Genomic DNA, 288,358 nt, shown 5'->3' with positions numbered 1-288,358 from the left:
TTTCTATTCTTTGAACAGCCTCTTAGTATTGTATCTGGATCCCTCTCAAAGGAGCTCTTCCTTTTCTTGGGAAGCCAGTCTGATTTCAAGTTGTTCCCAACCTGGAACATTTTCAGAAGTTCTTCTTGCTTGAGCCAATAAAGCATGCTCTCCAGCTTCCCTGGAGCCCCTGACGCTGCCTGGAAAACTCTCTGCATTTTCTCGGAAGGCTTTCTCACTGGTCCTCCGCAAGAGGATTTCCAATCTAATCCTCTCCTTTACAGAGAGGGAAGACAACCGTGGGATGAAGTAGTGGTTAAGAACATGAGCTCCAGAGGCAAGGTACCTGGTGTGAATCTGGGCTCCTTGTGACCTCGGGCAGATAGGTTAACCTATCCCCACACTTCCTTTCCTAAGACTTAATGTGATCATAAAAATAGGACAGCCTCTCATAGGGCTTTTCAGAGGATAAAATGAGTTAATGCCGATGAGATACTTAGAATAATGTAGAACATAGCAAGCGATAATAATTGTTGGTGTTATTTAGAGACCATAGAATCTATCCATTGGAAAACCACTCAACTCCTGACGCCAAACCAACCAACTAACTTGCATTTGCTTAGATCTTTTCCTCCGCCCTCCTATTATCAAAGGAAAGGTTCTTTTAGGCTGTCTAAGGTTAACTCCTCCCCCTGTCCTACAGATGCATCCCATGACCCCTGCTTTCTCAGGGACCTTGTGCGTTGTTCCCCTCCCCCTCGTTCCCTCCTACATCTTAAATCCCACCCCTCTCTCCACTATAATTTCTCTCATCAGCATTAAACATACACAAGACTTTCTCATTCAGAAAATAACAAGGGGCCTGCCCCATGGCCTAGTGGTTAAGTTCTGCACACTCTGCCTCAGCAGCCTGGGTTCGGATCCCAGGCACGGACCTACACCACTTGTCAGCAGCCATGATCTGGTGGCATCCCATATACAAAATAGAGGAAGATTGCACAGATGTTAGCTCAGGGCAAATCTTCCTCAGCAAAAAATAAAACTAAATAACAATAATCTTCCTTAATTCCTACTCCTACTGTCATTTTAATCATTACCTGATCTCTCACCATCTCGGCAAAGACGAAATGCTTGAAAAAGTCTAGTTGTCTCTACCCTCTGGTACTCCCTCGGCTCAGATCATGCCCCACCGCCTGCAGTCTGGCTCATCGTCTCTCCCTCCACTAAAGCTGCTTTCATGCACGTCCCTGCCTTCTCATTAAGTCCAGTGGACACTTTTCAGTCCACATCACGGGACCTCTTGGCAGCATTGGACACTGTTGAGCACTCTCTCCTGGCAGCAGCCTCTTCCCTCAGTTTCTTACACTCCACACCTCCTCAACTCTCCTTCATTCTCTCTAGCTGTTTTCTCAGTTAAAACTGCTGGTGCATTTCCTCTGTCTTTAACTGGTATTCATGGGGCCTCTTCTTCATCTCTCTTCTTTTTCAATCAGTATTGTCTTCATAGTTAGTGCTTTTGGAGTTCTGTTTAAGAAATATTCCTTTACCCTGAGGTCACAAAGATCTTATTCCATATTATCCTATAAAGGTTTATTGTTTTACCACTCACATTTAAATCTGAATCCAACTGGAACTTACTGGTTTCCGTATAGTGTGACAAAGTGATCAATTTTATTTTTCTCCGTATGCATAGGCAGTCAATGCAGCACCATTTGATGGAAGGTATCCTTTACCCACTGCTCTATTGTGCCACTTTTGTCATCAATAAAGCATACATAGCCTGTGCATGGCTGTTCCTGGGCTCTGCGTTCTGTGGCTTGCTCTACTTCATGAGACTTCCACCAATACCAAGCTTTGTAATAGGTCTTGATAACCCAAAGAGCAAGTCTCCCCATATTTTTGTTTCTTCATAAATTTTGCTGGAATTTTTTAATTGGGATGGACATTGCGTTGAATAGCTACATAAATTTGAGGAGGACTAATGTCTTTACAGTATCAACAATCCATGAACTTGGTATATCTCCTTATTTATTTAGGTTTCTGTAATTTATCTTAATAATGCTTCTTTATTTAAAAGAAGTTTTGCACATCTTCTTTGGATTTATTCCTAAGCATTTTACATTTTTTGATACAATTTAAATAGTCTTTTTTTTTTTAAGATTGTCCCTGAGCTAACATCTGCTGCCAATCTTTTTTTTCCTTCCTCTCCTCAAAGCCCCTCAGTACATAGGTGTATATTCCAGTTTTAGGTCCTTCTGGTTCTGCTACGTGGAACACCAGCTCAGCATGGCTTGATGAGTGGTGCCATGTCCACACCTAGGATCTGAACCAGCGAAACCCCGGGCCACCAAAGCGGAGTGTAAGAACTTAACCGCTTGGCCACGGGGCCGGCCCCTAAATATAGAGACTTTTAAATTATATTTTCTGTTTATTGCTGGAATATAGAAATGAAATTGATTTATTTCTTCTTTTTCAGTGCTTGTACATGCTGTTCCTTTATCTTCTCTTAATACACTGGCGTCAACCTCCGCTGTAATGTAGAGTAGAAATGATGACAAAGGGTATACTTGTCTGTTTCCCTAATATTATTTTTATAATATTACTTTCTCTAACATTATTTCTTTGGTTAATCCTAAAGAGTAATAGTAGAATTACAGAATAGTAGACCTGGAAGAAACCTGGAAAGTCCTCAGTTGAGATACGAAAACATGAATTGAATTCCTTAATCACACGACGAGAGTGAATAGGGATCAGAACCCAGATATTCAGACTACTAGTTTAGTGTTCTTTTCCCTATAGCAAACAGTCTTTCCAAAAACGGAACACAATTAAGGCCATTTCTTTTTATCTCCTAAAGTTAGGAAATACTTGAAGTTCAAAGCATTTCGAGTTGAATAACTAGTTGGCCATGCCTCCAGGAAAGCCACCACGGCCAGGCCAGAAACAGGGATGCCTCCTTGCCAAGCCCAACTCATTCCACTAAGAGCTCTAGGCCCATTTTACCTCCAGGGAGCTCCCAGAATGGGCTCTGGCTCTGTTCAGTTTGAGAGTCTCTAGAAATTTCACTGACCTTTCTCCTTGACCCTATGTCAACCTAGCCTGGCACCAAGAGAACAGTTGGTGGTGAACAAAGCTATTTATAGACACCTACTCTCCCTCAGTCTGGTTTCCCATGAGATCAAAGGAAATGATTTTGTCCAGTTTCCTCGTTTCCCTTTGGAGTTAAACCTCTGGCTAAGGATGACACAGTGAAATTCATCTGTCATCTTGCCACTGCCAGCACCTCAATTCCATTGTCTCCAAGTCTTCTCACTGGCCTCTGCCTGGTATACCCCAACACAGTCTCGCAATCCGATTTCACTCTTCTTTATAACGATTGCTGAGCCCTGCTGGGACCTAGTAAGTGTTAGATAGTGTAACTAATTGATTTCAAGAGGCCACCTCAAAAGGCAGTGTAGATATCATCCGTAGTGCCAGACCTTAAAGAGTTTACGATCTAGTTGAGGAGACAAGATCAACACACGTGAATTAATTAAAGAGCAGTAAATGATAATCCCCGTGTAATTTCCGTTAGCAAATAAACAGCTCCAACAGTTGAACAAGTTCAGGAGTATTCACGTCTGATGCCCACAGTCCTGACTTCTGTACTGAGACTGCTCCCACATTCTCACAAGTTTTCACCCCTCATCATCTCGGCTCTACTGACTGGTTCTTTCTTCCTCCCTCCCCCACCTACGTCATTGAGGAAGTGTTTGCTTTGGGTATTCTTGGTTGGAACTTGGAACGCATTTTACTCCAAGAAACAGTGGTTAAGAATGATGTAAATACTTCAGTCACACTACACGTTAAATGGGCCTTTGTGAACTATTTATAACTCTTTCTTTGGAAAAGCTGTTCTGAATATAAAATGGCCTGTTTTCAAATGAAGAGTTAGAACACAGACCGTTTTTTTAGCTCCAAAAGTAAGCATTCAGGAAGTGGGTCCCACCAGTACCACGATGTTCTTCACCAGCAACCTTGACTGGCTTCTTACTGCATATACGCAAAAGAATAAATATGAATGCGTCCAGCGATAAAGCACAGCGGGACACATGCTCTTCGTTTTCATGGAGACTAGCAATCTTCTGCTCTCCATGGTCTTTCCTGTACAAGGACAAGAGGATTAAAACGTTGCAGAAGAAGTCAGAATGGACTGCACATGCTTTGTGTACAAGCACAGCTCTCAAGTCTGAAAAGTGAACAATGTTATCTTGGTTTGCCCTCTTGGCCTAACCCAAGGAAGAGAGCTGTTGGAATACGTATCGTTCATCGTCCTGAGGCTGCTAAATAATATAAGTGGAGTCAGAACTAAGGACAAATTGCCAGCATGTTATTTGGCTACTCAAAGTGTGTTCCACGGATCAATAACATCAGCCTCACCTGGGGCGTTGCCAGAACTGCAGATTCTCAGGCCTGCAGAGAATGAGAATCTCTGGGGCAAGGTGCAAGGATCTGGGCTTGAACACGTTCTCCAGGCGATTTTTGTGCACATCAAAGAGAACTGGTGCTAGGCTTGTCTTCTCTTAGTTCTGAGAACCAGCATTGGCGGTAGTCTGCTGGGACTTATAGAGGTCCCATAGCCACCAGGGGTGCCTACCTCGCCGTGACGAGTCAGACAATCTGCCAACCAGAGGGCCTGACACGGAGCAGGCACGCGACTTGCCAAATGGATGAATGTGGCATGGCCCCCATGTACCTTCTGCTTCTCCTGCCGCTCTGTATACTTCTTACTTTCTGTAATGGGCTGAACTGTATCCCCCTCCAATTCTTATGTTGAAGTGCTAACCCCTAGTACCTCAGAAAGTAACCGTATTTGGAGATAACGTCTTAAAAGAGGTAATTAGGTGAAAATGAGATCATCAGGGCGGATCTTAATCTGATATGATTGGTGTCCTTATAAGCAAAGGAGATGAGGACATAGACCTGCACAGAAGAAAGACCATGTGAAGACACAAGGAGGAGACAACCATCCTCAACCAAGGAGGAGGCCCCCAAAGAAACCAACCCTGCTGACACCTCAGTCTTGGACTTGCAGCCTCCAGCACTGTGATAGAATAAACAGCTGTTGGTTAAGCCACTCAGTCTGTGCTACTTGGTCCCGGCAGCCCTAGCAAGCTAACACACTGCCCTGCCCCGCCCTTACACGCCCAGAGTGCTGTCTACAGAGCTCTGCCCTGCGTAATTGCCAGTTCCCATGGTAACCCATCACTGGCCTGGGGAGTGGCGATGGTGCATGAGATTTGCTGTTCGACCATTTGAGTGGAACACCTGTGCCCAGTCCTGACTCTGGTGAGAGAGTGCTCTCCTGTGCTCTGATGTCCAGCCAGGGAGTGTGGGCAGCGTCAGCCGAACTCCCTGGACCCCAGAGTTTCTGTTTACCACGAATTACATATGTGTCTGTGGCAAAATGCCCTGGCTCTGGGTTTGTGCCTTCATATGTAAAATGTTCCTGACCTTCATACTGACAACAGTCCTCTCTCTCTGACAGGGTTGTTGAAAAGGTCAGGTGAGGTAACAGACGTATGAGCATTAACATGCATTGTCAATGGAAGGTGGGGATGCGGACTACTGTTTTCCTTTTATTATTAGGAGTATTATTAGCAAACCTGCTCTCTTTTTACAGCTCCAGCAGAGCAACAGCTGGGATTCCCTGATAAAGCGTCGCTTCCTTCAGCTCGGTCACCTGGTAGAATTCAAGGGCCCTCAGATTCAACATGGCAGGCGTATATCTGGAAACTTGCCAAAGGGTCATATCAACATAGTTGTGTTTTTGTAATTTATTTGTCACCATGCATTTCCACCTCAACTTCAGGGTGGGTATGTGCGTGTGCTCCAACTCTGAGCAGACCAAGTCAACCATCTATCGTTTGGGTTCCATCTCGCCTGTCTCCTTCATTTAAACCATTACATTCCTTCCTACTCTCACTAAAGAATGCCTGTATCTTGGGTCACTATGGGTACAATTTGATTGAAGATAAAGGCCCTCTTATTTCTAAGTTTAAGTCATCAGAACAAAGAAATCATATCAAGGGCTATGTTCAGCCAGGAAATGCAGCAGATTGAGTGCTAACTGACACCAGACAAAACAAGGGGATGTTTGCAGAGCTCTCTGGTGGAGTTTAGACTCAAAGACTTCTATTTAATTCAAACCACATAACAAATGATGGTGATATCATTAAAATAAATATCTCACATGGACCATCCCTTTCCCTCCATATCATAGCACTGACATCATTTTTGCATATTATATCAATGGCATTTTCCAAGTTCTGCTGAAAGGTCACAATTCTGTCAGTAATGAGATTCAGCCCCCAGTCAAGCTGTTCCAAGACACCCCCGCCCGTTTCCAAAACAATGTGGAGGGTGGCTTCCCAGCAATGTGAATTCCAGAGCGCAGATGTCTCCTTGGGTGGGAGCCACCAGTTGAACTGGGGGAGTCCACTCCAGATGAATGTGGTCATTGGAGCTGTGGCCAGGCCACCTCAGAGGACACATGGTCGCATGTAGGGAGGAGAGGGCTTCCAGAGAGCAGGTGGAGGGAAGCCAAAAGCGTTCAGTGGCACCATCTCTCTGGGCCGCTCCTTAGAATCCTGGCTAGTACAGCCATGGTTGTCAAACAAGGAATCCTTGAAACAAGACCGGTAGGCATAATTTGTCTAAAAGTTAAGAACTCTTTAGAGTGAAGCAGAACTAGGGCAGAGACCTAACTCTGTTTCTCTCAAAGCTGTGTGTCTTTAAGCAAATTGTCTAGCTTCTCTGAGCCTCAGTTTCCCCCACTGTAAGATAGGGATGACAACGGTCTCTCCCTCACAGGGCTGTTGTGACGATTACTAGATAACACATGTTACTGTTAATGGGGATTTTAAGGTTGGGCTGAACTTGAATATCTGCTCTAGCAGGGACCTCCCACCCCTCCTGTCCCCTGCTGGGGCTGGAGGAAGGGGGCATAAGGTGCATTTGACAACGCTTGTTGAGTGTGGCAATTCTGAGAACAGAAGAGGAGAGAAGAGCACATTTGTGAGTGTGCACTGGAATCCTCAGAGGCGACATATCCAGTGAGGTCTTTATTTCTTTGTAAATGCAGATCCGTGCTTGGGTCCATTCTTGAGCTCATTTGCTAAGTCAATAAGATTTGTTTTCCAAAAGCCAAAAGCTTTTTCCCAAAAGCCAAAAAGTCTGCTCTGACTACACACTTTTTACATTTATATTAACAACCCTCCCTTCACTTCCCCCAGTGTCTGCCCCATTCCCACCTGAGTCAGATAGAAAGGGGTCTGTTATATCATTAACACTTTAGTGTGAATTAATACAACATATTATCCCTCTCAAGTGTGTTTTCATTTCAAAAGAGAATGCACAGGAGAGAGACGATCTTTTGATCATAGACTATCTGGATTTCAGCACGGCAACTGACAAAAATTTTCACAGTATCCATGTGGTAGAGATGGAGAAATATAGACCATAAAAAAACACAGTTCTGCTTATAACTGGTTCAACATCCCTGACCAAAGAACACTTATTAAGAAAAGAAAGTAGAAGAGGGTGGTGTCCTTGCAGAGGGTCACAGAGCTCTTGCCAAGGCCATATCTTGCCAACATTTTTATTGATAACTTCAAGGAAAACACGGATGGCGTGCTGAACAAGTTCACAGATGGTTGGACTTGTAGCTGATACAACTTGATAATCAAGACTATTCCTTGCTCTCATTTGACCTCATAGCACAGCTTCATAGGCCCACGAGTTCTCATTGATGGAGCTCCTGCTCGGCCTAAGCGATGTGCCAGGCAATTTGCACATATTATCTCTACCCCTGCAAAATATGGACTCTTGTCCCCATATTATAAGTAAGGAAATTGATGCTCATCCTGGTTAAGCAACATGACGGGATCCTACGGTTAAATGAAAAGACAGAACTGGAATTTGAATTCAGATCCAGATAACTCCAAAATCTGTGTTCTTTCATGACCTCACTCAGCCTAAGTTCTGCACTTCCCTTTAAAATACAAGTGTGCAAGCCTATAGTGGAGGGGAAAGGTGTCTGGCACATATACACACAGAAGTATTTGTGGGGAGAAAAAAGGAGCAAGGGTGAGGAAGGAAGAGAGGAAGGGACGATATCTGCTTTAATTTGTGCTAGTGATCATGAACAATGGAAAACAGCTGATGACATTTGCTCTGGCAAGTGGAGACGCACCAGTTCTCTTCAAATATTTAAAAGGCTATGATGTGGGGGCCAGCCAAGTGGCATGGTGGTTAAGTTCGGTGGCCCAGGATTCGCGGGATTGGATCCAAGGTGCAGACCTACACACTGTTCATCAAGCCATGCTGTGGTGGTGTCCCACATACAAAATGGAGGAAGATTGGCACAGACGTTAGCTCAGGGCCGATCTTCCTCACCAAAAATAAATAAATAAGGGGCTATTATGTGGAGGAAGTATTTAATGTATCGCAGTGGGGTGGATTTTAATTCAGTGTGAGCTGGAACTTTCTAAAATAACGAGCATTGTTTGTACAGGCCACAGGCTCCCTTCTGAGGTGGCATCTCGTCCCTGAAGCTCTCCAAGCTGCGTCAGGTTTCTGCTCATTGGAGGTGACAGAGCTGGGCCATCGAGCGGGAGCAGCGGCACAGGTGGCCTCTGCTTGATAAGGCTTGTAGTAATAGTTCAGATACTTTAGCTGGGGTGGGGACACATGTTGGAGCAGAGTGAGTTCTCTCTTTCCTTAAATATACCACACGGCTTTCTGCCTCTTCCACTGAATCTGCAAAAATTATGAGAAAGAGGTGGCCCCTCATTATACCAAATGCCAGCAAAACAGTGGCCTAATTTAGTTCTTTGTTTGAAGGAAAGGGCTAAAAATCCCTCAAGCTGGCTTCTGGGGAGAAGAAAAACCCTCGAAAGTACAGCAGGGTGCTTTGGGAAGTACAAAACAGGCTTTGTTCCGGGTGGCAAGCCTGTGCCAGAGGCGGAGTGAGCAAATGGAAGATGGAGACACACTCGTTGTGTGTCCCGACAGGCCGTGTTCGTTGCCCATGCCATCCCACGTGATTCACAGGTTCTTCCACAGACCTCCTCACTGGAGTGCTCCTGCGGATGAATTTGAGCTACATGGAGACTTTCCTTTTCTTGTAATTGTCAAGACAGTCAACCAGGAAGAGCTGAGACATCCTCCCAGTGACTGGAATACCAGCAATGAACTGCACCGAGACCACAGCCTGCTTGATTATTTCCTAATTTTCCCTTTATGCCGGTTCCAGCCCACAGGCCCTGCCAGACGCAGAAAGCTTCCTTCACGGCAGCACAAATAGTTTCCATTTCCCAGCTGAGAGCCAGCATCCCAGAGGGTCTTCTGATTGGAAACTGAATGAAACAAAGGTTGGCCCAGCGCTAGGCTGCAGCCAGGAAACAGAGGCTCACAAGCCAGGGAATCTCTGCAATGTTCCAGAAACCCCCTGGAGCATGGAGAGGGCACACTGGCCTCTCTGTGCAAGTAAGCATGCTTGCAGTATCCAGCCACCCAGCTACTTTTCCATCAAAGGTTTCTGCAAGTTTTTGGTGAAATGTTTTAAAAGTGCGTTCCGCGTTGCTTCTCCAGTAGCATGCCCTCGGTCTTACTCCCTTCTCACTCCTCTACACAGGGCTTCATAGATTCATCATCCAGTCATGTACTTTTCCATTTACTTCTTTAATTTATTCATTCAGCAAACACATATTGAGCATCACGTCATTCATTCATTTCTTCAACATTTCTTGAGCACCCATCACAAGCAAGAATGGGGTTGGGTCAAAGAGACTAATACAACACGGTTTCTGCCGAGTATCGTTGCCCTTACACCGTGCACCCGTGCTAAATGCTCTGCACTTTCTCAAAGAGCTTTCACTTCCATGCAAAATGTCCTCAATGGAGTATCTCCAACGCTGACTGCTCTCCAGAGCCACAGCCAGACTTCAGCACGCCTCTTAGATTCAGCCTCTTCGCGAATGTCCCACTGACACCTGAACTTCACATGGTCAGAACTAAACTCGTGTGCTCTTCCTCCCCCTAAGCCTGCTCTTCTTCATGACTTCCCATTTTTGTTACATGCAGCCATCTTCTCATTACCTTTGACGTTCTTTTCCCCTTTACCTTCAAAACGTCTCTCAAACATTTGTTTTTTTCCACCTCTACTGATGCCATTCACGACAGGACAAGAGCCCACTGGCTCTTCCCTGGACCACTGCTGTAGCCTTGAAACTGGTCTTCCCACACTCTGGTCCATCCTGAACTTTGCCACCAGAATAATCTCCCTAATTCATATACTCACAATGTCACTTTCCTACCATTACCTACAAGACAGTCCCCAGGCTTTCAGACGCTCTACAATACACCCTTACCCTCTACTTCTCCCCAGACTTAGCCTCCCAGCCCAGCTCCTCCACGAAACCTTCTGACCACCCCACTAGTGATAAGTTCTCTCTGCTTCCTTGCACTCTCATTGCACTGATCACATCTCTCGCGTTCGTACAACACTAATGCGTATTTCGTCTTCTCTTTCAGAGTCTGAGCTTCATGAGGTCAGCCCTGCATCAAATAAACCATTGAGAAGGATTGCCCATTCAAGTTAAATGTTAGTTTGCACAAAGAGGTAAATGCACAAAACTTTTTCATGAAAAGGAATGAGTAGAGAATGAAAGATCAAAGGTACAAAAAGAAAATGGAAGGAAGAAGAACCTTAGAGCACAGAAAAGGATTGAATCAAGGGACCGAGTTTTGTTAGTTTGAGATCAGAGATGAAACATCTCTTTTTTCGGACTTCTCAGGGGAAGAGGAATAGGAAATGGTCAGGCGGCCATGTGCCTGGTGGAAGGTGTCGTGCTTCTTCTGTGATGAGGGAGGGGTATGGCAGAGTGGAGGAATGCATGCGCCTCACTATGTGACACGGGCAGGTCGCCCTCCAAGCCTGTTTCCTCCTTTGTGGCCCGAGGAGAAGAGTAGCACCTGGCTTATGCCTTTGGTGTGAGTATTTGAACTAATGTAAGCAGAGGGCTTAACATGGCGCCTGACCCCAGTCACATTAACTGGTGTGGGTGTTTGCTGCATTGTGGCTGAAAGGGGTGGAGCTGAAGGTTCTGGAGTCTAGAAATGGCAGGAAGTGTGAAGGAGGCGTAAATGACGAGCTGTAGAAATAGATGTCAAAATTGAGAAGATCACAAATGGGGGAGGGTGGGATTAGGCAGCAAAATAAGTGATCAATTAAGACAATGCCTGCCTTTATCTAGGATGTTAAAGAAGGGACTGGCTATCAACTAACACTTCCCTCTTCTCTTGGTTAATAAGGTAGTTGGGTGGGCCTTCGCAAGCAACTGGCTGTCATAAGACGCTGTTGTAGACAGTGACACAAACAAAAGGGAAGAGTCGTTTCCCTCCCACATGCAATTCCCTTCGTTGCATCATCAGCAAACCTTACTTCTTAATTCTTTCCTTCTTATGACTCCTCTCTCTCCTCCTCTTTGGACTCTGGTACTGTCACAGGCTCTTCACGGTGTGAGAGGGACACATTTCAATGGCCAGAGCTCCCAGCCACCTTTGCTCTCTAACAGCTCACCTGGGGGTTCACACTTCCCCGGAGCAGGATGATCTGGGGACTGAAGACAGGAATCAAAGGCAACTGCCCACCCAGGGGGCAGACTCAACTAATTGCTCATCAGACACAGGAATCCTAGGACATCTATAGAGAGAATTACTTAGGTGGGCCCTGCAAGAAATTCCTCTGTCACTTCACATGGCCGTGGTCTCCTTGTTAGAAAGATTTTCAGTGTTTCTGGGATGCTGGGGACAATCAGGTGGTTTTCCAACCTATCTTAGTACAACTGTGATGGCAGATAAAAGTGACAAACCTGGGATTGTCCCGGGGGCCTGATTAGTGGCTCCAGCTGGCCTGACAAGTTGGCAGCGACCTGAGCAGCCAGCAGGTCCAGGTTGAACTGCTTTGCACTGGGAACATTCATTCTCTAGCTCTGACTTCCACGTCAGGCCCCAGAGCAGACAATTAACTCTAGGCGATCACTCGTCCTGGGTATTCTGGTTCATTGGCATCTCAGGGCAGACGGATGCCAGATTTAACTCGGAAAGACCCAGCGCAGCACCTCTTCAAAGGAAGCAGGTGGCTGAATTAGCACCGTAGGTTGTGAAACAGAAGGCACAGGCTCATTATTTTGGCTTCATGTTTCCGGGAAATGGGAGGAAGAGTAAATTTCCACGCACTTTAACCCAGAACTCCTGGGAGTTGTTGCAAACAGCTTATTCTTCCTCTCCGGGTTTCAATTTCTTTCAATATGCCTAATTCTTTTGTTGAAAGATAAAGGTGAAGTTCAGCAACAAGGAGCTGATATTATTTTCCTTTCGTATTCTCTTGTCTATTTTTAAAAACATATATATGTTAATCTGCTCAGGATGCCATAAGAAAATACCATAGACCAGGTGGCTTACACAACAGAAATTTGTTTTCTCACAGTTCTGGAGACGGGAAAGTCCGAGATCAGAGTGCCAGCATGGTTGGTTCCTGGTGACAGCTCTCTTCCTGGCTTGCAGATAGCTACCTTCTCTATGTGTCCTTACGTGTCAGAGAGGGAGGGAGAGGGACTCGCTGATGTTGCTTCTCTTTTTTTTTTTTGCTGAGGAAGATTCACCCTAAGCTAACATCCATTACCAATCCTCCTTTTTTTCGGCTTGAGGAAGACCAGTTCTGAGCTAACATCTGTTCCTATCTTCCTCCGTTTTGTATGTAGGACGCTGCCACAGCATAGCGAGTGAGTGGAGTAGGTCCACACCCTGGATCCAAATCCGTGAACCCCAGGCCACTGAAGCAGAGTGCATGGAACTTTAACCACTCAGCCATGGGGCCGGGCCCTAGTATCTCTTCTTAGAAGACATTCATCCTGTCAGATCAGGGCCCCACACTTATGACTTCAGTTAACCTTAATTTCTTCTGTAGAGGTCCCATCTGCAAATGCAGTCATCCTGGTTAAGGCATCCTGGTTAAGGCTTCGACACACAAATTTGGGGGAATACAACATTGAGCCCGTAACAATATATGAAGTCTTATCATGAGTTCAAAATGCCAACAAGCATTTAGATTGCTAAGGGTAAGCCCGTTACCTGGGCTCCTAATATGACTTCTCTTTCATCTCCGGCCCCTAGAGGAAGAAAAAAATGAGTATGTTCAGTCAAAGCAAACCCTAGTCTCACGAATTTTTTTTTCCTGAGTTTAATGTGATTCTTTATTCTTTTCACCATAAGTAGTTATTGTATTCAATACGTATGTACCTGAAAACAATATAAATACTAATTTGTTTTTTTTAATTGTTTGTTTCTGTCTTACCTCATTCCAAACAGAAGAATTTAAGGAGGTTTACAGAAATGCAGACAGGACAGTAGGATTTTAAAATAAAATGATGGAAAGGGAAAACAAGCGTGGGAAAAGAAGATGGAGCCAAAAGTAAGGTTGGAACATGAAATATTTGCCATAAGCTCCTGGGCAATTGCCCTTGACAGACCTCAAATTGGAGGATGAGCTCCCTAGTAGCCAAAGCAAAAAGAGAATCAGGAAGATAGGATTTTCTGTGTTGCTGATCAACAGCAAGTGCATATTCTTTGAAGATTGACTATGTGGGAGAAAGAGGAAAGGACTAGAGTTGACATGTTCTTAACAAAATTAAGAAACCTAATTAGAAGACAGACTAACCACAGGTGTACTGAGAGCATATCTATGGGTAAGACCAAGATTTTCCTAAGACTGTCCTTTTTGACACAGAGCAGGGGTTCTCCAGCTTTTACACACAAAGGAATCACCTGGGGATAGTTTGTTAAAATAAAGCACATTGTGGAGTCCATCCCCAGAGATTTTGTTTCAGGAAGTCAAAGGTGGGGCCTGGGAGTCTGAATACTTGCAAGTTTTTCAGGTGGTGCTAATTCTGGTCGTCCACAGTCCACACTTAGAGAAACACTACCAGAGAGAGCTTGTCTGTGATAACTTTGCCAAGAAAATTTTTCAAAGCAAAACAAATAAATTGCTTACTGTGCTTAGAAGTGTACGTGTGTGCATGTGTGTGTGTGTGTGTGTGTGTATGGGCAGATATATCTGTACACACACAAACACAAAGAGTCCACAGAAAGCTAATTTTAAGTAACGCTATTCCTGCTTAACCTTCCAACATAAGCTCATTGTAAAATGTGTTCCTGGGAAGCTAAGTAAGTTGATTTGCTGTCCATGGATTTTGGATAGAAGCCAATTAAAACTCCGCGGTCCTTTCCACATGAGCTGCCCTTGAGTTATTGATTTTTTTTAACCCAAACAGAGGACTTTACAGTCATCCCTGTTATTTTCCACCCGCGACTTCATTGGACTGGCTGGCCTGAGCACACGGAAGGGGCTTCACGTGCCTGATGCTCTAAACAGCGGAATTCACAGAGGACACACTTACTTTGAAGCCTGTGGAAAATTTATCAAAGCCAGCCAGTTTTCTTGAATTGACAATGAACAACATATTCTGTTTAAAGTTTCCTATTTTCTTCCTAAATTTAATTTCTTCCCCGGACGGTTAAGAACTTAAAAAAAAAAAAAAAAAAGACAATGTTTCTTGATGTCGCTCAGTACACGGGCAATAACTGCGCCCCATTCTTCTTCAGCTGTCTCCAGTGTTCAGTGAGGGAGGCTGACAGTGATGGCAACAGTGATGGCTGAAGCTGGGAATGAAGAAGGAATAAATTCATTTACAAATTTGTCTAGAATTTGAACTTAACATTGCAACAAGGTTGTACCCGATGGTTGAACGACCACACCAGCACCAAAACCAATCAACCAATAATTAATTAATATAGATCAGCTGTTTTCCAAGCGTTTTCTCCCTCCCCCACCCATGACCATCAGTGGCAACAGCGTCACCTGGAAACTTGTTAGAAATGCAGATTATAAAACCCAGCCCAGATCAACTGAATTAGAAACTGGCTGTGGGCCCAGCAATCTGAGTTTTAACAAGTTCTCCAGCTGATTCTGATGCAACAAAGTTTGAGAAGCTCTAGGAGAGAGTTTTAATCCCTGGGAGGTTGCACACATTCCTCACATTTTATAAAGGACCTTGATCAATACATGTATTTTTTTTTTGTTCAAAAAAATTTCGTTGAGCACTTACTATATACTAGCAAGGGTGCCAGGCACTCAGGATAAAGATAATAAAGATGAGCTGAGGCTTGACCACATTGCATTTTTCCTGGTCATCAACGTAATATATATTCAGGGTAAAATTTTTGAAATATAAAAAAAGGGTACATAAGCAGGAGGGAGAGAAGCTTTGTGTAATCCCACTGCCCGGGGGGAACCTCTGTTATTGCAGTGACATTTAAATAGCAGTACCAACAGTGACCCCGAGTTCTGGACCCGGGGCTGGGTTGGGAAGGTTCTAGAGCTTGGGCCTCCTCTGCAAGCATTGGCCCATGAGGGCCCTGGAGAGGCCAGGGTTGAAGCAGCCAATTGGTAGACGCTGCTCACTTTTCAGCCGGCTCATTTGGTGACCAACTGCCCCCCAGTTTGCCAAAACTGTTCTAGTTTTTTGTTTTGTTTTTTGAGGAAGATTAGCCCTGAGCTAACATCTGCCACCAATCCTCCTCTTTTGCTGAGGAAGACTGGCCCTGAGCTAACATTGGTGCCCATCTTCCTCTACTTTATATGTGGGATGCCTGCCACATCATGGCTTGCCAAGCGGTGCCATGTCTGCACCCAGGATCCGAACCGGCGAACCCCAGGCCACCAAAGTGGAACGTGCGCACTTAACCGCTGCACCACCCAGCCGGCCCAAGACTGTCCTCGTTTTAGCACTGAAAGTCCTGCGTCCCTGGGAGCCCCTCCTTCCCCAGCAAAGCGGGACAGTTGTTTCTCATTTAGGTAGGCGTCCTCCTTTTAGTTTCCTCCTGTTACGAAGAGAGAAGGCGCAAGGACTTAGGACAGCTGTGATGTAATGAAAGAACACAGAAGTCAGGAGTTCTGATTTCACACTGGGCTCTGCCACTTACCAACTGTGTGATCCTAGCAATTTACGGAACTTCCCAGAGCCTGTGATGATTAAATAAGCTCACCCAGCTTCCTGCATAGCTCAGAGGAAAAGCCAAAGTGTTTACAGCGGCCTCCAGGGCCCCACCCACACGTTCCCTTCCTCTGCTCCTCTCCAACCTCATCTCCTACTGTTCCTCCCGTTGCGCACCCCAGTCCAGCCACACTAGCCTTCTTGCTGTTCCCCAAACATGCTGGCTGCTTCCACCTCAGGGCCTTTGCACTGGCTCCTCTCTCTGCCTGGAGCACTTTGCACCAAGAAATCTACAGGCTGACTCCCACATTTCCTGTGTGTCACCTTACGTGTGATGCTTTCCCTTAAAACCAATATAAAAGAGTAACGACCTCCCCCCCCAACCCCCAGCCCACGTACATCCAGCAGTCCCTGTTCCCTTCCCTGCTTTATTTTCCTCCATGGTACTTATCACCAGCTGGCCTACACTGTATTTGTTGCTGGTGTATTTTCTGTTACCTCCCACTAGAACACAGGCTCCATCATGGCAGAAATATCTGTCATCTTGGTGGCTTCAACAGTGCCAAGCACTGAGCAATAAATATTTGATAAATGAATGAATGGTCAACGTAGCATAAGTGAAGGTGCTTTGAAAAGTGAGTGGCAGACTAGGGGATATTATTTGCAACATGTACAATAGGCCAAAAAATGGCGTATATACTATATTTTTTAAAATCCTAGATACCAATAGGAAAAAGATTAGGAACTCAATAGAAAAAATGGATGAAGGATATTAATAGGAAATTTATAGTAGAGGGAATATGGTGGTTGATGACCTTGGGCAAGTAACTTGACCTCTGTGTCTAGTTTTCCTAACCTGGTAGAATAGCTCCCTGCTTCCTAGGGTTGGGAGAATAAAATGAGTTAATACAAATTAACTACTTGAAACAGTGGCTGGCACATACATACTGCTATATACGTGCTAGCAAGTATCATTGTCAGTGGTAATCAGGGAAATATCACTGAAAATGAAATACCATTTTCACCCATCAGATTGGGAAAAAAATTTAAAGTCTGAAAATAGCAAATATTGAGGATGTGGAAAAAATATGTCTATTACACAATGCTGGTGTGGCAATTCAATGGAACGGTTCCTTCAGAGAGCCTGTAGGATGTAATAAAATTGAAAATATGCCTAGCCTGTAATCCATTCCACTTTTGAGTATAGAGCCTAGGGCAGCACTTCCTGGATGTTCTTAACTCTCAGAACTTGGAATGGTGGTGAAGCACGCAGATTCCCGGAACCCACCCTAGACCCACTGACTCAGAATCACCAGGGAAAAGGCTGGGGAATCTAGAAATTTCACTAGTACCACAGGGGATCCTTATTATCAGACAAATCTGGGAAACACTGAGCTAAAAGTGTTCTTGTCCTTTTCTTCAAGACTTGTAGAAGAAAGCTAAATGAGCATTCTTAGCAAAAACAAAATGGTGGAAACAACCTAATGGGTACCAATAGGTGCATTAATTAATAAAATGCGATATGTACATATAATGGAGTAGTCACAGTAGTTTAGAGTTATAGCTCTATATGTCAATATGAATGGGTCATAAAAAAATTGGGTAGAAAAACCAAGATGTGGAACCACACAGTTACCATCCACATAATGACGTTTTGGTCAATGATGGACTGCACATATGATGGTGGTCCCATAAGATTAGTACCATAGAGCCTAGATGTGTAGTAGCCTGTACCATCTGGTTTGTGTAAGTGCACTCTATGATGTTCGCACGACGATATCACCTAAGGATGCGTTTCTCAGAACGTGTCCCCATCGTTAAGCAACACATGACTATATGTGACTCTATTTGATACTATAACTACAGTATGGTACTATTTCTTTTTTTTTTTTTTAAGATTTTTTTATTTTTTCCATTTTCTCCCCAAAGCCCCCCGGTACATAGTTGCATATTCTTCGTTGTGGGTTCTTCTAGTTGTGGCATGTGGGACGCTGCCTCAGCGTGGTCTGATGAGCAGTGCCATGTCCGCGCCCAGGATTCGAACTAACGAAACAGTGGGCCGCCTGCAGCGGAGCGCGCGGACTTAACCACTCAGCCACGGGGCCAGCCCCCGGTATGGTACTATTTCAATAAGTTTTTTTAAAGAAGACAAATAGGTGGAAATGTGAATTGGCATTAGCACTTTGTAAAACAGTTTAGCAATGCCTACTAAAGTTTATTATAACCATATCATATGACCCAGCAGTTCCACTCCTAGTTACATACCCAACAGAAATGTATATGTGGACATCACAAAGTCTGCACAAGAATGTTCATAGCCTCACTATTCATAATGACCTGAAACTGGAAACAACTCAAACGCCCATCTATGCTAGAATGAATAAATAAATTTTAGTGTCTTAATGTGATCGAATTCTACAGGCAATGAACAGGAATGAAATAGAGCTATTGGCGAAAGCATGTGTGAATTCCACATAAATGTTGAGCAAAAGAAGCCAGACATAAAAGACCCCATTTATTTAGAATTCAAAAATAAGCAAAATTAGCATACGATGTTACAATATGAGAGTGGTAGCCAGTAGAACATGACACAAAGAGGGCTTTTGGGCGAATGGTAAAATTCTGGGTTTTTTCTAGCTAGTGGGTGCATAGATATGTTTACTGTGTAGAAATTTATTGAGCTGTAACTTTGATCTTTATACTTCATACACAGCTTTTGCTTCAGTAAAAAAACAAAATATGCATAAAAAATGTACCCTATTTTTTCTGCATATATATTTTATCTAAAATATGAAAATGTGCTTGAATTATATAACCCAAGCTCATCAAACTCATGGTATAATTGTGTAGCTGTGGTGGTGGTTTGACAAAGGTTGGTGGGACCAAGGATGTCCGTTAAAGTGAACTTTTGCTACATCTGTGGTGCTTTAATTATTCAAAAAATGAAAAACAAAGAGAAGGAAAAAAAGCTAGAAGCCAATATAACAAATATTAAGTTGATGATTCTGGAAGATGGGAATATGTGTGCCGTAATTGTTACACTGTTCTTTACTTTCAGAACTCAAAATTTTAAAAATATAAGAAAACAAAATATTCTAAAGAACAAAATTTTAAAATTAAGGCATGGCTAAATTTGAGGGGAAATATTCATGTGTTATAGATAAGCCACAAAGACATGAAGTAATTTTCCTAAGTCATTTTAATAAGAGTAACATTTCTTTAAAAGCTTCATTAACAAATGAATTTGGAGAATAAAATGAAGCAGAATGTTAGTTATCCCTGTCCCCCCATGCACCCACTGCTGCAATATGCCACAAAAAGTCCCTGGACATTCACAATGCCTTTTGTTCTATTGTTAGTAACGAAACTGAGAAAATCTTGTTTGCCTGCAGGGAAACAAAGGTTGGAGGTCGCCCACTCTGGCTGACAGAGCTGCCGAAATAGAGATGGATGAAAAGGATGTGGAACAGGATGAAGCATAACCCTCTCATCTGAAGAAGAAAAATCATGTTCTACAAACAAGGTGGAAATATTGTAGACCCTCCAAGACTCTTAGACCGACTTTTGGAAAAGACTGTGCTGACCTGGAGCAAACGGTCCTTAAGTGCCAGAGCCTACGCGGCTGTCTGCAGCCCAAGACGTGGCTGGGCCCAGAGGATGCTCCAGCCGACACAATTGACTTCCTGGTCTCTGCACTGAGATAAAGCCATCCTGGAGGAAGGATGCCAAAAATAGGAAATCTTAAAATACAAGGAAACAAACACTGTTTTTTCCTGACATTGATCCTCTTGACATGGGCCACCAGAAGATAAGTTATCCCCCTTAAGAGAACATCTCCCGGAAAAAGAAGAAAAAGTCCAACTACACCTGTGAGCCACCTGATTCTAGATGGGACGTGTCTGAGGCCCGGGGGCAGCTTTTGACCAAGGTCACAAGCTACGGAACAGCTGGCCTTCAAGCTTCCACACTTTTTCCTGTGTCTCCGAACACTTCCATGGCAGCTTTTAATGCCTGTAATTTACAACCAATAATTAAGCCTTTAATTGTTATTCTTTTCCCACGTGTTTGTTTAGAAGTGAAAACTATGCTGCTCGTCGTTTGCTTAGCTTCAGGGAGGGCGAGCCAAAAATGAACAGGCTGACTCAACCAGTGGAGGGCAAATTTATGATCAGGCCAGTAAAATGTTCTTTCTGAGACAAAGTCCCCCGCATAAGCCAGGAAACCACGTTAGGTTGGTTTGTTGGCTTGTGTTTTGTCCAGAATTCTCTTCTTTCCTTTTGGCCGGAAGTTGCTTTTTGCACGTCGTATTAGGAGCGGAGGAAACCAGTCATCCAAAGGCTCCCTCTTAATTCTCTAAGGATTTGGTTTCTTGCTCAGGCAGCCACTCTCATGTACGTTTCGGAAAATATGAAAATAGATGCATAAGTTGGCTTCCAGAAATGCTGTTCCTTGTAAAGTGCTCCCTACTCCTCCAGGCTCGGGCCGGCCCCTCAGTCTTGTCCTCCCCATGGACCTCATTTCCATGCCAACACCTGCACAACTCATTTCTCCAGGCCTCCGTCTCTTGTGTCCAGGCCACTGCCAAGGATGGGGAGAGAGGAGGAAGGAAGAGAGGAAGGGAAGGAAAAAAGAGGGAGAAAGAGGAGGAGGGAGGGGAGGAAGGGAGGAGGGGCTGGATGGGGTCAAGGAGCATGGAGTCCCCGGAGGTGAAGGAGAGGAAGACCAGTGGGCTGCGTGAGTGACTGTAAATAAGGAGCTAGTTTCTAATGTGGCTGGAAATGCTCTGAAGGGGAAAAATTTTAAAAACGAAACTGAAGTGGATTTTGAAGTGGTATTTTGGTAGGGGGAGAAATCTCATGACCTTAGAGAGATGCCTCACATTCAATCCTTACGTATACTTGGCAAGCAGAAAGTTAGAGACCTGGCAGAAGTCGCCAGTGGGAGGTTCGGGGCAGGAGAAGTGGCGGGAATGAATAGACTCTTGATTCCACAGCCTCAAGTTCAAACTCGGTACCACACGCCTTTGACTTTAGTTCCAACATCAGTCAAAATCTGAATCTCCCTGATGGTGGGAAGTGATGACGTGCTGAAAGATCAAAAGTTGGACTATTTAGTGTTTTATAGGAGAGAATAAACTGAAACGGCCCGTGCTCTGTGGGGAGACCCACAGAGGACCCAAAGCTCCATCTCTATTGCCTGTGGGACGTTTACAATGAGACGAGGGGCAGCAAAGCTTCGCTCTGACAGAATTCTTCAAAGGTACCTGTCACAGTCAATTCAAATCAGCCCTCCTGAATTCTACGAGTTGACTGTTGTAGTGATCACAGACACATATTATGTCATTGAGAACATGTGTGACTGGTTACCATGTAGCATTTAAAGTTATATTCTCTCTAGGAGTCTGCTTAGAGACGGGGGAAAGTGGATCTGGAGGCGCAAATGGAAGACATCAAACCCATGCCCAGATCTCACTCTTCCCACTCTTGCCAATGTCTTCCATTGACCAAGCTCAGTGTGTGGATCTCAGGGAGCAAAGGAGCCATGGGCTCAGTCAATAAGGGTCAGCTTCTGAGGCACAGAGCAAGGTGACAAGAGTGCAGACGCATCTGGAAGAGCAAAGAAAGACAATCTAATACACAGTCCAGCTCTTTGTCCTGGGGGATAGGGGACCCCCCCATTAGTGGCCCTAGAGGTTGAAGGGATTGCCGACCCTATGCCACAGAGCAGATAGAGGTCGCATTTGGGCTCATCTCATGGCCTGAATGGTCTACAGAAGGAAATCATTGCACCTCGTGGCGCCACCCCTAGCTTACACAAATGTTTGCAGGCACCAAGTGATGTCCCCGACTGTCACCAGAAGAAGGTAGACGGGCCCTCCTCACATGTCTGAGGGGTCCACAGCTCTAGCGAGTCCATCCCACCTTGCAGCAGCCCAAGGCTGGGAGTCCTGCGGATAATTGGGTCAGCCACTTACAGAGAAACACCCATCCAGTGCCTCTGAAAGTCCTGACTTAAAAAGAGACCAGAAAGGCAACCAGAAGCTTATCAAAGCATTGTCACAGGCTCCAAACCATCCACCCCAAGTCTCAGCCTCACATCTCAATCCAACAATCCCTCTCTCAGACCTTTGGCCTCACAGGCCTTTCTTGCTCTGGAGAGTTCATGACACATGAGGATGTGGTTTTTAGTCACCCTCAAGTCTTGGTCAGATAAGAGTTTTTGGCTCTGGCTGTCTGGACCGCTTCATAGCACGTGGGCTACTACAGGATACAAGCCTCAGTCTTGAAGGACCTCTGCCCACTGGGCCTTCCCTCCCAGCCAAGTTCTCCCTCCATCTCATAGTATGAAATGCTAGAAATCAGAGTTGCGAGGACCACACTAGTCCTCTCATCCAACCTTCTCCCTACCCAGGAGGAGCTGAGGCCACAGATTCGCACAGGGTCACACAGCCAATCAAGCTAGACCAGACCTACATGGTGGACCCCCACATCTAGCCCAGTGAGCTTTCCACTAGGATACATTCTCCTTTGAGAAGAGCTATAGCTGTGCCCTGATTTTCTTCCTTGGCTGCTTTGGAGGATGTCATAGGACTCACCACATTGCACTACCCTCTTCGCTCCCTCCCCCTGACATCTCCGGGCCCTCATCCTCTTCCTTCGCCCTGCCCTCTTTACCCTTCCGTCTCTCCCTTTTGGTCATCTCAGCCTCTCCTTCTACTTCAGTTTCTCCCAATTGCTTGCAAGAGATTTTTCTAGAGTGTGGTGCTAGGAAAAGGCAAAGAGGCAAGACTGGGGAGCGGGCAGAGGGAGGAAGTACCGGGAGCTCCCACTGAGCTGACTTTGTATTATTGCACTTTGAATTAATGACCTCATTTCCCAGGGAGTCTGTTTATGTGCATTTTCAGTCGCACTCTGTAACAAAGTTCTCCACATTCCAGCAACTAGAAAGCCCGTCTGGGTGCTCTCTCTTTAATTAAGGGTACCACTCTCGATCCACTTACCGCCTTGGAAAATTCTTCCAGAGTGACTGCATCTCTTCTTTGCTGAGCCAGTCTGGAAGAGTGGGGTGGGAAGGAAGATCTTGAGAAGGAAAAGACCAGGCTGAAAGCTGGGGCCCCCCCTTCCCTGCTTGGGGCCTGACCAGGTCCCACAGTGGATGCCACACACCACTGGGCACAGCAAACCTAAAAGACTGGCCTTTGACCTCTAATCTGCACACTGAGTGGTTTTGTCAATCCTTAAATTCCTTCTAGCTCTAACCTTCTCTGAATCAAAAGTAAATTAGTTAAAGGTGCTGTTTGCACATGCACACACACGCACTCACACCTCAGGGCCTTCTTTATCAAATTTGTATTTATCATTATATTTTTTACACATGCGTTTCGTTGTTCAACACACAGTGGCAATTCCGACAGTGCTCCCTTCAAGCCAGATGGGCAGAATCACTAGTGTTGATGAGTAGCAGGTTTATTCGTCCAGGGGAAGCCTTTCAGTGGGGATGCCCTTGTGGCCTCTACACCACATATGGGCCAAGATGGGCCCAGCACTCCTTTCTGGAGCCTAACTGCTACAGTAAGAATGTGCAATCCAGCCGAAAGGCTGCTCAGATCCTCGAGGCAAGAACTTTATCTTTCCTATTTTTCCTCATATAGCAGCATGTGCCTTATGGAGAACACGCCTTAAGGTTTTTCTAAAGCAGGATCAAAATTGCTACCTGAGAATCACAAGAAGATTCCGCTTTGAATGCAAAGGCTTGATTTTATGTCAGGGTAGAATGTCCTTTTTATGAGAAATCTACTTGATCTGGCCCTTTTCGCTCATTAATTCAATTATGCAAAATCAACTAAGTGCCAACACTAAGTTTCTAGGCTCGTGGTGGTGAACATATGGATGCTTGCAGCACAGTGAAATATAAATGTCATCGAGAGACCACACAAATATCGAATTGCTCTGAAGGAAACAGAGTCCGTGATGCATAACAATAGGGGAGGATCAATTTAGACAAGACGTTCATTGTTGGTGGAAAGTGAAGACCTAGAGAATGAACAATGGTCAGCCAAGCAGACAGGGAAGGGAGGATGTCCCAAGCAAAGGAAACAACATGCGTAAAGGGCTGGGGCGTGGGGGGCTATGGGGTAGACTTAGCTTGTTCAAGGAAACGAAAGGGGTTAGTGTAGCTGGAGGATAGTGTGTGAGGGAGAAAGTGAGGAAGGACAGGAGGCTGGAGAAGTGGACAGAGACTAGCTCACGGGGCGCTGTGGAAATAGGTTTGAATTGTATTCAAAATGCAGTGGGAAACCATTGCACAGGACAACACAGTTCAGTTTGTATCTGGCAAAGATAACTGGCTGCTGGGAAAAACAGGTCAGAGGGAAGCAGGGGTATATGATGCAGATGAGTGGAGAGGCAATTGCTGGGTCTGGGCAGGAGATGGTCACTCGACCAGTGGGATGGAGAGAGGTAAACGGATATGAAGCCACAACTTTGGCTCCTGAAGGAAAAGATACAGTAGGAGTTACTGAGGCCTTGGATGTAGGGGAAGAGGGAAGGAAGGAATACAGAATGAGATGCAAGTTTGGGGCATGAGAAATTGAGATCGTGATGTGCCATTCATGAAAATACAGAGGGCTGGGAGAGTGGCAGTTTGAAGAGAGTGTAGGGCTGAGTCAGGTTTCCATTTTGAGTGTATACGAGCTATTTCTGGACTGAGCCTATGCCTGTTAGCTGCCGCCCGTTCCTGTGGATACACACGCATGCTGTCTGAGTGCGCTTTGCAGAAGAGGTGCGGCATGGGCAGGAGGAATGCGGGAGAGCCAGCTCTCCACCCCAGCGGACTTGCTGCTGAGATGCCCCAGTGCGATTTGGTGTTTTACACAAGATGTTGAATCTGATATTTGTGAAGTGGACTCTGGGCCCCGACTACACCCTGCAGATGAGTTGGGGGTGGGGAGAATTACTATGGGAAAGAGATGTCTACACTCTCAGTCATCCTTGGAAGTCAGCGTGAAGGCAGAACATGAGGACTTGGTGATGCCCCTCTGGGATAATTGTGTCTTCTCCATCTGAACATTCCACCTGTCACCTGAGCCAGAGAACAACTCACAGCTCAGCTCGTAAAGCAGCTACTGGACAACAGACCTTTACAAATAGCTCTGGCTCAGGTATCGTTCTTATACTACAAACACATGCACATAGATACCTAATTCACTTGAAACCAACTCAGGTATTTCAGTGTAGTTAAAAAATATGATCTATCCTAAATGACTACTTCATTACAATCACTAAATTTCACTTCTGCCAAATTGGGGAAAAGATCCCTTTCCATTAGTAAAAAGCTAAAATACAGAGATTCCAATCCATTTTACAATCTACAACTCTAAGTAAATATTTCGTTGTGCTCTCTCCACATCTAAGGAAACACTTCAGCAGCCCTTAATGAATAAATAAACATTATCTACAAGGGAACAACAATAAAGACAGCGACTGACCTCTCATTGGCAAAAATGCAGGCCAGAAAATAATATTACAATATCCTGTTCCAAAACAAACAAACATACAAAATACCTCGTTATCTTAGGGGGCCGGCCCTGTAGCATCATGGTTAAGTTCGACACGCTCCAATTTGGCTGCTTGGGATCTGAACCCATGAACCAGGAATATAGGCATATAAACATATGCATATAAACACCTGAACATAGATATATAATTCATTTATAATTCCCAGGCACAGACCTACACCACTTGCTAGCCATGCTATGGCAGTGACCCACACATAAAGTGGAGGAAGATTGGCACAGGTGTTAGCTCAGAGCTAATCTTCCTCAGCAAAAAAAACAAAAAAACTTTGCTATTTTAAAATGATATGGCCAAAGAAAATATCCTTCAAAAATAAGCAAGAAAACTACACTAATCAAAACAGTGTGATACTGGCATAAAGACAGATGTATAGATCAATAGAATAAAATAGCCCAGAAATTAATCCCCACATATATAATCAAATGATTTTCAACAAGGATGTAAGACCATTTAAGGGAGAAAGAACAGTCTTTTCAATCCATGATGCTTGGGAAACAGTATATCCATATGTAAAAGAATGAAGTTTGACTCTTACCTTACACTAGATACAAAAATTAACTCATAATGGATCAAAGACCTAAATATAAGAGCTGAAGCTATAAACTCTTAGAAGAAAACAAGGAAAAGTTCCATGAATTGGATATGGCAATAATTTCTTAAATACTATACCAGAAGTAAGTCAACAATAGTAAAAAGAGATAAATTGAACTATAACAAAATTTAAACTTCTGTTCAGTGAAAGACAGAGTGAATAGAGTGAAAGGTAACCTAAAGAATGGGATAAAATGTTTGCAAAATCGTATTCTGATGAGGGGGTATATATACATGTATTTCCAGAATATATCAAGAACTCCTCCAACTCAATAGCAACAAAAAAAACAGAAGTAACCCAATTTAAAATGAGCGAAGGACTTGAATAGACATTTCTCCAAAGATGATATACACATGGCCAACCAACACATGAAAAGATGCTCAACATCTAATCATTAGGGAAGTACAAAAAAACCACAATGAAATATCACCTCCCACCCATTAGGATACCTACTAAGAAAAAAGAAAAAACTGAAACAAAATAACAAGTGTTGGCAAGGATGTGGAAAAATTGGAACCCTCGTACACTGATGGGAATATAAAATGGTGCAGCTGAAATGGAAAACAGTACGACAGTTCCTCAAACAATGAAAAATAGAATTACAGTATGATCTACTAAGCCCACTTCTTAGTATATACGCAAAAGAATTGAAAGCAGAGTCTCAAGGAGATATTTGTACACTGTGTTCCTAGCAGCATTATTTACAATAACGAACAGGTAGAAACAACCCAAGTATCCACTGGTGGATAAACAAAATGTGGTATATACATACAATGGAATATTATTCAGCCTTAAAAAGGACAGAAATTCTGATACATGCTACAACATGGATGAACGTGGAGGACACTATGCAAAGTGAAATGAGGCAGTCACAAAAAAACAAACACTATGATTCTGCTTATATGAGGGGCCTACGGTAGTCAAATTCATAGAGACAAAAAGTAGAATGACCGTTGCCAGGGGCTGGGGAGAGGGGGGAATCGGGAGTTGTCGTTTAATGGGTACAGAGTTTGAGCTTTGCAAGACGAAAACAGTTCTTGAGATTGGTTGCACAACAATGCGAATGTACTTAACACTACTAAACTGTGCATGTAAAATGGTTAGGACGGTAAATTTTATGTTATGCGTATTTTACCACCATATAATATGAAAAGAATTAAGCAGTAAGTCATTTTCAGGAAAAAAAGAAAGCTGAGAGATTTTGTTTCTAGCATAAGTCCACTATAAAAATAGTCAAGGAAGTTCTTCTGGCTAAAGGGAAATGCTGTTAGATTGCAACTTGAATCAATATGAAGAAATGAAGAGTGTAGGAAATGGTAAGTTTGTTATAACTATTTTTTTCTTAATTTCTTGAAAAGATAACTCAACTATCTAGGGCAAAAATAATAATATATTGCAGACTTTATAAAGAAGTAAATTGTAAGACAACAATAGAATAAAGGAAGGGGGTAGATGGAAGTTATACTGTTTTAAGGTTCTTATACATGAAGTAGTGTAATACCGATTCAGGATAAATTGTAATAAGTTAAGAAAACATGGTGAAATCTTCAAAGTAACAACTAAAAAAATAAAACAAAGAGGTACGGGTAATGTACCAATAGAGGAGAAAAAATGGAATACTACAGAATATACAATTACTCCAAAAGAAGGAAGGAAAATAAGAAAGAAAAAAACAAAGAAGGTGATGTGATATATAGAAAACAAATCGCAAAATGGTAGTCTTAAATATGATACATTTCATAGTGATAAAAAAAATTCATCAAGAACAGACAACAATCTAAATACGTATGTGCCTAATCACAGAGCTTCAGAAAAGAATTTAGAAGGGCCATAGGCTATATAATCAGTACACAAAACATAATTTTATTTTTATATTCTAGCAGCAATTGGAAAACACAATTTAAAAATCATATCATTTATTTGGGCATCAAAAAAATAAAATATTTCAGGGTAAATTTACCAAAAATATGAACAAGTTCTGCACACTTTAAACTACAATGCAACGCAGAGAGAAATTTTTAAAGACCTAATAAATGGAGAAATATATCATACTCATGGATTGAAAGTTTTAATATTGTTAAGATATCAATTCTCCCCAAACTGATTTATAGATGTAACATTATTCTTGTCAAAATTCTAGCGGGGTTTTTACAGAACTTGAGAAGCTTAATCTGAAATTTATACAGAAATGCAAAGGACCTACAATAGCCAAAATAATTTTGAAAAACAACAAGAAAGGTAGAAGAATTACAATACTGGATTTTCAAAACTTACTATAAAACCACAATAATCAAAACCATAGACCAGTTCTGACATAATGATAGACAAATAGATCAGTGAAATACAATAGAGAATCTAACAATACTACACACATAGATATTGTCAATTGATTTTTGACAATACTAAGAAGGGAATTCAATGAAGAAAGGACAGTCTTTCAACAAATGGTGGTGAAAAACCTGGCTATTCATAAGGGGTGAAAAAATGAATTCTGACTCATATTTTACACCACACATAAAAATTAATTTGAAATGGATTATAGACCAAAATATAAGAGCTAAAACTTTTTAAATTCTAGTAAAAAATAAGAAAAAAGTCGTGTTAAGCAAAGATTTCTTAAACAGGACACAAAATCACGAACCATAAAAGAAAAAAGAATGATAAATTATACTTAAACAAAATGTGAAACTTTTGCCCTTCTAAATGCATGGTTAAGGATATAAAAATGCAGGACACAGACTGGGGAAAACAAATTGCAAAACATATATCTGATGAAGGACTTGTATTCAGAATATGAAAACAACTCTTTGAATCAACTCGCCTGATTTTTTTAAGGGACAGAGAGTTGACTAACACTTCACCAAAGAAGACAGGCAAATGGAAAATAAGCACATGAAAAGATAAATATCATTAGTCATTGGAAGAAATAAAAATTTAAACCACAATGAGATACTACTATATGTCTGCTCGAGTGGCTAAAATTAAAAAGACTCACAAAACCAAGTGTCAACATGTATGTGGAAGAAATGGAACTCTGAAACATTGCTGCTGGGAATGTAAGATGATTCTGCAAAGAGTTCCAGGACCCAATTCCAACCTGTGTGTGTGTGTATCTGTTTGTGTGTGTGTGTTTGTGTAGGCTTACTCACACCAACAAGCAGTTCTTGGACTGCCAATTCTGACACTGTCTACCTGGAGATAGCATCCGATTCCACAGCTAAAGGGCTCAGTCCCAACAAGACTGTCCTCTACTTCGGACGCCTGTCACAAGCTCAGGTTGCTTCTTGATGAGGATTTTAGGCTGGTTACTTTTAAAACTACAGATGAGAAGCAGGCTCCGAGGACTGGAATTTTGCTTGCCCTTTTGAGAGACATTTGTGAAGGAAATGGGGGATGAGCTTGTAGGGACCTGAAATTGGCCACCCCAAGATATGACTCTTTAGCATCGGGATTGTTTTGGGCTGATTGCTTTTGATAAACTGGGACAGGGAAGGAGGCTCTGGGGAATGGAACTTGCCCTTGTTGGGACACATTTACATTTGTAAGGTAAATCTCTATCTGTAAAAGGTGCCTCCCTCTCTTTACCAGAAAGAAGAAGAGAGATGACCTTATCCCTAGAAACTCTTAATGGGGAAGGCAAGAACTTAAGTTGGTTGCTGTCTGGCAATCTCATGTAACTGATTTAGGGTGGTGGCTTCTGACCTTTACTTAATCCGATTCGATTCTTGTCTAAAAGTCATGGGATCACCCAACGACCAGACCCCACCTGCACTGATACCATTTTAACTTTTTTTCATGTTCCTTCCTTTGTCTTCGTAAAGAGATGACTCACATACCTATGCCTTAAATTTAGCCCTAACCCTCAACTCGGGGCAGCAGCAGGAGCTCTGACTGCCCGTGGGTCCTGTCCCCACGCACCAGCTCTGACTGCCCATGGGTCCTGTCCCCATGCTATTCTATTCTCTAAATAAAACAGCACTACTGCCAGATCTTGAGAGTCCAAGAAATCTTTCTTTCGACTCCTCGGCTCACCGACCCCGCATCACTTCTGACGGACAGGCTACCAACGACCCCCTCCAACTCAGGATGCCAGCACAAGTCCAGGTTGTTACCCATCCTTCTGAGCAACTGGCTATTGTCAACACAAAATAAACAATAGCCATTCTACAGATATGAGAGAGAGGTGAGTTTTACTTCAGCCAAACTGAGGGTTATAACTCAGGAAGGCTCTTCCAGAAAGGAAGAAAGTGTTCTGGAAAAACGTGGTTTTCAGTACCCTCTTATATGTTTTTAGGACAAAGAACACACATTAAACACGCCCAAGATACATATTCAAAGTTTGCAAAGAGATATTCAGTTGCAAATTAGCAGGTCAACATGACCCTGATGTCCAGGAAAGGGGCCTAATCCCGGCATTACCAACAGGGCGTTACCAATAGGGTGCAGGAGGGGAAGTATGCATCTTATCTTAAGAGAGTGCATTCTTTAATGGTTAAAGCAGATGTACAATGTACGTTTGATAGGCCATTAAGTCAAGCTTCTTTAGTTCAAGCTGTGTCAGTTTTGAACCCGAATAGTTAACCCACACACCTCAATATATGAAAATCTCTTGTCACTATAAATCAGAGGTTCCCACGACCCCCTCCTCAGATTCGATTAATTTGCTAGAATGGCTCACAGAACTCAGGAAAACCCATTTGCTCACTAGATCATTGATTTATTACAAAAGACACGAATCAATAGCTGGGTGAAGAGATACATAGGGCGAGGTCCCAAACAAGGGAGCTTCTGTCCTCATGGGGCTTGGGGCCTAGCACAGTGGCACATGGAAGTGTTCTGGTTCCCCAATGTGGAAGCTCTTGGAAAAGGCTGACAAGCTGTCCTTTAGATTTTTATGGAGGCTTCACCACCAAGTCATGATTACTAAGTCATTGGCCATTGGCAATTGATTCAACCTCATTTATCCCTCTCTTGAGGGACTGAGCTTTATTGAGGGCTCAGCTAAATTTGGGAACTATACATTTCTTGTTGTGCTCATTGGCATGGCATTCTCCCGGACACCGAGGCAGGAAACCTTGACATCATTGATTTATGATATTGCTTTATTCCTCCCTCTCACATCTTTTCACACCCCACGCTCTTTCCCTTTTAGTCTTCCACAATGCAGGCCCTATCAGAGAAAACCTAAGCTACACTAGCGTTGCCCTGTTACACCCCAATGGGAGTCACTTGCCCACTGCAAGACATGTCAATAGTCAGGAGGCAAAGTGGTAGAAGAGAAGAGAGAAAGGGTTTTATTACAGCTTGCTAGTGAGGGGGAGATGGCTGACTAATGTCCAAAAGAACCATTATACAGAGCAAAGACTACAGGCCAGTTATACAGGGGGTTGGTCTGGAGAGGGGGGTTTAGGCATCTGGTTCCTGGGTGAGGCAGATATCTAGTCTCTGGGTGGGACAGACATCTGGCCTTAGTTTCTGATAATCTTCTTTTTTTTCTGGATATGCATCAGAGACCAGGGCAACGCCCTATACCCTGATTTAGTTTAAAGATAATAAGAATCAATGGTCTCTTTTCTACAACATGTCTTCCCTTATGTCTACCTTGTGTTGATCTGGTATCTATCCCAGTGGGGTCTCTGCCTCCAGTCTCTCCCTTCCATACTTATTTTCCTAACACGAACACTTAGATATTTGTACATTTGTGTTAAAATCTTCAATGGTTCCTGGTGTTGGGTGCCAGTTAAACTGAAAAGCTTGGTTAACAGAACCCACCTCCCCTCTCAGACCACATTGGAAGCCAGAGCACACTGGCACCTTCGTGGACCAGACATTAGCTCAGCTCATCCCGCGGTCAGGCCTTCACCCAGCTAAATATAAACGAGTAAGAACTGACATTTATTGAGTCTTATGATGTGTGAGACATTGTTCTAAGCACCTGACCCATGTTGGCCCCTATAATTCTCATAACAACCTCTGGGATGGGTTCTACTTTTCTCATTTGATAGGAAAGGAAAATGAGATAAAGAGAAGCCAAGTAAATTGCCCCACTCAGAGTTAGTGAATGAGAGCCCAGGATTCAAAGCCAGGCATTTGGGCTCCAAAACCACACATTTCAACCCTACACTAAGAACAGGTACTTTCTTGGCTTCTAGTACCTCTGTCTTTGGGTCTGCCTGTCCAGGTCAAAAACCTTAATTGTGCAACCCACCCTCAGCATGGCCTGAGAGAATGTTCGTTTTCCTTCTGGTTCAGAGAGCTACACGCAATCTTGAAGCAGAACTCCCTTCCACCTCCCCTCAACTGTATTCATTGGGGTCCAACCCCCCGCAGCAGCCCCTGTCGTGATGTCTCTCAATGCTGTGCCCATGTGTCTGTCCCTCCTACACAGTAGTGAGAAATGGTACTAATTTTTAAATGCTGGAAATAAATCTTAGGAAGCTAAAAAAAAGAGAGAAAAAAGATCGGAAGGGAAAATCTCATCCTTGTGATGAGTAAGTGGTCCCCTAAAAGATGATTTCCATCTTTCACAGGGCTCTGTAGCCAATTTCAACACAAAACCATCTTTACCTATTTTATTAATATCTAACCCAGTTCTGTCGGATTGATTCTCACTTGCAAAAAAGACTTGTTCTTTTATTCCTTTTCTCAAGAAAATCGTGGTTTGAGAAAGAAATGTTTAAAGCATTGGTTTTATCTTCCCCCCGAAGCTGGCTTCCCCTTTCCAAACCAAAGGTACCCTTTTATTTCACCCAGCACATTTTTTCCAGGACTTTTTAAGCGAGTTAGAGGTTAGAACCACCTCTGCTATCTGAGACGCTCTTAAGATTCCATTCTAGATATCATCCTTATCAGTTGGAGTGTGTTTACCAAGTCGCATAGCTCTTATACAGAGTCCAAGAGAAATGCTAATATTCTGCAGCTTTTGAAAGCGAAGTATTTCAGGCACAGCTCTGCCCTTGAGGTACTTCTTTCTTCCCTCAAGACAGAGCGAAAGGGCTTGTCACGAAGAGCTCGAAACTTCCACCTTCCCACGCCTCAGTGTGAAAGCGCCATCATAAAAACATGGCACATTATCCTCAAAACAAATTTCTCTCTGACTTCAGTGACACCAAAATGCACGGCAAACAATGGTGCTGGCGTGGTTCCAGTGTTTCTGGACACTGCCTTCTAACATAGAGTGAGTTCACAGAGGCTGGGGTTTCATTTTTGAGGATAACGGATACTTTAAATACTGAACGCTTTTGTGTCTACACATACAAAGTAAAGCAATGAATTGGGACAGTTATCCCTGTAATTCTACTGCGCCCTTTCCTCCCACATACATATTTTGGCTTTAGTTATTTGAACGTTTCCAACAAAAAGTGTCTTTTTCCCCTAGGATAATTGCTTCATTTCTCTACTTTACTTTCTATATTAAATTCAAAGTATTCCCTAGTCTATAGATATAGGTGAGAGAGACTTTTGCCAATAAATTATTTTGGAAGCAACACATTTCTTTCTCCCAGTGGAGAGCATGATAGCACCTCAAATATGGTTCAAAACAGGCAAAAGATAGTTTGCCTGTGAGGTCGGAATCCTAGCCAGGCAAAGACATCCTGTCCTCCAGCCTCCAGCCTCCAGCCGCGAGGAGCAGGGAAGACAGGAGAGGCCCTGTCACCCGGGATTTGACAGAAGCTGTCATCCAGTAGTCAGGAACACAATTCACCTGTGGCCTGAGTGTTATCATCAGATGTGTCGACAGGTGCCCGGCGGGGGAGGGAGGCAAGGTCTTCCATGCCAGCTGGTGAAAGGCTGGAAGGCTCGCTCCCTTCTCATGCAGCAAGAGTGAAATCCTGCTGTCAGCATCATTGATGGGCAGGAGGCTTCTAAGACATGGGCAGAAAGTTCCTAGACACTCTGTGGCGTCCTTCACCAGGCTTCAGGGTGGAGCGAGGGATTAGCAGGATGGAATTTGAATTGAGCTCTTGTCTTCAGTGTCGGAGCACACACATTGTGTGATTAGCTGGTGACCGCAGGGCCTGGATGAATCACCCATCCCAATGTGCTTTCCTTAGTTCAAGGAAAAAGGGCTGTGGTTTGGCAGGTGAGCCAAGTGATCCTTTTGTTATTGTCGCTTATCCTTTTCACTAAGCTATGAAAGGAATGCGTCACTTTCTTTCAAGACTGTGTAGACATAGATAAGGACTTGGTCTCAGGAACCCTTAATGAACTACAGTTGAGTAAAAGAAACACTTGCTTAAAATACACATTAAGTTCATTCTCAGAATACTTATAATATGCCAGAGTCTCTGAAAATGGCTGATGTTTAGTGCTATGAAACACAGGACAGGGGAGCGTCGTTCTGAAAGACCTCGCACAGACAAAGGGGAAAACTGTATGTTTTTTATTGTATTGTGGCTACGAGTCCAAGGTTTCAGACTACAAGAGACTCACAAATGTTCTTGTTTCCCTTGGTACCGAGCAGGAGAGCTTGTTGGTTCCAAATAAACGCCAAGGGAGGGAGCGTGGGTGTATTCTGCTCGGAAGTCAATTCTTTCGTAAACCAGCTGATAATGAAAACAAGATGCCTCGTTTCTGGAAATGAGGAATCTACGGGCCATCTAACTGAGAGATGTCAAGAGGCTCCATTCATGAAAGCTGTGAGGAACCAGGTGACCGGTTGGAGCCGTCTGTGATGAATGGCCCGAATATGAGGTCTGTTACCAAGTCCTGGGAATTGTCAGCAACTCATGTGGCCACAAGGATGGAAGAAAATTATTTCATGATGCTAAGGGTTTTGTTTCCTCGTTATAAATCAATATTTGTTTATGTCAGTTTACCTTAAAAGGAACATTTAGTCACATAAGACATTTTATTGTAATTTAGTATAGCTTCCGTCCCAAAGCACCAGAAGGAGGTGGAGATGCAAGGCTCTGTGGGGAATGAGTCCTGGCTCAGAGGGTGGATGTTCAGTTCGGTGCTCAGGAACACCAGCCACTCGCTGAAGGCCTGCAGTCTTCCTTCCCTTCCTCCATCAACATGTTTAGGGATCCCGGAAAACTATCCCTCGCTTAAACTTAATCCGTATCTATCTACCTTCTTGTCCAGACTCTGCCATTTTCCTGCTAAAATCTGTGTCCACCCATTCAGTCCCTTCTTCCATTCCTGAAGTTTGCGCTGCACCTCCAGGTGGGACCTCCCCTTTCAAAGTCTCCGTCTCCCTTCCACTCCTCCTGCTTCTCCTCCACTCCCTCCTTCTTCCTCCTTTCTTTCTCCTGGCCACGCTCTCCCGCTACCCTCTGACCCAAATTCAAATTCAGCAGGTTGGTTGATGTTGTCTTCTTCTCAGCCCTTCTTTGATCTTTGATACCTTTTTTTTATTGTGGTCACATTGGCTTATAACATTATATAAATTTCAGGTGTACATCATTATATTTCAACTTCTGTATACACTACATCATGCTCACCACCAGAAGTCTACTTTCCATCCATCATCGTACAAATGTGCCCCGTTACCCTTGTGCCCTCCCCCCACCCACTCTTCCCCTCTGGTAGCCACCAATCTGTTCTCTGTGTCTATGTGTTTGTTTTTTGTTTGTTTGTTTTTTATCTTCCACATATGAGTGAAATAGTACAGAATTTGCTTTCTCTGTCTGACTTATTTCGCTTAGCATAGTACCCTCCAGGTCCATCCATGTTGTCAAAAATGGCAAGATTTCATCTTTTTATGGCTGAGTAATATTCTAATATATAATGATCTTGGACACTTCTGACCACTATATCCTTTTAAAAATAATTCCTTTGCCTTCCATGTCTCAGCCTTTCTCTCTGTCTGATGCTATGTCACCTCTGCATCTCCCTTCATCTTCATCCTCCCATACCTTACCTGTGGGTGCCTTCAGGTCTCTATCTTCGGCATGCTTCCCTCTGCCCATCTCCTTCCCAGGACCTTTCATTTACTCTCCCACTCCATCTAAACCCTCATTACAAGCATTAATCCCTTATGTGTCTATAGTCAATTCAACCAACTCAACTCGTGTTGAGCCCCATCTCATGTGTCCAACTGCCTACAAGATAGCTCTCATTGTCTGTCCTGATGGTACTGTAAGCTGAAAATGTCCAAACTTAGCATCTTCCCTCCTAAAACTACCTCCCTTCCCAGTGGCCCCATTTCTGATACCTCTCATCCCACTTCTTGTCTTTGATATTAAAACCCCTGACATTGGAGTCTTTCCTATTCCTTGATCTTCATATCCAAGCTGTCATATTTCTCACCTCACCAGGGATCTTCTGTACAGCCTTTCTTTGCCCCCTCTCCCAAGCTACAATTTTCATTTGGTTTCTTCCCTCTCTGACAGTTATTCCCACATCTCCTATACCAGTGTATCTTCTGCTGCTCCTTCCTGCACCGGGCCAGCCTTTGATCCTCCATGTTTATCCCTCTGCCCATCGTTGCAGCAAGCCCATGGTGGCAACTATAACCTTGCATGAGAACTCACAAGTCTCCCAGCAGGCTGCAGGATTGAGTGTTTGACCCTAACTATAGCACTTACAGAGTATTCACCGCCCATCCCTCAGAGCTGTAGATTCTTCCTTTGCAATGTCTTTGACATTTGCTTTTTCCTTCCCATTCCCACTCCCATCACCTCATCTCAGGCCTGTCCAGGTCACCTGGACGGTGGCAGCAGCTCCCCAATAAGTCTTCATCCAGGCACCCCTTTTCAATCCATCACCATCATCATCATCCTTGCTATGGTTCTCTGTGTCATGGTTTATGGAAGGCTTTCATATATATTCCTATCACATCATCTTCATAATAACTCTTGGCAGTATAGAGAGGAGAGGAGCATATGAATAAACTACAGATGGTGAAACTAAAGTTTAGGGTGGTTCAATGGTTGCCCAAGATTTCAGGGCTGGAGACTGGCAGAAGCAGGACCCACACCCCTCAAGTCCTAGAATCTGAGCCCTGTTTAGCTTTTCTAAGCTAAATAACAATCATAGCACTTAGCTGCTTAACTCTTCCAATGGCTCCTCGCTGTCTCCAAAAATGTCATTGGCTTGGCTCGCAAGGCAGAACCTCCATGTTCTGGTTCCAAATTACTCCTCCAGGTTTTTTTCCTGGAAAAATAAACTAGTTCCGTATGCACAATATCTGTACACCATGCTCCAGGAAAAGGAAAACTATAGGACTCTTAGCTCATCTCCCAGCTTCAGCCTATTTTGCAGTCTAGTCTCCTCTGGAAGTATGAGTGAGATCATGTCATTGCTCTGCTCAAAGTGGTCAGAGTAAGTACCAAGTCATTACCACGGTGTGCAGAGCCCCACAGGATGTGATCCCAACGCTCTCTCTAGCCTCGTCCCCTGTACTTCACCCCCTCAAACACTTGCCCCTTTGGCTCGTCTGTGCTCCTCACACACACCCAGTGTGTTCTCTCCACGCTTGTTATTCCCTCTGCCTTGGGGTTTCAGCCCCTGAAATCTGCATGGTGGCCTCTCTCTCTTCCATCAAGTTTTGGTTTGTCAGAATGGTTTTCCCAACTACCCTCTTTAACATAACACTTCCCTTGTCACTCTCTGCCCCTGTATTCTGCTTTGCGTTTCTTTTCAGTGCCTAACACCACCTGGTATGTTATAGTTTTCTTTGTTGAGTGTCTTTCTCCTGCCACCAGAAGGTAAGGCCAGTGACAGCAGGAACTGTGTGCGTTTATTTTATTCCTGGATCCTCAACACCTAGAGCCATGCCTGCCTGGTTCACAGTAGATGCTCAATAAACATTTGCCAAAAGAAACAGTGAAGGAAAACGAGGCTGCTTGTCATTCACTGTGTCCACATTCTTATTCACGCTGCTCTTTCTACCTGGAATGTGTGAGGTGTCACTTTGCACCAGACCCTGCGAAAGAACCCAGTGCCAGGCCACCTCAGTCATCAATGGTCAGTTCATGGACCAAATGTCATACCTCCTGAGCCTCCCTGATCACTTCGTCTGAAAGTGGGTCCAGTCTGAACACGGACTTACTCTCCTCTATACTCCGATAGCAATGTCTTCATGTCCCTTTTGTGATATTTATTGCATCCTATCTGTCGCGTGGATGTTTGCGCGTGTATTCTAGCTGCCTGATCAAACCAGACTCTCCTAGGGGCAAAGACCTCTCCTTGTATGTGTAACAGCTCTGAGCACGTACCTCAACACATAGTATTTGTGTAAGTAGGGTAGTATTTATAAATATATCAGGAGAGTATGACTACATATTCAATTAAATATACAAATAGAAAAATAAATATAAATGAAAGACAATAGGATGAGTATAAAAGCATAAGTAACACAGGGAAGAGAAAAATGGAAAGAAAAACCAAGAGAAGCATAGATTTATGATCCTTTCAAAGGATACACACCCTTCTTTGGGTTCAACTCTTTCCTTGAGAAAATGACCTGGGGAATATGATTGGTTAATTTAAGATGACCTCAATGTCAATTTGCTTATTCAAAGTAAAGGGCCGGGCTGTGGAAGCTGGGAAAGCTGAGATAAGGACAGATAGCTATCAGTCTTCCGTGTGAGGAGGCTGCTTTGCAAATGCCCACAGTTGTCAGCACTTTTCCCGGCTGGCCCTGCTGACTTTCTTCTGATGGACCCGTGCACCACCAGAAAGTTCACTGACCCTCGGCAAGAAGAGGTCGTAGGTTCATTTCCCAGCGTCACCAGGGATCACTCCAGACTGTGCACTGACCCAGCTCAGGGCCCAGTGGTCAGCAATGTCAGCCAGCAGGAGCAGAGCAGGGGAACGGTCACTGAATAATCCATAACTTTATTGCAGAGCACTGCAGGGTGCCTCTGGGGTGAAAAGGTCAGAAGCGGGAGGCAGGGGTGGAGGTGGAGGAGGTCTCTCAGCACTTAGGGGACAGCAATATCTTTTCCTGGTTTTCCCAGTGATGGGGCAATGGGACAAGTCCACAGAGAGCAGGCTGCAGCCTGGGTTTGAAGGCAGACCAGGATAGCCCAGGCCAGCCCGGCCCACTTGGCCCTTCACAGAGAGGTGTGGCAGTTATAACAGCTGTGCTGGCAGCTGGTCAGCAGCAGTTCTGGCTTTGTTTCCTGCTGGCCCAATGCCAGCACCCTCTGTGTTCACCTCAAGCTTGTTGGCACCCGTCTCCTGTCCGCCTCTACCCTCACTACCTCCTTCGAGAGGCAGTATGGCATAGGCACTAAGTATGGCATCTATAAAAATTCAAGTCCTCGTGGAAAGCCAGATACCCCCGCACCCCAGTGTTCCCATCTATAAAATGGGTCAGATAACGCTTATGTCCTCTAAGCCTCAAATGAAGTACTTATGAGGAATTGCCTCGTAGACTATAGTGCTTACGATTCTGATGTCAGCTTTCTTCAATCTCCCGGTTTATTCACTCCTTGCCATCCTCGTCTTTCCTAATCTGTCCTTTTACAAATCTATTCTAATGCGATCAAATTATATTTGTAAAAATGCAATTAAACCAAACAGAAAGGCGCCAAATTGCTCTATGCTTACGTGTATAAACCAAAGCCAAAATTTCATTTTTGTTCAATATTCCAGGATATTACAGATATTGTGCTTTAGAATATAAAAATATTGGTTAAAATTGATTGAAATGAGGTTGCACTAATTTTATGTCAAATCCCCTTTGGTGGGTGCAGGAAATGGAGCCTGGTCAGTGGGTCTGAGTGCCAACGGTGACTTTTACAAAAGCAGAGTCCCGGGTTGCCTTTGTGGTGTGAAATCCAAGCGCTGGCAGGAACCGTTCTGGACCAGTTTCATACCTCCTTCTCGAAAACGTCTCTCTCTCTAGCCAACACACGACACCTAAAATGTCACCATCACTTAGATAAGGCAAGAGTTTCAGGCCAAAAGGAGAAACTCACGGGCACGAATGAATGCCAGCTCCTTTCCAACTAAGAAAAACAGCTTTCTAGAGAAGGACACAGATGATGAACAAATGTTTGTGCATCTGACACGGAAGAAGAACCTGTTAAAAAATATTTGTGAAAGGAAAAAAAAAAAAAGAAAGGAAGCAATTAGACACTGCTTTTGTCCTCTAAGTTTATAAAGTTCTAAGGGGGTAGATAAATGCTGTTGCGCTAGCTCCAGAATTAGAGTTCTGTCTAGTGTGGGCATCCTTGGATGGGTACCCAGAAGGAGTACCTTACCTAACCAGCCAAGGAGACTACAGGGGGTCCTGGACGCCTGAGGGGAGGTGGGGGAGGTTTGGAATTAGTCCAAAGGAGGAAAAAGCACTCCCTAGTCAGGTGGACTGTGCTTAATGCTATCCTTGTCAATGGCTGAATTTGGTCTGGTCATACAAGATTAATGAGAAGGAGAAGATGCGATCTAGGATTCATTGCATCCCATTCTAATCAGAACAGCTACTATTTATGGATTACTCACTCTGTGCCAAGTGCTGCTCTAAGCACTTTCATTTAAGCCTTTACAACAACTTTATGAGGATGGACTGTCCCCATTTCACAGATGCAGAAACTGGAGCCTAGAGTCATTAAATTAACTGTCACAGGGCTGCCAGCCAGTAGGTGACAGAACCAGGATTTGAACCCAGGCACTCAGACTCCAGAGTCCACTCTCAGCCAGATGCCTGACTACCGTGCAAGGTACTTTACACAAGGCCAGTGGCAGTTTTCTCCTCTGGGACACTGACACCGCCAGAACTACATCCTTCTCATCTCTACCCTCACCTGCCAGCTCCCCGGGGCACAGCCTAGCTCCATCTCATTTCTCTTTTATTCTCCTAAAGGCCAAATATGTTTTTAAGAGTGCCCACAGCAAGGAGCTAGGTGGAGGCTGGAGTCTCCATCTTCCATCTACCCTGAAATGGGGGCCAGGCCTTAAAGCCACTGGTGGGAAGGGCCCACAGGACCCAGCAGTCCTGTGGCCAGAGCTGGGCCCCCCAACCCATCCAGGAAGGAAGGCGATGTGAGGACTTGAAGTACCATGGGTTTCCAACAGCTGTTTCTCTTCAGACACACACACATACACACGTGTACACGCACACGCGTGCATGCATACACACACACGTACATGCATACACACACACCAGGGAGCAGAGAGACTTGCATGCTTCTTGGTCTCCCCAGTGATCACATGGGTAAGTTACTGATTCTGCTTCCATGACTGAATTGCTCATCTCTGCGTCATTTTACGTTGCTCTCTTCCCTCTCCACTGGAAAGGTGGGCTCCCCTCCGGCATCCTACCCGGGTCCATTGACCCTGTGCAGAATGAGTCTTCTTCTCAGTTTCGAGAAGTTTCAGAGTTTGCAAAGAAGAGGTCAGGCTCCTGTGTTCCTAGAGGGCCTCCAGTGAACAGAGTCTGTGAATTTGAGAGCTGGGGGTACATTGTCCTAACCCAACAGCATTGTAATTACCGAAATCTCCAAAGTATGAGCTCCAGGAGAATGGGGCAATTCCTTGTCCATTTTTATTTCTCCAGATCCTAGAATGAGGCGTCGCATATGGGAAGGACAGAGGAATGGAATGTGAGCTCAAACACCACCCTGCCTTCACGGGGCTCACACTCACTCAGGGAGAACGAGACACGTGCATTTCTAACCAGACGTGGAGAAGCTTCGGATGAGGACAGGGGTCGGAGGAGGAGGAAATGACGTCTGGTTGGGCAGATTCAGAAAGACTCTTGCGCTGGAGATGTGCTTTGAAGGACAAGCAGGATTTCAGTGGGCAGAAGAATAGGCGTGAACAAGGCATGCTCCAGGAAAGCATGGGAACATTCAGGAAACAGGAGGTGGTTTCCTTTGGCTAGAGCACGAGGTGCATAGAAAAGAGCAGTAGGAGCCAGAGGGAGGGCAGGGTTTGGGCCAGGCTGGGAGGACATGGCGCCTCCAGCAGTGAGGAGCTGGTTGGGAAGCAGGGAGGCCAAGGTGAAGGGAGCTGGCTGGCTTCCGTGTTGCCCCACCTCCGTTTCCCATCTGGTTCCGAGAATCAGTTGTTCTGTGTTAAGTGGATGGAGGGACTTTCCAGGCCTCCTATCTGTCCTTGCAACTAGACTGAGTGGAGCCTGCAACAATGGCTTTCTATTTAGGACCAGAAATCAGGCCTTGGAACGGCATTCTCCAAGGAGGAGGAAGAGAGTGGATTGTTATCTATTTGTGGAAAGACTCTATGGCGAGTGTTACCAATCTGATTCTATCGAACTCCAGTAGGCTGCTTTCTTTTATTAATAACATAATCCTTTGGTCAAAAAGCATATACTCAACTCCCCAAATCTGAATTTTTCAACTGGACTCCCAAGTGGGGAATGCTGAGGTGTAGGAATAATTGGCAAGCCTGCAGAGGTTTCTAGAAATAAGGCAAATGAGTAAAAAGTCTTCTCCATGTAAAATATTAAAATGTTACAAATAAGGCAAAAGTCCCCTTTGACCAACCCCTGCTCCAGCCTGGCTCCTCCATCCGTCCTCTCTCATCCCTTCTACCGAGTTAGCCATTATTATCATTCTACTGTAGAGATTTCCAGAAACTTTTCCTATGTATTTGCATACTTAGAAAATTTATACTCATGCTTTGTTTATATACCTAAATGTGTTGCTTATGTGGTTTGGAAATTAGTTTTTGAAAAGCCTGAAAACAGAAAATGAACAGAACACTGAGTGCATGCTGCAGTGGACATATGAAGCTTTTCATACTCTATAAATAAAAGTATTTGCCCACTTAATCTCGGATTTTCCTTCCATGCACAGGAAGATGTGGAAGGACAAAGTTGGTTCTGTATTTCCCTTCTGGGATTTTTTACCCCTTTCTGGAAATCTCTGCTAGACTCCCAACCCCACACAATCGTTAGCACATCAAATAGGTATAAGCAGAGGGAGAAACCCAAGATGGCCAGGGCTGTCATCCATCTGCTCATAGAGAAGTGGTTCACCCTCTCTCAACCAACTACTGGAGGGCTGAAGGTGAGGGTCCCCCAACACCTGCACCCACGTTTTCAATAAGAAAAACCTGTCTCAGCTCACAGGCACGGGAGTTCGTCTCCACAGCTTGCTTAGGTCTCTAGTTTGATGGTGATATTGGGCAAGTTCTCTTGCTGTCTTTTAACTCAAAATTCTCTTCTCACACCAGGAGACACAGGGTTCAAAAGCCTTACAGATAGAGGCTCCCATCAAGAAAGACAAACAGACTGGTTAGATAACTCCTAGACTGGAAACGTTTAGGTGAATTATTAATAAATTTAAAATAAGGAAAACTCCTCCCTTGGATGATAAAGCGCATCTCTTGAGCACTCTCGAGTTCTTTTGTACTTCCTGTGACTCCTAAAAGTCTTAGTTCCATAGCATAAAACTTAGAAAGTCAGAATGCATTTTCATGTCACCTGTCGCCGAAGATCAGCTCTCGCTCTGGATGTGTTAACTGCTGATTCTTATTCTGCCTTCCAACAGTGACACAGCTCATTTAACCTGTGAGAATTTCATGAGAGGGCAGGCTAAGGGCACGTCATCCCCCGCTGCAACTTGTCTTCCTCTTTATTCCCACGTGGTCCATGTTGGTTATTGTCAGATATTACAAAAATTTCTCCTGCTTTCATTGTAAAGGCAAATGACAAATTGCTTTGGGGTCAGGTTTTATGAAGATGATAAAATCCTCTAATGGGTTTCAGGTGCTTCTCTACCATCAGTCACGAGGCCATCTGGAGGTCACTGCACGGATATTACCATAGCTCAGTGATATTGATGCAACAGGTGTGCCTGATGTTTTTCTTCTATCATCTCTTTTAAAGGATTTCCATTGAAATCTGGGGGTCTTAGATGCTGAGATTTGCTATACGAAGGGAAAATGATTTTACCTTCCACCCTTTCTCAGAGATTCTATTTCTGATGTGACTTTATAATCCTCTAGAGCAATTTTCCCAGCTGTCTCTCTTGTCCTTGAAGCGATGCATCTCTGCTTAGCACCAAGCACGGTTCCTCATCAGTACATGGACCATGTCTGATGACGGTGTTCCAATGGCTGGCCAAAGGCAGCATTGGCTCTGGATGTCAGAAGGTCCTTTGACTCCTACAGCTGCCCTCTTGCATGGGAGTGAGTGGTGAGACAGCGCTGCGGATTCTGGAATCTGAGGTCCAATCTGATGCAGCAGCATCAGGAAAATCCATTTTAAAAGAGAGAGGATTATGCTATTCTGAAATAACACTTTCTGTTATGCCAGTCTTGTAAATGACAATATTTCCACTATACTCCACTGTAACTTTTGCTTAATTTTAAAGCTTCACATTAAACCGTTCAAGATTTATGTTAAAATAGTTATCTCCAGCGTACTCTAAACTGGATGAGTGAAGGCAATGGGCTTGGTGTTTCCTTTATCACGCCTCAGAGTGACAAGCACACCCAGTGGGTGCCTCTGGAGCATCTCAGAAGGCATACATGGTAGAACTCTGTGTAAATAACAGCATTTGCCCACTTAAACCAATACTGTCATTCTCAGAAAGCCAAGGAGGGGCAGCGTGGCAGTGCCTCATAGAACATCATCTTCACCCTTGGTCTACACAGCTCCTTCCCGGGCAGAACACCACTCTTGTCCTCCGCCCCAGCCTCCCACCCATCCCACCTCATGTCTGGCTGAGTAGAAGAATGAGCCCCCTGTTCTCAGCAGCTTACCCCAAGTGGCTGCCTGACAGCCGCTCTCCAGCAGCTACAGCCAGCGATGACAAGGATTATGGCCTCTCCACGCACCCCCCAGAGGCTGGCAGGCCCCAGGCCACACCCCATCAGAAGCTGGGTCTAGACCAAGCCCAACCAAAGGGTCTCCGTATAACGTCACTTCTCCGTCTGGTGTGGTTTCCTCTTCTGAAGAAAAGGCCTTTCAGGGAGTTCAGCCTGCCTTGAAAGTGCAGCTTCCCTTCTACCAGGAGGTTATTACATGCCATTATGTTACACATCGCTTCACAGCACATCCATCACCAGCATTACGGAATCAGAGTCACATAGAACTGCACTCAAATCTGAGCCCCCCAGCACCTTCTCGCTGGGTGGCCCTGGGAATTCCCAACCTTTCTGGTCCTCCATTTCTTTATCAGTAAATTGGAGGTGAGGGCAACCACGATGTGACATTTCTTTCATAAGCTTCTCTGTTGTACTAAATGAAATAATCCAGGCAAACACTTAGCAATACGTAGCAATACAGAAATATCTGAATAAACAGTGGTTGTTATTAAATTTTCTTTTCCACCTCCCATGTTCTTTCATACACTCTATAGTACATAGTATATATTTTTGTCCTTTTTAAAAAGTATTAAACAGTGCTAGACAGTGGGGTGTTGGAGCACATGTCAGTCATCCAGATACTAAATAGACCTTGGTTTCATAGTGGATTAATTGTCTGTGTTCCATTTATGGAGAAAGCAGTAAACTAAAAGAAACTAACCCATCAGAGACACAGGCAATTTTTCAAAGTGACTTCTATGATGAGCCCTGAGCATCGGTTCAGTCTGCCCTCGGGACGATCTTCCTCAGCGTTACACAGTAAGAATGAATATTCAGACAGGCAACCATGAGCTACCACAATACCTGGATCAGTGAGAAAAAGACCCAATTATCTTAAGATGGCATTTTAAGGCACTGGTATGTCTAAAGGTTTTTTATACGGTGTATTGCAAAGGAACAGAAGTTCTGGTGACCCAAAATTTCAGTAAGCCATAATATCCCATTTCCCAAGGTTTTATTTAATCCAGACTTTACTAACCTGAGTGGGTAAAGAACATTTGTGGATTGGAAGATTTCTGGCTCATGTGGTTGAACTAGCGTACATCACATTTCTTTTTTCTGTCCTCCTCTGAGACTATGTCATTAGTCGTTATCAATGGCTTAGGCCCTGGAGTAGAACACAGAAAATGCATAATCCCCAGATAATATGCTCCATGCAAAGCATTTTTTCATGCTATAACGTTAACCCTGAACAGACTCTTCTGAGGCAAATATTAATACACAGAAATTACTAATTCCTTTCTATTACTGGAGAAATGAAGGATAGTAAGTAGTTGAAAGGAAGCTTGAAATTCACAATAAGAGCTACCCCTTTCTGACTAACATCCACGTTCAGGTCTGCGACATCCCCCATCACCTCTCCTTACCACCTTGCCTTTGAAGACTCGTGAAGAGCTGCCGTTCTGACTTCCCCTTAACCTGAACGTTACTGATTGAAGGGAGAATGACCATTTCAGAGAGGGTGTGCTCCATCTCCCGGGTGGAAACACAGTAGCCCATTCACTGCGCTGATCTCTGACTCATAATGCAGCTGCTTAGATTTATGACCAGTTGATGGATTTAAGGGCTGTTGGCTCTTTTGTTGAAATTCATATTAGTAAAGAAGGGGGCTCTATAAAAACTTACTGTTGCATGGAGGGAATGCATGAAACATCACAGTGCAAGCATTATGATGTCTTCACAACTAAAGTAGGGAAAACACGCTTTCTTTCACCAAGTTCTGCAGTCTTAAAAGCAGGTAGGCTTTGAAGGAATTTACCCATAAAATTTGCAGGACAAACTAAACTCCAGCAATTATATATAAATTCCTGTTTTTGTCTTACCCACCACCACTACCAAGAAGTTACTGCTACTGCCGAGACATACATTCTTGTTTTTTTTAAAGATCAGACACAGACACCCCGAGGTGGAATTCTGGGAGGTTCTTCTCTGGTCCAAGTTCTTAATTTATGCCTACACGCAGCAAATATCAGTCTCCAACTACTTAGGAGAAATCAAAACTTGCTTATGCAATACAGTAGCATAAAACTCTAAAAGAACATCCAAACTTGTAAGGCAGATGACCCAATCCTCTTTCTGCAGAAAATTTTCTCTGGCATTAGGAGCTAGCCAGGCTTTCAATGTACAATAGAGGCTGTGAGATGTCAGGCAAAGGGCATTCACATTTGTTGCATATCTGCTATGTTGTAGGCACAATGTCTATCTTATTTTAGTTATCAATGCAATGATGCTTCAAGGTATGAATTTACTCTATTGTATGCATGAAGAAACTAAGACCGATAGAGGTTAAGTAACAAAGTCGTCAGGGTCACCTTAAGAAATTGTGGTAGGCAGAATTCTGAAAATGGCTCCTAAAATTCCATGCCCTGATTCCGAGAACCTGTGAATATAATGAGATACCACTCGCCTGATTATGTTATATCCTGTGGCTCAGTTGACATTAAAATAAGGAGATTATCCACAGATTTGATTTAGTCACATAAATCCTTAAGGGCCAATTGCTTTCTCTGCCCATTACCGGAAGAAGAAGATGGAGAGATTCAAAGCAGGAAAACGCCTGATGTACCACTGCTGGCTCAAAGATGGAGGATGGAGCCGGCCACAAGCAAGGACTAAAGAGATGCCTCTAGAAGCTGAGGATGACCCTTGGCTGACAGCCAGCAAGGAAACCAGGACCTCAGTCCTACAACCACAAGAAACAGAATTCTGCCAACCATCTGAATGAGCTTGAAGTGGATTCTTTCCCAGAACCTCAGATGAGAGCACAGCTGGCCAACACCTTGCGTGTGAGGCCCTCAGTGGAGAACCCAGTTGAGTGATGCTGATTTCTGACCTAAGGAAATTGTGAGATAATAAATGAGTATTGTTTTAATCTGCTAAATGCATGGACATTTGTTATGCTGCAATAGAAAACCAATACAGCTACTAAGTGGAGGAGCTGAGATTCAAACTCAGATCCATTTGGCTTCAACCAAGTGGATAAGACAACTTCCAGTCTAATCACAAAACTGGCTTCAATTGGTTAACGTGGAATAAAGAACTAACTCATTTCCATAACAGTTTGGAAAAATCAGCTCTCAGCTTAGTATTGATCTTCTTCCCTGTGCCTGACTTCATCCTCAGGAGTATCCACATTTCTGCTGACGAACCTCTAGCCATCAATATCATTATTCATATTGTGTTATTACCTTCATTGTATCATGCTTCCCGATTTTTTAAAGTGCTTTCCCATTTATTATCTAATTTTCTCTTCACAACTACACTGCAAAGCAGACAGGGTAGGAATCATCCTCGTCATTTTCTGGATGAAAAAGCTGAGGAGCAGGGGAGTTAACTAGTTTCCCTAATCACCCCGTCAGTCAGCAGGAGAGCCGGGAACCAATTCTAGCTCTCCTCCCACTGCAATCAGTTTCCTAGAGATTAAGAAACCAAAATGTAGAGCAATCGGGTGACGAGCCCGAGGTCACAAATCTACTGGCCCCACAAATCCTGGTCCCCACAGCACTGACCTGGAATTCCTTCTGCCTCGGTCGTCTGACCCCAATTGCTCTGCCTCCTGCAGTCAATGACTCAGATCAAGCACCCACTGCCTCCATCCAAGCGACACCCTTCTGACTTGGGTCCCCTCCTCACTCAAGCCCCTCCAACCACACAGACCTTCTTCCCAGTGGCTACCCCCTCAGGCCTCAGGGCCTTTGTACCGGCTGCAAATGTTCTCTCTCCTGGCACCTTCCCTTTTGCCATGTTAACTCCTTACTCATTCTTCTGATTCTGGCTCAAAGGACGGTTTTAGCGACAACTCCCCTGAACCTCTAGGGTAGGTTAATTTCTCTGTGTACATCTTCATAACATCCTTTAACTTCCACGGTCGGCGATTTATACTGATTTCGGTGTTACGTCACTGAGGTCTGCTTCCTCCATCACACAGCGGTTCCATACAGACTGGAACAGGATCACTTTTACCCACCTGTGCCTCTTATGACTTTTAAGGTTGTTCTCACATCAACTGCAAAATGTTGTTTAAAATGTTTGGTGGGGCCGGCCCCGTGGCCGAGTGGTTAAGTTTGCGCTCTCCGCTGCAGGCAGCCCAGTGTTTCATTGGCTCGAATCCTGGGTGCAGACATGGCACCGCTCATTGAGCCATGCTGAGGCAGCGTTCCACATGCCACAACTAGAAGGACCCACAACTGAGAATATACAACTATGTACCGGGGGGCTTTGGGGAGAAAAAGCAAAAAAAAATAAAATCGTTAAAATGTTTGGTAATAAGAATAAACGGATCTAGAACTGGGTTTTCATATTACATATTTAATAAGTTAAAATATGAACTTTCAAACGTAGCTCCGTGTAGTTCAATCAATCCTGTAAGCCAAATAGAAAATTTTTGAAAAATTTAAATCCCATGAAATCAAAAAAAAAAGGAAAATTCGTTTTGAATGGGGTACGTTGATACTGGAAAATATGAAGACCTTAATTTTTTTATTTTTTTAAAGATTGGCACCCGTGCTAACAACTGTTGCCAACCTTTTTTTTTCTTTTTTCTGCTTTTTTTCTCCCCAAATCCCCCCAGTACATAGTTGTGGGTCCTTCTAGTTGTGGCATGTGGCATCAGGCCTCCGCGTGGCCTGATGAGTGGTGCCATGTCCGTGCCCAGGATTCGAACCAGCGAAACCCCAGGCCACTGAAGCAGAGCGCAAGAACTCAACCACTTGGCCACGGGGCCAGCCCGAAGACCTGAAATTTAAACAGAGTTTAATAGAGGAAGAAGCAGATTTAGCAGGCTCATAATACACATTCTTGGAAGAACAGTGTGACAATATTGCAGCAAAGCTGAATTAAACAGCAAGCGGAGAAAGATTAAGTTTCTATTTTATCTCTGGGAGCTTCTTGAAAAGTGAGAATTGAAGATGACATCAATCTAACCCCAAGATACTTCTTCAAGTTAGCGTGGTCAAACTTTCTGATTTGCGAAAATATTATGGTGAACTGAGTTTTTGCCTCATTTGTAATTTATAATAAAACATCTCAAACTCATTTTTTTCTCCAAATTCTTTTATTATTAAAGGTGGGAATTATTTTATTCATCACCTTTAGCAATCAGACTCTGTTAATACAGAAAGTATCTTGGATAAACTTTATCCTGGATAAAATTCATGCTTGCTCAATGAATACAACCTAAATATTTAGAATCACATTTTGCATCAGCTGAGGACTGGGGAGATGTGTTTCACCTGTGTTTATCACTTTCTTCAGAACAGAAATAAAACCGAACTTCCGCAACACAATCACATTTGTATATATATTTCTGCCTCTTTGTACAGACCCACTCTTCCAGATTTTTCTTTTCTTGTCTTTCTTTCTTTCTTTTTTTTGTGTGAGGAAGATTGGCCCTGAGCTAACTTCTGTGCCAATCTTCCTCTATTTTGTGTGAGATGCTGCCACAGCATGGCCTGATGAGCGGTGCGTAAGTCCACACCCTGGATCTGAACCCGAGAACCCCGGGCCACCTAAGTGGAGCACATGAACTTAACCACTCAGCCACGGGGCCAGCCCCTTTCTTTTTTCTTTTAATTTCTAATTTCCCTTCCCCCAATAAAACTCAAATTTATTTACATTATCAAAATTCTTATTCCATTAGCGTTTTCCTTCCAGCTTAATTTAGCAAAACTTTATTACATAACATCAACATATTATGTATGCATTCTGAGATGTTCCCCTTTTCTCTGGAGTTCTGTGATAGAGCAAATTAATCCAGAAGCCAAAGAAACATCCTGCCTTTTTCTAAATTTATCTTAAAAAAATCATTCTTTTGAAAATTCATTTCTTCATTTTTAAAATTTCCTTTGACTTATTCACCATAGCTGGACAATTGACTTTGTATAGTCAAAGCTCACCTACCAAACATCAAGACAGAAATACGGTAGAGGGTGGAAATCCCACACACTGCACGGACTCCACTGCCTGGGTAGATGGAGTTATTTGTAATGTGATTAACTCCGGGCACACTCAGTCTACTGGTTTCAAAGTAACTTTTTCTGTAATTACAGAAGGACTTTGTTTACCGAGAACCCAATTTCATGATCACTTTCCAGCAACCAAATACTTTCCTGAGAGTTGACTCCCACATTCCTAGCAAGATGTTTTGAGCTCCTATTTCTTCAGGAAATATATCCTTTCACCTAAGAACAGAAGGGGTCTTTTAAAACAATTCAGCAAGTAAAAAAAAAAAAAAAAGCTATTCATCAAAAGAAGACAACCTTGATGTGAGCTAATTAAATTAACAAACCTTTCCTGTAATCTTACAATTAAAAATATAATACATAGGGGCCCGCCTGGTGGCGCAGCGGTTAAGTTCACATGTTCCGCTTCTTGGAAGCCCAGGGTTTGCCGGTTTGGATCCCGGGTGCCGACGTGGCACAGCTTGTCAAAAAGCCATGCTGTGGTAGGCGTCCCACGTATAAGTGGAGGAAGACAGGCACGGATGTTAGCTCAGGGCCAGTCTTCCTCAGCAAAAAGGGGAGGATTGGCAGTTGTTAGCTCAGGGCTAATCTTCCTCAAAAAAAAAAAAATAATATATATATATATTTAATACATAGGGGCGGGCCCGGTGGAGCAGCAGTTAAGTTCACTCATTCTCCTTCAGCAGCCCAGGTTTCTCCAGTTTGGATCCCGGGTGTGGACGTATACACTGCTTGTCAAGCCATACAATGTCAGGAGTCCCACATATAAAGTAGAGGAAGAGGGGAACAGATGTTAGCTCACGGCTAATCTTCCTTAAAAGAAAAAATGTGTATATATATATATATATATATAATATATAAAGATGAAATAACCATATACCTCCTAGGAACACTACCATCTATTTCTTCTTTCCAGTCCTCTTATTAGGCTTTAGTTCAAGTCCTCAGCACGAAACTCCCAGAATGGGATACGTCCACCTTCCGGCTCCCACACACTCTGCACACTACTGCCACCAGCCCCATCTCAGTAGGACACTGTCTGCTTGGCTAACAACACATAGAGGGCCCTAAATGGTTAAAAGTAAAACTAAGCTGTGTGGCCAGGAAGGACTTTGAGAGGTAACCCAGAGAGTCCGCAAAGACTCAAAGACTTTTCTTTTTCTTTGCTGAGGAAGATTAGCCCTGAGCTAACATCTATGCCAATCCTCCTCTACTTTATATGTGGGTCGCTGCCACAGCATGGCTGACGAGTGGTGTAGGTCCTCCCCCGGGATCAGAACCTGCGTACTGGGCCTGCGAAGCAGAGCGTGTCAAACTGAACCACTACACCATGGACCAGCCCGTCAAAGACTTTTGAGTAATGGAGAGACTTGCCAATCGCCTGTAACCTGCGCATTCTCTCTCTCCATGCTAACCCCCGGCCACTGCTCTTCCCAAGCCATGAGGTGTATCGCCGCCATCCCAACCCCATCATTACTAAGGTCCTGTCCAGAATGGAAGCTGTTTCCTGGAAAGTCACTTGGAGCTGGGGCTGGTAGCTCTGTAGAGCTCTTACTGGAGAAGAGCCAAATTAAATGTCAGCATTGTCCAGACTTGCACAGGAGTTGAGCAGAAAAAATGTAGCTAGAGTTTAGGATTATAGTTGAGGAGGTCTCTCTACTTACACACTCAACTCCGAAAAATTCCAATCTCGATTGGGAATTGATATTTGAATTATATTCTGTCTTATCTCTGATGCAAAGAAATAATCAACCCATTGCGGGTTATCATGGAAGCTGGACCAATTAGATACCTACAATGATCACCAACTTATCCTAAATCAGGAAGATGAGAGAAGGAGAGCTTGGCAGGCCTGGGACAAAGATATTTCCCTTTAAAGAATGTGTTGGACGTGAATCTTCATAAAATCAATTAGCCTTGTTTCACAAATTTCTTAGTAAGAAAGGCTCAAACCCTTGACTAGGATATCTCATACTATTTACAGTTTATTGTTTACATATTTACTTACATTCATTGCTTTAAAAAACTGTATATGGTTCATCCTATAATGTGGATACTTAAGTTTTCAATTAATTTCTTGTTTGACGACTACGCATTATTATGTTTCAAAGAATCCCTCAGATGGTTAAAGAAAGATGCTTGAACGAGGGGGGACCCTGCTTGCAATTTGGTTCTCAGAGTACACAGACAAGGTAGGGAACACGTGCTCTTCAAGAACTAGGAGCCACTGAAGTTTGCTAAAGGGGTGCCTGGGGTGCATGTAAGTGATGTACACCAGCTCTCTGCTGTTCTTCAAGGCTCCCTGGGTTAGAATCAAGTTTGAATTCCTTAGGCCAACATTCAAGGCCTGTTAATCTAGCCCCTATCTGACTACCTTGCTTTCCATCATCGTTGTTGTTGTTATTATCATTATTCCACCCAAACTTTCAGTTAACCACATCTACCAACGAGTAGCCTCCCACATCATATCACACACTGTGAATTTCTGTTTTGTTGCTTTTCTGCGTTTCTTGAGGAGATGTGCTCTTCTTCCGAGAAGTTCTAGTTCCACTTCTTGTATTCAGTTTTCCTAAACATCCCAGGGGCGAGCTCCTCACTCAGAATGTCCAAACTGTGCACTGCCTGGATCCTCTTCCCCCAAATTGCAACAAGGACCAAAATGCTTTTCCAGGTATGCACTCAAAGGGTGATTTTATTTTAGTAGATTTTTTTCATTGTCTTTATTTATTTATTTTTGACAAGTAAAATGATGTACATTTATTTGTTCATTTGACAGGCATTCTTTGAGGGGGTCGGCCCCGTGGCCCAGTGGTTAAGTTTGGGCACTCTGCATCGGCAGCCCAGGGTTTCTCGGGTTCGAATCCTGGGCGCAGACATGGCACCGCTCATCAGGCCATGCTAGGCAGCGTCCCACATGCCACAACTGGAAGGACCCACAACTAAAAATGCACAACTATGTACCGAGGGGCTTTGGGGAGAAAAAGGAAAAATAAAATCTTTAAAAACAAACAAACAAAAAAACAGCTATTCTTTGAGAACATGCCATATATGAGTCATTCATGTTCAAGGACCATATAGTGGATTTAACTCGACAGAAGAAGCGCCTCTCCTCGTGGAGCTTACATTCTAGATGGAGGAACCTCACAGTGTGATTACCGACAATGATGGATTAAGACAGATGAGACATATTCAGTTTCATAATGGTCAGACTTGCATGTGCATGATTTTTCGTTTTATAAAAAACCTCCGCAAACAAAATCGATAAAATTGAAGCTGGCTACTCAAACAACAAAATGATTCCTTGATGGGTTCTTTAAAGTCGCAGCCTCTCTACGAAAGTATTTTGTAATAGACAGCTAACTACTTGGCAGGAGTAGAGGCGAGAAAGAAGCTTAAACAGAAGAGGCCATTCTCCACTTAGCTGTGTAACTTTCTGGAGTCTGATGCTCTTCGGCTTCTTTCAGTGAGTGAGACACTGCTGTAAATCTATGGCTGCTGCGTCTGAAGTGCAAAACCAGGAAATCACAGACGGACAGAATTTTTCAGAACTGAAAAGAAACTTAAGACTGTCTAGTGCAACCGTTCAAACAATTTCCCAAATAACTCTTGTCAAGAAAATAAAATAAAAATGCCAATTTCTTCACAGATGACTAATACGTGGAGCAGCTTTTATAACTGACTTCTGCTGTGAGAAGAGATAGACCCAGTGATGGGAGGAACGGTCTGCACAGCGGCTTCCAGCGTGCCCCTGGGCTACAGCCAGTCACCCGGGGGAGGCAGAGGATGGCTTTTTCTCAGCAGATCTGTTAGATCCCTTAGAAGAGCTGTAAGTGTGAGGGGAAGGGAGAAAGACGGTCCTCACCAGCCCAGGAAATGGAGGAGGTGCTCAGGCAGTACGGGTGTTTTCCGGTCAGGATTGCAAACGGATTTTTTAGAGGTGGGGATGTAACATTTGTATGGGAAAGGTCCTACACTCACTTCTTGGGCTTGGCGTAGGAATGGTGCAGGTAGAAAGACGCCATCTAGTAGAGCCAAAGTACCCTCGCGGGCCGATCGCTTGGAAGGGCAGTCCTGGATGCGATGGCTTGCCTACCTAAAGAGTAGCTACATTATTTCATTCATGCATAAATGCAAGAATGCATCCTTAATTCATCCAATATTTGATGAGCCCCATGTAGGTGTCAGAACCATGTGTTTTGGAACTTTTCCTTCCAGAGTTTTCGCTTGGAATAAGGTATTTTTTTATTCTTCAAGAAACACAGCTGGGCACCATTTAAAATGGAAATGGAAAAAAGGACTGGCATTCTGTTGAATATTTCAAGTCTCTAAATTTGCCAGCAGCTTCTAAGAGTCGTTATTGAGTCCTCAGTGATGGCCCTAGAGGATTATTTCTAGAATGATGTTGTGTCTGAAAGAGCACTGCCAATTCACAGTCTCAAAGAACTTTTTTTGGCATTAATGAATATGGATAATTATGGGGTGATCACTTTGCTCTCTATAATTATCCAGCTCCCTTTTTATCCCTCGCTACATCATGTGCTTTCAGATCTTCAATGTAAAATTCCTTTCCTCACGGGTAGTAGGGTGAAATCTGAAGATGTATAGAAGAAAGGACTAGATAATCAATGAACTCCATTTGAAGGTAGCAACATACAAGGGCTTCTATGGGCTAAAAATCTTTTCCCTCCAAATTTGGGTTAGCTCATGAGCTGACCGAGCTTCCCACATGCTCTTCTTCCAACCCTTACACTCCACGTGGCAAATAAGGTCCAAGCATCTTCCCTGGTTGAGTGGGAGGAAGGATGGGATCCAGGAATCCTGTGACCAGCAACACCATAGGTGGCGCCATTCACTGGTCCTTTGCTCTGCCCCTGCCCAACATCCCAGAGTCTCTGTGTTTCTGGTGGCCTTTGGTGAACCATCTTTGCATGGCAAAACCTTAATCTTACTATTTTTCATGTCTTCCTTTAAAAAAAAAAGAGAGAGAGAAGGGGGAGAAAATTCACATCTTGGTCTTCATCATGACACTTGTAAAACTGAAATTGACCCATCATGGCAGCAATAATTTTTCGCAATACCCAACTCCCTAGAGAGAACATGGATGGACATGCTGAGGCAGTTCGACAGGATCTACGTTTATCGATGCACAAATAAAAGGTACCTCAAATGCACAACTCCTTATTCCCTTGTCTCTCCAAATTTCTGCTCTGCTCTGCTCCTTACTCATTATAAAACCTCGGCTGCATTACCTAAACTCTCTAAGCCTGAGTTTCCTGATAAGCCTAAACACACCAAATGATCTCGTTCTAGCACTGTTAAAATGACCCCCAAGACAAAAAGATAAGAAGAGTCTCTGAAAAGTGGTTTGCTTGTCAGTGAAACCAAAACATTTTCTCTTTCTCTGTCCTGGACCCTCCTTAACACCTTCCAACCTGCAGTGAAGGATCGAGCAGGAACAGCTCATTGTAGGACATTTTTCCCCTTCCTATCTCATCCCCATTCCAGTGGTGCACTGGGAAATGTTTAAAAACCAACTAGGGAGAGGGAGAGGAGGAAGACCTTGATTTGTTGCATTTGCCTATTTCCGCGGTGTATTCCTGCCATGGCTGATTTCAAGCTACCAACTTGACATCACCTGGCTCACTAAATTCCTGAAATTTTAACAATCGGCTCTTGCAAACTAGTACAAATCAACTCCAACATGCCACTGCTTCTTACCATTCACAAAACTTTTTTTTTTTTTTTTTGCTGAGGAAGACTGGCCCTAAGCTAACATCCGTGCCCATCTTCCTCTACTTTATATGTGGGACACCTGCCACAGCATGGCTTGACAAGTGGTGCCATGTCCGCACCCGGGATCCAAACCAGCAAACCCCGGGCTGCTGAAGGGAAACGTGCAAACTCAACCATTGCGTCACTGGCCCGGTCCCCATAAGACATAGTTTTAACAGTCTCTATTCAGTCTACTGTGGGCTCTTTCAAACTTCAGATTCATCATCCCTAATTCAAGACTGTAGGGGTTTTTTGGTGGGGGATTTTTTAGAAAGGCAAAACAGTACATATACCATATATTTTGCAATAGTCCTGCTGGCGTCTGGGGCAGCACCCCAAAATCAAACCCCTTAATATTCCTGCAGTTATGTGAATAGAAATTCACAGTAAATGGGATTTAAAAAGAAAAAACGAAGACTCCCAAGAGTCTTCAACCATTGCAGGCGGGGTTTCACTGTGAAATGAGTTCCGGTCAGGGCGGACTTGGGTACAAACGATTTAAGGAAAAACTTCCCGTATGCAGGGTTGTTGGATTGTCGAATTGAGCAAAAATGGCTGTAAACTATAGTTGTGTCAAGTATCTTCTTATCTCGGCACATGTGTGCCTTTCATGAACCACTGTTCAGAAGTCACAGAAGGCGTATGACTACTGGTCATGAAGTCATAGAAGAAGGTGACCACAATGGAGAGAGGAAGATGGCAGAGGAATGTAGGATCTCACAGTTGTCTGACAAACGTCCATGGTTTAAGGATGGGTTAAGAGGATAGGTTTGGGGTCACAGACCTGATTCCAAATGCTTGCACTGCTCCTTCCTACTTATAAAACCTTGGCCACAGGACCTGAGCTGTCTAAACCTTAGTGTCCTTATTTGTAAAATGGAGAACATACACCTAGTTGTGAGGATCAGACAAGCTCATGCATGCAGAATACTTCATGTCAAGCTGGGACACGGTCGGTGTTCCAAAACCAGTAGCGATCCTTATCGTGCCTCCTAACTTGTAAGGATTTGTTGTACACCATCAAGATCGGCAAAGAGAAGAGAGACTGGAGAATGAACGAGAGAACATGCTTGAGGCCTCTGTCACCAGTTGATTGTTGACATTTTTAATTAATTTTTCATGGGCAAGAATAGACTTACTTTTTCCCCATTCATTTTATTATTTCAATTATAGCATTCATGGCCTTGAATTCTTAGAGGAGGAGAAAAGTATTTTCTACCAATCCTCTCCCATGCAGTTGACTGTGTCTTTAAGAAAAGAGGAAGAGGAGGAGGGTCAAGGAGGAGAGGGAGGAGGGAGGAGTGATCCCGTCTTTTATCGTTGTCTGGAAATTTATCCAAACGCAATTGGGAACGAAAGGGAAGGAGCAAAGTGGAGTCCAGAGGAAGAACTTGGCTTGAGGGAATGTGTGTTTGGCCAAAACAGTGTTTAAGAAAATTTCGGTCCATACCCCTTAAGTATGCACCACATGCTCACAGCTCTGAGCTACTGAAGCAGTGTTTTTAGCGCCCTGGCTTTCTGCTGTGGTTAATGTCCGGCCTGCCCCACGGTCTCCTTTCGGATTCTTGGTTCTTCCATCACTGGTGGAGCCAATTCCTTGCCTTAAAGTCTTTCTTCTATAAATACTTTAACTGATTTCTGTTTCCCTTTTTTGACCTTGACTGATATTAGTATTAGGAAGACCTCTCACCAAAAGATTTTTGCTGATACTGGATGTACCATTAGAAAGTCATTCCACTGGATTCTTCTCCTTAAAGGGGGAGAGTAGCATACCCTAACCTGGAATGCTACATAATAGCTTTTTCACAACTCCTATGCAGTCCTCTCATCCGCCCATCCATCCACCCACTCATCGAACATTTTATATCTATTCCGAGTTAGGAGGCGAGCTAAGAGCCAGGCACACATAGATACACTAGAGACACGGTGGGTCAGCCCAGGGGATTGCAAGATTACTCTAAGGATCTGAAGGGCAGAGTGCATTTACTAGGGAATCAAGAATGACAGTGTGTGTGTTAGATGTCTAGTGACGCTCTTGGCACTCATTATCAACAAAAGAGACTTCACATTCCTGTTTCTATTTCCCACCGCCCACTTCATGAATAAACTAAGGTGAAGTGATGTGGCTGGAAAGGAAATATAATAACCATTCCATAGATAAAGAAACAAAGTTCAGAAGTGTTATCTGCCTAGGGGTGAGCAGCCAGTAAGTGGCAGAGTCTGCAACTGGTGGTCAGATCATACTACTTCACTCTAAGTCATCTGTGCTAAGAAATGGGGGACTCGGTGGGGTCAGGGGGTGGAGGAGCAGAGAAAGCACTTGGCAAGGAATCAGGAAACCCTAGTTGTCCCCTCTTCCTCTCCAAGTTGTCCTTAATCCCATCCATCAGACACACATACTCATCAGTTAGCTTCTCTGAACCTTTGGTCTTTTGAGGCTAGTACCTATCTCACAGGATTGATGGAGCCTATAAATGGGGTACTGGCTTACAGACGTGCTGTCCAGGTGTGAGGTGCTTCTGCTCACTTCTACTGCAAGTAACAACATAGAGAAATGGGGTGACAGGCACAGGGGAGCGCCCATATGAGCTCCAGGTCCCGGCCTCAGTTTCCTGTGTGTGAAAGGAAAGTGGCATCTGTCCTGTTGACCTCACAAAGTTATTGCAAGACCCACTGAGACATTGCCTTGAAGATGGCAAATCTCTGTTTTAGTCCCATTGCAAACCTTCTGTGGTCAATGTATTCCGAGCGTAACCCAGGCTCCTAGCTTTAGCTAATACAAATCGGTTGTGGAGACAAAATAAACCGTAAAACAGAACATAAACTGCACGTTGTAGGGAGAGAACCACCACACTGTGTAGCCCTACCTTAGTTTGCCCAAAATAAGGTTTTTAGCCCCAAATCTTATTTTGTTTCAAATGTGTATTATAATTTCCATAACCATGTATGTGCATGATAGCAGATCAAATGGAGAAATCCACAAGAATAGCTAACTTTTATCCGGGCTTTATTGTGTGCTGGGCAGGCTCCTAAGCTTTCCTGCTCATTATCTTATCTAAATCACACACAGCAACTTCATGCCGGAGGCGCTATCATCATTATCCCCATTTTACAGATGAGGACACCGAAGCACAGAGAAGTTAAATAATTCCCTCAAGCCCACACAGCTAATAACTGGTCAAGCTGAAAGTCTGTAGACAAGTAATGTCAGACCGCACTCTGAAAAATTACAGAAACTAATGGAGTCACTCGGCAAACACGACGTGTCTGCCTTGGAAGGGAGATAAGTGTTAAGAAATCACTTCGCTTGCCTTTGACGTTCACCCGAAGCACCTTTGACTGAAGTCATAGTTTCACTACAGAGTCGGTGCCTTTAAAGAGCTATCTGGCAGTGACAAAGGTTAGTCTTCTTTGCCTCCTTTTTCGCTTTTACTTTCTCGAAGCAAAGGTTCTTCGGTACACGAACTGCGGTGACCAGGGTAGCGATGCCTGCAAACCAGCGAGCTTCCTCCTCCTTTTCCATATTATTACCTGCGAGCTTGTGTGTCACACTGCGACGTTGATTTAAAAGAATCACTTTGGGTCTGACTTGAAAGAAATCCTATGGAAAATGATCACGCCCAAGAGAAAGCTAAACCTGAGGATCCCGGAAAATGAAGAAAAGTGATGTGTCTGCGAAAACAGTAGCAGGGATTTTTAAAAAATTTTGTTCCCCAGGGGCTGTAATTTGACTGCTCTCTTTGGCAACGCGCCAGAGACAAGTCCAAGGGCCTAATCTCTCTTTCTCTCCCCCCTCCTCCCCCCTCCGCCCTGCCCTCCTCCCCCCACCCCTTCTCCGCCCCCTCCTCCCCACCTTTCTCGCCGCGGGGCAGAGGGGAGGCGGGCCGGGAGATCCGCTGCTCGCGCCGGCGGAGCCCGCAGCGCGGCGCAGGGAGGGGCGGCCCGGGCGCGGCCGAGCCGGGGAGCGGGGCCGAGCGGCGGGGCCGAGCCGAGGAAGAGGAAGTCGGAGCCGGCGGCGCTGCAGGGCGCTCGGCGGGCCCGGAGCCGGCGCAGCGCAGCCGCCGCTTCCTTGCAGCCCCGCGCGCGCCCCGCGCTGGGAGCCGCCCCTCTCCGGGTAAGCGCCCGCGCTGCGTGACACCGGGGTCCTTTTCCAGGGATGGGACCGCTCGCCGGGACCCCGGGGAACGGGAAGGGGGCCCCGGGAGCCGCCTCGGCGCGGCGCCCCAGATCCGCAGGTGGAGGCGGGCGGAGCCTGGTGCCCGGGCCCCTGTCCGGGGCGCGCTCCGCCCGGGGTGGGGGCACACGGGGTTGGGGGAGCGCCCCGCCGCCGGGGTCCGGGGCCGGCCGTGCCTGCCGCCGCCTGGAGGGGGCGACCCGCCGCCGCCGCCCGGCTCCGGGCTCCCGGCCCCCGAGTCCCAGTCCCGCTCCCGGCGCTCCCGCTTCTCCAGCCGCAACCTCGGCGGCTGCAACGTTGGCTCCTCCGAGAAGGGGTTTCTGCGTACCCCCGGGAGTGTTGCCACCCCCAACCCCCACGAGTCAAACCGGACAGTCCGAAAACGGGACCCGAGGCCAGCCACCCGAGTCAGCTCCCCAACCCCGGTTCCCGCGCTGGTCCCCAGGACCGGTGAGCCACGGCGGGGGTCGGAGGCCGGGGCGCTGCGGCGCGTCTGGCTTGGAGGATCCCTGCCTTTGTAGAAACGAGCCTGGGTGTCCCAGCTCTGCAAATATGCCCCCTTTGGGGGGGGCAGGGGTGGAAAGGGGGGCGAAAGCTGATGGCTCGTCCGTCACAGGGGCAAATGGTAACGCCTGATCCGCTGGGACTTTGCCGACCTCTCTGGCCTGGAAGGACAGCTGGGTTTTGCGGGTGATGCCGGCAGCCCGCCCCCTCTTTGTGTCCTGTGTTGAGAGTCAGGTTCTTAAACCAGAAGCTTAAGGAGGTTCTAATTGGGAAAAGTTGTTAAGCTGTTAAATTTCATTCTGTTCCTGGGGAACAATGAGGTGGATGACTTTTTTTAAATGCGCTGGCGGAGTCGTTTGTGGGGCCGGCGTTTCGTTGAGTCCTGGTCCTCCACGCTCCCTTTGTACCACCCTCAGGTGGCCGCGGCTACTGCACGTATTTTTGAAATCGGTGAGCGTGAGTCCGGCGGGAGGCTGTTCCCCGCCGGCGTCACAGAAGACACTGTCCATCTCGGAGGGAGAGTTGGTTTGGGGGTTTTCCGACGGAGTGGATACAGAACTACCTTGTGTTTCCTATTTTAACCAGCAGGAGACCAGAATGTTGACTCTAGGTCAGATTTGTCAACTCACTAAATTCCAGGCCTAGATAGGTCGTATAATGCCATCAAAATATCTATCGAGTGTTAAATCGGCGTCTTCTGGCGTCTCAGTTCTGTAGTTGGCATAGTTTTAAAGAATTTGTAGACTTTGAACTTTGATTCAACGGTATTTAAAACATTTCCAAGCGCATCTGTCAGGGAATAAGACGACTCCATTCTAACTTTGGCTTTGCCGGGTGGGACCTGAGCAAGCCACGCTACCTCTGGTGGCCTTGGCTTGATCGCCCATGAAGTGTTACACGAACCAGATGGATTCGAAAGCTTCATGCTCACTCCGCATCCCCTACCCCCGCCTCCCCCCGTGGTATTAATTTGTTCTAAAATATTTAAGACTTAGATTTAAAAAAAAAAGTGGTAGTTTTATGTTTGACCCTTTAAAATCTTTGAGCTTGTCTTCCCAGTTCCTCACTTTGCCTTTTTTTTTTTATTTGATGCCCCATGTCTAAGCCACCAGACCACCTGACGAAATGTTTTCCCAGAGTTCTCCTGCCTCCCTGGCTTCCTCCTCAAATGGGTCATCAAGAGAAGTCACTGAAGGACCTTCCTTCTCCGCTTCCCCCACCACCGGACACCCCCCCCCCCCCCCCAGGGTAGCAGCTCCCTGAAGCTCTCCGCTCAGGGCAGAGCACTGAGAGAAAGTTGTCTGGCAGTCAGATCCATGCCCTGATTCTGCTTTTCCTCGATCGAATTTTCCTGCTTATCTCCATCTGCCCCCTGGGCACTAGCTTCCTTCAGTGACTTTAAGGTGGATGATGTTGCCGGATAGAAGTGTAAATATTTCCATGGGAGATTCAGTCTGTACTTCCAAGAGCTTAAATGATCCCTTTTGAAGCAATCAATAGGAAGTGGCAACGTCATTTTTCAAAGCCAAGAATAACGGGTACTGTTTTGTTCTCTCCTTTGAGGGTATGATTTTTTAAGTGGTTTAATTAAGATTTAATGGTTCGTAGTCTGACCCATAAATATGGGAAAGACTTGAGTAACACTAAATCTTTTGAGCCCTCAGTAAACTAAAAGCAGTTTCTGCATCTATGCTCTGATCTTTGATGGCTGCGATCCACTTTTTTGCAAGTTTCTTCCCCCTCCCCTCTTTTGTGGCTGGTAGTTGGTCTTTGAAAACAATTGTCAGCTTTTAATCCTCCTGCAGGGATGACTAGATCCATGGAATATTAAAGCTAGAATGGATCTTGGATGATCTAGTCCAGCCGCAGCATCTTAAAGATTCAGGAAAGCGGCAGCAACGAATGTCCAGCGCTCTGGGGCTAGCCGACCTGTGCGTGAAGTCGGCCTCGCAGCTGCTTAGCACGGAGACCTTGACCCCTCTCAGGAAATGATTTAGACCTAGATTATTTTATAATCAGGAAAATGTAACAATCATAGTGATCACTCTCTCTGGATTATCTCACCTCCGCTCATTTCTCCTCTGTGATTTAGGAAACCATGGGCTTCCCGTCTGCAGTCATGCTGAGCATCAATGATTATTAATGAAATAATCCGTAGTAAGCGTTTGGCGCATCGTGTGCTTTAAAGGTGACTGTTGTTGGTAAACTGAGTCCCAGGAGTCTTTTTGCTGGAGGTTAAATAGCTCTTGATCGGCAGGGCCACGATTTCACCCAGGGTCACTTCTCTTTCTCACAAAATGCGTGGCCTAGAAATGATGGTGGAGACATATTTTTAATTAAATGTAATGATTCACTCTTTAAGAAAGAAAAAAATCCCATGTCTTTTTTGATTTAGGGAAAACATTGTTTCTAAAGTGAAATGTTCATGTGTTCAAGCAGGGATGGGAATGAAAACATTTTCTAGACAAAAACCCCAAGCAACGTAGTACTTGTGTGTAGCAGGCATCTCAAATATTAATGTTTCGTGACAGCCTGCATCAATCCTGCGTTCTGAAATGAAAAGCTGACCCCAAACCATTTGGGCTTTCAGAACCACAAGCGGCTGTGCCAAGTAGAGCTCACCGACAGAAGAGCCAGCCTTCAGGTAATTAAGAGGTAACTACATGTTCGGCTTGATATTGCTCATGCTGATGAAAAGCAACAGATGCCTTCGCAAAGATGATGGAAATATAGGCTAATCGTCATCCTAGCGAGGGGACCCAGGTATGTTGCAGAATCACTGGGCCGCGGGTTACCCAGATGCTGCAAGACAGCTTCAAGTGTGCCTGGAGAATTCCCATCCCAGCGATTGGAAGTTGACTATCTATCTAGAATTTCATGTTTGAGTATCTGTTCAATCTGTATACACAAGGTTACCCAAAAACGTTTTTCCGATGAGATACAAGCCAAGTAAAAATTTCCAAGCCCAAACGTCTTCTTTTGGGAAATGTTGCATTACTGTTGGATGGAAAGTTAAAGTATATGGGATTCATGATTTGGCAAATCCATAGCCCTCCTCTTTTCTCCCTCTCCCCATATAATCTGAGAGGAAAGGCAACTTGAAGAGTGTTAATGTTAGGCCAGGTTTTCAAAAGCTTCCAGCTACGCCCACTTGATGTACTAACCTGGTGGGAGGAGAGGCAGGGTTTTCACCAGTCTTTAATTAAGACGGTTGTTTGGGTAAACTTTAATAACCAGCGTGCTGGGGAGCCTACAGAAGCCACTTATCACCAGCACTAGGAAGATCAAACCATTACAGCATTTGGCCAAAAGCTAGCAAGCCCTTAAGTATAAGGACATCTTGTTAAAATATCAAAGACAGAGTTAAAATGAGTATGAGTCTATCAATCATTGGAACTTTAGAATTCTCGTAAAAGTAACTGCTCAATCAAGAAATCATCATATCATTAAATTAGGTCTAATTTTTGAAGTGGTAAATGGATCTAGTTCTCTGTCTGTCTAGTCACATTGAACACTGACGTTTAAATGGCCTGTGTCTGAATACAGGTGGAGGAGGAGGAAGAGGAAGAGGAGAAGTTCTGGATTGGGGCAGAAAACCTTTTTCTGTAAAGAGCCAGATACTAAGTATTTTAGGCTTTGTGGTCTGTGTGTGTCTCTGTTCTGTATTCCTTCGGGGTGGGGGCATTTTGTCGCTTTGTTTACAACCCTTTAAAGATGTAAAAACCAGTCTTGGCTCACAAGCCACACAAAACAGGGTGCAGGCTGGGTTCGTCCTGCAGCCATAGTTTACCAGCTCTGTTCTAAATGAAATATTTTATGTTTCTTATATCCTTCGGTATTTTCATGGAGACCCAAAATGACAAATCTTGTAGGCTCTGTCTAAGCTGACTTGATACAGCCTGACTTGTAATCAAATCTCGCTTGTCACTCCTTTGTCCTACGCTCTGCTTTGTTTTTTCTTTACGCTGGGGTTAGAAGTCTCTGCTAGACATAGCGATCGGTTGACTAGGAGTAGCAGGGCCAGATTTCAGCTTTCTTCCTGGGGTTAGATGCCAAACGGGGAGAGAAGCTTGGCTGGGATGGAATAAGGCCCACATTGAAACGGGTCATTGATGAAGATCATGGATCTTGTGAAATGAAGTTCACACCCTTCCAGCATGGCACCCAGAGCCCTTGTACCTACTTTTATTCTGGCACCTTCTCATATGTCCCCTACATCCGTATCATTCAGGATAACTGGCAGAGCCCTAGTTGGGCTGCACTTGTCCTCACAGATAGCTGGATCCTTCTATGCAAAGTTTAAATACCCATCTCTTTCTTGGAGCCTCTCATCGTCTTACTGGGCAGAGATGTGGGCCCCTCCACCTCCATATTAACACAGGACCTTGTACATGAAGCACTTAGAAAGACAGAAGAATATGGTGATTCAGTGGACAGATATTACCTTTCAAGGGTGGGTTTTATTCCTCTTTGTAGGTTTAGGGGTCTTGCCTTACATCTTTGGACCAGTCACAGAATCAAGCACAAAACTTTCCAGGGCTTGTGTGTGATACACACTATAGCATGATGCTTATATGTCTGGCTTTGAAGTTAGCTTGAACTGAAGTCTAGTCCTGACTTCTCCACTTAGCTGTTTCAAGTTCCCCTATCTTTAGAGTAGATCATAAGAATGACCTCTTAATTGCTGGCAGTAAATGAGATTTTCCTCGGTAAAGCATTTAGTTCAAGGTCTGATATGTAGTCCTTGCTCAATAAATGGTAACTTTTCTTTCTTCCAGAGCCATTTATTGAGAACCTGCTATGCCTAGAATAATGTGGTTCCAGGCATAGCGGTGAACACAAGAGAGACAGTCTCCATAGAGATGTAATCTAAGTGGGGAGAAGCAGAGTGATGGATGGGCCACCTCAGAGTGGTGCTTCAAGGAAGTCTCTCTGAGAAGGCAACATCTGAACTGTGACTTTAATGATATCGATGAGTTCCTGTTTCATCAAATCTGACACTTTCAAAATACACCATTTTAATGTACCACTAAGAAAAGAAATGCTGTCAATAAAATTGACACCATCTCCTCTAAGATGCATAGATAAGTTGTGAAAAGTGTGTATCTTAGCATCAACGAAATGTATTAAATTGGGGTCAATAAATATCCATCAAATGAATTCGTGTTACGCTATGGTGGCTTACAAGATTTGGCTCCAATGGTTCACATTGTAACTGAGTTTCTCTCTTCCATTTCTTACCTCTGAGAGGTTGACTTGGTCTTGGCAACGAGTAAAGTAATAATCTAATAAAGAAAAGTGTTGTAAGACATTTGTGATCTGATGTATTTTAGAAATAGTTTAAAACAACTTCAGTCACTTAAATGAACAAAGCGTATTAGTGAATCCTGTTTAAGTGACGCTGACCTACCCATAACTTGAGTAGGAGTGCAGCTGAGCCGCTCTTGCCTCTGGATAATTCGTTTTGGCAGCTGTCTGCAGAGATGTGTGAACCTTTAATGCACATAAATGCGTTCCTAAGGGCAATGAGGGCATTAGCTCGAGCTTACTTCAGTTTTCTAGATTTAATTTAACATAAATACTCCATCTCTTCTCTGTGTCCCAAGGGGCTGATCATCTCTCTGAGAAAGTAGGTTCTTTCTGACAATGAAATGGAGGGGGCTCCGTTTAAAACCCCTTGGCCTTCCTTCCCTCCTCTGGCGCGTCTCTGGTTTTCACACTCCAAGTGGTGTTCTCTTCCAGTATTTCCCCATCCTCCGCCCTGTTAAGAGAGAAAAATACTGCTTACGTCTTTGCTTTCTGCCCACCCTCTAAACTCTGAATCCTCGTCGAGATCTTTCTCTGCTCCCGGTTTGGAGCCCATTGTGTCTCCTTCTCCAGCTCCCTTCTGTCCAAGGTTCCTTTAACTCCTCTGTTTCCCGATGACTCAATGGGACCTTTGACAACACTTGGCTATTTCTAGGTGTAATAAAGTGTGCTTTCATGCTGTTTTGATTTGAATGTCACCCAAGACCCCAGCACTTTGCAGTGTGCTGGCCCTCCACACATGGCCAGCATGCCTTTCCTTGTACCCCCCTGGAATCGCTTCCTTTGGGGCACTTTTCAGCTCCTCCCATCCTCTCCCAACCTTGGGACTGAAGCCGAGCAAAGTTCCCTTCCTGCACCCTGCCTGACTGGGAGGGGTGGCTCAGCGCCTGGGTAAGGAGGGAGCGCAGTGCAGACCATTTTCCCTGCCTGAGCCACCTCCTTTCCTCCCTCCACCTTTCCATATGATTGAAACCCTCCCGCTTTAGGACGTCTTTAGAACAGGTACCAACTCTAGAGGAAGTAGGAGTCTTTGGAAACAAGTAGATGCAAAGGAAAAGCCATTTAGAGGCGTTCCAGGGCACGGTCCAGCCTCAGGATGATTTAAGGCTGTCTCCGACCTGTGACTAGCAGGCTGGTTGGGGTAGAGGTAACGGGAGGGAATGCTGAAGACGGGAGGCCACAGAGGGGCGGGTGGAGGGACTGATCCGCGGCCAGCACAGAGTTCAGCTTCCCGTGGCCGTGTGATTACAGACAGTCCTCAAACACTAACATCTGTGCTTCTCTGATGTGCTGGGAGACAGGGAAAACTGTAATCTGGGGCATAAATATACGATCCTGCATTTGTTCCCTTTAACCATGTAAACCTGTTATTAGTCTAAGCATCTCTGTTGTGCTAGAATATTATAGCTGCCTCCAAGAAGGAGATGGTAGCTGGTCTGAAACAGCCTATGGTTTAAACATTCGGATGTCTCACACTTTTGAAAATCTGAATCAACTAAATATGTGAAGTATGCAGCACGAGGGTCAAAATCAGGAATATTGGATACTGAGTGGGAGGCGGAGGAGCCTATGAGAGGAGACGTAGAGTTTAAACGTTAATTTTTTAAAAGAAAAACCTGCCCTTACATTATGCCTTTCCCAGCCTAGATCAGAGTTTTTCGAGAGTTACTTGCTAAGGAATAACGGGGGTGGGGCCGTAAGGGGAATGAGGTGGACAGGGAGCTGACGGGAAATGGGCACGCACAAGGCTGATTAGGGCTGGCTCTGTCTAGGAAAGTGCTTTGGGAAATCTTTGGAAGCATTTGAATATTGTTATGGAGGAAAATCTTGGTGGTCTTGGCTTTTTTCCACTTTTCTTCACTGTCTATATAAGATAAATGCTTATTTTACCCCTCTTCTTTAAGAGTTGTTTAAACACTAAGGAATACCACTTAATCACAATGTCTAATGATATCAGATCTTGAAACTAAAATAGCAAAGAAAGTAATGTGGAAATAATGTTTTTTGTAGCATGTGGAAGCCTTGTGGCCCACGGGTGTAGCCTATCTCAATGAAATATTACTTCTAGCAACTCAGAATCCAGGTGACTTCCAAAAAGTGTCATTATGAAGCACTCATATTTGTTTTTGTTTCTTTCTTTTTAGAAGAAAACTTACCCTGGTATGAAAGCAAATCCTATGAAGTTCTAAAAATTGAGTTGTGGTGAGCTCCATCGTAGCAGTGCCTTTCAAAATTCAGAATATCCGTGCGGAGCAAAAGAGATTTGTTTCACTTTATGATCTGCCATATTGAGATGTGATGCTGTCTACTCTAATCCCATAGTTTAAGAAATTTCCAAATAGAAAGTTGACAGGTATTTGTTTTTGACTTCTTAAATAAATGAAGAAGAGAGCACACTTCAGTACTAGCTAAAGACATGGTAGCTAGCAATAACTATTCTAAAAATCCCCTTGGTTTTGGATTACTAGTATGTGCAGAAAACATACTTTGCACATGTTTAGAAACTATATGCCATACATTTGAATGAGAATTCTCATTTGATGCTTCAATATGCATGAGATAGAACAATCAAATCTAATACTTCATTGCTGTCTTTGCCTACTTATTGTAGTACAAATTCAAACACTGACTCTGTGACATTAATTATGGGAAAAAGGGTGTGCACAGAAAAGTTTGTCTTTCTAAAGTCTGAATACTCTGAGTTGAAATGAAGGAATAGTCTGGAATTAGGCAGTCTGTATATGTTATTTGGAAGTTGTTTGCAAATGCCTTCTAAAATGGGGGTAAAAATCATATCATAAAGTTGTTATGAAGTTTAAATGCATAATGTATGTATAGCGCCTAGTACCTAGTCAGCCTTTGATAAAGAGTGGCTCTTGTATTATGTTTACTGGGTGTCACACTTAAGTTTTATGCCTTGCTTCCAGATGACTGGAACAGTAAAGCAACATGAAAATAACTAGGCAAAGCCATCCAGGTGGTTGAAGAAGGGCCCTCAGTTTCCTTTGGCAAAAGTCAAATGGTAAGAGAGGGAAGAGGAACACGTTTTTTTGTTTGTTTTACTGTAGTAGAGATGTAATATACATTACACTTGGGAATTCACGTTAGAATTAGTTTATCCAACGAACATAATATCCTAAATTCTGGGGGTACAGTGATGAACAAAACAGACCGAATCTGGAGTGAAGGAAAAACTCAGTGGAACCCGTGCTTTAAAGAAGGGAAACAGGGAAATGGGTCTGGGGTGGGGGCATTTTCCTGGGTGGTCAGAAAGGCGTTTGTGAGCTGGTTACATTGAGCTGAGGTTTAAATACAAAGAAGTAACTCTGAGATGATCTGAGGGAAGAATATTCTAAGCAGAGGGAAACAAATCGGTATGAAGGCCCTAGGAGAGAAATAAGCTTGGTGAGTTCTAGAAACAGAGGGGCAGCCTGTGTGTGTGAACAAAGGGAGCAGGGGTAAGTGGGAGGTGAAGCTGGAGAGATAGACAGGGCTTAGACTGCGTAGGTCTTTATAATATCAAAGGTCTTTATGGTGGCTTAGTAGTGCGATGTTAAGCCACGAAGGGTTTGAAGCAGGGGAGTGACGTAATCTGATTAATGCCCAGCTATCTCTCTGGCGGCTGTGACTAGCGGGAAGTTCTGGAAACAGGTAGAAAGGTTGGGAAGCTATTGCAGTGATACAGAGAGGATTCTAGCAGAGGAGATGGTGAGAAGTGGGTTGACTCAGAACTGGAATGTCAGCCAAGACAATGCAGCTTGAAGAGAAGGAGTTGATGGGGATTGGGAAACCATGTGACCACTACGATTTGCTTTGTCCTACCTGCTTGCCAGACTCCACCTCTTGCTGCCACTGCCCTCCTCCTTTGGCTCCCCTAAGTGAAGTCTCCAAGGCAGCAGGTGACCAACCGTGGTGCTCTCTAGGAAGCTGAGACAGATAAGCTCACCTCCCCACACACCCCCTCACTGCTAAGTACCTCTTCCTTCTAGTGCTTTAGCATCCTCGTTACCTCATTTCTAGCACTTACAATGTAGTATTTTTGATAACCATTTAGTTGTCTACCCTCCCTCACTTGATGATGAGCTCCTTAAAAGCAAATGTTTGAACAAAATAATTTTTTCTTCTACTGGTTGAAATGAGCTTTAAGAAATATAGGCCAAAATCTCAGTTTTCACAACTTAGTTGAAGAAAGGAAATTCTGTGTAGGTAGCTGAATATTTAAAGGAGAAGGAGGAAGAGGAGGAGGAGGAAGGATGGGAGGAAAAAGAAAGAGGGAGGAAACATGCTGGAGAGATCCAGAGGAGCTCTGAGCTCTGCGTTAGCACTTCATAAAAGTTTCTTTAGAAAAGTGAAGTTCAAACCGTCTTCTGCGAGGAGAGTCCAGTAGCTGTTGGTGTAAAAGTTGTGTGAGTCTGCAGTAAATGTGGTGCTCAAAAAATACGTGTGTTCATTACCTGCCTTTCACGAGTTTATAGTGCACTTGGAAACTCAATAGTGTTTATCCCAGAATAGCAACAACTACCAGGGAAACTGTAGTGGTAAGAAGTCTTTCTAATGTTCTGAGCTGGTTGACTGACGGCTATGCATTTCCAGACGGGACATCAGCCCTCCCCCAACCCTATAAACATGACTTCTTATGCACGGGGAGGGCACTCTAGATCTTCTGATAGGTTGTGAATCTCCTGAGGCATTGAGATTATGTCATATTCATCCTTGTATTCCCAGCAGAGAGCATGGTCACCACCAGCACACCGTTGACCTTTAATCAGTTGTTTGACTTGACTTTGGGTCCATTTCTTGATTTCCGCTGTAAAGATGTTCAGTGTCTAATGTTCACTGCTAGTGTGTGGGTTTTGGATGAAAATCTTAATTCTGGTTTACCAACTTGGTGCTTAGAAATGTAAAAACCAGTTTGAGAAGTCGGTATTTGTGATCCTCATATTCAGAATTTAGCCCCCGTACTGGAAACAAATGAATATAGCTAAGCCACATTGTTTAGTGTTAAGTGGTACAATAATTACTCTGTTATTTATAAATTTAGTTCATTAAGGCATGTCTTCGAAGGATCCCTTCATGTTAAAAGGGAATGGATTCTGGTAGCCTTGTTTTAGTTACTATGCCTGTTTGAAAATAATGAAATTTCTCTTAGAATATTCTGATTTAAGTTTTCTGGCTCAAATAGTATGGCCCAATAGTGTTTCAAAATAAATCAACAGAAAAACTGTGCAGTAGGCCTGTGTGAGCCTCCCACTCTTATTCACATGCCTTCTGGGATTTTATTGGCTTGTGCACAATTGATTCCAAGTCACCCACCCAGAACTGGGCTCATAATCTCTATTTCCAGACCTACCTCTAACTTCCTGGGTTGTTTTTTCCCCTCCTTTTTCAATTCACCATAATTCACGGCTCACGGCAAGCCATTTTTCTTCCCTTTCCTGCTTTGCCCAATCAGTTAGCAATAACTTCCTAAATAGTTCTCAATCTGGGTTCACTTATTTGTGCCCCTTTCCCATCCTTTTAGATGCTTATCTCTTGCCTAGACCATTAGAATAATTGCTGAGCCAGCTTTGATTGCTCTCTCCAGAACACAAGTCTGACCAGCGGATGCATTTTCGTAGAGCTCTCTCATCATGACTTAACTCAAAGGAAAGGCTGATGGTAGAACCTAAAGGAGAGATAAACGTCCCAGTTAGAGAGCCTTTAGGGTTTCTCTGGTCATGTTCCCCATCTCATACATCAGGTCCAACCCACAGGCAAACCCTGTGGCCTCTGCCTCCCAAAACATCCAGAATCCTACAACTTCTCCAGTCTTCCCTGCTCCTCCTTGGTCCGCTCCCCTTTCCCTGTCTTCTTGGATTAGTGCATTAGGTTCCTAACTGGTCTTTTTGCTCAGACCCATGTCACTACTTTCTTTCTTTACACTAGCCAAATTGATCCTGTTCATGTGTTGGCTAATCCAGACACCTCTAATGGTTTCCCATCTCACTCAAAGTCAAAAGCAAATCCATAGGACAGCCTTCGAGACCCTCCCCAGTCTGGCCCTGCTCTGATCTCTCTCCCCCTGATTTCATCTCTAGCTCCTCCTCACGTGCTCACTCTGCCTCAGCTCGCTGGCTGCCAAACCAGCGCCAGCCTCAGAGTGTTTTCAATACCTCTGCCTGGAACATTCTTCCCCGGACATCAAAGCATTACTGTCTCACTTCTTCCAGTTGCCTGCTCAAGTGTCCTCTTATCAAAGAAGTCTCCCAATCATGCCTTATAAAATAGGATCCCCAGCACCTTGCAAGCCATGTCTGTCTTGCCCTGCTTCATTTTTACATATAGCATTGATCAACACCTAACAGAGGATGTATTTGTTTCTTGTCTGTCCTACCACGTCATGAAAGCAAAGACCTTGTCTTGTTCACACTGTATTTCCAATGTTTTACAACAGTGCCCAGCACAGACAGAAACTTAGACATTTCTTGAATAATCGTATCACCTCGGCAATTGCCATGTCTTGCCTCTAAGTAAGGTAGGTTCTGGCTCTGATACTGCTAGACCCCATTCTAGAGTAGAGGTGGGCAGGCTGAGGTGTTGCGGGGAGTTGTGGGTGGGTGGTTGGGGGGTGGGAGTGGGGGTGGGGTGGTGGGTACATGGGAGTAGAAGGGGTGGGTAGTCTGCCCTGTGACTCCATTGTCCTCCATTCCTGCCCTCGTACTCCTGGGCTTCTGGAGAATTTTCCACAGGAGGTCCACCTGGGCCTCTTGCCTGCAGTGTCTACTCTCTAGCTCCATCCTACCCAGAAAACCTCGCTCTTGGCTGTTCTCCGCTATCTGTCCTCCACTTCACTCAGGTTGCTCCCGCATACTCGGCCTTGTTCTTCCGTGGTACCCACAGCAACAGGTGTGGCAGACACTGAGAAAATATCAAGCCACTGCTAGATATTTAGGTCTCCTCTTTCACCCTTCTTTATCCAAATGCTACTTACCTATCCAAATAGGCAGAGCGGTGTGGCAGTCAAACGTTCACACTCTGGAGCTGGGCTACCCGGGTTCAAACTGGGTTCCACCACTTAGGGTCTGCATGACCTTGGACAACTACTCAGCCTCTCGAAGCTTAGGGACAGCATCTTACAGATGACAGAAACAGTACCAGCCCCTGGGGTTATGATGAGGATCAAACCCAGTCATTCTTTAACATGCTTGCAAAACCTAGTTCTAATATGTAAAAAAAAGTTAGGTGAATGTTAGCCATTATTTTCATCGACATTTCTTTAAAACTGACCTCTTTCATAAAACTCAAATTGCTGTGTTCTTTCTCAGAAAACCAGGTGTCCTTTAATTACCATTTTATTCAGCTTTATCTGTATTAATGCCTTACCCTGATGCAGCTTATCAACTCATGCATGTCTTACATTAATTTATAGGTATGGAATAGATAAATCTTACATACACGTAGAAAAATTACCTTTGCCCACCCTGCTCTCGGCATTTCCCACCTTGCTTCCTGTTTATTTTTCTGCATAGCATGTATAGCTGTCTGCTTGACACAACATAAATTACTGTTTATCTTTTTAAGCTCCATGGAGGGAGGAATTCATCTTCTAATTAAGGAAATTTTCAAATAAATGCAAGTAGAGAAAATAGTGTAATGAACTCCTGTGTACCCACCCTCTAGCTTCAACAATTAGAAACATTTTGCCCATCTCGTTCCATCCGTTTCCCCACTTGGCACCCTCCCCTACTTTGTATATTAAAAGCAAATGCCAGATATCATGTTATTTAACCTATAAATACTTCCATATGCGTTTCCAACTAAGGACACACTTTTCCATATAACCACCACACTATTAATACACCCAATAAAAATAACAGTAGTTCCCTCATATCAGCTCTCACCCTGTCCAAGGTCAGAGTTCCCTGTGAGAACCCAGGATTTCTGCTTGTTTTGTTCAATGCCACATCCCAAGGACATGATTGTATTTAGATGAATGAGTGAGAGGTTGTATTCTACAATTTTATTTTTGGAAGACAACTCCACAAAAATATTATCAATGGTGATGGTGACCTTGGGCTAATGAAAGAAAGCCCACTTGATTCTTAGTGTAGCTGAGGCTTAGCTCCTGTCTATTGTTTACAAGTACTATGGAACTAATGCCAGTGTCTTTTAATGAGCAAATATGTTCAGAGTCTAACCTGGGATAGGCTGTCTTTAAATCTGCCTCTTTGTCTCAGAGGAGTCTGAATTCCACCTCTCCTCTCCCTTTAGTGTGTGTGTGTGTGTGTGTGTGTGTGTGCTGAGGAAGATTGGCCCTGAGCTAACATCTGTGCCTGTCTTCCTCTATTTTGTATGTGGGATGCAGCCACAGCATGGCTGACAAGTGGTGCAGGTCTGCTCCTAGGATCCAGACCCATGAACCCGGGCCACCAAAGAGGAGCACGCCAACTTAACCACTACGCCACAGGGTCGGCCTCTCTCCTCTCCTTCTTGACCAGGGAATGAAGATAGCATGATTCCTACTTTTAGAATTGAATGGACTGTCTTTTGAATATGAACTGTACCACTTACTAATTCTTCATCCATAAAGTGGGGGAAAATTATAACTCCTATATAGGATTGTTATGAACATGTAATAATAATGGGTAAACTGTTACACAGTTCTTGGCCTTTAGCAGCTATTTCATGGACAGTTGTGACCTTTCCCTTGTCACCAAGCCACTGTTGTTGGCAATCTCAAGGCAAGAGTTCCCAAGACAGAGGGGAAGGCCCCAAGGGTTGACTGGGGCAAGGGGCTACCAAGTGGAAGCTAGCCCTCAACCGTGTCTCCTCCCCAGGCCCTGCCCCTCCATCTCATCTCCCTCTCTCTCTCTCCCTCTCTCTCTCTCTCTCTCTCTTTCTCTCTCTCTCTTTCTCTCTCTCTCTTTCTCTTTCTATCCACGTTGGCTCTTTAGGGTTTCTCATTTCTGCTGTGGTCGACTGTGGAATGGGAAAGCAGCATTGTAGTGTTGCTTCTGGAAAGTGCACTGCCCTTTTAAGGGTTAATTTGAAGAGCTTTTACTTCTGATACTGAGTCTTGAAGAAATCCTTATCGCTCTGCCTTCTCTTTTGAGCAAACACTAGCGGAAAAGAGTTATGTGAGAATTGGATTTTGCATTGTCCTGTAAGTTTAAATGGTTGTATCACTTTGCAAAGTAGAGCTCTGTTCCTACAAACCCCCAAATGGATGCCTGGGTCACCCTTGAGATTCCTGTCCAAGTAAGATTATTGTCAGGCATGTTGGGCTCCCGAATAAATTTTGAGGTCACTACTAGTCTTGTCAGTAACACATCAGCAAATCATTTCTCATGATCACTTTAGAGACGAGGTTAGTTTTCCTCTCCATCATTCATCTAATTCATGGGAACAACTTCTTGATTTCACGATTTTGGGTAGTTGGTCTCTATTTCCAAGACCGCACCTGACTTCGACACCGGTTAACCTGGTATTTGCCGTGAATAAAACTTTGAATAACCTATAACCCCAGCAAAGCTCAGTCCCTCTCCACAGCACAGAAGGTTTCAAAGCGTGGGATCCGCCTCTGATAGATAGCTTTGTACCAAAACTCACGCCGCTGAGCCCTTTCTGCCTTACGTGTCTGTGCCCCTTGCCTCAAACCAACCCAAAGTACAACCCAGAGTGCACTGCTTGCCCTCGCTTGGGCTCCTTCACCCCCTGAGAGCTAGCATCGGCTTTATTTCCCTTTCTCCTCCATCAGCCCCTTCTTCTCTCTAAATCTCCCCAATGGAAATCTTGTGATATGCATTTACTTAAATTCTCAAAACAGGAAAAATAGACAGATGCCAATTCACATAGGCTAGAATTTCTTGTGAAAAGAATCACACTGAGGAGGGACTAGAGTGGGTGAAGTGTGCTGTAAGGAACAGAGTGGAAATTCTAAATAAGGAATGAAGAGACTGGAGGGAACAAGGCATCTGGGGAGCAGGTAGGAGAATGAAAGGCAGTGCAGAGGGTGATGGCGATGGTTATGAAGCTTCACCTCTGGTTCCTCTTTGCCTCCTGCCTTGCAGTTCCCTGTAGTAGCGAAGAAGAGCAGACCCTGGACTGGCTGATATGGTGGTGGCAGCAGTGGACATATGAGCAACATTGATTGAGTCCTTTCTAGTCCAGGCTTTGCATGTATTTACTAATTTCATGCTCACCAGCACTTTGATGTGTGCACTCATTCCCCTTTCATCAATGAGGAAGCTGAGGTATCAGAAAGGTTGGATAACTTGCGCAAAGACACCTGGCTCATCCATGGCAGCGGTGGAGTCAGTGCCCAAGAGAGTGGCTCCAGAGCTCATGCTCGTGGGACACTGGGTGTGTGGGTTCGAATTGGATTCAGCTGCAAGTGGGGAAGAGAAGGGGACACAGGACTCACAGGTCTGAGAAGGTCCAAGGCTGGTAGGTTGCTCTCTGCTCATGGGCACCCAAGTTCCTTCTATCTTGTTGCCCTGAGAGATGTTGTCTTAATTATGAGCAGCTGTATTCTAGTTAAAATTGAAGATTACATTATGATAGAAGAAAAGAGTGGCTAGTTGAGTGACAACTCACTTGGTAAGAGAAAAGGAAGGTGACCTTACAAGGTCAGTTGGCAGACCAGAGGCAAGGAGCCAGACTTGCTGTACTGTACTGTTTGCATGCCTTGCAAAGCTCTTGTTCCCAGTAGCTACTGGAGTACTTGAGTGACTATCGGGGTGTCTTTTCTAAAGGAAAAAACCATATCTGAAATATTTAACATCTAATGAGATGCCCCACTTAAGTACAAATAAATATTAGATACTAGTGTTTGATTAACAATTGGGCATTTCCAACAAACATTTCATTTTGCCAAGGGCTGTTTACTGACAGAGTCAGAAGCAGTCTCTTCTGGAGAGGAAACTTCTAAAGATGCTAATCATCATAGGATGTCAGTCATTCCTGGTGACATCAGGAAACACCTGAAAACCGATACGGTCTACTTGCCTTCTTCAGCTTAACGTCTTGTAAGAACTTGTCTTCCGTCAAAGACGTGTGTGATCAGACACTTCCTTGAAGGACTCCACATTTAAACTGATTAATCCAAAAGATAATTGAGTTTGCAGTATTCTCAAGCTATTGTGATAAAAAAAGATGGTAAATGTTGCAGTTCTAGAATTAAGACCTCAATTGAAGGAGGGGCGATTTAAATATTACCAAGAGGATTAGAAAGAAAATCAAGAATTTGAAAACAAGAGTTTTGCCAAGATTAAGAGTTTGAAGATGTGTAATTGAGTTAAATTGTGTACTTTATTTTCAAAAATTTAAATTCAGTGATTTTTCCTCTATTGCATGTTCCCAGAGAATTACAGGAAATCCTTTGTAACAGGGTATCCTGAGTTGGAGGGTTTGTACGTTAAAAAAAACACTCATTTGGTGGTATGCTTCTGGTGAAGATTATGGAATCCATTATGCTTCACTGAGTCTGAAGAATAACAATCACTTTAATCACACTGGTTTTCATGGTGGCCCAGGGAAGAATTAAGAGACTTCCTTTTGAAAAAGTTTTTGCTAAGACAGCACTTTCAGTCTCCAGTTGACTCAACGGAAATGTCTTCTATTGGAATTCCAAAATCACACTTCATGTCCTAGTGAAATTTAAAAGTATATTGATGAGCGGTAATTAACCAGGTAATTCCTAGTGTGGCAAAAGAAACTTGCACTTTAAAATGTTTTAACTGCTCAGATGGCTGGGGACTTTTAGGACAAGGCTGTTTGTTAATGTCGTGAAGCCTTTGCAAGTACAGAACTCTAAATCTCCTTGGCAATCTTTCCCGCAGAATTCAGTAGGGTTTGGGTCTAATTTAAAGGTGTTTATCTCTTTCCAAGCTGCCCAAGAAAGTTAAGCACAAGTGATGCTGATGGCGAGTTGTGAATAAAGCTGCCAACTCCTGTGAGTGAGCCTGCAGGGCAGAGCAGCAGAGGCTCACCAGGCCTTATAAATGCAAAGGATTTCCTTCCATTCTCTGTGGACATTTGACAGACAAACTTTTGCAGCTTATTGATGGGCATATCAGCAAGCATTGTGTTGTGGAGGGCCTGGGGTGTGGGAACAGGTCTTGAGGGGCGAGGGAATACAGCCAAACACGGGAGCGATGGAAAGCTAATACAGTGTGTGCTGGTAAATGTTTAACAACCTGCTGGGGTGGGAGTAGGGGGCTGTGTATGTGTGTGCATGTGTGTGCGTGTGTGTTCATGTATACACACACTTAGGAGACATATGTATATACAGATATGCATATGTTTATTATAAGTTGTACTGATATAAAGGATGTATAGCACACAATTTGCAAATAATAATAAAAAGGCAAATTTAGGCTTTTATAATGTTTACTGAACTTCTTATATTTGTAACCAACCTATTAATAAGTGAATGTAGTTTTTTGGGTTTTTTTTTGTAGGGAAAGATTCGTTCTGAGCTAATATCTGTTGCTACTCTTCCCCTTTGTTTTCTTTTCTCCCCCCAAAACCCCAGTGCATGGTTGTGTATCATAGTCGTAAGTTCTTCTAGTTTTTCTGTGTGAGCCACTGCCATAGCATGGCAACTGACAGACGGGTGGTGTGGTTCTGTGACCAGGAACTGAACCCAGTTGGCCAAAGTGGTGAGAGCACCAAACTTTAACCACTAGGCCATCAGGGCTGGCTCAAGTAAGTGTAGTTTTGACGTGAATATCATTAGGTATTTTCTTTCACATTAATAAGACAAAACAATGAAGACGTAATGTCAGAGCTTCATTCATTCTTCAATGACATGAGTAACTCTACTGAATTGAATGCTGGGTGAATATTTCCTCATTTTTTAAATATTGCTATTTATACAGTGTAACAGCTGCAGACATAACACCCTTTGATGTTTTAATCTGTATCATTGACATTTTCTCCAGCACTTTCTTAGACACTTTCTTAAACATCAAGCCCAGATTTATAGTGCTTGCCAACTTCCATGGTGTAAGTATTCTCACTGTGGCTGCTTCCAAGCTACCCATGGGACATTATTGAGTGCAGAGTTGGGAAGAAATGTACAATAGCATACCATTAATAAAGGATTTCTACTAAACAGATAAAATAGATGTCAACAACCTCAAGAACATAGGGAACAGTAAAGTACAGTAAAATAATCAAAAAGTGATGTTTTGGGCATTTGTACTTTTGTTTTTAATACTATATATTTCATTGTAAGTTTATATTATTTACATTTTAATGGTGGCTTTGTTTAACTGGCTCGCAGCATTCCTGAAATTCGATAGTTGACTCTTGTGAGTTGCTGAGGAAGAGTCCAATAGGAGAGCCTTGACTCTCAGAGTAGAGAGAAGCATGGAGGGAGAAGCACTCAGTGATCATCTGGAAGTTTTTGACCTGATAAAATATATTTTGAGAAGCACTGGTGATTTCCCTCCAAAGATGGAGCAGATGCATTTAGGCAACTAAATAAAGGTGGTCTCTGAGTTACTAAGGACAATTAAAATCCAGAGTGTGGTGTCCTCTGCCCAGCCATTGCTGGAGATCTCCCTCGGGTTACCCCCAGGCTTTTTACTTCCTTGGGAATGAGGGGAGTAGGGGGAGAATGGGGAATGTTAAGCTTGTGAAAAAGCTGATTGTTCAGAAATCAACGGGAAGAAACTGTGGAAAGTAAAAAGCAGTTTAGACTCGCTATGGGAACGGATCCTAGACTGATTCACTCAAGTGATGACTTTCCTCTAAACTCTACCTATTGTGAGATGTCTGTGGGTTAAAGGTCATCTCTGCTCTGTGCCCAGGGTCCCTCCACACAGTTTCATCACACCTGCTTGCGTTAGCCTTTGCCACCTCCACAAGTCCCTGCCCCTTGCCCCTGTGAATGAAGCCACATTCTTTCACATTCTCCCCTCTTCCATCCTCGTGGAGAGAGATTTAGCTTTCTCCATCCTTGCATCTGCTCATACCTGTCACCCAGCCCAGCAAACAACAGACCCTCACAATTCGTAGTGCCTTAGACGGCAATAGAAGATTGTAAAAATAGACGTCTATTTTTCTGATGCATTTTTATTTATTAATTCACTGTTAACAGCTTTTCATGGAGACCCCCCCCCCCCCCCCACGAAGGGAGCAGATGATGAGGCAGGAAGGAAGGCAGTTCTGGAGCAGGGAGCCCTTGAGGACCAAGGGCAGCTTTTATGGAGCAGGTGGAGGGGTAGAGAAAATAAAATGGGGGCCAGCCTGGTGGCGCAGTGGTTAAGTTCACACGTTCCACTTCATGGCCTGGGGTTCGCCAGTTCAGATCCCAGGTGCGGACCTACACACCACTTATTAAGCCGTGCTGTGGCGGCATCTCACATATAAAATAGAGGAAAATGGGCACGGATGTTAGCTCAGGGCCAGTCTTCCTCATCAAAAAGAGGAGGATTGGCAACAGATGTTAGCTCAGGGCTAATCCTCCTCAAAAAAAAAAAAAAAAGGAAGAAAGAAGAAAATGCATGCTTCTAGATACTTTTCTTTAGTGGACATGCAAGAAGAAATGTTCTTTTTTCCTCCCTCCCACTTTCTGCTGCCCAAAGCTCCCAGGGCTCAGAAGAGCACTACCCACCATAAAAACCAGCTCTGAGTCCAGCTGGAATGAGGAACTTTTAGAAGACAGCCCATTTGCTGTTTGCACTGCTTATAGTTTTTGGCATAAATTGATTTCTCTTCCCCAAAAGATGTGTCTTGAGTTAAAGAGGATGTTTTTCTAGTATTAACGCTAACAGTTATGCTGTTGCATCTCATTAACACTAACAGTTATGCTGTTGCATCCTCTCTATAAATGCCATGTTTTATTTGATCACTGGCAACAATCATCTTTGTGTTTTTATGGCATTTATTTTTGGCTTTTGTCTTTATTTGTGTTTACTTTTATTGTTTCTTTTATTGTGTATATTTTTCTAATTTTTATTGTGTTTTTAATCTGAAAGGGGATTTGAGTGTGTGTGAAGGGAAAGAAAAACACTGATTCAGCTTTGATCATTAGAAATAATTCTAAACCTGTACTCCTCAAAGTCCTTGCCCGGCCACCAGCAGGAAGCCCCAGACGCCCCCCCGGCAGCCTGGCTCTGTTCTCATTACCGGAAGAGGGCCTGACTCAGTGGCCCCTCAGCTCTGCCCACCCCTGGCCACACCCAGGCCAGACCCACAGGAGATTGCTGCAGCCACCTGGCCTGTCCTTTGTCCCCCCCAGACCCCTTCAGTATTTGTGCAAGCGGGGAAGGGCTCTGTGTAAACACTCACTCTTTCTGTGACCATCGGGCGCTCCACACGCACTTAATCCAAGTGGGGGTGAAGAGGGCCAGTTGTGTGTTTTATTTTGCTTGTCTTTGAAATCGCCAGATCTTTCTGACTGACTTAGCTGGGTTTTTTTAAGGTGTCTAGACTTCTGCTGGGATGAGGAGTACGTGTGTGTTCATTCAGTAAATATCTGCGTGCCTGTTCGGTGCCAGGCATCATTCCTGCATTGTGCAGCCACGTGGGCTATAAGGATGAGCAAAGCTGAGGGTCTGTCCTCAAGAAGTCCGCGTTCTCTGCAGGAGACAGATACAAACATATTATCAGGAATGAGCAGTGCATTGAAGGAAAGTAAGGCAGCGTGACAGGATAGAGAAGAATTTGGCTTGGGGAGTGAGGGTGCATTTTCTCCAATCTCACGTGTTGATGTTGAAAGTGGTAGCCAGAAGAAGTGGATAAAACTGCAGTTTATCCCGCCTCTGTAAAGAAGAGAAAACCTCTGGCTTCTCTTTCTTCAATCGAATCTCCAAGGTTCCTACTTTCATTTCTGCATCTCAGCTTTCTAATTTTAAAATGAATTTGGTAATAGTAACATACTCCTGGAGTTGTTGCAAAGAGTAATTGGGTTCGTCCTAGTAATGTGCTTATTAGCACAGTGCCTGGCAATAGTTCAGTCCTCGCGTGTTTGCTCTAATTGGGTATGGAGTGATATTTGGTGAGTGTCGAGTGCTGCTGCGAGGAGGCTCCGTTTCAGAATGTCATGGTGATGGAGCTGCTGCTTCGCTGGCAGGTGGTAAGTGAGCCCCAATCTCTCTGCACCTCAGTTTCCCTCTTTGTAAAGTGGGATCCCAGTAGTCCCCCTCACCCCACAGGGTTTTGTTGTGCAAATCAGTTTAAACAGCGTGAGAGCGCAGTTTGAAAACTGGGAAATATCACATGAATGTGATGGTGACACTGAGCCCTAACAGGGACCGAGGATGACCTGTTTAAAGGATCTAATTATGACTGCTATCAAAATATACATCTGTAATCATTTATGCTACACACTGTCCTCCTTACTTTATGATGACACTTTTTCTTTTCCTTTTTCTCCCCAAAACCCCCCAGTACATAGTTGTGGGTCCTTCTAGTTGTGGCATATGGGATGCCTCCTCAGCATGGCCTGATGAGCAGTGCCATGTCTGCGCCCAAGATTCGAACCAGCGAAACCCTGGGCTGCCAAAGCGGAGTGCAAGAACTTAACCACTCGGCCACGGGGCTGGCCCCATGTGATGACACTTTTCTATTTGGGTACCATCTTGTCATGTGAACGCCTTACAATTCGCCATGGGGCGGCAGGGGTTACGCCTTATCACGTTGTGCTCCTCGCTGCTCACATCCACTTGGGTTGCGTTAGTACTGTTGACCTTGAGCTGGAGATGAGAGAGGAACCTTTGAATCCAACTCCATCTGAGCCTCTTTCCCTTACTGGTCCCTAACATGACCCCCTCCCCTGAGAATTCTGTCAACCCCTGGTGTCTCCTTGGTTGTGTCAACCAGCTCTTCACATTGTACCGGGTGGAAGGAAGCAAAGCGCCAAATGGGAGTATCATACTGTGGGGTGTCAGAAGTATACTTTGTTAAATGAATGGGTCTTGATAAAAGCAAAAGTGTTGTATGAGCATTGGTTATATACAAGGCACTATTCTGGATGCTACGTGACCAATGGAAACTTCAGCCCAAAGGTAAAGAATAATAGTTTGTTATACTACCTACAGTAACAAAGAGGAAGACTTCCCAGTGACAATTTTTTTGGCAATTTGCAAAAATCTGAATAACTGGAGACACCAGGCTGTGTTCTGGCGCGTGGTGCAGCGTGGTGGGGCACCCATCCTGTGCCGTCTCCTCAGCTCACCCCAGTCGCCGTGGGGCAGTCTTTCGTGCCAAAGCTTCTCAGGCACACTGGGCTACCCTACAGGCAGGCCAACGAGATGTACGTTCCCCAGAAGGCGTTCCAGCCCCTGGCCACTGTAGGATCAGCAGGAACCTTTCTCTTCAGCCCCTCCAGATGGGTCTTGTTAAAGGGAGGTATTCCCAGGGGATGTGTTATTGGCTGTTCACTGTAAAATATGCTTCTTTTACTGCCACAGGAAACTGGCTACCTTTCCCTTAAACTGAAATAAAAAATCCACAAATATTTGTTTCAATACCTGCTAAGTGTCTAAAAGTGTGTAAGGCCCTTTTACGGGCTAGAAAAACAAAGGGGGCTTCTATAGTCTCACCCTCCCCCCTTCTAAGAAGAAAGACCTAGTCAGCTGCATTGTTCCAGCCCGTCTGTCCGGGAGGTGGCACTTCCTTTTGTGTCCAATAGATACGGAGTCTTAATTAGCATCGTTTTTTTGTTGCTCTGGAGGAAATGAGTGAGCTGGCTGAGGCGACTTCTGTCGTTTGTTAAGTATCCTGTATGTCAGGGACACATACTTGAAGTTTCACTTCCCTCCACCCCAACCTCAGTCTGGTATAATTTATCAAGTGACACTGGCCACATTTGATGTTATCGTGCCCTCAACCACACAGGTGCAGCCAGAAAGAGGAAAACAGATGGGGAGATTTTTTTTCTTCCCATTTTGCAAGTTAAATAACCTTGTGGGGGAAGCATCAATAATTTTGTGAGAGCTTGTGCTTTTGGGCCAATGACCGTGCCATCTCTTGGTGGGACTTTGTGAGGATGTGGGTGCCATTTGAAATATTCCTTAATAAAAAGCATCAGCAGGGCATTTTGGGTTTTGTTCCTAGCCACATTTCCCCCGTCCCCTACCTCTTAAAATCATTAGGGTCTAAATCAGGAGTCTTCAGAGTATGGTCTAGGGTCCACATGTGGGTTCCTAAGATCCTTTCCGGGGGTCCACAAAGCCAAAATGATTTTTACAATAATACTAAGACGTTATTTACCTTTTTTACTTTCTTCTTTCACGAGGGTACAGTAGACTTTTCCAGAGACTATGTGACGTTTGATGTCACCTCAAATTGAATGCAGAAGTAGCCAACGGCATCCAGCTGTATTCCGTAAAGCCAGATGTTCTAGAGACTTACAAAACTGTGAAACAATGCTGCTCTTCTCACTAAATGTCTTTGGTTTGACAAATATTATTTTTCAGTAAAATGTTCTTTATGTGACAATGTAATGGGTTAACGATTTTTAACTTAAATTAATACGCATTTTGAAAATTTTTCAGTTTTAGTTTCTAGTATGATAAATATTAGAATTCATAACCCACATCGTCAAGAGCTGTTTAAGGTCCTCGGTAGTTTTTAAGAATGTGAAAGGATCCTGAGAAAAGTTTGAGAACCACTGATCTAATTCAAGAGCTCTTAAGGGAAGAATAGGAAAGATCTGGATTTCCTGCCTCCTTATGCAGCATGCAGTGCCTAGGAGGGTACCATATCCATGAAGATCCCACAGTGATTGCCAGTGCCTGTAGAGTTTATTCCACATTTCTCACTCTGACCCTCAGCCTCTTCTTCTAGCTCTTTCTCTCCTTACTGCCCTAGTCACAGCCCTATGCTCCGGGCAATCTGGAAGTACCTGGGCCTTGGGCATGCTGGCGCCTTCACGCAGGTGCCCTCCTACTGGATTCATCTCTGCTCCTTGTCCTTGGGGTTCTCTCCCACCCCTCAAGGGGCCCACACTCCAGGAGAACCCTGCCTTCCTCCCCATACCCTCAAGACCTGAGCCTCAGTTTTCCTCTTTGCTGTGTTCTATCAGGAGAAAACAATCACTACCTCATAGAGTTGTTGTGGAGAACAGGTGAATTTATTTCCAAAGTGTTGGGCACAGAGCCTAACACAACGTGAGGACTCAGATGTGCCTTCCATTGTGAATAAAATGATTCAATCATGTACATTCACCCCATTCCGGTTATAACTCCTGATGGGTGAAGGAGATGCTTTGTGCAGGACCTGGAGATGTGACTGCTGGAGGACAGTCTCAAGAAACTCAACCAGGACAGTTTTAGTTTGCAAAAGAAAAGTGAAGGGGGGGGTCCTATTATCATCCTCATGATTCTTCCAGGCAGAGCGATCAATTCTTCCTCCTTACTCTTCGGATTTCTATTTGGATTAAGGAATAAGAGGGTCGTTTACTGAAAACTCTCTATGCCCCAGCCACTTTCTGTAGTTCTGTGGCCTTTCTCAGGCGTCACTGCAGTTGGCTTAACTTCAACAGGGGCTGACAGTGTTAGCTGTGGTCTCTGATGAGGAAGCTGAAGCCCAGAAATCAGGAACTCCCCTCAGAGCCGCCTGGCCCCAAGCAGGAACTCCGTATTGAAATCCAGTTTGTCTGAAATAAAAGCCCATAATTTTTTCATCACAACCAAATGTAATGAGTAAACCTTGATTGAGTCATAGATCAAAGACTCTAAAATAATCTTAGGATAGTATATTTGCCGCTATAACACAGTACCATAACTAGGTAGCTTTAAACGTAGAAGTTTATGTTCTCACAGTTCTAGAGGCTGAAAGTCCAAGATCAAGGTGGTGGCAGGGCTAGTCTCATCCTGAGGCCTCTCTTCTTGGCTTGGAGATGGCTGTCTTCCTGTCTCTTCACATGGTCTTTCCTCTGTGTGTGTCTGTCCACATTTCATTATGTTATGAGAACTGGAGCCATTGGGTTAGGGCCCACTCTAATGACCTCATTTCAATTTAATCACCTCTTTAAAAACCCTGTCTCCAAATATAGTCATATTCTGAGGTGCTGGGGGTTAAGACCTGAACATATGAATTTGGGAGGATGTGATTCAGCCCATAACAGACAACTGGTTAACTTGGAACATGGCCTAGATATTAGATGGCGTTATAGAATTCTCGTTAGTTTTCTTAGGTGCAATAACGGATTGTGGTTCGATAGGGAAATGTCATTTTGTGGGGTGCATGATGAATAGGTTAGGGTGAGAAGTGATATCTTAGCATTACTTTCAAATAGTTCAACAACCGTCAAAAGGTTTTGAAAGTGATGAAAAGATGCAAAAGACACCATAATGAGGACGGACTCGGAGAAAGTGTCTGCAACATAGGCAATGGATAGGAGTTTATTGTCCAAAATATATAAGGACTCCTGCAGGTCATTAAGAAAGACCAAAAAAAAAAAAAAGAAAAGAAAAGAAAGGGGCATATTTTGTTTCCAGTAATGAAGGGTGTATAGAAATATTGCATATTTCCCCAAAGAGAGGGTGTTATCATCTCCAGGGGTGTTCAAGGCAGAGGTTCCGAGTTCCTTTGGCCTGGCCGAGTCTCTGTGGTCTTTCCTGAAGGCTAAGGATTGAACTCTGGCCTTGCAAGATCCACCCAATGCCTTGCAAGCAGGGGTCAGTCTTGATTTCCCCGGGCTTCTGTCTGTGAGGAAGGCACTGAGGGCCAGGGTAAATGGTTTGTTCACTGCCTGGTGCACCAGTGAAGGGAAGGCGACCACAGCCGCTGTGCCCAGGGTGGCCAGCTCACTTTTTCTGACCCCGCAGGGCTGAGATGGACCCTGTTGACAAGTGGTTTTTTTATGTTTTTAAGGTTCAGCTATGCCACCAGCAAGGGATTATGGGATATGACTAAGGTAAATAAAGCTCTTTGAATAGATGTTTATCAATTCCATTTCAAAAGGCTTAAAGGCCCAATATCAAAGGACTCGAGCTTATTTTTGGTATTCTTGAGGAACAATAGCCTATCAAGTACTAAGTAGTTCCATTCCCATCCTGAAAATTTGTGTGTGTGTGTGTGTGTGTGTGATATTTTTACCCTCATTTTAGGTCAAGGCTATAGAAAATTATTTAAAGTTAAATATCTTTGCACTCAACTGTTAGTAAACTTAGGAAGGCTGGTGAGTGCAAAGAAGCTTTATGGTGAATGAGAGACTTTGAAGGAAGGGAAGACGGAAAAGCCACTGTCTAGACTCCGTGGTGTGGTGAGTTCTCTTGTAATAGATCAAGGGACGAGTTTGCTCCCAGACGCTGTTTCTAGAGATGTGGCTGAACGAGTTCAGGCAGCAAGCCTGTAAACAGACGCGTTTGTTTATACCATGTCAAATTCTGGACACAATATTTATTTGAAAAATGAAAAATATTTATGTCTTGAGAGGCATTTTTGTGGCAGACAGAGATGGAAAGAAAGTGTTTAATCATTTTCCTCCCTAAGCTCTATTATAAGCTACAAAATCCGCTTTTAAATAACTTACACTTACGAGGGACTCAGAGGCGTCATTATCTCGATCCCTGAATTTCGCTAACGTGGCAACAATCTCTGTTCCGAACGGAGCATTTTTCTTTGTTCAAAAATAAGATTATCATGGTTTCTTCCATTGAGAAGAGGGAACATTTCCATGGATTATTGTGGTGCACATCTCAGGAGTGAAGAGAAAGGAAACTTGAGCTTACAAATAACAGTGGTCCTTTTTTTAAAAATCAACGCTAACATCATTTTTGAGATTAAAATGATTTTGAGAAGAAAACTTAAACATCTGGTTTCCTTCTGGGAAACTGCACTGTTTTCTTGACCTTCGTCTTAAAAAAGTATGAGGTTAGAAGAGTTACTACATACCTGAAAAACCCAACATTGACACATCGATTTTGTTGATTAGGATTACAGGGTTAACAAAATTGGATGTACATGTGTCCTGCCTGGAAGGAATGAATATAAATATCTGTGTCAACATATGCGTGCCACAGTTAGGAAAGATTTCCATCACTCTCTTGCCTTGAGCAATATTGGAGGGCTTTATTGCCATCTGCCATCCTCGGAAACTTAAATCCCCGATTACATAGATAATAATAAATAATTGCTCTTTCGTTGCCTTGCAAACATGTTGCTGTGTGACAAGCAGAGTGTTTTATGGAATGCAAGCTTTATTCTATGTTTGAAGAACAGATATAGGCCTCCATTAATATTTATTTTTAATGACATCCTTGTAACCAGTGATAACGGGATTTTTAAATAGGACCGGTTCTTGTTCACAATAACTATCACAAATTTAACGATTCTCATAGCTGACATATGGGAAACAGATTGAACCCAAAGTAAATGTTTTAAAGGTTTGGTAATATTGGAATGGCTGTCTGAGGAAATGCTGTTTCTGGAGTAAAACTGAACAATGAAGCAATGATTTAGGCATTCAAACTCCCACTTTGAGAGGTTTGAAATCTAATATGTTTCGGGTTGTTTTCTGCCTTGAGTGGGGTTTTCTGTTTTACTGTAACTTGCCGCTGCTGTTTAATATGTGTCTATTTTTCTTGGTGTAAACTTCAAGAAGGATGTTGACCTAGTTGAAAACCCCTCGCCTGGAAGAATAGCATAAAGTAGCAGCTTGCCACACATGGCATTTTAATCCTGGCTTCTCTTCAGATTCCTGTGAGATCAATTTTCAAAGGGTCCTCAGCAAACGGACATTTGTTTGGGGATGGGATGTAGGTAGGAAAACACACACACGCTCACACATAGGCACTCGTCCTTGCCGTGCTGCCTAATCCCTCAGTGTCTGGATTATGTATTAACTTGACTCCAGTGCAGGGACTCCGGCTTGAATTCATTTAGTTCAATAGAGTTGGTTAATATTCTGCCCCAACAATTAATGGCTTTATAATCTAGCAAAGAAGATACGATGATTGCACAATCATTGCATTACCGTGTAGAGTAAGAATCTGCGTTGTAGCAATCTTCCTAGGTGGTTCAAAGGCACATAACGTTAAGAAGTTCTGTCCGGATGACAAGTGGGAATTCAGTGCTGTCACTCACGTGCAGATGATGAGGCCTCAAAGGAGACTGGAGAACAGTGGAAGTGGAGACGTTAACCCAAGAGGAAGTGTGTGTGTGTGTGTGTGTGTATGCGTGCACACGCACACATGCTGGAGGAGCATGAGGGGGAGCCGCTGAGAGACTGGTAGAAAAGAAGCTGAGGATTCTAGCCTGGGAGACTAGACTGACATTGGCCACTGTGGAGTAACGTTGGCCAAGGAGCCAGTATGGATGTGGACGGTAGGATTGAGCACACTGGCTCAGGGCTTGAGACAACTTCAGGACCTCCAGGTGGTGCGTATGCAGGACAGTTTGAAACAGAGGATTGAGCACAGGGACGCTTTGCTGCTTGAAGTGTGTGCTTCTGAAAGCCATTTGACAGTATGTATCAAGACCTCAAACGTACCCTTTGACCCAGTAATTCCGTTTTCAGGATTATAGCCTAGAGAAATAAACTTTTCTTACATCTGATCATATGCACGATTTTACACTGCTGCAATAAACAACTGAAATTTTCAACCACAAAGGATTGGGTAGTTTATGGTATATTCATCCGAGGGACTATTTTTGTCATTAAGATTCCCCAAGAACTGTAAAGGATAAAAGTAAAACATTTAAGATATGTTAGAAAGAAGAGGATAAAATCAACATAGAATAATCAATTAAAAATAATCAATACAGCGTTGAAAAGAATGGCAGGCAATTAGACCAACATAGTAGTGCAAATAATAGTTATCTTTGGACTTTCACACTTCGATTTTTATTTTATTTAATTGTTCTGTATTTTTCAGGATTTCCAAGATTTCTGCAATCAGAAAAAAAGATTGTTTACTTTGTTAAGTAAAAGTTGAGGAGGCTTGTCTGGGCAGCCTTTTCCTAGCCAGAGTGGTTGAGCCAAAGACTCTTTGAGGGGAAATCACTGACGAGACCATTCTTTATATGTGAGCAGTACTGTCCATGGTGCCTCTTCAAAGAGACTCTACTTTGTTTGTTTGGGGGCCTAAGGGAAGAGTGGTACTGGGGAATGGGTCCCAGTTAGGACGTGACTTTACTCTGCGTGTGGTAGGAAGCCACTGGCCAAGTTTGAACCCAGAGTGCCTTGATCTTGCTTATGAGTGGAATTGCTCTGGCTTCTGTGTATAGAGTCAGCCCTGGGGAGGCACAGGTATGCACAGGGGGATGGCTTCGAAGGACCTGTAGCAGTCCAGGTGTGAGAGGACAGGTCTCGGATCAGGGTGGGAGCTGTGGAAGTGGTGAGCCATGGTGGAATGTCTACTGAGGACGGAGCCAATGGGATTTCAGGATAGCTTAGTTGTGGGGTGTGGGAAAGAAAAGGGTCAAGGATGAGGCCAAGGACATTGGCTTGAACATCTGGGTGCAGCTGACATTGTTTGCTGAGGTGGGAAACACAGCGGAAAGGCAGGTTAGCGAATGAGAAATTAGGAGTCTGTGGTCACCCTGGATCTCGGACAGGCGTGTCGGCTCGACATGGTGGTGGCGAGTGGGCGCTTGGATGCGTGAAATCTGGTGTTCAGGAGAGAGTTCTGAGGAGCAAATAGACACCTCGAAACTAACAGCAAATCAGTGATATTTACAACCACGGGGCTAGATAAGATCTCTTAGAGAGTATAGACAGAGAAGAAGCCAGGAGGCGATCCTGGGGCCTCCCAGCGCTTTAAGGATAGATGAGGAGAAAGACCCAGCCCCAGAGTCTGGAAAGGTGCAGCCAGCAGGGGAGGGAAGCCAGGAATCTGTGGTCTCCTGGAAGCCAAGTGGAGAAAGTATATCGTAACGGCTGCAAAGTCAAGGCAGATGCTGAGGATCCCTTATTGCATTTTGTGGCACGGAGGTCACTGGTGACCTTGATGCTGTTTTGATGGAGCGGAGGGGGCGAAAGCTGGATAATTCCTCTGACTCAGAAGAGAAAGCTGCAGCTCTCCAAGATTTTCCTAACTACTATGGAGGAGGAAGAGAGACAAAGAAAGTCTCAGAGGCCCAGGAATACAAAAACTCATGGAGTACAGGCTTCTGGATCTTCTGTGGCTCTGTTGTCCCAAGGCATCTAGGCCCTGGGTCTCCAGCCTGTTTTGGAAGAAACCTGCCCTTCAGCTCCAACTCTGCAGTCGTCTGTTGCTGTTGCACTGTAGTTGGTCACCCCAGTTTCTCTCTCTCTTTTCTAATTAAAACCAAGAAACCATTTCCACCTGCCCTGCAACTAGCACCCGCCTTTCCAAGCCTGCTTTCAAGCAATGGCCAGAGGAGTGTGGGGAGTGATGCAACGGACACTGTTGTCCTTTTGAGGACAGCCCGCCCCATACACATTGAGTTGTGGGGCCCCCAGAGGCCCAGCATGACAGCCACGCCTCACACCTAGTGTCGCCTGACAGGCCTGAAGCGTGGACACTCATGTCGTCATGGGAGCATCTTTAGGTCACCTAGCAAGATGTCCAAAGTAACTGAAGTCCCATGTGCAATGGGAGTTCTAGGAACGTACGAGATCTGAGTTAGCATTTCAGAATGCTCCTTCCTGGCTACAATGGATTCAGGGTTCTCTTTCTTCTTTCCAGCAACCCCTCCCCACTTGGCCAGCAGGAGGATTACAGATGCTTCAGAGCACTGGGGGGCTCTGAAGATGGGGATGGAGGGTTGAACCGGGCTGGTGAGAAGAAGAGGATTTGGGCTCATGGAGGCGGTGCATGTAAGGGGGATGGCCCCAGAGAGCAGAGAACAGGGCTTCGTAGAGGCCAGCTTCCTGCCGCGGCTTCTCGGCCCCAGCTGCCCTCAGGAGCTGGCTGCCTACTTTCTCTGCCGCTGCCACCAGGCTGTCCACCAGTGTTTCCCTGCTCTCTGGCCTACTAAGAAAGGGAATGGTCTCCCCACTTTCAGGACTCTGGCTCTGAAAGCAAGCGTGTGGCATTTCTGACATTTTCTGAAGAGCTTTTTGCTGCAAGTAGTGAAAGGTCAACGGTTAAAAGTTCTCTCCTAAGAAATGCCTGTGTTATGAGGCTCAGTAAAAAAAAGAAAAAGAAAAAAAAAGTCAGAGTACACTAAATTGTTTAATCTCCATTCTTCATTGTAAACAAACAAGACTGGGAGGAAAGTACCACCGTATTTGCCACAATCGTCTTTGACTTATAAGAGATGCTATTTCCTTGTTTTTCTTTACTCTAGTCTAGACTTTTTACAGTATGCAGCTATTATTTTTACAAAAAAGAAAAGTAAATTTAAAGATTTCTTCCAACATTCAGTTCTCTTTTTGTCTACTTTTATGACCTGCCTTGGCAAATTGGATTCCCAGCGGGCTGCTCTCTGAGACTCGGGTGCTGCAGTGGGGGGTCGGCACTGGGGTGGCCTGGGCATGGGCCAGGCTGGGTGGGAATGGGAAAGAGGAGGGAGCTGAAGCTGTTGCCCAGGATGGCCGTGCCCCTCTTCCTGGCTTCTCTTCCCTCTACCTCCATGCCGAGTTCCCAACAGGGTGGCAGGGCCGTGTGCTGCCGGTAGAGAAGATGATCCAGGGGCCATCCTACATGAGGGACGTAAATGTCAGGACTAGCGTGCGTTTTCTCTCTTGATCTCCCAGGAGCCCTGCGAGGTAGGTGCGAATGGTTGCCTTGCTTCTTGCCTGGTTATGGGGAAACTGATGTCCGAGGGGTTCCACCGCTAGTGAATTCCAAAGCCAGGCCCAGGAACTCTGAAGCCTGAAGCCTGTTTCCCTATACTGGTCAACAGTGGTTTTCAAGTCTTTTTAAGCCGTGAAATCTATGTTGAAACAAAATTTTATATGGAAAAATATGTATGGATATGAAATACCAGAAAACAGAACTGCCTGTAGGAGGAGTGAGAAGTAGAGATTTCCCTTCCCCATGGGGGCTCTCTTTATGATTGCTAGTGCTCAAGGAGCAAAGATGGAAACCCACTGACTCAACCCATGCTGGGCCGAGAGGGATGAAAGAAGAACGCAAAGCCAGCAAAGGGCATGGAGAGGAGAGCAGAGCCCTGGGAGGTGCTTCAGACAAGTTCAGTGTCAGACACCTCTAGAGGAAACCTCTCCTACTTCAGTGTTGTTCAGTGTTGCAGAGGGGTAAAGGACGATTGACCCCAAGGAAGAGCTGAACCTGCCGTAGGGGAGGTGCACCTCAGTTATGGAGGAGACCCTAGAGTGGGAAACATGAATCTGCCCAAGGGAGCTGAGGTATAAGAAGTATCTGGATTGAGAATTCTCTGCTTGGTCAGTGTTTTCCTTTAAAAATGAACAGAAACAGAACTAGCCAGAAGGATGAGTAGGCATTAAAAGACTATGGCCCTGAGCCCTACTTGGGAAATGAAGAGAAAGAAACTCGTGGAGAGGACCAGGTAGGGGATTGGTGGGAGAGGGGAAAGAGAAGGATGTGTGGTTCTGTGGCAGGGCATGCTTTCAACTCACTTTGTTGAAGAGAGAAACCGCTTCTGAGAAAGCGGGTGAGGATGAGAGGAAAACTGGAGGATCTGTTTGTTGAAGTGAAGTCCAGGGTGGTCTGATGGTCGCCATCTTGTCTGATGGTCGCCATCTTGTCTGAAGTCACAGGTAGGCACGTTCATGAAGATGAATGTGGAAGAGGAGACGCAGAGATATGGAGGGCCAAGGTTCTACAGCGTGTTAGGACATCTAACATGGCTTTCTTCTGCCAGCTCAGCGAGACAGAATTTATCTGCAGCTCCCCCAGCTTGTCGTTGGTCCCAGCCATCTTCCCCCGGCCCCCATCACCATCATGTGTCTAGAATCTCAGGTCAAAGGCTGTGTGTTTGTGTGTGTCCCTGCACCTAACTCAAAAGCTACTACAAAGACTTGAGTACGTATGGGTATCCTTGACTCATGCAGTTCAACCCGTTTTTATTGAGTTCCAGAGGTGTTCTGAACCCATAGCCTGTTCTGACTTCTAAAAGCTATCAATCTTGATACTCTCCACTGACTTTGTGACTCCCTGACCTGTTTTCTTCCTGGTGGTCAGTTCCTTTAGACACCTTGTCTTCGCAGTGCCAGGCTTATTAATCATTGCCTAAGTCATGTCCTTTGGCCCAAGTCCATGTTGGATGCCGTAATCCCCAGTCTTGATAGTGGCCTGGCCTCTGCTTCCAGAGTTCACTGCTTCTGCTTGGGTTCCAGCAGGAGGGAGAACCTGACAGGCCTGCCAAGGGCCATCTCCCAGGGCATCTCCACAGCCCAGGAGCCCAAGAGAGGTGGCCCAGAGCTGTGAGTTGACCCTGCAGGTTTGGTAGTAGCTGAGGAAGAAGAAGAGGAAGCATCCAGTGGTGCCAAGGGTAGCATTACAGAAAGTGGAAGGAAGGAGGGTCTGTAACGGGCAGCGAGAAGGGAGACGACTCTTGAGTTCTAGAGAAGATAGAAAGTAGAAGCTTGGGTGTGTATGTGATGGGGCCGGGGGTGGGAAGGGGCTGCTCTGTAAAGAAGTTGTGGTCAGAGAGTCTTCTTCAGATCTAGAGGCCAGAAATGAAGCCCTGTCTCGTGTGGTAAAGCCTAGGATAGCGCTTCTCCACTTTCCTCTGCATAAGAATCACCTGGAGAGATCTGGGGCAGGGCTGGGAGCTGCATTCCCACAATGCTGCTGCTGACGCCTGGGTCGCACTTGGAGTCACAGCTCTGAGGGCACTCCCAGGCCTGGCTGATGGACGTCTGTGCTGAGAGAGGCTAAGGAGGCTGGACGTGGAGTCAAGAAATAGGGAAACCCGGGTGCAGAAGGTAGGCGGTGCCATTGGGAGCCCGCCGTGAAGACCTGCACGTCCACTTCAGAAACCTTCATTTTGATCTGACTTGAGAGTTAGGGGGACATTTTAAATGTCTGTGTTCTTTGGTCCAGTCATGATTCTTTTTTGACCGAAAGTCACACAGTGAAGCTAGTTGGCTTCTGTATGACTCTCCATTATTTTGGAGAATAGTAATGCTTTTGTCATGAGAGAGTCGATTTCTGAGTATAAAGAGCTGATTATTTGCTGGGGAGCAGCTTGTGCATACTGACTCTCAAATGTCCTGAATTTTACACAGACCACTTGGCTGTTGGTGTCTAGACTGTGGGCTCTGACTTCCAGAGCAGCGACATATTTATAAATAGGTGTTATACATATTTACATACATGAATATGCATAATTTATATAAATAGTATATATACATATACCTAAAAAGTATACAAATTCCCGAATCTTGGAGCTAAGTGGTAATTTAAAGATTAGTCCAGTCCTCTTATTTTGAACCATTAAGGTACAAAAAGAATAATAAATAAGTCTTATTGGTTCATTTAAGATCTAAAGTACTAATCCAGACCACATTATCACTTTCTCTTATGAATAGGATGGAGAGGGGCCACTTTCCTTTTTAGAAAAGAAAAAATGGCTTCAGGCTTAATAGGAAGGCTGAGTTTTATGTCTCCATGGTCACCATCTGTTGGTGGCACAGGCATCCAATCCCTGGGAAGTGTCATCTTCTGCATAAATTGTATACAAAGGCTGTGATATTATAATTTTTAGTATTAAAAAAAAATCCTCAGGGCCAGCCTGGTGGCCTAGTGGTTAAGTTTGCATGCTCCGCTTCAGGAGCCCAGGGTTCAAGGGTTCGGCTCCTGGGTGCAGACCTACACGCTGCTCATCAAGCCATGCCGTGGTGGGGTCCCACATACAAAGTAGAGGAAGATTGGCACAGATGTTAGCTCAGGGACAATCTTCCTCACCAAAAAAAACAAAACCAAAACAAACCCTTACTATTCATTCTTATAATTACTTTTTCTTAAACCCTTTCCTCATCATTATAAAACAAAATAGTCCTTTCCTTGTATGGAGAATGGACATTTGAAAGCAATGAGGGTTCTGCTGGCCGTGATCGCCCTGAGGTTAGTGTCCACCCGTGAGTGTCCACTGCCTGGGGGACGTGGCTCAGAGAACAAGGTCCGTCTTTTGAACAGTTTCTTCTCTTTACTTGCTTTTCAAGGATGCAGCAGAGCTTTCCATGGGGACAAACACAATGTAAACTTGTTCCAATAAATACATGCAGTTCAACTAAGTGAATAGTGACAGCTCCTGACTGTTCAGCTGGTGGAGCAAAGGAGGCGAGGAAGGGAAGTCCCTTCTGACAATAGGCCCACAAATACTAAGATGTGATTTGCCCGCCAAACAGGTACAGAGACCATGCAGGTCAGTTGACTGAGCTTCTAGCAGGCATCACAGGGCTTATAGGAGGGCAGGAATGATGGCCAGCAGAGGCAGCTGCTCACAGTCCCGGGTACTCCTTGATCCAGCAGAGCCTGAAGTTGCATCTCTGACTGTGAATACTGTGCTGAGCAGTGTTCTCTGACCTGGCTGCAGCACAATCTGTACCAAACTTTTGACCCTTGCATGTTAGGTGAGATTCTTGTTCAGGCATGAATCAGTCCCGTGTGTTTGAGTACTGCCCTGTGAATGGGAATTAACTTAATTTAACTTTGGGAATACCCAAAATTAAAGTTATAACACTGTTCTCTAGCACATATAGTAGGATAAAGGATGTATCCACACACATCTGTCTACAAAATAACACACAGGCATGGAGGGGGCCAGATGTGATTTATTGTCTATATAGAAAGTGAGCACTGAGTTAAGTGACAGGTGAGATCACTGTTGATCTGAAAAGGCATGACACCTTCTGTGCTCCCAGGGTCTCCATCTGAGAGGGAGACAGACAGAGAGGATAATGCTGATGAAGGCAGCGGAGGAACGAGGCCACGTGGGGAGGGCGGGGAGGTTGAGAGAGATGCGCAGTGTGCTTGTGTGAGATGTGTCTTTGTCTCAAGTGCACCGTGTTTCTTCCTGCCTCTCACCTTTGCTCTCAACATTGTCCTTTTAGGAGTTCTCCTTTCTGTTTCAAAGATCTGCTTGAGCCTCAGGACACAGCCCGCCTGCTGCCTTCCCGTGGGCAGCCCTGGGCTATTCCAGTCTAACTAGAAGGCCTCCTGATCACTTGTTAGGCCAGTTTGTTGGGTATCCTGTCCCCGTTGCCTCTGGGAAGGCAGAGTATGGCACCCCCTTTGTGGAAGGGCAGCCACCCCACCATACCTGGAATAGAGCAGAGTCCTCTATGCGGGCAATGGATTAATTCATTCAGTCGATGCTTGTTGAACGTCTACGACGCTGTGTCAGGCACAGTTCTTGTGCTGTTGAAGAGAAAAGACAGACGGAGCCACACCTTGGAGCGCAGCGTCTAGTTGGGAATCCAGACAGGAATAAGGCATCACAGGGCAGAGGTGAGAAGCCCAGGGTGGGGGAAGTGTGCAGAGTTCGAGAGCAAAGAGGAGGCACCCTTAGCCCAACCCAGACTGATGGGGAAGGATTCCCAGAGGTGGTTACATATTCGCTGAGTCTTAAGAATTAGGCATTAAGGAGCGATGTCGTTATACACATTACACTGAACATGTAAATGCATTTAGAAAATTTTGTCAGGCACAAATAGGGAAATCCCTGAGTTTCCATCTCTGTCCTACATTGTTATATTAAGGCTTCTCAGCCCTCAGAAGCATTGTCACCATTTTCTGGCAGATCTGGCTCGTGTCAAGGCTCATCTCAGGCTCAGGACACTGCCCCACCAGTGAACCGAGTGAGGGCAATTCAGAGGGATCAGAGCTTCGAGGTCTGAGATGCATCTCAGTTTACTTATTATTTAAAGGAAGAGTATGTGGGGCCGGCCCGTGGCCCAGCGGTTAAGTGCGCACATTCCGCTCCAGCGGCCCCAGGTTTGCCAGTTTGGATCCCGGGTACAGACATGGCACCGCTTGGCAAAAGCCATGCTGTGGCAGGGGTCCCACGTGCAAAGCAGAGGAAGATGGGCACAGATGTTAGCTCAGGGCCAGTCTTCCTCAGCAAAAAGAGGAGGATTGGCAGCAGGTATTAGCTCAGGGCTAATCTTCCTCAATAAATAAATAAATAAAATTAAAAATTAAAAAAAGAGATACAACTTAAGAAAATAAATAAATAAAGGAAGAGTATATAAATGATGCATGACGATTTGAGACGAGGAGGTAAAAATCCTACTAGCCAGAGGCAACCACTGGTCACATTTTTGTTTTACATCCTTCCAGAAGTTTTCCTGCAGGCACGCCTTTTTTTCTTCTTTCTTCCAAAAATGGATCCTACTATCCTACACATCTTGGTCTGCAGCCTGCCTTGTGCAGCCAATGTTTTGTGACCGTATTGAGCATTTCTTAGAGAATAAGCTTTAGCGGTGAAGGATTCCAAGGGCCTCATCAGCCGTGACACCGGCAGTTTGCTTTGTGAGCCCAGCTTCGGGAAGCAATAGATGGAGACGCAGACTCACCTTTCAAACTTTTTATTCTTATACAGGCAGTGTTGGTGGTAGGGATACTGGTGGTTAATAGTCAGGAGGAAGGGAAATGAAGAGCTCTACCTCAAAGGGAAATTTTGAAGAATGTTTTCGGGGCCAGCCACGTGGCCGAGTGGTTAAGTTCGTGCGCTCTGCTTCAGCGGCCCAGGGTTTCACCGGTTCAGATCCTGGGCACAGACATGGCACTGCTCATCAGGCCATGCTGAGGTGGCGTCCCACATGCCACAACTAGAAGGACCCACACAACTAGAATATACAACTATGTGCTGGGGGGCTTTGGGGAGAAGAAGAAAGAAAGAAAGAAAAAAAAAAGATTGGCAACAGATGTTAGCTTGGGTGCCAATCTTTAAAAAAAAAAAATTTTCTAAGACATTTTGCCGTGAAATGATACAGATAACTCATCTCTGATTTTATTTACCAAGAAGTTTCTGGGGAAACTAGCCAGCTTAAGTTCAAAGATATCAAAGACTAAAATTTTGCATGCACTTCTAGTATGATTTCATTTGAATTTCCCTTTTCTCACTTAGTTGATATTTTGCTAATGACTGAATTATTTATTTAGGCTTTTAAAGTATTCTCTGCAAATACCTGAGGCAATGCTTTTTTTTTTTTTTTTCAAGCACCATTTATTTATTTTTATTAAGCTGAAAAACACACTTCACATCTGGGAGCAACCGACGAACAGATTTGCTCTCCTTTGAAGGCTCATAGTTCAGTTTCACATTTTTGAATGGCGACTCGGGGCCTGAGGTCCCGCAGATGAGATGGGGTCTCTGCCCTTGAGGTCACAGATCTATGAGGAGGCAGAGAACGGATCACTGGGAAGCAGTGTTCGGGGGTGCCTTCCTGAAGGAGGTCATTGGTGGTGGAGCTGAGTCTTGAGGGGGGAGAGAGCCAGCCAGGTGAGGAGGGTGGGAGTGCCTCGCCAGGCAGAGGCGAGAGCAGGATGGAGTCCAGAGGCGGGAAGAGGCGCACCCAGCAGCGGTGGCTGCAGACAGTGCAGGACTGCTGGAGCGTGCAGTGCAGTGTGAGGCTTGCGGGAGTCGGAGTCAAGCTGGCAAGGATCAGGCAGGATGTGAGGCTTCACCCTGCTGAGTAATTAGCCACGAGACTGTCCTGGAGCCGTTCTCCAGGCAGTTGGAAATACAAGTCTGAAGGCTTTGCTTAAAGCTGTAAGTAAAAATGCAGGAGGCCCTGAAGACCTGTGCCTCGCTCATCTCAGTGGTGGAAGAAGAGACTAGAAGCGTGAGCGCAGTCACTGAGAGACGAGGCGTAGAGGATCGTAACCAGTGACACTAAAAAAGAGTGGCCAAGTGAGGAAGATGACACTAGCTGAGAGGAGGAGGGAGCGGGTACAGGCTCCAAAGGGGACACTTTTTAGCTTGATTGGGATGCCGTCGTGTGTGTAAGCTGAGAGAAAACAGTCAATGATGAGGAAGAGTATGGATGTATGGAGGAGAGCGGTGTACGGACGAGATGGAGGATGCTGGTGGCGAGGTGTCCCTCCTCGTTTATGACCATCCTCTCCTCTGATCCTGCAGGAAGTTGGTAAAGAAGAGTGAAGCCAGAGGTGGCTTGTAAGTGCAAGGCTCAGGGAGCTGAGTTCATTCCTGATGGCCTCCTTTTCCTCAACATAGGAGAGTGGGCTGTCTTCCGAGACTAGGGGACGGGGTGAGTTAGAAGGTTTGAGGGGCCAAGTGACTGATAAACTTGCTGTAGAGAGAAACTGTAGAAGGAGCTGACTAAGGATCAAGGCAGGAACAGCTTATCCCAGCACAGTCTCTAGCACACAGTAGGTGTTCATTTAACGTTTGATTAAAAGATAATGTCAAGAGAAGAACATCAAGAACCCAACTGAGGTTGGCAACCGTGGATTTACCGTAGTATCGTGATGTGTGTGTGATTTTTCTTCGTTTCCCATCCTCAGAGATATACAAGTTAAAATAGAAAGATGGAAACTAACCAGTGTTGGTATTTTCTGGGCAATCGTGAAGTTTCTGGGCAGTCTTGCAGCTTCAAGAATGGAAGGGAGTGAAGGATGTTAAAAGAGTGGCTGGGGTGAGCCAGGCAGGATGTGATCTACTTGGAGAAAAAGGAGGGGGAGGGGGCTGGAGCTAGTAAGAGTTGAAAAAGTAGGACTGTAACCTTTTATTATGTGTTCATAACAAATTCCCTAAATATGTTTCCTTATTTTTTTAGTGATATTTGTATATTGTTCATTTTAAGTTTTTGTGAGATAAAATGAGAAGCAGTCTAAACTTCCAACAACAGCAAAATACAAATTCAAGTTTAAGGTGGTAATGAGAGAAAACCATGTGTGATGTCCCTGGAAATTTGCGATGGTATCACATATGACTCAGGCGCATGTGCCTAGGAGAATCTCAGTGTCCAGCACAATATTAAAAGTCAGATCCCCTTATTTCTCCGCTCTGAGAATAGAGGACTGCACTGAATACGCATTGATGGCTATGACATGCTCACCCATGCAAAAACATGTGAGGACCTACTGTGTGCCAGTCACTATGTGGGGCACCACCTCTGCGCTGAGTCCCATGAGTAACTAAAAGGCGTGAGAGAGACTGCCTGACCTTCAGGCTGGTATTTAGTTTGGTTTAGGAGAAAAGGTCAACTAATCTCTATGTTTTTTCAAATAAAGTGTGTGATCAAGTGGCCACATGAGTGGGAGAGAATAATCAATATAAACATGGTTTTGTAGCACAGGAAAAATGTGTGGCTTAGCGTAGTCTAGGCAAGCTTGATGGATTTGGTGATACTTTAAACAGTAGTTGGAGAAAAAAAGGATGAGAGGCTCAAAAGGCACACAGTATGCCCACAATAAGTTCTCCCTTGCTCAGTTGACTTCTATAACTGAACCACATTCCAGACTAACTTGAACACTACATAGAGGCCTGAAACTTAGTTCCGAGAGAAAGCTTTTAAATTTTTTTTAATAATGTGCATAGAAATAAACATTTATAATATTTTAACGGAAAAAATAAATCCATTTCCCCATCAGTAGGGCAAATGGTTTAAATTCAGACATATGGAAAAATTTAACTTTCAATTCCAACCTCGGAGCCTAATTCGGGGAGAAAACCCATTAAAGTAATGGAATAATGGAACAGTAAATCTTTACTTTGTAGAGACTACGGTGAATGCTTGGAGATACATCATCATTTTTGTGCTTTAGGGTTAGTAGAAACACCAGTATCCTTGCCTGAGAATCCAAGGTGCGGTTTGTAACGGACTTCAGCTTAGGGTGAGTAGGGATGTAAATGATATGATGCTTCCAGGAAGGGTCAGGAGAATTTTTTTTGGATGCAGAACCTTAAAACAACCCAGGTTTTAAAGGAGTGAGTGACTCTGCCCCTGGAGAAATAGTCAGTTCTCAATCCTGTTGAATTTGAATGTTCAATAGCGCTGTCATTGGGAACCAAAAGAAATGAAAATGTAGGCGGATAGGATTCCTACCCATAAGGGGCTTATACCAGAATACTTTGAACTTCACACAAATCTTTTACGTTACTTCATTAAGTTTCCTCCAGTACATTTCAATTAATTTCCTGGAGAGCAAGTAAATTGCAGATTTTACTGCTTTTGAAAAATTTTGTTTTGGGGAGTTGTGGCAGCTTACATACTACAAATTACACTTTTCGTGTTTTTAATGCCCTGAAATAATTGAATGAGAATTTTAGGAGTCTCGTAATTAAAATAAAAAATATAAAAGCCATGGACGGACATTTTGGAGGAGTCGTAGTTCTGTTATTTTTTTCTTTTGGAATTTGTGGATCAATTATATGTAACTTGTAGCTCAAGAGAATTGGGAAATGTGTCTGTTTGGGTCTAATTTTGTCCTTTTTAATGTTTCTCGTCTCAATTATCCTCACTTGCAGGATCAACATCTCAGTTTATCTGGAGTTAAATTTTTATTATATTCCTTTCATGGATTTAAACATGTTAGTCGTCCTAATGCCCGCTTCCAGTGAGTTATGAATGTGGTAATTTTGGATTTTCTCAGTTTCTAGACTCTGAATTTTTAAGATACACAGTGGATGTAACAGCTTTACAAGGAGCTGAAGTAAACCCAGCCCCGTAAAATGGTCATGTTGATTATAAGCTACATTCAGGTATGTTTTAAAAACGTTCAGCGTGTCTTAAAATAAGGCAACTTGACAGATGTGCCGTGATTTCGCAGGCATCCATTGAGTTGTTCAGTGTATTGAGGGCCCTAGTTTCGTGGACCATACAACAGTCATAATGGATTTTGATTATGTGCTTGGTAGTTAGTGACTTCAAGAAGGCAGGACTATGGGCTTTTTCTATTTTGAATTTAAAATAAATATTACATCTTTTGGGTGTTAACAAAGGACATTCTTAAGTTGAAGGGAATGAAACAATTATTATCTTTCAGGGCTGTGTTATCATTTATAGATAAGTTAATGGCTTCCTGTGCAAATAATTGTGGATCAGCAGACCTAAGATTTGGGTTCTCTTTAAAGACCAAGAAAACACATTTATCTATAGAATCCCTCTTTAGGGTCATTAGACAAACTTCAAAGTGTTAATGCTCATGAAAAGAAGCCCTCTTTTGAATTTTTTATATGAGTAACAATTTTGGCATAAAACAGGCACATCATGGTATATCGTTCATGGCCTTTTAAGAGAGTTAGTGGAATATAGAAGACTCATAAAAAGTCACACTTACAGAGAGGGAGTAGCGTGTGTTTTGTTAGTTTTTAGGTGGAGGGACCAGGGCCACTCTGGTTTACGCAGCAGCAGCTGTGGTGACAGTGTAGCATCTAATGGCCTGTTACATGATTAACTCGGCTCACCTGGTCCCTTTTCTTGGTTCACCGAGAACCTCCTCCTGCCCTCTCCTGTGACCATCCCTTCTTCATGCGATACCGATGCCGCCCCTGGACGAAGGAACAGATCTGCCTGTCCTTGGTTTTGTTTAAACTCTTGTTTTCAAATCTGCGTTTAGATAAAAATCCCTTGTTCCATCATTTTTAACTAGCTTCCCAGGTTTGGAGCCCTAGGTGTTAGACATTAGATGCCTCTGAATGAGAATTGACTTACTGTCCTCTAAATGGATGTATTGTGTGAAAAATCTAAATCGTTTGTAAAGAGATGAAATCGAATATAAAAACCTCATTCCTCAAGTGTAGCCACTGCTGACAGTTGCTGTATCCGTGTTGGTTGTCACCAACTTGTTTCTTTTCTAAAGCATCCATGGAACCTCTGCTCTGCCAAATGAGGATACTGGCATCCTTCATGCATCTCTTCTCTCCAGTGACAATGGTGACAACCTAGTCCTGGTTTACCCAGGACTTTCCCAGTTTTAGCACTGAAAGTCCCACGTCTGGGAACCCCCGAGGCCCAGGAGAGGCAGCCCCTACCTATAACCTCCCAATGTGTCAGACTATAATCTTTACAGTATCTTGGTTTAATGCACTTGTTATACTTATGTTTACAGCATAACCGAGAATGTTTGTCTTGTCCATGGATTGTTTCTAAAAATCGAAAGCCAGTATGCAGATGTTAGTCACTGTGGAGCCAAGTAGTATAATTAGACCTGTAGAGAAAGAAATCCTATTCTGGATCACCGAATTTTACTGCTTGACGGAGATTTTTCCAACGGCTTCATTTCTTTAGAGACACACTACTTTTGCGTTATATTCGGTTCCTACTATGTTTTGCATTCTCTTCCTTAGCTTCCTGTTTTCATTTGGCAGACTGGTCTCTTTGAGTCACTTTTTATATATAACATGCATGGATGGTAAACTCTGTTCCTGCGTGTTTGAAAATGTCTGATTTTGCCTTCACGCTTGATTGATAATTTCAGTCTAGATTTAAAATGATAGTTCAACTTTGCATGCAGTGCCCCACGATACCTACAATCTAGTGTAGCCAATAAGTCTGGTGTAAGAGTGATTCTTATAACATAGCTGATTGTGTGTGTGTGTGTATGTGTGTGTCTGTCTCTCTACCTCTTTGAAGCTTTTGGGAATTTTTACTTTATCCTTACCGCCGATATTTTATGAACGGTCTTTTCTTCATCAATCCTTTCGTTGGCCTTTATGATCCAAAGTCTCCTCCGGCTCGGGATGTTTTCCCCCCAAGAATACTTATGTGCTCTTTACCTAGAACTCCAGTAGATGGATTTGGGACCTTTTGGAATTGATTCTCCATGTTTTTCACATTTTCTTTCTCTTTGTTTTTTTGCTGTATGTTCTGGAGATGTCTTGGCTTAAATTTTGTATCCTACTGGATGATCTTTAGTCATATAAATTCTACTATTTAGTTTGTTGAGTTTTCTGTTTCGGCATCTATTTGCTTAGTACTCCGAGAACTTTTCCATTCTTATTCTTTTTTCCAAGAAAGGAATGCGAATATGTATGAATATTATTCCAGCCCTTAAGAGAGTATTGTTCTTGACAGTGATGATCTTGACAGATGAACTTGGATTGCTTAGAATTTTTCTTTTCTAGCATCAAACACTTTTCTAATTTGTTAATTTTTAGATTGCATGTATTACTCTTTTCCACCAAAACTCCAGCTCCCACTAAGTTGCCTGTCTTGGTTCCTTGGAACAATTTAGGTTTTTCTACTTTCCTGTGCTCTCCCTCTGTTTTTGCATCTTTCCTTCCATGCCCCAACTCTTCCCCCAAAGACTGTTCTGATTGCCCTCCTCCCACCCCATTTACACAGAAGGTTCTGGGAACTCCCTCAGCCGGAAGCGGCTCCCCTTTCTCTTGACAGTCATTGACCGTTGCTTGACCCTTTCTTGTCATTGCTCCCCTCTCTCTTGCTGAAGGTCATCACAGCTAGAGTAGGATTCCTGAAATGAAGGCAAATAAGGGTGTTAAGAGGACAAACAATTCTCCAGCCTGGAAGGGAGAGGATGGGGCATTCCAGTGAGCAGGAAGATGCTGCTCCTGTAGGTACCTCTTGGGTAAAAATGTCTAATCAGTGGGGAGGGTCTTACATTTCTACCTCTTACCTAGAAACTTAATTGGACTGAAACTTAATTTTTTAAATTATTTTATGTTCCAAAATTCTTCCAAGTAACAATTAGTCAATAGACGACCCAAACAGAAACTATTAAAATTCTCTTTATATAGCAGAGAATAGAATTACATAACCTACATACATTCCTGAAATTTCTTTGTGGTTTGGCTTCAGTAAATTACTACTTTACATACAGCTTTTCAAATATATTTAGACTTAAGTTTAAAGAGTGAGAACCACTTGTGTAAACATCATTGAATACCATTCTTTTAATGAATGGGGTAAGGTTATTTATACTTTTTCTTCACTTCCTCTGGAAAGCCCGTTTCTTTGGGGAAGGCTTTAACTTATATTGTACTCACCTTGAAAAGTGAAAGGAATTCACTTTAGTATATTTTAACTCAGCCACAAAATTCTCACTTTTGCTGCTGAGAAGTGCTTGGGCCACATCTCTGAGTATAATGTTTTTTAAATGGACCGTCTGTCTTAAAATAGCAAATGACAATACATATATTGCTAAAGTAGGGACGAGGTATGTTTATGAGATTAGAGCAACCCTTATTTTATTTATGCCTTGATAGGGAAAATCCTCTTTCTCTTTTTTTTGAAAAACACTCTTGCAGTAAGGATTTGAGAGAGGTGGTGAGAGAGGCAGGCGCTGACAATGGAGGGCTATCTGGGCTGGGCTGAGGAGTCTGAGTTCGTCCAGACAGCAGTGGGGAAGCTTTTGAAAGATTGAAGCAAAGTCACAAGATCCTATTCGTCGTAGAGATGGCAGGATGGAAGTAGGACTGGAGGCAGGCCAGAGGGGAGGCCATGGTGTAATCCATGTCGGAAAGTAATGAGGCCATGGACCAAGACAGTAAACATGGTTCCTGTCCAATTCGAAATTGTTGTTCTATATTAATTGTGCTGCCGTTAGACTAATTTGCTGGTTATTTTATAAACACTTAGCCTTGTGGAGCTGGGAGGGACCTTGGAGGTTCTTATGCAACTTGTCATTTTAGAAATGGCAAAAGCTAAGTCCTAAAGAAATGAAGTGATTACTCCAAGTCAGGCAACTCATTACCAGTGAAGCGTGGGCTTGGACCCAAGCCTCCTGATTCCATAACCAAAGCTTTGCCGGATGCTACCAACCATGTGCTCTCTGCTAAGCACATGCCCAGGCCAATGTCCCACCTAAGGATCTGTCACTAGTGGTTGATGACACAGAATGTGATATTGACAGACTTACTATTTTTCCCTAGTCAGCTCATGCTCGACTTTTCCAAATGACTTAATTCTAATTTTCCTTACTCGCCCCGGAGGTACATTCTTGCCCATCACATTCAGAAGGTGACCATGGGGGCCGGCCCCATGGCGGAGTGGTTAAGTTCGCGCACTCTGCTTTGGTGGCCCCAAGTTTCGCCCATTTGGATCCTGGACACGGACATGGTACCACTCATCAGGCCCTGCTGAGGTGGCATGCCACATAGCACAACCAGAGGCACTCACAACTAGAATCTACAACTATGTTCTGGGGGGCTTTGGGGAGAAGAATAAAAAAAAGAAAAAAAGATTGGCAACTGTTGTTAGCTGAGGTGCCAATTTTAAAAAAAAGAAGATGACCGTGTCTCTTACTTCCCAGATAAAATAGAAATCACCCAAGAACACACTGGGCTAGTGCCTGCCTTCAGCTCTCATAACTATCATCTGCCTGCCCCTTGTGATAACAGCACAAGTGTCCAGACCTTATTTACCGCCGGGTCCTGGGCTCTGGACTCTGGGTCCCAGTTCCTTCTGTCTTTTCACCCTATTCTGGTATTTTCAACCCCTTCTTCTTTAAAAGATCTGCCCTGTCAACATTTATATATCATCTGGACTTTTCCATTAAACTTCTTTAGAATACCTATCCAGTGAGCACATTTCGCTCAGTTATTTATTTAGTAATTATTGTGAGCGACCACCACGTGCTAGGCATTGGGCATGCTATCACGCATGAAAGAAATGGGGTCTCGTGTGGTCTAATGAGGAAAACAGATGCCAAACAAATGTCTGTACTTGCTCAACGCTTCGATTGAAAAGTGCAATTCTAACTAATAGCAGTATTCTAACTTATAGCAGTAGGTACTGTATTTCATTTTTTTTGTTTTCTTCTTCTCCCCAAAGCCCCCCAGCATGTAGTTATGTATTCTAGTTGTAGGTCCTTGTTGTGCTATGTGGGACGCCGCCTCAGCATGGCTTAATGAGCGGTGCTAGGTCTGCGCCTGGGATCTGAACCGGCAAAGCCTCAGGCCACCGAAGCAGAGCACGTGAACTTAACCACTCGGCCACGGGGCAGCCCCTGCATTTCAGTTTTTTTTAAGTACTCTATTTCAGTTTCACAGTGAAATCTGTGGCGGTGTGTTCTCTCTAGCATATCTGTACACTGCTAGAGTTCTCTTGCCCTTTGGGCTGGGTTTAATATCACGTGACCAAATGCCCATGCTGTTATAGGCTGTTAGAACTTCGATGTACCCAAGTATCTGGGCTAAAAAGGGAATCTGAAGAAATATTAATCTGCTCATGGTGCTAGAAACTAGAAACCACATATATTTATTCTAAATAAAATTAGTTATTCAATAAGTAAACCATATTTAATATAATCTAAATTTGTAAGATAAATTGAAGAAAATCCTAATGGTTTTCTGTGAAGGAAACCAAAACCATTATGCAGAAAAGATGCTCTGTTAAGGTCAGACTCCCTGAAATATTTTTGAAATGGCATTCATATTAAGTTGGAACCTTTTTACATCAGCAAAATCACTGGGTAAGCATGCACTACATATGCTAATGACACGTTTAATAAAAAAAATCATTTTCTTAAGTACACATTTAAAATGACAGTTTCTTTGCATATGTCAGTTATCACCCTCCAATTTTCCTTATGGGTTATGTAATTCAATTTTAGCATTTCCTCTCTTTTTAGAAGTAAAAACGGACCACATTAGCAAAACCGAAGATTTCCAGGAAGTGCTCCTTGCTGTAATGACGAGTGTCGAGTGTTGTGTAGATTAATAAATCTGTGTTTGGTAGGAACTGTAAAAGGTTTTATTGGAAGACTGCCCTCCATAATCATTTTTCCTTTTTTTTCTTGAACCTGAAAGCTCACTGAAATATTCTCAGGGTGAATGTTAAATAAAAACTCTGTGATCTATTTGATAGTTCATTTTTTAAAAAACTGATATGTCAAAGTCTGCTTGTCTTGACTGATGTGGAAAGGTTAAAAAAAGAGGCCTTCAGTGAAAGGAAATTACCTTTCTAAATATAACATTCTAGAGTGATGTAACAGTTTTTTTCCATATGTTGCCTGAATAAAAGGAGTATTTTTACAGAAGCCTGGTTTAAAAAAAAGAAAAAATCAGTACTTCCCTATTAAATAAACAGGCAACCACAAATGCACATTTCTAAAGCTGTCTCCCAAAATACTAGATTATTAAATAACTAGAATAAGAAACATGATATCCTGTTTTCCTTTACTAAAATCTATTTTATTTATGAGACATTCCAGCTTTAAAAACCACTGCCATCTGAATACTGTTCATTTTCGGGAATTTCACTATGTTAATTAACATTGCTCCGTTTCACTGCTTGCTGACACATCTGAATTGGTTAAAGTTACTGATCTAGGTTGAAAGAAGCTCTTGGACTCTAATCTATAAAAGGTGTTGCTTATAAAGTTTTTCTGCTTGGAAATGTTCATCCGTGTCTGTGGCTTCCTCCGTTTTATTAAGGACAGAGTCTGCCAAAACCGTCTTAACTTTCATAGACTTGAGGATCTTTGGAAAGTCTTGCCTTTCCCATAATATTCCTTCACTGGGATGCTAGCAAGCCCCCAATTTTAATATTAGAATTGTGTTATTTTTATGCCTTCAAGAGCACACTGTATAACGGCAGCCGTGTCTGGACATTGTTCTGGCTGAATCTGTGACCCCTCGCCCGCATCCCACTGGCTGCAGGTTCTGTGAGGGTAAGGACTGTGTCCATCCTAGTCACTGTTGGGTCCTCAGTAGCTGTGCCTGGTGCATCCTTGGTGCTCTGAGATGGGGTGCATTCCGGGCACCTTAGGAGTAGCACAGGTTGCTTCGGTGATAGGAAAGTGTTGATGACTCTATTATAGGCCTTGCAAGATGGCTACCACCCAGTCTGTTCACTCGTGTGCATCCTTTCACAGCCTGCTGTCTGGGACAGAAGCTCAGTATTTCTCTTTGTAATCCTAGTGCCTGTGACAGCACTTGAATGAAGGTCGTTCATCAAGAAACATTCACTGCTTCACATTTTTGCCCAGTGTCATCGCTAACGTGGAAAAATAAAGGAGAATGGGGTTGGAATCCCCAGTTCTTTGTCCAGTTGCTTATTAAAAGGCCCACCTTGCTGTAAGAATGCAAAAGAGGGACATAGAGGAGAATATGAGGAAGAGGTCACCTACTGGAACCCCTAATCTCTGATTAAGTGTTAAAATTAATGATCCTTTGTCAAGTAATCATGCCAACTGTTAGTCTCTTTAAAAAAATAAAACAGGAAATGGCAAAATCTAAGGTCTAGGGCATCAAAATCTGGTAAGCAGAGTTTTTGTTGTCTCTCTACTTTTGGTTTCCTTTTTAGAAAATTCACAGCCAACTCACCATGAAATATAGCCCAGATTTGGGAAGCATCTGGTCCCAGCGTAACACATCTTAATAATGTATGTGGAACTTTAATCCATTCTCCCTAGTACTGATGGGTGATCCTGTGAAACCCAGGAATTGATACAAACTAACAACTCAACTTGTCTTAAAGCTGAACTCATTTCATAATTTTTATTTATATGCAGCATACGGTGCCCAAAGAGACACGCAAACCTGACACACAACATCAGGATTAAGTGGGTAGAGCCTTCGTTTTGACAAATTTTTCCTAATGTATGTTAAAATGCTGCTGAAAACAATTCAACTTATTAAAAATTGCTGTCTTTATGTAGTTTTTCCAAGAACACACCCATTGTGTAAGGTGAGATGTATTCTTTGGAGATATCACGCTTTATTCAATTGTAACCCTGTGCCTGCTGTAGTGCCTGGCACATATCAGGCACTTGCTATGTAATTTAATCAAATTGTGGGTAAAACTACTATATGTACTGGTTAGGAAACCAATAAATATTAGCTGTGGAAATATTCGTACTCCTTCTCCATAGTCTGCACTTCCAAATTCTACGGTTTTGGCTTTTTTAAGTGGTTGAGATCCACTGGGTTTCGTTCAAAACAAGAAATGGCCAATTGGAGATATCAAATTAGAAATTGAAATTGACTTGAGTGTGCAAGGAAAGCTATAGAGTGTCTGTCTGTGGAGTGTGGAGGTCTCTATGAGAACAGAAATGTGTGTCTGTACATAACGGATCCTGAACACTTGTTGAATGAATAAATGAAAACCAAGTCTGAGGTTTTCCATAATTATTTGCATGAATGAAAAATTCGTGTGATTGTTTAACATTCTTATTCCAAAAGTTTTGATCATTTTAGCTCTCCCCCCTCCCTTCCTACCTTGGTCAGTCAGCTTCTATTGTGAATTCTGTTGCTGGTGGGTTCTCTTGCTTATATTGAACAATTATATGTATGTATAGCAACCCAGAACCAAAACCTGGTTCTATGAAAGGACTAATAGAATAAAGAAACTTTTGACAAGAGAGAGCTAGGAAAAGAGAGTGTTCTTCATACGCTTCTTATCTTTGCAACTTTTCTGTGTATTTCCAAATACAATTTTTTTAAGTTAATATCCTTCCCAGAAAAAGCAAGATACCTTTTAAACAGTATCTTCTCCAGTAATAATAAATATAAGGTTCCTAGAAATACATTTAATGAAAGATCTGTGAGACCTTTGTGTAGAAAATGGAATAACTTTAACTTTATTGAAAGATATTTTTAAAAGACCTAAATAAATGGGGGTGGGGGAATAATATGTTTGTAGATAATATCATTATTATAAAGATGTCACTTCTCCCAAATATAGAGCTAAAGCAATCCTGATCAAAATCCAACATGGTTTGATGGAACTTGAGTTGACTCTAAATGTTATACAAAGATCCAGAAATAGCCAAAAGAATCCTGAAGAAGAAACAAGTAAAGGGTTTAGAGATGTTATTTATATTGTATAAAGCCATAATAATTGAGACAATATGATTTTGGCAAAAGGGGTAGACAATTAGACCAGTAAAACAGTAGTTCTGAGACACACCCCCATAATATAGAGAAACTTGATATGTGACAGAGCTGAATTACAAATCAGTGGAAAGAATAAATTAATAAATGATACTGGGATAATTGATTATCCTTATGGAAAAAAATTAAAATGGATCCCTGCCTCACAGCCCACACAGTAATCAATTTCAAATGGATCAAGGACTTAAATATGAAATACCTAACTATTAAGCTTTTGAAAGAAATATAGAAGGACATCTTCATGTCCTTGGGGTAGGAAAAGAATTTATTAAACATGACACAAAATCGTTAAAACATCAAGAGACATAAATAACTGCATCATATTTAAGAACTTCTGTTTGTCAAGAGAGAGACTGAACAGAAACCATAATCCATAACAGACATATGGATTTATATACTGGGGAGTATATAAAGAATGCCAACAAAGTCATAGGAAAAAGATAATGCAGTAGAAAAATGAGCAAAATGCATAAACAAGTTTTTCACGGGGGAGGAAACATGGATGGCCCACACACATCTGAAAACATGTTCAACCTCATACATAATTAGGAAAATGCAATTTAAACCATGAAAATACCATTTCTCACCCATCAGAATAGCTATAATTAAAATTTTATAGTACCATATTGGCCATAATAAGGAATAAAGGGAGCTCACATATACTGTGGGTGGAGTGTAAATTGGTACAGTTACTCTTGGAAAAAAATGTGGCATTACCCAGTAAAATTCAGCATGTGTCTGATGAACAATCCAGTAAGTCCAGTTCAGGTAAATACAATGTAGAAACAGGAATACAGGGGCCATGGATAACATTGATCAGGGGGTGAAATGGAAATAGTCTAAAAGTCCAACAGTAGAGCGTATACATATACCACAAAGTATTCAGTGAAATACTGTCCATCAGGGCAAACCATTGCCCTACATAGTTAGCAAAGCAACATGGAGGAATTTCCCAAACATAATACTGAGTGGGAGAAAGCAAGTCACATTGGAGCATGTGTAAGTCTAAAATAACCCAAATTAGGTCTCATTGGCCCTGATTGGTCAGGCTTGGGCCCTGTGCCTTTCTGTGAATCAATCACAGTAGTCATGCAGATGAAAGCTGATGAATGGCTTAGCCTAATTAATGTCGTCAGAGCGTGTGGGCTGGGAGTAGGGCCGGGGAGAGGAAAATGCTGGTGTGATTGTCAGAACGAGGGTAGATGGGTGTTGGGCTTCTGAAACAACAGATGATGTTATTCCTCCCACTTTCAGCAGCCAATTTCAGAAGGATTGCATTACACTAGCTGTTGTTACTGACTTATGGTCTATGAAGGAAATGAGGCAGCTCAAAGAAGTGCAGGTAGAAGCAAGAAAGGGGTTTTTATGTTGTGTGGACCTAGAGTCACAAGTTACTTTGCATTCCCAGATCAGAATGGACAGATGTGGAGTGACACTCCAGGATGGCAGATGTGGGGCAGAAGCAGGACTTGAGGCCACATAAGAGATTCCTTCTGGATTTACATGATCAAATTGTGTATCCCCTGAAAAATACTCACTTTGTGTTTGTCTACTTCACCATCTATGTTACTGATTTAAGAATACTTTCTAGATACTTTGGGAGAAACCTTGGGAGATGTGCCCCTTTTCAGCATTATTACTGTTGACGACATTATAGTCCCCATTGGTCTAAAGTTCTGTGATTTCTGGTGGCCCCTTATGTGGATTTCCACCCTCACTTTTTTTCTTCGATGAAGTTCATGTTTTTCACCCAAAAAATAAAGATAACAAATTTCATGTTTATGAGCAAATCTTTGGGGCTTCTGTATTTCACGTAGTTGACATTTTAGGGAAAATGCTTATGCTTTGGGTATTTGCACAGTCACTATCATAAGTAGGGTGTTTTTTATTTCAGATATGACTTTAAATCATTCTTTGTTTAAACCACGCCAAACTCAGACCATTAAGAGCTGCTTTGACCTCATCATCGGGTTTTCCAAAACTAACAGGCCTTTTATTTTGTCCTACATATAAAGAGCAAAGTTGGTCCCTCTTGTGGGTAATTTTCATTAACGTTCATTCTAGAAGAAGTAGAATTGGTTCCATAGTCATTGTCAGGGACACACAGCTCATAGTTTCTCTCCCCACTCTATTGTCTAAAATTAAAGGTCAGCTTATTTTAGACACTGTAGCTAAAAGGACATGGTGACATATTGGATTTGTGTCTCTTCTTTATAAAACCAACTCTGACATTTTATTTATTTTTATTCTCAAATTCACATTAGTTGTGTTTTGCCTATATAACTTATTTTAAACCTCACCTTGCATGTATTCCAGACCATAAGATCTAAGTTTAGCATCGTTCTTGGGCCAAAAGCAATAAAACGTGACCTCTTTTGATTCAGTGAAGTGCAATCAGCATTTTCTCTTCACAACTATAACACCAACGGCTGTTTATAACATCTCCCCAACCTCCAAAAGTGTAGTGATGTACGTAGAGTTTTTTTTAACATCAAATTTATTTGGAGTTAATGCCTTGTGTATAATATATTAGTGGATTTTGCACTTACAGCCGGATAATCAAATATTCTTAATGTATTTTCTTCTAAAAACCCTCTCTTGAATTTATAGAACAGCCTCTGGGGTCCTCAAGCATTCACCTGTAAATAAGCATCCCTGATTCTAAAAGCGTCTTGCTGTTCTCATAGTCCCATAATGAGAATTCACCTTCTACCGACCAAAAATATAAATTCATTAGTTTACCTCATATTGAATTTCCTGGTTCGATATGCTTTGTTCCTTTTCTGAAAAAGTACATTTGTACTTTTTATCATTTCTCATGAGGAAACTGTTGTCTAAAGATTTCTTTAAATGTTTTCTATATAGATTCTTTACTGTAAACATGGTTTTTCTGAATATGATCTATTTTCAGATTGTCTCTGTTGTCATTGGTTTGTGTCTAGTCCTTTCTGCTGTTGCTTTTAAGTCTTGTGTTTCACGTGATGTTGTGGCACCTTTACTATTTCCAATAGGGGCTTTTTAGATATTTCTCTTGCGTTTTCTATGTATTCGACCTTGTCACCTGCTGATGGTGGAAATTTGGTCATTTCCTTTTACTATTGCATTATGGGCATCTTTTATTTTATTCCTGACTTTTTAATAAAAATGTTGTCTGTTGGTTTTGGATCTTTTTCAAAACCATGGTACGTGATCTTTGCGTTTCTAGGTTACTGAGAAGTGCTGAGTTCATTGTATGTCGTGTTGGCATCTTTGAAAATAGGAATATGTGTTTATCTTTACGACTTATTGATAGAGTAAAACAGATCTATTTACATAATATTTATAGAATAAGCCCAAATTATAGTTGTGTCATTATTTTAGTATACTTGAAATCGAGTTTTCTGAGCAGTTTATTTAGTATTCTTCTGTCTTATTTATTTAAGTCAAACAAGCCTCTTAACTTTTTTTTGTCCTTGTGTCTTATCAAGTTTGGTTATCAGGCTTGGCTAGTTTCATCAAACAAACAGAGGAGCCTTATTTGTTCTATACCCTGAAAGCTTTTTGTATAGTTTAGGATTTATCTAATCCTTGAAGTCAGCCATATTTATTAGTTTTTCAGTTTTTATATTTTTGGTTCAGTTTTAATAATTAAATACCACCTTAGAAAACTGTTTCCACTGAGATGTTCAAATGGACCCACAAGGATATTTTTATATGGCACTCTTCATTTTTTAATCTCTTCCATGCCCATGATATCTTCCTCTAATAATTCTAGTTTTGTGTTGGATTTTAAAACTAGATTTGCATGAAATCTGCCTGTGAGGGATTTCATTCTGTAATGAACTAGGGTCTGCTTTTTCAAATATCTAAATGACAAATTCATGCTTTTACTTTTATTTCTTCCTTTCCTATATTCTATTTATTGCTGCTTTTGAACTTAACTAAGTTTACATATGTATTCATTTCTTTGTTCTCTCCAATTTACAAAAAACAAGAACCAGTTACTAATGTCACAAGTAAAGCTGCATTTCTTTTTTATTTTATTGAGGTCATAATAATTTATAACATTGTGAAATTTCAGTTGTACATTATTATTTGTCAGTCACCATATATATGTGTGCTTTACACCTTTCACCCACCCCCCAACCCCCTTCCCCTCTGGTAACCACTAATCTGTTCCCTTTATCCATGTGTTTATCTTCCACAAATGAGTGAAATCATGTGGTGTTTGTCTTTCTCTGTCTGGCTTATTTTGCTTTACATAATATCCTCAAGTGCATCCATGTTGTTGCAAACAGGACAATTTTGCCATTTTTATGGCTGAGCAGTATTCCATTGTATATATACACCACATCTTCTTTATCTGGTCATCAGTTTTGGGCACTTGGGTTGCTTCCACGCCTTGGCTGTTGTGAATAATGCTGCAGTGAACATAGGGTTAAACTGCATTTTTTTGCTCCTCATATACAAAATGAAATTAACTTTTCCTGTCTGCTCCCACTTATTCCCCTATTTTGATAGCCTGATCTGGGATTTCAGACTTAGGTGGAGCTAGTTGTTATAGTAAAGTTTTTTTATTAGATATTTTTTTCAAAAATTTTGAAAATTTGGACTGTTTTTAGAGTAATTAGTATACTTTACTGCTTATTTATCTGCTTTCTTTTGGGGCGGGGGGGAGGAAGTTTGGCTCAGGGCCAATCATTTTTTGCTTCAGGAAGATGGTCCCTGAGCTAACATCTGTGCCAGCCTTCCTCTATTTTGTATGTGGGATGCCACCACAGCATGGCTTGATGAGTGGTGTGTAGGTCCCTGCTCGGGATCCAAAGCTGTGAACCCCAGGCCGCTGAAGCAGAGTGCCTGAACTTAACCACTGTGCCACCGGGCGGACCCCTTGTTTATCTGCTTTTAATGCTCTCCATCAGCTACTATGTGACTACTTTTCACTCTTAACTCTTTATTTTGATTCGTCCCTCCTTCAGCTGGAATGTTTTCAAGTAACTTTTTCATGGAGATACCCAGCTGATAAATTTCTAGGCACATTTATTTGTCCTTTAGAACTCCACAAATATTGAAATGTCTGTGGTTCTTTCTTTTAAAAAATAATGACCAGAAAAACAGCAACCCCAAATGTTACCAGAAGTAAGCATCACCCCTATGAACTTCTCCCCCCGACCCCAACTACTTTGTAAAGATGGAAGCCGAGAGGAATGATGGGCTACACCACGGAGAGGAATTCAGGGATAGAGTGGCCATGGCTGTAGAAAGTTGTTGCCGTCCTGTGGAGGACTCGTGTTTCAGAGATGGGGATGCTGTGGTTGTGACTGAGTGAAATCCTTCATTCTCCTTCTGCTCCTCGGGGTTTCATCTCTCCTCCTGCTGGTGGAAATTTTGCCTGCTTTCTGGCGAGTCATTGAACTTAGTTTTTAGTGCTATCAAAAGTTCAAGTCTCTTTGGAATTTTCTGTGTGTTTCAAGGGAAAGGGAAAATCAGAGCTTGGACATCAGTAACTTTCTAACACCACATTCCTGTTAAGGTTTTTTTGTTTTTTAATTAAATTGTTATGACTATTGCTATAGGTCTGTTTATAGACCAGGATCATTGATGGGGCATTTTCCTGGGAAAATTCTGGCCTTTTTGCATCCAGTCTTTCTTTTGCCACTTAAAATTAACTCTGATATCTCATCCATGTTGCATTAAAACAATTCTGGAAAAGTAATATTTAAGTAAAAAGCAATTTATTTTTTGTGTTTCTGCTATAGGTGAAGACTGGAAGTGAGCAGTGGCTGGAAGTGAAGAAGTTAGGAGTCTGTGGGTGAAGACTTCGGAAAAACTTCAACTATAAAAGTGAGCTGGCTTCATCTTTTTTTGCCACTTGAGTCTGAAACATGTTAAAAGATTAACATATTCGTAATTTAGATTTGTTAGGTTATTTTTGTATCAGTACCCTCTGTAGGCAAAATTTTTCTTGCTTTTAACTGTTTTGTGAGAGGGGGTGACAAATATTGTAACCAAAGATGAAATGCAAAAGAAAAGGCATCCTTCAAAATACATACATGAAGAATAAAAATGGAGCCAGGAAGCGTAAACCACAACAGCATAGCCCGATTGGAGTCATTTTTCTTGTTGGCTTTCTACTGTTAATGAGTTGGTCTTTTAGGTAATATTTTAAATGCTTTTCATTGGCCAGAAAAGTTCTTCTTGTCCTTTTTACCTTCTTGGGCTTCCAGATTTAAAAGCTCAGTCCAATTCTGTGGTGGGAGTACTTGAAAAACCACAATGAATGATAGAAGGCAAAGGAAGGAAGGAGATGGCCCCCTTTTTTTTTTCCAGTCTAGGCAATTATTTGATTCTCTTTCTTTCCTGAGTACTTTACTTTATCATACTCTGACCACATCATAAGCTGTTTGTCAAGACCTGAAATGTTGAACCAACATTGTTCCATTATGTATCGCATGCTTCCTAAAATGGTAGGAATGGAGGAAGAAACTCAGTCTGCTAAGCATAGCATTATCCCTTTTTACTAATCAGTTTATTTTCAATTTTACACCAGGGTCTTTTTTAAACCAGACAGTAAAATAAAAACCAAATTTAGAGTGTTAAGAGCAACGAGTTAGAGTTTGGTTGTCTTTAACTAGCAAAATAATAAGGCTGTATTAGAATCATAAATATTGATACGCCACGTTATTCTTCTTGAAGTACTCAGTTATTACACAGACAAGGGGTATTTTAATGGAGTAAAGATGACTTTGCTTGTGTCAGAGTTCAGAGTTCATCAGTATTTTGTGAACTGGTAAAATGGTGGTTTTCTTACTGCATATCTTCATTACGGGCAGAAAGTTCCACAAGTTCCTTTGCCTGACTTGTGACTAGAATGCTGAGTAGCTTAAAAATCAAGACTTTGTGTCTCAGAGCTGACCTATCCACTAGGCACAGTACCTGGGGCCCATGATCCTTGTAGTGGCCCATGAAAATGTTCTAATTTTAATTTCTTTTAAAAGCAGGGAAAAAACCAACATAATAGTAATGAATATATAATAATGATTATATACGGATTATGTTTTTCTTTATACCAACGCAGTCGTAAAATATAATTTTTAGTTGTTTTTTTTTTAAAGATTTTATTTTTCCTTTTTCTCACAAAGCCCCCCGGTACATAGTTGTGGGTCCTTCTAGTTGTGGTATGTGGGACGCTGCTTCAGCGCGGCCTGATGAGCGGTGCCATGTCCACGCCCAGGATCCAAACCGTCGAAACCCTGGGCCATTGAAGCGGAGCGTGCGAACTTAACCACTCAGCCATGGAGCCGGCCCCAATTTTCAGTTATTTTTTAAGGAGGAAGGGGTCAAAGTTCCCAGAGCTCACGAAAGTTGTCATGTGGCCCTGGCTGGGTCACAGTTGGGCGCAGTCTACATATGTGAAAGATTCAGTCCTTTGAGTGTCTTTTGTTTTGAAGAGTAGTAATTATTTCTTTTTTAGAAATGATTATCTTCTCTATAAATGAGTTCATGGACTTGTCTGCTCATCAGAGGGACACATGCTTCTATCTACAAAGAACGAAATAACATATTGTTAGGTTAGATAGCTGTGGTCATTCCTTCTGTTTTCCTAAAATAAAATAAATACTTTTTCCCTTGAGAGACCCATTGACATTCTGTTTGCTTGGTAATGTGATACAGAAAATAAGGGAAGGGAAAGAAAGCCTTGACTCAGGAGTCTTTGGTCCCATTTTGGACAAGCGTTTTTGCCCGGGGGTGTGTGCTCCGTGAGAACAGTGGCTGACCCGCTTCCTTGCTGCTGTGGGAGTCTAGAATTTTGGTTCTTCCATAGTTGCTGATCTGGCTTACTGAGTACACAACATTTTCAATTATTGGGACTGATCTGGTCCTGTTTGTTTCTGAAGCCGTGATCTAGTTTTGTTAGTCTTCAGCTGCAGTGACTATATAAATTCTGGACAGAATATCTTCTGAAAGTCCCTTGTTGATTTAAAATAAGTGAGTTGCATGTCTCAGGAACATCTTTGTCAAAATAGGTACCCACTCAAATATAAACTCCCTGAGAGCCAGGATCTTTGAATGTTTTGTTTGTTGCTATATGCTCTAGAAAAAGCCAGATGTATGAGAGAAGCTCAGATGTTTGCTGAAAGAATGAATGAGCTAATTTCCTCCTTTAGAAAAGTCGTTTCCCTCCCCTGAATATCAAGGCTCTGGGCCTCTGGTTTGCGGTGATAACATTGGAGACCGGTCACTGGAAGGGCCTTGTCACCTCCCCAGAGAGGGATGACCTTGCACTGCTCAGTCCCCATCTTGAGACTCAATTTACCCTTTCACAAAAACAGACAATTGGGCTGGAAGGAACCTTTTTTCACTCTTCCAGAACTTCTTGAAACAACAATAGGAAAGGTGTTCTGATGGCCTCTTCCGGTTTGGCGGTCCCTTTTCCCAGCCCCCTTAGAAGGAAAAAGTACCCTGTATTTCCAAAATAATTAATTTTAGATATACTGACCTTAATTAGCACTGCTTGATTAGGTGGTCCTGATTTACAGAAACTTGAAAAACTCAGAGGAGTGTAGGCCTGTTTTACAGGGTCTCTTGACCCTAGAGGAACTAGAAGCATTCGTTTTCTGTTGGTATCGTGTGTGTGTGTGTGTGTGTGTGTGTGTGTGTGTGTGTGTGTGTGTGAGATTCAGCTGCAACACCACATTTTTGAAAGACCACCAAATATATACATATACACGCACTCATATATGACTGATTTCTTTTCTGACTATACTTGCCACCACATTGCATTCTCAGTGTCTTCGTGTCCGGGGTTTCGCCTGCCCTGGTTCTTGGACGCAAGTGGGTCAGGGGAGAAGCTGCTGGTAGAATTCCAGCGTTGAGCTGCTGAGGAGGAGAAAGATGCCGACTGAATGTTCCGAGGCACCCACAGCACGGGGTGCTCAAGGCCTCCTGCTCCACTCTTCTCGCTGGTGGTTTCCAAGCCCAGTGGGGGAATGAGTAGTGCAGTCCTTTGGGTGAAGATGCCAAAGATTAGAAATGGTGTGTTTTCCCCCAAAAATTTGCCATCACTAAGCATGCTGTAATGGTGCCTTCTGGCCCGACCATGTGGTCTTGCTGTTCTCTGGAGCGTGAGCATCACTCTAGCCCCTTCCATCCCTATCTGAGCTCTCTTACTGCCCTTTCGTGAGCACTGCAGCAGGCCCACCCTGAGCCCATCCCGGGTCATACCTGCTGCTCAAAAGTGTATAAAGTTGAAGGCTTTGTAGGATTGGAATGTTATGGCTTCTTACCTCCTGAGACTTACAAACAATATGATGAAGGCACGCTCAGGGAGGAATCAGCACTGTGTGTGCCTTTGCTTCTCCTGTAAGTGACCTTGCCACTGTGTTCCCAGGGCCCTGTAAGTGTCTTCCTTAGGGCTGATCGAGTGTTTGGAAGATAGCTAATACGATTTTCAGTGGCTACAGCATAAATGATTCACATCATGATTAAATAACTTGTTGTATTGAGCTAGATGTTGCTAATAATATAACCATCTGGCGGGATTCTTGGCACAGTGCTAGAGTCCATGGATGTGATGCACTGTGGGATCTTTAAACAGTCATTGGGATGCTTTCCTTCAGCTTCTCTTACTGCAAAATCCCCTGATTGTCTCTCGACATACCGGTGTCATGAAAATGATTTTTGAAAATGTATAATCAAAGATGAAAAATGTCTTAATAAGTAAATATAATGGTTACAAAAATATAGCACAAAATTATGCCATTCAGAAAGATACACAGATTTGACTAAGTGTTGAGCACCTCTCCTCTATTAAAAAGTATCTCCTGGGGCCAGCCCAGTGGTGTTGTGGTTAAGTTCTGCTCACTCTGCTTCAGCGGCCTGGCTTCAAGGGTTCAGATCCTGTGCACGGACCTACACGCTGCTCATCAAGCCATGCTGTGGCAGTGACTCACATACAAAATAGAGGAAGACTGGCACAGATGTTAGCTCAGGGCCAATCTTCCTCACCCAAAAAAAAAAAAAAAAAACCCACACCAGTCTCTCCTGTTAAAGAGTTCTGGAGATTGGTTGCACAACAATGTGAATGTGCTTAATACTACTGAATCGGATACTTAAAAATGGTTAAGATGGTAATTTTATGTTGTGTGTTTTACCACAATTAAAAGTTTTAAAACTATATCTCCTAGAACTTTGCTTAACCTGGTATAGCGACTAGACCCTTTTGGGGGCACAGGGGGAGGACATCCTCATTGTAGGTCCTTCATTATGGTTGGTGAAGGTTTGAGGGTGTCCCCAACCATTCTTGAAGGAAAAAGGATATAAGTTAAAAAAAGAAAGAAGCCCCTGTTTTCTCGTGAGATGACCTTTGGAATGAGGAGCTGGTTCGCGGTCCCGGCATTGAGCTTTTGGGGATACTCAGGACAGTGTGTCCTCAACTATGTGAAATTATGGTAATAGGTTTCTGTCAAAGACAAGGAGGGAGGGGGGCCTTCATGGTCAAATAAGTTTGCGATTTAAGCAAGACTAATAAATTCCTTGTCCGCAGAGTCGGTCCCATGCTGCCCTGGGCTTGTCTTCCCCAAGGAGGTGTCCCAGGCAGGGGTTCCCAAACTCACTGAAGCACCTCATACCTCTGCCCTCTCCACAGCCCCCTGCCTTGACTTCTAGTTTTCAACCTCTTACTGTGTTGTGCTGTGGAAAGTAGTTTGGTAAATGCAGATTTAAGGTCAAATATGGGAAAGAGGAAGTGACCAGCACAAACACAGAAATCGGTTATAGGAAGAAATATAAATGAATTGAAGCCATATTGTGACCTGTCTCTGTAGGAGGAGCAGGCAGAGGGGACATTTGGAAGGCAAAGCCCTGTCCAGTAGCTGCGTGCCCTCCATCTGGGTAACGGGTAAGGGAGCCAGCCCTCAAGTTTGCTACTTAAAGAGCCCCTCACCTCCTGCTCTCCCCTCAGACTGACCTGAATGTTCCAGGCGTGAAACTTGTGAGGCATCTTGAACCATTTAGCTAAGCCACTGACTCAAGGACCAGCCAAGGATGACATTTGTTGGTCTGAAATTGTAATGTGTAAGGAGGCTTCCTTAGATCTTTTGCTATTAAATGACCTCCAGTCTAATAACATCTGATAGATTCCTTCGGACTGCTTAGACAACACAGTATCGGAGGAGAGGTAGCAGAATGTTACTTAGCGTAAGTTGTTATGGATATGTCATTAAAGGTGACCTGTTTAGGATGGCCATTTTATGAATGAGTGCCCGCCTTGAATAAAGTACCCCAAATAAAGCACTAAGCATTGTGAGGTATGCAAAGGCAAGAACACAAGCCATCTGCCCTTGGGAAGCTGATAGAGTGACTTAGAGAAGGTAAAACACGTCTACAGGGGCCGGCCTGTAGCACGGTGGTTGAGTTTGCGTGCTCCGCTTCAGTGGCCTGGGGTTCCCAGGTTCGGATCCCAGGTACAGACCTAGCACCACTCGTCAAGCCACACTGTGGCGGCATCCCATGTAAGAAAATAGAGGAAGATTAGCACAGATGTTAGCTCAGGGCCAAAAAAACCCCACGTCTACAAATAACCTGTCTGCAAAGCAGTCCGTGATGAAAAGTGAGATGAGAAATGTAGACTGCCAAAGAGCTATGAAGAGATGTACTTCCCGTATAAATTGTTCACTTGTGAATGTTCTGTGCCTCTGAAAATAATGCTTATTTTCTCTTGGTCAGATACAAAGTTGTCATTTAAATCAAAATTGTTTCCTTGTTCTTCCAATCATCAATTTCCTGACTTAACGTTTTCTCCTCTTGCCTCGTTTTCTGAAAGAGGTATTTGGGAGCTCTCATTGTGCGAGTGGGTTGTCGACTTTTTCTTTTGGTTCTGTCAATTTTTCCTTTATATGTTTCAAGCTGTGTGAAGGTTAGCAAGTGAGTAACTTGTTCTATTGCTGGATGCGAGGTAATTGTTGTATTTTAGAACCCAGATAGAATGGCATATCCCCGGGAAGTATGGGATCACAGAGGATTATTGAAGGTTTCATGCTTTTGACATCTGCAGCTAATGAGGAACCTTGAATGCACCTGCCAGGGGCTGGCCCAGGGACCATCTAATGGGCACAGAAAGGCCATCACATACAATGTCCAAAGAGCCAGATGCCCTCAGTGGTGGCAGATCTGCTTTCAGCAGCTGTAGATAATGAATCCAGTGTCTGCAACGGACAATTAGTTATAATATTTGAAAAACTTGTGGAAGCATTGAACCAGACGCACCAAGCTTAAGAAGTCAGTAAAACAGAATTGTCCACCTCAGATTTAGGTGGCCAAGGCCTGCTTCCTGACTGAATAAGGCCGACCTCACCACCCACCTCTGTCTTAGTCCCTTTCTTCCTGTCTCATTCCTGATCCCAACCATGGAGATTGCAGTTGCATTTTCCAAGCTCCGCATACTTTTAGAAATCTGTGTTTTATTGCCTTACACCCTCATGCCTTTTCTATGCCATAAGGAAAGCCTGTTCTGGAAGAAGATTACATTTGTGATAAAGACTTTTCAGAGTTAAGTAGGGTATTAAAGCAATCATTGTGTTTTAAAATTGAAAGACTCGGAGTTGCAATTGATCTTAAGTCCTGTATTAAGCAGAGTATTTTCTTTTAATATTCTTTGTCTTAAAAAATGTGGGGTCTGGTTTCTGAAAATGTTGTAACTTCATATATATTCCTTTGATTTCTAAAGCATAGTCATTCAAAGAAAAACAGAGTCTAGCAATTTCACAAGTCCCCATAAATGGACTATTACAGCAACCAGGCTCTTAGACAAATGATTGCCAAATCATTTTTCTCTGGTTTCTCTCTTCTTTCTAAGCCCTCTGTCTCATTTTTAATGCTATTCTGGGTGTTTTCAATTGGGATCTTCCAGTCGCCTCTGAAGTCACTTATTCTTGAAACTACTGCTACCTCCTAACTCCTGTTTGAGGAAATGAAGATATATTTGTACAGGCTTATCATTTCAAATGCCTATTTGACATCTCTGTCCCTCCCTCGTCCCCACCCCGACCCCCAATATAATTTGTCACCAAATCTCACTTAATACCTCACCATCTGTCTCGTCCCTTCTTTTCTATTTCCACGACATTCTTAAAGGGAAAAAATGAACATCTGTGCGTTTTCCACAAGGTACACACTATATACTCTTTCTTATTTCCTTCTTTTAGTCTTGTGCAATTATTATCATGAATTGGACTTTACAAGTCAGGAGCCTTGAAGCCCTCAGAAATTGTCATTACCTAAAGTCACACAACTAGTAATTTTTGAAACAGGAAGAGTTATAAATACCCAAGTACGAGCTCCAAGTCCACTGTCATCTTTACTGCCGTGAAATGTGAAGTGCCGCCCAGCCATCCCGTGTGCCTCGTGTTACCGCATCGGGCAGAAGGACCAATTCTCTTTCTCTCTGGTTCGTCTGAACTCATGACCCTCCAGTTCATTCTGCCCACCAGCCCAGTCCACCCAAAGTGCTGAGTAAATTGTGTGAGCTGTCTCGTTCTAAAATTCACAATGACATGTTGTTGCTTGCTCTGTAAGCTCCAACTTATTTTTTTCCCATCTCTAATTCAACTATTCTGGAAAAGTGTTTTGTACCACCCAGAACTCTCTCTGAGGCTCCTCGGAGTCAGTGGGAGAGAAATGCCGTGGGCTCTGGGGTCACCTGGACCCGGGCTTGCATCTCTGTTCACCTCCTTCCCAAGAGACATTGGGCAACGTTTTTGCCATCCTCATCTCTAAAATCATGACAATGAACTCACTTCTGTGTAGCTGTGGACCTGGAGGGTGCGTGTACAATGCCAACTGTAGCAAGAGCCTGGCCCTTGGCAGACTCTCAGAGGGAGCTAGAAGGCAGTAACACTATTGTGTAGACCTTATCTCTCCTTTTAAACTCAGCTCACATTCCTGCTCCTTTTTAAATTACTCCGACCTGATTTTATCTGCCCCCTCCTTGAAGTTGCTGTATCAGTTAACCTCTGAACAATTCATTTAGCAATTTTAATTATGTAGTGCCTCTTGACACTGCTTCCTGATCCTAAATCCTTCTCGAAATGCCTTCTTGAGCACTGTTAATTCTTGCTCTGATGGACTAAAGTAATTCAAAGGCAAGACTAGGTCTTATGCATGGTACCTCTGTAGCCTGGCGCCTTGTACCTAACTATTCACAAGCTTTGATTCAGAATTAAGAAATTTCACATACATTTATAGGAAATCAGTAAGCTAAATCAGTTTTAAGTATAGGGAGTTCCTAGGTAGGTTTCCCCATCTGATATGATTAGCCCAAATTTCTTTGTTGATAGTTCTGAATGTGAAGAATGTTGCAGAGTGAATTTTAAAACTCCAGCAAATTTTACTTTCCACTATTTCTGATAAAACTGTCTTTTAAACCCAAGGCATTCTTAAAATATGGCAATATATGCAGTCATGGAGTAACTCTAAATTAGGAAATGTTCTAATTTTCTCAATAACAATTATTTCCCAGGCTTAAATTTTTTTTTCTTGGGCAGATTTTCATTTTTCTTCTTTGCCTTTTCAGTCAGTCCAGATAACTTTTTCTCCCCACCCCTCAACCAGATTTTCTCTTGCAAAAAGTCTGGTGAGGAGGATAGTGCTGTAAAAATAGGCCTGAGGAAAAGTTGTCAAAGAAGATCTTTTTTTTAATTTTTAAACAATTCTTTTTGCTGTGGAAGATTAGCCTTGAGCTAACATCTGTTGCCAGTCTTTCTCTTTTTTTGCTTGAGGAAGATTAGCCCTGGGCTAACATCTGTGCCAGTCTTCCTCTATTTTATACATGGGTCGCTGCCACAGCATGGCTGATGAGTGGTGTAGGTCTGTACCTGGGGTCCAAACCTGTGGACCCAGGCCGCCGAAGCAGAGCATGCCAAACTTAACCACTACCACAGCAGGCCAAACCCAGAAGATCTTTTTATAGAGATAAAAATGTGGTGGAACTTTAAAACTGAAGGAATAGTTTTCTTAATTGTGGGCTTTTTCGCTTTATTTAATCACCCCATATTCAGAGCCAGTTTTTAAAACTCCATAGTTTGTCATTTTAACTTGTGGTTTAGGGGCCCGCTCTTTAAACAATGTAAGGATTGGTGGAAGAAAAAACAAGTTGCAGGCAAGTTTTACCTGCCGAGGTGTGTGTTCCATCCTAAAGTCACATTTAAATGTGCTTGCACGAAGTCTATTTCTAAACACAATATATATTACTAATTTGGGCAATATTTTGCCTCCATAGAAAAAGTTATTTGTTGAAATATTTACTTAAGGAAAAACAGAAGTCTCCTTGGTCTGCCAGGCTTCAAGTTGTGAAATTTTGGAAGAGCCCTTTGAAAGGGGGGATGGCAGTCTTCCTTTTTGGGGTCAAGGAGGGACAGCGAAGAGTTAGAAGCCACATCCCCCAGCTGTGGAGAGGTGTTGTCCATGGAACACCTGGCTCAGTGAGTGAATTCTTTGCTTTGTGCCTTCAGGCTCACTCATCTGTCTGTGAGGCACTGCTGGAGGAGGCCTCAGAGGGTGCAGAAGCTCGGGCTGCCTCGGCCCACACCACACTGGGATCCAACAAGATCTCTCTCTTAGCGAAATGCCCTTTCGAAAGAAAATTTTCAAAATTTTCACAATTGTTGAAGAACATTTGAACAATCAGGACTAGCCTTCTGTAGGGAAGTCCTGGGAACTGATAAGGATTCAGTCAGTAAAACTATGTTTGTGTGCAGCATATGTTGTGTGCGTGCGATCTTCAATTTAAGCCAGAATTGTTTTCCAAAAGTTCATTTGAAAAATATTTTGAAGTGTATTTCTTCCTCATTAGAAGTAACGCTATGCATGGGAAGTCCTCTGGCTCTAAGCAGAGTCTATTTAGGTCATATTGTACCTGAAATGTAGTTAGGGCCATTTGGGGGGTGGCTCAATTTTTATTACTAATATTCTTTCCCATTGTTCCCATAAACAACTGAAATGCTAATATTTGTGGACGAACCTCATGTCCTGGAGAACTTCTCACAACTAGAGAATGTGGCATTAACATTTCTTTTTCTCCCCAAAGCCCCAGTTGTATATCCTAGTTGTAAGACCTTGTAGTTCTTCTACGTGAGATGCCGCCACAGCATGGCTCGATGCGTGGTGTGTAGGTCCACACCCAGGATCTGAACTGGCAAACCCTGGGCCACCAAAGTGGAGTGTGTGAACTTAACCACTATGCCACCAGGCTGGCCCCTGCATTAACGTCTTTTATTAGGCCAGGGATCTTGATGTTGGAGTTTAGAGGTACGTGTATGAGCTGTAAAACTATAGTAACACAGACATGAGTAATCCTGTATAAGAATGATTCAAGAGAATATCATCGACATGTCAGAGCAATAATAGAAGCACATTACCGTTCTACAGCCCTTTAAAGTTTTACAAATTTATATTTTATCCCAGTTTTAATTTTGAAACCCTAAGACCCAGACATATTTATTTTGTGGCAAGAGTGTAGGTGGAGTGCTTTGAAATGAACGATAAGATAGGGCCTGGTATCCTGAGAGGAGGAGGAGGAGACGATGAAAGTGATGGCCTGTCTGAGCCTCTTTGGGAGAGGAAGGAAGAGTAAATAATTGAGAAGAGTGGGCTGTGGAAAGGAGGAACATGCATATCACGATAGTCCTAGTCCCTTGTACATCCCAAGGTGAGGATTTGCTAGTTATGAGTGATGCTGGGTTGAAGGAGAGGGTAAGGAAGTCTTTGCCTGTCCCTCCTCCTTTCAGCTCCTCATCTTCCTAGTCAGGGTCACTGCTTGGTATTTTAGACATTTTCTTCCATAAAAACGCTGATAACCTATAGTTAGATTCCACTCTTAGGCATCATTATGGGCTAAAACGCTTTTACAGGCAGAGCCGGGAACCATATATAACACTAGAACCTGTAACACGTTTTCCTGTAGAAACAACCATTTACCAGGAGTCTTTTGGAACTTGCTCCTTTTTTTTGTTTTGTTTTGTTTGAGGAAGATTAGCCCTGAGCTAACTACTGCCAATCCTCCTCTTTTTGCTGAGGAAGACTGGCCCTGAGCTAACATCCATGCCCATCTCCTCTACTTTATGCGTGGGCTTTTTGCCAAGTGGTGCCATGTCCGCACCCAGGACCCGAACCGGCGAACCCTGGGCCGCTGAGAAGCGGAACGTGGGAACTTAACTGCTGCGCCACCGGACCGGCCCCAGTGCTCCATTTTTAAGTTCGTTCTGACTGTAGGTGTAGAGTTGAGTGAGCCTGAGAAGAGAATAGTAAAATGCTGGACTCTCATCGGGTTGGAGGGCTTTTTCCCTTTGAAACTCAATGAATTTCTGTACTATGTTGTATACCCAGAGACCAGTCTCAACTCTCTGTTTCTTAGACGCAAAATTTCAAAGTTTTCCACATTTATGATTTTTTATGAACATGAGCTTTTCTATCTGAGAAAATTTAAACACTTAGGAGAATGATTATGACGCTCATGGGGTCACTTTGGAGAACAAAAAACAGATGGTTAAGGAGGTTCGTTGACATGACCGGCTGACCTGCTGTGGGATATTGAACACTTTAATTTATTTTTCTTCTTCTGTGATCGCTCTTCTGACCATCTTGAAAGACAGCCAAGGAAACTTCTTCTTCTAATTATTTCCAACTATTTCTGGGAAGTTCGTTCAGACTTACGGTTAAACACATCATCCGTGCTTGGGGAGCACCAGTTTAAACATCAGATGTTTACATTTATATATAGATAGAGGATTCATTATCTCTCCCCCACTACCGGATTTTAGCCTTAAAAGCCAGTTATTTAGTTTTCTCACTCTTGTATACTGAGCAGTTGCTCAGTAAATGGGTTAAATAATGTGATATCTTGATTCAGGAAAATGTGGTTCCCAAGTGAACCATTTAGAGCAAATGGTGAGCATTTTGTACTTTAGATTTATAGCAAATTGAAGACTTGTGTTCTGAAGAATTTTTATTTTAACAGATCAGTGCATGCTCAGGAAGAAAATACTAGAGATATGTAAGGCACTTTCTTCCCTAACATTCAAAGAATGTTCACATTCCTTGCATCTTTTATCTCCCCTCCCCCATCCCCAACGTTTTGTACGTTCACTGGTTTACTGGTTTCATTGGGTTTTTTCCACTGATTTTTCACTTTATCAAATAGAACATTTCAACTGTAATAGAGACTCTTACTCAAATTTGCTAAAACAAAAAGAAATTAAACTACTCTCATGGGAGAGTGGCCTTTAAGGTTCATTGACTCGGTGACTCAGGAGCATCACTGAGGATTCAGTCTCTCCCATCTTTTTGCTCTGCCATCTTTCTTGGCTTCTTTCTCAAGCAGCTTCTCCTAAATGATCACAAGATGGCTGCTAAATACAGATGGATTAACAGATTCCCTCGTCCGTATGAACCAGGAGAAAGAGAGGAACTTTTTCCCAGCTGTGGAATACAAGTCTCTTCTTCGAACCTATGAGGCTACGTATGTCATCAAGAGCAATGACTGTGCTAAGAATGCCGTGCACTGATTGGCTTAGATTAATCAGGATCCACCACTAGAGCTGGGGATGGGATGAGCTGCGCCTGTACCGCATGGCTGTGCGTAGAAGGAACAAGGGAGTGGATATATGAACAAAACAGGTTGTTGTTGGGGAGGGAGAAGTGCAGAATGGATGCTGGGTTAGCAGCCAACGGTGCCCGTGAAAGTGGGGCTGTTGTACTTAATTACTGGATTCTTGTTTTCTAAATAAAACATAGTTCTGAGTATTATCTGTCAATCCCTGGCTCTTATCCCTACATTCTGTAGCAGACTGCCCATCCTTCTACCAAGTTCCTCAAGTTATTTCTTGGCACCCTGGTGGGAGAGGAAGCATATCTCATGTTATGAACGACTGTGGTGTTGTCTTCATTTTCTGGTCTAAGTTGCAAGTTCTCCATGGCTGGAAGGTGCCAGCAATCCAGCCGACCCTGCCGTCCAGAATCACTCGTGCTCAGAGCCCATCCTTGGCCAATTGGGGCTTTTTTCTTTGGAACACGTGCCAGAGTCGTACTATATTCTATGGGGTATTGGGGAGATGCTTCTAATATCTCATGGAGTCTTAAAGGAAAATTACTCTTAGAAAATAATCTCTGTTCTCTATTCCTTTTATCTTTACGACTCAGACACAGGCTGTAGAGACAGGGCGTGAGGACAGTAGACCAATAATTGAGCTGCTGAGGAGGGCTTCCAGCCTTCTGGCTTGGACAGCTGGGTAGGACTAGGTTGTAATCAGAAGAACAGGTTGCTTGTGGTATTTAGCACCCAAGCTAAGTAGACCAATGTAGGCGATTTTGTGACCTCTTTATCCTTTATAATGCTATGTCTATGGGAAAATGTGTTCCAGACTCCAGGCTTTGAGTCTGGACCCAGAATGAGTGAGAACTCAATCTGTTTGTAGGTTGCAAGTTACTTACCTAAAGTGTAGTCCTTATGCCACTATCATGCAGAACAAAATTCCTTGTTGTCCTCTTTTCCCAGTCATTCTATGTTGTCAGAAAAGAAAGTTGTAGAAAAAAAGTAGAACTTTTTTCCTGCATGTGTCAAGGTTTTAATGATTTGATTTAATAATTAATGTCAAGGCTAGGCAGGGGCCTTTCTGGATCGTTTTTCTCAATTCCTTGACGGTACCAGTGCAGACCACTGGGGGAAGGCTGTTGTTCTCTTAGCTATACAATAGATGGTAAGACCCCCAGCTTCTTCTGGCATTTGTTGTCTTTTTCATTAAGGTTTGGCTATCCGGGGACGTTGGTTGAGGTAGCATGGAATCCCCAATCTGGAATCGGGTAGTTAAGAGAAAGGCACAGTTGAGGCCAAAGGAATTCGTAATGTATAAACATGGCCTCAGCGGCCCTGTCTGCCCATGATGGGGCCTTGCTTCCACCTGCTAAGTGGAACGCCTATCCAATAGATGATCTGTGTCCCCTTCCCTTCTTTCCACATTGCAAATGCTCTTGTTTGAGCAAGAATTTCCCATTTAAAGCAACAACAGCAGCAGCAACAATAAAACATTGCAACAGAGATATGTGGTTTCTTCTGTGTCTTCCCTCCACCCTGGATAAAAGAGGCAAGTTATTTAAATATAATGTGGACAAAATGTATTAAAAGGGTCAGAGGTAGTCCGATGGAGGAGGTTGTCTGAAGTAAGCAAGTGTCCTCAGATTGGAATGTTGCCCAGAAAGAGTTTAGGAACAAGGGTAAACTTGGCCTTCCTCTCAACAGGCTGAGGCCACCACAGGATAACACTGGCTTCCCCCTTCACGAGCTTCTGTGGTCTGGCTCTGTCCAGCTGTTTCTCCTGTGACTGCCCCATCCCATACCCCCTCTGCAACATTGGTCCATTCCTTGCTAACGTGCATCTGTTTGTCATCTTGCACCATTCATGAGATGCCCTCTGCTCTGCTTGGGGCAGAATTCTACCTTCCAGATAGCCAGTGAGCCTAGTGTCTCTACCGCTCTCTGTGCTTACTTCATCCTTACTGAACGGACCTGGGCCTACATATCTCATGTTACTTATGAGAAAAGTGAGGCCCAGAGAGAGCTGGTGATGCCACCAAATTTGCACAGCAAATGTGTATCAGAGACTGAACTAGAATCAAGTTATCTTGTGTTCTAGCCTTGTACAGTTGCTGTCATACCAACTGCATGTGTAAGATTATTTTTTCTACAAAGGGTTTGTGTAGTGTGCGTGTATATATGTACATATATATATGCACACAACACACACACATACATATTTTAAACTGATGAGGAATAAGAAAGGTGGTTTTTAAAAACTGATTTGCTAAACTACTCTGGAGCTGGGAATGCCAACCATTTAAGTCTTACAACATGAAAATTGGGCCTGTTTAAAACACATATTAAGGCTAGGTTTGTATCACCATTGGTTACCCAACTACTAAGATTTCAAGTTTCTAGTATTCCTAAATATTCAAGCACCAGCCTTTTTAAATATTGTATTGCTGTAAACATGACTTTTTGGAGAGAATTTTCACGTGTGACTTTGTGGGTACTTAGTCTTTGACTGAGGGTTGACTTTAAGAAGGTTGCAGGCTTCTAGTATCTGTTCAGTTAAGTCTTATGTTTTCAGGAAATTATAAGAGACAGCCTTATGTTGTCTTAAGATGACAGTAAAATGAGGTTTGGGCAGAATGGACAAAGAAAAATGAATTCTGTTTGTTACACAGGATCTAACGTTAAAGTATTTGGGAAAAGAGTAGTTTGAAGCACACCATCCAGGGACAGCCTCCCATGGTGTAATTAATTTTCCTTCTTCATAGCTGTCTTGTTTTTCCTATTTGCAACAGTTGTGCCTAAACAATATTTTAGTAATTCACGCAGAAATATTTTCCTGCATTAAAAGTACCTGAGATCACATGGTCTTCCTGACACAGCCTCTGTGCTGCTCAGGAACTTTTAGAGAAATGAATTCAAAAGTATGGAAAAAAATGAAACTGTGAAAAGTGGAATTGACCGTCCTTTGGAACTAAAGGTGATATCAAATCCAGGAACAATAGCAAGTGAAAATACTGTCTTCTTGTCGTCGAGTGCTACTTGCTCCTTGCAAGGATTTCTTGGTCCGTCCACAGGTATGAAAGGTTTCCCTCTGGTCTGTTTGTGAGATGTGTGGCTAAAGAGGCAGGAAGAGCACGAGTAGTTGAAGATAGACTTGCATGCAAGAGTGGCTACAATATTTACATACAAATAAGTCTCTGCAGGAATACGTGAAGATTGATGCTGAAAGTCTGCTTGCTGGGTTTTTTAGGCTGGGTGCTGTTGGGTGTGAGAGCTTTCCTGTGAATTAGGAAAGGCTCCTTGTGCCCGTGTGTTGCTGTGTCCTGCCTACACGTGGACTGAACGAGAACCTCAACGCTGTCTGTACCCGCTGAGACAGGACAGAACGCATCAGCTGCCCTGCTTGCAACTGTTCTAAAAACAAGCCAAAAAATTGTCATGGGAGCATTAAACAACCAGGACACCTTCTAGACCAAGCGCAAAACGATTTGGCTCTCCATGGCTGCCTCAAATATTTTTAACTCCCTGTAGTCGAGTTTCCAAGAAAGAATTACGGTTTTCTTTGAGAGCCAACAGTTCTCTCTGTAAATTTCTGGATTTGGGGGGATATTTTGAGTTCTACAGTAAAATGTAATGGTCCTTTTGAGAAATTGTACCGTATTGAGCTTAGTTTCTAGTATTGGGTGGTTCGAGGCAATTCTTGAGTGCCGAACTCTTCTCGGATCTGTTGGGTCTCACCGGTTTCCATGGAGTCTTGCTGGCTCATGGCCAAGTGAGAGTTCAGCATTCCAGTCAGCTGGGGCTCAGTCTCCCTAATCAGGGCCGACCTGGAATGCTTGCACAAAGGACTCTAAAGGCAGATGCTTTATATGTAATCAGGAAAAATGAGTTGATTCTTTTTGGGGAAGACTATGAAAAAGGTTTAAAAATCTGTGTTCCTTTCACTTCTTTAAATTTTGATTTGTTCCTTGAAAAAATATTTTCATCTTCTGATGATACAAAATGCATAGTTTCTCCAATCCCCCTCCTTTGTACAAAGTAATGCAAAACAGAATGTCTCATAGGACCTTACATGTAAATAAGATGGGAGCCAAATTATTGCGACCGATATATTTCACACATCTGGCAGTAATCTTTTTATTTTATGGTAGTGATGACTCAAAGCAATTGTTAATCCTAATTTATTTTTAAACATTTTGACTTAAGCCTTCATCTCAGGGCACCGTTTCTCCCCCACCTAGTTTCATGGGATGGCTGGAATAAGATCATTGTAAATACCAGCGTTCACTTTTTTAACTCAAACATTTGCACAGTTACACTGTGGATTCAGAAGAGACAAAAGGAGATTTCTGACTTAGAGCTAGCCCTCAAATAGAAGGAGAAGAAAGCCTTTTAAGGCTCATAATTGTAGAGAGCTGGGATGGGTCTTTATTGCACAAAATGAGTAGAAGCAAAGAGAAAGAAAAGGTGACTTTTGCCTGTCGGGGTGGTGTTGAAGAGGCTTCTAAGATGGCATTTGGGCTCCCTCAGAGGACGTTCTGTGACCTAGTTTGATGCTGGACTCCCTTGCAATTACTTCTGCTTGAACCCGTAAGGCTTCAGTCTAAGGGGAGAATTAACTCTTTAGCTAACATATAAGATCGTGAGATGCTCTTCCGAGTAAATCTTTACTTAAAACTACTTGATGTCAAACTCACTTGAACTGCTTATTTAGATCCTTTTAGCGGATTCTTGTGCAGCAATTGTAAAGAAAGATTCTTACACTCAGTCGGGTTCTAACCAAAGGTGTTGTTCACGTTGACATTGCACTAACCCAGATTTTGACCTTAAAATGTATTTCTAATTTCCTTTTGAAACCATTCCTGGGATTACTAAGGAATTTTTGTATTTAAGGAAAGCAGTGGCTTTATTAATTTTTATCCCTGCTCCCTCAATGAAATAGATGTTTATTTTTCTTCATAAACCCCATGGATTTTGATAGAAAGATCAAGAAAAATAATCAAGAAGAAAAACATTTTGTATAGTTTTTTTTCACATGTGCTTATGTTTTCAAAGTAAATAAACAATGAGCAATCAATTTTCAAAAATCAGTGATGTTGGAGGGTGTTTTTCTAATGAAAAATTGACTTAAGTAGATTCTCTCTTCATAGCCCCTCACTGATTTTTATTTCATTGACTTTATAAGGAATGTGATCCGTTTAATCATATTTTTAAATACATGCATAAGGTAAGTGTTGGGTTTCTGACAAAGAGCAAACCTAGGAGCAGAGCATAGAGCTGGAAGAATAATCTAGAATGGGGACATGGAGGAGCTGAGCAGGTCCACCACCTGTGGCTACAAAGACCTACTCTGCACACCCATCCCACGAACCTCTCTCTGAACAGGGCCCCTGGAGTTGTGCAACATGTCAGCCCTAGAGCTAATGGTTATAAGCTTTTTTTGCATTGTTATGCTCATTCAGCAAACTTTTGGGTTTACTAACTATCCTAGGAATGATGGGGGCACCCTATAAGCACTCATAGCTAAAGGGCCTGTTGGTGGTTAATCCCAAATAGTAGTCCATTTGGCTGAGGCAAATGGCATAATGTTAGAACTCTCTTGTTGCTTCTTTTTCCTCCATCCTAAAAAGTGTTCCTTTAAAGAGGGAAGGGCAGAGCCTTTATGGGTAAGAAGGAACCAAAGCCCAGGAGGGTCAAGGCGTCGGTCAAGTCAGAAGTCCTCCCGCTCCTCACTTGCTCCACCTTTCACACAGCCAACACCTATGGAAGGTTCCAGACGCCAGGCACTGGAGCGGGTGCGAAGGATACAGTGGTTAAAATAGAAGTGACACTCCCAGGGAACTTAGAGTCTAGTGGAGCTGAAAAATCATTTTAAAACCATCATAAGTGTGTAATTACAAATCTCAGTGAGTGCTATGAATGAAGAGAACAGAGGACTCCCAAGAGAGCAGACTTTCATTGGCAGGAGGTTGGGGAAAGCCTGTCTGAAGTTGGTACATGATGGAATGTAAGCCAGCGAGGCAGAGGCTAGAGAGAGATGGACGAGTGGGACAGTGAGATGGGGCGGGAGGCATAGGTGAGGCCTACATCGTGCATGGCCTTGCAGGCCGTGTTAGGGAGTTTGACTTTTATTCTAAATGCAATGAGGATATAGTTACAGGTTCTAAGCAGGGGAGTGACGTAACCCAGTTTAGCTTCTTGAAGATTCACGTTAGTTCTTGGGTGGAGAATGAATTGCAGATAAGAGTGAAAAAAGGGTAACCAGTTAGGAGCTGTGTGCAGAAGGCTAAGCAAGAGCTAATCGTCCCTTGGACCAGGAGATTCTGATTCCAAAGAAATTACCCTGTAGGACATGCAAAAGATGTGCAGATGTTGTCAAGGAACCGCTACTGGGTGATGAAAGGGAGGATGAAACCAGAAGTCTTCATCCCAATAATTCCCAGGATTCCCTCTGCCTGGGTTCTTTCTATGCTAGGGAGAAAACTAGAGCCTGAGTCCACGGATGGCCACGTGAATAAATTAATGTTGTGAGGTGCTTTGTAGCACTCTGCAAATTCTGGAAACTGCTGCTGCCTCCTCTCCTCTCCTCTTTGTTCCTTGAAGTTCCTGGGGGAAGCCAGCGGGCATTTATATTGTTTGATCATGGAGATGAGGGAACATCAAAATTAAGGATGCTTTTACAGTTGTCTTAGAAGTTGAACCCTTTGAAAAGATCTAATTGGTTGCTCATTGTGACTATAAGCCTATATTAAATTGATGCCGTATTTCACCCATAGTAGCATTTAGGTGAAATAAAAGAATACAAAGAATTTTGAGTCTTTATTGCTTTGACACGTGTAATATAATTAGTATTAACTATTTAATATATGACTATACATATTAAATTGTTTATGTATCATATATACATTAAATTGCTTATAATATATGACATATTTGAGAAATGTTTTCCATTATTGTTTTAAATAATAGTAAAGCATTGATGCATAATATCTTCTGCTATTTGTTAGTATACTATGATTTTTTTCCTTTGAATGTTGTAACAGAAAATCGCATCAAAGGCTTTAAAATTAGAAGGAATTTTTAAAGATGAGTAAGTATAACACTCCATTTTTATTACGGAAGTAAATGGAGTACAAACATTCCATTATCATAGACAAAAACATCATACTCTTTTCCTCTCCAGGAGAGAAACACAGGCACAGTGCAAACTGGGTAAATTGTTAGTTGATAATTTAAAGAATGAAAAGAGAAAAATATGATTATTTATTGTTGCTTTGTAGATGTTTAATTTCATTTCCACACAGATAATTTTATAACAAAAAGGAAGAGACGTCCTCATGTTGCGCATTTGGGTGGCAAGAAACAGTAGTGTTGATACATAAAAAGGAAGATAAGATTTAAATAAAATAACTAGCTTCTTCTGATGCTCCCCATTCTCTTTTAGTATTTCTGCAGGTAGAACCACGGCATGAGTGTGGGCTTCTGAGTTGCGTGAAATAAATAATTCAGCATTTTCTGCTACATATCAACTCTCTGCTTATTTTCCCCCTCAAATTACATATTCTGGCAAGATTTCTCACTTGTTAAAGCATTTAATTATTGTGTTTGGCAGCCAGGGTTGGTTGCATTATATAAACAAATGTCTACTTCAAACACTGAAACTGGCTTTTTTCGTAGTCTGCCAGAATTCGAGACTATTTGATGTGCGGTGCGAATGCTCTATTTCGGATTATATAATTTAGGTCTGGGAAGAGAATTTTGGCGTTGGTCTGCAGTCCTTACGCCATGGAAAATTAACCTTTAGCATCCTCTTTAAAAGGGCAAATCATCATGACTACAAGTTCCAAAAACACTTTCAAGGTAAGCTTCATTCTCGTAAAACGTCCTTTTATCTGTAAGCATATGCGCATCTGTCTAGTGCTGCAATATTTTTGACCATTCTGTGTAATGTGTGACCTCCGCAGAGTTATAGCTAATTCAATGCACCCCCCCCACCACCACCCGCCAACGCTTCTAGTCATAGAAGGATCCGTAAGTGTTGTAGATGAGGAGTGTGGCAGACAAAGTGGATGTTCTTCCTGTCTGTAGATGCTGAGATATATTAAGAGCACTTCTCAGGGCAGTGGACTCTTCACTTAGGCATTATATACAACTGGAGTCGAGTAATATTTACATAGGCCAAAGTTCTTAGTGGACTATTTTTTTCTAAACTCAGTTTCTAGAAGAAAATCGAACCCTCCCTTTCCACCACCCACACAAGGCACTTAGGCATAAGGGATTTATTTAAGGGAAAAAGATAACCGTTCTGAAGTATGTCATCCTCTCAGTCTTCATTAAACCCAGGTTTTCCTTCTGGAGAGAAGGGAGTCTGTGTGATGCTCCCCCCGTTCACTGAGTTGACCCTGAGGCGGAGCAAGGGTCCCAGCCTTCAGAGGAAGGTTAGATTAGAGTTTGGACACCGTACTTACTTAGAGAGGTGGGACCCTGTATGACCCAGTTTACAAAAAAATTTTTAAAAAATTTAACGAGGGTTGAAAGAAGGTTTTATTGTTAACCCTGAAGTGACCAGAAAGTTCAGTTAGGCAGAACGTCTCATCTTTTGAGGAATTTGGATAATTGCTGTTTTACTCGAATAATCATGACAGAACAAATGACCTCAGAGGACTCTCTTCCCCCTGGCTTGTTGGAATCAACTTGCTACCAGAGGGTTATGTAAGCTCGTGTGAGAAGGAGAGCCATGTCAACGAGGAGCAGAGAGCCGGCCAAGGGCAAGCTGTTCTACGCTTTTCCAGAACTACATTTATGGTGCCCGGGGTTCACTTTTATTTCAGATTGCATGATGCCGGGTTACACCTCATGCATTTCCTAAAAAAGGTACGCACAAGTTGGGAGCTGTTTCCTCTTTGAAAATGCAGTGGTAAACTCAAAACTTTCGGATGAATTGATGAAGTGGCCTCGCTGAGAAATATTTAATAGGCATGGACACCACTTTGGGGCTGCCATGTGCCAGCAGGCAGTGCGGGCTGAGTGCACTGCATACATTTTATCGTTCTTCCTGTACCACCCTGTGATGACAGCTGTTGACTGGTCCCCCTGTGTTCCTTCTTGTCCCTTCAATCCATGCTCCGTGACACGATGGGGAGCTCGCCTAAGGTCACACAGCTCCTAAATGGCAGAATCAGGACTCACACCCGGATCTGTCGGACACCAAAGAGCATGCACTGTCTCTAGTGCATTTTCTCACATACGCTCCTGTGTCCTTGCTCTTGTTTTTAAAATTATTTTATTGAGGTCACATTGGTTTATAACATCGTGTAAATTTCAGGTGTGCATCATTATATTTTGGCTTCTGTATCACCACCAATTGTCTAGTTTCCATCCGTCACCATACATATGTGTCCCTTTACCTCTTTCACTCTCCCCCCACCCCCTTCCCCTCTGGTAACCACCACGCTCTTCTCCTTATGTATGTGTTTGTTTATCTTCCACATATGAGTGAAATCATACAGTATTTGTTCTTTCTCCATCTGACTTATTTTGGTTAGCATCATACCCTCAAGGTCCATCCATGTTGTCACAAATGGCACTATTTTGTCTTTTTTTATGACTGAATAGTATTCCACATCTTCTTTATCTGTTCATTAGTTGATGAACATAGAGGGGCACCTACGTTCTTGCTCCTTTTCATGTTCTTTCTCTCTTGCTTTCCAGGCTGGGGTGGGGGGTTGCAAGAAGGGCGTTCCTACCCCTGCAGCCTCGTCTTTCACTTTTTCATATTTTTAATATATTTAAGGATTTTGAGTCTTTTACCCCCTTCCTAAGAAGTTTTATTTTGGCCTCTTGTCTTTAATGATAAAACTTATTTTTTCTTAGTGGAAGAATAAGCACGAGGATTTTTTAAATCTAAGCTGATAAAATGAAATAGCAAAAATAAACCTATGTAAATATTTCTTACAAATATCATGACACAATACCTATAAAATATAGATGAATTGAGTAAAAAATTAGTAAAGATACAGTTCCTAACCACAAGATAAAATGCAAAAGAAAAAATATCTAATATTCAGACCACATACCATAAAAAATGTATATACCTTAATGAACTTCCATTGAATTAAAGAAGGATAGATTTGGGGCCGGCCCGGTGGCACAGTGGTTAAGTTCACACGTTCTGCTTCTCAGCAGCCCAGGGTTTGCCATTTCGGATCCCGGGTGCGGATATGGCACCACCTGCCAAAAGCCATGCTGTGGTAGGCGTCCCACGTATAAAATAGAGGAAGATGGGCATGGATGTTAGCTCAGGGCCAGTCTTCCTCAGCAAAAAGAGGAAGATTGGCAGTAGTTAGCTCACGGCTAATCTTCCTCCAAAAAAAAAAAAAAAAAAAAAAGAAGGATAGATTTGGAGTAGCAGTTTCAGCTATAAAGGAGAAAAATTTTGTTGTTGATCAAGCAAAGTGCAGTTTATTAAATTGACAATAGTGAGGTGAGACATCAAATTGACTGTCTTAGTAGAGTCTCAAAATAGAAAATTAGGGCAGCATGTTTTTACTTTTTTCCTGTTTGTTTAATTGTTTTTTTTATTGAGGTGGTATTGGTTTATAACATTATATAAATTTCAGGTGTACATCATTATATTTTGATTTCTGTGTAGACTACATCATATCAGCACCAAAATTGTAGTTGCCAAGAAAATTTTGTTGAAGGGAAAAATACTGAAAAGGGAAAGATGCACAAACATATTTATATAAAATATAAAACCTTTTAAAGCTAAAATGGGATGAAAGCAACAAAATGAGAGAATATGCATAGCAGAAATTAGAGACTTGATAATACATACATATGAGTTTATATAAATGTGAGTTCAATGTCAAATTGAATTGGATAAGTGGTCCAAGGAGACAGCCAACTATTTTACCCAAAGAAAACAAATAAAAAACCAAATCTGAAGATATAGTCAACTTAAATAAATTTTAAAATGAAAACATTTTACGCCAACCAAGTGAATAAATATCAAATATCAAAATATCATCACTGGAAAGGTTTTAGAGAAAAGGGATATACTCATGCATTCTTGTTGACAATGTAAATTGATTTGATCTTTTTGGAGGAAACCTGGCAGTATATGATAAGAATTATTAAAGTCTGACTCTTTAAGCCTGCAGTGCTCTCCCTGGCAATTTACCCCAAGGATGTCGTGAGGCAGGCATTTATTGAGCAAGTGCAGTGTTAGAAGCTATAGAAGTGGAGATGGAGGAGATAAATTCTAATCTGAAGGGGAATCTAGTGCAATTCAAAGGCACTGAAATAGCGCGTGTTCAAAAATGTTTTCAAAAGATTGATTATAATAGGGAAAAAAATACTAGTGGTGGCCTAAATGTCTAACGATGGGGAAGTCATTATTTTCCTGAGTCACCCACCAGCCCACAACCAAAACTCCTCTGCTCTTCTACTCCTCTCCCAGTGAGTGAATGGCACACCGGCCCCCAAGAGCCTACGTCACAGGCCTTAGCCAGCCCCCTGCCACCTCCTCTCCTCCACACCCCGCCCCGTCTAATCAGTTCCCCAGCCATGCGCATCCTCACTTCAGCTGCCATTATCCAGGCTACCATCAGCTCTTTCCTAGCTAGTCGTTATCTGCCTACTTGCATTCTTACTTCCGCTGTTTTCCAGCGTCATGGAGAGTCTTCTTTTCAAAACATAGATCAAATCGTGGCACTCCTTGATTTTCAAAATCTTCTCATTGCTTCAAGAGAAAGTCAAACTCTTTGTTAAGATATATAAGCTCCTTTGTAGCCTGGTTCCTGCTTACCAGGATAGTCTTGTCTCTTGTTTCTCCCCCTCCTTACAACACCTGCCCACACACACGCACACACACACCCCATAGTTTCTGCCTTACTGCTTTGCTTGTCGTTCCCCCAAATAGGGACCATAGGTCGTTGCACATGGCGCTGCCTATACCCGCTCCCCACGCCATCGCGCAACTCCAGGCTGGCCAACTCCTATTTATCCCTGTTTTTAATTCTGGACTCAACTCATATATCATCCTGTCTATTTCTAACTTCTTTAGAAATGCTAAATTCTGACGCCTGATGTCTGAATAGTCTGTTTTCCATTTAACTTTGGGCAAAACCTATTAGCTTGCTTAATCCCTACTATGCTTAATGGAAATACTATCTTTTATACTGTATTAGTAGCTACAACCATTTAAAATTATGTATAAGAATTGTATTTCTATGCTTACTTCCTTGCTGTCTGCAGAAACAAGAAACAGATTTCTGGGACTGCCAGATTCTGGAGCCTTCAACGACCACAGCAGGAGAGGAAGGGGGTGAGGGAGATGCCTCCAATGGCATCAAGGGAGAGGTTTAGACGATTGGGAGGTGGAAGGGAGGTCACTACAAGGAGGTGACCTGGTTAAAGGTACTCCTCTCCGAGATTGCCCAAACTCCACTAGCTAGAAAATCTAGTTAGCCAACTGTTATTAATTAAAGAGTCTGATATCGAGTATTTTCAGCAAGAGTGAAGAGGGAAGCCTCATAAGGTCTTTTCAACGTCTTCCCCTGTCTTTAATGTAAATAGCATTTGTGACCCCTTAAATGTTGGTATGAGTAATATCTGATACTTGAAGACAAAATGTATCAAAAAAGATGAATATATTTCCCCACTTATGCTAGTCAGATGATTTCAAACGGTTCTGAATGAAAACCTAATTTCAGCAGTGCCTGAACAAGCCCTAATAGTTTTATAAAGTGGCCATAGAAAATTCTACCTCCTTATGCCATTAATAAATCCCCATGTATAAACAAGAATTATTCCACAGCAGAAATAATCCATATTAACTTCAGATGCCTTGGTAAACAAGTTTTTATATTAGGTTCAGCCTGAATTACCCATCTTGACCCAATCTAATTGATGTAAGTGGTAGGAATTAATTTTGTTCAGATGGGGATAACGACTAATCCAGGTCAATCAGCGCCTTGTAATTAATCCACTCTTTTTAGTCCTTTAAAAAGAGAGAAAAATGTTGGCACATTCTTTGGTTTAAGGTTCTGCACCAATCTAATAAAGAGTTGTACGATTTTATGGGGTTCAGGTTTCAGGGTGGAATTACAAATAACAAAGGTTTTGCTAAAGCAGTTGGTAATTTCCAACTGCCAAAGGTTGAGGTTTTCTTGGGAATCTGTTCTAACCATCCATGAGCGAATGACTGAGTATGTAAAGTAAAGACAAAGCATTTCTAGGTGCCTTTTAAATATGGTTAGAAAACCTGGGTTTTATCATAATGGTTAACATTGATATTGCAGTTTTTAAATCCTGATATCTCTAAATACTAATCATTGAAAAGTGGAAATCAGTCTAAACACATTACCTTTCATTTCTGAGAAGATAGATAATAAATCCCTGAAAAAAATGAAAGGACAAAAATATCAATGAATAATTTTTTCAAAATCAGTATGTTAAATTCTTGTTAAATTGCATCTGTAACTGAAGGTGGCACAGCCATGGAGCCTTGCCTTACTTTGACGTGGAGGAGAAAGTAAATGTGGGAATCCTTCTTACAGTCTGTCAAGGGTTTGGCATGGGAAGCCCCATTGCCTTCTTTTACTTTGAGTTGCTGTGTTTTTCGTAAAGTGCAAGTTTAACAGTTTTTAATATATTTCACCTAGATTTTAATCTTATAATGAATACTAAGCTGCAGAGAGATGTTTAGTCATTTGTTAAATTTCTTCAGCTTTCTGGCTATGTTCGGCGATAAAAGATAGAATTTCTGGGGGCACAGAAGATGTGACTCATTTTTTTAAAAAAATTTTTCTTATGTTCACCACCCAAAGACTAATTATAATCCATCACCACACATGTGCCTATGCACCCACTCCTCCCTCCCCCTTCCCCTCTGGCAACCACCAATCCAATCTCTGTCTCTATGTGATTGTGGTGGTTTTTATCTTCTACTTATGAGTGAGATCATACAGTATTTGACTTCCTCCCCTGACTTACTTCGCCTGGCATAATACCCTGAAGGTCCGTCTGTGTTGTCACAAATGGCCGGATTTCATCGTTTCTTATGGCTGAGTAGTATTCCATTGTGTATATGTACCATATCTTCCTTATCCATTCGTCCCTTGAGGGGCATCTAGGTTGCTTCCAAGTCCTGGCTATTGTGAATAACGCTGCAATGAACATAGGGGTGCAAGTATCTTTACACAATCATGTTTTCGTGTTCTTTGCATAAATACCCAGCAGTGGAATAGCTGGATTATATGGTAGTTCTATTCCCAATTTTTTGAGAAATCTCTATACTGTTTTCCATAGTGGCTGCACCAGTTTGCACTCCCACCAGCAGTGTACGAAGGTTCCCTTCTCTCCACATCCTCTCCAACACTTGTTATTTCCTGTCTTGTTAATTTTAGCCATTCTGATAGGAGTGAAGTGATATCTCATTGTAGTTTTGATTTGCATTTCCCTGATGGTTAATGATGTTGAATGTCCTTTCATGTGCCTGTTGGCCATCTGTATATCTTCTTTGGAAAAATATCTGTTCAGATCTTTTGCCCATTTTTTAATTGGGTTATTAGTTGTTTTGTTGTTGAGATGTATGAGTTCTTTGTATATTTTGGATATTAACCCCTTATCTCATAGATGGTTTGCAAATATCTTCTCTCAGTTGTTAGGTTGTCTTTTCCTTTCGTTGATGGTTTCCTTTGCTGTGCAGAAACTTTTTAGTTTGATGCAGTCCCATTTGTTTATTTTTCCTGTTGCTTTCCTTGCCTAATCAGACATGGTACTTGAAAATATGCTGCTAAGACCGATGTCGAAGAGTGTACTGCCTATGTTTTCTTTTAGAAGTTTCATGGTTTCAGGTCTCACATTCAAATCTTTAATCCATTTTGAGTTAATTTTTTTTGTATGGTGTATGATATGGTCTGCTTTCATTCTTTTGCGTGTGGCTGTCTAGTTTTCCCAACACCATTTATTGAAGAGACTCTCCTTTCTCCATTGTATGTTCTTGGCTCCCTTGTCGAAAATTAGCTGTCCAGAGATATGTGGCTTTATTCCTGGGCTCTTGAGTCTGTTCCATTGATCTGTGTGTCTGTTTTTGTGCCAGTACCATGCTGTTTTGGTTACTATGGCTTTGTAGTATATTTTGAAATCAGGGAGTGTGATGCCTCCAGCTTTGTTCTTTTTTCTCAGGATTCCTTTGGCTATCCAGGATCTTTCGTTGTTCCATATAAATTTTAGGATTCTTTGTTCTATTTCTGTGAAAAATGTTGTTGGAACTTTGATCAGGATTGCATTGAATCTGTAGATTGCTTAGGAAGTATGGACATTTTAACTATGTTAATTCTTCCAATCCAGGAGCACGGAATATCTTTCCATTTCTTTGTGTCTTCTTCAATTTCTTTCAACAATGTTTTATAGTTCTCAGTGTACAGATCTTTCACCTCTTTGGTTAAGTTTATTCCTAGGTATTTTATTCTTGTCGTTGCAGTTGTAAATGGGATTATATTCTTAATTTCTCTTTCTGCTACTTTGTTGCTAGTGTATAGAAACACAACTGATTTTTGTATGTTGATTTTGTTTATTTATTTATTTTTAGTGAGGAAGATTTATCCTAAGCTAATGTCTGTTGCCAATCTTCCTTTTTTTGCTTAAGGAAGATTGTCCCTGAGCTAACATCTGTGGCAATTTTCCCCTATTTTGTGCGTGGGACACTGCCGCAGCATGGCTAGGTTCGTGCCCAGAATCCGAACCCTCAAACCCCAGGCTGCCAAAGCGGATCGTGCAAACTTAACCACTATACCACTGAGCTGGCCCCTGTATGTTAGTTTTGTATCCTGCCACTTTACTGTATTCATTTATTATTTCTAAAAGTTTTTTAGTGGATTCTTTAGGGTCTTCTATAGATAAAATCACATCATCTGCATATAGTGACAGTTTCATTTCTTCCTTTCCAATTTGGATCCCTTTTATTTCTTTTTCTTGCCTGATTGCTCTGGTTAAGACTTGCAATGCTATGTTAAATAAGAGTGGTCAAAGTGGGCATCCTTGTCTGCTTCCTGTTCTTAGAGGGATAGCTTTCAGTTTTTCCTAGAACTGGAAAAATAACCAACAAAGCCCAAAGTCAGTAGAAGGAAGGAAATAATAAAAATCAGAGCAGAAATAAATGAAATAGAGACTAAAAAAAAAACATAGAAAAAAGCCAATGAGACCAAGAGCTGGTTCTTTCAAAAGATAAACAAAATTGACAAACCTTTAGCTAGACTCACCAAGAAAAGAAGAGAGAAGCCTCAAGTAAATAAAATCAGAAGTGAAAGAGGAGAAATTACAACAGACACCTCAGAGATACAAAAGATTATAAGAGAATACTATGAAAAGCTATACACCAACAAATTGGATAATCTAGAAGAAGTGGATAAATTCTTAGAGTCATACAACCTTCCAAAACTGATTCAAGAAGAAATAGAGAATTTGAATAGACCCGTCACCAGTAAGGAGATCAAACCAGTCACCAGTAGGGAGATCAAAACAATAAACAAAAACCTCCCAAAAAGTAAAAGTCCAGGACCAGACGGCTTCCCTGGTGAATTCTACCAAACATTTAAAGAAGATTTAATCCCTATCCTTCTCAAACTCTTCCAAAAAATTGAAGAGAGGGTAAGCTTCCTAACTCATTCTACGAAGCCACCGTCACCCTGATTCCAAAACCAGACAAGGACATCACAAACAAAAAAAATTGCACGCCAATATCACTAATGAACATTGATGCAAAAATCCTCAACAGAATACTAGCAAATCAAATACAACAATACATTAAAAAGATCATACACCATGATCAAGTGGAATTTATTCCAGGCATGCAGGGATGGTTCAACATCTGGAAATCAATCAATGTGATACACCACATTAACAAAATGAATACTAAAAATCACATGATCATCTCAATAGATGCAGAGAAAGCGTTTGACAAGATACATCATCCATTTATGATAGAAGCTCTAAATAAAATGCATATAGAAGGAAAGTCCCTCAACATAACAAAGGCCATATATAAAAACCCACAGCTAATATCGTTCTCAATTATGTGACTCTTAAATCAAAATAGAAGATAAATATGGGCAGCCTACTTTCACCACATGCTCTCTTTGAAGAATCCATCAAATAAAGTAGGTTTTATAAAGTAGACCATATTTTCCCATGGGAATGATTTATAATTATGGGCTGCTTTCTTCACAGAACTTAGTATCTAATTATAATGATAGCATGTTTTAAAAAATTACCACAGCCATGATAGAACTCTTATGCACACTAATTATTCTAGAGTCCTCAGGGCACCGTAGTTATTCTTCATTCATTCAACAAGTATTCACTGAGTATGTACTATGTGCCAGGCACTGTTCCGGGCTCTGGGATTTCCTGTAGACCAAAAACACATGGCCCCCCACCTTCGTCAATATTACAGAGTAGACTAAGTGGGGGGGATGACTATAAACCAAATATTCATTGCAAATTATAAATGCTAGAAAGGAAAAACATAGGCATTGCCTTGAGGAGGTGGTGACTGAACTGAGATCTGGCCGATTAGCCATAGCTGGGGTGGCAGGTTGTTCATGGCAGAAGAGCAATATGGAGAGACCATGACTCCCTGGAAAAACTTAGAGAAGAGTATTGAGTCTGGAGTGGCCCCAGAGAGAAGGCCAGTAAGTCAGCAAGGAGGCAGGACGGGCACGTGTGAGGCGTTGGAGAACATGTTAAAGATTTGCTCATTGTCCTCAAAGAATTGAAAAGGCATGGAAGAATTTTCAGTTGATGTAAGGGTGAGGTGGCATCAGATTTACAATTTGAAAAGTTTGTGGTGTAATAGTCCTGAGTCCTCCAGGGAAGGTTTAAGAGAATATTATACTAGTACAGTTGAAGATGACCAGGGCAGAGATGGAGAAAAGTGAGTGACGTTTGAAAGGGAGTTAAAAATAAAAATGAGGGGCCAGCCCGGTGGCCGAGTGGTTAAGTTCTCGCACTCTGCTTTGGTGGCCTAGGGTTTCGCTGGTTCGGAACCTGGGCGCGGACATGGCACCGCTCGTCAGACCACGTTGAGGCGGCGTCCCACATGCCACAACTCGAAGGACCCACAACTAAAATATACAACTATGTCCTGGGGGAGGGGGGTTTGGGGAGAAAAAGCAAAAAAAGAAAAATGACTGGAGGTGGTAAGCATTTGAATATCTGGGGTGAAGGTGGAAAGGGTGGCTCCAAAATTTGTGGCTGGTATATCCACGAAAATGGTGGCATTCACTGAAGGAGAACCAGGTTTGGGAGGAAGATCGCGTTTCATTTTGGGTATATTACGTTTCAGTTTCCTGTGAAACCTCAAAGTTTGAGGTATCAAATAGTCACTTGGATACACTGGGCTGGTGCTCAGATGTTTGGGCCAAAGATCGAAATGAGTCATTGGAGTCTTGCAAAGACTGAAAAGGAATGTCATTATAAGTAGGAGGAAAACCAAGATAATATGGTCCCCAAGAGAAAACAGTGCTTCAAGAAGAAGGGAGAGGCCCCAAGTGCCAGACACTGCCAAGAAGTTATATGAGAAAGAGGCTGATAAATACCTCTTGGATTAAACACCATCATCCTACAAGGCTGTTTTGACGGTTGGGGAAGGTGAGGGGAAAACTAGATTGGAGTGAGTTGGAGAAGAGATGAAGATGGTGAGTACAGATAGCCCACTTGTGATTTTTACCCTTGAAGAGAAGAGCTGCTGCTGGAGGAGTTGGACACAGGGAGAATCCAGGAAAGTCGTCTTCGATGGGCGGGTTGGAGGACATTCCCCCCCGCCCCCCCGTAGGCAGATAGAGAAGAGATACCTTTGGCGATTAATAAACATCTCTGGACAGCAAGATCTGCTTGTGTCTGAGTGAATCCAAATTCTATATGAATTTACAAGTAAGTTTTCAGGGATTAATTTATACTAGCAGAAACCACGCATGTGTTGATATTTTCCCCCTGTGTGAGCACTATAGCGCTGAGGACTGTCAATACGGCGGATAGGAGCCAGTGTATGCCTGGTTGAGTTCTGTACAGCATCCACTTCGGAACAGTTCAGCTTGGGTTGTGGTTATCACTTGGAGGAAAGAAATGATGGTAGAGCATCATCATTTCTTTTCATTTTCTTTTTTTAAAAGCTTTCTAGAATTTCCTCCACGTTCTTCATGTTGAGAACTATGCAAAGAGAAATGGCTCCACGCCCTCCGAATTTAGAAAACAGGTTTTCATTTCCCATCCCCTGGAGCAGGTAGCTGTGCACAGCTATATTCCCTAAATGCAAAACTTTGACCCAAAGACCGTTGCCAAGTCCAGAGCAGAGTCTCAGTGGTACCTGAGAGAGAGAACCAGGAGCTCTAGGGTCAACTTGAGGCCCTGTAGTTGGGGAGACTCTCCAACCTGGGGATGAGCCACCTAAATCCAAATTTTGCCCCTCCTCAATTTCCTCTTGGCCTCAGATGCAGAATGGAATTCGGAGCAGCTGTCTGGATGGGCCTGGCAATAATCATCTGAAGCCACAGCCTCCTTGGCAGTGCATTCAGAGTTTGCTGCCTGGCAGTATTGTTCCATGCTTGATGTCTAAAAGGCCTGTACATACAAAGACTCTCCTTTTCCTATTGTTGACTCTTTGCCTCAATACACCTGCTTCAGAAATGCTGCACCTGTGTAGGTCAAGGTCAAGCAGTGGTGGCCTGCCTCCTAATGGCCCCTGGTGTTGGGCTGACCTGCACTTGCTGAGGCCACTCAGCCGTCTGCTTAGGGGGTGAGACCTGAGTGCTGCTTGTGACGGCCTGATGCTTAGAGGTCTGACACTCTGGAACGAGCCTCTCACTTGTGGGCAAAGTCATCTAAGCTGAATCAGCTGGCAAAGCAAAAGTTGTACGTGGAGAAGCTTTAAAGCTGCTCACTAAGTCACCAACAACACCAGCTGCATGCCTGTGAAAGCTAACTGTGGCACAAAACAGTTTGCTGTAAATCGCTGAATCAACATGAATGGCCCACACTTAGTATGGCATCTTCCAGCAGCATCAGTCCTCAGGACTTATTTTGTTCCCCAAACGCCACGTCCATGAGCCAGTCCACTGCTCATGGGCAGTAAAGACCCTCTCCTCCCACTCGGATTCTGAACCAATTTTAGAATTTGAAACAAAGGAGTAAGACTAACCTCTTACCTTCATCGGTGATAAAGCTGACATTGGAGATCGTGCCTTATATCTGTGAGCAGGTGGGCATCCTAATGCTAAACTCAGAATCAGAAGCTTTTCCGTGCTCTCAACAGTCCTCCCCATACAGGAGCGGATTTTGCGTACATCACCCTCATGGCATTGAGAAGTAGAGCAACACATGTGCCTCCTGTGAGCAGCTCTCTGCCAGACCAGCCAAAGAGAGGGGCTAGATTACGCCTGCCCAGTTTTCCCTTCTCCACTCACCGACCTGATTCCTGATCCCCGCCTCCTGGCGAAGTCTGTGCGAGGGGTCGAAGAGAGACCAGGAGCTCCTGGAACCCCACCCGGATGGAAAAAAGTATCAGGAGTGGAGAGGAAATCCCCCGCACACAGCCCCACCCTCCACCCCAACAGCTCCTTCCCGAAGTAAGAGTAGGAGGTCATATTTGTTACAGAGATGGAAGTCATACTTAGTTCTGATGGCTTCATGCACCTTTTAATAGCTGACAACCACATCATTACAGCTCGACATGCCTTTGTACAATCAGCGTTTGCTAGGTGCCCAGAACCATGACAGGTCCTAAGAGATTCCGAAGAAGCAAATGGCCCGATTCAGCCCTCCCCTTTCCAAAGGGTGAATGGGGACAGTATTTGTGTTTATGAAATTCACAGAATAGTTGGTAACTCATAGTCACCATAGGAAATCGGAAGCAAACATCTGTGAACTGAAGTTTGTTGTCAGCCCTGTTGGCCTGTAAAAAGCCTTCTGCGTGATGCTGGTTTTCTAGATATCCTGTCTAAAGAAAAAGTGTGTTTCCTTCCTCAGTGGGTCCCTTTTCATGAGTGGAGGGGGAGGGTGTCTTATAATAAACTGATTTGGGGGGAGATGACCTCATGTGCTCTCGGTTAAGCTGTTTCCCTTTGTGTCCTGGTGGAAGAGTGCGCTCGGCCGATGGTGGGTCTCCTGGAGGAAGTGTATGTGGATGAATTGGGAAGGGTGGGGTTGACCTGCACAGGCAGGACATTACCCTTCTTCCTCTTCCTGACCACGTTTCCCACAGCAGTCATGGCCATTGCTCAGCTTCCTGTTGGGAAAACCTTGGAGGGAAAACCTTGGAGACTGAGCGTCCACCTGCTACAACCAGCCAACTAAGCACAACAGAGTGCTTGATGCTGGGAAGCCTGAGCTTTGAGTCTCCGGGGCCTGAGACATCGGAAGCAAAGATGGAGCCATTCTTTGTGGGGTGGAAGGGACAGGAAGCAGCTGCCTTACCAAATCACATGCAAGTGAAATGTGGGGATTCCGAGGGGTCTAGGGTGGAGAAGAGACCAGCAGATTCTCCTGGAATCTCTGCCATGCCTCATCCCTGGTCCAGTCAATTTCCTGCAGTTGGACACAGGGTTCCTAAGAGAGATGATTCAAAGTAAAGGCATACACCGTGTTCCCGCATCCTGATTCTGTCCCCTGACTGTGACCCTGGACCATCCTCAAGACCCCTGCTTAATCCCTTACCTCCCAGCGGAGACCAGATCCCAGGCTCGAGTGCCTGGCTGCCCTGCTGTCCCCCCAATGCCTCCCCACTCCCAGAGGGAGTGTCCCCAGCAGAAGGCAGGTTCAGCCTTTCTTTGTGACTCTCAGGGTCACAGGGACTGAGAGACCATTGAAGACCTCTTTGCCTTTTTCCCTAAAGGGCAGATAGCATTGTCCCTGAGCAGCTCTCCGCGAAGCCCATAAGAGCCCAGCTCAGCCCAGTGGCAGGAGCTGCCCATGGCACAGGGAACCCCCTCTCCTTCACACTGCCAGGAGGAATGGGGCTTGAAGCTCTCAGCCAATGCTGCCCCCCATGATGGCACACTGTGCCCGGATGCGAGCCTGAACCCCGCCCTGAGGTTGGGATGCAGAGGGCGTAGAGCCAGCAGCTTCCTACTTTCGTACCACTTCAAATTCCCATCCTTCCTTTCTATTTTCCCTCCATCTGCGATGATACTAAAGTTTTTCTAAATTTTGGAAATATCAAAATAATGAGCAAAGGAGGAAAATTTCAACTAAATGTAAAGTGTGTCTCCTCAAAACTGCTACTTTTTAGTAAACTGTAGGCTTTAAAAAAAAAGTGATGAATTTGGAGAGATTTGGGGAATTTGCCTGCCTCCTGCAAAAACAACTTCGATCTTGTTAAATAAAGTATAACCAGAGAAGGGAGAAAAAGAGTGAAATCAGGTATGGATCATTCCATCTGTGTAATCATAAATGTCATAAGGACAGTAAATAACACCATAACCTCTCAGGCTGCCTACAGTTAATTCAATCCTAGTACTACCCAGGCTGAATGAATGTTGCATAGAGAGATAACCAAGGGATTCTAGAACTTTCTACCACTTGCCCCTCCCCTAGCTTTAATGCAATCATTGGTCTTTAACCAATGTGCACCTGGCATCTGACCATTAGGGGGCACGTGTGAGCAATATACTATATGACTGAGACTCAGGTCCCACCTACTCCCTATGAGGCAACTCCAGCCAGCTCAGCAGGAGAGAGGAGAGAATTAGGCCCTTGGAATCGATTTGTTTTTAAGAACCTTTGAGAGTTTACATGATTGTAAATTTTTATTAAATCCCTTAATTAACTTTTGTCATCCACAAAACCTGAATTTTGTGAATACTCAGAGAATTAGAAATACTTTTCATATATTGTCAACAAATCCTGTTTATCTAGAAGAATGATTCTCTTTGGAAAAACAGTGGCCCAAAAGCTGTTCCAATTTAGGAGGTGAAATAGGCTGGGAAAAGAGAAATAGAGACATAGGTACATGCCCCAGCCCACTCCCATACATGCAGTCATTTTGAAATGTTGAAAAATTAGACTTGACTTCTTGGAGTGAAAAATGAAGAATCAAAAGAAAAAGCTCTTCTCTACAGGAGATTGGCACTCCTGTGATATTGACCATCCTCTGCTATTTTTGACTCTTCATATCGTCATTTTTATTTCTGCTGCTGTCTGCTTTTTCTCGTCTGCCTCTCAGACTTTCCCTGGGCCTCCTGAGAGAGGACTAACAAGACAAGGATGAGAATGTGGGTGGAGGACAAGGGTGGGTGGAACCGCCCGGACCTGTCTGCCTTGGGTGTAGCACCTCATCCCAGGTGGACATGATTCTTCTGACGGTGGCAGCCTGACAGGGCTCCCCCTCCCCGTCGCCCAGCGGGGCCACGGCTGCCTGGGGAGCATGCTGTCAGCAACGATGGTGGGGGCTCTGGTCAGGGGCTGGAGAAATCGAAGCTCTCCTCGAAGGGCCGAATCCAAGCTGCTGCTTCCACAGAGCCAAGGTGGAATTCGGATTCGGGGTATGTTTGTGACCCTTTGCTGTGACTGTATAACTTTTTTGAAAGGGTTCAGGTGGGTGAGAATGAGCTTACAAGTTCTTCCCCTCCTTCAAATAGAATTGACAAATCTAGAGCTTTTTTCCCCTCAGATTATTATAATTATGGCTAACTCACTTCCACGAGCTTTATTTCCTCCTTGCCTAGTCAAAGACATGGGTACCTTCAGTAGCCACACGGTAAAAGATCATTATTCCCACCTTCTTTTCCTTCAAAAGCTTTTCTTTTAAGGTGTAATCCTTGTTCTGTTATTTGAGTTTGACTATGGGATAGAAGAGGTTTACCAGCTTTCGGCAAATTCTAGTCTAAATCATATTACTTTGTTATCTCTGATGTGAGAAACGGTAGAAGGAGTTAGCTTCTGGGTTTCGCCATTAATTATTTTTATTTTCTGTTTTGTTACTGTTGTTTTCAGGCAACAGTAGAACTAGGGATAGAAATGCAGCTGTCCTGTTCGCTTCGTTCAAGAGGTTACTGTGGCCTTTTGTGAAACAAATTTTCATTGAAATGGAATACTTTCTGCCATACCTGATGACCTCATTCTGTTCTGTCTAGACCTTGGACTGCTTAATGGTACTTATTAGAAGGGAATGCTTTGGCCTGTGGGAGAATCGCAGAGCCAGCAGAGGAAGCAAGGATGAGCCCAGAAACCGTCAGCTCCCAGGGGCTTTCTGAGCTGGCCCGCTGCTCCTCAAAATGCTTTTATCTGACCCAGAGCCCTGACAGTTTCCTAAGCAGTAAATGCAACTCTTCTTTCATATCAACAGATATGTACAGAAAGCCAACATGTGCCAGGCATTTTTCTAGATGCTGGCCTGCTCTCATCTATAGGTAACTTGCTCTCGAGAGGTGTCAAAGCTAAATGTTGTCATTTGTTTTGTTCTGACGGTACTTTCCAGCCATGCTTTTCAGGCTGAGTGTACTCAAGAAGGATCAAGCCAAGAGATTATTTTGAAAACGGTTTGATAGGTATTCATTGCAAGATAGTAAATTAGTTCCATAACCAGATATGCCAAAGCTCGAAGGCGCTCCTGTGTTCTAAACTGCCAAAAAGATTCGTGATTATTTATAAAACCTAGGCATTCAGGGAGAAGTATGAATCATAGTATTTTAAACATTGGTCACCCAGTTCTGCTCCTGGAACCTTTATTTAACAATATTCAGAGCTTTACAGGATGACAAAGTAATATGCTAACATGTAAGGGATGGTGGGTTTTTTAACAGTTTTACTGAGATATAGTTTATATGCCATACAATTCACCCATTTAAAGGGTCCAATTCAGTGGGTTCTGGTTTATTACATATTCATTTTTTTAAGTTGTGGTAAAATACAAATAAGATAAAATGTGTCCTGTTAACCATTTTTAAGTGTACACTTCAGCGGCACTAATTACACTCAGAATTTTGTGTGACCATCCCTATCTTTTCCCAAAACTTCTTCATCACCCCACACAGAAACTCTGTACCCATTAAGCAATAACTCCCCATTTTCCCCTGCCCTCACCTTTCGTAACCTCTAATCTACTTTCTGTCTCCATCAATTTGCCTATTCTAGATATTTCATATAAGTAGAGTCATACAGTCTTTGTCCCTTTGTATCTGGCTTATTTCATTTAACATAATGTTTTCTAGATTCATCCATAGCTTGTACCAGAGCCTCATTCCTTTCTATGGCTGGAAGCATAGTGTCTTAATTCTCTTCTGTTTTATTCTCCCTCCCTTAAATATACCTTAATTTCTAACCTTGTCATGAAGGTATTTTTGGGTATTTTTCAGACTACCTGTATTTTTATATGTAAGTTATTTAAAGTAGGAAGAGAGTCTTAAGAAGGTATTTGTTTTCAGTTAATCCTTTAAAGGCAGGAGCCATAGATTAATCTTTTTAAGAATTTTTTTTGTCCCTAATGCCTAGTCCAGGTCCTGGCCTAGAGTACTTATTCAACAAATTTCTCCTGAGATGGACAGATGAATGGTTTTTAAGGTTTTACTTTTAAGTGCCAGGAAAGAGATCTTAAATAAAAAAGAAGATCGTCTTTATGCCTTAGTTCTTTATTCTCTGGAGCACAGATATTTTCTTTTGACATAAAAATTTATAGTTGCACTTGTTTTAATCACTAAATATCAAAAGGACATATTTTACATAATCTATAAATATTTCCCTGTGACATGGGACTAAAGCTGCCTTTAGTGAATATTTGGCGGTGTTGTTTATTGAGGGTAATTGAAATGTTCTAGCTGCTAAGCAGTGTGACTTGAGACAAGTCTTTCCAACTCATAGCCGCTCTGGGCCCTGCTACCTGGTTATTCTTTCTCAGTGCTGGGCTCAGGAACTGGGAGCAGTCAGGCTGAAACAGAAGCTGCTACATCTTCAAGAAGCCCTTTTACACCTCTCTGGAGTAAGGAAACTGAAGCAAAGATGGATGGGGTGATTCACAGTTTTCGTCCTTAAATATAAAATGTAACTATGTTTCCTCCAGTTCTGTCCAAATAAAGGATGCATGTATTTGTTATATACATGGGCAGCCCACCATTCAGCATCCTGAAAACAGGCTCTTATTGTGCTTTGACTATTTTCAAAAGCAGTGATGTGAGAGAAAGAATGCAGAATGCAAAATAAAGCCCTTGATTAGGCCTCGCAAATCGTCGAAGGATATCTTTGCTATAGATGGTTGCCCCGCCCACTTTCTCAAAATCAAGTCAAGAACAGCATCTGCAAATTGTGACTTGCAATGAACTTATTTGCTTTGTGGAGCAGACTCACATTCATTTTGGGGCGTGTGCTATTTCAGAAATTCTCTTCTCCTTCAGTGATGCTCCTGTGAACACACAGAAGGCTTGGTTGTGTCGCTCATTTTCAGCTTAGTATGTGCGGCAGCTGTGGTTCACTTTCCCTGTGGTCGTTCCTCCTACCTAGATGATGAGTCTAGTTCGGGCTCTGTGGCTTGATACTCTCTGACTCCACCATGCCCAGGGTTCTACGCAGAGCAGACGCTCAACCACTATTTGATAGCAGTGACTTCAGAAACATGAAATGCAAGATGTTCTAACGTGAGGAGCCTGCTTTCATATCTAGTCTGTGTAATCTATCTTGATGCTTCGTCAGTGGCACCACGTACTTAAGTTATTATTGCTTTTCCCATTTCAAAGGCATACAGATTACCATTGGCTTAAATATAAAATAATAATTTCTGACTGAGGAGCTGTACACCCTGTAGTCGAAAAGAAAGCCCTTCCTTCCTCATTTCCCAGTGACAGCCTGTAATCATCTTTGAGTCATTTTTAAGATTCTTTCTCAACCACCATTTCCTTCATTTGTCTGCTGGGAACAGCTTCTCCTTGTGTCACTGGAATGGTTCTCTTTCTTCCCCAAGCCCAGCCACCCACCTAGAGAGAACAGGGAGCTGTAAATCTCAGCCAAGCTTCTTTTTCAACAATTATGCTGGGAGAAAAGTCAGGTGATAAAGTCAGCGAACCACCAAATATTTGTGGGGGACCTGAGACAAGTTTCAGATCACCGTTAAAGAGAATATGCCTGAGTTCTACTCAAACCTGATTTCCTTATTCAGTTCTAGCCTAGACTTGAAGGAACAGGGACCCGCGATGGAGCTGGTTTCCTGTCCAACCAAGACATGGCCCATTTCCTTCTTTAGGACTGGGAGCAGTCTCAAGGAGCCTGTGTGGGCTTCTGTAAATCCCAACTGGAATTTTTTCTTTTTCTTTTTTCTCTTAAGGAAGATTAGCCCTGAGCTAACATCTGCTGCCAATCCTCCTCATTTTTGCTGAGGAAGACCAGCCCTGAGCTAATATCTGTACCCATCTTCCTCTATTTTATATGTGGGACGCCTGCCAGAGCATGGCTTGCCAAGCCGTTCCACATCCACACCCGGGATCGGAACCAGCGAACCCCAGGCCGCCAAAGCGGAACGTGCGAACTTAACTGCTACACCACCAGGCCGGCCCCCCAACTGGAATTTTTAACCTTACCCCATATATGGCCTCTTCAAACATGGGCAAAATGAACACTGAGAAGTTGCACATCACAGCTTGGTGTATGATGTGTTTATAAACTAAAAGTATTTTATCTTTGTAAACCAAAATTAATATTAATCCCATTTTATAATTAATGGTAATGACTAAATATGACAGTAATGCTTTAAAATAATTAACTACATCAGTCACTGTTTTCTGGTGGAATTTAATAGACTCTTACACTCTGACCTATACTAATTTTACTCAGCTTACATGACTTTTATAACCCTTTTCCCATATTTCCCCATAACTAACCATGTAATTACTATTTGATAAGAGCCGCTTATTTTAATTAGAATAATCACAGGGCTCATGAGTCAATAAATATTCACCGAGCAGCTGCTGTGTGTAAGACAAGTGGGCAAACTGGAATGATAAAAGAGTCAATAAGACTTATCCTTTTTTTTTATTGACGTATAATTGACATGTGACATATATTAGTTTCAGGTGTGCAACATAATGATTCAATATTTGCATATATTGCAAAATGATCACCACAATAAGTCTAGTTAACGTCTATCACCATACATAGTTAAAGAATTTCTTCCCTCATGGTGACAACTTTTAAGATCTGTCTAAGGCTTATCCTTGACCTCAAAAAAGTGTTTGTGATCCAGAGAAAACGAATGTAAAGACATACAATGAATATAATATGAATAGATAGAATTAAATAAGTGCTAAACGGATATTGGAGGAAGAAATGATTAATTTTAAGAGACAGTATCGAGTTTTGCAGGTAAGTAGAACTTGAATTGTGCCTTCCCAGCCATTGAAGATGATTTCCACTCTGCATTTAGGGCTAATAGAAAGTAAGTATTTGCTCTTGTTACACTTTCAGACTTATTTAAGTCATGAAGGTTCTACTAAGTCAAACTGAAGACTTGAAATTAATTTAGTTAATTAATTTAGTTCATTGTCAGGGACAATTATAGCCTGTAAGCAAATTCAGAGGCCCTTAGTGCCTCGGTGATTTCTGTGTTTAGAGAACAGTGGGAAGAGCGTCCGAGGCAGGCACTAGTATGAAAAAGGCACAGAGATACGGAAAGCAAAGGGTGTTTTGGTTTTGGGGAATGCTGACTTGTCCAGTATGGCTGCAGTTCTGGGCCAGACCCTCGAAGACCTGATTGCCAAGGTAAGGAGCTTGGACTTGATCTGTTGGCCATAGAGAACTGTATCAAGCTTTCCTGGAAGAGGGTAACTACATCCTGAGTTTTAGAAGATAGCTATGTGAAAAGATGGTTTGAGGAGAAAGGAGATGAATTTAGCAAGATATAGTAAAGAGATCATTGCAGTGATTCAGGCCAAAACTATGAGGGGCTGGCCCTGTGGCCGAGTGGTTAAGTTCGCGCGCTCCGCTGCGGGCGGCCCAGTGTTTCGTTGGTTCGAATCCTGGGCGTGGACATGGCACTGCTCATCAAACCACGCTGAGGCGGCGTCCCACATGCCACAACTAGAAGGACTCACAACGAAGAATATACAACTATGTACTGGGGACTTTGGGGACAAAAAGGAAATAAAATAAAATCTTAAAAAAAAATAAATAACTATGAAAGTGACCGTAAAGATAGAGAGGAAGGATGGATAGAAGAGGTGTAAACTTAACTGATTCTATTTTATGACCTAGTTAAAAGTCATTGTGGCTATTGTTTGTTAGCTCTGTTATGTCAATGATTGTACCCATGGGATTTTAATTTATTGAGATGACTGAGTGACAACACGCAGAGACTAAGGCCACTGAAGGATTTTTAGTACTTATGTTTCCCAAGAGGAGGGGCATGGCATGCCACGCAGGGCCACATGGGGAAGTACCAGTGTGGATCAAGGAGGCAGAAAGGAGTGAGAGGAGAGCCTAGACTGAGCTGTTATTGGGATTTCCATGGGGTTGCTCATGCAAGGCAGGGCAGGGCAGGGCAAGCAGCTTAGGGTTGGCTAGTGTGAGTGATTCCAGCAGGGCTTGGGGCCTAGGGGCTGTCTGGTACCTGGCCCTGGGGTGAGTAGGGCAGGGGAAATATTGGTTTGGTGCATGAGCATTAGATAAGGAGGTGATTCAGACTGTGGGCTCTGGATCACAGGGGAGATGCCAACAACTTGGGCTGTTAGTTTGGTCCTATAGTTAACGGATGCCCAATAGACAAATACAGAATCTAAGAAAACCCAAGTTAGAAAGTCTATGTACGGGGACATGTGGCTAAATGCTTTATACGCTTTATCTCATTTCATCCTCTCCGCAATCTGTAGCAAGTGCTAAATTGTCCCCATTTTACACATGAGGCAACTAAGACCCAAAGCAGTTCAGCAACTGACCCTGGTTCACACAAGTAATAATGATTTTACAAGCTGATTCAATCCTAAGCATTGTCAGCTCCAACCGCCTGCTCCCATCTCTGTGCTCCACTGCACAGGGCCTTCTCTGCCTGATTATTCTTCCTCACTCTGGGCTTGGGACCTGAGTCCTTCTGAAAAAGGAGTGGTGGAAACTTGTGGAAGCTTCTCCAGAGCTCACCGGCCTAAGGCCCAGAGATGGATTCGTGTGGTTCACTGTCTCTCTGTCAGTCTTTCTGTTTCTATCTGCTTTGACAGAGTAGTGTAAGGATGTATGTATTTGTATACTGGCAGCCTACCATTCAGCATCTTAAAAATAAATAAACAAAATGTGTGACTTAATCACTGTCTCCTCCTTTCCTGGAAATTGCTTCTCGACTTTTGGCTTCTCTCTCTCTGATCATTCTAACTCTGGGACTTGGAAGCTCTTGTGTCAGCAAACAAAGCCCTTGGCAGATTCCTTCCTCCCCTGTGTCATCAGCCAGTGATCCAAATTGCCTATGGAATAATCTCTGAAGTCCCCCGGGTAGACTGAGGTCCCGCATCAGTAACGACTCTGTTTGGTCACACTCCAGCACAGTTCCTTGGTTCAGACCAACCACTCCCCATGAGTTCCATCTCTTCACAACCGCCATGGCTTTGTTCGCGAATGTTTGGCTGCCTTCTCACCCCCTCTGTCCTCACATCTTCACGCATCACTTCCATGAAGTGCCAGCTCGGTGCTCAGGCTCTGTGGGAGGCATCCAGAGCACATGGAAGTCATGCAACAGCTTCTATAGAGCTTCTCCTTTGCACAGAGCCAAGTGGCCCAGGTCAAGATTTCAGGGAGCTTGTGACTAGCTTGAGAGGCAGGGTAAATGGTAAAAATTGAAATAACACTTCAAGAAAATGGAGGCCCTATCATACAAGAGTTTAGAAGTTCTTCCCTACCAAACCGGTATTGCTCTGTATGTAGTTATTGCTTCCCCCATCTGCATCTTGCTTCGTGGTTCTGATGGTTTACCTGGGGCTGTCATCTCTAACTGGGCAGTGAATCATTCAGAGGGAGGCATCACAAGTCTAGTTTATAAGAGCCTTTGCGAAAGGAACATGGCAGAACTTCCTGTTTTCTATCCACTATCGGTTCAGTTATGCAGGACGGTCCCTGTCTGTAGGCAGGACTCTGCTCCAGAGAGTCACTGTAGCAGGCAGAGGAGAGTTTGAGGTCCAGAGTTGGACTAGTTCAAATACCAGCCTTACCACTCACTAGTTATATAACTTTGAGAGTTGCTTCATCTCTCAGTGCCTCATTTTTCTCAAGTGCAAAAGAGGGATGGTAGTAATCTACCTTTTAGGGTTGTCGTGAGAATTAAATGAGTTAATTTTTTTTTAAGTTTAAAAATGGTACCTAGTACACAGTAAGGACTCAATAAGTGTTAGCTATCATTATTAGTTATTAGTAGGTGGTCCTCATGACTGCGTGACTCCCATCTTTTAGATGTATTCTAGTTATTCCTAGTAACTGGAGCTGCCTTATCCGTATAGGTCATCTTCTATCAATCTTCTACACTAGTAAATTTTTGCAAAACCAAAGTTTAAAAACTTCAGCGTAAGCATTTCCCCCGGACTACTAGCATCATTGGAGTTTACTATTCCTACGTTGACATTTTGATAGCCAACAACAGCTTTTAAGAGAATTGGGAAGACACGTAGCATCTGTTGCTCTCTTTATTGGAGTTCCTGTTGTGTTTTCGTTTCCATGTAAACCTTATTTTTTCAGAAGTTTACAAGCCTTTCGCTCCATGGTGAGATTCAGCAGCAAGTTTGCATTCCGGAGAACAATATCTATCCTACTTGGAAATCGATCCTGTTTCCATTTTCTTTACAGAGAGGTTATTCAATGCCTTATGCTTCCAGAACTTGAGTTTAGCTTGATGTTTTTCCAAGTGTAATCTTTCGTATTTGATAATTTTGCAAGACTTGTTAAAAGCTGCAAATACAGCACATTGTCCTTGGTTTTTAGATACTTAGTTGCCTTTAGTTGGTCTTAGTTTGAGATAAGGGGGCAGAAAATGGCACTAGAAATATCTCTCTTCTACAGAGTAGGATCCTAGACTGCAGAAAGTATTTCTTCTGTATAGAGAAAACTGCTGATTCCTCTTTCCTTGAAGTTTTCAAGTACAGGGCAGTGTTTAAGAACACCCGCAGCAGAGGAAGCAGATCTGGATAGAATCCTGACTCTTGTGCTTACCAGTTGCGTGACTTGGGACTTGTTATATCGCTTGCCTAAGCCTCACATTGTCCATTCTTGAAATGGGGATAATCGGAGTCTTATGAGGACTGAATGAGACAGTGCCTAATAAACATGAGTGCTCAAGTGTTCGTTATTGTCATTTTCCAGAGGTTTGACCCTAAAGTTTCTAAGATGAGCTGTATCTGGTTATCAATGTTTTCTTGAAACAAAATGAATGGAGGGCAATTTTTTGTGAAAATATCCACAGAGTGACCAAGTGTACTAAATTAAGGCACAGTAGTCAGGAAGCAAGGGGAAGAGGGAAGCATTCAGATAACAAATTCAGAAGCTTCACCTTAAAAAAATGTTAATTTATCATTTTCTTGGCCTCTTTCACAACTAGTCAAGTGAACCTGGGGCACTCTTTACGCAAGTTATGCACGGTGTACAGAAAGCTGGTTATCAGCCTAACATCATGTCAAAAGCCCTGGCTATATATCAAGATCGTGATGAGGAAGAGTTTAGATCACAGAGAATATTCTAGAATGTCTTCCCTCTGTAAATATTTTTAGAAGTCTATCTAGCCTTTAAATCATTTCTTTGATAGTTGGAGTTGAAAGTCTAGGAAGTCTGGCAGTGGAATTCATGCTAAAACCGAGAGCCCATCAGTAATGCCGCCTGCGGGAGAAGTGGCGGGCTCTGCGGAGGAAGTCTTTTTCCCTTCTCCTGAAAGCCCTGAGCCACTTCAAGGCCTGCAGTGATGGCAGGCTGCCAGCTCTGGAATAAAACCTGCAGTTTTTAATTTGAAATCAGAAGATGACATTTAGACACTTGTTAATCTTGCTCTAAACACTTTGAATATCTAGTTACACACACACACACAAATGCACACACACATCTCCCTTCCTGGGGATGCATTAACGCTTGTTCCAAGGGCCTGTTTTTCGTCAACCCCATTGATCTCACTCTGTGGGTGTGTTTCTGAACAACTGCATCTCTATGCTAAATGCACGAAAGGGATCTCGAGCCAGCCAGAATTTGAAAGATGAATAACTGATTCACGAGTGTAATTTTACGAGCACTTTTAACTCCAGAGATCTAAGAAATCGTCTGTGCAGAGGAAGAGGGTCTCAAGGTAAGTATTCTTTAAAAGTATTCTTTGTGTGCATGAGGCTGAGTCCAGTGCTGGTGTTCTGGGGGGTGGTTAGAAATCAAATTTGAAAACTGTTACAGAGGTGGTTGTCTCTTCATGTGTCATCTCTTCAATAGCAGAACTTGTTACATTTCAAAGAAAGAAATTACTTTTGAATTACAAGAAAAATATGCAAAAATTATGCTGTGGCCAATGAAAAATTCCTTGATTTTGATTATTTTGATGGCTCTAAATTTTATATATATATACACACATACACACATATGTGTACATATACACACACATACTCGTATATAGATATATATACACACTGTGCTACATTTTGCTAAAGATTGATTAGAAACTATAAGTTATTATCAGAAGTACTTTTAAATATAGGAATACTTTTAAGCATTTTAAAATTTCTCCAGGAGGGGCTGGCCCCGTGGCCGAGTGGTTAAGTTCGTGTGCTCCGCTGCAGGCGGCCCAGTGTTTCGTTGGTTCGAATCCTGGGCGCAGACATGGCACTGCTCATCAAACCACGCTGAGGCAGCATCCCACATGCCACAACTAGAAGGACCCACAATGAAGAATATACAACTATGTAACGGGGGACTTTGGGGAGAAAAAGGAAAAAAATTTTTTAAAATCTTTAAAATTTCTCCAGGAGCCAAAATAGAATATATGTGATCCTTTGATTCTGAAAAGTAAGCATTACAAGCAATTTCTAAATCCTTGAGCTTAAAACAAAAATGGATTGGGACTGGTCTGGTGGCACAGTGGTTAAGTTTGAACGTTCTGCTTTGGCGGCCCCGGGTTCACCGGTTCGGATCCCGGGTGTGGACATGGCCCCGCTTGGCAAAAGCCATGCTGTGGTAGGTGTCCCACATATAAAGTAGAGGAAGATGGGCATGGATGTTAGCTCAAGGCCAGTCTTCCTCAGCAAAAAGAGGAGGATTGGCAGTAGTTAGCTCAGGGCTAAACTTCTTCTTCTTCAAAAAATGGATAAAGTAGGGAATTATCAACTCCTTAGACCTATGGACCAGTTTGACCTGCTGTAGACAGTGGAGAGAGCACTGGACTTGGAGTCTGGCTCACACTCTCTGGCTGTCTGCCTGGGGCAGGTTGGCTGGGGCTGAGGGCACCAGGCTTTGAAGGAGGGAGTCCTGGGCGGGCAGGGGGAGGAGGATGGGGAGGTTTCCGGACACTCAACTGGGACGTGGGTCGTGGGGTGGGGGGGGCCTGGGGATGGGGGAGGTGGCGCCAGTGTGGTCCAGGACAACCTTCCCCTGTTTCAGAATCTTTCCCAGGGCTGGCCCTGGAAGAGGGGTGCCTTTGCCAGATTCTGCTTGGTCTTTCAGAATTCAGGGGACCCCAGTGGGGGTCGTCAGCTCTCTGTGTACGGCTGGGGCAGGGTTTGGCTTCTCCACCCCTTGGAACATCTGTTTACGCTGGCCGGCCTCGCTGGGGCTGACTGCCGCAGACAGCTCCCCACCGTGCAGCGGGGAAATGCTGTGTTTTCTTTCCTAATACCAGGGCAGATTTCTTACGGTGAACAATCAGAAATGTCACCACATCGTCACCTGCCTGGGGAGTAGTTCTAGTCCTTTCTGATAGACCTGGAGAATGTGCTTCTTAGAAGCTTTGAACATTGTGTTCTACTGGTGGGCTGCTTGTTTTTTTTAGTGTTATGGCTAAAGGCCAAACATTGGCGCATGCATCAAACCAGGAGGTCAGCTGTGAACTCTCTTTGTTGTACCAATTTTGAAAGATGATTGTTAGTTAAGAAAGTTGTTTCCATGTTAATGATTTGACTCCCTAACCTGACTATATATTATGGAAATGAGATACAGAGTAAATAAAGCCTTACCTATTCCAGCTCATTGAAATATTTAGTTTTAATATTTCCAAATACATATATATATAAGAAAACAGAGGGGCCAGCCTGATGGCACAGTGGGTAAGTGGTTAAGTTTGCACATTCTGCTTTCGTGGCCTGGGGTTCACCGGTTCAGATCCCGGGTGCAGACATGCAAATGGCTCATCAAGCCATGCTGTGGCAGGCGTCCCACACATAAAATAGACGAAGATGGGCACGGATGTTAGCTCAGGGCCAATCTTCCTCAGCAAAAAGAGGAGGATTGGCAACAGATGTTAGCTCAGGGCTAATCTTCCTAAAAAAAAAAAAAAAAAAGAAAAGAAAACAGTGTGCTCAAGGGAACCTTTAAAGACTAATAATAAGACTAATTTATAGCAAATATAGGAATGAGGACTTCTAAAGATTAGTGGGGGAAATGTAACAAGATCCAGTTACCTCCTATAAGCCACTCCAGGCAGGGCAATATAGAAGGTTTTGAAGCTTCTTGTTTATTCTTTCATGACAGTTGTGGCAGATTGTATGTGTGTTTGAGCAGGGTTAGGATCTGTGTATATCAAATCTTGGATTCACCTCTTACTTTTTTTTTTGTTTTTTGAGGAAGATTGGCCCTGAGCTAACATCTGTGCCAATCTTCCTCTATTTTATGTGGGATGCCACCACAGTCTGGCTTGATGACGGGTACTAAGTCTGCACCCGGGATCCAAACCCGCGAACCCTGGGCTGCCAAAACAGAGCATGCGAACTTAACCACTATGCCACCGGGCCAGCCCCACCTCTCACTTTTTTTAGGGTTCACCTCTTTCAGAGGCTGACTTCATTAATATGTCTTCATATCTACAGATGATTTGGAAAACAGGTTAATTTGATTACAGTTGTTAAGCTCAGTCTCTGAAAAAAAATTCTTTTAAGTCCTTTTTTCAGGGAGCGTCTTATTTATATAATTTATGTGCTTAATATCTTTTCCTCATGGCTAGTACAAAGGCAAATTTCAAAGTAACATCAGATGACATGACGTTGGTGATTTTCTTCATCACCTGTACATCTCCTTTTTATTTCTTCTCTTTGTTTTTATGCCCTTCTCAACCAGGATGCAACTGTCCTTCAGACTGATGAAGTTTAAATGTACTCTGTGGGCTAGACTGATGTCAATTTCCTGGTTTGTTACTTTACTATAGTTTGTAAAATGTTACCACTCCAGGGAAACTGGGTGAAGGATATAAGAGATCTCCTTGTACTTTTTTTTGCAACTTCTTGTGGATTTGTATTTCCAAATTAAAAATATTTTAAATGTAGCTGTTCTCCAGAACCCTTACCTGAGGTCTCCAGTGCCTAGCAGGTCTTCAGAAAAGATGCTTTGGTTCAACGTTAAGTAACTACCAAGTATGAAGTCCTGTGAAGTAACAGATAATTGCCTCGTAAATATTGGTGCTCCATAAATGCTTCCTGAGTCTCTGTGTCTGAATCACCTTGCTAAAGGGGAAGAAAGAGTTTTGATTATGAGGTCTGTCTACTCACTCTGCCATGCCTACCAGCTTGCCTATGTGAAGGGGCCAGCGCTGGGCTTTCTTAAATAAAAGGAGCAGTAATGTTCAGAGAGCCTGACATTCTGTGAGCCATTAGTATTTGCCAGGCTCAGTCATGCCTTACACTCATTAAATCACTTAAGCTTAGAACACCCCGTGACGGCACGAAAACGAAGCGATTTTAAACGTGGCAAGTTGGAAGAATAGTTAAATAATGTCCCTGCTTTCAAAATACTTCCCTCGACTAGGGATCTGAATGAAAGGCAATGGAGCCTCTTAGCTAAACAAATAAACAAAAGGATTTCCTTTTGAATTATAATGTAAACAAAAGAAAACTTTGAAATTGTCTAATCATCCTTCTCTTCTGAGGATAAATACTGGCAGTTGTCGGTGACCTCTGCTGTTTTTGCTAACTCCTGCGATGTTTTGCATTGAAAGAGCCAAATTTGAGGTCAGAAGTTTTGATAAGTAGCTCCGAGTGAGAATAATCTTTACTATTGGGCACAAACAGGTTTGCATTGTTTTGGGTGGGTTATGTGCTGGGGTGGGTAGATAGGATGGTAACAAAGTACTAATACTATAGTGAATCATAGTGTAACGTGCCACATAGAAGCTTCCAGATGTCTCAGCTGAGTTGGGAGGAGAGCATTGCAGGCCTGTGCTCTGGGCTGCTCTAGCAGGCTGACCAACCTCAGCCTGTCCTTGTTGTAGAGCAGCTGGGATCCACCGTTTATTGGGAAGATGCAAAGCAAGAAAAGCAGAAGCTTCGTTCTGGCTCAGCCACTAACTAGGTCATTGATTCTTAAAATTCGTTCCCAAGACCTGCAAATCAACACCATCTGGGAACTTGTTAGAGATTCTCAGCCCTGCCCCAGACCCACAGAATCAGGGACTCTGAGGGTGGGACCCGCCACTGTGTCTAGCAAACGCTCCAGGGGATTCGATGCCAGCTGAAGTTTGAGGACCCCTGGGCTGGCTTACCTTGCGGGATCCTCTTTCCAGGCTTCAATTTCTTCTTCTATAAAATGGAAGATTAAGAGTAAAGTATTTCTAAGGCCCCTTTTCTGAACTCTAAGACGCAAATCCCAAGCTAATTCTATAAATCTGTGAGGCAAATTTACATATCTGGCAGCACTGCATAGTGAGTAGGAGGGTTACTCACTGAAATCTGACTGCCCAGGTCCAAATTCTGGTGCCTCCACTTAGTAGCATCGTACTCCCAAGCAGCCTACTGGATTCTCCTGTTCCTTCAGTTCTTCATCCATAAAATTGAGATAATAGCACCTGTGTCCTGAGGAGGTTGTGCGGAATTGATCTAAGGCACGTAGAACAGCGCCTGGCACACAGGAGGAAATAACTCACATGTTAGGTGTCAGAAGACCTATCTCTCTCCCCCTAAAAACTTGTGGAAATTAGAGGATAGGAGTTACAGCTTGTACAGCCTTATTTCCTATACGTGGGCTATGCATTAAAAGGGCTCTTAAGCACTTGCTAAAGAAATAAGATAATAAATCAGACATGTTAAAAATTTTCATTCGTAGGAAGGCTCCATATGGGGGGATTGTCTAAGGATGCCATGCAACTGAATTTTTAAAGAATAAGCAATCATTCCATAGGAAGGCGTTGGTGATTGTTACAAATCTGGCGATGGGGTCGCGTGTGAGACCTGCGAAGGCCTCCATGTCCTAACTGGAAAAAAAATGGATAAACCGAGGTTAGACTTCCTGTATTTGGGATTCTTTTTAGCCATTTGATAATTGTATATCCATCCTGGAAAGGAAGCTAATACGATTGGGTGCCTGTTGGGTGCCAAGTACCATCATGGATGTTTTGTAAGTGTCATATCACTTAAATCAAATGGTAACCCTGTAAAATATGGTGGTCCCTGATTTGAGAGAGACTGAAGTTGACTGAAATTACCATCCATGATTATATGGTATGTCATAGGTCCAAGATTTATAAACTAGGTCTATCTCACTCCATAAGTCACCCTTTGACATCACCAGTTTAGCTGTTATACTTTTAAAATATAAAACTAAACTTTCGGCAAGTGAGACACAGACATCGTTTGTTACTTCAAAAGCACAACAGGACAAGCAGTGGTTGTCAAAAGCTCCAGTGTATGGAGCACCTTCTGAAGGGCACTGGGGACCCAACAGTGCTTCTCTCATCTGCACCTACAGAAGGCACAGGACCTCGCCCAGGCCTGTGTGTTGATCTTGCTCATTCTCCCTCTCTCGGGGTGGACCTTCAGACGAGAAAATGGCCGACGTCCTTGGAGAAGATCCAAGCTGCCAGGGAGGCGAAGCCACACCCAGGTTTCAGTCTCACAGTCGAGCAAACCAGAGTGTTCTTTCCTCCCTCGGTCCTTACACATCTCTTTGCCATGATTTTATTCAAAATGGAAGCAGGTTAGAATACACAGATTATGTCCTGAGGATTTTTAGATTTTGACTCAATACTTGAAAGATAATTTTATTCTGTCCATTAGGAGAGCTCTGTTCTACTTGAAGAGTACTTCTTGTAATATAAAAAATAAATCTAGAAAATGTTCTGCCTTCTTGTTAAATTTTACCTTAATTTGGAGGCATGGCAGCATTCTTCGCACAGCCGTGGCTGTCCACCTTGGCAATATGGAAGAATCACCTTAAGGAAATAATCCTAGTGCCCTGATCGCATCCTCCACAGAACATGCTGTCTTTCAAATGGTGTTTAGTTATTGTTTCATACCGTGATTTTTGAAGACTTGCAGGATTTCGTGTAGCGTTTACTTAGTGGAACATGCTTGGTGCCTTTGAATTTGCTTATATCCTGTTATTATTCCTGACACTATAACTCCGTTAATTTCAAGTCTTGTTAGTTTGGCTGACTTACTAGAATCTTTACTGTGGTGATTTTCGTGAGGAGTTTAAGAAAGAGTTTAACAAGAGCAAATATTTATTTTCATTGGCCCTTGAATTTCAGAGTTGAAAGGATGCTCAATGGTTGATGGTCCAACTCCGCTGTTACCTATTAGGGTATTGAAAATCAGTCTTGGTTGATTCTTTGAAGGGAGGGAGGATATGGCTGGGATCCCAGGTGCAAACCCACCAGCACCAACCAACCATCTGCACACTGGCCCCTGAGGGGTGGGCAGTGTCCACAGCACACAGCCACTCTTACTTTGACCTTTGGCTTCACACCCACACCTTCCTCCGGTCCCCTTACATGGAACCGGACAGATCTCATGTGGGTCTCAAGGGCCCCTCTTGTCCTTTCAGAATGAGCCCCAATAGAGAGACTGAAGTGGCTTTGCCTACAAAGTACCTCACCCTGGATTCCAACCTGATTCCTGATGAGTTCTACTTACAACCTTCTATTCCTTGTCTGGGGAGCCTAATCTTAAGTGCCTGAGGCCTCTCGTGTGTTGTTGACCCCATAAAACTTTTCCTCTTTGGGGTGATGGAATAGGGGAGGTTGAGGGAGAGGGTGGGGGCTGGCGGCAGCCTTGAGTTTGTCTGTGTCCCCCGTCCCCCGATATCCCCTGGAACAGTGGTTCTCAACCTTTACCCCAAATGCCCAAAAGTCCCTCAGGGAGCTTAGATACCAATACCCATTCTGGTTTCCCATCCCTAAAGATTCCAGTTTACTGGAACCATCAATCTGGTTGCTTGTTGAAAATAACAAGCTGCTGGTGACTGTGTTAGCCAGCTCAGGCTGCCATAACGAGATACCATAGACTAGTGGCTTAAATAACAGACGTTTGCTTTCTCACAGTTCTAGAGGCTAGAAGTCCAGTATCGGTGTGCCAGGAGAGTGGTTTCTGCTGAGGCCTCCCTTTCTGTCTTGCAGACGGCTGCCTTCTCGCTGTGTCTTCATGTGGCCTTTGCTGTGTATGAGCCAAGAAAGAAAGAGCCCTCTGGTGTCTCTTCCTCTTCTTATAAGGACTCCAGTCCTATCAGATCAGGGCCCACCCTTATGACCTCATTTAACCTTAATTACCACCTCCAGGATCCTATGTCCAAGTACAGTCGCATTGGGGTTTAGGGCTTCACCATACGAATTTGCGGGGTGGGGAGCACACAGTTCAGTCCCTAACACTGACTGCAGAAGTGTTGAACCCCACCTGGGAAAATGCTGGTTTAGAGCATGTACTAACATCGCCAGTTTCACTCGTCAAGCATCTGGTTCACAACACCATGCCGATAACTGATTTATTAAAATATATAAATAGATGAAAATCTCTAAATGTCTACAAAAAAGTGAAACGCAAACCATTTTGAAGGTATGCCATCAGAGCACTCATTTTCATAAATTTTAAACGGTTTACGTCATCTTCAGAGGAACTTTTTTTCTTTAATAAAATCGTGGAACGGGATTTCTTGATGCAGAAGAGGAAAAGAATCTCTCTGACACTTTCTTGTCATGGGCTTTCCAGAGAAGCACCCCAGAGGAAAGACGCAAACACCAGGCTGTCCTCATTTGTCCAGAATCGGGGTTTTCCGGGCCTTGCCCTACGCTGGCCCTCACCGAGAATGTCACCTGAGCCTCTGAAGGCCAGGGGCCAGATGCCAGGTGTGCCGAAACCGGTGGCCTCAAAAACAAAACTGAAGAGAAACGTAAGCTGGTTAAGTGGGCTGAAGTTTGTTAGACGTGCTTGATTCCTCTGCGTCTGGAGTTCCTTTTGCCCTCAGGCGAGCGTTTAGCTTTCTGCTTTTTCTCCCACATCAGGATTAGGGGAAAGTAGCCGGTTTTGTTTTTCCATCCCCCTCACCCACCCTTCCTCCTCCTGTTCCTGAGGGAAGATATCGCATATCAGAGACGCTGCTTCTTCAGAAAGACTTGGGTACATCCTCAAATCTTCACTGAGGCCTCTGGGTATTAAAATTTTTATCTCCAGGGTTCAGAAAGAGTAAACAATGGTGTGGGGTACAGGGTGGGGGTTTTCCCCTTTCTAGGAAAAATGCTGATGATTAATGAATGCCTCTGGGTAGCCTCTTAAATGCTCAGCGTCAAAATGTACACAAGCGCTTCCAACTTAGGGGGGGCTGCATTTTCCTCTGTTTTTCTTGCCCATAAACCCAGTCTCACAGCTCTTGTTTCTTCTGGTGGGACTAGGATGTTCAATTCCAAGTCTTAACTTCTGCCCTATTATTTTTTTTAAAAGTACAACAAAACTGATGTTTTATGAGATTAGGATACATGTAAATTTTGGCATTTATGGTGAATTGTGGCTTGTTTTTCCAAAAGAGTATCAAAAACAAGTCCCCACTTCAATACTTGTATGAGGGTCTGTAGATGGCAGGACCCCCGACTGTTGCCAGATAATGTGTCATTTTTCCTTCATTCAACCGGGACTGCGGTTTTTGTCCTGCTGTCCCAGGATTTTTAAATGTCAAAAACGGTGACACCGAGTTATTTGGGTATTTGGTTTGGCAGAATTACCAGTTAAACAACTTCTTCTATCTCAATCCCTTCATAGAGACCCTGAATAAATTCTACCATTTACTAATATGTTGTAGGTTGGTAGAAGAACGAGTAGGATAAAGACTTTGATTAACATGAAGAATGGAAAAACAAAAATAAGAGATCATGAGGTTAAATGGTAAAAGCAATTCAAAGTTTTTGACCGACACTTGATATTCTCCCCACGCTCACTGTGCGCATTTCCCCCTCTCCCCTCACTAAGTCTTTCCATGGTGGTTTTGGTCTTATGGCACTTTTTTTTTTTTTTGGCCTAATCTTGGATGGAATAACAAACAACAAGTGATATTTTTAATTCTGTATATTTCACTTTCGTGTGACTCATGAGAGAAATAAGTTGTTCTTAACCAGATTATTTCTAGGAATCTGGTCATTCTGGGCTCACCTAGTATATGGTGTGGTGTCCACACGTGTCCAGGTGTGTAACCCAGAGCCAAAGGCCACCAGGCTCCGGGGCCAGGCAGCCCATGGAAAGGAGTGAAGGCGGACCATGTAATACTGAAGGGAATGGTGCGGACTGCGGAAAGGTCATGGCCAGGGTATGGGGGGCAAGCTTAGCTCCACCCATGGCTGTGAAGTAGGGCTGTAAGACTACTGGTGACCAATGTTTAGTGTTTCTTTTTTTGGCCTCCCCTCCCCAAGCAAAAAAATCTGGACTTTTATGAGAAATATCCCGATTTTTAAAATTTGGTTTATCAATTCGAAGAAATTCAAACCCAGTGTTGGCAAATAAGTCTTCAGGTCACGCCCTGCCTGCTCAGCCTCAGATCACAACTTCTGGGGGGTCTTGAGCTCACGCCAGCCCTCACAGGCCCTATGGGCGTGGGTTAAGTGAGATTAAAAGACTAAACTTGGCCAGCTCAGCTGTCCCTTCCCACTGGCACAGGGACCAGACCTCACCCATTTTCCTCTACTCCCAGGCAGTGCTTCCCTCCCTGGCACCCCATTCCCCCTGTCACCACCCTTTACTCCAGGATGCCTTCCCTCCCAGGAGCTCCTCCCTGAGATATTTGGAGTCTCCAGGCTCCCACGGGAGTTCACCTGGTTGGCCACTCAACCCCTACGCCCAGGCTGCTGATGCTTGCCTCTCTCTGTGGGAGAAAGGGCTCCCTTCACGCTTGTGTTTTCTTCTCTTAGATGGAAGAATCCCATGGCTGTTGCTTGAGATGTTACAGCTGTTATCCCTACCACCCCGTCTCTTCTTCCTCCAGGGCATTCGCACGCAGGCTGCTGGGATGGCAGGAGTGAGGCCAACCTGAGGACTTGCCACTTAGGAAATCAGAAACCAGCACCTCCCCTGCCCTCCGTGTCCTTCTGCTGATTCTGTGTATCATGCCAGACTTCCTTCTCCCTCTCTCCCAGGGCCACCAAGTCTCCCATTACCATCAGATCTCTCACCTCTGGCCCCACCTCAGCTCCCCTCACAGAATCTGTGATGTACACCTGAAAATATCTGAATCCCAGTTTCACATATTGTCAGGATTCTTTTTCTAGGAGCCATCTTAGACCAGCCCCTTGAAAATCAAGCCGTCAGCCCATCAGCCAGTCAATCAAAGCTAGTAAACCAGTTCCAGCGACAGCTGCAAAGTGTCTCCCAGTCTTATTCACCCAATTTCCATGGAGGCTCAATGGACACTCATTACAATGAATTTGTTCTAATCACCATAATTGAACGTCTACTTAAAATATATGAGCTCCTTGGATAATTCAAAACAAACCATACTTCATTATCTGTGTGTTAGAGGAGCATAATTTTTGCAGTTGTACACTTACACCAACTTTTATGTTAACACTCTTCCAGGAGTAGTTTAGGATGGGTATTTGGGATGCAACCCCAAATTATATACCCCTGTGGTAAAATGAACTATTTCATAATCTTTGTTATAACCTGGTTTCCAGAATGCAATTTGCAGAAAGTGGAGATGATGTCAATGAATAAGTAAAAAGCATGATGTTGATGCTAGACATTGGTCTACAGTCAGGTGATATTGTTGAAAGTTTTTGTGGGGAAGCTTTCTATTGATCATAGTTGAGTTACAGTGTTTATCACAAGTTCTGCCATATAAGGAATTATAGGTCATCTAAAGCAGGTTTCCTATACAGAGTCCGCGGGCTCCTGGATTTTGCATCAGTTCACGGTTATCTGGCGATAATGGTGGGACCACATTTAAGATCCTCAAGTTACATGAGAGCCTGTTTGTGGAGTTAACAAGTGGGTCATTGTGTCAACACATCACCCCAAACCATGGAATTTCGTGTTCATAGATCTGGAAAGTGTTCTTAAATGTCACAGACTCCAGAGTTGCCATTTCACTAATCCAGAAGGAGTCTGGAACCCAAAGAGGTTACTGACTTGCCCAAGATAACAAAATTGCCTGGTAGAACTGAGATGCCACACATCTCCATTCCTCCGAGTCTTATGTCCTGTCTGTGTGTCATTTCATGAGCAGTAAATGATGGTTTAGATTGAACAAATTCAGTTCAGCTTCAGGGATGGTTTTTATTATTACATCACTAGGCTGATTGGGGAAAACCTCCCTCCCCAATACTCGTAGAGCAGCGTGATGCATTGGGGTTTGCCATTTGTCACATCCTAATTTGTCCAGACTCCTAAGCACATGTCTTATGTTTGGAGTCATACTGACACTGGGCAGTTGTCCCTGGCTTTGGGTACCCCGGGAAAGGTGACCACCTGGTCTTGGGAAATACCCAAGGCTCGAATGCACATGGTCAATTGTTAAGGCCCCTAGAAATAGCAACACAAACTGTCCTTTTGTCCCCCAGTCTGTCCCTTTGGGACCCCTTCTCCTTTTAGGGCTCCTTTGATGTTCATTTTGATCTGATTATACTTCGATGAAAATGCTGAGCAGGGAAGTTTGTGTTTTGAGTTGCTGTGACTGCACCCACTCGGGGGCCCCGTCCAAGTGACTGAGCAAGAACAGAGTCATGGTTGCTGCCCAGTGTCTGGAGGGGGAGTAAGAAAAACCCAGAAGAGAGGCTGATAGATGCAGATCAGAGGTAGGGGTCACCCCAGAGTAGAGAAGGAAACCAGAAGATTCTGTAATAAGGGGACATGGCTACAGTAAACGTAGCTATTAATTGTGATATGCAACAGTATATTTGTAAACAAGAGTGTCCAGATAAAAATCCAGGCTGGTGGTCCCTGTGGTTGTAATGCCAAGGATACCAGCAGTCTACGCTTCCAGGAAGTAAGAGGACCTGGACGGTCTCTTCTCTACACCTGGCTTCCCCTAGGTAACCTCTTCTCAGCCTTCAGGTGTCAGTTCCCACATCGCTTCTGCAGGGAAGCCGTCCCTGACCACCTCGAACCAGACCTGGTCCCCCTTTCCATGTTTTCATAGCTGCCCTTGCCTTCCCTGCATAGTACACATCTCATAGAAGTAATCACTTTCTCGTGTGATGGTTCAGTGTCTGTCTCCCTGGCCACGCTCCATGCCCTTTGGGGTCAGAGTGTTGTTGCTGCATCTCAAAGTCTGACTTAGGAGGAGCAGGGCGACCATTTATTTCCCAGAGGGTGTTCTCTAAAAATAGCATCTTTTCCACGTTTTTTACAGTAGTAAGGTGACATGGAAATTTTTAAGATTCTGAAAACCATTTGGTGGAAGCCATAAGAAAGCGAGATCTTGAGACACATGGACAAGGTAATCAGATGCCATTTTTAAGTGCTATCCCATGTTCCCCAAAGCACAAGGGGCAGCTCTCCACCCCACGCCCCCATCCCCCTACTCTGTTGAACCCTGCCTCCAGGGGTCACTTAGGGAGTTACTCAATAAATATTTGAAGGAAGAGGAAAATACGTGGGAGAGCTGATAGCATCTCAGATAATTAAGGAACACCAAAATGGAGGTGAGGTGTGATTTGTCCTGTGTTTTCCTGGAGTGGTGCTTGAAGAACTTCAGCTCGATGTGAGACAGCACTTTAAAGATTAGAAGTACCCGAATTGTGATGGACCATCTGAGCAGGGATCCAGGGCTTGGCAACTGACAGTCTCCAAGCAGAGACTGGGCATGCTCAGTGAGCTGTTGTAAGTGATCATTCAAACACCAGACAAGGAGCTAGATTAGAAACCCTCAGAGTGTCTTTCCAATATTGACATACTGTTATCATAGGATTTCAGTTCATACATCCCCCACTCGAAAACAAACTCCATAAAGGCAGAGATTTTTACCTGCTTAGTTCCCTGTTGTGTCTTTAATGCTTAGATAGTGCCTGACACATAGTAGCTGCTCAATAAATATTGTTGAGTAAGTGAATATATTGGTAGATATCAAATTCAAAACTATGCTTCTGGCATAGAATCAGTTCTAATTATGTGTTTGTTTCATTGACCAGAATCAAGCAGGCTGTAAATCAAAAAGTGAGCTAACATTTGGCAGTACACCACCCAGTAAAAAGCTATGGTCAACGTTCTGACTAAGCATGGAAAATCCAACTTTTCAGAGCAGAGATTCTGGAGGGGCTACTTCCTTAAAGGGGATGTGGCCAAGGGAACCAGCAAGGAATGTGAATCACCCAGAGACTGCAACAATGGCAGGAAGCCTTAACCTTGATTCCCTGGGACAACACACAGTGACCCCCAAGGGACCAAGGAGGCAACATAGCTAAAAGAGCCCAATGAGAGCTGGAACTGTGGACATGAGGTGGCCTCAGATGCAGCCACTGTGAAACACCAGACCCCTAATCAGCCAGGGAGCAGAAAGAAAGGCCATATTTCCCTCTCCTCCTGCCTCATAATATTGGTGTCTCCCATTGGCCAAACCCAGCTGGGAGCAGCCAGTAGGGGGCAGAGCATGCAGACCTGACCAGAGCAGGGCTGGGAAGGATGGGAAATAACCATCACATAAACTGATTTTTTTCTTCTATTTGAACTACACAAATAATACACATTCATTCAAGAAAATGTAGAGGGGCCAGCCTGGTGGCGCAGTGGTTAAGCGTGCACATTCCACTTTGGTGGCCCAGGGTTCGCTGGTTCGGATCCTGGGTGCGGACATGGCACCGCTTGTCAAGCCATGTTGTGGCAGGCATCCCACATATAAAGTAGAGGAAGATGGGCATGGATGTTAGCTCAGGGCCAGTCCTCTTCAGCAAAAAGAGGAGGATTGATGGCAGATGTGAGCTCAGGGCTAATCTTCAAAAAAAAAAAAAAAGAAAGAAAAGAAAATGTAGACACTAGATCACTGTGTAGTGAGGGTCCCCCAGAATCCTACCTCTCAATGTCTAGTGTGAATGTTTTGGCTTTTTCTCCTTCTTTCTTTTTTTCTTTCATATACTTGTAAAGGATTCGAAAATTTCTATTCCGAATAAACCAAAATAAATTTGGTTACACTTGTTTCTTGGCCTAATTAAGATTGAACCTGTAGCCTAACAGAGAGCTCTGTTCCCTTTGTTCTGTTAACATAAACAAGTTACTTCATGTCCCTCTGTGGGAACTGGGAATTAGGCAAGTGTTTAGACTCACAAAAACTTCCAGCAAGTTTGGCTCTCAGCTTGGAGACCAAGTAATTAAATATGAGATGAAAGATGAGTCCAACCGGGCTCACCCTCCAAGATTGGAAAGGGGACTATACATGAAGGCAAACTCCGTTAGCCTGATTTTCCTGTCAACAGAAAGTTCCTCTCCATTTTTAATATTACTTGAAAGGCAGTTTGAAAATAGGGGGAAAACAGTTTAGGAAAATAGAGGAAATGCTTATGGGCACAGTTCTTGTTACATCTGCAGCTGTCGAATGCTTTGTAACACTCATCACGCTTGTCGTGACTTAGCTGCTGCCTGGCCAGTCCCACTAGCCAGGAACTTCCAGAAGGCAAAGCTCTTGTCCCTTCACTGATCCCAGCACGGAAGCTGGTGTGGAGTGGGTCCTTGTTGAACGAGGGTGAGTAAGCGGTTGATGCTCTTAGTTGAAGTAGAGAGAAAGTGTGTGGGGCGAAAGGTCAGCAGGTCATTGCTATGTGTGCCAGAGCTCTGAAAAGCCTAGATACACATGGCAACCAGCGCCAGTTAAGATGGTTGCAATCACGCACCTAAGGTTGGCGGCCCTCGTTGCCTTCTTTAGTTTTTAAAAAAATCAAGTCATCTCAGCTCCTTTAGAAAGGAGTAAATTCTGCTTTCCTGGACTGAGACCTATATTGGGCTTTTACAAATTTCTGCCCGAATGGGATTGTCCTCATGACTTGGTTCAGGAGGCCAAATGAATAGAACCTCAAACCACCCCATTTCAGTTCTAGAAGTTAGATAGCCCCCCCGGGATAAATCTGTTTGCTCTCAGGTCGTATATCTAGAGGTTAAGCTGTCAGCCAGTGTGACATTGAAGGCAGCCTTGGGATTGGGGGAAGAAGACCAATGGTGGCTATCATAAAGGATGGCATTCGCTGTCAGGAAGGTTCAGAGCCGGCTCAGAGATGTATGTCTGCTCTGCGCGGCTTCTCTCTGTCTCCCCCACAAGCTTACATCCTCACCTCTGCTGCTTTTGATAAATGTCTCTCTGAACCCACCATTGCAGTGTCTGCAGGCTGGGGTGCAGTTGGCGATGAGCTGAGCCCTCCCCCTCACTCCATCACCCTGGAGCTGTGGGGAAAAGGCTGCCCAAGGGGGCTTGTCTCCCTTCTCTGCCAGGACGTGAGATGGTTTTTTGCAAGCTCACATAAAGGTTACGAACTTCCATGGCTGCTCCTCTGAAACTATAATAGATTCCTGTTTTAATTATTATTTTGGAAAATACTCCTGCAGGATTTCAGCAGTCTCCAAGCCCATTCTACAAGTTCAAGTACATTTTTGAAAGAATGTTTTCGAAAGTATAGATTGTGCTGAACGCCTGTAGTTATGAATGGATTAGATGTGTGTTATCTCCTGGAGAAAAATGCATCTGGAAACAGACTGCATTCTTAGAGGGATAATTAGTTCATTGTGCTTAGCACAGCAAGTCCTCCCAGGGTGTCCTCAGAGATGGGACTGATCTAGAATGGAAAGCAAGAGACCATTTGTAACATATTGCTTGCTTGCTATCCAAAAATTGCTCAGTTCAGAAATAACTAAGACTTGATTTCATCGTTTCTGGACAATAAAGACCGAAATATCCTAATAGAAGAACAGAGTGAAAAATAGAGCTAATGATTGCCATAGAGGCCAAGGAATGAGCCCATGGAGGGTTTCAGAGTCCAAGACGTGTGCCCCTCAAGGCGACCTCAGTTGGTTTTCATGGCAGACTGACTGATACATGATGGAGAAGGTACATCGTAACTTGATTGCGAGGTAAGCATGGGATGTGAAAAAGTGTTATGAATAATGGGCTTTGTGTCTTTGTTTTCTAAACTCCTTATGACCATGGCTCAATACTGGCATTTGAGTGCAATAGGGGATGAGGAATTATATTTTCAGTTGGATAATTCAAGAGCTGGTAACTATTTATTATTTATAGTTTGGTTTCCGTTATTAGATTCAACACACCAGGACTAACAAAAAATAATGCTTTCATTTAATTTCTCCTACACTTGAGTCCTTTTGTCTGCCTTAGACCTGTGTCTTTTGCTAAGAATAACCTTTTTAAATTTGTGAAGACAAACTCACTTCCCATTAAAATTATTTCACTTTGAAAATAGTCCTCTCGGAAGAAAAAACCAGATTAGCTTCTTGGTTTGTTTCGCACGGTATATAGTTTGGTTTGTATGACAATAGCAAGGCAGAATTTATAGTTGGCGACATTTTCTGGGTTTCGAGTAGGCTGTCTGGAAGAGTGTATGTAGATTTTTAATAAACAATGCAGATGGGGGTTAGTAGTTCAGTCTTACTTTCTGGAGGAAGGTCAGTGTGTCCTCCTAAGGGACATCCTTGGGGATGTGTGACACCTCTGGGCATGCAATTGACTTTAATGTTTCTCACATTTATTCTGGGATATGTGTAGAAAATATAATCTCATGCCCTTTTCTTTCAAAGAAAAAAAGTTCTAATAGACTAAAAGAAAATCAAGAATATTTTGTCAATGGCCTGTGCTTTAGAAAATAGTTGGTTTTCCCATTTTTCGGGGGCATTGTGTCACAATGGCAATCTGTTAAGTCACAAGATAATCAGGTTCCCCCCTCCTCCAGCAGTTAAATTGTTATGCTCCATATATAAAATATTAGTTGTGTTTTGAAATATTCCTTATAACTTCTAGCACCTTTGTATCTGAACATGTAAGATTATTTTCTAAATCTGCCTTATCCAGTATTGATTCTATAAAGCAAAATCATTCTGACTCTAAAAAATGTGCGCATGCCTTTGGCCTCCTTTCTTTCTCCGGGCCATTCTTTCATCCTTCGTTGCCCAGCTTCTTGGAGCCGTTGCCTGGCTGCAAAGTCAGCAGAGTATCTCAATTAGGTCAGACCTTGCGAAGCCCCTAGAACGGCATGCTCTCTGGGCTTCCTCCCCGCCCTCCCGGACAAGCCCATCCTGGCCTCCTACCTAAAAGACCTGTAGATTGCCTTGAAAGGATGCTCAGGCTAACTCATGCTACTGTGGCGCTGACTCCTTACCCTTCCCAGGGGAGAGCAGAGTTTTAACTGATGGCTTTCACCTTAAACCAAAAAGAGCTGGTTTTTCCTAATGGAATTGCAGGCCCTATGGGAAATTTCTGGACAGGGATGTTTTGAAATGGTGGGGCTCTCTGGTCTTCCTCTAATTGGGCCGTGAGGCTCGCCTGCAGTTGGCTCGCTGGCTGGTTTGTGTCCTGCTGGCTGTAGACACGTCCTGTGGGCTCTGCTTTTCTACCTCTGTGACCCCACTCCTGACGGGGACACTGAATAGCTCCCATATTTCCTGATTGTGTAACCTGTGCTACAAGGGAATTAAGAGCGCTTTCCAGTAAGAGTATCTTTTTTCCCCAACAAGGCATAAATGTGCATTTTATCTGTGGCCACTGTCACTATTATTTAAAAGGAGATTTTGCTGAGCAAAAACAATCTTTTCACCTACTATTAATATTGCCAAATAAATTATGCAGCAGGTAGTGGCAAGGAGACCAGTATTTGTGCCTTTTGCATGTCATGTGATTTATTTTGCTGCGTGCACCAAAGTCCAGTGGCAAGACAGCAGGGCACCTGCAGGAAATGTTAATAGCCTAGTGTAACGGGTGTGTGGGATATGAGACGGAAAGGACTGGAAAGCAAAACCATCACAGAGCTAAGGTGGAACGAACAGAGGCCTTAAGAAAATACTGAGACACAGAAGGCTCTCAAGTATGAAAGAACCTTGAATGTTGCTCAAGAAATGTAACTTTCTCTTTCCTTTTCTTTTCCTTTGTGCTATTAGGTGTCTGTGTTTTCCCTGCCCAAGCCCTGTGCACTCTATTCATTTGTTCATTCATCCAGCAAATACTTGGTCCTGGGAGAAAGATACAGGCAAAAAATGTGTGTGTGTGTTTGTGTTCCCTGCTTTGAAAAAGCTCACAATTTTAAAAACTGGATTCAAAATACTATGAATCCTGCACGTTTGTGGATGCGATATAGAGCAGTTTCAGTACCTTGCGAGTGAAACAAGACGTCTGTACTTATCCAAGTTGATGATTTTGCTAAAGCAGGAATCGCAGGTGAACTGACAGATGGCTGACCCATGGGATCCAGTGTGGCCTGTGCTGTCACTGCAAGGCTGTCCTTCAAGCCGAGCCACTTGTCCAGTGGAGACGTTTACAGACCGCCCAGCAGCCACTCTCAAAGCAGCTTTGCTGTTTTCATTCACTTGCAATGTACACAGCATCTCTCAGAAACGGCTTTTAAAAAATACGTTTCTTGGCCAAAAAAAGAAAAATTCAAATACAATAATATTATATTGGAAGATAGACATAGTTAACTTGTGATCTGAGGCTATACACAGAAAACAAATGGCTCAAGAAGAAGCCAGGAGCCTCTGTGTATACTACCCCATCTAAGAACTTAGATCTTTGTATGTTCTGCATGAATATCAAATCTACAGTACAGGGAGGCTCCCTCCTCCCCAAGCTGATAGTCCAGAGTAGGAGAGAGACGATTAGAAAAAAGGTAAATATGAGACCACGAGATGCTTACTGTAAGTGTAATAACCAGCACTGTAACAAGTGGAAAGATGAGTGGGCTGGAGTTGTTGTGGAAGACTTGATGGAGCTTGTAAGATCTGGGCTGACTCTTAGCTAAACAGACATGGATCTGGGGACCTAATCTGGGGGCAAGAGAGACTGCCGTGGAGGTCAAAACGGAGGATTAACAGAGGACCCCTCCACTCAAACTGCCTTTTCAGCCTCTGTGAATTAGTGATTTCCATCACACTAGTGAATTTTGCGGGGGGAGAAATCATTGCAAGAAGTGTCTTCTGAACTAACTGATAAATCCATTAAAATGGCTTTTCCTTTACTTAAGTAGCCTTCTATATGTTCAGCCTTCTTTGAAAGGAAATAGGTATTAAAACAAATTATCCTATTATGTTGTTAGTTTAAAGTTACTTAATAGGTATGATAGAAACAGCTATATTAAAGATGAACAGCTAATTTTATTTTCCATAACCACAAATGAATGCTTTAAATGGAACTTTATTTAAAGGATATTAATCCTTTGAAATAGTTTAGTTTTAGGTGTCTATGCCTGGGCATAATCCATATTTTGAGTTTTTGTTCCATGGTGCAGTAGTATCAGTTTTCAGCAAGTTTTTTACTTCTGAAAACCTTCATCCCAAGAACTCAATTTCTTTTTCAAATATGAACCTTTTGACTCTTTATATAAAAATAGATATAGCATTTTAAGAGGGAGAAGTGACCTTAAGGAAGTCAAAATCCAAAATAATTTGAAGGTCTCTCCTACTAAAGTTTGGAAGTTAGTTCATACTTAGTATTTATGAATATAAAATCATAGAACTTAAATGTTTTTCTAAGAAATGCTTCTAAATTTACATTTTAGGTATTTGTCTTCAGATCGATTTGTAAATACTATTTTTTAAAAAGTCAAGCTTCAATGTATTCTTACTTAAATTTGCTTACTTAAAACTGTATTAAATATCTTGTTAACAGAAGCTAAGTACAGTATCCAAACTTCCTTCAGCTATGCGTTATTCACTGCCCACCCCCACCCTCCAAACTTCACTTTAAAACTTACGCTGGGGCCAGCCCCATGTCCCAGTGATTCAGTTCGGCATGCTCTGCTTCCGCTGCCCAGGTTCGTGGGTTCAGATCCCTGGTGTGGACCTATACCACTTGTCAGCCATGCTGTGGTGGCGACCCACATATAAAGTAGAGAAAGATTGGACAGATGTTAGCTCAGGGCTAATCTTCCATCAGCAAAAAAAGAGGAAGATTAGCAACAGATGTTAGCTCAGGGCTAATCTTCCTCAGCAAAAAAACAAAACAAAACAAAAAAAAGTGTGTTAAAGATGTGTCCATTTACTTTGAAACAAACTTATAATTCGGGAAGTCAACTTGAAAATATCAGAGCTCCGAAGATCTTGCTGCTTTTGTGGAGTTTAATGAGAACAGTGGCTGGAGCCAAGGAAGGTAGAGCCCCGGCTGCTTTAGGAGAGTGTGGGTTGTATTTGATGTTTACAAAAGAATGGCAGTCGCGGGGTGTTGCTCAGCGAAGTGTGCATTTTCAAGTTCCCCACAGTGGTGTCTATTGTCCTGTTTCTCAATTGAATGATGTCATGTTTCATTTAAGGCTCTTAGTGATGCTGAAGTCTGTGGTCTGCACACTGGGGGGAAGAGGCAGTGAGAAAGTTGCAAATCAGGTTTTTGTAAAGCCTTTGTGTGTTGGGTTTTGAGAGATAGAAGCTGACTCATGCCATATTTCTACGGAAGGAGCTGCACAGACTAGTGAAGCCGTCTTGTTTTACCTGACTGAGCTCCCAGTGAGGTCACTACATCAGCTGAAGGCAGGCAGACAATGTGGCTTACCCTGGGGAGAGGACAGGTAGGTGCTAACGTGAATGTGGCTGAAGAACCATGCCTGGGCAAACTCGCTCCTTCTCTCTTGGAGCAGCCGGAGACCGGCCACAGCGCTGGGAAGCTGTCGCCAGGGATTGTGTTCACAACACTGTGCAAGGACAGCAGCTGGCGTGGATATGTTACAACTGTTCTGTTGTAAATGCGACGTAGAAAGAGTTCTCCAACAATGGAATTCGTCTAGAAGGCGATTGTTTTCTCCATCTGAACGGCAGTCTGTCTTAGATGGTTTTTGCCTGGTTTGGTTTGGTGTTTATCTTTCCTTAAAGTTAGCCTGAAAGATCTAGAGAACTGATGTCTGAGACTCTGGGGAGAAAATGAAAATCCCAAGTTTGCTCAGCGTTTTAATGTGCTTTCTTTATGAGGTTCCTGTGGGCTAAGCCAGGGAGCAGAATAAGTGTTTGCAAAGTTTATGCTTAGCAACTCTACTGATGAAATTTTGTCTGAGTCTGGTGGTAACCAAAGTTGGCTTAGGAGATGCAGGTTCCATTTTGAGTGTTTATTGGTAAAAAATACTTTTGTTCAAAGGAATGATTCGGGAGGAGGCATGGATTATGTTCACTGCTGTTGCCCATTGAAATCTGATTTTATTTTGTTTTATTAATTATTCTAATTTAGTGATACTAATATTTTGAAAGAAAATGTATCTATTCGGCATTTCTTTTCATTCATCATATACTGAACATAATAATCAATTATTTTAATTTTAAGTATTTGATACAAACTGAGGTCGTGATTTTAACTTCCTTATATAACCTTTACAGATTATTAAAGTAATACACTTGTTGAAGAAAAGTGATATTTCCAGATAAATACCAAAGGAAAAAAATCATCCATTCTCCTACTGGGTAAAACCAATGTTAATATTTTATTAGATATCCTTTCAGTCTTTTTCTAATGTGGATCATAAATAAGTGGCATTTTAAACTCAAAATTGGGATCGCCTTGTACCTATGTTTTGTAAAGCACCCATTTTGCTCAACTGTATATTATGACCATTTTCTACACCCTTAGGGATTTGAAAGAACATGACATTTAATAGTTTGATGCTGTACCTTCTAGATGGATTTGTTTACTCTGGACTCTATTGTTAGACACTTTGCATTCTCTTCCTCCTCCTTTTTCTCTAAGAAAATGTTATTGAGCCTAATGCCTCCCTCTCAGCTGCACAGAGATGTTGTTGCAACTGCGTGTGTTCAATACGGATGGAGTCTGTATATAGAACCGTCATTGTTTAGTTACTCTTTAGACTGATTTCAACACTCACAGGAAAATGCTGTTCCAAGGGAAGCTGGAGCATAGATTATTTTTTAATCTAAATTAAAAATAGAGTTGTCTAGCCTTTGGCAAAGTCAGTAATATATTTTTCATCATCCAAGACCTGGCATTAGTAGAAGAAAATTGCTATTTTGTGGTTACTGCTCATGCTGTGATCCCAGCCAGGAGTTGGGCACGGCACTTGTGACATCCAGTGACTTGCTGTCTGTTTCAGGGTTGGAGTCACCGCCTGAAGGTTAGATGGGGCCTGGGGAAGTCATTTAGTCTAGCGGCCTCACTTACACACAAGGAAGCCGGAGACCCAAAGATTGCAATCCAGACCTCAACAGGGCAGGGCCAGGGCAGAAATGCAAATCCTCCCACCAAAGGAGGGAGTGTTATGTCATCGCTTCATTTCTGCCTGGTCCCCTGAGCTCTTTCAGTACACATGGTTGGGCATGTATCCATTCCTTTACACACAGACACACACGCTATGGAAGCCCTTTTGGCACATTGGCACCATGGGTTTTACACAAGTAGCTTATGTTTAATGCTCCATTTCCTGATCTCTAAGCTCCTTTGCTGCCCTACTATTTTATGCGTCTATATCCACGTCCAAAGAAGGGACTAGAAATCAGAAACCATAGTCTCTGATTCACAATTCGACTTTGAGCCCGATGTTACCTAACCTCTCTGTTTATTTTTTTCCTTCTATAAAATTTTTAAAAGCAATGACACATGCGAATGAACTTGGAGGCTTGGTTCGGTTTGTTTTTTAGGATAGTTTTGTGGGGTTTTTTTTGAGAAAGATTAGCCCTGAGCTAACATCCACTGCCAATCCTCCTCTTTTTGCTGAGGAAGACTGGCCCTGAGCTCACATCCATGCCCATCTTCCTTTATTTTGTACGTGGAACGCCTGCCACAGCATGGCTTGATGAGTGGTGCTAGGTCGGTGCCCGGGATCCAAACCCGTGAACCCCCAGCCAACGAAGTAGAGAGCGCGAACTTAACCACTTGGCCAATGGGCCAGTCCCAAGGGTAATTTTGATATAGAGTTAAAGCAGTGGCATGTTATGGTAAGGCTGACCTGTTCTAATGGAGACTGTTCAGGCTATCTCTTGCTACCTAACAAATCACTCCAAAACCTAGTAGTTTTGAACAACAACGATCTTTTATAATCTCTCAAAGTTTCTGTGAGGCAGGAGTTTGGGACAGGCTCTGCTAGCTGGTTCTGCTCAGGGACTCATGAAGTTACAGGCGGACCTGACAGTGCTGGGGTCATCACAGAGGTGTCTCATTCACGCGTCTGGTGTCTTGGCTGGAAACACTCAAACAGCGGGGGCCAGGCAGCTGGGGTTCCTGGAGCATCTCTCTGCATATCCGTGTGGTTTCCCCACATGGTTTCTCCAGTGCATCAGCTTCAGGATAACCAGACTTTTTCATGTGGTGGCTCAGGGCATGTCTAGCCCCAATTATTGCAAAGTTCCTTCTGTCTTTATGCTCTGCCATACTCTAGGGCATGGGTGTCAGGTTTGTGGTTCAGGCAAAGTTCCTGCCGCATCTGGGGCCCACTTGGAAACGGGCAAGAATGTGGAGGAATGATGTCTAACGCTTGAGGAATGAACCCCCAAAGGGGCACGTATCATTTCCATTGGTGAGAACTTGACCACATGGCTGTGTCGAATGGTAGGGCGGCTGGGGAGTGCGCTCAGCTGAAACTTCACTCAACAAGAAGGGGGAGTGGATTTTGGTAGACAACCAACAGTGGGCTCTCAAAGTGATAACACAACCCCTAGTGTATCTTTTACCCCTGTCTATCATCTCCTTTATCTTCCACACTAACTCACCACAAAATAGCAGATGGTAAAAGTACAAACAGCTGCATTTGCATAAAAAGCCTTAAGGGAATTCCCTTAGGCTCCTTTTTAGCCAAACTGGCATGCCTGTGCCCTCAAAGGTAGAAATTCTGGAGTCACCACTTAGGTAAGGCAATTTATCTACTACATTAGCTGCCTGAACGATCTGACTTAACCCCTACTCAACTGCGGTAGCCATTGTACCTCTTAGTTTCCGCTGATTAGCACAGGAATCAATTAGTAAAGTTATCTGAATATTCAGTACCAGACTTCATAGCTTGCAGGAATCTTTGTTCTCCATTCAACCCCTCACCTCTTACTTGAACAAGAGCGTTTTTGCAAGACGTCTCTTCCCAGCCTAGATCTTGTTCAAATACTTGCTTTACTGACTCTTCAATGGGAACAAGATTTTTTTTTCAACTATTTATTTTGGAAAATTTTTAAGTTTACAGAAAAGTTGCCAAGATAGTCCAGAGTTACCATACGCCCTTCATCCAGCTTCCCCCAGTGTTAACATCTTGCCCAACCATAGTGCATTGGTCAAAACTAAGAAATGAACGTGGTAACAAGAGTTTTTACTTCTTCGTTACCAAACAGCTGCAAATAAGTAGGAAAATCGTATTCTCAGATTGAATGCTCTGAACACGAAAGAACACGTGGGATTGTAGTCTTGGCTCTGCCATTAACACAAGGATCACATTAGTATTTTAGAAAACTGAGAGGTGAAAATTCATGTCGCAATGTAGTGGCTTGTGTCTATTAAGCTATCCACTATCCCAGAGGTGGATAGGGGACGAGGATTCTCCCCAAATACCTGGTGTTGTCTTTGAAATGGATGAATGTGTACTTCTCATAACTTTAACCCTTAAAAGTTTGGGGTGTTTTTGAATCACGAAGTCAGTTGTTTCCGACTTTTGAGGCTCTACCAACGACTGGCTCTTTATTAAGTGAGCTTTGCTGGCTGATAGAATAACTTCTTGCTTACACCTTAGTCTCCCTGTTGCTTCCCCTTTCTGAGTCGTTCACAGGCAGTGTATGTCATAAGGAACTATGTAATTTTAGATATCCTTGGTCTTGAGCACAACACATTCTCATGATTTCCGTGATAGTCTTGCGAAGGAACTCAGGTTAGGTGTTCGAAGTCTAGCATAGCAATGAGCCGAATTTGGGAATCCTGGTCATTCCTCAGCCCCTGCTGTGCACTGAGCTCTGGCTCGCCTTCTGAGCACTCCTCGGGGGTTGTGGCAGAGAGTGGTTGCTGTGGACGGTCAGCCCCCCTCCCACTTGTAAACATGGTCACAGCAAGTCTGTGCTTTACTTGCCAAGGAAAGGTCTACCTCACCCCCAAAGCAGTCTGAGAGATAAGTTAGAGCTAAGAAGTGCTGCTTCTGAGTCTGGCAGCAACATTCCGAAGGAGAGCAGTTGGAAGTTTGTAAAGCCACCAAATTAGAGCACGGAGTTAGAGCTCTTCCACCTAGCAAAACTTAGAGAGGGACCTGGCATGAAGGAAAATGTGCAAAAGCGCCTCTCCACTGGGGCCGTTTAGCATTTTTTCTTTTTGTTAAGGATGGCACAAGAAGGAATATTTTATTTTGATAGCTTGTGGGCGAACAGTACTTCTAAGAGTCATTAGGACACCAAGGCCCCTCTGCATGTGCATCCACCCCCACCTCCTCCAGCTTTCCCACGGGCCACATGGACCAAGAGCCTCAAGGTTCCCAGAACCGGCTTATTTTAGGGTATTTGTGGTCAAAAGACCCACTGACATGGGCCATTAGCAGTATCTGGCAAGTTCTCACAAGTTGCTGTATTATTAGCCCTACGTTTGGAATTTGGTTAGAAAGAGAAGTTATGAGAAGGAAAGGAAAGCAAAATAGCAAATTACCCAAATGTTAACACAACCTGCCAACATCTTGCACTCTGGACAGAGGATAAAGCTTTCTGGCTCTACAGCCTTCTATCTGGGTATTTCAGTTTATCACCAGAAATCAGCTACCCCAATATCTAGGACACAGTGATTGTCTACCATCTCTATTTTTGCTAACTCCTAACAATATTGTGTATTAATGAATGGGCTAAGAAAAGGTCAAACTTCAAGTTGTATACACCTCTCCACTCACTACTATTTGAACAAAGCTTGATAAGGAAGTCAATTCAAATCTTACAGACGAATTGTCTGGAAGACTTCTAGATCAGCATTGACCAACTAAAATATAATGCAAGCCACATATATAATATGTAATTTTCTGGTAGCCACATTTAAAAAAGTAAGATGAAACTGGTGAAAATAGTTTTAAGATATTTTATTTAACCCACTGTTCCAAAATATTATTTCAATGTGCAATTAATATAAAAATTATTAATGAGGTATTTTATACTTTTCTGTTTCATACTAAGTCTTTGACATCTGGTGTGTATTTTACACTTACAGCACATCTCAGTTGGGTCTAGTTGCATTTCAAGTGCTCGATAGTCACGTGGCTACTGGCTGCGGTGTTGAACAGTACAGCTGTGGAGGGAAATATTAATCATTGGTGAGTGTTTTAGGAAGAGTAGGCCAGACAGGGTGGAAATCTCAAGTTATTTTGAGGGAGGTGAGAACAAGACTAGACAGTTTTTATGAGGTACGTTTCCTTATGTGAGAAAACTATAATTTTCTTCTAAGCAATGAATCAACATAAAAAATGTTATCCATTAGCAAATGCAGTCTCATATTATATGCCATCATATGACCTAGCTTTAAATGTTTCACTTCAGTCATTGGTAATTTGGGAAGGTATTTAATTAACCACGCTTAAACACTACAGAAACCAAAGATCTCAAATATTCTATTTTATAATATAGTGCCTGGTAGGCAGTCTGAAGAAAAGGTGTGTCCGGTGGCCTAATGCATGACCTGTATGGGAACATATGAAGCCTTCTTTGAAACAGGGCCCAGTTCATGTTGCTATTTAAGATTCACCCATGAGGGGGTCCCCTGTTGATCTGGGTTTCACACCCCACTTTTCTCTACCTTTGAAAATATAAAAGGCACTATCATTCCTGGCAGCACAACATGGATTCCTCTAAAACATTGGGCAATTTTTTGTTCCTCGTTAATCCCTCTGTCCCAGTACCGGCTGGCTAACTTGGAGTAAAAGTAAGCAAAGAAATGAGTCTCTCTGTTGTGTTCATTTTTCACCAGTCCTGATAATGAGTATTTGCCAAGAGTTATATAACTGTTAAATATAGTTCTCTAGACTAGAGAGAAGATCGATTCTTGTCTAGTCAGAAAATCAGCGCTTGTCCTGGAGACCAGTGTATCCAGATCTGGGCAGCGGGGGAGGAGGGGGGGGAGTTGATCTAGACTTTTCCAGATGCTTCGACTTTCATATAGAGTATATCCAACTTATGTTTGGCCCTAACTCATAACCTCATTGGACCCTTGGAACCTCAGAGAATCCTCATATATTTTCCAAGTTAGTTCGCAGTTCTGAAAGTGAGATCAACCTCATGGTTATAGTTATGGTGGATGCCAATGGGAAGAAAACCTCGTTGTGCCTGCTGTTACTCTGAACTGCCCAGGACTTTCTTAATGCCAGTCCTGAACGTGGCAAGCATCCTTGGCTACAAGCATACCTAAACGCCCGCCTGCTTCTTGGATTTTTGCCACATTCAAGTTGGATCAGGCCTTTTAGGGCAAGTGCATTTTAACTGCTATAACCAATCCATGTTTTATGGGCCATAAAGTTGTTATAGAGCAAGCAGAAAGAATATTGCAAAAGCTTTAAAAATGTGCAGCAAACTTATACCATGTGATGGTGGTTATGCTGATAAATTACTCATTTCCTACAACTTACCATTCCTTCTTGTTGACTTGAGTAGGTGTCTTTATTTTATATTCATAATTTTAATATTTGCATTATAAGTTTGCACTGTTTGCCATGAATATAAACTATCTAGAAAAAGTCAGGATGTTGATTTGATGGATTCTTTATATTTTAGAAATATTGGTACCAGTTGTGTGATGATCTTTATTACAGCGTCAAATGTTCATATTCCTTTTGAAAAATGATCATTAATCTATATTCTTGTTATTGTGTTTGTCTTATTATAACCTTCCAAACATAAGTTTTACTCCTCTGTTTTTCTAACAAAACTCGTAAACATGGGTTTTGGTGGTAAGGTAACCTGCCAAAATGAGGCAAATTTCTTCATTGATCACACTCTGTTGTGAGGCATTTTATCTCTATAAACCTGGGATCTCATTACTAGGGGGAGAAATGGTGATCCCGCCTTACAAATAAAGAAGATTGGAACTTTGTGTGTTTCACGAAAATAACTGCTGAAAATTCAAATTTCACGTAGGGCCCTTTTGAACCCAGGGTTTAAGTGCTACAGATATGTGACCTTTTGACTTTACAGATACTTTCTTTCTCTGCCCTTCCCTAGACACCAACAGCCCCATTTCTTTAAAAGCGGTGCCTCTTTTTATTATTTAATTGTGTATTTACCTGTGGTGTTATCTAACTTTACATGTGGAGGGTTGTAGATAATCAGTTATTCTCTGTAACAGTGTAACTCCACATCTACCACAAGTGGAACGTCAGCTTTCAGGGAGAGACAGAGAAATATGGTGGTGAGAGGGGAAGTTTTAAAGGGGGTGTGGTTCTTAATATTTTGGTTTTCCTTGCCCAGTATTAGAAAATTGTTGTCTGTGTGACACTTTTCTTTAATGCTGTATGCAAGTAAAAAGTAAAATGGTCAACATCCACTAAATCAAGTAGTGGTGGTTCCAGGAGGGTGGCTAAAATTGAGTGGAATTATAGTGGAATACTTAAAATGTAGAACGGTGTTTCTGGAAAATCCGTAAGACTCACAGAGGATGAGTTTTAAGCACATAGGAATCACTTGTGGTGCTTGTTAAACCTATAGATTCCTTGTGCCCTGACCGCTGAGCCTTTAATCTAGTAAATCAGGATTAATCTGCAGCCAGTACTCATTCCAGGTGGTCACACTTTGAGGCAATGGATGCAGTGCTTTTGAAACCTTCATGTGCATGCAGGTGGCGTGGACATCTTGTTAAAATGCAGACAAGTTCACTTGGTCCGGGGCCGTGCCTGAGACTCTGCATTTCTAACAAGCTCCCAGGTGATGCTTTAGAAACTCTGGCTTCACAGCCCACCCTCCCATGGGGACCTTTGTGTTTCCTTCTACAAGTAACTCGCTACCTTTCTGGTTTAACTTGGACATTGGGGTTGGGTTTTAACCTCCTTTAAACCTTCTCCTTAAATAGAATTTTTAAATACTTGCTTATTTTTCTCATCTTCTCCTTTTGCTTGTTTTCCATGGACGTAGATGCGCACCAGTTGCGTCTTGAAGCGCCAGCAGCTGTAACAGAAGTTCCAGACCCCAGGACCACAGCCAGCCCTTCCAGCTCCCAAGACCTGAAGGCCATGGAGCTCTCTGACAGCGACCGGCCCGTCAGCTTCGGCTCCACGTCGTCCTCGGCCTCTTCCCGGGACAGCCATGGTTCCTTCGGCAGCAGAATGACCTTAGTTTCCAACAGCCACTTGGGCTTGTTTCCCCAGGATAAGGAAGCGGGGGCCATAAAGCTGGAGCTGATTCCAGCCAGGCCGTTCTCCAGCAGCGAGCTGCCAACGGATGGCCCAGCCGCGCCTCAGAACCTGCACCAGGGCAGTGAAAGGCAGCCCCGGGTCCAGCGGAGAGGGGAGCCCAGCGGGGCCACGAGAACGGGTGCAGAGTCTGCCACCAGCCCCAAGCTCCTCTACGTGGATCGAGTTGTTCAGGAAATTCTGGAGACCGAAAGGACTTACGTGCAAGATTTAAAAAGCATCGTAGAGGTAAGGCCCACTTTTTTGTTTTAAGTTTGCCGTGCAGGATAAATAGGCCTGCAAAATACAGAGCAAAGCCAGGTGTAAGGAATACATTGTGAATGTTTAAACAGATCATAACGTAAGGCAAACCCTAGGGGCGTACTCACTGCGTTAAAATCCTCTTAATATTTGCATTAGCGAATTATGTGTTAGAGGCAAGAATGATGATACCAATGCGGACACCAGTATGTTGTGTTAATAAATCCTGCGCCGAAGATCTCAGGGTTCTCGCAGATGATGGAGCCGGACCTCAAGGCTCCTGACTTGCAGGTGTCAGGTGTGTCTTCACTGTCATCACAGTTGTCTTCTGGTGTCTGGGAGCTTCTAAAACGACTCACAGCTGTGTCCCACCTCCAGAGACTGGGATCTCGAGGGCCTGTGGGGTGGCCTGGGTGGTGGGGTTCTGGGAGATCTCCGGGTGATTCTACTGTGCAGACAAGGTTGGGAACCGCTGTTCGATGCTGTTCTCTGTCTTGGTGTTTTGGGGAAGGTGGGGAAGGGTAGAGAAAAACTATGGGCTCTATCTGGTTTGGGGCATTTACTTCCTGTTCACTTTTATAGTAAACAAGTTTTCATAAATTATTGGACTCCATGCAAATTGAGCTCGGCTTATGTGCCAGATCGCATACTCTGGAAATCCGATTATTGATTTGACTTTGATTTATAGATGAGTTTTTACAGATAAAGAATTACCAAAGCAACTCAGCTGTTAACTCATTCTCAATGTTAAAAATATTAATATTTCAAAGTCAAATTGATATGTTATGAAGCTACACTTCCCTGTAATACACCAAATTTTTTCATTGGTTAGTGCCAACTTCCTGTTTTAGACTCTTAATCTAAAATATATTTCAGAGTATAGCAGAATATTTGCCAATGAGCATGTTCTCCACCAAATACATATATTCTTATAGCTTTAGAAAAAATATTCTAAGGCACAATTGTGTTGAGTTCCACAAATGATGGAACCAGACATTGTCTCCTAAAAATAGTTATGACATAAGTTCCCAGTAAAAATAGAAATCAATTGATGCTCAACCGAAACAATATGTGAGACCAAATGTAGAGTAAACCCGGCCAACTGGTTTTTTAATTTCAACAGTGATGTCATTTGTACTTGAGAAGAAATACCTGTGAAACCGCCAAAAATTTTGCAACCTCAGGAAATTAATGGTTGTCAAAGCTGTCTTTGGTCTATCCTTTTTTTTTTTTCCTTGGAAACTTCAAAACTCGCCATACTGAGAGAGAAACCTTTAGTTACTGAACTGGGATCCCATGATCACTCTTGTTTTTTCTGAGGCTGGTTGATAAACCTTGGGTAGGAAGAAATAAGGTAAAAGATGAATGAAAGAAAACAGATCAAAACAGAATATTTTTTGTTTAAGAAAATTTCGGTGGAAGTTCTATTTCAGGCTATGCGAACACTCTTGCATTTTTTTCTCTCCCCAGGAATTAACCATGTTTTACAGTAGGGGTTGGTGGACTTTTTCTATAAAAGGCTAGAGAGTAACCATTTTATGCTTTCTGGGCCCTGAGATCTCAGTCACAATTGCTCAGCTCTGTTGTGGTAACTCAAAACCAGCTGTAGACAGGGGCCGGCCCAGTGGCGCAGCAGTTAAGTGCGCATGTTCCACTTTGGCAGCCCGGAGCTTGCCGGTTCGGATCCCGGGTGTGGACATGGCACCGTCTGACAAGCCATGCTGTGGTAGGCGTCCCACATATAAAGTAGAGGAAAATGGGCACGAATGTTAGCTCAGGGCCAGGCTTCCCCAGCAAAAAGAGGAGGATTGGCAGCAGTTAGTGCAGAGCTAATCCTCCTCCTAGAAAAAAAAAAAAACCAGCCATTGACACTATGTCAATGAATGGGCGTAGAAGTTCAAGTAAAATGGGGTAAGGTTTGACCCAAGGGCCATAGTTGGCTGACCTCTATAGTAGACTATAAATTTGTGCCTATGTTTCATCAACTGTAAAATGGGACTAATAAATAGTATGTGCCTCGTTGGGTTATGATTATGACAATTAGACTAGATATTATTTGAAAAGCTTACACAATAGTGCCTGCCGTATGATAAGCAATTAAGGGAAACTGTCATCCTCACTAGCCTCCTCCCATGATGGTTGAGAGTGATCACCGTTTATGTCCAGGCATACCTCAGGGATATGGTGGGTTCGGTTGCAGACCACCACAATAAAGCGAAGATCACGATAAAGTGAGTCACGCGAATATTTTGGTTTCCCAGTGCATATAAAAGTTATGTTTACACTATACCATAGTGTGTTAAGTGTGCAATAGCATTATATCTAAAAAAACCAATGTATGCACCTTAATTAAAAAATACCTTACCGCTAGAAAATACTAACCATCATCTGAGCCTTTAGCCAGCCGTAATCTTTTTGCTGGTGGAGAGTCTCGTAAAAAACACAATTGTCTGCGAAGCACAATAAAACGAGGCATGCCAATATACTAGCATTTATAGGCTATGTTTTACCTTAATTCTTGCACAAAAATAATCAGGTCAGTCAATTCACTGCAGCAGAAATTTAATTAGGAAAAAAATTTAGACAGGTGATTCCAACATTATTTTGAATGCATTTGGGTTATTTCTGATGAATCCACTGAAGATCTGAGGTGGCACACGATCAGGGAGAGGAAGGTGGAGGGTGTTGGGAGAGAGGGTAATTGGGGAGAAGAGTCCACACACGGAGGGAGGTACCAAGGTAGGAAGAAGCAGATGCTGCTTTGTTCCAGAAGTCACCCGAATGCTTTGAGTTCTTTACCCTCTCTCCACCTGGGAGAATTCAGAACCTCTTCACATCAGGGGCTAGTTGGTGAGAGCCTCTCCACATACTTGTGCTGTGTGACCCTCTGTTTGTCAAGATTGCAGAATGGCTAGACCTGTTTTGTCTAGTTCTTTCCTTTATGAAGAGTAAGCACTTATTTTCCAGCTTGTGGCAACTGCCCAATAAAGACTGTTGTAATGGGTATTCTTTGAAAATACAAAATATCAATTCTTTAAAATGTTTCCCTTGATCCATGTCAACCTGTTTTTATCATTCTGTGGTTAACAACCTCCTGTGACAAGCTCTGACCACACCTAAAAGGCAGAGCTAGTTGGCCCTTTCTAGCAAGGATTTTTGCTTTTCCTTTTTTTTTTTTTTTTTTTGAGGAAGATTAGCCCTGAGCTAACTACTGCCAGTCCTCCTCTTTGTGCTGAGGAAGCCTGGCCCTGAGCTAACATCCGTGCCCATCTTCCTCTACTTTATTTGTGAAGCAAGGATTATGTCTTAAAAAAAAAAAAAAAAAAAAGTCTAATTGTTTGTAGAGATAACTAGTAAGTTAGTTTTCATTTACACAGTAGCACAACTTCAGACTTTGTGTGCTCTGCTTTATTAAATCTCATCTGATATCCTTCCATAGTCATTCTCGGTTGAAGTAATTTCCCCCGTAAGTGGTACATTTTATCTGTATTCTGTATGATACAGAGTCCTCACAGACTAGATTTAGATTTTGTTTTAGGATTTATCAGCAAAGATTTTTGTGAAAGATCATTGATGTACACTAGTATCAAAGATGTTAACACAATGTGCTGTGACATCTTCAATATAGTCCCAAATACCATTAGAGTAGCTTCTTTCTTTTTTTTTTTTTTTTCTGCTTTTTCTCCCCAAATCCCCCCAGCACATAGTTGTATATTTTTGTTGTGGGTCCTTCTGGTTGTTCTATGTGGGATGCCGCCTCAGCATGGCTTGATCCAGACCAGCGAAACCCTGGGCCGCTGAAGCAGAACTCGCAAATTTAACCGCTCAGCCACGGGGCCGGCCCCAGTAGCTTATTTCTGAGAAGATGTCCTTCTGACCTCATTTGGGCAATAGGATTTCCCAGGTGTTGCTTATACACACAAAGAAGGTTGTATGCCTTTTTTTCTCCATGTATAGAGACACTGTATTAAAATAATCCCAAGTATAAGGTAATTTTCCTTTCCCATGCCATTTAGGGACCCAGAAATTAATTCCTAATGCTTTCTGAAAATTTACCTAAAAAATGTTGTTCTTATTCCTCTTGCTCTTCATTCCTTTAATTCCTCCAGACTCTTCTCTCTGGGTCCCCTGTCTCCCCCCCCCGCCCCCCCCCCCCCGCCTCCTCCATCCTCTGCTCCTTTGCCCAACATCCTAGTCATTTTCTTTTGGACGCTTGACATTTGAGAGAGAGAAGAGGTCTTCCCCATCACCCCTCACTCAAAGGAACAATGGAGCTGTTATCTTCATTTCTATATATGGCTCCTAGTAGCATTCAGAGATAAAATGAGATAATGAACATGAAAGCAAGTTTCAAAAGCTAGAAGTGAAATAGCCAATGATATAATTTGTGGGGGGAGAGAGAAATCCATAGTTGGAAAGTAGAAAATAAGGGTCTCTTTCATGTTTAATGGGACCCTAGATTGACTGAGCAGGGACTCTCATGAGTAGAGTGGGTGTCTTTAATCTTTCTAAATGATCTATAAAAGAGCCTTTGAGAACCCCATAAGATTTGGCCCCGGATATAGTTCATGGCCTGTTTCAACCTTTTAGGAAAGTTTTTAAATAGTTCATAATGTTATATAATGCTGTGTAATTAGAAGTTACATCCTTACTACAAAATGGCATCTTTGAACTATAAGAGATGCTAAATTAAATCATTTAGGGGATGTCGAGGATATTGTAGTTAGTGGAAAAAAATGGGGAAAATATTAAGCGTAACATCACTTCATTTTTTTCTATCATATTCTAGAGAGCCTAACATCCTTTTCAAGCAGCGTTATCTATACAGTGTGTTAAAAAGCTAAGGAGTGAGTATTAAAGCTTTAATGTTTAAACTTTAAAGACCCAGGGCCCTAAGCATAGCTTTGTTAAAAGCATTCAGTGTTATTAAAAAGCTATAGCTAAGAAAAGATTAGAATGGTGATCTCCCAGTCCCCAGCTCTTGTGTTTATTAGTCTATGTGGACTCAGTTTATTGCCTGGTAGTGTAGACGCTGTCATTGTAGGTGGAAGAGAGAAGGATACTTTTCACACACTTGGTGACATGAAACACGTTCAAAGCTATTCTGCCCGTTGCCGTAGCTTAGAGAAGAGGCTGCTCTTAGTACCCAAGGTATCAAATTAGTTGGAAAGAGAACCGTCTTTCACTTGGGAATCAAGCCTTCTTCCAAATTGGTGGAGAGTGAAAGAAGAAAATCCCGTGACCAGCCTCCAGAGCTGGGTGGTGACTTGACCATTTACTCTGCCGAGAGATTTAGCTCTTAGGCTTGTAAGGCAACCAAGACTTGGATAAAATGGAACTCGAGTTGGCTTTGGTCCTGGGCCACCCCTCCCTCAAGGACAACCTTGTCAAGGTTGGAGGTGGTTTCTGTTGAAGCCTGGCTTCCTGTTCATTCTGTTGGAGAGACCAGATTATGTGGTGTGGAAAGGACGGTGGGTGAATCCACAACTCTGCCCTTAGCCATAAAGGACTGATTCTGCTTGGGCATTCCCTGGACCAGTCAAAGCTGCTTAGGACACTTGACAAGAGGAGAAAGGTTCTGACCCAAGGGAGAAGGCTGGTGAGAAGAGGTGAATTCTCATAGACTTTATTATCTTATTTGCACATGCCCTCACTCAGTACTTTTCCCTCCAGTTTAAATAACATTTATTAGACTGACACTTTTTATAAGGTCCATCTAGACTAAAGTTTTTTGAATACTGAGGGAAGTGTGTTCGATGCTAGAGTGTACAACTTGGCAGGGGCTGTGGTTAATGAAGGCTTGTTACGTGGGTGGATTTCGTAAAGGACTTACTCTGTAGTACTTGGCACAATTTAATGTACTTTTTCTTTCACGTGGCATTCAAGCACTTTTGTTTGAATGTGTTTATTTCTTTTTCCCTCCGAGGGCTTTTATCAGAAAGGGTGAATGAGATCTTTCTTAAAACGATTTAGGATCTATGATAATTTAGAAGCAAGCCTGGTAGTTTTCTGCTCCTGGAGAAGTTATTCCTCAAATAGCAAATCTAATCACTGTACATAATCCCCGCAAATCCCACTTTGACTATTCATTTCCATGTCTCGTTATGATTATGCCCCTTTCTTCCCTATCTACCTCTATCTGCTTCTCTCTCTCTCGCCACCTCAACATCAACAAAAACTTAGAAGGTAGGAACATGGTGATTTTGCATCTTCATCTCTTCTACTCGTTGCAGTCTGATGTGGGAGGTGGGGCAGAAAAACGGTCTTTTTCTTCTTTCCATTCCTAATGCGTTTGCCCATTTTGAATACGCTGTTAATACCTACTGACTGATTACTAATGAGCAACAAGAATAGTTCCAGGTGAGCAACATTTAGTAAAAGCAAAGTGAGATGAGGTTTGCAGAGTTGCTGTGGAAAAGTAGCTGTTGCTTGTTCAGAAGAATTCACGTGTCTTTAATGAGTAATGCCAGTTTAGGTTATTTGCTCCAAATCTTTATGGCCAGATCTTGAGTCAAAACTTAGGAAAATTATTAAAATACCTATATTGGTCAGATTCTCCTGGGAGCATGGTAGACAATGAGTTTTACCAATGTGACACCTTAAGCTTTGTGACCATTCTCTTCACCTCAGTGGATCCTGACAGCTGTAAACATGCTATGTAGCTTCCACTTCTCAATTTTCTAGAAATTTGCTTTGACAACAAAAACACTAAAAAGTAATAACATTAACAACAACTAATATTTGAGTACTTACCATCTATCAGGCTTTGGGTTAAACACTTATATCCTCACTCCGAACCCTACTGTGTGGTACTATCATCATTTTCCTATTTTAGCACGAGAATATTGAACGTGCACAGGGTAGACTAACTTGTCTGAGGTCACATAGGTCGTTAGCGGTAGAGCAGGATCTGGAACCCAGGTTTCGCTCCAAAGCCCACCCCTTCTACCACTACACTGTTATGGCCAGTCTGCTCTGAGTCCATATAGTAGGATAGGCTAAGCCACAGTAAGAAATACACACCCAAATTTGGGGCCTATCACAACAGAAGTTTCTTTCTTTCTTTCTCCTGTGACAGTCCTGTGGGAATATTCAGGTTAGTGGCAGTGGTGCTCCTCCACACAGTCATTCAGAGACCCACGCCGATGAGGCTCTGCCGTCTTCAGCACGTGGCTTCCGAGACTTCTGTGGTCTGCACCATCTCGGGCAGCTGGAAGGGCGAGAAGACCTGGAGGCATGCATGGGGGTGCTGTTTCTGAGACAGGCATGGAATTAGCTCACACTTCTCCTGTCATTCCGTGGGTGGCCTCTCATTCCATCTTGTCAGGTGGCCGCACCGAACTATAAGGAAGGCTGGGAGATGTAATCTATCTGTGTGCCCAAAGAAGGTGGGAAATGTTTTTATGAACAACTGACAGTGTCCACTATGCATTATATATAATGGAAACACTCACTGTAAAACCTACACCACGTATCCCCAGCACATCACCAAAAATCAAAAGACATAAGAAAGATTTTGATGATGCTTACTGCTGAGATTATAATTACTGTCTCTACTGAATAACCCTGTAGAATGTTTCCGATGGAATTATTCATTTAGGGCTTGGAGCAGATTCAGACCAATGTATCTGCTCTCCTCTCTTACATGTCTCCATCACTCCCACTTTCCTCTACCCTTTCTCCCATCATTGCTAAGTACCTCTCCCTTTTGTTTCTCTACTCATTCCATCCATAGAACTTCCCAATAGAGCTCTTTGGAATTATGGAACACCACAGGTAGTATTTCAGTTTAAGAAGAGTGCTGCTGGGGCTAGCACAGTTCTAAAGCACAGATGGTGCTCATCTTGCTGGTGTTCTGGAAACCTTGCGAGTAGAAGGGAGCCATTGAGGGTAATGGACTAAAGCCAGCAAACTTCATAGAACAGCGCTTGGAAGCTGCAAGTTTACTGTCACATGGATGGAGTTTACAAGAAAATTGAAGACCCTCCTTTTGACTGTCGTGCCTTTCTCTTAAATTCATTTCTGAAGCCATTCTAAGAAGCCAAAATGAGAATTTGGACATGATGAAAAAGTGAGCAACGAAAAGCTAAATTGTTAAAATTGTTTTAATACAGTCTTAAGTCTTACGCTCTCCGTATCAACTGACATCATTATGGATGCTTTTCTATAAGAAGTTGAAGTCAACTTGCATCTTTTCAGAGGTGAACTTGTAGAAAGTAAATTTGCCATCGATAGATAGTAGTCTCCTTATATTGTAAATCTTCACCTGGGGTCCAGTTTTCAAATTACCAAGAACGTTACAGCAATAGCATAATGATCATCAATTTGTATAATAATTATGGGTGCAATGATGTTCCTCAGTGTCTCCCCAAGAAATACTAAATCTCACGTAATGGGAAGGTCACCCTGAGTTCCTGACAATTCTGACTTGGGATTCACTTCTTGAAACTTGGGGCTGGAACAAACAGTTGGGGTCCATCTAAGGATGTCCGGAGTATTGGAGGCCCTGAGTCAGGCTTTGTAGGACATTCTTACTGGGTTGCAAAAATTCATGATCTGAGAATAGTTTATAGGTAGTGTTTGTTTTTAATGCCTCTATCAAATGTCTGAGACCAGAGAGAGAGAGAGCACAGATGATAGTCTCTAAGTGCCTACATATGTGTTTCTAAGTGCCTACAATTGGTTCCGCTATAATACGACATGATGAGTGCTCCTAAAAATCACTCAGAGTCCAAAATAACTGAAAAATAGGGCTGCTAGGAAAAATTGGTTCTGCCACAACACTCAAAAACATTATCAGTGACACACCAAAAAAGACAGGACTCTAACAAAAATGGAGACACAGTTTTATACATGTTAAATGGTTAAGAAATGCATAACTACTATAGTAAGTATAACACTTCACCGTGGAAAACCTTGAACTTGCTTGTGGAAGCCACCTGGTTCCTGCACCTGCCACCCTCTGTGTAAGAGGAAGAGAGAACAAAAGGGAGCGAGTGAAAAAGAGGGAGAAAAAAGAACAAGAGGAAAAAGAACTGGGGAGAGAGAGGGAAAAACATAAGATAGGCTGAGAGGAAAGAGAAAAATTAGAGAGGGGCCATGTGCAGGGTTGAGTTCATGAGTTGTTACTAAGTAGGGTTACCCGACGTCCATGCAGAGTTGTTACACCTGACGTGGATGGGTGTGGCTCATAAGGCACGCAGGAGGGCGGAGGTGCTGGTAGGTGTTTGAGGGCTGTGTGTGTGTGTGTGTGTGTGTGTGTGTTTGTATTCCTAGTCTGCTCTCTGGAACTCAGTGTAGTTTTCTGCATTCATCTAGTGTTTCCGATGGATGAAATCCTAAGCAAAAGCGAAATTTGAATTAAGTTCACATTGTCCCCTAATATATTAATCATGGGAACAAATTCACGTTTTCAAAGCAGACGTTATTGAAGAACTGACTGACTTATTCTTTGGGGTATTATGACTTGTTACAAATAGGTCTCACCACTCCGCCCTGCCCTTTGCTCAGACTGGAAGATTGAAGAATATTGTACCCATTGGTGTCTTCCATTTACGTTAAATAAGACTAAGAAAGACTATGACAAATATCCTTAATGCGTTTTTTTCTCTCCACCTCATAAGGGAAAAAGTGGTATGAAAGAATTTCAAGCTCTCTTAGCAGTTTGAGAGTTTTTCATATTTCTGAAAACAAATGTTTTTACCTTAACCTGGGATCAACAAATATGATTACTTGTACATACAAATAGTTGGAAATTTTTCTTTTACTGAAAGGATTTGCACAATTTGGTCAAATATTCTTGCACAAATGATAGCATTTGCTGTCTGTGAAACTTATTATACCAAGCAGATTGAAAGGGTAAATATTAGTGTGTTTCTGATGTTAAAATTAGAATATTTTCACCTGCACTTGGAGATTCAGAGTTAGACAATGTTTTAAAGGAAAGGATAGACTTAGGACATAATTAGGGGGAAAAAGGAAACAGAAACTGTACTTTTCACAGACATAAGTGAGTACATTCATTTCTTTTGCACAATCAAGCCCTTGCAAAAATACCTACAAGTGACAAGTCCCTTTCATTCTATTATGCTTTTCTTTTAAGGCAACATTTTGATTTTTAATGAAAAGGCATTTCAAAAACTTCAGTTAACTCCGGGGATTGAGTAGCTATTATTACTGGTCTGCTAGGGAAGTGCTAATATATTTCAAAGACTGCCTGTGGGCAAAATTCTATTGAAGATTTGCTAAAACAGGTCCTGTTCAGTTGGGTTGAAATCATGCTGGCTTTTGGGTGTGTGCCATCTTGAATATTCAATTATACTGAGTGGGTAGAAAATTATACAATTCAAGAAATTATGTTCTAAACAAACCAGTCTTCACTTGGGAGACGTTTCCCAAGGCAGAAGTTTCTTCCAAGGAGAAGATGGTGCTTGTACGTTCCGAAACTAGTCACAGAGAAGAATTTACCCAGGTCGTGTGCTAAGTGTAACACAAGTGTGTGTGTGGGAGCCACCCCTGCTCTGGAACACCTAGAAAAGGAAGAGGCAGCTTGGGCCATTGCACGACTTGTCAGCCTACATCATTTAGCACTTAAGTGTTTTCTGATCATTTATGTTTTCGATTTCTCCTCTCCCCACGAGGACTACTTTGCTGCTGAAGGGGGATAGCATTGTTCAGTATAGCAGCTTGCATGGAATTTTTTAAATCTCTTTTTTACATTGTGGTGAAATATACATGACATCATTTCAACCATTTTAAGCATACGATTCAATGGCATGGAGTCCATTTATCTTGTTGCACAACCATCACCACCATCCATCTCCAGACCTTTACTCTCACTGCGAGCTGAAACTGTGCCCCTTCGACAATAACTCTTCATCCCTCCTCTTCCCTCAGCCAATCTTCTTTCTTTTTTATTTTTTAAAATGGTGGTAGAATACGCGTAACATAAAATTTACCATCTTAACCATTTTTAAGTGTGTAGTTCAGCAGCGTTAACTACATTCATGATGTTGTGCAACCAGTCTCCAGAATTCTTTTCATCTTGCAAAACCGAAACTCTGTACCTATTAAACAGTAACTGCCCACTCCCCCCTCCCTTCAGCTCCTGGTAACCACCATTCTACTTTCTGTTTCTACGGATTTGACCACTTCAGATACCTCATATAAGTGGAATCATACAGTCTTTGTCCTTTTGTGACTGGCTTATTTCATTCAGCACAATGTCTTCAAGGTTCATCCATGCTGTAGCATGTGTCAGAATTTTCTTCCTTTTTAGGGTTGCATAATATTCCATTGTGTGTATACATACCACATTTTGTTTATCCTTTCGTCCATGGATGAACACTTAGATTGCTTCTGATTGCACAGAATTTTTGATTAAGTAGAGTCACACCAAATGTTAGAACTGGAAAATAACTTGATGAGGTCTGACTGTAAGTTCTGAAAGCGTGAGGTGTGTTGGTAAGTTTTCTATCCCTAGCAATCAGCGCTGTATCTAACGCTTCCTAGGCCATCAGTGATTATTTGCTGAATGGATTATCTAGTCCTGCCTGGTCATTTTTATAGGTGAGGAAAATGGAGAGCTAAAGAACCAAGTGATTTCTCCAACTGGATGCAAATCCTACCTCTGTCACTTACTACCTTTGATCTTGAACTTAACTCCTGCAACCTGCAATTTCTTCATCTTAAAATGAGAGAGAGATCGTGTACTTCATATGAGGCTGTGAGGATTAAAGAAAGTGATGTCTGTAGAGGGATTAGCACAGCCTGGCACAGCACAGGCCTTCGAAGGCTGATTGAAGACCAGACCCTGCAGCTAAGCATTGGCAGGTGTAACTAGCCAGGTCCTGTTTCCCAGCCATTTCATTTAGAAACAACTGGAAAACTAAGCATGGATTGAGTGCCCCTTACATACCAAATGAGGAGGGTTCTCGTACATATTTGTTAGTGGAATTTTCTGGAAACATATTTTTATTGCCTGGTTACCTACATCTCAGCCATTGGCAAGGATAAAATTGACGTGGACGTGTGTGAGGGAGGAGCTTGTCACTTCTACGTCTAGCTACCCCATAGTTGAGACAAAACCAGAGCAGTGATACAGAGGGGAAGTGGCAACAGTTGGGGTCACTTCCTAGCAACTTCTTGGGACAAGCCTAAAGCAACCCATGAAATTGTCCTTTTTTCCTCCAGCGCAGATATAGGCAGCCTTTGAGGATGAGAGACTGTCTCCTGCCAGACCAGAGAGTCTGTCTGCACTGGTCCATGTGATCACTGACAGGCCAATGGATCCTCTGGGACCCTATCTTGCCAAATCCTGTTCTGAAGTAGGAGCTGGCTCTGAAGTTCCAGGTCCTATTTGAAAAGGACTAAGGAAAAGAGAAGTACTGATAAAATGCGTAAATTTACTTAATATTCAAAATTATCTAGAATGTTCAAAAACTGCTTATGGTAAGAAAATCCACTAGGAGAAAGTCCCTACTTAAAAAATAGGAAAAAGTAAACCATCAGAAAGATCTCTTATGAGAAACATGCAATTAACTGGTCATCAGCTGGACTTTTACCAAGGAGAATAGGCCCTCGTAAACAGGTTCAAAGGGGCTATTATTTGAGTAATTAAAAGCTATCACCTAAGAAATCTGGTGAGGAGAGGCAGCTAAAAGTAAGGATTTTTCTAAAGCAGCGGCTGCTCTTCTCACCTGGGGAGCTCTTATAACTCCTGCTCCCTAAGCTGCACCCTGGGCTAATGAAATCCTCCGAAGGCCTGCGGGTGGCATCGGTCTTTCACAAAGCTCTCCAGATTGCAATAGGCAATCAACGTTGGGGTCCACTGTCCTAAAGGGAATTTTTTTCGTTACAACGCAAACAGCAGACACTTAAAGGCAGCACAAACGAACGCCCCCATCCCCTGTGAAATAGAACAAAATGATGAAAACGAACATCTGCAAGAACTGAATCCAAATCCTGACTCGGCCGTTTCCTGTGTGATCTTGGAAAAATTACTAAACTTCTCTAAGGTTTGGTTTTCTCACCTGTAAAATGGGGATACAGCCATGTGCCGCATAAAGACGTTTCGGTCAACGAGGGACCATGTATACGACAGTGGTCCCAAAAGATCAGTACCATATAGCCTGGGTGTGTAGGAGGCTGTACCATCTAGGTTTGTGTAAGTGCACGCTGTGATGTTCACACAGCGACAAAATCACCTAATGATGCCTTTCTCAGAACGTATCCCCGCCGTAAAGTGATGCTTGACTATAAGAGTGTTGTAAAAATTATATGACTATCCATGCAAAATGCTTAATACAGAACGAGGCATATAGTAAGCACTCAAATGAGAGATTATTATTATTATATGATTATTAATATAATTGGTGTTATTTGGAAAAGCCAATAATTTCTGGTAGGTAGTAAAGTATCATAATGTGTTTGCTAATCTATGTTAAGGTATTATTTCAGAAAATTATTCTAACTTTGTAATTTAAAAAGCATATATTCTATCTTGTTGCGATTTTTAGTTTACCCGGCATATCTACATGTAGTTGGAATTCATTTCCAATATCATCAAGGGCTGCAATGGTGGAATGAAATTATTTCCAGAATTTTGATTTGAGCTGAGTCAATCTGAGATGGACTCAACGTACAGAGCACTGGTCTGGGCTCTGGTCCATTGCCAACGGTTAGCTGTGTGCCTGTGAACAACCAGCCAGGCTGATCTCAGCTTCATCCCCTTTGTGAGTCTAATTCGAAAAGTCAAAATCTAAAGATGACTGGAGATTGCGTCTCCTCCAGCCTCAGCTCTCAAGAATGTAACCAGAAAATCAGCGACTCCTTTGAGCGGCCAAAATAGATATTTCAAACACCAAACAGTAAATGCTGTGTCTTTACTCAAGGAGAGGCCCCAAGCTCTAAGAGCCTATTTACTCTACATGTTGAAAATAAGCTTAATTATTTAGTTTCCTAGCCCACAGCAAAGAGAGGGGGTGGGGAGAGGTGGAGCCAGAGGAAAGAACTCCTTAGCAGATTAATTAAGGGAAGGCCATTTAGAATGGGTGCAGACTCGCCTCTGTCACCCTGGTGAATTTACTTGTGAATTATGGCTCAGAGCATAACCAATCCTTAACGAGGAGTGTGAGTAGCAAGAAAAATTTTCATTACCTTTAGGAGAGTATCTAAAATATACTGTCCGATGCCTGGCCTTCATAAAGAAAGTGATTTTTTAATTTTAATAATTCTTAAATGTTTTTCACTTTTATAAAATATACGTATCATAAAGTTTGCCACTTTAACCATTTTAAGTGTACAACCCAGAGGCATTAAGCACACTCACACAGTTGTGCAACCATTGCCACTATTCATTTCTAGAAAGTTTTTTATCATTCCCAACAGAAATTCTGTAACCATTAAACAACTCCCCATTCCCTCTTTGTTCAGCCTCTGGCAACCTCCAGTCTACTTTCTATCTATGAATTTACTGGTATCAAACAATATTTGTCCTTCTGTGTCTGCCTTATTTCACTTAGCATAATATTTCCAAGATTCATCCATGTTGTAGCATGTATCAGACTTTCATTCATAGAATTAACTTTTAATACTTGGAGAAAATTCTTGCCCAATAAGTGATCCCTGAACAAAAGTGAGATAACACTTGACAAAAAATGAGACTCCTCCTTACTCTGTAAGGGAAGGTATTCTGAAAATGTTAAAGGCATGATGAGAAAGGCGTGATGCAAGCGTCTGTCCGACCCAAAGCAGAATGGAATGCTTATTCTACATGTTAAGATTCTTTGTTTTGTTAAACTAATATAAGAAAATCCATAATGTTTCGAGTGCTTGAAATTGACACCCTCCTCCAAAGTAGGCCACGTGCAAAATGGAGAGAGACTGCAGGCTGTCTGTGGTTTCAAAGGGCAAAATCACTTTGAGGCAAAATTACTCCTCAGTTGTCTGTGTGTGTGTGTGTGTGTTGGGGGAGGCAGAGTGACCATTTCTTTAAACTACACTGGAAAATATTTTCTTCTGAAGCAAACCTTTTTTTCTCTTTGGAGCGACAAGAAATGTTACAAGTGTTCCTTCAGTTTTATAATGAGGCTTCGAGTTCTGCTGTTAACCTTTTGGAAAGCTTAAAGTGGGAGATGAGCCGGGAGGGGTGCAGCTCCCCCCCCCCACCCCCCCCCGCCCTGGCAGCAGCCTACAATAAACACAGAATTGCTGAAAAGACTGGCTGCTTTTGTCTTGGTTTCCATAAAGCTGTGGATAAATCACTCAACCCAGGGGTCTGTTTATAGCTTCGTAAATGGCGATGCAAATGCAAATACACGCAGAGAAAGGGTGAGAGTTAATCTACTTTTGATTAGGGAAGTGATTCCTTTCTTGTGCAAAGGCGGGACTTAGGTGGATGGAAAGGGAGTTAAAAATGAAATGCAGAGTTTAGGAACCTTTGTCATCTTAAGAGGCCATGTTGTAAGAATGCTTTCTCAGAGACAAAGGGGAGGGGAGGGAGCAGAAGAGGAATGCTGGGTTGGGTTGCAATTCAATACAACTTGGGCCACTCAGAGAGCAGGAGAGATCAGCAGGCACTCAGTTAACCCTCGCCTTCCCGGGCTGGGCTCGACTCTGCCCAGGTTGCAGACTGATCAAGTGTACAGGAATTCACCCCACAGTTGCTCACTCTGCAGACATGCAGTGCTGGGAACGCGAAAGCCTAGTCCTGGTCACAGTTGACGTCAGTATTGTGGGAGAGAAGGAACGACAGAGATTTTTATAGCCCTGTGTGTTGGTTCCTCTGGCCCCCTCTATCGTGGAAGTATAAATGTAAATGCTCAGAGGAGCACCTGCCCCAGACAGGGAGCAGGAAGGATCAGAGAAAGATGCCTGGGAAGAATCTCGAAGGAGGAGTTAGCAGGTTATGACAGGAGGAGGGACATTCTTGGTGGCGGGAGAATAGAATGTGTAAAATTGGTGAAGCTAGAGGGGACAGGGGACCTTCTGAAAGTACAAGGAGTGAGTGCCTGTGTGCTGTGCCTGGCGAATGAGATGGGAGGGAGCAAGAAAGGGGTACAAGATGAGCCTAGAAAGGTAGGCAGGCCTTGAAGGGCCTCCCCCTAGGGCTGTAGAGAAGTCGTTGAAGGATTTTAACAGGAGACATAACATCAAATTTGAGTTTTAGAAAGATCACACTGGATTCATTCTGAAAAGTTGGAGGGGGAAGGACCCAAAATAGAGGGATGAGCTAGGATGTCCTTGCAGCAGTCCCAGCGGAGATGAACAAGACCACAGCAGTGATGAGAGAGAGGAGGGGTCCGTTTCAAGAGAGAGATGGGCGGGAGAGACAAGATTTATCATCCAGGTGGACACAGCAGGTGAGAGGGCCGGCGTCTGGGAAACCTGTATTCGCGTCTCCGCTGACCGTCCTCAGACCCTCTTCCAACAGTGACAGTCAATAACAAGCTGCTCCAGCCCAGTAGCCTGCCTGTGGCACTGTTAGGACTGGGGGCAGAGAAAGGTGTGGGAGAATGTATTATAATTTTTCAGTGTGCACAGAGAGTTAATTTGCTTTTGAACCAAAGGGGCTCCAATCTGGCGACTCCTCTGCTTACTGAGGAGGAACCTGGGATGCAGAAGATGCGTGGCAGCCCCGGCTACCACCCAGCGTGTGCTGGGCACGCTGTGCAGGGCACCCTGAAGGGACCTGGTCGTTTAACCTCCAGAATGATGGCGAGGCAGGGATGCTTAACAGCTCAAGTCTCCCCAAGGCCAATAACCCGCCAAGGTCCAGCTCTCAGATCCAGGCTGCCTGCCCCTGCGGCCCGCCATTCTCCACCACGCTGCACCTGGGGCCGCAGAACTACGGCCTCCTGAGGAATCTGCTGTCCTTTCTCCGCTGCTGTGCTCTGTCCTTAGACAAATCTGCTGAGCTGGGAAGGCAGATCTGCAGCTGATGGCAACTGCAGGTGTTACAAGAAAAAGCATGTAGTGTGCTTCTGTTCAGACCTTAAAGTTGCTGCTGTTGAAATTCATCATACACAATCTCTTGAAAAAGCGCTTATAGAAACCTCATCCTATGAGCTTGCTCCTGCTAGGGCTCGCGCCCTCTCTCTCTCTCTCTCTCTCTCTCTCTCTCTCTCTGATCGATCTTCATTTTATAGCAATTTCCTAATTCTGTAGGTTTTAAACTCTCAGCTTTGCAAGCTCTCCATCACGTATAAAATTTTTTATCCACCTAAGAGTGGCGTGGTGCTGGGAGAGCCGGAGGAATTCAGTGGCAGTGATTCCGCATGACTGGTTTTGAAAGAACTGTGTTTCTATGGGGAGTGCTGTGTAGAGTCGTGCAAATAAAGAAAGATGAAATGACCAACTGTGGGGTGACTGGCAAGGGAAGTGGGATGTTTCGAAGGACAAGAGAGCCCTCTGAGATGGAAGGAGAACTTGTGAAGGCATGAGCCAACGTTGAAAGCAAAATGGCAGATGGCTGAAAGCTGGTGTGCTTGGCTGATGGAAAAGCATGCCCTGGGATGTGTGTGGATAACATGTGAAGGAAGTAGCTTCAGCATGTGCATGGACCAATACTCATTCAGATACAGTATGTGACAATCCTGGCACGTGGTAGGTGCCTCATCAGTGAGAATTGTCATCTTTGGTAGGCTCCTACCTCATACCTAAAGAAAAACCAGATTTAACCCCCAGATTGTCAGCAGCAAACCTCTCCTACTCTTTAAAGATACTGTATTAAGGACTAAAACCTTTGAAGCCCTAGTGCAGGGTTTCAATGCCCAGGCTATTGCCAACTGGTCCTGGTTTGAAAGCAACTGAGTCACTCACTGTGTGACCTCAGGGAGCCACCAAACCTTTCTAAGCTTCCAGTAAAATGGGATGAATAATGGGACCCATCTCCTAGGGTTGGTGTGAAGACTAACTGAGATAATGCATATAAAACAGTGAGCTCGGTACCCAGCAATAAAACCCGATAGTAATATTAATGATAATAATAATGAATAGCAGTGAGGGGGAGTTAAACTTCTGATGATCTAGTAATGGAAAATCATTTTACTGATCTTTTATTTTCTTTCCCATATACAAAACCCTCTGGGCTTTATTTAATTTTCCTTAATTACCACATCTTAAATTACACCCGCAGTGCTGTGATCATAATTGAGATGAATCAGTTTCTTATTTTCAGGTACTTTAAGCTTTGCCAAGACATCACCTCCTTCCGCCACCTCATCAGGCTTCGCCGTTTTCCTCTTTAAGGATTACAGCCACATCTAATTGTATCTGTTGGCTTCCTCACCTAGCTTGGGACCCGGAGAGTAAAAAGGCAGTAAAAAAATTAGGCTATATACAGTTAACCGAGTGAGGAGGAAAACGTGAAAAGAGAGTTGGAGAAAAGACCAAACGTCCTTCACTGCCCTCTCTCCCCAGCGCCCACTGGGAGCCTGGGGCCATGTTGCGCTCCAGGCCAGCCATTCTGGCAAGTTCTCTGGTTACCCACGTTGAAGATTTTAAACATTTTACATTTATGCATATTCACCAAGGACATAGGTTTTCCCAGAAATGCTTTTCTTTTTTTTTTTTTTTTTTGGCCGTTAGAAATGATAATAGCATTACAGAGTACAGAAAAAAAGCAATGATGGTTTCAAATAAGTATGGAAAGATATTTCAGTATGCAACAGGACTTCTTCATGGGCGTGTCCACCTCTCCTGTTTTAAGAGGAGCTTTTGCCAATGAGAATGTTGTCAATGTAATTTGAAAACTCTAAGCACGATTTTTATAATATTTAACAAAGCAATAGAAAATTAAGTTTTTCTGCTGTGTTATTACAGAAGGGACTCTTGTAAAAACTTTTCTACTTGTTATAACTAAAGGTAATATAAGAGATTAATTTTATGTTGTATTTGTGCCAAACTTTTTAATTATAACATTTTAAGAGTAATTTACATTTATGTACATCAAATTCTTCCTCCTGATATCAGTATGAAGTAAAGAAAGAATTGATTTTGATCACAGTTGTCAGAAGTGATGCGGGGTGGGTGAGCCAAGGAGTCGAAAGAAAGATTTCTTGGACTCTCAAGATCTGGCAGTGGTGCTCTTTTTATTTAGAGAATAGTGTGGAATAGCATGGGGACAAGACCCATGGGCAGTCAGAGTTCCTGCTGCTGCCATGGGACAGGACCCATGGGCAGTCAGAGCTCCTGCTGCTGCCCTGAGTTGAGGGTTAGGGCTAATTTTATAAGGCATGGGTATGTGACTTATTTTTACTGGAAAAAGAAAAGATGATGTAAAAAGTCATTAAATGATTTCAGTGCAGATGGGGTCTGGTTATTGTGCGGTCATATAACTTTTAGATACGAATCTGGCCATATAGATCGGCATGTAGGTGAGGATGCCCTGGGCTTCTCTCCTTGGGGCAGCCCTAATTCATACCATAAAAAAAATCCACCGGGTCATATAGTTTGGCCTGTAGGCCAGGTCACCTTGGGCTTCTCTAGCTGGAGCAACCTTAATCCACATCAAGAAGTATAAGAGAAGATGGGTGTCCAGTTGCTTTAAGAACTGTAGTATGTGAATGCTAATCTGGTTTCTTAATATCTTGCTTATTCCATTAGATTACTGTAGATTGGCAGTTCATAAGTGTTTTCTTTTGAAGTCTTTGGGGAAAACCAAACAAATAGTCCCAACTGCTGTTTTTTAGCAGAATTCCTGTTCCCCCACCCCTCCCCAAGTTTCTCTTTTTGGGAGGAACTACCCCATCTTCCCCTTTCTAGGTCTAGCTACCCCGGCTCCTTCTCTAGCGGATAGCTCCTTCTTTCAAGAAGACGTGAAACAATAGAGGGACCCAACAGGCACATGTATCATTTGTCACAGCTTAACAAGCAGGCCATGCCTGACATTGTTTACCGAGGTCTTCTGTCTTGAAAGTATTATGGAAGGTAAATGAGGCTGAAACCTCCCAGTTTTGTTTTATTCTTTTACTCAGATATCTCAGAGCCATTCACACTGATTTGTACAGATCGCCACTTTAGATCGGCCTCCATGCCTTTGATGAGGAAAACTCTGAATGAGAACTGATGTCATAGCAACAACAGAAGCTGCTTTTAACTTTGAGTTTGCTCTCTTTCTCTCTTGCCCCCTCCCCTTCCCCCTTCTCCCCTCCTCTCCTCCTCCCTCCTCTCTCCTCTTTCCCCCTCCCTCCTCTTTCCTCCTCCCCTCCCCTCTTTCCTCCCTCTTCTCTTCCTCCCTCTTTCCTCCTCCCCCTTCTTCTTCTCCTCCCCCCTTCCCTCCCTCCCTCCCTCTCTCAAGATGCGTAGGTGTGTGTCTTTCTCTTTCTCTCTTACTTAATCTTTCCTCTTTCTCTTCTCTGTCTCCTCTCTCTTCTTTCTCCCTTCTCACTCTTTCTTCTCCCTTTCTCCCCCTCCCTTTTCTTTCCCCCTCTTTTTTTGCAATTCCCCTCATTTTCTTCCTTCTTTTTTCCCCTTCTCTTCCCCCTTCCCTCCCCCATCTATTCTCTCCTCCCGCCTCCTCCTGTCTCCTCCTCTCCCCCATTCTTCATCACCCCCCCCAAGCAATGTTGGCAGAAACATTGTCAAGTTGATGATATATTGTATTTTCAATATGGTGCTCTGTTGCGGCGCTGGGGGGCCTATGTTATGTAGACTCAGGGAAAACGTCGTTCCCACAATAAGAGCTTTTGTTTCCAGCCTGATGGAATGGCCAGGGACCCCCAGCTCCCATTTCTGTGGCTGTGCCTTCCTCCCCATGGATGTAGATAGAGAAAGAAGAGAAAAGAGATTAAAGATTAGAAGATTAGACTTCTGATACTTTATCTGCAGCCTACAGCAGGAAATTTTACTATAAACCCTATTTAGTGGCTGATTGGGAAGTAAGATAAAGGGTTTCTTTTATTCAAAAATGTATTCTTCTATACCGTCACAGCACTCTGTAAATAATTCTTACAACTCTTAAATCGTTAGGCTGACTGACTTCTTTTCCATGTCTTTCTCCCTTACTCTCTGTGAGCACCTAGACGGACAGGGGCCATATCTTACTCGTTTCTGAATGCCCCCTTTCACACAGTAACTGGCACATAGGATGTGCCCCCCAAAAACCTTTATTAAGTAGATTATAATAAAGCTATTGAATGGAACACAGTGCAACCGTAGTAAAGAATGAGGAAGACCTAGGTTTACATATAGGAATTATGTGGGTTTACCTACGTTGAGTGGAAAAACAAAACTGTGAATCAAACATAAGATCTCATTTTTGACAAATATGATTATGCCCCAGAAGAGAGCCTAGAAGCATGCATACCACATCATTAACCAGAGGTGCCTCTGGAGAGTGACATCTGGGGAGGAAAGGGGGGGTCCTTCAGGAGAGAGGAACTTTTGACTTCATATGCTCTGACTTGTGAGAATTTTGTTGTCTACAACATAAAATGAAGCTGACCAGTGTCAACTTGGCCATTCCCCATCCCACTCGGATAGACAGTGCTCCCTGCCCAGACTTCCCAGGGAGGTGCTTATCTTCCTGTCCTCTGCTTCTTTTCTCATCCCTTCACCTTGGCTCTAACAGTCACCTGTCATCTTCTGTGCTCTCCATTGTCTGTTTTTACCCTCTTGTCACTCCAGGATTCTTCCCTCCACCTTCTCGTTCCCTGTACCAACCACCAGTCTGTTGATGGATGGGTGGATGGATGGATGCATGGATGGGTGGGTGGATGGATGCATGGATAGACAGATGGGTTAGTGGATGGATGGATGGATGCGGGGGTGGATGCATGGACAGATGGGTGGGTGGATGCATGGATAGATGGATGCATGGATGGGTGGACATGTGGATGGATGGATGGATCAATCAGTAGATCCTCCCTGGTCCTACGTCTCTTCCAGTTACTGCCCCACCACTCTCCTTACAGCCCAACATCTCAAAACTGATGCTCCTCTATTACCCCACTTCTAAAGCAGTCTGTAACTTTCTCTAGTCACTGGACTCAGGACTCCATTGTCCCTCAGTTTCCCTGAGACTGTCTCTGAAAGAGGTGGGAACCACATGTCTAGCTCTGTGCTCCAGGGTCCTTGGAACTGTAGGAAGACCCTGCCCACTGCTCTCACCTAAGGGTGCCATCTCCCATCAGCATCTCTGCCACCCAAGGCCTTACAGCTCTGAATTTGCTTTGCTAATTTCTTTTGTAAGGGCCTTTTGGTGTTCTCACTGCAATGTGGGAGACCCCCTGGCGGTGCCATGGTCTGCTGACCCCCACCAAGGTTGCAATTTGCTAGCCCTGAGCTAGCAGCTCTGAAGTGCTTCTTCATGGCCAGGCATTTGACATGGCCCTGGGGCCTGAGTCATGAGAGGACATTTTGGCCCCGCTGTTCTGTCAGTGCTGCCTAAGATGGAGCCCAAAGCTGCACAGTCAGGCACTTCTAGCTCCCCAAAGAGCTGTCGGAGCAATCTGATTTTTCTTTCCAGATTCTATGCCCAGCAAACCCCTCGTTGGGGGATGTCCTACAGTGACCCCAGACTTTATGTGTCCAAAACTGACACAGTCTTCCCTCCCACACTGCCACCCTCTTCTGCTCAGTTCCCTCAGGAATGGGAAGAGAAGGGGCATGAGTGCGTATGTGAGCAGCGGCCTGTGATTCTGAACCAGTCCTGTCCCTCGTGATGTTCCCTAAGGGCGCCACGTGTGCAGAGGACCATCGCTGGGAAATAAAACCCGGATTTCTTATCAGTGCTTTGACTCTAACAAGAACAAGATGAGTGAGCCGGAGCCACGTGAAGACCTCCTGTGCACATGAGCTAGGCCCAAAGATAGGCCTTGTTTCCTTTCCTCCACAAATCCCCGGAGGTAGCTTTTTCTATATTTCATGTGAGTTTGAGGAAGTCCAGTACAGAGAGTTCCAGCGAGCCAGAAAGGTCGAGAACCACCCTGCCAAGGCGTCTGCAGGCTTGGCTAGCAGGAGCAGCCCTGGGTTAGTTTTACCTCCCCAGACACCTGGGAAAGAAAATCAGAAGGAAGGATGAAAGCTGATCAATCCTTCTCCCCAGAAGGAGCCACCCAGCTCGTGTCATGGTGCAGCCAAAAGGATGAGGAGATGAGGGGTTGCTCTCGCTGTGTCTTAATTCAGTCACTGCCACGGTGGATGAGAAATGTCCTTGCTGGGAGCAAGAATGGTACCTTTCCTCGTCGGAGTAGAAAGTGAGAGAAGAGATTCTCCATGAACAGTCCTGTCCTGGCTCCAGCCTCACCTCGCCTCGCAGCCCTACCTCCAGGGTCTGTGTGCACATGCGCTTGCCCTGCTCCCTCTATCCCATCTCAGCTCCTTTCAGTGTCCTGACTGTGCCCTGCCTTTCCTTACCCTGGGCCTCTGTTTACTCTTTTCTCTCTTCCTTCTTACTCCTTTCTCTCCATTCAGACTCCTAGTCATCCTTAAAGATGCAGCGCCATCATCACCACCTCTATAAAGCCTCTGCCTATCCTGGAATTGACTTTTTCTCCTCTGCCTCCTCTCTCTATGTACAGTGGTCTCCCATTATCCATGGGGGATATATTCCAAGACCCCCAGTGGATGCTTGAAACCATGGATAGCACCCAACTGTATATACCAAAATTTTTCCTATATACATACCTCTGATAAATTTTAATTTATAAATTAGGCACAATAAGAGATTAACAATAATAACTAATAATAAAGTCGGCTTTGGCACCATTATTAAGTAAAATAAGGGTGACTTGAACACAAGCACCACCATGCCACGACAGTGGATCCAGTAACCAAGATGGCTACCAAGTGACTAATGGGTGCCTGCTGTGTAGAGTGGGTCCCCTGCACAAGGGGATGATTCATGTCCCAGGTGGGACTGAGTGGGACCATATGAGATTTCGTCCCACTGCTCAGAACAGCATGTGATTTAAAACTTATGATTCTTTATTTCTGGAATTTTCTATTTAACATTTCCAACTTCGGTTGACTGAAGGAAACAGAAACCGTGCATACGGGGGGACTAGTGTACTGAGCATTGATCACTCGTGCTGCCTAAAAACTGCATTGTGCTTGCTTGTTTACACTTGTCTTTCAACTACAGAGGGAGCTCCTTGGGGGAGGCAGTCATGTTTTATTCATCTTTTAAATTCCGAGCTTGTAAAAGAGAACTTGGCACGCTTCTTATGTCTCAAAAAGAGAAGGGAAGGAGGGTTTGTATGAATGAATGTGAGTGTGCTTTTAAACTGCAAAGTGATAAACAAATGTGAGTTGTCGTAGTATCAGTGGCATCCCCAGTGTAACCCATGAAATGTGGAGGGCAGGTTTGGGGATGAACAGATGACTACTTTCTAGAAAAGGTGGAGGGATTGGAGAACCAGAAAAAGAGGCTTTCTCCAAAATAAAGACCAAAAATCTTACATAGGAGTTATAGCAAAGGGCTTGGAATTTGGAAGTGGTAACAACAGAAACTAGACCAAAAAGAGTAAACCATAAAACCACTAGGTAGAATTTTGAAATGTGAGCAAGAGACGTTAGGAACAGAACCTTTTTTGTTGTTTCTATGAGACTATCTACAAGAGAAAGAAGAGTGGAAGTGATATAAAGTATTGAGGCTTTCTGATTCTAAATAAATATCTTTTTTCTTCTTATGGTTTATCTTCATTATCCTGTTAAGCAGGTTATAATTTTTAGATGTTTTAAATGTTATTTTAGAGGAAAAAGGGAGATGGGGGGGCATTAACTTAATTCTTTCTGGGCACCTTAAAGAAATAAGGTGAGGGGCCAGCCCCATGACCTAGTAGTTAAGTTTGGAGCACTCCACTTTGGCGGCCAAGGTTCTGTTCCAAAGCCTGGACCTATACCACTCGTCAGCAGTCGTGCTGTGGTAGCAGCCCACATACAAGATAGAGAAAGACTGGCACAGATGTTAGCTCAGGGCCAATCCTCCTCAGCAAAAAAAAAAAAAAAAAAAAAAAAAACCCAAAAATTAAAGAAATAAGGCAAGCTACCAAGGACATTGAATTTGAATTCTGTCCCAGTTCTGGCAGCATCTTTTCTCTGGTGTTTCTGCTGAGTGGTCATCTAGACCAGGACTTCTCAAACAGTCTGTGGTGAGGGAATGTGTGTGTGTGCACACGTGTGCCAATCAGTCACACACTAACACTTATGTAAAATATAATAAAAAATGAATTACTAGAAACATAAAAGAGAAGAAATCAGACATGCAAAATACAAGCATAATACAAATTAATCAGACATGCAAAATACAAATTTATCATTAGATTCAACAAACATCGTTCTGTCAAGTGCTGTAAAAGTTTCTACATGCTTGCTCTTGATTTCTGCACTTATCTTGGAGCCGATCAGTAACGAACAGTTTGCACACTGGCTCCTGCCCTTCTACCACACTTCACATAGCACCGAGTTAGGCTTCACTTGGATATTGTCAATAACTGCCATTATAAGGAATGAAAAAGTTAATGAGAAGAGGATACTCGTGTACACATCTTACAGTGGTGGAGATCTTAAGGACATAAACTGATTAAAAATACTTCAGGTGAAATTTCAAATAGTATAATAGAAAATTTTTCACGTGGTGCAAAGCTCTTTTCTCTCTCTTCCTTCCCCAACCCTCCCCAAAATACAGGGAATTCTTAGATCGTCTTGGAGAATAGTTGTTTTCAGTGCAAAAGTTTTAAATTGGTCCTTCATTGTTAACTGTGGGGTAGCCATAGGTGCTGACATCAAGCCAATAAAACTAATAAGCAGCGTGACAGGCTCTAATAAATTTCTCTGGTGCCTTTACTCTGTCATTTGAGCACAGAATGAACTGTTATTATCACTGAGCTGCCAACCTCTCATTTTGGTTTCAGATGATGACAGCTGTTAATGCAGGGCATGCTACAGTAGTTTTCAGTAACTGGGTTAGGGTTAAAGTATCGCATTTAAAAGACTTAATTATGATCAGTAGAGGGAACAATTTGTGGCCATAAGACTTTGATCTGTTTTCTAGAGTGGCCTACAAAAATGTGGACTCCTAACAATCTATTTTCTCAGCAATTTCAAAAAAGAAACAGCTTTTAAAATCTCGTTTCTCTACCATGGACTCTGGGGTTTTGAAACTCTTTCCTTTGGAGATGGGCCATCATTTGTTGGAAGTGGGCCAGGTCTCTGTCTCTAACCCCAGATGAAATTCTTCAAGCCCCTTAACTCAATCTTCCCCTCACATGAAGAATTTAGTATCAGGTTTCTAAAAATGAGCAAGCTTCGAACTCTAAGTTAGAAATGAGCAAGCTTTGAACTCATTTTCTAGTTACACCATCTGTTGCAGCCAGCCAGGTGAAGTCGGTACATGTGGGTCATCTCTGCCCCACCCTTCATCCTTCCATAGGGTGTGAATCATGCCCATCCATATCCTTCTGTTTGACCTTTTCATTTCATACCCATGTATAGCCTTCTGACTTTCTTAATTTTGCACATGACGTGTCCTTTTAAAATGTCAAAATAGTAAACAACTATCAAAGATAAGCATTCAATGCAAGTTAAATATTAGCCTATTTGTTGGTACCATCTGTAATTTTATGAAAATATCAATGAATCCATTTAGTTTTCTGAGGAAGTGTAGGTTAGGTTTCCTTGTTGTTCAAAATGTCCTCTTATTGCAATTCTAGTCTTCTTTAGTATTTCTTATTTGGGCATTAACTCTTTACCCTCTGCAGGTACTTAAGCTCCTTATAATCGTTCCATTCATAAAAGTTAAGGAGGCTAGGTCTTGCTTTTATAGGTTGTTGTGCCAATTACACTTAAACCCTGTGAATCTAATTTCTTATGGAGATGACCACATTCTTAAGGAGAAAAGAATATTACGACAAAACTTATTAAACGAAAAAAGAGCTTAGGAACAAATGGTTCATGCATGACAATGATTTTAGCAGGAAAGAGCTAGAATGGAAAGTTGTTTGATGCAATCTGTGAAATTTGCTGAGAAAATTTATGATGAAGCCCAGCCTGTTTTTCATTTGAGTAACATTAAAAGCACAAGAGAATAAATTTGGCTTATTAAAAGATAAAAGAAAGCATTATCTGATGGTTCTGAAATTTCAGTTTCTCCTTTCGCCAGTTGCACCTAAATACTACTGTGTTCGCCATTGAACATTGGAATGTGGTCACAATGCTGGATTTTCACCGTCTGGCTGACTTTTCCCTGGGTTGCTTCCTCTGCACGCTGCAGAACGCCCTGTGACGTTTGGTAGAGAGCCATGCTACATTGTTCATTCCAGGGCAGCGGATTGTATTTATTTTTTATTTTACGTTATTTCAGCTGTTTTCACTTTTTTCTTTACTGTTTTCTTGCCTCCTACAGAGTTCTTTTTTCGAGCGTTGCTGGGGAAAGGGGGAACACTCTGTTATGAACTCTTGATCACACCCTCTCTCAGCAGTTCAAATACCTTCTAAGCCACGTACGTGTGACCCACTGTGGGTCTGGGCCCACATTAGCTCTGTTGGGGAATCGTTTCTATGTTAAAATATATAAAATCATTTCAGAGTTTTCCATGGCTCATTAACATAGCCTGTTAGATAGCATAAGTGAGTTTATGTGCTTCTTTTATTTTAAAAAGTGGTTTTTAAAAATAAATTGGTATTTGAGGATGAATTTAGTTCTATACTTTAACGGCTGATAGCTTTCCGACTTAAAGGTCGTGTTTAAAACATCTGTCACATTTTGGAATTTTTATTTTTGGTTTCCCGCTATGAGAATTTTGGAGTATCTTTTTAGCATATAAATCAGTCAGGAAACAGTAGGTGATGTTGTTATGCCAAAATTCTGACATTCTCGGTAAATATGGTCATTATATCATCCATCTAGGGAAGCTCTAGTACATTTTGAGGGTAGATACATTAATATACTACAGTCTCCTTGTTCAAAATCCCCATTATGTAACTAGATAAGTGTTATCATCATTAATAAGAGACTCTGAATTCTCATAGCAGAGCTAATGAGCACATTAGTATAATAATTACTTGAAACTGATATGAAAGACTCGTCTTGCATAACTAAAGATGACTTGGAACAGGACAGGAGCGTTTAAGACATCCTTCTCGTTGATTTCCCAGGATTACCTTGACTGCATCAGGGACCAAACGAAACTTCCTCTGGGGACAGAAGAAAGATCAGCCCTTTTTGGAAACATACAGGATATCTACCACTTTAATAGGTAAGTTAATACTCAAAAGATTGTTCTCACATTGGAACATGATGAATTTCTCTCAAATGAACGTGGCCTGGGAAAACTGCACCTGTCGTCCCTGAATTCGACTTTGTGGATTTTTGTGGGCTATCATGTCACAAAGTCTTCTATCTACAAGCATCCCTGTTTGTCTTTGAGACTCACATTTATTCAATCTCCTGACCCCCTCCATCCTCCTGCCTCAGAGAACAGACCTCTGCCCTGGCAAAGCAGTGACGTCTTTCTTCCACAACACAACTTGAACAGGGTACCCAAAAATACCTGCTGGCTTCGTCCGCAGCATGCCCACCTCCCCTGGATTTTCAAAGACTTTTCTTTCTGCCTAGGGAGTGGGCAGGACATAGTAAACACACAGTGAATATGTGTTAAGTCATAACGTGTATTAATTCAGATTAATTAATAATTAAAATGATTAATTCAAGCATGCATTCAGTGCCTATGTGTAGCAGAGACTGGGCTTAGAAATTTCCCACAGTGAACAAGACAGACAGGGGCCTGGGGGGGTGGGGCAAGCACATCAGTTATTATACTGTGATACTTCTTGGAAGACCAGGTAGTTGCCAGGTTAAGACATCTCTGGTTTCCAACATATCTGGGTTTGCCAGCTAAGCCATGTCTGTATCCTTGGGTGAGTCTTCAAATAGAGTAGAATAATTAACTCCCTCGCTTCCAGTCTGTGCTCAACTCTTCCTTTCTCAATGACGCTTCCCCAGCACCCACACCCACCTTATCTGCTCTGCTCTGCTCTTTTTTTTTCTGGTGGCATTTACCAGTTTCTAGCATACCATATGACTGACTTTTGGGTTATGTCTGTTGTTTCTTTCCTCCCCACTTGCACTCACAGAATGCCCCCCCAGGCAGGATCCTGCCTGCCTCGTTACTGCCCAAATGCCCAAAACAGCGCCTAGTCCATAGGAAGCATCAAACTTGTGTGACGTGAAGGAATGAGTGGAAACAATAGGAATATCCAGCTCATATGATTATTGTGAAGCTTCAATGAGCTGATACACCTCAAGTGCCCTCCTCAATGCTGGCACAGAGTAAACACCAAAATATTAACCAGTGGTGACATTGATTTTGTTATGGTAAAACCCCATTATAAATTGTGCCCCTCTTTGCTCACTGAAATTGGTCTATGTGGCTCCTTGGGGACAGGATCCACATCTCCTTTGCCACCTTGGAATCCTTAACACCTAGCTCAAGCCTGGCCTCTGAGAGACATGTCTGTTGAATTGCATCAATTCATCGTTTAATTTTGGAAGTCCAGGATGTAAAACATGGCAGGGTTGCAACATTTTTTTCATTTGACTCCGTAGACTTTGAAAACCAGTTTGCATGTGTTAAGACAGCAATTCTCAACCTGGGCTACACACTGGAACCACCTGGGAAGCTTTTTAGAAAACGTATGATGGATCCTACCCCCAGAAATTCCGATTAATTGGTCTGGAGTGGGGCCAGGCATCAGAGTTTTTTCAAAGGTCCTCAGATGTTTGTAATGTGCAGTGGTTGAGAAACTGTCTAGATAAAATAAACTCAATAATAAGAAGGAGAGAAAAGGCATTAAAAAAATGGAATTAGGGAATTCAGAGTCTGCATGTTCGTTAGTAATGTGTTGGCGTTAAAGCAGGCTCCCATTTAGCAGTCAAATCCTTTCAGTCCCCAAGTGGCTCCTCCTTCCAGAGCCCACCAATGGCTCTTTAACCTGGGAAGAGAGACGAGGTCCAGATGCCGGGAGGCCCCGGGCCTAAGCCTTCTGCTGGTTTGGCTGTAAGTTGATGGCAATGACTGTTTATCTGGTGCTCACTTCATGCCAGATGCCGTAGAGCGTTATGTGCATTATCACTTTGTATGCTTCATCTGGGCTTCGTTGACGCCACACCCCAGTTGCAAAAGTTGGAAGACTCAGAAGAACTTTATATTCCTGAATTAATTCTCTGTTCTTTTCTCTTGGGTGGCCTCTGAATGAGGAAGTCAGACGTCTGAAATAAACCTGAGTCAGAGTGAATGAGTACCCCGATGTTACATGAGGCATCAGTCTAGTGGCACAATTGTATGGGACCGTGTTCACGCCTATCCCTTTTGTAGATCACATTTATATATCCTGTGCACATGTGTTATCTCATTTAATCCTCTTAGCTCTCAGACATAGAGCTAGAAATCCAACCTACCTACCCTATTTTGAATACCTGGTTTTATCAAATCCCTATGGTATTATTATTTTTATTATTTTATTATTTATTTTTTATTACTTTTTATTTATTTTTAAGAATATCATTTTGTTTAACTTTTTTTTTTTTTGAGGAAGATTAGCCCTGAGCTAACTGCCACCAATCCTCCTCTTTTGCTGAGGAAGACTGGCCCTGAGCTAACATCCATGCCCATCTTCCTCTACTTTATATGTGGGGTACCTCCCACAGCATGGCTTTTTGCCAAGCGGTGCCATGTCCGCACCCGGGATCCGAACCTGCGAACCCCGGGCCACCGAGGAGTGGAATGTGCGAACTTAACCGCTGCACCGCTGGGCCAGCCCCTTGTTTAACTTTTACAGTTGAACTCTCTGTACTATTTTGTCCCTATTCGTTTTTATTTCCTTTCTCTTAAATCTGGAGTCTAAATTTAGAGCTCAAATGTCTTTGCTATTATATTTGATGAAGTAAGAGTATTGATGTGACTTTTTATGTTAATGCCTCTTATGAATCCTTTATTTTATACCCTACATCAGTAGATTTCAAAGCTACGACTATCTAGCAAATCTATGGTTGGGGCTTGAAATAATTTTAAAGTTTCTATTATTAGTTCTGGTCCAGGTTTTTCAACATAATGTAATATTATTGTGACCAACTCAGCAAGATTTAAATCTCTAAAATTAAAGGGGGCAAATAGAAAATGCATTTCTGCTGGCCTGAAAAATTCAGCTGACTCAATTCTGTTTTTCAGGAAATATTTTCGAAATACAGAAAAGCATAGAGTAATATGAGAAACACCCATGAACCACCCCCGGTCTGTCAAAGCCTTTCCTTGTGCCGTATTTGCTTTAGAAATTCTTTAAAGCATAAAGACTAGACAAATAATGTTGAAGCCTCATACACCCCTCCCAGTTGCATTCCCGGCCGGAGAAGGGCACGGTGATGGGCTGGTAAACCAGTCCTCCAGGGTGAGAACAAGGGAGGGGGAATCTGGAATTTATAGTATTTGCCAGTTTCTTTGTTGTAAATCTCACATCACAGCAGAGTTTTAAGCTACTAACAAGATATCACATGGAATTAGAAAGCGAGGTGCAGGATTGGCTCAGGCAAGCCATTATAAACTGGCTTAACAGACCACTATAAGTCAAGACTTGGTGTTTCATTCCCAAGTATGATTCTGTTGCCATGACTATAGAATGTAAGTATTTATTTAAAATATGTACATGCTTTCATTTATTTGAAACATGGAAGAAATTGTGTCAGCCTCTTAGAGTTTTTTTTTCCACTCCCCATTATTTTTGAAATTTATAGCTCTACTTTGTGTCTTTTAACTGTGATGTAATTTCCAGTGAGGGATATATTACTTTGCATTTTATTGCAGTAAGACTGAGCATCTTTTTTTTCACTTGTTGGCCACTTAGATTTCTTCTGTGAATTTCTGGCTCGTATCCATTGCCCATTTTTCTGTCAGATGTTGCTTTTTCTTATTGTTGTATAAGAGTTCTTGATGAGTTTTGGCTAGTGATCCTTGTGGGTTATGTGAGTTGCAAATCATCTCCTAGTGTGAGACTTGTCTTTTAACTTTCATTATGGTTTCTTTGAAAAGAAGCTGTATAAGTCATAAGTTTGACTACACTAAATAAATGTGCTTTTTGTAGTATGCGGATTTTGTGTTGTGTTTGAAAGATTATCTCCTACGCTCAGTTCATAAATATACTCTAGTTTTTTCCTAAAAGTCTTAAAATTTGGCTTTTCATATATGTCCTCAATCTAATTAAAATTGATGGAAGTATGGAATCTGGTAGGAAATGCACCTTCTTGTTCTCATATGGCTAGTCAATGGCCCCATCACCACTGGTTGAAAAGTACCTGCTTTCTATGCTGATTTGTAGTTCCGCATTCCTCATGTCAGGTGTACATAGATGTATGGGTTTGTTTCTGAGTTCAGTGTTCTGTTTCATTGGTCTGTTTGTCCACACTGTCTAGATTGTTAAGCCCACGTTGCTCTTCTTCAGCATGGGTTCAGCTTTTCTTGACTCTTTGCACTGTCTAGTGATTTTCGTTTTTATTTGTCAAGTTCCATAAAGAGCTGTCTCGGGAATTTTATTGGAATTACATTTAATTGATAGAATAATTTTGGCACAACTGATGTCTTTACGATATTGAGTCATCCCGTCCATAAACATATCTCTCTTCAATCAAGCCTTTTAAAAATGTCCCATAATAATGTTTATAATTTCTCTATCACATTCCTACATGTAACTTTAAAACATTATTCCTTTTGATGTTATTTTGACTAGAATATTTTTCTATTTTTTAATTAACGGTTATTGTCATCTAGGATGCTTTTGATTTTTATATGTTGATACTGTGTCCAATTAACTTTCTAAGCGGTTCTGTCAGTTCTAATAGCGGCTTATAGATTCTTTTGGATTTTCTATTTGACACTGGTGTCTGAAAGTGAGAAATTTTTGTCTTCCTTTATAGTTTTCCTACCCAGGTTTTTTTTTCTTGTCTTGTTTCTTTGAGTAAATCTTCCCATACAGTGTTGATTAGATGTTGGCATCCTTAGTTTCTTTGACATTAGCAGGAATGCTTTATCTTACCATTAAGTAAGATGTTTGCTCTGGGATTTAGAGAAACACTTGTTCCTATTTTGCTAAGGTTTGATTGTGAATGAATATCGAATTTTATTGAATGCTTAATCTGCCTTTAAGAAAATTAGCATATGATTTTTCTCCTTCTGTTCCTAATGTGGCAAATTATATTAAGAGGCATTCTGATTTAATCATACCTACATTAGTGGAATAAACCATACCTGGTCATGGTGTTTTATATATTGATGCACTGGTGAGTTTGATTCGTGTGTATTTTTTAAGAATTTTTTCATGCATGTTCATAAATGGCAGTAGTATATAATTTCTTTCCTTGTGCTGTCTTTGTTCAGTTTTGGTAAACAAGTAAATTGAAATTGTTCTCTCACAAAATCTCCAAACATAAAAAGTTTTGGAATACAATTGATACTTAATTTTTGTTTTCTTTTTTGTAGCCAAATCTGTCTTTCTCTCATAATCCCTGTGACAGCCTAGAAATTTAAGTCTCTGGTTTGGTGTCTGGAAGAAGTCCCCAAATGGTCGGGAAACTAGGTCAGTCAAAAGAAACCACTTGCCCCATTTTAACTTGCCCCGAAAATCCCAAAACTTTTTTTTTTTTTTTTTTTGCTGCCAAGTAAAGAAGAATACCAACTGTTTTATACAGCATCCCACTCTTGGCATAGGGAAGAGCTGTCTAAGCTGTAATTTGAATCTTTAAGAATGAAGAGTGAGGAAATAGAGACCATTCCTTCATATTGAATTTCTATTATTAAATTATTTTTTACAGCAAATTAAACTATCGAAGCTCTCTTTCTTCCTCAAAAGATGAGAGTAAAAATCTTCCCTTTTTCCTTTGACTCTCTCTTTATTTGTGTACCTGTGTTGAGTCATTACTGTGTGTGAACACGGGGCTAGGTGTAGTGGTATAAAGACGAATGACACCATTGGATAGCAGATTCAGTGAGTCGTATATGCATACTCTGAGGAGCATGTAATTAATTTTGTCAGAATGGGCTAGATAAGCTTCACGGAGCAAGTAACATGTGTCTTAAGACGAAAAAATTATTTGGGCCATGCTCTTTTTCTCCCGTGAAATGTAATTTAGAAAGTGATTCATACGATACATGGAACAATAAGGCAATGAAAGGTGGGGGCAGTGTTCTTTTCTTTTAGTGCGTTTTCATACCACCAAAGTGTCTTTAACTTCTGCACGATGGTGGAAATATTTTTACCCGCAGGCTTTTTTAAGTGGACTTTTCAAGGCCGCTGCTATTGTATCAGTGAAATTACTGGAACATTCAGTGCCGTGAACCTCACCCCATTTTTGTTCTCATGTGCACTTGTGCCTCTGGATGCAACAAGTTAAAATGCTAGCTGACCCAGGTCTGTGGGTGGGGAGAGGAAGCGGTGCTTAGGGTCTTTCGTAGACCAGAAGGGGAGAGGCCTCCTTCCTGAATCTCATTCTGTGTCTAAGGCAACAGAATCTTCAAGGTCAAAAATACAGTTACTGCCTTCAAGTCCGCATCAGTGGTCAGAAAATTTTACATGTAATATGCTGTAAAAGTGACAGTGTTTCCTCTAATTTCCCACCTAAACAAGGGACTTGAGCTGGAGTGAGAAATGGTATCATTTTCTTTTTCATAGTCCTACTCAAAAAGGAGGAAATATTTGGAATGCGGGGAAAGGAGAAAATACCCAAAACCTGAGGATAGAATGACTCAAATTTTAGCTTTGAGTACAAAACATAATGGATGAGTCACTCCTTCCTGCTAATGTACATGTAGAGATGTTCATTAGTTACAGCGATGGAATGAGAAACCAAGACGCCAGCCCGTTAAGCTGCAGCTCTAGAAGGACAGTCCTGTTTCTGGTCTGTATGGAGTATCTTCAGTGGCCGATATACCATGTTCCGTGGCCCCATCTGTGGTCCCATGGTACGTGGCCTATTTTACAGTTAGTCTTCCTCCTGTATCTCCCACACTCCCTGTTGTTCACCAAACTCTAGCCACAGTGGCTTCCTTTGTGTACCTCACTCAAGAACACACCAAGCTCATTCTGTCCTGAACTCATAACTAATTTCTTAAAGGACTTTCTCTTCCAACCCTCCCCACACTCATATCTCCTCCTCAGAGAGCCTTCCATGACTGCTCCAATGCTCTCCCACCCCCACCTAGCCTCATTTGCTCTCTATCATTTGCCCTCTTTATTTGCATTGTATCACATAATACAATGTCCTATTCTGTTGTTTTCATTTTGTTTCGTTCTTCAGTAAAACCAATACTTTATTATTTTTCACATGAACATTTCTTATTAAGTGATAATGTATTATGGTATGAGTTTCTATTGTAATCTCATTAAGGTGGGTTTTTTTTTTTAGCAAAATGGGCTTTTTAAATTTTATTTTGTGTAAGAACACTTAACATGAGCTCTACCCTCTGAACACATTTTTTAAATGTACAATATATTATTGTTAACAGCAGTCTCTAGAATTTATTCATCTTGTTTAACTGAAACTTTATGCCTGTTGATTAGCTATTCCTTCATTTCTTCCTACCCTCCAGCCCCTGGTAACCACCGTTCTATCTGATTCTATGAGTTTGACTATGTTAGATTCCTCATATAAGTGGACTCATACAGTATTTATCTCTCTGTGGCCGGCTCATTTTACTTAACATAAAGTCTCAAGGTTCGTTCACGTTATCACGTATTGCAGAATTTCCTTCTCTTATTTGGCTACATAATAGATAGGGCATGTATACGCCATATTTTCTTTATCCATTCATGGACTTAGGTTGTTTCCACATCTTGGCTATTGTAAATACTGCTGCAATGAACATGGGAGTGCTAATATCTCTTCAAGATCCTAATTTCAATTCTTTTGGTTAAATACCCAGAAGCAGAATTGCTGGATCATATGGTAGTTCTAGTTTTAATTTTTTGTGGAACGTCCATACCACTTTCTGTGGTGGCTGCACCATTTTGAATTCCCACCAACAGTGTACAAGGGTTCCAGTCCCTCCCATCCTTGCCAACATTTGTTGTCTTTTGTTTGATACTGTGTTGTTTGTTTATTCAATTACTAACACTGATCACCCCTGATCAGAGCATAAGCCCATGGGACGAGGCCTTTGTCCCTGTTCTTTACTCCATAACCTCAGTGCCTATAACAATGCCTGACGCACGAGGCTCTCAAGGATTACTGTTGAATGGAGAGCAAACATTCAGGGGATGGTGGGCCAACTTTTTCAAGATGATAGCCCTGATGACAAGAGCACAAAAGAAACCCCATTACTTCCTCCTCCTCACTGTTCCCATGTTTAGTTTGTTTATCCTATTTTAGAAAAGGACTGTAGAGGAAAGCTGGCCAGGTGACTCAAACATGGCCCCCAGGTGGGCAGTACCGTGTTGAGAACACGATGATGCAGAGTCTAGCCCTCTGCTTTCTCGAGTCGATCAGGAAACAAATCTTCAAGTAAATGTACTTATCTTAGAGTGCAGGACTGTGATTCAAGAGCCCTGATACCAACCCCAGCTGTGGCCATTATTTATTAACTGTGTGGCCTAAGGTAAGCCACGTCCCTTTTATGAAGCATGGTTTCCTCACCTTAAAATTAAGGGTTGGCACTGGAAGGTGTCTGAACAGCCTCCCAGCTCTGTGGTTCTTGAGCAATGAATGCCAATCATTCACTTCCAGGTGAGCTATACCTAGAGCCTGGGTGGGTCCCCTCAGACACTTCCTCCATCAGCAAGTCCACTCTGGCTCGAGGCCATCAAGCCCAAAGGGGAGCTTGATGAGCATAACGTGTAGAACACAGGGAGTTAAATATAAATATCAGGGGTATGTCTGTTAAGCTATGAGAAGTAACATAATGGATTCTGCTCAAAATTCTTAGGTGCTCAGAAAGAGGATTTATCTTGAAAGACGTGGACACAAAACCTACTCCCAGAGCGCTCCATCTGGTAGTAGTGGAAAGCACTGGCCCGAAAGTGTTGCTTCTTTGGCTATTGTTTGTCTTCAGCCTTCTCTCTTACTTCATCCAGTGTTCAGGTCCCAATGATTAGATTTCAACTATCCTTAATTTAACCACTCTCATCTTTCTATAGAAGACATTGACACAAACATCAGAATTATATTTTCCAAACTAATAATAATCTTATAAGGGGAATGTTTTGATAGGAATATTAGGAAGAAATGTTTGAAATCCGGACTATTTTGAAATCAAGCATTGGTAAAGATCCTTTCAAAGTGCAGAGCAGACCAATAGATTTTAAAGTAACAATAGAGTACGTTGGTATGGTTTCATACTCCAACAAAACTCTAAGAAACTACCACTTATTGAGTTTCAGTGTAATATCAAAGAAGGATAGCCACACTTATTTGAAAAGGATGTTAAAATACTCCTCTCTTTTCCAATGATATCTGTGTGAGGTCGGTTTTCTTCTATATACTTCAACCAAAATAACAGATTGCAACAAATTGAATTCAGAAGCACATATGAGAATCCATCTGTGTTCTATTCAGATAACATTAGAGATTTGCAAAAATTGCAAGACACTGCTACTCTTCTCGTTAAATTTTTTGTCTATAAAATCTAATTCACGAAAAGATATTTCTACTAACATGGATTTATTATTGAATGAATTGATCAAGTTTTTAAAAACTATTCAGTTTTAGTTTCTAATACATATTGGTAGATATAATCCACATAAAGAGATTTTGAGTGTAAACAGGTCTTGACCCCACAATGTTCGAGAACAATGGGAGTGAAGAGCACCCCATGAGAAGCTCCATTTCTGCTCAGAGTTTATGGTCAGCATTGTGGTGTCTCACCGTCAAACAGGAAAGGACAAATGAAGATTCCCCAGATGTTTGGAGAGCCTCTCACATGAATGACAGAAGCCAAAATGATCAAACAGAGAAAAGAGAGCTTGGCAGAAAGCAAGGAACAGGGAAGTATAGTCCATCATCATCATCATCATCATCATCATCACCATCACTACCACCATCATCAACATCATATCATCCTTGGACGTAAGAGAAGATTCGGCACTCATAAAATAAGAACAGGAACGTAAGAAACACCCAAAGAGCGTATTAAAAAAAAAAAAGGTACTTTGAAATTAAAAATCAGATCATAGAAATGAAACAAAATTCATTAGAAGAGATGGAAAATAAAGTTGCAGTCTCCCAGAAAACAGAACAATAAACATGAAGATGAAAATAGGAGAGGAAGAATAAGAAAAATTAGAGATCTAAAATGTGAATCATAGGACTTCAAAAGAGAAGAGAAAATGGAGAGGAGGAAATATCAGATGTAATTCAAGAACAGAGGTTCTTATGCTTTTTGGTCCCAGGATCTCTTACACGCTTAAAAATTACTAAGGACCCCAATGATGTTTTGTTTACCATGATAGAAATTAAAACTGAGAAATTGTTGAAATATCAATTTATTCAATAATAATAAACCCGCAAATTTTTAGAAAAATAATTTTACTACACTTCTCACTAATCTTTTTTGTGTGTTGGAATTGTTTTACGTTTTTACAAATCTCTACTGTCTGACTTACTAGAAAACAGCTGGATTCTCATGGCTGCTTCTGCTCGCCATTGGTTATGATATCACAGGTCATGTAGCCTCTGGAAAAGTCCACTGTACTCTCATGAGAGAATGAAAGTAGAAAAATCCAAATGTCTAAGTATTTTTAGGAAAATGGTGACGTTATGGACCTTTAGGGAAAGGAATCCCAGGATCTCAGGGGTCATTTTGAGAACTGATGCTCAAAAATGTTTCCCAAATGTTCACATTGGCTCACGCATGAGAAAAGACCCATCCCAAAGCCAGCCATTACAGAATTCCAGAATTATGTGAACAAAGAGGAAACTCTCAAAGCTTCCAGAATGGAAAAACAGGTCATATGGAACCTGGATCATGGATCAGAATGGTATTGGACTTCTCAGCAGCATCAGAATTCATCAGGCAACAGATAGTTCCTGAATACTCAGAGAAAATGACTTCCAACCAAGAATTCTATATCCATGAACTTTATCAGCCAAGCGTGAAGGCAGAACATTCTGAAACAGGAAGAGTTTCAGAAAATTTACTATTACGCTTACACACAGCTACTGGCAGTGTAATTGCCCAAAGGAAGGAATACATCTGAAATGGTGTCTAAGAAACAAGGCATCCAACACAGAGGCTAGGTGGAGGTCATTGTCAGGATGGTGTTGAAGAGAGAACACAGAAGCCTGGGAGCAACCTGTTCAGGTGGCAGCAGGAGGACAGAGGGCTCCATGAGGGAGGTCACCAAGAAAGAAGTGCAACCAATAGATGATCTGAGGTTTGAACACAGTGAGACGAGAGTTATCCTTCTGGCACAAAATTCGAGGGTAAGTTAGTGGTGTGTCCTTTGAAAACAAGGCAAAAAAATGAGACAATTTTGACTCCAGGGAACATGGTTGTACAAGGAAGGAAATGTAATTATGGTATACTCCACGGCTCGGCGGAGAATGTTTACATAGTCTTAAAAATGCAAGCTCTGACTTTTAATCTAATCAAATTTCATAACAGAACTTGTTGAGAAGATGGGAGGAGGAAGAAGTAAATAATATCTAAAACTGAGAAATAACAAAAATGCAGTATCAGCCTGGTTAGAAATATGGACACATACAGCAGAAACAGCGAAAGAGTGGAAAATGCTTCTGGAGAATGGCAGTCAACAATGGGAAACAGAAAGCAAGAAATTGCTTGTTTTTATCATAATTCCTGTAGAACTATTTAACATTTTATTAAATATGTAATACACAGAGAATTACAATTAACACAACATAGTAAAATATATATTAATACATCTTATATGGAGTGCAATTTGAAAATGCGTTATTTACCCTGCGATGCCCTTTGACCCAGAAACTCCACTTATAGAACTTTATCCAATAGTGGGAGATTAAATTATAGTACATGGTTAAATTAGTTAAAGTATAGTACATCCACACAGTGAAATATTACGGGTTACTTAAAATAATGAACCATTAAAAAATAATGTAGGGAGGATGGAACACTTCCTAACACATTCTATGAGGCCAACATCACGCTGATACCAAAGCCAGACAAGGACGCCACGAAAAAAGAGAGCTACAGGCCAATATCACTGATGAACATAGATGCAAAAATTCTAAACAAAATTTTGGCCACCAGAATTCAGCAATTCATCAAAAGGATCATACATCATGATCAAATGGGATTCATACCAGGGACACAGGGATGGTACAACATCCGCAAATCAATCAACGTGATACACCACATCAACAAACTGAGGAATAAAAACCACATGATCATCTCAATAGATGCAGAGAAGGCATTTGACAAGATCCAACAGCCATTTATGATAAAAATTCTGAACAAAATGGGCACAGAAGGAAACTACCTCAACATAATAAAGGCCATATATGACAAGCCCACAACCACCATCATACTCAATGGGCAAAAACTGAGTGCCATTCCCCTGAAAACAGGAACGAGACAAGGATGCCCTCTATCACCACTCTTATTTAACATAGTACTGGAGGTCCTGACCAGAGCAATCAGGCAAGATAAAGGAATAAAAGGAATCCAAATAGGGAGGGAAGAAGTGAAACTCTCGCTGTTTGCAGACGACATGATCTTATATATAGCAGACCCCAAAGAATCCATTGGAAAACTCTTAGAAGTAATCAACAACTACAGCAAAGTTGCAGGGTATAAAATCAATTTGCATAAATCAGTAGCGTTTCTATATTCTAACAATGAGCTAACAGAAAAAGAACTCAAGAACACAATACCATTCACAATCTCAACAAAAAGAATAAAATACCTTGGGGTAAATTTAACTAAGGAAGTGAAGGACCTATATAATGAAAATTACAAGGCCTTTCTGAGAGAATTGGATGACGACATAAGGAGATGGAAAGACATTCCATGCACATGGATTGGAAGAATAAACATAGTTAAAATGTCCGTTCTATCTAAAGCAATCTACAGATTCAACGCTATCCCAATCAGAATCCCAATGACATTCTTTACAGAATTAGAACAAAGAATCCTAAAATTCATATGGGGCAACAAAAGACCCCGAATTGCTAAAGCAATCCTGAGAAAAAAGAACAAAACGGGAGGCATCACAATCCCTGACTTCAAAACTTACTACAAAGCTACAGTAATCAAAACAGCATGGTACTGGTATAAAAACAGGTGCACAGATCCATGGAACAGAATTGAAAGCCCAGAAATAAAACCCCAATCTATGGACAGCTTATCTTCGACAAAGGAGCTGAGGGCATGCAATGGAGAAAAGAAAGTCTTTTCAACAAATGCTGCTGGGAAAACTGGAAAGCCATATGTAAAAGAAAGAAAATTGACCATTCTTCTTCACCATTCACCAAAATTAACTAAAAATGGATCAAAGACCTAAAGGTGAGACCTGAAACCATAAGGCTTCTAGAAGAAAATGTAGGCAGTACACTCTTTGACATCAGTATTAAAAGGACCTTTTCGGACACCATGTCTTCTCAGAGAAGGGAAACAATAGAAAGAATAAACAAATGGGACTTCATCAGACTAAAGAGCTTCTTCAAGGCAAATGAAAACAGGATTGAAACAAAAAAACAACCCACTAACTGGGAAAAAATATTTGCAAGTCATATATCTGACAAAGGCTTAATATCCATAATATATAAAGAACTCTCACAACTCAACAACAAAAAATCAAACAACCCAGTCAAAAAATGGGCTGGAGACATGAACAGACATTTCTCCAAAGAAGATATACAGATGGCCAATAGGCACATGAAAAGATGCTCATCATCGGTGATCATCAGGGAAATGCAAATCAAAACTACGCTAAGATATCACCTTACACCCGTTAGAATGACAAAAATATCTAAATCTAATAGTAAAAAATGTTGGAGAGGTTGTGGAGAGAATGGAACCCTCATACACTGCTGGTGGGAATGCCAACTGGTGCAGCCACTATGGAAAACAGTATGGAGATTCCTCAAAAAATTAAAAATAGAACTACCAAACGATCCAGCCATTCCACTACTGGGTATCTATCCAAAGAGCTTGAAGTCTGCAATTCCGAAAGTCCTATGCACCCCAATGTTCATTGCAGCATTATTTACAATAGCCAAGGCATGGAAGCAACCTAAGTGCCCATCAACAGATGAATGGATAAAGAAGTTGTGGTATATATATATACAATGGAATACCACTCAGCCGTAAAAAAGAACAAAATCGTCCCATTTGCAACAACATGGATGGACCTTGAGGGAATTATGTTAAGTGAAATAAGCCAGTTAGAGAAGGATAATCTCGGTATGACTCCACTCATATCAGGAATTTAAAAATATGGACAAAGAGAACAGATTAGTGGCTACCAGGGGAAAGGTGGGGTGGGGGGTGGGCACAAAGGGTGAAAAGGTGCACCTACAACACGAATGACAAACATTAATGTACAACTGAAATCACACAAGATTGTAACCTATCATTAACTCAATAAAAAAATAAAAATAAAAAAAATAATGTAGGGGCCAGCCCTGTGGCCGAGTGGTTAAGTTCGTGCGCTCCGCTGCAGGCAGCCCAGTGTTTCGTTGGTTCGAATCCTGGCCACGGACATGGCACTGCTCATCAAGCCAAGCTGAGGTGGCGTCCCACACGCCACAACTAGAAGGACCTACAACTAAGAATACACAACTATGTACCAGGGGGCTTTGGGGAGGAAAAAGGGGGGGGAAAATGTACTTGTTTTAAAAAATAATAATAATAATGTAGATTTACATCTGAGAAAAGTTTTCTCTCACTGAATATCTTTCCTTTAGAGCACTTTTGTTGTCTATAATTTGGTATTTGTTAGTGTGATTTTCCAGTGAATGTCTGACTCTTCCAATGGATTCCCAGCTCCAAGAGACCAGGGACCACATCTCCTTTTGCTTACTGATGTGTCTGTTCTTTGTGCCTTGTACAGTAGCTGGTACCTCGACAGCCACTTGATGAGTGAATGAATGTGAGTGAGGATGCCTGCAGACGATGACAAACATCTAGAAGACTTAAATGTCAGGGATTTCTCTGGGTGGGAGATTTACAGTTCAGACCTGTGTTTAAACGTCTGCTCCGCCGAAACCTGGGGGAAATCCCTTATCTAAGCTTTGGATATAGTGACACCGGATCCTTAGTTATCTGATTAAATATGATTCCTTGTAAATGCCATATAAATATTTAAACTTCTAAGTTATACAAAACGTCCTCAACCATCAGACCACAATCTAATACTTTCTGGCTATTATTTTTTTATTAGTGAACTTCTGCAAGATTTGGAAAACTGTGAAAACGATCCTGTGGCCATCGCAGAATGTTTCGTGGCCAAGGTAAGCACGGTTCATTTCTCCGGGCCAGCTAAGACAGATAGAGTACAAATTGTTTTCATTTTAAAGTTAAAATGACTGGTTTGTTCCATGTTGGATGAAGTTAGCCACTAATCTCTCTCACTCGGGTTTTTTTTTTCACCAGCAAGGAAAAGAAATGTACTGTTAACTGTCCCCAGTCAGTTAGGAAATGCTAACTTGGTATTTGTCCTACAACTTGCACAGTAACTGAATGGTGTTACTCATCTTTCCTAGGAAAAACTTTCAGCTTGAGGGGAGGAGAATCACGAATAGAAAAACGTTAGAAAAATAAATATGTATAAAACACCACTAGACCAGTTAGAAAAATCTATTAGAATCTAAATATTTTATATATGATATATGTGGCACCAGCCTAGGCTGCATAATTATCATTTGGGGGATAAAGAGAAATAGAATTAACCTCCTATATCTTAAAAATGCACTCTTGAGTCAGTTCTGGTGGCCTAGTGGTTAAGTTCAGAGGCCCAGGTTCAGTTCCAGGGTGTGGACCTACACCACTCGTCTGTCAGTGGCCGTGCTGTGGCAGCAGCTCACATACAAAAAGAGGAAGATTGGCAGCAGACATTAGCTCAGAGCAAATCTTCCTCAGCAAAAAAATGACGAAAGAAATTTTTAGAAAATGCACTCTCATTTTCTTATATTTTACTTCAGTTGTACTGATGCTTTAGAAAAATACAAGGAAAGGATTTCACTTTTAAAGCTTAAATGACAGTCAGTTCGTGCTCTGTACCCAGATAGGAGGTAGAGTTCTGAAACATACAAGTTCATCCTTTACCACATTAAGTTCTGGACATGCTCCCGACTAGATATAGAATTCTATCTGAAGTTTCTCTTAAAAATTCAACCGCTTTTGCTTGGAAAACCTCTAGCAGAAATTTTTTTGCAGCAAAACTTCGCGTGATTTCTGCCGTTGTGGTTTCCAGTGTACAAAGGTTTAAGCAAAGTTCATGATGGTGCTTTGGGATCCACCGAGAATTAGCACCTCGTTTAGAGCCCCAGAGTCCAACGTGAACTGTGTGATGTGTCCTCCCAGCCTGACCTGGCTCTGGACTGGAGCCACAGCGCCATTTCTGATGGCTGCAGATCCATCCACTGGTTTTATAGCCAAACATAACACCCTGGGTTTTACTGAAGCGTGGTTCCTTCAAGGCAGTTGATGCGCTTGTAGGTAAAACCCTCCTGACTTGGTGTGTGGGTGTGTTAACATGTAAAATGTTTGTGCTCGCGTGCTTACGCACACAGTTCTTTTCACAAGATTCTCGTGTCATAATTAATTCTCCCAAAGGGTAGGAATTTGAAAAAGAGAAGGAAAAAGAAAGAGGGAGAAATGGGTAAAAAGATATGCTGCGTGTATCAAAGCAGATATGTTAAAATAACCACAGCACATAAACAACAGAGAAGATTTCGGAAATGTCTGGGCTTTTACTAGTAACTGTAATCACAAGCTGATTAAAGCCGGTCCAGCATATGCTTAGCCCTGGCTTCATTATTCACATAAAAGTTTGTTTATGTGCTACGATGCCAACTCCCAAATCTTATTTTTCATTGTAATATTGCCAAGTTTAATTAGAAGACCGACTTGAGCACGCTACACTTTCCCATGTAAGCAGAGAATTGTGAGGGGGTGTTTGGTTCTGGCGCAACCTGCTTTTCACTCAGCACCCTGAAATTTAGAAGATGGTACGTTTTCTGAAGCACAGCCAGCTGTTCAACTCTGGGGAAAATTGCTTTAATTGAGAGGCCATTAATGAGAGCGGTAAAGCTGATGGTTGACTTCTGCTTTTATCTGAATCATTGGGGCTTACACAGAGCGTCGGCTTTGACCTTGCTTTTGTGGGATGTGTAGGTTACAGAAATCTTTCCTGACTAAAAGAGAATCCAGCGCTTCTCACCTGCTGTGCTCATAAAGAAATAGGAGCTGCACAGCCCATCCTCTGGAGAGGCAGAAATATGAGTTCCCTGATGGGCAGGCCAAGCTGTCTCCCTGCTGAGCCTTTGTCTGCTTTTAGGATTCTCGAAGCACCTGGAACAGGTTTCCCGGGCTTCCTGCCTTCACCCTCATTTCCATCCCTTGTCGTGACTGTCAGCGGGGCTGCCCTATTTAGGAGGCAGACAAAGTTTGTCTTCAGAGACCTAACCTCCCTTTAACCTCCTGCTCTCCCTCCATGCATGGCCCCCATTCCCATTGGTACCTCTTTTCCTTCAGTGCCCAGGCATGCACGTGTGCGCGCACACGCACACATACACCCCGTACCCACTTATTGAGATTATCCTCAAGAAAGGACTGAAATCAGATATTCTTATAACTGGAGTAAATTCGAGTCCATCTTACCTTACCCATGTGCTATTTACATATTAAGCCTTTCTCATAGTCTCCAGTGATCCCAGAAATCAAAGAGTGTGTGTGTGTGTGTGTGTGTGTGTGTGTGTGCGCACACGCGTGTGTGTGCGTGAGTGTGTGAAAGAGAGAGAGAGAGAGAGAGATGGACCCTATAGCAGAAGAAACCCTCAAATCATACAGATTTCTTTACTCTGGCTATTCATTCAATCAATATTTGAGTGCCCTGTGTGCTCACTTGCCAGCCCTGACTATCTTATCTTTTGGTTCCATCATAATTAAATGTCTCATTTAGACATCATCTCTAATTACAGTTTGAAAGAGTTGAATAACCAGAAGAAAATATCTACTTTTGTATAATTTCTTTATCATTGCCTTCTTTTTCCCTAAATACTTGTGAAAAAGATTTGGGGCAGCATATATAATAAGTAATAGGTCTTTAAGGATTAAGTAACTGGGGCTATTGGTTTTTGTGTAAAACCATCTTTGAATTGTCCACAGAGTTTATAAATCTAAGATCAAATGTGCATTTGATTCTATATTAAGAGGATATAGCTGATTTAAATCAAAACCCTTTAATTTAATAATTGAGCCATGATGTCACAAAATGCACATTAATTCAATAGTGCAGAAATCTTGAGGCTTTATGAGGCACAGGTGTAGGTAGGTAACATATATGACGTAATTTAGACTTTTTTTTCATTGAGGCCATTGTTTTTAAGTTTGGTATTCGAAATGATCCTAAAGGTCCCTAAATCTCAGGAAAGTCAGCCTGATGTTACTCAGTCCCAGGTTGAGTGTAGCAGGAGGCAGGAAAAATAAGTAAGAAACTTTGAGAGCACGTGACAAACCCAGAGAAAGGCTCCAGGCCGACATCAATTTGCTAGAAGACCTTGGGCAAACCATTTGCCTTTCTTATCCATGGAGCCAGGGCTGGACACCCAGTGCCTTCAGGAGTAACCAGGTGAACACAGGCATGAACGGGCCCAGGTGGAGGCTAGAGCCATTGAGGTACTTACGTCGTGGGGACATAAGCATCACGTGAAACTCTAGGCCCGGGGCCACTGGATCTTATACTTTTTCAGGAAGAATCTAGAAATCGAGATATTTTTATTTTCTAACTTTTAGATGTTGGCAACTAATTTAGATTTTCTTAAAGGACTGTGCTTGAAACTTTGGCAGCATGCTAAGTTGGCAAGGCCACGGGGGATCAGGCACTCCCTTAATTGTGGGAAAGCAAAATGGCACAGGCCCTGTGGAGGGGAATTTTGCTAGATCTAGCAAAACTGTGTCTGAATCCACCCTTTAAGCCAGCAGTCCTACTTCCAGAAATCTATTCCAAAGATACAGTGACAAAAATCCAGTAAGTGTGATGCTATTCTTTGCAGTAATTATTGTTATAATTTATAGATATATACAATAAATAGAAATATATTTTATATATGTGCATATGTATGGAAATATATGTATGGAAATATACAATGCATAGAAACAGCACAAATGTCTATAAACAGGAAGCTGGTTGAATAAACCATGGTATATGCACATAATGGAGTACTATGAAGCAGTGGAAGCAAATAAAGAATATCTGTGTACTACTTGGCGGGGGTGGGTGGATACAAGTGTGTATAGCACTGTGGTTCTCAAAATGTGGTCCCTGGACCAGCAACTTCAACATCATCTGGGAACTTGTTAGAATGCCGGTTCTCGGGCCCCACCCTAGATTTACTAAATCAGAAACTCTGGGTGCCACCCAGTAATCTGTGTTTTACCAAGTCCTCCAGGTGATTCTGATGCACAGTCAAGTTTGAGAATCACGGGCATAGCTTGTTTGTGTTGAGGAATAGGGAAAGAGATGCCTATATTTAAATGTGAATGTTTAAACAAAAAGGACAGACTGTGAGATTAAAAATTGGTTACTGATAGAAGAAGGGAGGGAATACACTAGAATGGAAAGGAATAGAAGCTAGACTTCTTTGAATATGCATTTCCTAGTAGAGTTGACTTTGAAACCATGTACAAATTTTACATAATTATAAAACAAAATTAAAGTTTACAAAAGCAGTCTCCAAAAATTAAAATCAAAATGAAACCAAGAGCCTGTTTGAGTGTCCAGTTTGTGGTATAACCACACAGAGGAACTTCCAATCTAATTTAAAAATATACTGTGGACAAAATACAGCAAATACGTCCTTAACTGTTTTCAAGAATGATAGCATACATGGTATCGTTGATATTGTTATTCTGAAATTATTGAGTGTATTGTGGGATAAAGCAAATGGGTATTTATGTGAGTGTCATTGAGAGCTGGAATTGCTCGGAGAAAGAAGATATAGAGTAACAATGAGGCTAATTAAAAATGTTGTAGTCCTGAATCCGAACTGCAAGTTTGAACTAAGGATGTATTTCATCTTTAAAAAACACCTATTCCTAACTCAGTCTGTTGAAAAGGCCTAGAAATAATGATTAACCTAATAGCGAGAACATTGCTAACTACTGCTTCTGACCAGAAGGAATCAGTGCTCCGTGAAGAAGGGCAGTGGGCAGGAAATGTACAAGACAGTCTGGAACAACTTGTCGCACCAGAAAACAAGGAAGCTACCCGGAGGCTGTAGGTCAGGTCATAAATACTCAAGAGGCTCCTGCTGGCCAAAGATGGGATCATTTGAGCGTCAGTAAAGATAATTAACTGAAAACAACTGAAACTCATTAAATATTTATGTTAATGAATTCACAGTGACACTACAAACCCAAACTGGTGGCCTTTGCGGGATACTAGAGAAGCAACGCATTTTTTTGAAAATTAAGACAAAGAATGAAGCATTTATCCTGCCTTTCCCACACAAACCACAAACTGCAGGGAAAGAGATAGTTAATATAAGGAAGTTCCTTTTCTGGAAAGAGTCTGGCTAATAAATGAAGAAGGAATAGTTGAATTAGAAATATCACCATTTTGGTACCCCTAATGGATTAATAGGGTTAGGTAAAATTACCAGTGGTTGTTAATATCACAAGAGAGAGACGAGAAGACATCATTTGCTTCCTGATGGAAATATTATATAACCTATGATGTATTCATGCCACATTAGGGAACCTAAGTCTGTTAAGCCTCTGCTAAACCACAAAGAGTGCAGGGGGCCGGGGAACCTGTTAAAGGAAGCCATGGGGATGTAATCAGCAAAATTGAGACTATGGGAAACCAGGACAAACCACCTGGCTTCTTCAACTAAATTGCAAGAGAAAAAGGACAGAAGGAGAATTTTTAGATTAGAAGAGTCTTAAGTGATATCAACCAGTTGCTATGTGTAGATATTATTTGGATTACAAATCAAGCTAACTATTAAAAAAAAAGAAAAAATTAAGAAAATGGGAAATATGAATAGTGACTGAATCTCCATATTATGGAATTATTTAAATATGATAATTGCATTGTGGTGATGCTTCTCTTTAAAAGTCCTTACGTTAGTGACGTATACTAAAATCTTTACAAGTGAAATGATGTCTTGAATTTGTTTCAGAGAGATAGGGAGGCAGGTGGATACAGATAACGAGTTAATGATTATGGAGGTCAGGTGATGGATACTTGGCAATTCATTATACCATCCTCTCTACTTTTATATTTGCTTGAAACTTTCTATAACAAAAACTAATTAATCCTAGCTGAGTTTCAGAGAAAGGATTCTAAGTAGAAATTCCTTTCAAATCAGAAAAAAATTAATGAACATTAAAGTTACAAAACAAAACAAAACAAAAGTGCTGTCCTGGAGTCACATGTGAATCCAACATGAAGTGGTTTAAAAAGTTAAAGTCAGAGCAGAACGTGAAATGCCACGAAAGTAGACTATGGCTCTTTTTTCATAATGGAATTCCATTTTAGAGTGTGCAACAGCTAGTAGTTCATTGGCCTTGAATTAATTATTCTTACCAATAGTTTTATAATTAAAAGTTAAGAACCTAACTTCTGCCACCTCGCCTTCCCACTTACATATACCTCTTTGCCTTGGCAGTGTAGGGAAAAATTGCAGAAGACTTTGAAATCGACCAAACAGATTACTGAATGCCTCCAATAGAAAACTTAAGTACTTTCCAATTTACCCTTCTAAATTATATGATTCAGTGGGATTTCTGCACCTTTCATTGTCTCTGAGCTATTTTACAACTCTCTAAATTGTAGATAACTGCTAGAAATGTAAATGATTCTTGGCCACAAACATGCAAGTGAATACTGCCCCATAGAGGGACAACTGATTTCTTTACCCACTCATCCCTGTAGATAAAGCCAGGTTTGTATCTAATTGTAAATTCATTTCAGCGTTGTTCATCGACCTATCTGAATGTGATACTTTTTTTTCTCCTTTGATCCAATGGTAATACCTTACTGCTTTCCTGATTAATAAGTTAAATAAAATCTTTGACAGCCTTCATGCTATATTTGCATGGAAGTCATGGTTGTACTTTTTTTACAAATTATCCTTTAAGAGCAAGAAGTATTAATTTAATATTTCCCAATATTTGATCATGTGACTAGACATCTGGAAGACTAAGACCAATATTTGATAATATGCCGAGGTATCGAAAGATGCTAGGAAACTTGAAAGATGATCATAGCAAGAGGCAAGAACCCCACATTGGTTAGTCATTTGAGGCATCACTGCCCTGCTAGATGCAGACAGATGAGTAGATTTGGATCCTGCTCTCAAATAATTGTCAGCTTTGTAAGAGAGGGGGTGAGATTCAGTAGTTCAACAAACATTATGTGCCAGATGAACACAGTATGGCCCCTACCCCGCGGGAACTAGAGTGGGAGACAGACAGACACACAGACGATGTCACTCTCATTTGGTAAATGCTACAGGAGAGGTAAGCACTGGGGTTGTGGAAGCCCAGAGTAGGAGCAGTTGGCTCAGCCCAAGAGCTCAGGAAGGCTCCTTGGAAGAAATAAAGTGTAAATTCAACATCAAATGATGCCTAGTGGCTAAGCAGTGAAAACGATGGGAAAGACCATGGGCAGAGAAAGCTGCATGCGCAGGGCCTTGAAAGTATCCAGCAGCTTCCTCCTGCCCTGCTCAGACTTCCAGCGTGTTCTCAGCACGTGCTATTTGACTTTTCTGCTTATATTTCTCTCCACGGTGCAACTCCACCAGAAAGCTGTGAGCACGTGGGGGCGGAAGCTTTAGATCCCTCCTCTTCCCATTTCCCTTCCCAATCCATCCCCGTAACACAGCGGATGCTCAGTAAGTGTTTACTGAACTCAAATGAGTTCAAGTGCGTGTGGATTCTAGGCAGAAAACAAGGTAGACGAACAGGCACAGATGGTTGCCACAGGGGCTCAGGAGACAGGCCCATGGGATTAGAGAAACAAATACAAAGGTATGAATGATGTTTCTTTCTGCTGTTTTTAAACGACCTTTGATGCCTGCGCTTTTTGGTCCATCAAAATCTCTTTTGTTTCCTTGCAGAGTGAAGAGTTCCACATTTACACCCAGTACTGCACTAACTACCCCAGGTATGCGTTGTGTGTGTGCAGGAGGAGGCCTGTTCGCTTTCAGACGTTTCAAGTCAGTCGGTCCAACATATGTGGTGCTGAGTCATTATGTGGCTGGCACGGTGCTGGATCCTGGGGGGATCTGCAGAACATGCTGAGAACAGAATCCACGGCACCCAGATGTTGATCCGTGCAGGCTTCAGGCTGCCAGCACAGCCAGTGTAGAGAGAAATTGTAAAAGACATTGCAAAAAGATTGCTAAGTGTCCTTCAGTGGAAAATTAAGCAAACCAGTTGTGTTTGGCGCTAAGGCTTGACTATTAACCCTTTCGTATGTGTGCCATGTTTTTCAGAATATGGGAAGCACTGTTAATGAGGTTATATAATCTAGCTGGGGAGAGAATATGGTACGTGTTTGCTATATAAGTTCTATGAACTGTAAGTTTATGGAGCTCAGAGAAAGGAAAGATCGAGCTTATGTGAGAAAAGAGGACTCATAGTCCCTGGATCACTGCTTCAGTTTTGCTGACCCTGGGGCGATGGCAGGAAGGATGGTTAGGGAACATCCTTGGCCACTATATTGACCATTTCAGTAAGGGCATCAGGCCCAACCTGGGCCACACTGTAGGAATTTCATTTTCCTGCAAAAGACATTTTTTGAGTACTGATTGATTCTCAAGCCCTGTGTTAAATGTTGTAAATGAAAGTGATGTTGAATTTAACTTTCACCAAAATCCAGAGATATTGAGGGATTTGAGAAAAGCAGAACATCCGTCCATCACAGTGCCTGGGCTCCTATTAAGTTCTTGACAAGCACTAGTTCACTGCCACCCTGTACAGATAGAATATCGGAGGTCCCCGGAGGCTTATTGATCTTACAGGGGTCACATAGCTGAGGAGTGGCCCCACTGGGATTTCAGTCGAGGTTTCTCCAACCTCAGACCTCATGCTACTACATCCTTGTAAAGTTTCTGAAGCTTCGTAAATCTCCCCATGCCTTTTACTGTCTGCTTTCCCACATGATCAACAGGACTGGAGTTGTTATCTTAGGGACCAGCCAGGAAGATGAGAATTAGGGAGATTTAGACAGTCTGTCGCCAGTCTTGGTAGAGACACATCCCTAAGGATAAAGTGGGCGGTGGGATCCATCTAGAGGAGAAGCCAGCAGGCTGAGCCCCTAGAGCTACTGTGATAAGGAAGAACAAATGGGCCCCCTGCCCTGAAGGCCAGTCTGGATTAAAAGGGATGAAGCCAGAGGCTGACACTTACTGATGGCAAAATGCTTTCCGTTGGTGCATTTTAGTCTCCACCTCTAAGTATTGGTCAAGATAATTATGCTGTGGTGATTTATTTGGTTAATGGCCAACCATGCATTCCCCTAAAAGAAACAAACAAAGAAACACATGCAGATTATGGGGCCAGCCTGGTGGCATAGTGGTTAAGTTCAGGCACTCTGCCTCGGCGGCCCAGCATTCACCGGTTTGGATCCTGAGTGTGGACCTACACACCACTTATCAAGCCATGCTGTGGCAGGCATCCCACATGTAAAATAGAGGAAGATGGGCACGGATGTTAGCTTAGGGCCAATCTTCCTCAGCAAAAAAGAGGAGGATTGGCGATAGATGTTAGCTCAGGGCTAATCTTCCTCAAAAACAACAAAAAAAACACACGCAGATTAAAAACCTGCCATATCCTTATCTGTAGACTCGCCCACAGTTTATACAATTTCACTTAAGGAGTGTTCTTTCCAAAAGTATTTGTTTCCAGCTCTATGCTGAAGATAGCAGGATATTGTAGGGTGCCCCACTAAATCTCATCATCCTTGAGCTAAAACCAGTACTACACCACACCCCAATTCAGAAAAGCACAGAATTGGCCCTCATCTTTTCCATGAAACTTCTTCCTGAGCAAAAGGGAAAGACATTCAAACTAGAGAACCTGCAAAGTTCTGGAGCCAGTTATCAGGCTCTGAGATGCTGGAGGGGCTTGTTTGGGGGTTTATGTCTGTAAATTTCATTATAAACATGTCCTTTGAAGAAATAACTTCTGAATTTGTAATTTGGGAGGTTTATCTTAAGATTTTTCTGCCTTAGCAATATTAAAGAGTACAAAATAAAGGCAGATGGTTATATGCTAGGCTGCTTCAGGGTCAGGGGACAGGCCAATCATTGGTGCAAGGACATTTCTAAGAGCCCGTCATTCACAAAGCATGGTTCCAAGCTGGGTGTGTATTGGCAGGAAGTAGGAACTTGTATCTCTTACCTTCTAGCAGTTTATATTCTTTTGAGGGTCAGAACTCAACTAAATGCAATAGTGGAATAGCGTGTGAGGGAAGATCAAATCAATAAATACAAATTAATGCAGTACGAACTCAGTAATGTGTAATAGAAGCAAAATATGCATGAGACAAAGGTGATAAGTCTCTGGAGACTTAAGGACAATTTCCTGGAGGAAGTGTGGGGTTTTTTTATGTCTGACTTTGAAGAAGGAAAGAAACGTGTTAGCAGAGAGATGCTCGAAAGGCCTTCTCAGTGAATCGGGCATGTCTGCTTCTTGCCCACTTGTATGGTTTTCAAATTCATAGAAAAATATTTCCTTCTGTTGCTGTGTCTCCCAGCTGTTTGCTCTCTGAGGCCCGAGGTTTCCTCTCCCCCATCTTAAGAAGCTGAGAGTTTCAGCCAAGTGTGTCAGCCCATCTGACAACTTGTCTTCCCCTTTGGAGCCAGGCTGGTGATATTAAATGTCGCCGGCACATCTTGACAGATGGCCACCTCCTTCATACCAGTCACGCCCCAGCGATTCTGCTGTGAAGGGGCACGGCCCTCCGTCTTTGCCCCAGACCAGGTCACTGTCCTCAGATGTCTCCCCGGCCCTGAACCTGGGCTTCCGTGTGCTCCGGATGGGTGCAGGTTTCTTATTGTTAAAAAGCCTTCGGACGCGAAAGGGCTGCTGGACAGCTGCTTCTGACTCTAAAGAACCTCGGAAAAGTTCCTAGGCTGCGTGATGGAGAATAGTTTTGAAATCTTGACTTAGGGGGGAAATAAACCCGTTTGAACAGATATTTCTCAAAGCAGCCGGGCTCTAACAGCTTCATTAGGAAACCTCCATTTTGCTCTCTCCCATGGAGTCTTATTTTGCTGTTTGCCTCTCTCTGGTTTTCTAAATTTATCGTGAAAACATATTACTGACTTGGGGAGAAAGGGCTGAAATTACTTCCACCTGCTTCCTTGGATGTTACAAGACCATAAGATTTTAATTTACACATGTGAGACTCCATGAGCCCCCTACCTTGCTTTGTGTGTGAGATATGAGCATTGCCTCTGCTCTTCCCCTGGGATGTTAGGGGGGCGTACTCGGTACCTTTGGGGGAGCTGGGATGGAGAAGGAACCCGACCCACTTTTCAAAAACACTGCAGTGAGGCACATTCCTTAAGGAGCAAGGCTATCGAGCTGTTTTGGAAGCTGAATTTAGGAGGAGAACCACTTGGAGGTGGAAAGACGGATCTGGTCAAAGATTCTCGAAGGGAAGTTTCCTGTGAGACAAGGTCTCTGACCACCTGCCTGTAATGTCATAAAGACACCCAGATGGGGCACAACTGGAAGCTAACATCCAACGCAGATCCCCTTTGCCAAGCTGTGGGTCCTGGCAGGGGGCTGCATCTCCTAGAAGGAGCTTGCTGCTTAGAAGCCATGTGGACATCTGTGTACTATTCTCTTGAAACAGGCCTTTTCCTCATTCCCCCACCCAGAGAGGCATCTTTTTCTAACTTGCCCAGAGGCATTCTAGTCCAGCCATAGCTCTGTTGCTGCCCTACCTGTTTTAGGATATTTGCACTTACGCCGGCATTTAAGACTTGAATACCCACATTGAGCATTCCCGTGTAGATAAAAATATTCTTCTTCTTGCAGATCAGTGGCTGTGCTCACAGAGTGCATGAGGAACAAGATGCTGGCCAAATTCTTCCGGGAACGTCAGGAAACTTTGAAACACTCCCTGCCTCTGGGCTCCTATCTCTTAAAACCAGTTCAGCGGATTCTCAAGTATCATCTGCTTTTGCATGTAAGCGTCTGCCTGCGCTCGAGGACTTTCCGAGGGATGGGGATTTTGTGTGTATATATTAAGTTTAGGGGCGAAAAAAAATCAGAACAGGCTGGAGACATATGGAAATACTTTCTGCGCTCATACTTTACAACTGACTAATCTGCTTTGAGGAATTAGAGATATTTATATTCTAGGCCTGCAGCCCCATTGACAACTGCCAAGTAAAAAGACTCGTTTTAGCCCTGATTCTGTCAGGCCTTAGAAGTACCTGATGCTGGACAATGACAGGTTCAGACGGGGAGCTGTCATCTTAATAAAAACCAGATTGTTAATGTTTTATTTTATTTCCACGAGCCCAGATTCAGTAGGCAGTTGGGAGGGAGAGCTGTTTGTCATAGATTGGCATTCGTATGAGAAGAGGCCGAAAAGAGAGCAGACGCCGCTGAGCAGCGTGCAGAATGATCTGTGAGCTGGGCTCAGTGTCGCTTCAGGGCATCTTTGTATCATTTTCCATTATTTATACAAAATACCAGGAGACTTTAGAAACAAAGTAACTCTCACATTCTCATTTCTTATCCTCTAAGGATATTGATAAAAATGGAAATAAGTTTGGGGCCAGCCCAGTGGTGCAGCCATTAAGTTCACGTGCTCTGCTTTGGTGGCCTGGGGTTCCCCAGTTTGGATCCTAGTGGCAAACCAACACACCACTCATCAAGCCATGTCATGGCAGTTTCTCACATATAAAATAGAGGAAGACGGTCACAGATATTAGCTCAGGGCCAATCTTCCTCAGGAAAAAAAAAGGAAATAAGTTTTATTGAAAGTAGTTTTCATTCTGTAAGTAGGATCAGATTGCCTTTCCAAGACAGTTAGGTGGTTAGGAGCCGAACTCTGGGGCAAGGCTGCCTGGGTTTAAATCCTGTAAATTGCCCGTGTTCACTGTGGCTCACAGGCAGTCAATAAAAATAAGCTGTTATTTTTAATACCATATTAAAAATCTTAAAAAGGTTTTAATCCAGAGTTCTTCTCTCTATATCAATGTGCCTGCAATTTGTATGTATCTCTTTTTGAATGATTGCAGGTTTCTAACTTGGATAATCCTTCCAGGTTTGCTCAGTTCACAGACATTTAAAATTTTAACAACTCTTAGGGTGTAACTTGACCAAAAATTTCTCAGCTTTGTCTGTTTGCCTGGGTGACTCATCTTTGTGTCCTGTGAAACCACATCAGAGGTTTTACTTTAATTGTTAAATTGATATTCGTGACCTCTTAGATTAGTGGGATTAATTTGCCAAATTAGCGTCCGAATCATTCTTTAAATAAATAATGGCCGCCCCAGAATGGATGTCTGCTGGCCTCTGCTAACATGGCATTTAAGACTGTGTCCCAAGAATCTCTAGTTCTGGCCTTCTGGACAGTAAGGTGGCCATCCATGAAAAGAAAAATCTAAGGTCTCAGTTACTTAAGCATATCAGATGTAACAAGATCCTTACGAAAAGTTAATTGATAGGAAGAAGAGCCTTTACCCTCTGAATTAAGAGGGGCTGTCTGAGTCAGCTCGAGATGCTATAAGAAAGTGCTGGGGACTGGTGGCTAAGACAGCAAACACTTATTTCTCATGGAGCCTGGAGGCCCGAGATCAGGGTGCCAGCACCATTGAGTTGTGGTGAGGGCCGTCTTCTGGGTTGCAGCTGCTGAGTTCTCCTTGTGTCCTCACCTGGTGGAAAGAGCCAGGAGAGCTCTCTGGAGTCCCTTTCATAAGGGCACTAACCCCATCCCGGAGGGCTCCCCCTTCATGACCTTATACTTCCCAAAGCCCCACCTCCTAACACCACACAATGGGGGTTCGTATTTCAACATAGGAATTTTGGGGGGACACAAACCTTTAGTCCATAACAGCTGGCAATGAAGAAAAGAGGGAAGAACAGTGGTTAAATTAATGGAAAACTAACTTCCGGTTGACTTTGAAGTATTTTTGCTTTTAGAGTGTCCCTTCTATGTCATTCACCTCACTTCAAAGGTGTGCGGCCATCCGTGAAGATCCCCACAGGAACATGCTCTCAACTCCTGAGTCTGTTTATTGATGAGCGGGATGGCCTCTCAGATTAAAAGAAGAAATCATTATTTTTTTTTAATTTGCTGTTGATCTTGAACTTAGCCAGGAGTTACTAGTTTAGTCGTATGGTTCCACAGGGCCTTTGGAACAGCTGAGTCTGAGTGTGGAAAGAAAATGTAAATTCCTTTCCAGGTTCTAGCTAGATGGAAATCTTGAGTACTTGGGAAAAATAAAGATTTGTAAAGTATGACTATAAAATAATGGAACTGATCTTTGTAATTATACCAGAAGATTCAGCCTCCACCCTTTAGCTTGACAATTATGTATGATAAATGTCATGGAAAAGATCTAATGGATTATAATATCTTCTTACTGGTTTACATAGTTATGTAGGGTTACTGTATTATTGTTTTAAGAAGATATAGCTTCAATTTGCTAAGCATTTATTGACCCCAGCTCTCTGGTGGGCATTGTTGGGAAGATAAGGGTTAAAGGAACAAGGCAATCGATAGTCCCTATCCTAAGATTCTTGAGGAGTCTTGGGATGTGTGTCTTATGTGCTGAACAGAGTCAGAACAGAGATTGTGTCCCTTCCTCATCTCCCTGGGATTGCGGGACTCCAGTGCCAAGCCGAGTGCTGATGTAACACACTGTGACCATCAGGCAGCGACTACTTGATCCGTGAGATCTTTCTCAGCACTCTGAAGGACTGTCTTCAGTGACCTTCCTTTCAACTTTAAAGCCTTGACTGCCTGAAATGCACTTGCTATAGGAATGTTTTTCAAAGATCACGGTCCATTATATTTTCAAGTCTGTTACATATTAAGTCCTATGCGAGACATTTTACTTCCTCTAGGAGGAAAAAAAACAAGTCAATTTTCTATCTTGTAAGAATGAGACCTATGTTACATTGGCCACTAGAAAGCTCAGAAATCTCTAACTATACTGTCAACTCTCGTGTCTGTTATGCTAACTATGATATCTCTGTGAGACTTAGTGGCCTGTGCACGTGTTTTGTTTTTATCCTCCTTGTCATGAAATTCTAATCTACTTCTATTTTTTCTAGCTCCCTCTTTATTCCCATTTTACCATTTTGTTGCAGATGCCTCTGATAAGTTATCTCAGCATCTTAAGGAATGATGGCAGTGTATAAATAAATAAGCAAAAATAAAATATGAAGAACTGATCATAGAGGTACCATTTGTTTCATTGGCTATATGAGAAAAAAAATCTGAAAACCAGTTCTTGTCTTTTTCAAGGAAATAGAAAATCACCTTGACAAGGACACAGACGGCTATGACGTGGTGCTTGATGCTATAGACACGATGCAGCGAGTGGCCTGGCACATCAATGACATGAAGCGGAAACATGAGCACGCAGTCCGGTTACAGGTGGGCCCCCGAGATGGCAGTGGCTGGCGGTGCTGTGGAGGCACGATTTACTGTCATTTTCCAAATCAGACATTAAGGCTGCACAAGTGTCGCACCTCATTGGGGGTCTTATCATTGTTCTCCCTGAAGAAAGATCAGGACACTGATAATACAGATCATTGCTGAAGGTGGCTATTTATGAGAAAGTTACATGGTAACTTTGAAACTAACAGTTTGCTCAGAGCCCCTTCAGTGACCCCAGTTAAAATTTGAATCTCCCCAGGCCTTCTTGTCTGTTTATTACAAATAAGTAACTCTTGTTGCAAGAGGCGACTTTCTCTAAACTATTTAAAGGGTTTCCAAGCCTCTGTTCCTCTTGCACTAATTCCTGCAGAGTCATGAGGTGGTGTATGTGTGGTAACAGGGCAGGGGACTCAGAGAAAGGAGAGCTAAGTCTGGAACCACGCCCTTTGGGACGAGACTACCATTTCATTTTAGATTCCTCATTTTTGAAATGAGACAGGCGAGGGATTTGCTAAGATCCCTTCCAGCACCAACATTTTTGAGCCCCAAATCCCTGGGAGCTTCTGATAAATGCTAAGCCAATGATCATGTCCCGGGCACCTCAAAGGATGTGCTATTTAAAAACAAAAGGTCATGTGGTTCCAGAGGCTAGTCCTAGGCTCCTGCTTGTCCCTGGAGTGAAATATAAAAACCCAGAGTGACCCCATGCTATTCAGGGCACCTACACACCACTCAGGGAAAAAAGATACATTATTTGGCCCATAAGCCCAAGCAAAACTGTAGGTTTCATCTCTAGGCAGCCAGAGTGTGGTGTATGCAACTGACCATCAAAAGTCAAAGGAAGACGGCTTCTAATCTTGCAGGCTGTGTCTGGTTTTGCAGCAGTAAGAAAGGTTTCATGCTTCATCATTCAAGCGTTTTGCAGACATAATGTTAGACATAACATCTATTGCATATTTAGAAATGGCCCCATGACTGGTTTTTCGTACCTTATGAATCTGGCATTCTGAAGACACTACTAAATTAGGCTCTGACTCAGACTATCTCCATTTCCGTCCATTTCTACTTTCAACCAATGAAATTTTAGGTTGCCTTGTGGGCTGCTTCATTAGATGCTATTTGTGAATGTTTTCATTTTTCAAAATAATAAAATCAGCTTCCTTAAAAAACGTTGATGTGGGAGGCCAGCCTGGTGGCAGAGTGGTTAAGTTTGCATGCTCCACTTCAGCAGCCTGGGGTTTGCAGGTTCGGATCCCAGGCACAGACCTAGCACTGCTCATCAAGCCATGGTGTGGTGGCATCCCACATAAAATAGAGGAAGATTGGCACAGATGTTAGCTCAGGGCCAATCTTCCTCACAAAAAATAAAGATTAAAAAAAAAGTTGATATGGATGTACAGTAAATCCCAAAGAAACTTCAAAGTCATGTTATCAATTTATATTTACCAAGTTCCATGGGAAACATCGTGGTAAAGAAATGTGCATTTCCTTTCCCCAAATAAATGAGATTAAGATCAGGAAATTTCTAGGAAGATGTATCTTGTGTGATTTTCCACAAGCTTTGGTTTTGAGTTACCTTTATGGGGTGTGGACTTCACATTCTGGAAGCAGGTTTCCAAGTCAATAGCTCTGAAGCTTTTTGTCCAGAGAGTCAGGGAAGGATGCCTATCTGAGAAGGTCACATACCAGTGGCCTCTTTCCCTAGCTTTTGAAAGACTTAACGGCTGCTGCCAGCCATAGTAGAGGGCTTATCAAAGAATGGAAAGAAGTAATGGGCAACTTGTCAACTGACAGCTTGACTCATTTTCATGAACACTTAAGTGATACCACCCATAAACGTAGATTTATGTCTTGGGTCCTTAGACATCATTGCACACCATGTAGATCCATTGGACACCATGTAGGTCCATTGGACACCATGTAGATCCATTGGACACCATGTAGATCCACTGGACACCATGTAGGTCCACTGAACACCATGTAGATCCATTGCACACCATGTAGCTCCACTGAACACCATGTAGATCCATTGCACACCATGTAGATCCATTGCATACCATGTAGATCCATTGCACACCATGTAGATCCATTGCACACCATGTATGTCCATTACACACCATGTAGATCCATTGCTCACCATGTATGTCCATTGGACACCATGTAGATCCATTGCACACCATGTAGATCCATTGCACACCATGTAGATCCACTGAACACCATGTAGATCCATTGCACACCATGTATGTCCATTGGACACCATGTAGATCCACTGAACACCATGTAGATCCATTGCACACCATGTATGTCCATTGCACACCATGTAGATCCATTGCACACCATGTATGTCCATTGGACACCATGTAGATCCATTGGACCCCGTCACAGACATTGAGACACCATTCTCAAGGCTCAACATTGGGCCCCCTGTCCTCGCTGCCTTACCTTCCCACCTCCTGTCTGATCACATGGAACGTTCACCGTTTCAGGAGATACAGAGTTTGCTCACTAACTGGAAGGGGCCGGACCTGACCAGCTACGGGGAACTGGTGCTCGAGGGAACCTTCCGCCTCCAGCGCGCCAAGAATGAGAGGACCCTCTTCCTCTTTGACAAGCTGCTTCTCATCACGAAGAAGAGAGACGACACGTTTACATACAAAGCTCACATCCTGGTAAGTCTGAAGACTGGTTGCGGGCAAGGACTGCAGTTGCCTGTTCCGTTCTCTTCCAAGTGGGCCTCACCCTCTCTCTACTCTCCCGCTCAGTGTGGCAACCTCATGCTTGTGGAGGTGATACCCAAGGAGCCGCTCAGCTTCAGCGTCTTCCACTATAAGAACCCCAAGCTGCAGCACACAGTTCAGGTAACAGCAGCGCCCTCGCCACCCTGCCAGGCTCACTCTGGGGAATGGTGAGCACCCTGTGCCAGGTGGCCTTTCTAGAACTTTCTGGCCACATGGTGTATTTTCCATCTTGTCAGAGGGTTGTAGGAGCATCTGAATCTTGGGAGTGGTGGAGGCGTGAGTTGTCTGACTGTCCAACTCTCCTCCTGGCAGGCTAAGTCCCAACAAGACAAACGCCTGTGGGTTCTGCACCTGAAAAGACTGATCCTGGAGAATCACGCGGCAAAGATTCCGGCTAAGGTAAGACAGGGAGGTCAACAGACAGTAAAACGTAAAGGAATTCAGGTCCTGGGAGGGCCGCCTGACGGGAATAAATGTTCCACTTCAAAATACAGAAAACTGAGAGAGAGGCTGCTTAAGGGATCAACTAAACCAGTCGTTTATACTGAAAAGATTCACATGTAGGAAGAAGCTGTGGAGAGTTTTGGGGTTTGAAAGAAGGAAAAAGAGAAGACTGTAAGAAAATGTCTTGAAAGCTAGTTGAGAATAGAGTTTTGAGAATTATTCAAAAGCGTACCAGGCAGCTACAGTGAATAAAACTAGCTGAGGTTTCGTGGGAATGCTCGGGAAACAAGATCCTGACTCAGGTGTGCAGGAATTTGTAGAAAAGGGAGCCAGCCATATAACAATGAACGTTTGCTTAAAAACAATGAATTAATAGAGGTCTAAGCCAAGTGTTGTGGAAGGTTACAGTGTTCACTTACAGTCAAGTGGGGAGAAGGACAATGCCTTTTACCTCAGTCTTGAAGGATGAGGAGTGTCTTTATTAAGTGGGAGGAAAGGAAAAGGAAAACCAAGCTGAGGGAACAGCATAAACAAAAATACAGAGATGTGAAGTGCTGCATTGTATTCACAACACACAGATGGTGCCTAGATGGAAGGGCTGAGTCCTCAGGAGATGGAGTAAGAGGTGAGGCTGGAGAAGTGGAAGGCAGTCGACCTGTGAAGGGCTTTGAACGCACACACTGATGAGTCTGGATTGTGTTGGCGGTGGGAAACTACTGAAGGTGTTGGAGTAAGGGGGTGACACAGTGAGCCCTGTGTTCCAAGCGTGTAACTTTAAGGTCAAATAAGACATGTGAGTGGGAGGAGCAAGATTGGAGGCAGGAAGAGATTTGGCAAGCCACCACAATAGTCTAGAAAGAGATGAGGGGCCCTGCCAGGCAGCCACAGCATCAGAGGGGGCGCAGAAGCCAAACCCATCACGGAGGCAAAGGGAAGAGGATTTGTGCACTGGGTGCATGAGGAGAGGGAGAAATCAGAGTCAAGGATGCGTCGGGCGTTGGGCCAAGAGGATGGTGGTGTGAGTTCCCAGGGAGGCTGCAAAGGAGAGGAACCGGTTGGTTGGGAGCGAGAGGGAGGAGTTCTCAGTGTGGCTCGTGCTGGGGCAGGTCAGCTGCAGGTAGAAATTCAGGTCTAGGCAGCCGAGGGTCTGGAGGCCCTCTCTACACAGTCATTGAAGCCCTGAGATTTGATAGGGTGGCCCACAAAAATGTGTAAAGGAAAGAAGAACCTTGGGAATCCCAACATCTAAGTGGTCTGCAAGGGGGTGGGATTTGGAGAACAATCAAAGGAAAGTGGCCAGTGAGGTGTTAAGAAAGCTAGGGGAGGAAGGTGTGGTAAGGAAGGAAAGAGTCTCGAAGAGAGGGAGTGGAGCAAGAGTCTTGAATGCTGAGAGCCCAAGGCAGATTCGAACAGAATAGCAGATATTCGCTTTGGCAACTAAGAGATAAGAGGGAGATCGCAGTGGGTTGAAGAGAAAGGGGGAAGTGAGAAGGAACAGACTGGGCGTAGGCTTTTTTTTTTTAACAAAGTTCAGAAAAGACAAAAGGTGGTAGTTAGAGGGGAGACAAGATCAAAGCAAGAAGCTTTTGTGTAGATGAAGGATGCCATGGACATAAACAGGCTGAGGGGAAGGAGATAGTAAAGTTAAGAGGAGAGATGCTCATTTGAATGCGCCCCTGGGCAGGTGGCAGGACAGGATCAAAAGCACCATAGTGTACAGTTCATTGTGGAAAGGGCCAGAAACATCTTCTCTGAGCTGGGAGAGAAGAGAGATGAGAGAAGATAGAGTAACTTTGAGGTGGACTTGAGGGAAGATAAAGGGTTTGATTTCCCCAAAGATGGAGGGTTTGGTTTGATGATGTCATCTGCCGAGTGAGTGAAGCAGAGGTGGCATTGGGTACCTGAGGGAATGTGGACAAGTTCAGAACACTTACTAAAAAATGGACCAGAGCGTCAGGAGGGATGACTACAAGAATTTGTGGAAAGCATCCGAGACCCGACTGAAGCTGGCCACCATGGATCAGTGTGAGGAGGTCATTTGCAAGTCTGCCCAGCAACTTGGAAACGCGGGTTGAGGAAGCGTGGTGCGCGTGGGTTCTCCGAGTTGGGGGTTTGTTGGAGTATGAGGAGTACGGTTAACAGGGCAAGAGAAGGGAGGGTGCCAGTCAGCACGTAATGGCAACGATCGAGCATGATTTCCAGGCTGAGTGGCAAGTGCACCCACCTGGGAATAGAGGCCTGGGTTGAAGGATTGCTGGTCTTGAAAAGTCGGAGAACTGGTTCATCAGGAGTTACAGGTGGAGAGCTGGGAAGGTGGGAATGTAGAGTTCTGTACTTGAAGAAGGGACTTCTGGCGCCCTGCCTTAGAGCTAGGGTGGTTCTGGGGGATGATAAGGCTCTGGGGGCGGCCATGAGGCCAGAATTCTGTGTTGCTGTTTTGGAGTGGAGCAAAAGGTTATCAGAGATAAAGTGAACTAAGGTGAGGGTGGAGAATGGATGGTGAAATGGTCCATGCTGGGGCGGGGAGGAGTGAAGTGGAGCAGAAAAATGGAATGATGATCATGAGAGCAGAACTGAGTGGAAAATAAGGAAACGGAGATTTCCGAGAAAGGAGTCTACTTTGCTCTTTGTATATTTTTTGAAAAGCACTGAAGCCCGTTCTCAGGCTGTCAGCAGTGACTTTGAACCCAGGAAATGAATGGGCGTAGGTGTGTTCTTTGACTTAAGCATGAGTCTCATTTCATCGAGGTGTTCCAAGATGTAAGGCAGCTCATGCAGAGAGAACTGCGTCTTCTTCCTGGTTAGTCATTAGGTTGCTGGCCCTGTGCCTTGGAATGCCCTTCTGGGCAATGGCGAAGTGTCTTTGATATGCCTCACCTATTGTTTACCTGTCTACTAGGAAAATCAGAACTGCCAAGGGATTCTGAAAGGCAGATACAGGCCATTACAAAACAAGACTAGCTTGCGTACTGCCCTCGTTCTCCCACACGAGGGGTGTGTGTTCCAGGCAATTTTCCCTTTACGTACTTTTTTGCCCAAGTTCTTGATCCTTTTAGAATCTAAGCAGTATTTTTTCAGCTACAACTTCTCGAGCACACGTACCCTGTGCTAAGTACTTTCGATTCTTATTTCACCCCCCCGCAAAACACCTTATGAGATAGGTCTTATTCTCTCCATTCTAGAGAAATGAAAACAGAGGCTCAGAGATGTAAATTACATTGCCCGAGTTTATATAGTTAGTACCTCACTGAGTCCGGATTCAAAGCCAGGTCAGTCTGGCTCCAAAGAGCGTCTTAACCACGTTGTTCCCAGGGAGCAATGAAAGCACACTTATTTAATATACTTTATCCACTATAATGTTATAATAATTTTGTGTGTTGTTTCAGCGGGGTTATTACCAAGTTGAACTTTTCACTTCTTTCCTCAAGACTATTTCTTAATGATATGAACAGAGCTGTTGGGAATTGGTTAGTGTATGTATTCCTCCCTACCTCCTCCCAGTCCTTGCCTTCAGTGATGGTCCCTGGCTGACTCCTAGTGGAAAATGTGGGAATCGTACTTTCTGGAAATTAAATGTCAAGACAGGGAAAACAATACTGAGTTCTTGAAGTTTATAAGTACCAGGAAACTTCTGGGAAATAGCCATATTGCCTATTCACAGACATGGTATGTAAATTAACTCTCGTCGGATTAATTGAGAATAAAGGTGAAAGTAGACTTCTGCATCTTATATATTCACGTGGTTCCATGAATGTACTTCACAGAAACTGAGCTGACATTTGTGTTTGAAATTAACTCGGACTAGCAATCTCAAACTCTGAAAATATGATAAAAAAAAATCTCAGTATTATAAAAAAAAATCTAAGAGTTTGTTTTCTCGAAATTAAGGTGACTGCATCAAGGGTTTTTTTAACTGATTTTTTTAAACTAAATATGATTGCCACTTAGCTTAAATATTTCTACTGTGATATCACAGATTGTGGCAAAAGACAAGTAAAATTATTTTTCAGGTTATTTTTAGCATAATGTCTGTAGGTTAAATTACACTACCATCAAAAAATGAAAATGACATAAAAGGAGCAAGAAAGCCTATCTAAATTAGTTTTTTCTTTGAATCCTCAAGCAGAATGATACATGTTGGAGCAATTAACTTAATCTTTTCCTAGTCCCCTAAGCATTGATAGCATGTGGGAACAATTACAACACAAGAAGCCTCAGAGGTTGGGGTTGAAGTGGGGAGGAGCGTATGTGCGGAGGAAGCCAGAATCAGGGTTTATCAGGCCCGATGGTAACTTAGAGGGTGGTTGCTATCTAACGTGAGTCCAGGGCCCATCATTGGGTCCTAGTAGCAACTGTGAAAGGTGGGTCCTATCTTACAGCCTTAGGCTTGAGGAAACACATTCAGAGATGTGAGAGCACCCACCTCGTTAAGTGCCAGAGCTGGGATCACAATCCATGCCCTTCAGACGGCAGCTCTTTCTCCCGCTTGGAGAGCTTCTAGGGCACACGAAAGGGATGGTAGGTGCAGGGGTGCGGTAGGGAGCCAGGAGAGTTAGCTGACGATAATGGCTAACTCTATAGCTATTTGGAAAGAGGAAAACAGGAGAAACTTCCAGAAACCGTTTTTGCAATCAACTCAAAGTAGTTATAAGGCCCCAGTGATATGGTGGTGTAGATCCTCGGCCCTGTCCCTCGAGCTTTGGGTTCAGTAGATCAGGGTTGGGTAGCAGGAATCTGCATTTTATGATAAGCGGACCAACAGATGCTAATGATCAGCTGGGTTTCAGAAACTTTAGCGGAAGGTTCCCCTCCTTTCTCTCTTTCTCCTTTCTTCCTCCTATCTCCCTTTGTCTCCCTCCCTCCTTCCTTTCTTCAGTCCATGCACCCACCCACCCCTCCACATAGGGCCTGCAAGCTTAGCTCTGCAGCATCAATTGGCAGCACCTACCACCCACATGGGGGCGCTCATCTGTTTGATTCCCTTGAACTATGTGTTAATGCCTAAAAGAAATGAGTTTTTTTAAAGCTTTTTAAAATCCCCTTATTCACGTGGGGTAAAACCTGTATAAGGATTGGTAGTTTAAAGAAGAAACAAAAAAAGATGATTGCAGTTATAGCTATGCCTTCTTTCTTTCAGGCCAAGCAAGCAATACTTGAAATGGATGCCATTCGTAAGTTTTGTCTTCTAAACTCAACTTGAAATTTCATCGTCAACTTGTACTTGTCACGTTTTCTGTCTTAAAGTTTATAAAAATGTCAGTTGTAAGAAAGTAGCTGCTCTCTGCTCACTGTTTTAATGAATCGAGCCAGTGGACCGTATAATCTCTTCCTAACACATTGACTCGGTTCTACACTGATTTCACCTGGTTTATCTGTGAGTCGCCTGATGACTGGCCACGTATCTAGGTCTCTGTATCAACTAAGCAATGTAAGATATGCTTCCAGGGTCAACTCTTACCCCCACCTCCACCACCACCAAAATTTAAGCTCCCGCAGTGCATTTCCCACCTCACCCCACTGAGAAAATCTGTGTTGATTATCTGCAAGAATCACGCTAGCTAGATAGTTACTGGTTTTCCTGATGCTGCACAAATTTTAGATTACAACTGCCTCCCCTCACCGTGTGATTGTATTTCTAGGCTTATAAAAGCAGGCAGAGAATAAATAGAAGTGAGGTCTTTCCTATAAAATGAGTCCTTGTTCAACGGCACTTACCACATCCTTGTTATCTCCCCGATTAAATGGAATGAAGAGAGAAACAATGACTATAAACACTGACAACCAGATCTGACAGAAACTTTTTATTTTATTTTATTTTTAATCTTTAATTTATTTATTTATTTATTTGAGGAAGATTAGCCCTGAGCTAACATCTGCTGCCAATCCTCCTCTTTTTGCTGAGGAAGACTGGCCCTGAGCTAACATCCGTGTCCATCTTCCTCTGCTTTATATGTGGGATGCCTACCACAGCATGGCTTGCCAAGCAGTTCAATCTCCGCACCCGGGATCCAAACCGGTGGACCCCGGGTCGCCGAAGCAGAATGTGCGCACTTAACCACTGTGCCACCGGGCTGGCCCCCTGACAGAAACTTTGATTTAAAACTTTCAAAATAACTTTCTTTTGAAGAATCTTTCCCCAAGTGCAAACACTGATTCAGTTACCCTCCAACCTGCCAGTGGATAACTCTCCAGCAGAAACAGGAAGTGTTACCAAAGTAGAAAGATGAGCCCCGGTGCCACTGTGGTTGAGATTCCCCATTTCATGTCCAGCAGATCCTGAGAAGTGATGCTAGGTGGTCCCAGGCTGGGCCTCACTGCCCTGTTTTCTTTATTTTTATTTTTTGCTGGGAACGATTCACCCTGAGCTAACATCTGTTCATCTGTTGCCGGTCTTCCTCTCTCTTTTTTTTTCTCCCCAAAGCCCCCAGCATATAGTTGTATATTCTAGTTGTAGGTCCTTCTAGTTCTTTGTGAGCTGCCACCGCAGCATGGCTACTGACCGATGAGTGATGTGATTCCACACCAGGGGAACGCTGAAGCAGAGCACATGGAACTTAACCATGGTTAGTTATGAGAACTGGCTAGGCTATGAGAGCTGGCTCCCTGTTTTCTTTAAATCCCCATGTGTTTTTCAGTGGAAATCTCTTTAAGAATTTTTTTTTAATAGAAAGTGCTCTGAAGAGAGGGCAAGGCCATGGATGGGCAAACTAGGAGGAAAGATGAAGAATGTGAGGACGTGGAGGAGCCAGCTGTTACTGTGACTAGCTCTCTTCAGCAAAATTATTTACTTATTCCCAGGCTGTGGGCTCGTGCTTGGAAACCAGGAAGATTCTAGGAGTACACAGAATGATTTCCAGCCACTAACTGGTGCCACATGCTTCTCTTCCAGGCCCAGGACTAGGCCAGAACAACTCAGCCTGTGAAAATAACCTTATTTGCCCTACCCTCTCCTTGGACTTGGCTGGGTATGAACAGAGTAGGCCAGTCCATTGGACCAAATGACCTCATTTATATAACTTTTCCACTGACACTGGAGAACAGTATGTGGTCTTTACAATCCTCAGAACTCTCTGGAACTTTAGATGCCCGTCAGGAGCCTTAATCCCAATTTGAAGAACACTGGTTTACAGTTGCATCCTAAAATTTTCTGTCCTCAGCCTTCAGGGTGCAGATGGTCATTGAATATGCTGCACTACTTTAGGATCAGACCAGATTTTCTTAATCCAAAGTCTGTGTAGCCTTAGAAAGGGTGGAAAGACATAAACTATGAAATTAAATGAAAACCCCCTTCCCAGTAAGAGAAGCTAAAGCATTCATCAGATGTTCAAAGGAGCAGTGTCTAGAAGAATACTGAGTCACTGCGCTGGACGACAGCTTCCATGGGGCGGGAAGGACTCGATGTCCTCCACCACAGCACCGGGCAGAAATGCCCGAGAAATGGTCACTTAGATTGAATTCTCCAGACGGTTTTATCTTGACAGGACCTCTATTGTGGCCCCTCCCTGAAGTCTATCAGGAACCTTGGTAACAAGTTCAGCTGCTGAGATTTTTATTTGAATGGAGTCTTCCGACCTCTGTGGGTCATAGAGTTGCCGATGATTCTGAGTGGCAGGAGGGAGTTACTGCACCTTACACCGTTTGACTGTCTAGGAAGGGTAAAGCCAATGGGTATAACTCTTTCTGCCAGAGGGTGGAAAAGGACAGTACATAGAAAGCGTGTGCGTGCATGCATGTGCGTGCGTGTGCATGAGAGAGAGAGAAGGCAGCTAAACTAGCTGGCCCACTCCTTGAAGTCTCACAGAAAGCTCAGGATACATGTTCAACACCAATTAAGGAAGGAGGCATTGTATCCGTGCCTGATGAAAAGGAATAATCCAGAGCTATTCAAACCAAGTCGTACCCATTTTCTGCAAAGTCCCTGAACCCCTCGTTCTTACCGATGCATGTGGTTATCTTCACAGATTATCCAGGCTTCTGTTACAGTCCTGATGGAGAGACGAAAGCATTTTGCGGTTCTAGAGATGGGTCTGCCCCGAATCGGCTGAGAAGAAAGTCTGGTAAATAGGGTGTTGTAATCAAAATTTCATCATTATGGGGGGACTAGTAATAAAGGTCCCTTTCAGTCTGACAAAGGGCATTTTCTTTCTGGTTTTGTTTTGTTTTTTTGATGAGGAAGATTGGCCCTGAGCTAACATCTGTGCCAGTCTTCCTCTATTTTGTATATGGGACGCTGCCACAGCATGGCTTGATGAGTAGTGCGTAGGTCTGCGCCCAGGATCCGAACCCATGAACCCCAGACCGCTGAAGTAGAGCGCGTGAACTTAACCACTATGCCAGAGGGCTGGCCCCTTCTTTCTGGTTTTTGAGCTCATTGCCAGTCTGAATGCATTCGAGGCTGCCAAAGATGGGGCTCTCTGGCTTTTGTTCTAAAACTCTTTTCTACTTAACTCTGTTTTCTAGTGACTATAAAACATATCCGTCAACTAATTTTGCTTTGTATAGCATCTTACCATTGGCACACAGGTACTTAAACCCTATTTACTATTGCTCGTGGAAAAACATATGCTATAAATGACATAAAAAGATTATTCCAACCTAAAATTGTAACACACGCTAGCTTTACCAGACTCCATGTAGCACTCCCTTAGCCCTCAGATTTTTTTATTTGAATCAGTGTTTGTTGAGTGCCTGCCTAATCCCCTGCATTGTGCTGAGGGCTGGGAGTGCAAGGATAAACAATATGCGTGATTCCTGCTTGCAAGGAGTTCACAGTCTAGTGCGAGAGTCAGAAAAGGTGAACAAATACCAGTGTGTGTGATGGAGCTGTGGCAGAGGTGGATGGAGAGAAGAGTGGAGAGACAAAGGAGAGAGAAGGCTTCACAGAGCAGAAGACCAGAACCCCAGGTGGCATCTGGGGGCTGAGGAGGCAGGTCAGGGGCGGGAACAGCACATGCAGAGGCCCTGAGACTTGAGCTAGCCTACCTTAGGTCAGACCTCCGTTGCCGGTCGTTTGGTCCGGCTGGCACATGGGATGGAGCTGGGGTGGAGGTGGAGGTGGGCAAGGTGAAACGAAAGGAGATGTGGCTGCAGAAGATGCAGATACGGTCCTGATCATGGAAGGCCAAGGAGGCCAGGCAGAGGGTTGGAACTCGATCCTGCAAGGATTTTAAGCAATGAACTTGCGAAAAAGAGAATTTTGACCTGATGCAGAGAATGAAGTAGGCAGCAAGACCAGGTAGCAGGCTGTCCCTCTAGTCTGGGTGAGAGATGGTGACAGCTTGGATTAAGACAGTGGAGACTGAGCTGGAGCATGACTGGGATCTCACAAGACTGTGATGGATGAAAACAGGAGACATTTCGAAGGACGTCCTGGTCACTAACTTGGGAGGATAATATCAGTGACAACTGAGGTAGGAAATAGAGATGAAGGAGCAGATATGGGGGAGACCACTGAGCTGAGACTTGCCGAGTTTCCTAGGTCATGGGCACATTGGGGAAATGTCAGATTGGCAGTTGGCATTTGAGGTCTGAGGCTTGGGACAAGCATTGGGGATAAGAAGATAAAATTGAACATTATCAGCTTATAGGTGGTAGTTAAAGCTAAGGAAGGTTGGTTTGCTTGTTATGTGACTCCTGATTACAAGCTTAATGTTTATCTTACAATGTTGATGGAGTGAATGTCTTGCTGCTAAGTATCTCTAAGCAATGGGGTTGATAAAAACTTTTTAGAGCTCAGTTAATTTGCCCATAACGTAATAACTCATTTGTAAAGAAAAAGTCTTGATTTGGTTTTGCAAATGATGCTGGCTTTCTTTTTTTCTCCCAGAACCTTCCTCAAGATCACATAAAGTTTTGAAGACGAGTGGTAAGTCCTAAAATATATTTTCTTTTTCCACTCTTATTGATATACAGGTGAAGTACAGACTGACAGATTTGAATACAGAAGGATTAACTTCTCTAAGTCAAAGTGCTCTGTTATAAAATGTGAAGCAAATGACATAAAATGTTTGCAATATAGATAACAGGCATGAAAAGATTAATATTATATAAAGAAATCCCATACCTCAAAAAGAAGAGACGAAGGACTCTTTTTTTAAAAGGCAGAAAATATAATTAGGCAGTTTTACAGAAGAAATACAAACTGCCTGTAAAATTTATAAATGGTCACCCATATTAGTAATCAGAAAAACCATACATTTAATTGACACAAATGGGGGGACAAGCCATGAGCTTGGCCAAAAGATAGACAAAAATTGGCACTCCGAAACTATTGGTGGGAGCATCAATTTCTGCAGACTTTTTGGAGCAAGAGTTGATAGTGCATTTAAATTTAAAATGCGCACTTGCCCTTGACCCAACAATTTCACTTTTATAAATTTCACCATGTACACTTGCCATATAGAAGCATTCGCGCAAGTGTGGACAGATCTGTGTGTGTGCGCTTTGCAGTTTGTAAGAGGACACCACATAAAATGCCCATCTAGTGGGAAATGTTCAGTAAGTTGTAGTGTATCGTCAAATGCTGCATGGAACATTCTGCAACTGTCAAAAGAGTGTCCCTATATATTTGCATATTGCACCTCTATATTAAAAACTAAACAGAACTGTGCATTGTGGTGGGATGGGGGCAATGAGTATGGGACCCGGGAAGATGGACCTCAAACTGTTGAGAGTGGTTGCCTCCACAAGGTGGGAATTGTGGAGAAGATTCGACCACTTTTTACTTTATATGCATCTGTAATTAAACAATTTTTACAGATGAAACACACGTAATTAGGCCGTCTATAAAGATGTAAATCTCTCCCCACAGTCCCACTTGCACCACCCGTTAACGCAGCGTGAAGGCACCCCTGTTGATAAATGCTACGTCTTTCAGTTAAAACCAAGAAAATGTCTAAAAATTAACAGAAGCATAATCTTATGTTTAAATGATTTTCATGGCTTAGGATGTGTGGGGTTTTTTTCAGGTAACATATTTGGGGGGAGCTTTTGAAATTTATTAACATGGATTGATCCATTGCTCTCAGGGATTAAAGAAGATGGATAACACTCAGCTGTATGTCAGGCTGTTTTACATACAGCATAGGATAGATATAGGATAACTGAGACTCATTCTCTGAAAATTGGGTCTAAAGGGCCCATGAAACCTCTCGGGCTTCAATTATTAACAGTGTTTAAAAGTCTCATAAAATATTAGTGCTTACCTATGTATGAGATACATTTTTAATTCTCAAACTTAAAAAACAACTTTTATTTTTCAGAAACAGCACAAGACATCCAAAAGGTAAGCACACTTACATTTCTTATTTTGAAATGTCGGCATTAGGGACCCTTCTAGAGCTCATTCCCAGCCTGTCTGCCAAGTATAAACAATTATTTCACATTTTGAAATCAATTTAAGTGAGGACTCCCGCTTATCAACATCCTCCCCCACTCCCTGCTTCATCTCTCAGAACTGAGACAATGATTTCTTCATCCCTCTGCCCCACCTCTGGCCCAGAAGCTACAAGGTTGCCCTAGGATCTTACACTGCACACTGCTAGTGTGGCCCACGCCATGTGGCGCTCTGCCTCTGTGCGTGTGAGACCTAGGCCTCACATTATGAATATTGATCCCGTCTCAAAGCATAACCTTTAGTCGCCAAGATCCCCTTCTAAGGACATGGTCCTGCTCCAAGTATAAGAGGTATGATGAAATGTGACATAAGGAACCCTCCGTCTATCAAGTTTTGATTTTTCTTCCTCTGATAAAATGTCAGGAGATGGGGAATAAAAATGGGATGCTCTGTTAGCAGATGTATATCCAAATTTGCTACCTGTGAAGACTAGGTATTGTATCCTGACCTGAGTAAACCATGTCCAATGTGGCTCCTGACCAATTGTCTCAATTAGTAATTCCTAGAGAACTGATCGTGGCTTTTTGTTTGATGTTGACATATCTATCGGGATGTGGCTATGAAACTCTGTCCCCACAGTTCCACTTGCACCACTCCTTAGCACAGGGCCAAGGTGACCTTGTGGATCAATGCTGTATCTTTCAGTTAAATCCAGCAAAATGTCTAAACATCAACATAGTCCTGTCTCTTAAGTGGTTTTCTTCAAATTAGGGCGTGTGGATTTTTTTCAGGTAGTACATATTTTTGTTCGGAAGCTTTTGAAACTTATTAAGACTAATTAGTTCATTGTCCTGAAATATGGCTTGAGTCTTTGATTTTTTAATCCACTTAGTTTTCATAAACAAACATTGCAGAACGTGCATTGCTCTTTAAGGCAGCCAGCCTAGATCATGGAGCCAGCCCCACTCAGTACCAGGTCGGGGACTCGCTCTGTCACTAGAGATACAATCTCAAGAACTTCTTGGAAACCTTCTATAGCAGTGATCAAGCTGAATCTCCATATGGCGGCTAACTGAACCTTATAAAATCTGAAGACAAGGAAGAAACAAAACACTGATGCACCTTGTTCTTAGTGGTAAAATTCCGTGTCCTAACAGTAATGAATGTATACTAGATGCAAGGAGAGCAGATTTACTGATGACTGAAGAGCTTATAAAAGGAAATATTCCTTAGTAATCACTTAATATTCCTTCAGAATATATATTCCAAGGCCTTGTGTGTATATGTGGATGTATGTATGTGTGTGTAGATAGATGGATAGATGGAGAGGTAGATGGATAGATAGATGGATAGATGGATAGCTAGATGGATAGATAGATAGATAGATAAATGGACTGATAGGGAGAGAGAGGTTAAGCTCATATATAAGCTGTGGCTTGAGACATGGATTCAAATCCATTTTTGCCACTTATAGGCTGTATAACTTTAGGCAGGTTGTTAACCTTACCAAGACTTAGTTTCCTAGTTTACAGAATTGTTGTAAAGGTTAAATGCAATACTGTGTTTTAAAAAGTGCTTACTACAGTATTTGGCTCAAAGCAAGTGATCCATAAATGATAGCTATTATATTATTATTAAATAGCCATGATACTGAGAATGTGGAAAACAGAAAAAAAATGTTCATCCTGGTTCTAATGAAATTGAGGTATCTAAACTACATGCTTCTATGTTGTTTCCAATCCATGTACTGATTCATTCTTTCTTTTTTTTTTAAAGATTGGCACCTGAGCTAACAACTGTTACCAATCTTTATATATATATATACACATATATATATGTATATTTATTTTTTCCTTCTTCTTCTCCCTGAAGTCCCCCAGTACGTACTTGTATATTCTAGTTGTGAGTGCCTCTGCTTGTGCTATGTGGGACATCGCCTCAGCATGGCCTGATGAGCGGTGCCACATCTGCGCCTAGGATCCAAACTGGAGAAACCCGGGCTGCCAAAGTGGAGCGCACGAGCTTAACCACTGAGCCACAAGGCTGACCGCATGATTATTTCTTAATCTAAGAGCTTCTTCCCTTCTCCTGATGATTTATTCGATGTAAATTTTCAGCTTCCAAAATACTGTTATCTTCATTTCAAGTGTAATTACCTTAAAAATGTACTTTGATACTAACAATTCAGGTTTCCTGATTTTCTAAAACATCTGGGGGTTTTCTGGGATGAAAGATTTTAAGAAGGTATTACTTCTGGCTGTTCACAAAATCGTTTTGTTACACTTTCCAAGTAGATTGTTGTGATTTAAGTGGTTAATGTCAACTTGTTTTATTTTATAAACTGTAGTTATTGATGCCTATATTTATAAACATTATACCAGTGTAGTCTACGATGAAAAAGGAGAGATACTAAAGGATTAAAAAAAGAAACATTAAAGCCATAAATATAGTATATACATATATGTGTATCTACATAGATCCATATGTGTGTGTGTTACATTCATTTATTCCTAGGCCTCAAATGGTCCACAGGTTTACTATGTGAAAAAAGTGAAGAAAAGATTAAATGACCAATTGGATTTTTTTTATTTTAAATTTTTTATAGAAAAATATCATTTGGGCTGAAATTTTATTCTTGCCCTCCTGACTTTCTTCTTTCCTCCCTGATAGACAGACAGACATTGATAGATGGATATTCCAAAGCAATATGTATGCCAGTTTCATTGATAAGTGGTGAAAAGTCCTTGCTAATTTGACCTTATAGGTTACTATAATGTTTTGATCAGAAACTATGTCCCTGGTACCATTAATTTGAACGGGTCTTAACCATTTCAACTCTTTGAAGCTAATCCTTATATCTACAGAGCACGAGAGCGATCCACGCCCTCTCTGCACAGTTGAGCCCCATCAAGAAAAGTTCCAGGTTATAAAAGACCGCATTGTGTTTTGTTATTAGAAATCGTTAATGTCACTCATATTTGACTCCCTAACAGGCATCTAAGTTTTACTTAATTAAACGTATTTTGAAAGAAAATAAAAATTTAATTAGCTCAATAATGGATTAAATTGCATTCCTTCAATGAAGACTCTTTAGCTAGAACCTATAAACCAAGGCAGTGCTCATCAGATTCACGACGGGTCTGCAGATTTAAGGGGAATCCTTGCAGTGGGCAATTAGATCACTGACAGGGGCTTCTGGTATACCAGAAACCACGATAAGATGTCTAGGAGTTGAGCCCCTAACAGAAACCAGATATTGTGGCCCTTGATACCTATGTCTGTTCATTTATATAATGTTATTTGCCAAGTGCACATTGGAATTATTTGAATTATCTGAGAGTTTTCTATATTTCACTAGTTCCCTATGTTGGGGCAAGGGATTTAGAGTCAGACCTGGGTTTGTCTCCTAGCCTGTCTACTGACTAGAGAAGGCACATTACTGAACCTTTATGAGCCTACATTTCCTTACTGTGAAACTGGTGCAATTGTATCTAATTCATATAGTGATGGTGAACAGTAAGTTTGGAGAGTGTCTGCAAATGGCCTAGCCTATTTCTAAGTATCACTTCCTGTCCTTTCTGTCCCTTTTGCAAAAATCTGAAGTACTTTTCAACTCAAAGTCAAAAATGTTTGCTGATCATTTTGTTTAAAAATATTACAGTCTAGCGGGAGAGGCAATGTGCAAATACAGGAGAACATTGTAAGTTATGTGTCCATGGTGCCGTAATTCAATCCGTATGTTTCTGTCCTCAGGTTTCCAGAGAAGAAGGGTCTCCCCAGCTGACTTCAGCAGGGCCATCTTCCGCCCAGAGGAACAGCCAGCCAAGTGGTTCTGCCTTTATCAGCGTGCTTCGCGGGGGTGGAGCCGTCAGAAACATCTGGACGGACCACCAGATCAGGCAAGCCTTGTTTCCCAGCCGACGCTCCCCACAGGAGAACGAGGATGATGACGATGATTATCAGATGTTTGTGCCATCCTTTTCCTCTTCGGATTTGAACTCGAGCAGACTGTGCGAAGACAGCACTTCGAGTCGCCCTTGCAGTTGGCATATGGGACAGATTGAGTCCACAGAGACCTCCAGCTCTGGCCACAGGGTTGTTAGGCGGGCCAGCAGTGCTGGTGAGAGCAACACGTGCTCTCCTGAAATAAGAATTAGGGATAGTGATGGCTCTCAGTACAGCCCCCGAAGGGAACTACAGAATGACCCTAAAACAGAAGGGCAGGATGGAATGACTCCCTTTGGGTCATCTATAGAGTTGACTATTGATGATATAGACCATGTCTATGATAACATAAGTTACGAGGACTTAAAAGTAATGGTTGCTAAACGGGAAGAGGCTGAATCCACTCCCCTCAAATCAGCCAGGGACTCTGTTCGCCCCAAGAGCACCCCGGAGCTAGCTTTCTCAAAGAGGCAAGCCGGCCATGAGAAGAGCTCTCTGCACACCAAGAGAGATGGAGCTCTCATGGGTCCAGAGGCCTTGAACCAAAGCCCACATGAGCTTCAGGTGGTTGAGGAGAACATTTATGATACTATCAGGGTCCCAGATCCCCCCTCCCTGGATTTCAAATGTAGCAGCCTAAAGCGGGCCAAAAAGAGCACCTTCTTGGGTCTGGAGGCCGACTTTGCATGCTGTGACAGTCTGAGGCCCTTTGTTTCCCAGGACAGCCTCCAGTTCAGCGAGGACGAGACACCTTACCACCAGGTACCCTCTGATCGTGATTATTTGAGTTTGCTGTATAGCTCTTCCAGCTGCAACTTGTCTGTGACCGATAAGTCTATATCTGATAAACTGTCTGAAGAAGTGGACGAAATCTGGAATGACTTGGAGAATTACATCAAGAAAAATGAGGACAAAGCCAGAGACCGGCTCCTCGCAGCATTTCCTGTTAGCAAAGATGACGTGCAGGACAGGCTGCATGCCGAGAGCACCCCTGAGCTGAGCAGAGACGCGGGGCGGTCCGTGTCCATGCTCTCCCTTCCCGAGAGCCACACTTTCCTGTCGCAGCGGAAAGACAGGCCTGGCAGAGCCAGCCGGGCCCACTGCCCATTCGAAGATGACCTGATTTCTAAAGAAGGCTCCTTTATGAGTCTAAACCGGCTCTCCCTGGCCAGTGAGATGCCTTCCATGGAAAATACCTATGACTTGGCCACCAGCAGTCTCTCCCAAACAGACCTGGAAACCCCTGAGCCTGGGATGGATGCCACAGATAAGACAAAAAGCAGGGTTTTTATGATGGCCAGGCAGTACAGCCAGAAGATCAAGAGGGCAAATCAGCTTTTAAGAGTGAAAAGCCCAGACTTGGAGCGGCCTCCGGCCAGCCAGCAGCATAAATCTGTGCCCAAAGATCTGGCAGCCATCTTAGAAGACAAGAAGCAAGGAGGGCCTGCCATCGGTACGTTCCTTCACACTGCCTTTCTTCCTTCTTGAAAGTAAGACATGAGAGCAGCTCTCGGGTTCTCAATGTCCTTAAACTGTGAGAACATTGTCACTCGACGTTCATGCTCTCACAGTGGGACCACAGACTGACTGACAGACAGACAAGGCTGTTACTCACCTTTTCCCACTTCACCGCATCCTACAAGGTGGGGTGATGTGGTTCAGAGGGTTTCATTGTGCGTATAACCTGGTGACTACAGATCTGATGTTTTAATAGAATCTGAAGTATGAAAATAGCAGTTGGTTTGACTGTGGCATCCACAGCTGCTCCCTGGGTATCAGTAGTGTGTTCTCAGGCGTGGTAGCTTGTGGAAGCTGTTAGGGTTTGGAAGCATTAGGAATAGGATTGCTCTTGGCTCCAGAATCCCAGCAAAAAGCCCTACACATCCTAACAAAGACAGACAGGAGCCCTGTTTGCATTCTTCTTTTTAGCTGTTCACAAAATGACTCAGTTGTTTTCTCACGTATTTCGGTTACTGGTTGATTTTTTAAAATAGCTGCTGTTCTGCGCTTAAGGCCGTCGCATTTGGTATTCTCATGTATGCTTCTGAGAAGTGTAATTCTTTCCGTCAAGTCTCCTTTATGGGGCAGAAGTAAACCAGGATCTCAGGTATGATGTTGGTACGCTTAGGACTAAAGGGAGGACATGTTCATGGTTTGAGGTTTTTCTCCGTTATAAAGAAGCACATATGCTCTGGCTAAAGTAGAGAAGGTTCTGAAGGATGGAACTTAACACCGGTCTCCGTGGAAGAGCATAGATGTGAATACAGCACACTGTTGTCGTGGAAAGGAACAACCCGAGGGAGAGGTGCAGCTCTTACCTCAGGAGCTGTTCCCCTCCAGACGTAGAGAGATTTCCGCAGTTAGACCCAGGAGTCTGCATTTTAAAACAGTGTGGATTTGTCAGTCATATTTTAAGACTCTTTGCCCTAGATTTCCTGACAAAGGGCCAGCTCAGTATCAAATGAGAGGGGACAGCACTCCAATTAATGGAAAACCCAGGAGGCTCCGCATCAGGGCACACTCAGATCGTCCGCTTGATGGCCACATAGCTCAACTGGCCAGTTGATGCCACTAACCTCTTTTCTTTGGGGTTGATTTGTTTATCTCCATGGAAACCAGAGAATAAGAAGGAAATCTCCAAGTCCTAAACGAATCCACAAGTGAGAAGAATCTGTAGGGTTTTTTTTTTAAGTTTGATAGTATTTAAGAGTTGTCTAAAGCTGTGTATGCTTTTCCTAGAGCTAATCATAGAGTAAAATTTCTTAACAGACAGGGAAGTTAAGCCCTGGAATTGCCACCTGAAGGATTTTACAGATTCTTTGAGTTCTTCTTCTTCTTTTTAAGTAAAATAAAGGTTAAAAATGATTTTTCTATGAATGTGAGAGAGACGAAGTCGGATATATTTTTCTCCTTGCAATAATATGCTTGAATTAATTCATGCTCCTTTTCCAACACCAGTGTTGCTAAGCTGGTTTGTTATATGTAGAAAAAGTGACTGAGTTCCGACTGCAGGAGTCTTTTTGGAGCATAGATGGCATTAGAAACAGTGGCAATGCAACCGCTGTCAGAATCTAGGTTAGGGCTCCTCAGAATGGGAGAAAATATAATGCTAAGGTCTCCGATGATGATGGATTATGTCAGCAAACTGTCGTTTGAGAAATGGTAATGGGCTGAGCCAGGTTGTTTGGGATATGGACCATCCATTAAAATGCCAAACTCTGACCTTGATAGAAGCATCGATACTAAATCATTAGGGCTTACAACTCCCTTGAGTAGTCTTCTGTTTTACCCACCTTTTAAGTATTAATAGAGTTCCATTTGGGGGTTTTCTTTTGCTTCTTTTCGCTTTTAGTTTGTTCTCCTTTTTGGTTTGCCTGCTGGTGCCTTCCCATAGGCTCTTTTCTCGGCTTTGTGTCTGGGTCCATTCTTGACATGGTGGGCTACTATCGACGTTCTCCCCCAACAAAGAGGAGAAGATCTCTCCAAAGTCATCTTCTGAGAGTGGAGTCTCCCCCTGCTGTCTGGCAGGAGCACGTCCCTAGGGCCTGCCATCTCTTGGACCTGAGGAACCTTCCATCTGGGTGGATGGAGACCACTTCCTGTGCCCACTAGGCTTTCAATCAGTTGACGTGATGACTCCTTTTCTCTCTCTTGTTTATCTGGGCACAGGACGTCATAATCGAACGGACCGATTCTCCAGACTTCTTCGTATGGGCCTTGCCACTTTGCCAGGAGCTTGCTCTCGGTGTTGTACGGAAGGAGGAGCAGCCTATTCACCTGCTGAAACTCTCGAGCACCTTTATTGACCTCTCTAGCCGGGGTCTACAGGCCCCGGGTCAGATTTCCGCCTATAAATCACCCAACCAGGTCTAGTCGCTCCCACCTTTCAGAGCCTCTTGTAGCATGCTGGCCATCTCGTTCAGTCAGGCCTCCCTCCTGATGGTCTTTGAGGCCAGGGAGGCCTTTGGGTTCCATTTTTTTGTGGTGTTTTACGTGGTAGAAAAGTCCACACAGGCTTGAGGAATTTTCCTCCCATGTCAAGTAGGGAAGGCAAAATAACATTTTATCCTTTGGTCTGCATGTCAAGCAACATCAGAAACATTGATTTTAATCCTCTGTCCATTGAAATAATATTTCCTGCCTCACTCAGCAAGGATCACTTCAAATTTTTATCTGGAATCATAAGAACTCCACTTTTTAGACCTATGAAAGAGAAATAAACCAGAGACAGCCCTGGGGTTGTCACATAATGATAATGTACATATTCTATAAAGATTATTAATACCAAACTAAGGATTAGAGAGAACCTTGATCTAGCTGGCTAATGCTAAGCTTTTTAGGCTAGAGGGGTCCTCTTTGGCTGGCTGTTTCCTATGTATGTGGCTAAGCAAATCTGTTTAATGGCAGCCATTGCTCTGGAAGCCCATGTCTTGTTCACACTGGCATCAAGCAAATTAGAGAGACCCCTGAGAGGTCAAGCTGAGACCAAAAAACAAAAACCTTAGATAGGCACAGTAAATTGTCTACTTGTGAGATGCTTTTTATTCCAAACTTATAAATGGTCAACTTTTTATTATCCAAAGACAAATTGTGCCGTTAGGAGTTATCTGTAGGAAGCATTTTAATCAAAGCCTGTCTTCTGGCTTCCCCTTTTCCTGCCATGCCCCTGATTTCTAGGCTGCCTTTCCACTCAGTGGTATGGTCTTAGGAAAGTCACGTCTATTTTTAACACTATGCTTAAAATAAAAGGGAGCAGTCCAGAAATTATCTGAGTAATGAAGTTAGTTCTTAAGACCAATTTCTATCTGAAACTATGCTTGGTGCTTTGTGGGGATTCTTCCCCAAGATTAAAAGCTCGTGGACTAGCTGGAGTAATAAATTAGCCCATATGAAACAACTAGCAACCCAGGATTGCCTGTGCAGCCAATAGCTAAGAATAATGGTGCACACCAAGTGCATAAGACATCAGAGAAATCAGTTAGAATCGGATTCATGGAAGGGATAGGGCTTCTGGAAGGTCTTGAAAGGTAAATAGGGTCTGATTAAGCAAAAGAAGGAGGAGAGAGTGTGATAAGGAAGAAAAAGGCAAGATAAATAATATGGGTATTTTGGATAATACATGGTTTCAGATTATCTGGGCCACCCTGTTCTAAAGTCAAGAGCTAATTGTTCTCACAAGTCTTTATGGTTATATTCTGATACTGGAATAGTTTACCCAGATTTTTTAATTAGCTCTCACTGCTTCCCCCAAAATTGTCATCTTCTTGGAACCTTGTGAAAGTTCAGAGCCTTCCTGATTCAGCCGTGGGGTCAGGCTCAGGGCCATAGTGTAGATGAGAGGGGCTTGAGCAGAAAGGTCTGACTTTCAGGGGGGACTGCTAACCGAAGGTCCAGCTGCCTTGGGTTGGATTTCATAGTTAATGAAATACTATGGATTTCAGGGCGGCGGACATGGGCACCTTGGTGTCCTTGTACACTTCCAGTCTCTTAAGTGCTTGCGAAATCTTAATTGGTACTGAAAGTCTTTACTATGCCCTTTAAGAAGTAATAGCTCGAGTTTCTGTTATTAGACATTCCAAACTAATAATCTCTGTCCTTCAAGGGAATTTGGACTTGAGAACAAATCTGAAGGGTCCGCATATAGGATCTATAATGAGAGACTGAACAGACTATTCACCTCGATTCCTGGGACGAGGGGCAAGCAGTTTGAGGGAGTTGCATTTAAAGGGCACACAGAATTATAGCAGGTGGTTTTCTGTCCTCACAGACCATAGACTGGAAAGAAATGGCAGAAACTCAAATATTTATTTAGTTTAAATTCAAGGAATAATATACAGACAACAGGTTACTTAAAAATATAGGTAGCTTAAAGAAGAAATGTGATGTCACTTACTTGCTGGTCATCCTATATAGGATGGATTCCCTTTATAGAGATGTGTAGATGTGGCCTGAGCAATTTATAGGGGCACATGGAATTCCTGGATTCTAGGGTGGTCGTGTGGGTTACCTGGATTGGGGAGGGTGGAAGAGAAGATGGCTCTGGAAATTGACATCTCTGGGCTCTCTCTCTTAAATCATTCCTGGCCCGGGAGAATGCTCTATCCACATCATGGTTCTGTTAATATCTGTAGAAATGCCTGCATTCAGAAGTGGAGCTGAGAGGAGAATGGCCTCAGAGCTTCATTTGAAGTGGCAATAGCTTTCATGGAAGTACTGGTCAAATCCTGTTCTGAAACCAATATTACAGAGCATTAGATGATCGATTATATGCCCAGATGGCTCATGCCTAATGACTTGGAAGCATAGACTTCCGCGCCTGGCTTCTTGGGGATGGGAAAGGAGGCGTGGGTCAGTCAATACATGTGGTTTTGAAGTAGTGGAAGGGAGGACCTCCCGTAGACATTGGGTCCCCAGACAGTGGCAGTGGAGGGCTAACTGGAAACAAGAAGTACAGGAACAGCCACTGGGAGCAGGCTCTTCCGGGAGTAGTGGTCTGAGAGCAGTCAACACTGGTGAGGAGCCAGGGGTAGCCATTGCTTGCTGGATTGTGGCCATGCTGCTTTTAATAGCTGACTACTCGAGCTATTTCTCATTGACTAGGTTTAAGTGCTGACTTTCTTGTTTTTATGATGCCTCTTTTTAGCACTGAACTATTTCATGCCCATAAAGAACGCTAGAAATTTTCATTACAAATAGCAAACATTTGCAGCCCTGCTGTTGGAATGAAATAATCCAGAATTAGATCAAATTAAATGGACTTTTAGGTGGCATTTTTGTTTTTTATTAAACAGTGGGTTATTTTATTACTTTGTGTTGCTTACTTTTCAATGATTACTCATGCTCAAACTTTTAAAAGGCCGGTCTACTGTTTCAGTTTTTAAAATAGGTTTGTTAGAATGTTATATTCTTATTTTTTAAATCTTCATGTGTAGAAATAATGCTGTGTATGTTTATTGTTTCAATATTTGCCTTCCAGGTGCCAGGATTGCTGAGTATTCCCAACTGTATGACCAGATCGTGTTCAGAGAGCCTTCCTGTGAGACTCGGAGGGAGGCCTGGGCCAGCCCTCAAGACTCCTCCACCCTCACGTCTACATCGCCTTCCCAGGCCCAACATGGGAGCCAGGATTGGCTTCTGCATTCGACCTATAGTAATGGAGAGTTAGCAGATTTCTGTCTCCGACCAGAGCAAGACTTGAAGTCAAAATATTCCACTTTTGAGATCAGTCCAAAAAGTACTCCAAGACAGTTGTCCACCGCTTGCTCCGTGCCTTCTCTTCAAACCTCTGACCCTCTGCTGGGCTCCATACAGAGACACAGCGTGGTGGTCAGTCAACCCAACAAAGAGAACTCCCTTCAGGGCTATCCTTACAACTCTTTGGGTCGGAAAGGAATCAGTACTAAATCTCAGCCTTATAACAGGTCCCAGTCATCTTCCTCCATCTTAATAAACAAGTCAGTGGACTCCATCAACTACCCTAGTGAAATGGAAAAGAAACAGCTGCTGTCTTTACACAAAAGTCCCAGGTGTGACAGTCACCAGGATTTGCTGCCAGGTATCACTGACTCATGTCAACAGGGCCCTGAAAGACGCTCAGATCTCACCCTCCAAGACTCACAGAAAGTTCTGGTGGTAAATAGACATTCACCTTTAAATGCCCAAATAGCTACACAGAACTATTTCTCCAATTTCAGAGAGACTGAAGGAGACGAAGATGACTATGTGGAGATAAAGTCAGAGGAAGATGAGTCAGAGTTGGAGCCATGTGACAACCGTAGGAGGAAATCTGACCCAAAGATGGTAGATGCTGACTTTCCTGATGTCTGCAGCAACAACACCGCTTACTCTTTGAATAGTCCATGTACTCCAAAGAAACCAATAAGCGGCAAACTTGGGATTTCACCATATCTGACGTCATACAACGATTCTGACAAACTGAATGACTATCTCTGGAGGGGCCCATCTCCCAATCAGCAAAATATTGTCCAGTCTCTGAGGGAAAAATTTCAGTGTCTTAGTTCAAGCAGCTTTGCCTGAGATTCTTAATAGCAGCTGCCTGAATTAATTTCTTATCATGCTCATACATTACAGACACTGAGAGGTGTTTTATATGTACCAGATTAAAACAATTTTGTAATAACCTGAGGTGTAAAATATACTTTCTTTTCACAGCACGACTTTTTGAAATGGCTGCCCATCCAGCCAGGATTGTACTGTAACAGATGTCAGCAGCTCACAGTGTGTTTTCTGATACTGATTGTCTTCATGTTTCATGTAAGTCAATCTCACTCGAAAAGTTTAAGGCTTTTTTTTTTTTTTTTGCTTGAGGAAGATTAGCCCTGAGCTAACATCTGTGCCAATCTTCCTCCATTTTATATGTGGGTCACCACCACGGCATGGCTGACAAGTGGTGTAGGTCCACGCCTGGGATCCAAACCCCAGAACATGGGCCATCAAAGCAGAGCATTCCAAGCTTAACCACTGTGCCACGGGGCCGGCCCCCGGCTTTTTTTTTTTTTTTTTAACATGCGGCCGTGATATTTTTTTCCCATGTCCTGATAGTGCCCAGACTTTAACAAATGGGATAATCCTCTCATGATATCCAGAAGCCATGAGTAGTTTTATCCTAGGACTCAAAGGCAGCAAGGAGGGTTTTTCATGTATTTTAAAAAAGAAAAGAAACTAAAGTTGTTTAAAGGATCATGCTTATATATGACATTTTTGTTACATTTGTGGCAAGATGCTGGAATAATTTAAGCTAGAGATCCATTTTAGGGTTTCTATGCTCTTATTCCTACATCAGTTCATTATGATGCAGAAATTGTGTAACTGTTGGAAATTAGAATGTAGCAAGACCAGTTTTTTGAAAGCAAAAGTCCTTAACTGTATTCCTGGACAAGGCCTGGAGAATGTGCTGCTTATCAGGTTTATTTTATGATTTCTAGGGTAATGAATGCTTCCCCTAATGGCTTAAAGCCAAGTGCAAAAAAGAGCAAATTGACTTATTAGAAAAGATAGGTTGACATCTGGGAACAACTTATCTCATCATATTACAATTGAAAGATGCGGGTAAATAGAGCCCTTCATACTATTTTTTGTGCCTGCCTAATCAGCACAAAGTAAACCATAAGCTGAAATAAAATGAAGCACTTTAAAGTTACCCCATCCAGAGCAGCTCTTCATATGGATTTTCATGAGTTTTGTACTCAGCCAAATGACCTCATTGCAACCTGGAGGATTTCGTTGACTGCAGTGAAATTTATTTTCTAATCCCGACATAACAGTTTTCATTGTTTTGAGGCATATAAAAGAACAGAATCTTTTGTTGCCAAGTTCTGACTAACAGCATCTTTGATGTTGTCATTATGGTCTTTAAATAGCGGTTCATTGTGATACTATGTACTAATCTAACTCTTTATGGAAGGAAACAGAAAAACAAAATAAGACCTTGTGAGTCAAAAGCAAAATCAAGCTAAGAGAAAAATGAAGGCAGACTTATTGCTATTTTATAAAGATATTTTATTGAAGACTTCAGTCAATGCAACAAGAATGTTTTCTCAAACAGTGGCCACGGTATTCTCATTTTTAGGAGTTTTACATTCTGTGGCTTCTCTCTCAGCCTCTCAATTTTCATTTTAAAAGATACCATAATATGTGTGGGGAAAGGGGATGTGGGCTTTTCTTTTAAAGGAGAGCAATGATGTTGATTTGAATCAGGGACATCTTAAACCATCATTCTTGCCCTCTTTTTAAGTCTTAATGCCTCTCTTTCTTAAGTAGAAAACATAAAATGTGACCATTCTATTTTACACACAGGTACCTAAGGCCTTCGTTTTTTAAAATCACAAAAAATTACCCCCATTTCTTGCTTTTCCATACTCTTCTTTCTTCTTGTAGCTTATAAAACAAAGTCCATATTGACTATCACGGTTCTGCAAACATTCCTTCTTTCATTGCCTTTCTTTAAACGTGAGTATTCGTGATTAAGCAGTATCAGAAAAGAGAAGCGTTGTAAGAAAGTGTATTCTTAGACTTGAGAGGTGTCTGTAAGTGCTTTTATAAAACTAAGTGCACTGACTCTTGTCCCAGGAATGCAGTTTTCCATTTTTGCTTTGTAGTTTGTATGACCCAATTCTGTATTATCCATATTACTGTGGTGTCTTATTCTCAGAAATTATTAATTCTTCCCACCATTCTCTTGTTGCATGACCTTGATGTCGCCTATAGGAATACACGCCACCGCACGAAGGTGGATACCTTACTGTATAAAATGTCTCTGTGGTTGTCTTTAGGTTCTAGGACAAATCTGTAGTTTCATAGAACACTTCCGTCGGCCGGAATGCAGATTTTGAGAGCTGTGTGTATGTATATAATCATGTTCGTATTTTTCCTCAAAGTTATCAATTAAGTGCTTTTGTTTAAAATAGTTTCTTTTGGAGGTGGGGTAGGGATGTATATAATTGGGGAAAAAAGGTATATGTACTTAAAAGTATGTCAAGTTCTTATTAGGTCTCTGTACGGAAAGTTCAATTTTTTTTATAAGTTCACTTTTCACGTATTCTATTCTTTGTGCAAAAAAAAAAATGCATCTAGGAAAACATAGTTTAAATACTGTATATAAGATAATGAAAGTTAGTAATGCTCATTATTTAATAAAGTTTGTAAAGTACGAAGTAAATTACAGTGCGAATTAATGCGTTTATTCTAGAAAGGTCAAGATTTTTCCAAGTGACATTTAGGTATAATACTTTGTCTTGCTGTATGGGCCATGCAGAAACTGCTTCAGGGTGCTGGTGACATCCCAGGTTTCAGTGGCCCATGACAGACCATTTTCTGTATCTTTGGGTTTCTTTTGATATATTGAATTTAGTCTGGGCTGATTTTTTTTTTCTTGATAGGTGGCCAAATTACATGAATCACTAGATTATCTTTTTCATTTTTTTACTTTGTAGGAACAGAAGACATCCTTTTAACTATTTCATTATTGAATCAAAAATTAATATAACACGTTTGGGGCACAAATTAAGGTTTTTTCATGCAACATCATGTTCTGAGTTTTCTTTGATAGACAATTTTACAGGGAACACAGCATGCTAATATAAATTGGTAATTATCGACACTTTCTAAAACAATTTTATTTCCAAATATGAGCATAATATCCTACCCCATTATAAGGAAAATATAGGTTGCCTAACTTTCCTGATACAGAGGAAAACGGCCTTTAAAATTTTCTTTAGAGTGTTTTAGAGTGGAGAGTTTCGAAAGCTCACACTGAGGATCCCTCAGACTGTTCCCCCTGGAGGGTGAAAACTGATGGAGTTTTGTGTGAGTCATCAGAGTTCAGTTTAGAGAAGCAAATGAAGACAGAAAACTCTGCCCTGCATGAATTCTATACATAATTAAATCCTTAGAGGGAAAAAAAATCTTAGAAATCAGGTTTGTAATGAGCTATAAATACAGCTGTTAAACATGACTATTCAATAACGTTTGTCTATTAAGTAGTCTTTTGATATAAAAAATTAACATTTGCTCCTCAAAATAGAAATTAACAATCCTTCAAGAGTTCTCACATCCTTTATGCTACATAACTTCCTCTATCTGGACAGTGGAAACTACGCCCAAGTCTACCAGCCAGAAAGGGATTATAATAAAAGAAACTGCTTCATGGGCAGGTCTGGTGGCACTGTGGTTAAGTTCACGTGCTCCACTTCAGCGGCCTTGGGGTATTCCGGTTTGGGTCCCAGGCATGGACCTACACGCTGCTTGTGAAGCCATGCTGTGGGGGCATCCCACATACAAAATAGATGAAGATTGGCACAGATGTTAGGTCAGGGGCAATCTTCCTCACCAAAAAAAAAACAAAAACAAAACTTTGACTTCTTTGCTAGTTTACATATGTCTATATGTCTTTATTTATTATTTTGCTGAGGAAGCTTCTCCCTGAGCTAACATCCAGGCCAGTCTTCCACTATTTTTTAGTATGTGGGCCACCAGCACAGCATGGCCACTAACATGGCGGGGTAGGTCCATGCTCAAGAACCAGGCCTGGGCTGCCAAAGCAACGTACACCGAACTTAACCACTAGGCCACAGGGGCTGGCCCTATATGTCTTTATTTTAACCTAAACTTTGTCCTATCGATAACACCTGGAGCTTTCTTATGCATGCCTGTAAAATGTTTTTTGTTTTAAAAAATCTATGAAGACATGAGCATTCTCATATTTAGCTTCTCACATTTTTCTTTCCTTACAAGTAGTTTAGAGCATGGAACACCAAGATAATGTGGAATTATGCTGCATTACAAAGGTTAACAAATGCAAAATATTGCACAACCTATGTTACTGTAAATTAATAAAATTTGGGATGTTTGGTTTATGGTATATTTGAAAACTCTTTTATAGGAGGTGAAAAGTTTCTTTTGGGAAGAAGATTCTAACATATAGCACCTGTCGCATTCAACCCCTTGAGGTAGAAATGTTTTTACCAGCTTTGCACAGTGCCTGGCCATTTGTAGGTGTTCCATGAATATTTGATAACTGACCAGATAGAGTCAAAAACTGGTTTGAGCCTAAAGCATGAGAAAAGCACATTGAGACACAAAGGATAGAAGTTAAGAACAACAGTGACTAAGTCGTTTCTAAACTTCACAGCACCCACCCTCAGGAATCCAGCGTCACCGACTGCACAGTTTCAGAGTTCCCGTGCAACCGGTCAGGGTCGAGACCCCGTGCCCCTTTTCTGTCTCTTGGCTGTGGGTGTTGCAGAGAAATTTACTCCGAGTGAGATTTCCAGTGACCTTGTACGCTAAGAATCTACGTGGTCATGTGAGAGTCGGACTGTCATACCCTCCTCTGAAATTCCGTTTAGACCGAAGCCTTCCCCACGCCTGGTTTCCATGATGTGAGGAGAGCAGAGAGCAGCCCAGCCTGCAGCGGTGGGGCTGAAGTCAGGGCAGGTGGAGGAGAGGGGCCCAGCATGCTGAGGTTTTTGGGTGCCGAAAGACAAACTTGCCCACTTCCCAACAGTGGTGTATGCCCCTGAGCTAAGTCCACTTTACGTGTCTGTGAAAAACCACGAAGCTTGATTTTCCTGACAAGGGCTTATTCACAGGGCATTGTGCCGTAGGAAAGGAAGAGCAGCTGGCAGTTCCACGTCACTGGTTATAAAACCATGTTTGTTCAGCTCAACGTCAAAGAACAGGGCTTGGATGGTGCAAATTATCTGCTCTGTGGGGCAAATACAAGCCCCCAAATATCCTATTGTTTGTATGGCCATGTATGGCTCTCCATGTAGTGCTCCCATAACCACCACAAGACCACGGAGTAAGCAGATTCCTTCTTGTATAGACCGGTTAAATCAGAGGCTGTAAACTGGTGGCCCAGAGGCTGAATCTGGCCGGCACAATTTGAAAAAGGTTTAACATAAAAACCCGAATTGCCGACGTCTTTAAAAAACAAAATTAGGTCTGGCCTATTTGGGCCTAGATTCTGATGAGGTGACTCTGAGATCTAAGGAGGAAATCCAAAGGTGAAAATTCCTCCAAGAGGTGGTGACTCGCCTTAGCCTTTGGGGAGAGTGTTCCTTGCTCTCTATTACAGACTCAATGAGCAAATTTAAAACAACCGTGGAGCACTTGAATGCAAATATTTTAGAAAGTGCAAGCTCTCCTCTTAACGTAAAATAAACCTATGTCACGGAAAGTCTGCAGAACCTCTTGCTTCTTGGGGGAAATTTTACACCTGGTCCACTTGACTAGTTTATATTACCTGCCTGGCCTCTATAAGCCTCAGGTTTGGGAGACCAGATGGTCTCCAATCCATTGCCTCTGATATGAACTCACCTAAGGTTTAAACGACCATTTATACTCTGCCTCCTAACACACCATCTCTAGTTCAGGCTCCCCTCCTGAGTGCAAGGAGCATTTTTCCTACGGGACATCTCCCCCAGAGCAGTCATTGTTCCCAGTCTAGCACTCCTACTTCCTCTGACGCTCCTTCTGCAGTTGGTACTTTTTTCTTGGCCTACTACCATGGCTGCTTCTCTGGTTGTCTTGCCACTGTCTTGCCCACTTCCAGACTTGTTCACCTCTGTCCTCCTAATCTTAGCCAGCAGAATATTTCTAAACACAAACAGAATCAAATCCTCTACAAAGCCCTCCAGAATCTGTCTCTGCCTTTCTAGGAGCTGCTCCCTTTGTCTGCACGGCCCTTCCCTTACCATCCAGGAGAAAAGCTGCGTGTTCCTTAACACTCATCTCCAAAATCACTGTCCAGAACTGTGAAGGCTCTGAGATCGTACTCAGCTTGCAAGCTAATGTGTTAGCCTGCCTCGGTTTCACGGATGGGGCAGAAGACACAGACTCCTAGGTAAAAGATAAAGGACGTTATTACTCCCAGCAGAGCAGGCAGGTGCACACTACACACAGTGGCTTTGTTTCACAGCTGAGGAACACTGAACTTAGGAATCCCCAGTTTTAAATGGCTGCTAGCAGAGCTGCCCCATCTTTGCCCGGAAGGGAGACATTATCTTTACTCTCTGGACAGCAAGCACATGTGCCCTCTTCCCCAGAAGGAGACACTATCTCCTTATTTTCCAAGGCTGTTTAGCATACAAATGTCCTTGCAATGAGAGCCTGGAACAAGACTAATACAAGACAGGAAGAAATGTGAAGTGCAAGAAACCCATAGAGAGTTGTCTGAGGACAATCATATAATTCCATGACATACAAAAGTTTTTTTAAATTATTACCCCAAATTGTCAAGGATGGAGAAAGATGCTTACTCCCAAGTAAATGAGACTATAAGTTGGTATAAGATTTTCAGAAATGAATTTGGTAATATGGATCAATAACATCAAAAATTCATAGTCCTGGGGCTGGCCCGGTGGTGCAGCGGTTAAGTTCACACATTCCACTTCAGCGTCCCAGGGTTCGCCGGTTCAGATCCCAGGTACGGACGTGGAACCACTTGGCACACCATGCTGTGATAGGCGTCCCACATATAAAGCAGAGGAAGATGGGCACAGATGTTAGCTCAGGGCCAGCCTTCCTCAGCAAAAAGAGGAGGACTGGCGGCAGATGTTAGCTCAGGGCTAATCTTCCTCAAAAATAAAAAAAATTTAAAAAGTCATAGTCTTTTACCCAGTAATTATACATCCAGGAATTTACTCTCAGAAAATCATCAGCTGTGGTTAAAGATTTGGTACATATAGCAAACGTCTCCACGCATGGCTTTGTCTGCAGAATTGGTTGGTAGGAAAGTGGATTTTGCAGACCAATGTTGGTGTGTGTTACCCAACCTTCTAGGGATCAGGCCTGCGCCTTCTGGGGCCATGGTTTCCATCCTAAACACACAGAGCCCAGGCCCAGGCCACCCCTGGGAGCTTCAGAAAAACTGCATTAAACTCAGAAGTTCTCTCTAAGTCCAAGCAAACCATGGAAGCCTCAGGCAGTCCTTCCTGAGAGACCAAAGTCGTTCACCCGTGGAAGACTAGAACGCCCTTGGACGCGCAATCTCTCCTGACCCTTGGGAAGTCTGAGTCCTCGCTCCACTTCGAACCTTCCTGATGTTTGCTGGGTCTGTCTCTTTGGCATTTGGATCACTTCCATCGCCACACTTCATATCCCTGATATGCTGGGCCACATGCCAGGACAAACGCCCCTCTGATCATCTTTCCTTGCTCGCATCCCTGTCCTATTTCTTTTTCCTCAGCCACCTTCTCGCTGCTGCTGTTCTCCCCGCATCTTTTCCCAGTCTGCTCTGGCTCACCTTAACTTCCATGCTTAACCTCCTCTACATCCTCATCTTTTTAATTAAGTAGTAGTCTCTTTATTTCTTTATTTTTATTTTTTTTGAGGAACATTAGCCCTGAGCTAACTACTGTCAATCCTCCTCTTTTTGCTGAGGAAGACTGGCCCTGCGCTAACATCCATGCCCATCTTCCTCTACTTTATATGTGGGACGCCTGCCACAGCATGGCTTTGCCAAGCGGCGCCATGTCCGCACCCGGGATCCGAACCACCAATACCTGGGCTGCTGAGAAGCGGAACATTCAGGCTCAACCACTGTGCCACTGGGCCGGCTCTTTCTTTCTTTCTTTTTTTTTGATGAGGAAGATTGTCCCTGAGCTAACATCTGTGCCAATCTTCCTCTACTTTGTATGTGGGATGCCACCACAGCATGGCTTGATGAGTGGTATGTAGGTCCACACCCAAGATCTGAACCTGTGAACCCAGGGCCGCCAAAGCTGAGCACGCAAAGTCAACCATGCCACCGGCCAGGCCCCTCATTTCTTTTTTAAAGCTAAATCTTAGCTCTTCCTCGAGGATGCTGTTCCTCCTGAGGCTCTCTTAAGGGGATGGCATTACTTCTCCTACAGTCCAACACCCCAGGCTCAGGAGGTGGAGTCGGCACTCTGTTTCACTCCAGACCTGTGCTCACAAAGTTCTTTCTGCTCAGAAGACTTATTGCCAGCAGCTGCCCTTCCCTCAGCTTGACTCCTAAATCATCCTTAAGTCTTGCTGTCAAGTGTCACCTCCTCCAGGGAGCTCTTTATATGGCTCTCCAGGTCTAGAAAGCTGCCTCTTCTTGGTACTCATAAGACTCTGAACCATCATACACATAACTTTCCACTAACGTGTTGGTGTTCTACTGCACAGCTCTGCAGGGGAAACTCTGTGAGACCTGGGCCATGTCCGTCTTGTTCACAGTTGATTCCTTTGCTACGTGTCTAGCACACAGCCTGGTATGGAGTAAATGCACTCTCACTTTCTTGATTCATAGAAATATTATTTTAACCTCAGATATATATTCCTTATACTGAAAACAAGCTTTCTTTGACATCTATCCAAATGTTGTCTCAAAGTGCACTGAAATGACCCCTCTCCACTAGGGAAGGAATGTTGGTGAATGAATTTTTAAGGGCTTCAGTGTAATAGAGCCCTTTCCTCCCAGTGCAGTTGGCTTTTCACAAGTAAACCATTACGTATTTGAGTTTTGGGTAAACAGATTCAGACATCTCTCTCAAAATGAGGTCATGACACTTTCCTATGTAACCAACCTGTGAATATGAGGGATCCTAAAGTTTATATCCATAAATCTTTCTGCCTTTCCTATTCCTCTATCCGACAAGTGTGCAATGTGAGTGTGTAAGAACCCAAATACCTCTCATCTGGAATGTGAGCACCTTGGGCTCAGGCTGTGTTGACTTCAGGGTTGGG

At 42.8% G+C, this 288,358-nt stretch overlaps 1 protein-coding gene and 1 long non-coding RNA gene across 10 annotated transcripts; one reads left to right on the top strand and one right to left on the bottom strand.

Annotated features, from left to right (window-relative positions):
• Window positions 1-38,421: 38,421 nt before the first annotated feature.
• On the bottom strand, window positions 38,422-46,489 carry LOC139080723 (uncharacterized). Of its 2 annotated transcripts, XR_011535447.1 has the most exons (4): window positions 46,340-46,470; window positions 45,952-46,080; window positions 45,634-45,776; window positions 38,422-40,221 (listed from the first exon to the last, which is right to left on the bottom strand). It is a non-coding gene; the product is annotated as an uncharacterized lncRNA (long non-coding RNA). The 2 variants fall into 2 exon arrangements; XR_011535446.1 differs by lacking the exon at window positions 45,634-45,776 and having other exon boundaries at window positions 46,340-46,489.
• Window positions 46,490-60,658: 14,169 nt separating this feature from the next.
• PLEKHG1 (pleckstrin homology and RhoGEF domain containing G1) lies at window positions 60,659-281,819 on the top strand. 8 transcript variants are annotated; one of them, XM_070603285.1, is made up of 18 exons: window positions 60,671-60,818; window positions 63,973-64,026; window positions 118,031-118,115; window positions 193,398-193,903; window positions 222,014-222,114; window positions 237,257-237,326; window positions 245,163-245,209; window positions 249,097-249,247; window positions 252,545-252,676; window positions 255,166-255,348; window positions 255,442-255,537; window positions 255,730-255,816; window positions 260,999-261,032; window positions 263,823-263,918; window positions 265,688-265,726; window positions 267,123-267,145; window positions 270,950-272,594; window positions 278,118-281,819. In XM_070603285.1, exons 4-18 carry the CDS (start codon window positions 193,496-193,498, stop codon window positions 279,176-279,178), a joined length of 4,173 nt encoding a protein of 1,390 aa, XP_070459386.1. In that variant the 5' UTR covers window positions 60,671-60,818; window positions 63,973-64,026; window positions 118,031-118,115; window positions 193,398-193,495; the 3' UTR covers window positions 279,179-281,819. The 8 variants fall into 8 exon arrangements, with proteins under 8 accessions (XP_070459384.1, XP_070459386.1, XP_070459387.1 ...); XM_070603286.1 differs by having other exon boundaries at window positions 60,689-60,818; window positions 63,973-64,145; XM_070603283.1 differs by lacking the exon at window positions 63,973-64,026 and having other exon boundaries at window positions 60,659-60,818.
• The last annotated feature ends 6,539 nt before the right edge of the window (window positions 281,820-288,358 follow it).

Source organism: Equus przewalskii, chromosome 32 (assembly GCF_037783145.1).
Source record: "Equus przewalskii isolate Varuska chromosome 32, EquPr2, whole genome shotgun sequence".
Classification (NCBI taxonomy): domain Eukaryota; kingdom Metazoa; phylum Chordata; class Mammalia; order Perissodactyla; family Equidae; genus Equus; species Equus przewalskii.
This window is presented reverse-complemented; position numbering and strand designations above follow the sequence as displayed.

Bases quoted from the DNA above. Each gene is read 5' to 3' on its own strand.
- PLEKHG1 (XM_070603282.1), top strand. From the start codon at position 193,067: ATGGATGCAGTGCTTTTGAAACCTTCATGTGCATGCAGGTGGCGTGGA. The intron at 252,677-255,165 runs GTGGGCCCCCGA...TCACCGTTTCAG, and splicing joins AGCACGCAGTCCGGTTACAG to GAGATACAGAGTTTGCTCAC. The intron at 255,538-255,729 runs GTAACAGCAGCG...TCCTCCTGGCAG, and splicing joins AGCTGCAGCACACAGTTCAG to GCTAAGTCCCAACAAGACAA.